The sequence below is a fragment of the Xenopus tropicalis genome, chromosome 9 (assembly GCF_000004195.4).
Source record: "Xenopus tropicalis strain Nigerian chromosome 9, UCB_Xtro_10.0, whole genome shotgun sequence".
NCBI classification, from domain to species: Eukaryota; Metazoa; Chordata; class Amphibia; order Anura; family Pipidae; genus Xenopus; species Xenopus tropicalis.
In genome coordinates, this window is record NC_030685.2 from 19,694,651 (window position 1) to 19,971,793 (window position 277,143).

Below are 277,143 nucleotides of genomic sequence, written 5' to 3' on the forward strand. Positions count from 1 at the left end.
GGAGAAATATGGGGAGACTTAAGGGCACTATTGAGAGAACTGAAGGTATGCCTGCAGCTTGAGATTAACTCTTTACTAGCCTTTCCTTCTCCTTTATGGCAGTGTTTTCCAAATTGTAGGTCTGTCTTCTCAGGAGGTGCTTGGAGCTGTACTGGAGGGCAGCTTGAAGGTTATTTAGGGTGACATTTGGGGATAATGCCCATTGGCTCTTCTAGATATCCCAGAAAGCCCAACTAGAAGGCCAGTCAAGATGAGATTGAAGTTGCTCCCTTGGGACTATGGCCAATTGGCTGCAATGTCTTTCTATATCTGTGTCTGGTTATATCTAAAGGGGGGCCCTAAACAAGATCCTTTGAAAGGGGATTGAACCAAACACGCAAGGAAGTTTATTAGGAAAAAAATCTCTAATAGAAAAATAACTCCCTCTCCGACTCCCACCCAAGTGCAGAATCCATGGCTCAGAGCTGGAGCGTTGAGTCCCCTCGCGGGAAAGCTTCTGTAAGGATATGGGATAAATGTAGAGGGGAGATCACATCTCCGCAGAGGCTCGCGCCATTCAGGTTTATCAGAGCAGCTAACGTGACTAAGGGGGTAATGAAACTTTTAAGAGGATTATGCTAAGAGCGAATTCTCAGCTCCGTGACCCACATTATTCGAAGGGATGCTACGTGGATATGGGCTTCTTCTTGGCAAGGGGAATACGGCGTGGGGGCATTTTAATTGAAAATCAGTAGGTGTAAAGGGGGTCAGGCTTATAATCTGGGAGTAACGCTTTATCAGAAGCCGAATGGGGGAGATTAGGGGGAGATGAACAAACTGGTGGGGGGATTATAAGAATAAAAAAGGATTCAGTGACATCACTTGAGCAATTGAAGTGAAAATGATTATATTTGTGGTAGGAATGTGCAGGAAATATGGGGTTTTATCATTGGAAATAAGTCTGATTGGGCCTCACAGAGAAGCTGGCCTCCAGGGCTCCCTCCTACAGGGATCGGCTGGGGATACAGAGTGTTACAGGTATTACAGAGAGCTGATAGGGTCCTTCCATGTGTGGGAGCCCCCAGGAACCCGCTGGAGCTCGGGCCAGTCCTACCCTGCATGATTGGATCTGGCTATACTTTGCCTGGGGTGTTTATATTAGAAATACATATGTAAGTGCGTTTACAGTCTCTAAAACAATACAGTGGTTTATATGGGTTGAGCCTCACTGCAAAAAATATTTTGGGGGGGCCCTGGCTCACACTCCAAGCATGCAGGTCCTCTTTATTCCTCTGCCCAACAGTTTGGTAGCTAAACCACTAACCTATAGCAACCAACCAGCAGATAACATTTATTAGTCCGATTGGTGCAGGGTTGGACTGGGTTGTCCAGGGGCCACTGTGGCTCTTTCCTCAGGGCTCTCCACCCCAGTCACGGACCTTCCTCCCCCAGTTGTGAACCTTCACGGATCAGTGGGTTTATTCCCAGTGTCCCGCCGGCCCTGTCTGACCCTGTTGCTATGGGTTTCGGGGCAATGGGCCAAACAAGATATCATTTGCCACATGTGATCACCTTAAATAATAGCGCTCAAATAGTGTGGCTGCCCCACTTTGGTGATTGTGGTTTTGGGAACTTTTTGGAAAGTGTGACATCATTAAACCGGCCCCTGACCAACATGTGCGCCCACCGGTCTGAGCTATGGCTCTCGAATCAGCAGGGAGATCAGAGTTACCTGTCCATAGAGCTATTCATTTTCCAGGCTACAGATTTCTAGGAATTGTGCCTCGTGCCGTAGTCCTAAGAGGTCCAACTACTTGTACTGTATGAAGCAAGAAGAAGCAGGAAGAGAATGGCTCTGTGGGGCTTGCTAAGAAAACCATGGGCTGGGGCAATTTTCTGCCAACAGAAGCACCAGCCGGGGGTATCAGGAAAGTAAATTCCATCACTGGGGTGTGCCTTTCTTTTGGTACCCCCATTTGTTTTAACCTTCTCTTCTCTTTTAAGGGCTAGCTGCATGTCCTGATGCTGTAGAGCGCATTGCTTAGGGGTATGTGCTCCGTAGATGAGCCCAAATGGGCGTAACCCTTGCACCTCTTAGTGCTCTTGCCCCTGCGCCCCCCAGGGTCATAAATGAACCGTTGTGTTTGCCATAACACCAAACAAATCCCCAGAAAAGCATTGGATTCACCGTCTCACTGCGGCCCTGCTGCTCGTCACTTTGGTTTCTACAGCACAGAAATTACCGTGTCTGGGAGGTGAGTTTGCACATTCCACACAAACCCTTTGGTGCCATGGAGCTGGCAATGTGTTTCCGGCTGACTGACTCCTTAATAGGACTTTGCATAAGACAGCAGTTGGCGGGGAGTCGATTCCCATTCGGGAAATGTGCAGAGAGCGGCCATTCTCTGTGATTGTTCTGAACCAGGATTTGAGGAAAGGCCCCAAAGGCTAGAACATAAGTCACAGGCTGACCCTACATTTGGTACAGGGTTGGACTTGGCCGGTGGGACACTGGGAGAATGCCTGGCCTTCATGTGCTCCACTGGCCCAGCCCTGATCCTTGTTGCCCTCAACCGTAGCTCCCCTGCTGCCCTCCCTTATCCAATTGCGTCAAAGTAAAGGTGCCCATACACCCTGGGGCCAAACGATCAAATTATATTGGCGGCACTTGGGCAGTTGGTTTGGGTACCGCATCAACGAGCCGATGCGGTCCCTGGTCCGACTAGATTTTGTAACCTGTCGGGCAGGCCTGTCGTTGGTGCCCCTACACGGGCCGATTAGCTGCCGAATCGGTCTAAGGGACCAATATCGGCAGCTAGAATCGGCCCGTGTATGGGGACCTTAAGTATTATGTGCGTGCAGAGTAGGATAAGGGGTTTGTGGGGGGTGCGTGGGCATGTGGGGGCCCAGAGGGGCTGTGGGGGTCCCTGGGGTAGTAGCCTCAGTAGGCCTTGTGCTCCCCAGTCCAACCCTGTTTCAATCAATAATATCATTTGTATATAGTAAATAAAATGCAGTTACAAGTTCAACCTTTAGTCTAAATAAGTCCAGGTGTATATTATATAATATATATATGTGAGTGTGTGTATAATAAAGAATGATTAGTTTAATACCATGGAGAGCGGCCCAATTATCCTGTGCGTACCATCCCTGGACACGGAGAACTGCCCTCCTGGCATTTAGCCTATTGAATATAAGTGCTAGTTACAGTCATGGGCACATATACTGGCCAAGGGGGGGCTAATAACAGACTGGCCTGGGGCAGCATAAAAGGTGAAAGCCACTAAAGCTTGGTCCATAAATAAAAGCTATGATTGTACAGGTAAGCGATCCATTATCCTGAAAGCTCCGATTTACGGGAATGCAATCTCCAATATTAAACCCTACTGGGTCTAATTAATGTTTAAATTATTTTTTAGTAGACTTGAGGTACAGAGATCCAAATTACGGAAAGGTCCCTTATCTGGAAAAGCCCAGTTCCCGAGGGTTTTGGATAACAGGTCCCACATCTGTACTAAGCACAATGGACGTCCAATGAAAAGATATACAGATCTGGAAGTAAACGTCTGTTGGACTAACAAACAAAGAACCATCGACCAATCACACGCAAGCCTGAAAATGATTTAAATCAAACGCTTAACCTGTGAACTGGGACATAAGATTGTAATGTATCATCTGTTGACTCTCTGGCAGCCGTAGCTATAAACAGGCGTTCCTAATTATTGCCATAAGCAGTAGTTACAGGGGTTGGGGGCAATGTTGGCCACTGGCCAATCAACAACAGAAGAAGCCAAGTCCAATGAATCCCCTGCTGTATGAGCAGCGACACGTTATTAGCAGATTAATAACATGATAATTAATACAGATACTGCCGTGACCTCTCCGGGTCCTTGGCGCACGATGGAAATAGCGCTCATTTATTGGGCCGGCACATAAATTTGTCTAAAAAAAAAAAGATAAGAGCAAAAAAAAATGTCTTCAGTCTATTTATCTGTAATTAAAAACTATCAATCAAAATCACTGCCGTTCCTTTCGTTGTTTCCCCGGTAAAATACAGGTTTGTGGCAATTAAACATCAGCCATGCACGGCGTGTAAATGAATGTCTGCGGGGGGCACAGGGTATGTGAATGTCAGGGTGTCTGTGCCGGGTTGGGCAGCTCAGCCGAATACACTAAGGCTTCACTACAGAGGCCAGAAACCCCTTGTACTTAGCCAGTGCTGCTCTAGGCCCCTTGAACCTTTAGCCTCCAGCAGTTACAGGGTCTGCCTTCTCTCTAGTTACCCTAGTGATAGTGAATATGAGCAAACTGATGGGGCTGTCGGTGCTAAGGAGTTTTTCTGCCCCTATCTGGCAGACCAAGCACCCACTGGCATCAGGTCTCTAGGCAAAGCCACCAGTTGGAGACAGTGTCGGACTGGCCCACCAGGATACCAGGAAAACTCCCGGTGGGCTCAGGTGTCAGTGGGCCTCCCTGCTCCTGACCATTTGGCCTGCTTCATGGTCATTCCCTATTTCTGAATGGGAACAAATAGGAGAAATAGATGGAAGAATAGATGCTAGCATGTAAATAAGACTTGGAGAATAAAGAGGTTGGGTGAGGAAAGATAGTTTGAAGAGTGTGCCCCTGATCTAAGGTTTTCTGGTGGGCCCCTGGGGTCCCAGTCCGACACTGGTTGGCGATGACACAGCAATGGGAGGGGATAAGGAAGGCTGTGGGCACCCAATCTGAGACAATGGCAAGAGTAACAGGGGTAACAGCACCTCCGCAATAAACTTTTAAAAGGGTATTACCCTTGTTTGTAGTCCTGAGTGCCATATGCTTTTTTCTTGCTATAGTGTTTTTGGAGGGTGCCGATCCCTCTAGCAGTGTGCACCGGACAAAATAACTTCTGGAGAGTGAGGGTGTGCAGATAAGGTCTCTGTGGTCTAGTAACAGGGGGCAAAATGCAAAGAACGGGCACAAACAGCCATGTTTCATGTACATAATTAGCACCCTAGTGGGATGTCTTTGCACCAGAATAGAGCACAAAGACCTGCGCTATTCTCAGGGGTACAGTCTGCCTGCATTCTATAGAGCTCAATGCAAGAAGGGCTGGCTGGGGGAGTACATGGGCATTTCCATGGGTGCCCCATAGCTTCCTTGTCATTCAGTTGTGCAACCTAGTGAGTGCCCAGTGGGACCCCAGTCGGCTGCACCGTGTCCATCTCTCTGTGCTTTGCAATTTGCTCTGGATTCAGGGTAACATTCAGACTGTACAAATCCTACGGGCACTAAGAGCTGCCATTTTGTGAACACTTGCCCCCATGGGATGAGTAAATAATGCCTACTCCCTCTGCCAATCAAACGGTGCCAGTGTACACAACAAAACCATGTATTAAATCAATAGAGAGGCCTCTCTTGCCATAAGGAATGTATTTTGCTGTGCAGAACAGAGCGTGTATCATATTTACCTGCAGCACGGAGCACATTTGCATTTCACAAAGAAGCAGATGATCACATATTAAAGGTGTTTTTGCACCTCTCCTTATCCCTCCTATCATGTGTAAAGAAGAAGATGGGTGGCGGCTGTTATGGGGCCGAATTATGATGCCTCAATAGAAGCAGAACAGCTTAAAATTGTCATTATTGCAGGGAGAGGTGGTGGCATTTACTGAAACACGTGTGGAATTGGGTAGGACCCATTGCTGGCATTTAAGAACTTAAATAAAAGTACAAGAGACGAACTGTGTGCCAGTTACTAGATATTGCCAGTATATACGCCCTCAACAACAGCAGGTGGGTTGCAGGTTGCACATCCCAAACTTAAACAATTTAATAACTGACCCTAGCCTTTTTTAATTCCTGGTTCTGGAATGGGTTAAGGCAGCGGCCCTCAAACTACGGCCCGCGGGCCAGATCCGGCCCACCGGGGGAATTTACCCGGCCCCCCGCTGCGTCCTTACCCCTGGCAGTGGAGAGAGAGGAAGGGGTTGGGGGGAAATGAGACAAGTTTGGGCCACATTTTGCCGCCGCCGCTGCTGGGGGGGGGCTGTTGATGGCGGTCCTGCCCTTGATACAGCCCCTTGGGTCAGAAGTTTGAGGAGGACCCCTGGGTTAAGGTCGTCTATGATGGTTGCAATGAGACTGCTTAAGCAGTGGGGCCCTTACTAAATGTAATATTAACTGACTCTTATTGGAGTTCTCTACAATGCCATAATGTAGATCATTATCCCAGACCTGGAGTTGGAGAAGATCTCTGAGGTGCTGCCCTACGGTTCAAAACATGTATTGAATATTTAAAACCAATGGGCAACCAGGGTACTATCACTCTTGCATAGCTACCTCTCCCAGAATCCATCTGCTGCCTTATGGGTAAAGCTGGGAGTTTTATCTCCACAAGAGTACAAGGGTGCCTCAGGATACCTAGTCATGGCAGAATGGATGCCACTCTGAGAGCTTATGCATCAGCAAATCATGGTGCCTGGTAGTGCAAACAGATAGGTATTTAGTACAAATGGAGCCTAATCTGATTGGTCTCACATAGTCCCACCATGGGGTCAAACCTTGGTCTATCTGTTTTGTAGTAGAGAACCTGGGAGAATGACATTGTAAGTCCATCCGTCAGGCTCATTTGAATTGAAATATTACATTCTTTTGAACTCTCTAAGATAGGACAAGCTGTCTCAGATAATGGGATTGGTTCTGCTAGATGGGAGCAATGAAATGCCTAAATAGGAGAAGAAACTCCAGGTTTGTACAATGACTGTTAATATGGAGGAGAATGAATGCCTGCTTGTGGCCATAGCATTAGTAGAAGCCATTTTGAGAGCTAATGCATTGAGGGTCAACAATGGCTCACATAGTCTACCTGGCCAATGTGTCTAACGATTAAGATATTCAAGCATTTTGGGGTCAGAACAAAACTTCCAACGTATCTAATACCATCATTGTGTCAAAAAATGAGTTTAAAACATAGATTAAAAGCAAACCATGTACAACCTTCCCACTAGCAGAAGAACCTGCTCGCCATGACTCTCCAGCAACACCAAAGCGATCCTTGGTAGCATCCGGCCTGTGAGTCCCACTCACGATCAAGGTTTTGTCCATGTGAAGACTAAGTCTTACCACTAGGTCCCAGGGAACGCGAGCTCATCCTACACGACGATCACAAACTCTGGGTTGACGTAGGAGAATCCGGCAAACTCATTTTGATCCAGGTTCATGATAAAGAGTTTGTCGGTGGGGGTGAGCTCGACGGGCTGGCGGGTGAACTCCTTGTCAAAATTAGAGGTGTCCTTCCTGTCCTTCTGTATAAGGGGAGAAGGGAACAAACTTTTCATTACAAAAACCCATGGCACGGAAGTAGGGATGAGCTGAATGGATGGCGCCATCGGCTTTGGAGTTGGCTCACTTGCTGTATGCTGATGGACATGGCAAAGTGGGGATTAGTTATATGGGCCCAACTTCACACAAACACGCCCGGCTCCATCCTGGAAGCACCACTGCAGTCACCCAGGTCTTTCTTAGCACTTACATTTTATTGTAATGACTATGGATTAGTTCCTTGACTTTGTCATGCCAGTTATTCCTATCAAGTACTTGAAAAAATGTTCCCTCAAGATGCTCAGCCACTCAGCACGAAACCCAATTTTAATTTTGAGCATAAGGTTTGGTATTACAAAGCTTGGCCCATACCAGAAGGCTTGTACCTAAGGACCAAGAGCAAAGTGGGCCCGGCCAGCTCTCTATTCCGACAGCTGAGAGTTGCCCTGCTAAAGGGAGCTTTCCCCTAGCCCTGGCCTCTGGGTTAGAAAGGGACACACAATGGCTGCTGGCATTGCTGGGGTTAACTTACTTACATACATACGTACTATAATACTCAACTAAATCCATGCTCTGCCCTCTGTATTAGGGCAAAATAGAAGTTAAAATAGAAGATATTCTCTGTTTCTCTTTCTTACAGACTAGGAGGATCTTATTAGACATAGATAAAGGGCACTGCTTATTAACAGGGTACAAATCTTGGCACCGGCTGAGGTGGGGGGGGGGGTATATATGCTCTCCAATGAAGCAGGGGTAAAGTGTAAGGTCCCACTGTGCATAAGCATACTTACTATTCCCCCCCCCCCCCGTTATAAGAAGTAGTTGCAACCAAACGGATGCTGATGGACATGGGAAAGTGGTGATTAGTTATATGGGCCCAACGTCACACAAACACGCCCGGCTCCATCCTGGAAGCACCACTGCAGTCACCCAGGTCTTTCTTAGCACTTACGGTGTTGCTTACATTTTATTGTAATGACTATGGATTAGTTCCTTGACACTATCATGCCAGTTATTCCTATCAAGTACTTGTAAAAATGTTCCCTCAAGATGCTCAGCCACTCAGCATGAAACCCAATCTTAATTTTGAGCAGAAGGTTTGGTATTACAAAGCAATGATCTAAGCTTGGCCAATCCAAAAGGCTTGTACCTAAGGACCAAGAGCCGGCTTACACTTTTGGCTCTACCAAACATATCATTGGGGAAAGAACAATTACACATCAAATTCTTCTATGTAGAGTTGACTACTTATAGACATACTCTGTAGCTGGCTATACGTGCAAGTATAGTCGTACTGGCCAGTGTAGAACTTTTAATTCCAACCATTGTTGCAAATATAGGCCTGCCCAGTTCTGACAGAACATACTGCCGCCCCATTGGATCACCGTTGGTCTGTATGAAGAGAATACCTAATCACTTTCATTTAAATCTGCTCATTTAGGCCAAAAAGAGAGGATTTTTGGTCAAACTGGTTAATATTTAAGCCAGGGATCCCCAAATTTTTAACCGTAAGCCATACTCAGAAAAGGACTGTGATTGGCTATTTGGTAGCCCCATGTGGACTGCTGGTCTGTAGGAGCCTCTGTTTGGAGTAAAACTGTTCCAAAACTTCCAGAGATGTAAAAATGGGCGCCTTCTTTTTGGCCACTGGGAGCAACACCAAAAGGGCAGGTAACATCTTGCTCACAAGCCACTGGTTGGGGATCACTGATCTAAGTATTTGGTGTGGAATGTCAGGACCCCGGTGTTGCATGGAGAGATCTTTTACATCAGTAACATTGGGAGGGTGGGAGTGGGTGGCTATTAGGTCCAAATATACTTATGCTCCATCAGTAACATTGGGAGAGTGGGAGTGGGTGGCTATTAGGTCCAAATATACTTATGCTCCATCAGTAACATTGGGAGAGTGGGAGTGGGTGGCTATTAGGTCCAAATATACTTATGCTCCATCAGTAACATTGGGAGAGTGGGAGTGGGTGGCTATTAGGTCCAAATATACTTATGCTCCATCAGTAACATTGGGAGGGTGGGAGTGGATGGCTATTAGGTCCAAATATACTTATGCTCCATCAGTAACATTGGGAGAGTGGGAGTGGGTGGCTATTAGGTCCAAATATACTTATGCTCCATCAGTAACATTGGGAGGGTGGGAGTGGATGGCTATTAGGTCCAAATATACTTATGCTCCATCAGTAACATTGGGAGAGTGGGAGTGGGTGGCTATTAGGTCCAAATATACTTATGCTCCATCAGTAACATTGGGAGAGTGGGAGTGGGTGGCTATTAGGTCCAAATATACTTATGCTCCATCAGTAACATTGGGAGAGTGGGAGTGGGTGGCTATTAGGTCCAAATATACTTATGCTCCATCAGTAACATTGGGAGGGTGGGAGTGGGTGGCTATTAGGTCCAAATATACTTATGCTCCATCAGTAACATTGGGAGGGTGGGAGTGGGTGGCTATTAGGTCCAAATATACTTATGCTCCATCAGTAACATTGGGAGGGTGGGAGTGGGTGGCTATTAGGTCCAAATATACTTATGCTCCATCACCAGGTCAGTGTTGAGACTAAAACTAGCTCTGTCCTCAGAGCCCCTGCAGATCCCTTCATAGCTGGTAGGAGTTCACAATCCTATGATCCCCAGGGGCAAGTTTCAGTCCTGCCAGAAGGACAAGTACTTACTATATATGTGGAGTCTCAGGTCTACGGAGCTCAAAGAGGGGTTCCACCGGGGTTTAAAGACAATTAAAGCCTGCTAGATACATTCTCAGTCACTTCCTATGGCCGGCAGCCCAGTGTCTCCTGGCTTTACCGTCATGGTGAGGCTCTCCTGTATGGTGCATCACTGTCGGGCAGTGGGGAATATTATGAACCCTGCAGACCCACAGTGCTCTACGTGTGGGCTTTATCCACTAAGTGGTGGAGAAGGGCCATGAAACTTGGGGATAAGGGTCCGATTATGGAGGGGGGCTCTACATTTTATTATAAGGATTTACTGGCTATGGAAAACCCAATGCCATAAAGCAATTTAACCCAACTTTTGAATGAGTTTTAGTTTCCCTACAGCATGGAGACATCACAAAAGGCAAATTGGTGCAGATTCAGAGAGTTTCCATATCAGTTTGCAGTTTTTAGTAAATGCATATTTTTATTTTTAATATTTTTTCTAATGAAAGAAATAGACCCACATATGTATATTAATATATATATATATATATACATTTGGAAAGCATGATTTTATGATCTCAGGAGAGGGCCATCCCCACCCCTGCACTATGTTGCTGGCACGCCTGGCAGCGCGGGGGTTAAGCCCCTGCAGGAACAGCACATCCTCACCCATCTCTCTGCAAGATGCCCAGAGCTCACATGTTCTGACAGTTACCAGGCAACCGCTCCACTACGCTACACAGAGCATGCTGCATGGGAAAGTGGGCCCGGCCAGCTCTCTATTCCGACAGCTGAGAGTTGCCCTGCTAAAGGGAGCTTTCCCCTAGCCCTGGCCTCGGGGTTAGAAAGGGACACACAATGGCTGCTGGCATTGCTGGGGTTAACTTACTTACTTACATACGATAAAACTCAACTAATTCCATGCTCTGCCCTCTGTATTAGGGCAAAATAGAACATAAAATAGACAATATTCTCTGTTTCTCTTTCTTACAGAGCAGGAGGATGTTATTAGACATAGCTAAAGGCATTGATAAAGGGCACTGCTTATTAACAGGGTACAAATCTTGGCACCGGCTGAGGTGGGGGGGGGGGTATATATGTTCTCCAATGAAGCAGGGGTAAAGTGCAGGGTCCCACTGTGCATTAGAATACTAACTCCCCCCCCCCCCCGTTACAAGAAGTAGCTGCAACCAAACTATAGTCTCTAGGTGCAAGCCCTTTTTGTATGGTTTTGCTCCTATTAACAGCAAATGGAAACCCAGTGTCTGTCCCTGTGTACTCAAGAGTGTTGTCTAGATTGCCCAACACCGGCCAATGATCTAGGCCTGGCACAGCTCTATGCTCTCACCCCCGCTCCAGCGTTCGTCATTTACAATAGAATTGCACGGAAGGAATCTCTGCCACTGCGCATCTCAGAGTCTCCCCGTACTGAGACTCATTCAGAGTGACAGCCTGTCCTGCAAGGAGCAAATATCTACAACTGTAAGGGAAACATACAAAGCCTTTAGCCGGAAATAACCAGCCCTTAAAAGGCCATTTTTTAGAATCTATCTTTTATTTAATTGCATTATATATATATATATATATATATAGAAGTCCAAAAATTGGGTGCACACCAGGGTATTTTTTAAAAATAAAACATTACTTTTATTTATTCATACTGATAAAACAGGCCAACGTTTCGGTCTCCACCTAAGGCCTTTATCAAGACATCTTGATCATTTTTGGACTTCTAGATAATTGGATACATGGAGGTAGCACCCAGTGTGTTTGGTGTGCTGAAAATCTGTGGATTGTATATATATATATATATATATAACACAGAACCACCCCTCTTTAGCCACCCAAAAGACCTTTTGTGGTTTTATAACCCCTTTTCCAAGAGAAACGCCAGTGGGTGTGGCCTAAAGACTAGGGGTGTGGTTGAATAGCATTGCCAAAAGCCACGTAGTAAATACATTATTCAGGTGGAGCGAGGATTGCTTGAACTGAGAGATACGAGGAGACACTGGGCTATTTGCAAAGGGAGGAAAGTGCAAAATAATCCACATTACCCACATTGCATCCTGCTTTTAGTTTCATTGGCCCAGCACTATGCTCTTCATACTGAAGGAAGAAAGGGTTGTACCTGCCACAGAAGGGCCACCTTGAAGGACAGGTCATCCACCAATGGGATCACTGTAGGAGTCGGGATCGCTGCTCAAGTGGGGAAAGGGAATCAATCACTGTTCCTTTACAGGCTCCCCTAGTCCGAATGGTTGTCTATTGCATAAACCAGACTAATGTTGGCCATAAATGGACAGATTAAAACTGCCGATTAATCTTCGTTGTTGCGGGCAACTAATCTCCCCGCAATGCCATCCCACTGGCTACAATGTAAATCACTGGTGGGGTGGCATACGCGTTGCTGCGATGTCCCAAAGTTGCCCGAAGTTGTCTTCATAGGAAACTTCGGGCGACTGCGGGACATCGCAGTGACGCAAATGTCATCCCACCGGCAACTTACATTCTAGCCAGTGGGATGACATTGCGCCCCCGACAACGGAGATTTGTCATGGCGTGACTAATGTCCCCGTGTACCCCTGCCCTTAGACTGATTTGGCAGCTTATCTGCCTGTATTTGGGGACCACCGACGGCCATACCTGACCCGACAGAAAATCAGCCAGGTGTTGATTGGCCTGGTTTGATTTCTTTTAGTTGGATCGGGGACTGCATCAGCTCATTGATGTGGTCCTTGCTCCGACTTTTCGTATCCCCTACATTGTAACTGTTTGACCCTAGAGCCAAATCACACTGGCACAGTATCGCCCTCCCAAGGTGGGCATCGGGGGAAGGATCCGCTTGCTTGGCGAACTTGCCAAAATAGCAAATCTTACCATGTATGGCCACTTTAAGCCACGGTTTCTCTTACCTGGCAAGAACAGACATTAGTAGATGGTCTACCAATATAGGCAACCCTGGCAAGCATACATGCCCAGGCAGTCGGGTTTGAAGCAGCCACACAACCTGCCTTTGGACATGTAGGCTCCTAAAATTGGTAGAACAATATAATACTGGGTGGGTAGGTTTGGCTAGTACCTTTATCCACCATTTGTATATGTGGCTAGATCTGCTTGTTGCCCAATGGTACCACTCTGGGGCCAACAACCAGATCATATCAATGCTGATCAGATTTTCCATTTGCCCAACTGGTATATTTAACCAATGGCCTATACACATTGCTATATGCTACCAACTCTCTTAATAATGAGGACTAAAAACAAAGAGCCACATAATAGAGCACATGTGCTGAACTAGGTAAATGTCCATGTGTATTGGCCCATGGGCCTTGAGTCCTGCAATTATGTATGGTCACTTTGCTTATTTTGGTTGCTTCTAAACATAGGGAAATGTAGGGGAATATTATGTTGGGTAAGGTAGCCAGATCTGGGTAGTCAAAATTGGTACATTTGGGCTCAAGTCATCAGGTGACCAGTACAAGTAAATGCTCATTCTGCCATAGATCTAAGGAGTTACCTAAAACACGAGTATAAGAACTGCGCCAAGTTGGCGGTTCTAGGTGACACAACTTCATGCTTGAAACCCAGGATCTAGATGTTGAAATCCATCTGTTCCATTTTATTGGTATGGAAAGTTTCATTGGCACATGACATTGATACAGAGGATCGATACAGATGACAAAACATGAGGAACGGAGGATGATGAGAACAAAAACAATATTATGGGGGGTAAAAAAGAGAAAAAGTGAGCAATTTTGAGACAAAATGGGGCGACCCCTGGATAAAAGTGACCTTCCTACATGATTTAACCATTAGATGTCCCTCTCTGCTGAGGGCCTACATGCCATTTGGGCTTTGGAGCAGACACAATGAGACAAGATAGATACAAAGTGTATGAACAGGAATGGGCAGCCTGAAGCTCTCCCGGCTGTCACTGGGCCGCAACATCTGCACTGCTGTCAGTTTCTTATCCCCCATACACAGAATGCACCAGATGTCTGCCTCCCCTGAGATGAGGAATTACATGTAGCCAAGATCTGATCTGATTGCCACAATTCTCTTGCTAAGTACCCCACAAGGGCATCCTTAATTGGGCACCACATGAATCACAGAGCTGTTAGTGGGCAATTTCTAGGGTCTTCTGGCCACCAAGGGAAGGTCTGATAGAAGGTGACTCTCATTTGGCGACCAATGAGCCAGAGACTTCATCAGTCTCACTTGAAGCCATGGACCTAATGGGGTCTCCCTCACACCCTAGATGGATCTGGAAACAATAGGATAGGCACTAGTTAGCCCGTGGTGGGATCAGGCCAAGTGACTGGATGTAGCCATGGGTATGTACAGATGTGGGATCTACTTTCCTCTCCTCTCCACACTGAGGCTGAAGAGCAACTTAGGAGGGAATAACCATAAAATTATCATTTTTTTAACATTTTTGTTTTTAATATAACAAAGACTAAAAACTAGGGATGCGCCGACCCAGTTTTGGATTTGGCCGAATACCGAACCGAATCCTATTTAGCATATGCCAATTAGGACCCAGAAGGGGAAAAAATAACCAATTGCGTGCCAATTCCCCCCCCCCCCTAACATTTAACCCTTCCGGATGCTAATTAGGATTCAATTTGGCCAGAACAAAACCAAAACCGAACCCTACTAAAAACCAAGGGAATATTTCTTATTAAAACAATACGTTGAACAATTACTGTAACTGCCCCTTTAAGATACTGCCATATACAGACAGGAAAGACTCAGGTGACCCCATAGAGCAGGCGTATCAGTTTGGTGTATGGGGGCCACTGTACTTTGTTTTCTCTGCCTTTTTAGGGTCCAGGGCCATTTTTTGGCTTTCAGTTCCTAGTCCAGAGCTTTTCAGTTAACAAATGAGTTAATAAGGCGAGGCAGTAACGAGGCTTGTTAACCCCTTACACATTGTAGCATTTCCTCCCCGTCCATCTGAGCTTTATCCACTTAATTCAGTCCTTGCTGTCAGTTTTGCTCGATACTCCTGCCTCCTAGGGTTTCATTCCTAGCCATCTGTCATATTCCCAATTAGCCCCCTATGAGATAATGTTAAGACCCCACACATTTGGGCAGTGCTCTATCTTGCCTCATTGTTTTATGGTGGTCAGAAGTTTGCAATTTGGCCTGTTTATCAGAATAAAAGTCTCTTGGCTTTTCTACCAGCCCAAAGTCACCACAGCAGAGCCTCGAAAAATGCCCCTGTAGCCCCCCATCTTCTTTTCTACTGCTTAACAGCACATATTCTGGGCTGCTGTCACTTACCTGAGCTTAGGGGCCATCTTACTATATATTGTTTATATACAACCCCTAAGCTTAGCTTCTCAACTGCAGCCCAGAGCCCACTGAGCATGTGCAGTGCCACTGACACTCAAAAGATGACCTAACAAAATCCAAGATGGGGAGCTCTTATGGACAAGTTTGATTATTACTGTTATAGGGCTACTGAACCTCTGGGCTGGATTTGGTTTTCCTTTAACATCTTATCAGCCTTCAAAGCTTTATCAGCCAGGGAAGTTATGTACAGGAAAACCTATTAAAATCTGGGATATCCCAAATGATAAACAACAGTGCACCTAAAAAAGACCAGCCTCAGCTTGTTATAGTTATTTTATGGCCAACGGAGATGACATGCATTACAATAGAAGGTCAGGGACCTCGGGACTTGAACATGGATGATGTAAACTGCTTATGATTGGCTTACTACTATGGGCCGACTATAGCACCACTGGTGACACAGTTTAGACTTAACCAAGTTGGCTTTGCGTCTTTTATAGGGACGTATCCTACAGCTGACTTGTAAAATGTATCAAATGTAACGGTATCTGACTGCAAGACCCGGGCAGCAGGCTATAGTTATAGAGACAAAGCAACTCTTAGCAACTGACCCATATTTTAGAACATTCTACAGAAATCCACTGAACTTTCCCTAGTGGTGGTCAAATAGCAATAACTTTTTTTCAGACGCCTCTACAAAGTATGGACTTGTCATAAGATAGATCACTATATTCACAATAGTTATATCAATCACTATATTTGTGATGGTCATGGGGGGTGTCCATGGGTATACCCTGAACTACCAACGGAAACTATTTGTGATGGCCATGGGAGGTGCCCATGTGTATACCCTGTACCACCAATAGAAGCTATTTGTGATGGCCATGGGAGGTGTCCATGTGTATACCCTGTACCACCAATAGAAGCTATTCATGATGGCCATGGGAGATGTCCATGTGTATACCCTGTACCACCAATAGAAGCTATTTGTGATGGCCATGGGAGGTGTCCATGTGTATACCCTGTACCACCAATAGAAGCTATTCATGATGGCCATGGGAGATGTCCATGTGTATACCCTGTACCACCAATAGAAGCTATTCATGATGGCAATTGGAGTTGCCCATATGTATACCCTGTACCACCAATAGAAGCTATTTGTGATGGCCATGGGAGATGCCCATGTGTATACCCTGTACCACCAATAGAAGCTATTTGTGATGGCCATGGGAGATGCCCATGTGTATACCCTGTACCACCAATAGAAGCTATTCATGATGGCCATGGGAGATGTCCATGTGTATACCCTGTACCACCAATAGAAGCTATTCATGATGGCAATTGGAGTTGCCCATATGTATACCCTGTACCACCAACGAAAGCTATCTGTAATGGCCATTGTAGATGCCCATGGGTATACCCTGTACCACCAATAGAAGCTATTCATGATGGCCATGGGAAGTGCCCATGTGTATACCCTGTACCACCAACATAAGCTCATTCTGAACACAATGGAGGTTATTTACAGCTGCAAGCCTCACAAATTCACTGATAAGGGGACAACATGGCTACTAGAAATAATGTCCTTTGTGGAGGGAGAGATTTGTACCACTAAAGCAAAGGAGCAGTGCTAGGGAGTCAGGCCTTGGGCTCTGGGTAGAAGGTGTGCATGAATGATATTTATAAGGCAGACATTATTTTAAAATATATAAATAAAAGATACTAAAAGACATGCCACAATGTCAGTGTAGAACCTTCATTTGACACAAAACATGAGACTATGACCTTTTTTTCAGATTTTTGCATAAACAAAGGTCAATAACCCATACCCGAAGGCTCCTACACAGACTCCTGCTGCGGAACAATATGCGGAAGGGAACTAGTTAATGCATGGGCAAAGCTGCATGCAGAAAGGACAATTTGTAGAGATGCCTCAGGCCCTTCCAGAGTTAGTGCATTATCTCCTTCGCTCATGCAGAAAGGATGGTGGTGTTGGGGGGGGGGTGCACAGTTATAGGAGAACATCTGCTGAAGTTTGCAGTCAATACTGTTTGGCCCATTTACAAATAAATATAAGGCCTGGTCTGTGTCCCCTCAACCACAGCAGAAGATATTAGGAAGGGGTGCTGTTCAATGGTTGGGCTAAAGAGGCAAAGCAGGATGGGAATTTTCCCTCCTAGGGGCGAGAAGCAGTCAAGCAATATGGTGCAAACTTGTGAGCATCCAACGAGGGCAATGGGTTACACTTACAGCATTTAGAGACCCAATGGATCAGCAATTGCTTACTGATCCACTGAATCATATACACAACACTTCATTAGTGGCATAAACCATTATTAGGGGGTTTATGGTGACGTAGATGATGATCAGAGCAGTGTACAAAAACTTAAAAAAAAAGATGTTGAAACCCTATATGAGGATATTGACTATTTCCAAACCTTTTTGCTTCAAAATAATAAAAACAAACAAAGAGGGTCAGAAAAGAGTCCCAATCGCTATATGGGGTTTGCAGTCTCAACAATCCATCAGAACCAGTTACAATCTCACAGTTATCGATATGTTCTCTTTAGGGGAGGAGGGTGGGCCGTGGATGGTCGATTGGATTTGGTCCCATCACCACAGCTGGAAGCAGTAAAGGTATCAGCGGGGGAAGGATACAGCAAGATAAACACTTGGTACGGTACATGGATGATATATGATAGGTTTGCCATACAAATATAATTGGTCTCGTTAAGGGTTGCCCAGCTTACACTGTTAGGCAAATATCCATGCTCTACCTAATGATTGGGTAAATTTGTTCTTTTTTTTAAAAACAATTGAATGCACTTTTTTCTTTGTTTGCTAATAGAGACAAGAGGGTTTGACTACAGGGCTCTCCATGCAGCGAGGCGATGGTCACACCCGCAGGGTGAGAGAGTTGTGCAGACACACTCAGCAGAATGGGGAGGGCCAGCTGGACAGGGGCACCCCCTGAGACGCACGAGCAGCCGGGTCGGGGGCTGCCTGGTCCTCGGACATGCCCATCCTTAGTCCTTCTCCTCCTCTTTTGCAAAATCAGAGTTAACATAGGAAAAGCCTTCAAATTCTGATTGGTCAATGTTCCGGATGACCTCATGGTCGGGTGGCGTGAGCACTGGTGGGTGGCGGGTAAAAAACTTGTCGAAGTTCTCAGCATTTCGGCCGCACTATGAGAGGAAAGGGGGGTGGGGGGAGAGAGAAAGCACGGGAAATGGGAATAAAAAGAAATGAATATAAAAGAAAAAAAGGATGTCAAAGCAAACAAAAGGGTTGGAAAATATTTTGATTGGAATAAGTGGAGATAGAAAAATTGATTAAAAAAAAGAAAGAAAAACAAACAAAAAACAAAGAAATTCAAAATAAAACTTCACATTAGAGGTGGCTCAGCATGTCTGGTTTGGGCCCTCACCCAGGCCATCTGTACATCTGGTTTAGACCCTCAAAGAAAAACCTCCTGGTCATTTTCACATCATCTGGCCAGGAAGAATTACTGAAGAATAAGCTTTTGGTTATAATAGAAACTAGCTGACCTGTGCATCTCCAAGTGATGATTCTTTGGGGAGCAGAGGGAGAACCAATGCACTGTTCTTTGTGCATAGAAATTGCACTTAAAGTACTTTGTAAAGCATCCATAATAGGCAACAATTCCCAGTATACTCCAATATTAAAAGAAAAAGCAGGAGAGCCATTAAAAAATATTTAATACAGGTCTGGGACCTATTATCCAGAATGCTCAGGACCTGGGGATTTCCAGATAAGGGATCTTTCTGTAATTAGAATCTCCATGATTAAGTCTGCTAACAATCATTTAAATATTGAATAAACCCAATAGGGCTGTTCTGCCCCCAATAAGGGGTAATTATATCTTAGTTGGGATCAAGTACAGGTACTGTTTTATTATTACAGAGAAAAGGGAATAATTTAACCATGAAATAAACCCAATAGGGCTGTTCTGCCCCCAATAAGGGGTAATTATATCTTAGTTGGGATCAAGTACAGGTACTGTTTTATTATTACAGAGAAAAGGGAATCATTTAACCATTAAATAAACCCAATAGGGCTGTTCTGCCCCAATAAGGGGTAATTATATCTTAGTTGGGATCAAGTACAGGTACTGTTTTATTATTACAGAGAAAAGGGAATCATTTAACCATTAAATAAACCCAATAGGGCTGTTCTGCCCCCAATAAGGGGTAATTATATCTTAGTTGGGATCAAGTACAGGTACTGTTTTATTATTACAGAGAAAAGGGAATCATTTAACCATTAAATAAACCCAATAGGGCTGTTCTGCCCCAATAAGGGGTAATTATATCTTAGTTGGGATCAAGTACAAGTTTTATTATTACAGGGAAAAAGGAAATAATTTTGAAAAATTAGAATTATTTGCTTATAATGGAGTCTATGGGGGATGGCCTTTTCGTAATTCAGAACTTTCTGGATAATGGGTTTCCAGGTAAGGGATCCCATACCTGTATTATAAAAAAAAAATATTGTTTTTTTTAAGCAATGATTGGACACACCTGTACCAGCGACAGGTAAAACTGTGGGTCCCATAAGTTTTAGGCCAATCTGCTTATTACTAGTAAGGGACACTTTAGAACAGGGAAAACTTGGCGGCACAATAGTATCTTAACTATGTATAAAAGACAATTGTTAAAGTTTAGCTTTGATTTAGCAATTGTGTTGGCACCGTGGGCCTGACCTTCTCCTGTTATACTAAAAGAACTTGCCTTGGAGGTCCCTCATTTAACCAGGATGGGTCCAGATGTACAGAGACCATTTTCTAATGTGAAGCCGGCAACATTGTCAGTATGTGGCACGCAGCATGGACAAAACAGGTGTTAAAACAATGGAACAACATAAAGCAACATAAACCATGGCAGCACTGCGAGTGATATACAGTCGGGAGCCAAGAAACGCTTGTCACAAGGAAGGTCTATGCATGGGAGGAATAACAGCTCATACTAAGTGCCTGCAGGCTGCAATCTGTGAAGCTTTCCTACTAGCAGAGGCAGCGCAGGAACATGGGGAGGGTGGCGCCTATTTTTGAGCAATGTCAAATTATTTCATAGCTTTGGCTTTTTTCTGCTGCACAACGGTGGCAAATGCAGGGAGATGTCCCCCGCTGTATAAACAAGCATGGAAGTGGGGGGCCTCGGCACGACTGAGCAACCAATACATCTGCTGCATCGGCTCTCCACCTGGCTGCTACAGTCTATCTGCCTAATTCTTCCAGTGGGGAGGTCATGTCTGGATATTGTGTCCTACACAAGCAGCCTACCCCCGTGTGTATAGCTACAAGGCTCTCCTCCAGCCACAGAGGAGTCACATGTTAATCCATGGTGTCCATTGTCACATCACTCGTCACTACTGGAGCGACTATCATTCCCACTTGACCCGCAATACCGACTCCTGGTGCTGTAATCTTGCCTCCCTGTGTACATGCCACTTCATTATTTCCCCTTGAAAAGGTTTTAAACAACAACTGGAACCAAAAGACTATTTTATTTACAGGAGTAGAAATGGGGGTGGGCACAGGCCTCTATGTGCTGCATCTGGTTTTGTGGCATTATTATCCACTGACCCATTTTTACGTTCCCAGTGCTCTCTTTCTATAGCTCCGGCTTTCTCACCCTTAATTCCTGCTCAGTTGACTGTAACAAACTGTCCTGGGCATTCGCTGCGCTGAAAGGTGTTAAATGGGATTGGCAGAAATATACCGCGAGTGCAGCGACGCTACTACGGAATGGGCGAGCAGGTTAAAGGACCAGTAATACAACCCCCCCCCAAAAAAAATGACTGTACTGTTGCTTCTATCCCACACCTTGTGTCTCAACCCTTTTTCCTTGTAGACTGTAAGCTCTTTTGGGCAGGGCTCTCTTCACCTCTTGTATCGGTTATTGATTGCTTTATATGTAACTCTGTATGTCCAATGTATGAAACCCACTTATTGTACAGCGCTGCGGAATATGTTGGCGCTTTATAAATAAATGTTAATAATAATAATATCCTACACGTGCAAAACATTGCCTGTGGAGCAGAAGTCCTGTTTTTTTACTACAGTGAGAGAACTAAATTCAGCCATCTTTAATCTGCTTCCTATTGTGTATGGGGTAATTTTATTTTCTGGTCTTACTAGTCCTTTAGCATACAGTACATCCGTCACAATGGGCTGGCTAACCTAGGACTGTGTCATTTAATAGGGGGCCCAAAAGCACCACAATCCAAAGGCTAATATTTTTCGGAAAGATGTGATTCCCTCAAACAAGCTGAGATGGAGCCGGCAATGAAGCGGCACAGTATGCAGGAGAGGCACACACGCGTACATTGTCTGCTCACCATCCATGCCCTGAAGCCTCCAATCCATGGCACGGCCATTAAGTGCATTGCATAACATGGACAGGCCATGCTGGGGGTTGTGACAGAACCTGGCGTCCATGGCATCTACTGCTTATTCTGGTTTTTCATCATAAGGTTAAAGCTCGCCTAGTGTTTAATTTCGGGTGAGCCTCGGCCATGTTCTCACAACACCCTTACACCCATGGCCGTACCCCTGATCTCACTCCCTACACTACTCAACGCTGTTTCCTGAGGTAATTTGTGTGCATTTTCAATGCTTTTTACAGAGGGGGGGGTTAATGTTAAACTCAGGTGCAAATTACAGGGAGTAGTAACTGGGCTGCGGGGGCAGGTGATTGGGCGAGGGGGAAAAACAGGGCGACTTTTGAAGAATCCATGAGAGTTGACATCCCTGCTCATTATAGAGCCTATTTGCAGCGAACACGGGGAACGCAGGATAAATGTCATCGGAATGTTCTAATTGAATCTCAGTCAGGGCAGCGAGTGCGGCAATGAACACCGGGCCATTATAAAACATATATATTTATATATATAGAGATGCTGCACTTCCTTATCCTTATGTACAGCCGAAAACGAGGCATGAAAACAGATGGTGCATTTTTAATAACTGTTACTGCAAACTGGAAAGATTAAATTATTCAGACTGCTGCTGTCTTGTAAACTGTCAGAATCCCTCAGCCTCTCCTGCTCACACTAAAATAGGTCACAGAAAGGCAAAGAGGAGCCAGGGGTGGGGTGTAGAGCGGCCACGTGACCTGGCCACGTTCCCCTGCTCCTCCCACACCTCCGCAGCTTTACTCCATTCTCAGGCCCAACTGGGGATCTGAGCACTTCCTGGACAGGCGGGTGCAAAGGATTGTGGGTCGGTTTCTGTCACAAACCGTCACAAACCAACAACTGGCAACCAGATTACAAATGGCTTCTTGAATACACACAGCTAGTCTCCCTTCCTTTCATATTTAGAGGGGTGTAGACCCTGAAACCTCCAAGAGCTTAGGGACAAAAAATACAATAAACATGTAGGTTCAGGAAGCAGAGAAATAACACCTTAAAGGGTAAATAAGCCCTTGCGATGTTTTTAGTGTTGTTTCTTTCATACATAAACCGCCACAGCAGAAAATGCCACCAATACCACACTAATGGGGTTATGTAATAAAAGACACCGAATTTGCCCAGGTGCTGTAACCCATAGCAACAAATTAGCAGGAAGCATTTACTGGTTTAAAAAAAAAAGGCAACATTTTATTGGTTGCTATGGGTTACTGCTCCTGGGCAAACTTAGTGCCTTTTATTACATATGGGGGTATGTCTCTTAGCAGTGATAGAAAAGGTATCTCCCTGTCACTGGGCACAAAGTGGCATTTCAGCTGGCATTAGCCATAGAGAGCTCACTCTGCTTCTTGATATTAGTGGCCACAGACTCTAGCTTGCCACGTTTGCAGTCATGGTGCTTGGCACCCAAAGGATCAGTGTCAAAACTTGGGGCCGGCCACCCATGGGGCTCACTGAAGCCCCCAGCAACACAAATCTGTATGCACGTAGGGGCCCGGGGCACCAGAACAAATAAGCCTATGCACTATTCTCCTGCAATGACCGACGGCACCACTAAAATGGACTCCTAGGCTCTTGCTGTGACATATAATATGGCTCCAGGGCTGCTCCACGGCCTGACACAACATAACTGCACACACATCACTGGGTACAAACACACAACATTCAGCAGCAACACAATAACAGAGCACACTCAGCAAGCACATTGCACAGTCGCACAACTACAGTGTTAACGTGAGACAGAGACACACGACTGCCTTGTGCACAGACACCGACGGTCAAGGAGGGAGCGTCAACGCACAAGAAACCCACAAGAGACAGACGCACAAGTGTGAGTACACGAGCGCACAAACACAGCACAGAGTGCACTCAGCTGGTGGCGGAGGGAAAGGTTGCCTCGTTGCTGCAACACTCACCGCCTTTGGCTTGTAGGGGGGTTGGATCTCGTTCCTTTCCAGCTTCTCCCAGTCTATGTATCGGAAAAAGGCATGGTCCTTAATGTCTCGCTCCCCCTCTGGGCCACAGCCCAGCCGCTTCCCAGGATGCTTTGTCATCAGCTGCAAAGGAAAACAAGTGCCATGAATAAAACAAGACCTCCCTTCTCTGTTATTCTGTGGAGCATAAGATGACAGGAGACACTTATGGCGCAGCTAAAGCCTAAAGGTGGCCATACATGGGCAGATTTTAGCTATTGATTCAGGTCCTTTAGACTGATTCGGCAGCTTATCTGCTCGTATATGGGCACCCCCAATGGGTCTACCTGATCGCGCCAAGCAAGTGGCTCTGATTGACTGAGCTGAGGTATGGAGCTGCTATACCAATACATGCAGATCCAGGGCACTGCCTTCTGCTTTGAGGCTGATGTGCCTGCTTACAAGTGACACATATATATATACAGTGGTGTGAAAAACTATTTGCCCCCTTCCTGATTTCTTATTCTTTTGCATGTTTTTCACACAAAATGTTTCTGATCATCAAACACATTTAACTATTAGTCAAAGATAACACAAGTAAACACAAAATGCAGTTTTTAAATGAGGGTTTTTATTATTTAGGGAGAAAAAAAATCCAAACCTACACGGCCCTGTGTGAAAAAGTAATTGCCCCCTGAACCTAATAACTGGTTGGGCCACCCTTAGCAGCAATAACTGCAATCAAGCGTTTGCGATAACTTGAAACGAGTCTTTTACAGCGCTCTGGAGGAATTTTTGCACACTCATCTTTGCAGAATTGTTGTAATTCAGCTTTATTTGAGGGTTTTCTAGCATGAACCGCCTTTTTAAGGTCATGCCACAACATCTCAATAGGATTCAGGTCAGGACTTTGACTAGGCCACTCCAAAGTCTTCATTTTGTTTTTCTTCAGCCATTCAGAGGTGGATTTGCTGGTGTGTTTTGGGTCATTGTCCTGCTGCAGCACCCAAGATCGCTTCAGCTTGAGTTGACGAACAGATGGCCGGACATTCTCCTTCAGGATTTTTTGGTAGACAGTAGAATTCATGGTTCCATCTATCACAGCAAGCCTTCCAGGTCCTGAAGCAGCAAAACAACCCCAGACCATCACACTACCACCACCATATTTTACTGTTGGTATGATGTTCTTTTTCTGAAATGCTGTGTTACTTTTACGCCAGATGTAACGGGACACGCACCTTCCAAAAAGTGCAACTTTTGTCTCGTCGGTCCACAAGGTATTTTCTCAAAAGTCTTGGCAATCATTGAGATGTTTTTAGCAAAATTGAGACGAGCCATAATGTTCTTTTTGCTTAAAAGTGGTTTGCGCCTTGGAAATCTGCCATGCAGGCCGTTTTTGCCCAGTCTCTTTCTTATGGTGGAGTCGTGAACACTGACCTTAATTGAGGCAAGTGAGGCCTGCAGTTCTTTAGATGTTGTCCTGGGGTCTTTTGTGGCCTCTCGGATGAGTTGTCTCTGCGCTCTTGGGGTAATTTTGGTCGGCCGGCCACTCCTGGGAAGGTTCACCACTGTTCCATGTTTTTGCCATTTGTGGATAATGGCTCTCACTGTGGTTCGCTGGAGTCCCAAAGCTTTAGAAATGGCTTTATAACCTTTACCAGACTGATAGATCTCAATTACTTTTGTTCTCATTTGTTCCTCAATTTCTTTGGCTCTTGGCATGATGTGTAGCTTTCGAGGTGCTTTTGGGCTACTTCTCTGTGTCAGGTAGCTCCTATTTAAGTGATTTCTTGATTGAAACAGGTGTGGCAGTAATCAGGCCTGGGGGTGACTACAGAAATTGATATTGAAATTGAAAATTGAAATTGATAAACCACAGTTAAGTTATTTTTTAACAAGGGGGGCAATCACTTTTTCACACAGGGCCATGTAGATTTGGAGTTTTTTTTCTCCCTTAATAACGTAAACCTTCATTTAAAAACTGCATTTTGTGTTCAATTATGTTATCTTTGACTAATAGTTAACGGTTTTTGATGAGCAGAAACATTTAAGTGTGACAAACATGCAAAAGAATAAGAAATCAGGAAGGGGGCAAATAGTTTTTCACACTACTGTATATAGTGAGTTTCCATATAGTTCACATACGAATCATACCAATTGTGCAGCCCATAGACAGGGAATAGTGATCAGTTGCTAACTATGATGAATTGAGGCAAGACACATGGCTGCTCCTACTCTCAGGCATCAGAACATACATGTCACAGGCACAGAATAAGCTTCATGCCCAAATGTCTATTAAAGATATAATACCTGAAAAAAGGAATCCTAAGAGGCACTATCTTTCGAGTGCCATTGCACTGGATATTGACCCTGAATGCATTAACCTTTATGGTGCCAAAGGCCCTCTGACACCTTGATGTGCTATAGGCAATGAAGGGTTTAAGGGCGCTAAATAGAAGCTGGAAGAAGGTGTTGTGAATGCAAGTGGTGCCATTAGGGAGAGCTAAAACATCCCTAGCAGTTATTACTGTGATCTAAAGGCTAAGTATATACCTGATGTACAGTGTCTGCATGCCAGCGGTTTACAACTGGTAAAAAAAACATTAACCTAGAGGTTATTCAAGAGCACGGAATGAGGGTTTTTATGTGTTTTTATTAAAAACTTCACAAAAAATAATTAACATTACTCAGACCGACATGCCGGCCAATAATTACTATAAAATTCACCCCCCCCAGTCCACTGGCCAAATGTCCCGATGAAGAAGATGAGTCTATAATTTTGCAAAGGATTTCCGGAAAGGATGATGGAAAATCAAAACTATTTACATCCTGTTGCTCCCGGTGGTCTGAAGGAGCAAAATCCAACATAGTGAGCTTGGCAGGTCCAGAAAGCTCAAAGTCCCATGTAAGAACACAGTCTAATAACAATGTTACAACTCCTAGAAAACCTGGGAGAAACATATTGTTACCTGAACTATGGCCATAGGGGATCCCAGTTGAAAGCACAAAAAACCAGTAAGCCAGGCAGCAGCTAACAGGGTAAGGGCGGCTAATGTGTGCCCTGGTATCATGGCACTGGGACACGCAGCTTGGCCAACTCACTAACCATTGGGCACTGGGACGCGCAGCTTGGCCAACTCACTAACCATTGGGCACTAGGACGCGCAGCTTGGCCAACTCACTAACCATTGCCCTTACCATGGTGTCTACAGAGGTGTTAGGGTGCCCAATGGTCTGCTTGCACCGGAACTGCTACAGGAAAAACTTAAAGGCCGACACAATGATGTACGTGTGGTCAGCACTGTAGGCGGCATTATCTAGCGTTCCATAGGCCAGGTGAGCGTATCCGGCCAGTTTCAGAGAAGGAAACTGTAACTCTGTTGCTAGGGAACACCTGACCGCTGTTGACACTGGGCAGTGAACTAAACAATGGCATTGAGTTTCCTCAACAGCACATCCCCAGGGGCAAACTCTGTCCTGCCGAGAGAGGTGCCGGTAATTACCCCGCATGGGTGGGGGGGGAGTGTGGCTAAAGAACTTTGCAGGGCCCCATTATTTATATGGAGAAGGACTATCCTACTATTGGCCTTCAGATGTCGTTCAAATAGAACTTCCACTGACGGGGAAAATGTTGGACAACACTAATATTAACTATGATGTTGCCCTCTTGTGATATAGAAGCCATTTCTGTGGTGCTGATATCCTGAAGCAGTGGTGCTGATATCCTGAAGCAGTGGCGCCGATATCCTGAAGCAGTGGCGCCGATATCCTGAAGCAGTGGCGCCGATATCCTGAAGCAGTGGTGCTGATATCCTGAAGCAGTGGTGCAGATATCCTGAAGCAGTGGTGCTGATATCCTGAAGCAGTGGTGCCGATACCCCAAAGCTATGGCACCGATATCCTGAAGCTATGGCACAAAAATCCTGAAGTGATGGCACCAATATGCTGAAGCTATGGCACTGATATACAGCCCAGTATTTCTGCATATTGCTTGCATCTCCCTTAAAAGTTGCTCTGTCTCTTTAAATATTCTTGACCAAATACCATTCGGCACCTCCAGTAGGAAATTAAGGATTGGTTATGATTGGACAAAGCGCAGGACATTGCCTCTTGGCACAAGCCGCGGATATAATTCTCATTCCCCCCGTATGGCCCCAGCCATTCCCTATTAGACATGAGGAGCAGATCAATTGTAATCAGCCTGTGCATTCGCCGCTGGGAGCACTTTCTGTCTATTGATCTGTGTGTCTAATCAGTCAGTGTGTGTGCCGCTCTCTCTGTGTGTTCCCAACATGTGTCTCTCACTCCCCACAACACGGCAGAGGTGTGTGGCCCCCGGGCAGCAGTCTCGCTGAAGTGCGCTCTGCATAATGGCACATATTTCACACTTACGGAGCAGGGCGTTGATTTCGAACGCGGGGCTTTGTGCAACGCCACCCAGGCGTGAAGAACCAGATTTACCTTTTGAGAAATATGAAAAGATTGGGGAAATATAAAGGGAGAATAAATGAAAGTGAACCCAAAACGGACATCTGTTATAATTCTGTGCCCACCTGTGTCATGTTGCAGAAAATGCCGCTATCTCAAGCTGGCAGGGAGAGCGCTGGCACCGCACGCCGAATTATACAGCCATGACGTTGGAATCTGCGCTTATGGCACTGTCTTGTTGCTTGTGCCAAATTGCCCATCTTCCCCTGCCAGGAGGGCAGAGATGCCCGAGCAGATGTTTGGCTCACCTGGCCCTTTGGATTTTTTCAGCATTTAACAGACTGTTCAAAAGTAAAAAGAGATCCAGAGCAGACGGGCCCTTCCCTGGCAGGGCAGGGGTCCCTCTGTAAAGCCATCCAAGTTGAATATTCAGGCATTCTCCCATTTATATGCACAGATGGGCCAGTTACAACACTTGCCTAGGGGCAAACACAGAGCTTGCACTCAGTTTAACATTTTGCACAAGGTGCAGAGCAAAGCATTGCTGGGTGCAAATGATCCCTGTTCTGCTGGCACTTCTGCCATGAATGTCCTGAATGACACCTAAGGTAGGATGTATGGGGGAGAATCATATGTTCCGCTCACACCCATCCATATATATATGCAGCCCAAGGGTCCGACAGGCATGCCAGGGTACCAGGTGACCTCTTGGCCCAGACTAATACAACTGCCATTAGTTCTTTTTTGCATCTGTTGTGAGGGTGGGCCCTGGTATCAGGTTCTCTAGTTGGTCGTAGGAGGCCCAGTCTGGCCCTGTGCAGCTCCAGCGAACACTGCCAATGATGTGTAGAGCATGAAGCACAACTCTTTGCAGGGTTGGGCTGCCCCACTGGGATACCGGGGAAAAATCCTAGTGGGCCCCAACTCTGTTGGGCCCTGTCACAAACCAGCCACCACAGCTACTTACTTTGCAGTTAAAAATTAAATATGATTGTGCATTTCACAATGGAACACATGGCCATCTTTCATGTTTAAAGATTGAACTGCTTTACAGTTAAGTTAATAGTTCAGTGGAGCGGGAATAGCGGTGGCTGGAGGTGGAACAGAAGCGAGGATCCGCCGTGGCCCTGTATCTGGTACCCCAGTCCCACTCTAACTCTCTGAACTCCATTTTGCGGGTGAAAAAATATCCTTGCATCCAGACGTGTTCTAAAACAAGGCACTGCTACTACTTTGCATTAATTAGACGCAACTGGTGAGCCCAGACACGCGCTGATGGGAATGGCCAAGGTGTGGCCACTGGAGGTCCAGTGAGTTTCCAGAGCATTTTAAAATGAAAAGGGCCTATGACAGTCTGTCCATAGTCTAGAACTGTGATCCCCAACCAGTGGCTCGTGAGCAACATGTTGCTCCCCAACCCATTGGATGTTGCTCCCCGTGGCCTCAAAGCAGGTGCTTATTTTTAAATTCCTGGCTTAAATCCAATCTATATTTGCATCAAAACCATAAGTAGTACCAAACAAAGCCTTCTGTATGGTATTAGTTCAGATAGGGGCTACCTATAGCCAATGACAGCCCATATTCTTCACCCCTGGAACCTTTTGCATGCTTGTGTTGCTCTCCAACTCTTTTTACATTTGAATGTGGCTCTTGAGTAAAAAAGGTTGGGGACCCCTGGTCTAGAACAATACTACAGAACAATCAAGATACAAGGCAGCATCACACTACAGGATATGTAGAAGACAGCATGGCTTTCTTGTTTTAGGGGGGTTAAGTGCGCTTCTTAGCACAGCCCCGGGCTGTAGCTTTCCGCACGCTCACCAGACCAATAGGTCACCAGCAGAATTCCGCCCCATGTAGCCAATTATCTGCAAAAAGCAGAGAAAATCCTTCCATCCTGGAATCAGTAGAGAACCGAGAGAATCAACAGCGACTTATCTGTTGTTTGTCTTTGTTTTGTGGGTTCACATTCGCCAATATGTGAAGAGCAGACGGCGGCGTGCTTGGTAAGCAAGCAAAGAAACTAGGTCATCGAGCAGAAACAAGTCTCCTGAGAAGTTCTGAGGAAGGAGGAGATGGGTACTTTTTCGGAAGAGACAGTTTCTTTAGAACCGGTGTGATTACAGCAGCAAACTTCCATTTGGCACACACACAAAATATATATATATTCATTCCAAGATATGATATTAATCAGTTCAACTGTTAATTGTGTATAAAAGTCAGCATATACATACATAAAGGTTATTCTAAAATGTCCTTTATTTTGGGGTGCATATGGCTTGAGTCAATAGCACAGCCTTAAAAACAAATTATTGAGGTTCCTTGTAGTTCTGGAGAGGCCCGAATGAAGTTTCCGGCACTCTACTGCATCAAATGAATAGTTCCTGATTGAATATTTTGGGGTTACAAAAAGGCTTGATTACAATGGTAATGCCCCTGTATCCCTAATTGTGCTTTCTGTAATGTTTTGCTAAGTAGGTGACATCTGGGTGATGATTATGACAAAAACATGTGAGGCCTTGGTAAAAAAACAAAAAAACAAACAAACATTGTTATTGAGCAGAGCTTTTTAGTCTCCCAGGGTTTAGACAAAGAACCTCATCATAACACTCGTGTACCCCACAACTGCCCTTCAATAGGACAAACCCACTCTCTTCCCACTCTTTTGAGTCCCCTACTGAGAGCAGCAGCTGCACAGTTCAAGAACCAGGGCTCTAGACCAGCTTTTCTTTTTCAAGTCCTACCTGGAGGTCCAACATTTGGTCACCACACCACCTCCTTGGCTCATAATAAGCGTAAACATATATGAAAACCTTGCTGGATCACCCACTCAACCATAGTCCCAAAATCTCACCAAGAATCTCAACCTAACCTTCAAGGACCTCTGAAGTGTGCAAAAAGTCCAACAGCCACTGCTGTAGACTGACTACATTAGTCAGAGGGAATAGCATAATACCTGCACACACTTATTAAACTGATAAAGGTACTTTTTGGCCAATTTATTAGGTATGGATATGACTCTGTGTTTTGTGGTTGAGTCCTCCCTTCTTCAGGATGCAGGCGTTACAAGTAATACAGTTCTGTGCCTGGCAAAGCCGAGTAGATTTCCTAGGCAACCGTATTGTCCAACCTACCTACCTACCCCAGAGGGAAATTGGTGACAACTAGCGAGGGGGTGATCAGCATGTAGAAGGGGACATTATGCTCAGAACTTGAGGGCCTAGCCTAGGGGTAGGCAGACAGAAGAGGTAAAAGCCTACAACCCCCTCCAACCGCTTCAAAAATATCTGAATGCTATGACTTACAGCATTGCTGCAAATCGGCATGCATATTAGTATTTCGCATACTGAGATCTTTCCCTTTAATTCATTTGACTAGTTATGGTCATAACCCTTACCCCTTTACAGATGGCCACAGCTTCCTTGGACATTGATTTGGGATATGCTACATTATGCTCCATGATGGACTGGAATAACTCATCCTCATCTTCCCCTTCGAACGGAGCCTGTGCAGGATAAGAAAGAAACAGGCGGTCAATGCAAGCACATAACAACTTGCCATAATTTAGCAACAGTATAAAAATGGGGGATCATTTACCTGCCCGGCTAACATCTCGTAAAGAAGGATCCCGAATGCCCACCAATCCACTGACTTGGCGTAAGGCTGGTAAGCTATAATCTGAATAGAACAGAAAATATAATTAGGAGTGCCAGTGACTTTTATACAGATAATATCATGTAAACACATGCGCGGCTGGATGCACCCCCGAGTGCTGTAGTGAGAACAGGCGGGGGGGGGGATCTTTGCGCTGGAAATTCTCATGGGCATTTTAATCCAAGATCCAGCCGGCTAATGAAAATACATGCAGCGTGAGATCATGTGTGACAGGCGAGGCAACTACACAGCCCCCCAGGGGATGGCATTCTAGAACAGCACAGCTTAAAGGGCCAGTACAACTGTCCCCAGACTTCCTTTTGTCACAATAGGAGTGTACCTTATATATAGTCAATAAACTTTATGTAACTTAAGGGTATAGCTTTTCTCTGGTTGTTAGTGGAGATGCTGTATTGCTTGCCTTGGAAGAAACCAGCTCCGTAGATCATGTTGCTATTGCTGTCTATGGGCCTGCCAGATTACCAGAGGGTCCCTGGGTAAGGTCTTTGGAGACTCACTGGGCGAGGACTAACAACGTGGTTCTTGCCCAATGGCATATTTAAACCTACCAGATGTATCTGCCACATATCAGTTGGACAGGCCCTACTGAGGGCCCCACTCATGGGTCAATATGGGTTGTGTCGGCAGCTATTATCAGCCCACCTTTGACCACCTTTATTTACATAATATTTACACCCCCATGATTTTAAGCCATATTGACAAGCAATGAGGAATGCAGAATCCTCCAGAAAGGACAAAAAGCGTGCAAATGTGTGTTACTGAAACGAAAACTGGGAAAAAAGGGGTGCAATTAAAAACATAAACAATTAAATTGCGACTTTATACAAAATGACCAAAAGGGACACAGCAGATTTGTCAGGGACTGTGATCAAATGGGCTTAGTCCTCATTATAAACAAATCCTGTTTGTTAGAGAAACCGCTCGTTAGCTCGCTGCCACTTTACACGTTCCCCTGCGTTTGAGCCCCTATATATATATACCCGGAGCGGTTACCTCGGGCGCTATGTAGTCTGGCGTGCCGCAGAAGGTCTTTGTCGTTACCCCGTCCCACATGTTCTCCTTACACATGCCGAAGTCTGCGATCTTTATGTGTCCCTCTGAATCCAGCATGACGTTATCCAGCTTGAGGTCCCTGTGAAGGTGCGAGATACATCCTTACAGTTCCTTACTGTTACTGCAGGGTAAGGGGGCAGCACCCTAATGGGACCTTCCTGCTGCAGCCTGAATTCTTAGGGAACTTTTTTTTATTGTTTTTACTTATTTATTACTTTTTTTTATTACTTATAGTAACATAGTAAGTTAGGTTGAAAAAAGACGTACGTCCATCATGTTCAACCATAATGCCTATATATAACCTGCCTAACTGCTAGTTGATCCAGAGGAAGGCAAAAAAACCCCATCTGAAGCCTCTCTAATTTAAACCGCTCTCTGGTTGCTAAGGTAATTTGTAGCCTAGCAACCAGATAGCTGCTGAAATTCCAAAACTGGCGAGCTGCTTAACAAGAAGTAAAATAATTAAAAAAACACAACTAATAAGAAATGAAGACCAATAGCAAATTGTGTTAGAATAGCCCTCGCTACATCATACTAAAAGTTAAGTCAAAGGTGAAAAACCCCTTTAAAGCTAAGGAACAAGCCATATTCTCCACCAGTATAGTACAGACGGTAAAGAAGTGCCAGAAAGCAACACCGCCATCTTCGATTCAATTGAATAGGAAGCAGGTGATAGCACTGGTACTTTCTACATGGAGCAGAATATGCACCCTGTGCCATAAGCCTTATACAGATGGAGGCACCTTTATGCCATATATATAATATATATATAAATATAGGACTTATAGTACTTATTTACCATTTATGCCATAAAGCATAACAGAACTGCTGCACTGTGAGAGACAGAAAGGTCCCTTAACAATATTACGAAACAGAAGGGGTTATACAACAAAGCAGAGCAAAGTAATTAACCAATCAGCAGACCTATACACGATGCCTTTGCTGTGCAGGAATAGCAGGCCGATGGCTATCTCTGCTGCGTAGAATCTGTATAGGAAGAGAAAAAAAACAAAGGTGTAAGTTAAAGGTGTTCGGCCAATGTACAAATTAAGAACGGAACAACTGAAACAATATTTATTCCTTGTACTGTATTTGTTAGCAATTAAAGGGCCAAGATCTGCCTGCGACATTGTGCAGTTCAATCCAAGCAGAATGGAAGCAGGGAAAACAATGCATTATGGGAAGGGAGCCAAGCCGGCACTGTCCTTGCATAACCGGAGCTGTGCAACCAACTGATTAAATAAGTCCTACACGGGATTAGAGGGAAGAAGCTGATTCAGGGGGAGATTGGGCACTGCGGGAGGCTACACTCTGGCTTTCTCTAAGGGCTGGAGATACAGACATAGAAACACTGGGAGCCCAGAGAGACCGGATCTTGCCTGTGTGAGGAGAAAAAATAAGACCCGGAATACTCAGAACACACCAGTACATCGAGCAGTCGCCTTCACAAGCCTCTGTATGCAGGAAGGAAGGAATGCTAGGAATATTAGTATGGATACATATTTCACCTAACGGAGAACTAACTAAGCCCACCTAGCCAACATACGGGCCCCTACACCCATTAGGTATACAGATGCCATTTTGGGGAGTGAGGTAGCCAAGTGAGACGGTTCAGGAGGGAGGAAGAGCAGTGGCATAACTAGATGTTATTGGGCCCCACAGCAAATTCAATTTAGGGCCCCAAAATATTGGTATGATTCTACAAAGATAAACTGAAATTGCTCATTAATCAGGGCCTTTCTGGGAAACAGCAGGGTCTGCCTCCTCTGTAGTTACACCCCTGAGGAAGAGAGCCTGTGCTCCTGGTGTTTCTAATATCCTTATAGCTTACAGTAGGGGGTACATTCATAGATATTTTACAGTAACCCCATGACAGTACTCCAAGGATATCACAATGGCAGTTCTCTCGGCTTACACTGCATGTGGTTCCTTGAATCGGCCGACCTGCTGGATCTGGTACATGAGGTCTCCACCATTGACGTACTCCATGACAAAGTAAAGGCGATCCTGCCAGAACACAGTTAAAGTCACAGTGAGATTTAGGGGGCTCTTCTTTCATTCTACCCCACTACTTTCCTATACGAAGCATTTTATCATCAAACTGCCTCAGGCACCACGGGGCAAATCTATCATTAGTGATGCACCAAATCCGTGGTTTCTGTATTTAGAGGTATTCTAAGTCCTCAGTAAAAGGTTTTGGCACCCAACCCTCCATTTGGATATTGTGTCTGAACTTTCTTACCATTGTCTGGAAACAGGAGTGCAGCTGAGTGAGGAATGGGGGCTTCCCAGACAGAGCCAAGACCCTCTTCTCTACCATTGTGCACTCAACATCATCATCCTGAATCACCACGTCCTTCTTCAGGATCTTTATTGCATAGAGCTCATCTGTTCCTTTCCTCTCTGCCAGGATCACCTGCGGGCGCAGAGAAAATCATTAGTAATCACAGATGGTCAAAAGATGGCATGAATGAAACTAGATGTGGGCAATGGGTGTTGGTTGTAGGTCAAGAAGAGCTGCAAAGACAATAAGTTGCCTAAAGGTTGCCATACACACGGGGATCCCTCGTTTGGCAAGGTCACCAAATAAGCGGATCTTTCACAGATATGCCCACCTCCATGTGGATGATATTGGATTGGACCAAGACCAAGACCATGGGATCTCATCGCAAGGAGGCCATGGGGATGAGGACTGCATTAACAGGCATGTGCTCCTGGCCCCATTGGGAATTTTAAACCTGCCCATTTAACATACTTTCGCCCATCTGAGGGCCCTGGACACTGGCCTTTAAGCTGCCAGCAGCTTTTTTTGGCTGTTTATGCCCAAGAGGTCAAGCCACTTCTAAATGACTACAAGAAAACGCTGAAGATGGTTAATCATCCTCTAGACTTGCCACTGTTCCACTGCCAACTTGGCCAGGAGTCAGGTTGCCTGCCCATATTTAAGTTCTCAAGACACCCATTCAAGTGAATATGCTTGTCCCCCCTGTACATAGTGCTTGAAGCTCTGGACAGCTGTAGTACCACCAGGGTTCCAGATCCTACAGGGACTATGCTCAGATAACTAGGGAACAGGGCTGCTGCAGCTAAGAGATAGTACTTAAAACGTTCTAGGTTCTTTAATAAAAATAAGAGGTATACAGAAATAAAAAGATGCTTGGCAGATGTTATAAAGAAGAGCGGTTGATGGGATGCGCTTATCATGGGGGCGAGCTGGTACAGACAGGCAGAGACAAGCGGCCCGTCTCCCATTCTGATGCAGGTGAGCGCTAATCACTCGCTCGTAGCCCCGAGTCTCTGGGAACGCTAATTAGCATATTTATAACATTCTGCCACTCGCGGCTTTTAATGGTGTTTGCCTTTATGTTTGCTCAATTACGGAGGAGAAGCTGGGAAGGGCCGGCTTTATTGTGCCAGCTGCCGCGTGCGTTCTGTAGGCAGGCAGGATTAGGCGCTTGTAGGCAGGAGGAACATGAATTCAGCTCTGTGTTTGTGACTTTAAAGGGACATGATTCTGCAGTCGAGGAAATGCTGCTCGCGAGGGCACTCGGCTTTGTTCCACAAGCAGGCAGAATACCCACGGAATACGGGCACTAGCACTTCATAAACCCACGGATGGGGTGGTGGTGCAGCCGGCACTTAACTGTTTCTGTACTGGTGTCTGGTTGAAAGAGGGCAGTATATACCTCTTCTCAACATGAGTGCAATGAATAGGGCTTGTGCTGAACATACATTCAACCTTCTGTTTTATAAATATGGGTTTTGTTTTTATTTTTTATTTCCTAAATAAAACTGAAACGAAAGTCCCATTTTACTTTCTAATCCCTGCAAGCACAATAGAAATAAGCAGTCTTCTGAGAAGTCCTTAGTATAAACAAACCCCTCCCTTCCCCCAAGCTGCAGCCTGTAGAGCCTGTTATCTGATAAAGAGCAGCTCATGGGCTGTAAAAATAGGTCTTAGGGGTCTTAAGCTGGCCATACACACACTGATATTATCGTACGATATTCGGTGCGTGTAAGCTCTTACGGCAGGTGGAAAGTTCCGGGCCCTGATGCGGGCTGCATGTCCTGCTGCTCCCTACCCTGTGAGTCTGAATAAAGCACAAGGTAGGGGGATGCCTATGTGCCTTCCCTGCCAGTCTCTCATGGATCCTGCACTGACAACACAGTCAGCACCGAATCCAAAGTCTCTGCACTACATTTAGAAACAGAGTGCGGAGGCACAAGGCAATTTGGCAGATCACATCTGCAAATGAGGCCCCTTATCTCGTAGTTTAGCACAATATAAAGCCTTGATTCCATGCCCAGGCTGCCAATGAGAATGAACGATACTTTAGAGGCCTACAGGAAAGGAAACAGATGCCAACCTGCTAAGTTTAACCTGATTTAATACATGCCCCTGCCCAGTCATAAAACCAGCACTCACCTTCCCAAAGCTGCCTTTCCCCAGAACCTTTAGGAAGTTAAAGTCTGACACTTTCATACGGTCCCTGGTTCCATTGTTGTCCACCTTGGGCATTGGGTTCACCACTTTCTCTTCAACGGCTTTGGTCCCGGGGCCAATTTTAGCTCTCTGGCAAGAAAGAAATACAAAGAAAATGAATGAGAATTTGGGTTAATATAAGGGAAAACACAAGAACCAGTAAAAAAATGAAAGGGAAAAGTATATTGCCTTTAGGTCCCCAGGTTTATGTGGACCACATTTCCCAGCATTCCTCAACTAACAGTCAAGGATATAAGCATGCTGGGAATTGTGGTCCTGCAACATCTGGGGACTCAAGGACATGGAAGACGGAACGATTATATGCACTGTGGGTTTTAAAATGTGGGCAGCCAACTGCCTGTCACTTCAATGCCGCTATAGATATAGCAATACCCAGTCTCCTTGATCAAAGACACTGTGAGTTCAACAAGATGGGTGCATGGGTGTCAGTGGCACCATATGGCGCGAGGAATATTCCAAAGGAATCTAAGAATATATTAGGCAGCTGTTCATTCTGTACACAGGGACATCCCCAGTCTCTCTTTGGGTCACAGTCGCATTAAACAGCTTTGGAGCCCCTGCTGTGCCTCTCTAATCACCCTCTCCGCCATATAATTGGAGGGCTCTGGAGTTTAAATATGGCGTGTTGCGGCTTACGCCCGTTCTTATTTATTTATATTTTATTCTCTGCCGTGCAGAGAAGGCAGCAGAGGGCTCAGTCTGCCATGAAATTCCATTAGCCCTGATTCCAGCAGTTCAATTTGTTGCCGTTGCCGGCCTCTGCAGATAACAGGCTCTCCAGCAATCTCCAAGCCACAGCCACAGCTAATTGGTTATTGCAGGGCTCTTTGGGCCCCTTTCTCAAGGTCACATGAAGCCTGGGTTAAACATCCCCGTGCCTTTCCAGTATACACTGACTGTAAGCTTTCCCCTGTAGCATTAAAGGGCCCAGGATTCAGTCTCCCATTATTATTACTATTCTGTATTTATACAGTGCAGACATATTACATCATTCACATCAGTTCCTGCCCCAGTGGAGATTACACTGCACTATAACATTGTTTTTTCTGGTTTACATCACCTCTAAAAGCCTATTATGTATTACTATTATATTATTATTTTCTGTGCCGTCATTAGGTGGCGCTCTTGCTCTCACATACTTACACTATATGGGCTACAATGCATCTCAATAATAAAAAAAAACAGTTCATCGCTGCCAGATCATTCTCCACTTAAAGGTGTGGAACAGCTGATCCCCAAGAACCACAAATAAGACAAGGGAACCCATCAACCCTCTACAGCATTGCGCACACACACGCAAGGGGGGGAAGGTGCAGGGGCGAGGAGGCCAACTGGGTTGCCTAGGGTGCCCGCCCCTGGCCACAGGGCTTAGTTACTAAGCAGGAGCAGTGTTGAGAGCCTGCTTGAAGTTCTGCATGTGTAAAGGTACCCAGGAGCCCCGGGCCCCAAGCCTACATATATACATTGTACATATACAGATATGGGACTTGTTATCCAGAATGCTTGAGACCTGGGGTCTGCCACATAAGAGATCTTTTTGGAATTTGGATCTCCATACTTTAAGTCTACTGAAAAAACATTTAAACCATTTAATCATTAAATAACCCCAATAGGATTGTTTTCCTGCAATAAGGATAATAATAAGGATTAACTATGTCTTATTGGGATCAAGAACAAGGTACTGTTTTTTTAATACAGAGAAAAAGGAAATTTATTTAAAAAATCAAATTATTTGATTAAAACTGAGTCTATGGGAGACGGGTTTCCGAATCCTTACTATATACACTGCACACATACTGTATTGTCTGATTCTCTTTCCTGCACTCACATTTTCTATTTCCATGTTGCTTCATGAATTCTACTCCTTGACCTTTGCTATTCTCTTGTGTCTTTTGCTTCTCTTTCCCACTTTTCTTCTGATTTTCTCCTTTCCCCTTACTTCACCTTTGACTTCTTCCACCTGTTAATTACCTTCTTTCCCATTTTCCTTTCCAATTCTGCTCACCCTTCACCTTTCTTTTATCCTCACTCCTTCCACTTTCTCTCACAGTCCCCCTGTGTCCAGCCCTTTCCTCCTCTTCTCATGTCCTCTGCTGCCTTTTCATTTCTTCACTGCAACCCTCTATTTAAACTTCATTTACAGCACCCTAATACTTGCTTACAAGATGTCAGGGTTGGACTGGGCTGACGGGACACCGGGAAAAAAATGGGATGGCCCTGCCAACCCAGACCTGCTCTTAGCAGGTAAAAGGTGCTGATATGAAGTTGCTGGGTTGATGGCATTCCTCATACTGTTTAGGTATATATAAAGCTGGGCGGTATGACCAAAAATGTATATCACGGTATTTTTCAAGATTATATCGGTGTCACAGTATTTGACAGTATTTTTTTTTTCCATGCATGATTAGGTGTTAACCCCATTTCCTAATAAATTAGAGAATAATTACTGCAGTATTGAAAATCAGAGTCAGGCAAGCGAAGGATCGGCAACAGAAAGTCGTAAGGTAAATCAGGCAGGCTTAGTTTCCCAGGCAAGGCCGCAGACAACATAGCACAGGAGGAGGCGTTTGATAGCTTTAAATACCCCCCACGCATGCGCAGAACCGTCGCCGTCAGCGCGTCACGGACATGCACGCTTTGACATGCACGTGCGCTTTGACGCGGACAACGGGACGTGCGCGCGCACGCAAGGAGGCGCGCGAGACCGGGCCACACGGGTGAGTACCCTGACACCCCGGTATTGCGGTATCTGAAAAATGAATATAGTTTTAAAAAAAAACACCGGTATTCGGTATTAAACGGTATATCGCTCAGCCCTAGGTATATATATATATATATGTGTGTGTGTGTGTGCGTATATGTGTATGGCGTGGGGTATATAATACTAGGAAGGCCAGCATCACACAGTAAAGGCAAGGTCCAACAGTCTGTTGCAAGAACATTATGTTGGTGGAGGCCTTCTTCAGTCTCTACTATGACCAGGGGCGCTCCTGCCATAAGGTGAGAACCTAGAATCACCCCTGTCTATGATGCCCTTCTGGCACGGTGTCCTTTGCTCTCCTTTTCTCTTGCCTAGCACCCTTTTCACTCTACTTATCCAATCTGCTCTCCCCAGAGGCACAGCTACATCTGGCCTTGGCCTTTTACCATTAGGTATAGACTCCCAGGGGTTGTAATTCACCAACACCTAAATGGGGTGCAGATTGGACATGGATGTGGTATTTGCTTTTATACAAAGGAATAGCAGAAGAAATAGAAGAGACAGTTGGCGTGTGTAGTGCTTCATGGAGTCAAATGGGTTTGGAAACCCAGAATATTCTAGGGAGCACTTCAGCACAGACACTCTCCAGAGTCACCCAAACTAGAGGTTTTTGTTCCCTCCGTTTTTCTTTTATGGTTCATTTAATGTATTCTCTTCAGCCGAGTGCTAGAACTTCAAACGGCATCCGATAAGCACAATGCAGCAGCAGATAAAGGAGTGATCCTGCAGCTACTAAAGCGCTACTCTTTGATTGGGCGGAGTAGTCCCCCGATCTGCCCTTTCCTTGCCATGAAATATTAATATCCCTCGGCAGAGCTTCTGAAATAAACCGAGCACTGTTGTGGGAAGCGCAGGTGTCATAAGACTGTTTATCGGCACCTGTGGAAAGTACAGCTTTTTGGTGGCTTCAGGCTTATTTCATGGATGATGGCATAAAAGGGAATTTTAGGAGACGGCCGACAACCCTACAGCTTGGCACCCACAGAGTGGGCACGTGTTTACAAGCTAATATGAACGTATATACATCCATTAGAATTGCTAATGCTCAGAATGTTTTACTGGGTAGGGGGGAACCGAAAATACCGGGTGGTTCTCCAATGAGAAGGTGTCCATCTGTGGGCCACAAGCAACTGGAGTCTTAAGTGGACTTTACTATGATTCACAGCTCATTATCTATTAAATTAACTTGGTTCAGATTACTAAGGTGAAGTTAAACCTGCCTGAGTGCTTTCGTGGAGTGTGGGAGCAAACCTGGAATACCCAGTGGAAACCTCACACAAACATGGGAACAACATACAAACCCCTTGTCGATAGCGCCCTGACAGGTATTGAACCTGAAGTCCCAGTGCTGCAAGGGAAACCAAATGCAAACCGATGTGCTGACTTTCTACTGCGGCAATTTCTGCATGAAATTCAGAATACACATGGGTTCTCTTGGTGAGCCACATGGACTACTCACACTACCATCTGAGCAGGAAGTAGGAAGCACGCAGGAAGTAAGAAGCACACCAGAAGTATGAAGCACACCGAAAGTAGGAAGCACGCAGGAAGTAAGAAGCACACCGAAAGTAGGAAGCACGCAGGAAGTAAGAAGCACACCGAAAGTAGGAAGCACGCAGGAAGTAAGAAGCACACCGAAAGTAGGAAGCACGCAGGAAGTAAGAAGCATGCAGGAAGTAAGAAGCACACCGAAAGTAGGAAGCACGCAGGAAGTAAGAAGCACACCGAAAGTAGGAAGCACGCAGGAAGTAAGAAGCATGCAGGAAGTAAGAAGCACACCGAAAGTAGGAAGCACACAGGAAGTAGGAAGCACGCCAGAAGTATGAAGCACACCGAAAGTAGGAAGCACGCAGGAAGTAAGAAGCACACCGAAAGTAGGAAGCACGCAGGAAGTAAGAAGCACACCGAAAGTAGGAAGCACGCAGGAAGTAGGAAGCACACTGAAAGTAGGAAGCACGCAGGAAGTAAGAAGCACACCGAAAGTAGGAAGCACGCAGGAAGTAGGAAGCACACTGAAAGTAGGAAGCATGCAGGAAGTAGGAAGCATGCAGGAAGTAGGAAGCACACTGAAAGTAGGAAGCATGCAGGAAGTAGGAAGCATGCAGGAAATAGGAAGCACGCAGAAAAAGGCTCCACTGACGCTATGCTCATTGAGAAACACCAATGCATATTTCTCCGCCACTTTCCAGAGGATGACCTGTTTTTTTTGCATTTAAAGGCCACAAAACCACAGAGAAGGGCAGAATAAAAACTACCTCAAACTTCTGGCGTAGCTCTTCGTTGCCTTCTTCTCCTTCAGGTGGCACAGGTACGTTAAAGTATTCTCCCTCCTCTTGGCTGAGCAACTTGAACCTGGGAACAGATAAGGAAAAACCTTGTAAGCACCATGATATGTCAGGCTGACCATAGGTCCGCACTTGTGGGGAGGCCTTTTCATAAAACCATTTTCATAAAAAATATATATATATAATAAGAACTATTTCACTGCCTATTTCAAGCTCTCTGAGTATAAATAAAACAGATATGGAGTAGATGCCTCTGACTCTGGGGGGGGGGGGTACATAGCTATGAATAATTCAGTAAGATTGCAGTAGTGCAGTAGTTCCATGGCCTGGGAAAGGGAAGGTTTGCTCATACACAACCCGCCATCAAATATTTACTTATACTCAACCTCATCTTAAAGCCACAAATTGACTCTGAATTTATATAAGCAGGGGTGGGGGTGGAGCGCTCCTTGGGGGGAATAGCAGATATTACATCATGTGGAAGCAGGGCAGATAGGTTCTAACAGTGACCCCTACACGGGCGGATTTCAGCTGCCGATTCGGGACCCCCGATGGGCAGATCTTTATCGGGCAGGTTTGATTTTCCATCGGATCAGTGACCGCGTCGGCTCGTGGATATGGTGCGACGGTGCCTATGTGTGCCATTGTAATTCAATCGTTTAACCCGATATCACCAAACGAGCGAATCCTACCGTGTCCAGTCACCTTTACTCTGTGATCCCCACACGGCTGTGGGGTCTGCAGCCCAATAGTTACACCATCACCAACACTGATAATTCCCCTAATATTCCCCTATGGTTTACCCTAGGGTACATGGAACCACAACATGATTGGCTCAGGCTGGAATTTCAGTTGAACTTCTTGTCCTGCCTGTCCAATCACAGTCTAATACCCATTATGCCTTTCTATGTAAATCAGGAGAACAGAAGGTAGGGTTTAGTTCACAGGCAGAAATATCTGGTGGGGGTTGATACATGAAGATGAAGATGTTAAGGAAGATGAAGATGTTCAAGATGAAGACCTGAAGATGTTCAGGTCCAACAAAGGTTTACCTCGATATAAGTCTCTCTTTAACTGCATGAAGCACTCTCCCCAGAGACTGCCCCCCATCCCACGTACCTGGTCAGACATGGGGTAGGTGGATGCCATGTCCGGCTGCCTCACATCTGGTGCCCAGGAGCATGTGTCAGTGGGGCCATCGGCTCACCCCAACCCCATGGCCTTGGCTACAAATCCTATGAACACTATTGGGCAAACTTATTATAGTGTGTAAGCCAACATCATTGGTGATGCTGCCCATAGCACCCAATCAGATCTTTGCATTTGAAGGCGACCATTCAGATTTAATTGTTGATAGGTTGCTATGGGCAACATCACTGGTGATGTTGGCTTTCACACTATAATGAATATTGCCCTATTGCCCTCTTCACCTCTTGTATCGGTTATTGATTGCTTTATATGTTACTCTGTATGTCCAATGTATGAAACCCACTTATTGTACAGCGCTGCGGAATATGTTGGCGCTTTATAAATAAATGATAATAATAATAATAATAATAATAACTGCCCCTTTAAAAGAATGATTATTATGGCACAATCCAGAATACAATGGCGGCTAGCAAGCCTGGCAGCGGAAGGGTTACGGTTCAACAGGAAAACTTCATATTGAAGAAGACAGGAGAACAATGGAGGTTGAAATGATTTCCTGCAGACGGCCATGATAACAGCCTTCATGCATCACGGGATCAAAAGAAAAGGAAATGAGAATGGGAGAGATAGGGGCGCCGGGAGATTAGGAGACAAATGTATTCAATGGAGTGTGCAGCTCCGAGGCAGCTCAGGCGTTCCGCCAGCCATGGAGGGAACTAAATGTCGGCTGAGCCTTATCCTGCACCATCAACATGGCCCCCACAGGCAGCACCGAGAAACGGACTGGTGTACTGGGCACTGGCCTGGGAGGGTAGCATCCGGTATGGTCCCTGCCCCCTGGGGTACCTACCCTACCTAATTACCCTGGAACTGAAGGCCAAAGCAATGTACAGACACATGTGCCTTATATTGCTCAGATTCCCGCCCAGGTATACTGTCTATAGCAGGAACATACAAACAGAGGTCTGTGTTCATTTGGTTCCTGGGGAATGCTGGGATTTGTAGTGCAACTGTGTCTGGAAGTCACTCTCTAGAGTGTTTGTAAAAAGAAGAGGCTTACTACAGCATTATCCGATTTCTGGGAGGAGCCAAATGCTTAGTAATCATATGCCCTGTAGCCACACCCACTGATTTACTGCTTGGTAATTATATGACTTGAATCCACACCCCACTGACCAACTGCTTAGTAATTGTATGACTTGTAGCCACACCCCACTGACCAACTGCTTAGTAATTGTATGGCTTGTAGCCACACCGACTGACCAACTGCTTAGTAATTATATGACTTGAATCCACACCCCACTGACCAACTGCTTAGTAATTGTATGACTTGTAGCCACACCCCACTGACCAACTGCTTAGTAATTGTATGGCTTGTAGCCACACCGACTGACCAACTGCTTAGTAATTATATGACTTGAATCCACACCCCACTGACCAACTGCTTAGTAATTGTATGACTTGTAGCCACACCGACTGACCAACTGCTTAGTAATTGTATGACTTGTAGCCACACCGACTGACCAACTGCTTAGTAATTGTATGACTTGTAGCCACACCCCACTGACCAACTGCTTAGTAATTGTATGACTTGTAGCCACACCCCACTGACCAACTGCTTAGTAATTGTATGGCTTGTAGCCACACCCACTGACCAATTGCTTAGTAATTGTATGACTTGTAGCCACACCCCACTGACCAACTGCTTAGTAATTGTATGACTTGTAGCCACACCCACTGACCAACTGCTTAGTAATTGTATGACTTGTAGCCACACCCCACTGACCAACTGCTTAGTAATTGTATGACTTGTAGCCACACCCCACTGACCAACTGCTTAGTAATTGTATGGCTTGTAGCCACACCCACTGACCAACTGCTTAGTAATTGTATGACTTGTAGCCACACCCCACTGACCAACTGCTTAGTAATTGTATGGCTTGTAGCCACACCCCACTGACCAACTGCTTAGTAATTGTATGGCTTGTAGCCACACCCACTGACCAACTGCTTAGTAATTTTATGGCTTGTAGCCACACCCCACTGACCAACTGCTTAGTAATTGTATGACTTGTAGCCACACCCCACTGACCAACTGCTTAGTAATTGTATGACTTGTAGCCACACCCACTGACCAACTGCTTAGTAATTGTATGACTTGTAGCCACACCCACTGACCAACTGCTTAGTAATTGTATGACTTGTAGCCACACCCCACTGACCAACTGCTTAGTAATTGTATGACTTGTAGCCACACCCACTGACCAACTGCTTAGTAATTGTATGGCTTGTAGCCACACCCCACTGACCAACTGCTTAGTAATTGTATGACTTGTAGCCACACCCACTGACCAACTGCTTAGTAATTGTATGACTTGTAGCCACACCCACTGACCAACTGCTTAGTAATTGTATGACTTGTAGCCACACCCCACTGACCAACTGCTTAGTAATTGTATGACTTGTAGCCACACCCACTGACCAACTGCTTAGAAATTGTATGACTTGTAGCCACACCCCACTGACCAACTGCTTAGTAATTGTATGACTTGTAGCCACACCCCACTGACCAACTGCTTAATAATTGTATGACTTGTAGCCACACCCCACTGACCAACTGCTTAATAATTGTATGACTTGTAGCCACACCCCACTGACTGAGTGCTTAGTAATTGTATGGCTTGTAGCCACACCCCACTGACCAACTGCTTAGTAATTGTATGACTTGTAGCCACACCCACTGACCAACTGCTTAGAAATTGTATGACTTGTAGCCACACCCCACTGACCAACTGCTTAGTAATTGTATGACTTGTAGCCACACCCCACTGACTGAGTGCTTAGTAATTATATGACTTGTAGCCACACTCCACTAGACCAACTACTTAGTATTAATATGACTTGTAGCCACACCCCACTGGACCAACTACTTAGTATTAATACGACTTGTAGCCACACCCCACTGGACCAACTACTTAGTATTAATACGACTTGTAGCCACACCCCACTAGGCCAACTACTTAGTATTAATACGACTTGTAGCCACACCCCACTGGACCAACTACTTAGTATTAAAACGACTTGTAGCCACACCCCACTGGACCAACTACTTAGTTAACACGACTTGTAGCCACACCCCACTAGGCCAACTACTTAGTATTAATACGACTTGTAGCCACACCCCACTGGACCAACTACTTAGTATTAATACAACTTGTAGCCACACCCCACTGGACCAACTACTTAGTATTAATACGACTTGTAGCCACACCCCACTAGGCCAACTACTTAGTATTAATACGACTTGTAGCCACACCCCACTGGGCCAACTACTTAGTATTAATATGACTTGTAGCCACACCCCACTGGACCAACTACTTAGTATTAATATGACTTGTAGCCACACCCCACTGGACCAACTACTTAGTATTAATATGACTTGTAGCCACACCCCACTGGACCAACTACTTAGTATTAATACGACTTGTAGCCACACCCCACTGGACCAACTACTTAGTATTAATATGACTTGTAGCCACACCCCACTGGACCAACTACTTAGTATTAATACGACTTGTAGCCACACCCCACTGGACCAACTACTTAGTATTAATATGACTTGTAGCCACACCCCACTGGACCAACTACTTAGTATTAATATGACTTGTAGCCACACCCCACTAGACCAACTACTTAGTATTAATATGACTTGCAGCCACACCCCACTAGACCAACTACTTAGTATTAATATGACTTGTAGCCACACCCCACTGGACCAACTACTTAGTATTAATATGACTTGTAGCCACACCCCACTAGACCAACTACTTAGTATTAATATGACTTGTAGCCACACCCCACTAGACCAACTACTTAATATTAATACGACTTGTAGCCACACCCCACTGGACCAACTACTTAGTATTAATACGACTTGTAGCCACACCCCACTAGGCCAACTACTTAGTATTAATACGACTTGTAGCTACACCCCACTAGACCAACTACTTAGTATTAATACGACTTGTAGCCATACCCCACTAGACCAACTACTTAGTATTAATATGACTTGTAGCCACACCCCACTAGACCAACTACTTAATATTAATACGACTTGTAGCCACACCCCACTGGACCAACTACTTAGTATTAATACGACTTGTAGCCACACCCCACTAGACCAACTACTTAGTATTAATATGACTTGTAGCCACACCCCACTAGACCAACTACTTAGTATTAATACGACTTGTAGCCACACCCCACTGGACCAACTACTTAGTATTAATACGACTTGTAGCCACACCCCACTGGACCAACTACTCAGTATTAATACGACTTGTAGCCACACCCCACTGGACCAACTACTTAGTATTAATACGACTTGTAGCCACACCCCACTAGACCAACTACACAAACAAACACATTCTTCTCTTCTTGATTTACAAAAAAAAACAAAAAAAGTTTCTCCTATAAAGAGGGAGGAGCCTAGTTCTGTAATGCAAAGTGTTGTGAACAACTTTCTTCAAATTAAAGGGAAAGTTCACCGTATTATGACTTTTAATACTGGTGTCAGCCCCATATTCCCAGCTCTGTACTCACCAACCGTCTACGCCGGCCTTCAGTAGCTCCGAGATACCAAACGACAGGGACCCCATGAAATCATTCCTACTGGTTAAGTCCCAGTCCCAGATTTCCACGGACAGCCTGCGATCTTTATCGGACTCCTTCAGCTGGCTGGGGGGGGGGAGAGAAGACGCCAGACATGTCACATGTCCCCGAGAGCGATGCCCCCCCAGGGATCAGTACTTACAGGGGGTAATTGCACTTACAATTTAAAGCTCTCATTCCAGGTTGGGTTCAGGGAACACTTGATAGTCTTGGTCTTTTGTTTGCTCTCGCTCTTTGGGTCTGGGATGAGCTTTAGCTTTACGTACGGGTCAGACAGTCCATTTGGGTCCATTGGAACTAGGTTTCTCGCATCCCCGACTGCAGACAGAAGCAAAGAAGTCAATGAGAAAAGACGGGAGTCATATAAAGGCGCAGGAAAGCCCCCATTACAAGCCCTATGCTGCTTAAGAAGGGTGTGGCCAATCAGCCAAGGGGTGTGGTGTGAGCGCATTAGGGCTGTAAATGGAGCTTTCCATAGCAGCAATAATTCCCTAGATCTTCTCACAGCCTAAACAGAGAGACACCTTAAATATACACCAGGACATTCATTCCTCGGAACTAAACACAATTCTGTTGAACAAAACGAGGGTATAGTGACCCTTTAAAAATCCCAAAATAGTGCAGTTGGCACATCCCTACTTGCAAACACCCTAAAATAAATGTTATGTTTTCTGCCATATCCCCAATCTGCCCCGCCTCCTTTTGTGTAAGCCCTGCCCCTTCCAGTATTCCCTCGCCAGGATATCCTGGCTAATTCAGCTCACTTGGTAACCATGCAATCTACTGCCACCAAAGCGCTCTCCACTTTTATCCAAGTAAAAGCACCACCTAGAGTTCAAACTAGTCTGCAGTGTTCAGCCTTTTACAAAGAATGTTTCCGCTACGGCAAGCAATAAGGCAGCTCCCACGTAGTGTCCATTTAAAGGGGAAGTTCACCAAAAATGTACTTAGTGAATCTTGTCAAGTGACTTTAGTCCTGGGCTTCTTATGGTCTTTATCTTTCTTTTTTTTGGTGATCTCTAACCTGTAAAAATGTTATCTGGTTATCTGGTTACCATGGTCAGCGATCTTAGCAACTGAAACCGCAACTAAATGTAAGGTGAGATTTTTTTTTCTGATTTTTTTAATTAGTGAATTTTATTTTGATTGGATTAATGTCTTTTGACATAGGCCGTCTCCTATCTACAAGCAAGGCAGTCATGAAAACCACTATATATAGGGTATGTTTCCCCTTTTATAATAATTTGCCAGATTTCCCTATGGCTGGATACTCAAACAATCTACAGCGGGCAACTTTAACCTGGGACCTTTCTATAACTGCAGCTGAGGGTGCAAGGAGCTGTGGGGTGCCTATAATATAGCGTTAAACATCCATGAATCAGTAGCGACACCTGGTGGTGAAGGAGAGAAACACCAGACGCAAAGGTCACATTGAAGCTTATTCTGGTCATTTATCAGCTTAGAGTCACTTGGAAGCTGCAATTATCCCCAGGCACTTAATTAATCTGCCATAATAACCAAAGCTATTTGCAGCAGGGGAGGCGGTGTTCCAATTATCAATGTAATGGGCCTTGTGATATGCAAGTCAACACTGTTGGGGTTAAGTAAGACCCAGACATCCCCGGTTGGTACCTGATGAAGCCCAGATCTAACATTACTATAAACATCCTGTTTGTATGGTGGGTTTATACCTTTAAGTATAACATACCTAATAGGTTGTGTTACCAATGCAGCCAATGGGGGCCCCCCAATGTAATTATATAGAGAACTGTGCATTTGGGGGGGGGGGGCTTGTAACTCACCAGTGACTGTCAGTACTTCCTCGCGGATCTCCGCCTTGATGTGTATCCTTCCTCTTCGCTCGGTGTGGTCGGTGCCACACAGACTTGGCACGTTCATTACGCAGCGCTTGTGGACATTCATCATGCAGGCTGTGGGGGGCAGAGAGGGGGGCACAGTTAGTGCAAATCTAATGCTCATCAGTCACCATCAGGGAGTTATTAAAAGACAAGGAAAGCTTAAAACACTCTGTGCACCTTAGGGCCCATGCATGGAGCACTTAAGCCTGTGGTGCTGAGGAGCCATATAACGTTGCTGAACTAAAGCGAGCTCGGTATGTAACGCCTGCCATAGGCAGTTGCTAAGTACAACGTTGCTTAACAACGTGTGCCCTCAGCTTGCATGCCTGACTCCAGTCACCACCTACCGTATAGGGCACCACTGAATGTAAGCAGCACTGCATATACAACTCCCCTGTGCTATGTTTGGGTTTAGCAGAACCCAGAATCCCCCCCATTTCTAAAACATATCTGCTGATATGGTGATGCTGCCATCTGTAGTACAAGCCTTCCAATGCCATCAACCTGCTTTTCTAATGCTGGCCACTAGAGGTCTCACCAGACCAAGAAAATAGGGAAAACTCCAATCTGTCAAGGTCACATCTATAAAAATCGATTGATACCCTGTGTTGGTATGCTGGGTACCAAGTATGGGTGATATTAAGCATGAGATGATACCGATGTGTACACCTTCCATATATTTATATGCCTGTTAGGTACCAAAATGCATTACCCATCATTCTGGCTACCATATAGTTTGATGCAGTTTCCTTGTCCACCACAAGGGGTGCTGCCAGTCCAGTTATACAAAGACTGTCTAGCATATACAGTAATATTAAAGTGCGTGGCCCCTCTGGTTATGCAATCTTCTGTAGAATGTAAGCTTCCTGGCCAAGGCGTGACTAGGCAGTGGCTGGGGGGGGGTCCTAGACACACTTACTTTCACATTTCATCCCCTGGTGAATGAGGCCGTACAGCAATGAGCCGCAGTGGTCACAGAACGTCGGGCTGGAGTACGTGTGAATTTTGAACTTGTGTTTGCTGCGGGGGTCCTGGGGGAGACAAAAGAGTAGAAATGCGCTCAGAACAGAGGCAGCGTGGGTAAAGGGCACCCAGCAAACATTGTATAACTAGCATGAATATACTGTCAAATATATCCTTATAAACAGTGCTTAGTGATGTCATCAGAACAGGCTCTTAGTGATGTCACTTGTGTCACATGACTTATACTACATGAATCACATGACCGCTACTATCCGTATATTATACAAGATTAGTGCCCAATACATTGCCTAACTAGCATCTTCCCACATGTTGAACTACAACTCCCACAATTCCTCAAACTGAGGCTTAGGGCTACAGAGTGTGGCTAGTCACAGAGCTGGGCACATTCAGGCAGAAATCTTAATTACACACAGGGAAGCGCCACAAAATGAGTTCCATCAGTAATTAATGAGCCCCGCGCACTCGGCAGGGCACCAACGCACTTCATTAGGCAGCTCTTTGATGGCTCTCGCTGCAGGAATCTTCACTCGCACTCTCATCTGTAGCGCCACAGCGGGAGGGGATCTTTTATTTACCTTGCCGGCCCTTTAAGGCAGGGCCTCATTATGCTCAATATGCCGACAATGGCTTGAATTAAAGGGGCCCAATCACCGTTACTATTATCACTGACAGAGGGGCAACAACACAGGAATAAAGAGAGGCCTTCATATCAGGGGGCACTGCATCCATTAGCCCCCGCTTACTTATAGCCATTCAGCTCTGAAGAAATCTTTTATGGTCCAGAAGCAGTTTCTGTACTGCCAGCAGCAGTGTGTCCCTACAGGGCCTTATGAGAAGAACTCATACACAGCAAGTCAAATGGCAGCTCCCACGTAGGCCAAAAAGAGGAATCAATATGGCAGCTCTCACTTAGACCTAATAAAGAGGAATCAATATGGCAGTTCTCACTTAGACCTAATAAAGAGGAATCAATATGGCAGCTCTCACTTAGACCTAATAAAGAGGAATCAATATGGCAGCTCTCACTTAGGCCTAATAAAAAGGAATCAATATGGCAGCTCTCACTTAGGTCTAATAAAGAGGAATCAATATGGCAGCTCTCACTTAGGCCTAATAAAGAGGAATCAATATGGCAACACTCACTTAGGCCTAATAAAGAGGAATCAATATGGCAACTCTCACTTAGGTCTAATAAACAGGAATCAATATGGCAACTCTCACTTAGGTCTAATAAACAGGAATCAATATGGCAACTCTCACTTAGGCCTTATAAACAGGAATCAATATGGCAACTCTCACTTAGGCCTAATAAACAGGAATCAATATGGCAACTCTCACTTAGGCCTTATAAACAGGAATCAATATGGCAACTCTCACTTAGGCCTAATAAAATGGAATCAATATGGCAGCTCCCCCTAAGCCCTGATGAAGAGGAATCAATATGGTAGCTTTCACTACCACGTAAACAACAAGCAACATGGCAGCTCTCGCTAATACATGCCTCCAGGGAATGCTCTTGGCATATTATAAGCAAAAGAAAGACCTATTACACTATATTAAAGGAACAGTACTAGGGCAATAAACATTCTTAGCAAAATAAACCCTACAGGGGCCACAACTAGAAATCAAAGACATTTTATTCACTGTTTCTGAGGAATAAAATCCCCTTTCCTGTCTGTGTTTTGGAAGCAGAAGGAATTTCATACAAGGTCTGTACTGTAGTACCCACTGCTGCCCCCCAGACGCTGCTGCCCCTGCTCCAGCAGACAAGGGGTTATTTCTCTTGCACATTTAGTGTATCTGACCAAATACAAACAGTACAATCAGCTCATGAGTCACATGTCCCGAGCTCCCCCTTTCCATACAATAAGCGCCTAACAGATCTAAAATACCATGCCAGCGCCGGCGCAGGCTGCAGCGGGACTCAGTACAGACAGTGGGGTGTGTCTGGGGCCGGGCAATAGGCCGGATATTAATGTGGGATTTACTCAGCGAGGGAGCCCTGTGACTATGCTGAATGGGGGGGACAGGTGCTTATAATAAGAAACAGGCGTGGGGCTGCCCTATTCATAGAGTTTTTTCCTCTCTAAAAGGAACAGTAACACCAAAAAAATTAAACTATACTGAAGTAATTAAAATATAATGTATGCTGCCCTGCACTGGTAAACTCTGTGTGTTTGCTTCCTATAGTTTCTATAAATAAGCCGCTGTGTAGCCACGGGGGCAGCCATTCAAAATGGAAAAAAAACAAAGAAAAGGCACAGGTTACATAGTGGATAACAGATAAACTCTGTAAAACAACATTGTATTCTATAGAGCTAATCTGTTATCTGCCATGTAACCCGTGCCATTGAACCCTATTTCAGCTTGAACAGCTGTCGCCATGCAACTATAGTACTATATACAACTTTTAAACAGTACATTATATTTTTATTCCATCAATACATTTTCATTTTTTGGTGTTACTGTTCCTTTAAGAGAGGGGGAAAACAATCTATGAATAAGTCATTATTTGGTGTTTGTGTTCCTTTAAAGCCACAAACACTACAGTGGTGTAAACAAGTGAAACCTGCATTTCATAGTAATGTGGCTCCATTATGAAATGATATACACGGAGCGAGAGGGCGGGGGGGGTGCTGTTTATTCTGAACATGAAGCTCCCCCCCCCAGCCCTTCTGTACTTAACACTAAGTGTCGCTTTCAGGCAGAATGAAACCTTTCCAAGAGATGACAAAGGCTGAAGATGCTGAGAGCGGCGGCCCTGCTGAGTGGAACTATACCCCAGCGGCCGGCTCTCCCGTTAGTTACAGATCTGGGACTGTGACTGCCAGTTTCCCTTTAATCCCTTTAAACACTTCCTTCCCAGAGATAAGTGGTGTCATGTCTTTGCTGGCGAGAGCGCTGGGTCAGTGTAATCTGCTGACTTCTGGAAGCGCTAATTAAACATTCCAGCAAAGCCCTTAATAGGCTGAAGATGAGCCAAAGATGGAGCGGAAGCGATCGACTCGGACTGGGATGGTGTGAAAGTCTAATAGACTGCACCCAGCAACTTAAAGGGGCAGTTTAACTTTGCCTTTATTTTTAGTATGACGTAGAGAGCCATATTCTGAGACAATCTGCCTTTGGGCTTCATTCTTTATTTGCTGTGGTTTTTGAATAGGGATGCACCGAATCTACTTTTTTGGATTCGGACGAACCCCGGAATCCTTCGTAATGGATTTGGCCAAATACCAAACCGAATCCGAATGAGCATACGCTAATTCGCTTTTGGAAGGGTTAAATGTCGACACTTCCGTGTTCACGTGACAAAAAGTCATGTGATTTTTATGGATTCAGATTCAGTTCGGCCAGGAGCGTGGATTTGGCCGAATCGTGCCGAAAAGGGCAGAATACCGAATCCTGAATTCGCTGCATCCATTTTTTTGAATGATTAAGCTTTTTGTTCAGCAGCTATCCAATTGCTAGGGTCCAATTTGCCCTAGCAACCAGGCAGTAGCTTGAATAACAGGCTAGAATATATATATATATATATTCAAGGGGGAGAGGATAGAAAGATAAGCAATAAACAGTAACAATAACAATGAAGCTGAAGCCTCACAGAGCAATAGTTTTTTGGCTGCCGGGGTCAGTGACCCCCCTTTTGAGCGCTAGAAAGAGGCAGAAGATGAAGGCAAATAATTCAGAAACTATAAAAAATGAAGACCAATTGAAAAGTTGCTAAAGGTGCCCATACACGTTAAGATCCTACAGGTGGGCGATATCGGGAAAATGTAGGCTAATTCCCAGGGCCAAACGATCGAATTCTAACTGCGGCAATGGCACAGTCGGTTTGGGGACCACATCAACTTGCCGATGTGGTCACCGATCCGACTGAATCTTTTAACCTGCCCGATCCATATCTGCCCAATACAAGGCCAGATATCGGTCGGGCAGGCCCCTCGTTTCTGCCCCTACACGGGCCGATTAGCTGCCGAAATAGTTTTTTGCTGAAGGAAAGAAAATGTAATTCTAAGCAACTTCCCAATAGACACTGATACAAACTTGTTTTATAGTTATGTGTAAATGTAATTGCCATTAAAAGCAGCATCTGTCCGGCCATTTCTGTTCTCAGAGTCTGACATGAAACCCTGTATCAGAAGTCAGTTCCCCCCGCGCCCCCCGATTGGTCAGTCAGCTGCTTTTTGTTACATTGTGCCATTGGTACAGCGTTTCCGGTCAGACCCAGAGGACAGAAATGGCTGAACAGACGCTGCTTTCAATAGCAATTACATTTACACGTAACTCTAACACCAACAAAATCACTGCCGCTTGGCGGATCCCCCCTTATTCAGACAGTGCCCCCGCCGCATTAACATTATCAACTTATAGGACGAAAAAAAAACATTTAAGGACTATTCAACGCATTTCGCCTCTGGGCATATTAATAAAGGTGTGCTACGCGGTGGCGTTAGAATACATGAAAGACTGGCACTTTAACGCCACTGTACATAATCACACGTAATTATAAAGCTGTGTAATGAATTTTAGTAAATGTGCAGCCAAGTGTAAGATTCCGGTGTAGAACGAGGTGTCACAGTCGCAACTTTCCAACAGACACGCAGTTTACACATTTTCAGTGGCTTTAAAGCAATATGTAAATATACTCGTCCTTCTGTTGTTTTTTTTTTCATTCACTGCACTGGCGGTTCTGACTTTTGATACAGTGTAGCAGAGGTCAAATGAGCAGGCCTGTGGCTACCTTGTTTCAAGAGTCAGAACCAATATTGGGGAGTTATTTAAACTTTCATTTTCATTTGTGTTCACTGAATCCTGTGCAGCCATGCAGAATGCATCTAACAGAGGGGCAATATATGCCTTGGTGGAAAGGGCACCCATGCAGGGTGCTGTGCCCGCTGTACCTCAGCCAGAGACTGAGAATCCCAGCGCCCCATTACTTACTGATACTGATCCCAATTCTATAAGCACAGCCATTGGTTACAGCTTTTCAGACTTTGTGTTGGTAATTAGAATTTTTAAGGAGCCGATCACATGTCTGGAATCAGTTCTGTATCAATAAGTCACTCCCTTCCCTCAGTGGCTCTATGTGTCTCATATTTACAGATGAGGAGGAGTTCCTTATACAGGGATGCAACTGGTAATCTGATCTTTAAAGGAGACATATCCTATAAAAATTAAGAATGTACCAGAGAATTATACTCCTCTAGATATAGAAGGATTGTGCTTAAAAAAAGTTGTGTGTTCGGACTAATTTATTGAGAAATTCCCCCACAAACCCCACTAGTCCCGCCCATCTGTTCCACTTCCTGCTGGCTGAATTCTCTGGATAGCCAGGGGGGCTCTCAGTACACAGCATTGTAGGAAAGGAACCAATCAGCAGCTAGGCTGACCTGATAGGGAACTGAAAACTGTCTTTGCTTGTGTGAGTGCAGGGCTGTGATTGGCTCTCCCCCTCCTACTGTGCTTCTGGCAGGGACCTTTGGGACACACCCACCCTTCATTTGAAACAGGGACAGAGAACTCTATAGTTATCTATAGGCTCTATAGGGAGCTCCAATAAAGGGGCCATTTTTACAGATAGGATTAATGTTTAGCACCGTATATTATTCATAACTGCCTAAAACATAAGGTTTTTTTCCATTTATCCAATATGTCTCATTTAATAACTCTGCCAGTCCAAGATTTCGATAGAAAATGAAAAGCAAATGACTGCTCACACAGTGAGGGTTTGGTGGGGGCAAGTAGGCCGGGCGCTATTTTGTGGCTCTACTTCAGCCTTCAGCTCAGCCAAATTCCTTGGACAATGCGCCGTCTCCGTGAGCTGAATGCACAAGATATAGAAATATGCTCGGAATGCAATAATGGATAGACATGTCAAGTGGAGGTGATTTATTTCCCCGCTGGGCAGTCGCCACTTGCCTCCCATCCATCCCGTACGATGGCACCTGGGTACCGACTGCCAGCTCAGAACATGTTGTAATAAGGGCAGAGGCTGGTAGGACACTGGGGTGGGCAGTCATATACTTTGCGTTACTATATAATCATTTATTTCAAGATAAAACATTGAAAGAAAAGATCATTTATGTTCGACAAAACTCTTGTATTGAAATGTTCTGGTTTAAAGGAGAACTAAACCCTACCTTCAGTTTTTAAAGCACAGCCCCCTCCCTAACCACATAACTAGCAGTATGTACCTGGCCAATCTGATCCTGTCTTCCATAGAGGAGGGGGGGATTATCATTAAAAACAGAGGCTAGCTTAGTTCAACCTAAAAGGTGGTTTAGTTCTCCTTTAAATTAAAGAAGGATTAAGCAACCCATATGGAAACTGCAAACAGATTGGCCTTTACTCCTTCCTCCTGGGCTCGGCAGACTCACTGTGTGGGCAGAAGGAAGGATTCTGTCCCCCTCCCAACTTAATTCTCCTGAATCGTGAACTTTATTTATTTATGAGAGCACAAGCAGTACAGTGTGAGAGGGAAGAGCCCCTTCCATTTCTTTATCCAACCCACAGAATTGGATATCAGGGGGTTTGAAATCCCAAGACTCTTCCTGTGCTCGGCACTGTGGGAACTGGAGTCTTGGACAGCTAGCCCACTGTTTGAATGGTACATGTAGTCAGGACCAGCAGTGCAGGGGACACCAAGGGGACAGAGAGGTATTATTTGAAGTTATTTTCTTATCCAAAATGTATATACATTGTGGCACCCTGGGCCCAACACATGTACAGTGTAATAAAGTTGGATAAATGACTATGCTGTGCTTTTGTTGCCATTTAATAATGATTTTTCTTGCACCTTCTCCTAAAACAGTAGGGGCTCAGCCGACTGGATAATTCCTCCCCTCTGCGCTGAAGATAAGGACGCCGGCTGATTATATTTATGAGCCCAGCGCCACAAATAGGTCACATTTATACAGCCCTGTGCCGGCAACACACTTTAAAGGGGGGACACGGAGCAGAGATCTGCTAAACCCCCCAAGGCAAAGATTCTTAGATCAGCGGCTAACAGCTGCAAATGGTAAATCCAGCTGCATGCCGAAAAAAAGAAATTTAACCATTTCTGCACTCTTTTCACTTAGATCAAGTTTTTTCCCTATTTAAAATATATATAAATTTAGAGGGGGAGTGGCTATATATATATATATATATATATATGGTTTGTCCCTGAGGAAGAGCACAGTTGGTGCTCAAAACGTTGGATCTTTTCCAATAAACACGTTTTTGTTTTTTCCTAAGTCCCCGTGTGTGCGGCACTGTTGCTTTACTGTTTTTTTTTTGGCCAGCACCCAGGGCGTTTGATTCCCTGAAGGGTGTTGGCCCCCTGGATTATGAACCACAACAAAATGGCTGCTGTCATGTACAAGTGCCAGCACCCAGGGCTTGATTCCCTGAAGTGTGCTCCTTCTGTTCTTGTGTGTGTATATATATATATATATATATATATATATTTATATATATCAGGGGCGGGCCAAGCCGACCGGGCGCCCTAGGCAACCCGGTCAGCCAGCTCGCCCCCCCGTACTTTCGTGCATGTGCAGTTGAGGGGGGCGGGGTTTGCGACGCGATAGATCATTGCCCCACCGCATGACAAGCGGCGGGGCAATGACTAAGAGAGCAGACATGGGGTAGGCAGGAGGGGTTCCTGCCTGGCGCCCCGCAATGGTTGCGCCCTAGGCAGCTGCCTCTTCTGCCTACCCCTAGTTCCGGCCCTGATATATATATAATAAGACAGTGTAAAATCAGGGGAAAATGAATGGTCTTGGCCCCCTGGATTATGAACTGCAACAAAATGGCTGCTGTCGTGCACAAGTGCAGAGAATAAGGGGCATATTTATTATAGTATGTAAGTCACCATCACCAGTGATGTTGCCCCTAGCAACCAATCAGATCTTTGCTTCTCTTTTCTAACCATTCAATTCTAATTGCAGAGCAGTGATGTTGGCTTACACACTATAATAAATATGCCCCTAAGTGTGGGCATTCGGAGGGGCAGGCACCCCTTTGGGTTACTCTCAGTACTAAGGGCTGAGACCCAGCTGCTCTTATTGTCTCTCACCCACCACGTTCCTCGTACATTGAATTATGCGTTTTGGTTTGGGGACAAATAAGAAGCAGACTGCGCAAAAGCCCGAAGCCCATAAATATCTGGATAAGAGCTGCTCCCTTTGTCCCAAACCTACCTCCCTGGAAATAAACAGACAAGCGGCACAGTTTATCTTCAATACACACATGGGAGCCCTGAGAGAAGGTGCCCAGTTAGAACTCAACTGAAAAACCCAGGGCTCCCAGCTGCCTTTCTGAATCTATGTTCCATTTAAAGGAAAACTAAACAATGTAGGTCTCTAGAAGAATATATTGCATAAAACAGATCATGTGTAAAACCCTGCTTCATCTAAATAAACCATATTCTGCAGAAACCATTATACCTGAGTAAACAACTTTAGAACCTTTCTCCGTTTGCTTAAGGTAGCAGCTGCCATTTTAAGTAGCTTCCTGCCTGCAGTCTTGCCGTTATAGCTTAGATCACAAATTCCTAAGGGAGGGGGGAGGGAGTTCTTAGCATTCTGGTGGGAGGGGGGAGCAGGAGAGAGGAGAGAACTGCGCAGACTCTGACCAGGGGAATTAAGTGTGTTTCTGAGAGAGGAAGTCAGACACTGGAACATCATGTTTACAAAAAAAGAGACAAGAAATCCTGTGTTTCTTTTGATAGAGGACTCAGTGCAGGGCTACTGTAAATGCTTATGGCTGTATTTACATAGACTGTTCTGATAAAGCTTACTTAGTTTTTACCTTTCCTTCTTCTTTAATATAATATAAACTATCTGTTTATTAAAGTATTTATTCTAAGGGTATAGTTTTCCTTTAAAGCAGCAGGGTTCCAAACTGTGGCAAAACCATAAATCCCACGAGCCAACATCCATCTGGCTTAAGGTGATGGGAGTTTAAGGCATAAGAACTACGGAGAGAAACAGCCTGGTTTTTGGGGGGTACACCATAATCATGCCCTGTAGGTTATGCTGAATAGGACAGGGAGGAATTACTAAATTCACAGAAGTGCAGCTGTATCCTTTCATACAAGTAGTGTGGGGGTTAACAATAATGGAAGACAGAGCAGGAATCTAGCGACTCCCAGGCAAGCCGCATCTATTTCCCTGTGTGCCGCAGCCTTCAAAGCTCCTTACAGCTTAACTCTTCTAAGAGGCTTGATGGCACAGAAGTGGAGAGAGCATTAAGCCTAAATGGCACGGGGTGTTATTCCTTCCCCTTTCACTAAGTGCAGCGTCTCTAAACCATGCGGTTCTGCTGATGCCTGGCTGGGGCAGGAATGTTCTGGAGAACTTGCAGATACACTCTGTGCATAGGGCAAATGCATACCTTCTGGGGTGGCAAAACGATTAGAAGTTGGTTTTTAACAGACAGTTAGCGCTGGTCTGTGTTCCATTTGCCTAGATCAGTGGCTGGGCTGCCCCCCTGGGAGGGCTTGGAGCAGTGGCAGGGGCTGCTTAGCTTGAAGGCCAGTTTTGATTATTTGGTCTTTTATCAAAGCCCATATAATAAGCCACTTAATGTGAGATAGTGGATGAAAACCTAAATATATTCATTATAGGAAAAGCAAGGGTTGAAGCTCCAAGGGGGTGTTGCAGGCAAGAAAGCCTGATGACCACTGGGCTAGATATTTATTGGAGCTAAATGCCCTTTTAAAAAAATTACTATGACAAACTGCCTGCATCTGTTGGAGCTAGCTGTCCTTCAAAAAATACAACCGACACAAAGCCTGCATGTAGAGAGACAGATTGCTGGGAAAGGAATAGGGACCATTAACTTATTTGGTGCAGAACCTCTAATGGATTATATAAAAGTTTCTTATTTCAAAGAGACGAAGCTTATATTGAATTTTTGTTTTCATGATAGTTCCCCTTTTATGTTTAGTCTAAATTTTGCCATTGGAGGGTGGGGGGCAGGGGCGTGCCAAGCCGACCGGGCGCCCTAGGCAACCCGGTCGGCCAACTCCGCCCACCTCCCCGCCCCCCCCCCCCCCCCCGAACGGCGCATGCGCGCCAAAGCACAGGAGGCGGTGCAGGGGGGGCAGGGCAATTAGATCGGTCATTGCCTCCGCCGCTAATGACAAGCGGCGGAGGCAATGACAAAGTAGCACTAGGGGGAGGCAAGAGAGGCTCCTGCCTGGCGCCCCTCAATCTTTGTGCCCTAGGCAGCTGCCTCTTCTGCCTACCCCTAGTTCCGGCCCTGGTGGGGGGGGGAAGTCGCACAATGCAGTCCAGTGCATAGAGCAAATACTGCGCTCCCAAACTGCATCACTTGTTATAGAATAAGCTCTGCAGCCTTCCACTCTGTGTGCTCTGCTTAATTAAAACCTCTTCTGTACATACTGGGATGCAGCCAATGCAGGAAGAACCCAATATTTACAAGTCAGGCAAATCTCAATGCCATATCCTTTTCTTTCATTAATCACCCAGACTTTGCTCCAGGAAGCCAATTAATAATAATAACTACTATTGTGTTCTGATGCTAAGCTGTACATTAGAGTAATGGGGCACAAGCGAGCGCAATACTAACGGGGCCAACATGGTTCCAACTCACACCCGGCTCTAGGTCTCAGGCCCCACCGCTGTTCTGTGTTCTATTCCTCGTTCTAGGTTCTTAGCCTCAAGCCCTACAGCCACTATGGCCTTCTTATTCCTAGCAGGGCCACTGTAACCTTAAAAGTAACTTTTAGTATCATGTAGAGATTGATTTTCGGAGACAATTCTACACTTTTTTGTGTTCTGTGGATTTTTAATTACTTAGCATTTTGTTCAGCAGCTCTCCAGTTTGGAATTTCACCAGCTATCAGGTTGCTAGGGTCCACTTTACCTTACCAACCAGGCAGTGATTTTAATTAGAGACTGGAATATGAATAACAGAGGGGCTGGATAGAAAGATAAGTAATAAAAAGTAACAATAACAATAAAATTGTAGCCTCACAGAGAAATAGTTGTTTGGCTGCCGGGGTCAGTGCCCCTATTTAAAAGATGGAAAGAGTCAGAAGAGAAAAGCAAATAATTCAAAAACTAAATGTAATAGCAAATGAAGGACGGTTAAAAAGGTTGATAAGAATTGGCCATTTGACAACATACTAAAAGTTAACTTAAAGGAACAGTAACACCAAAAAATGAAATAGCTTTAAAGTAATAAAAATATAATGCACTGTTGCCCTGCACTGGTAAAACTGGTGTGTTTGCTACAGTAACACTACTATAATTTATATAATAAGCTGCTGTGTAGCCATGGGGGCAGCCATTCAAGCTGGAAAAAAGGAGAAAAGGCACAGGTTACATAGCAGATAACAGATAAGCTCTGTAGAATACAATAGTGTTTTATCTGTTATCTGCTATGTGCCTGTGCCTTTTCTCCTTTGAATGGCTGCCTCCATGGCTACATAGCAGCTTATTTATATAAATTATAGTAGACTTTCTGAAGTAAACATACAACTTTTACCAGTGCAGGGCAGCAGCACATTATATTTTAGTTACTTTTATACACTTTCATTTTTTGGTGTTACTGTTCCTTTAAAGGTGAACTACCGTTTTAAGGTACAAAGGTCTGACCCCCGCAGCCACCCTAAGAATATCCGAGGCAGTTATTCCCATTAACTAGAAAACAATAAGGCAGGCCAGAAAGAAATGTTCTGTGCTATATGAGATACACAAAGCCATTACTATTATTATTATTATTATTATTATTATTATTAAAATGACACTTAGTGGGAAGGCAGAAAACAAAGGTAGGAGGGGCTAGTATTTTTCCCAAATAAAAACCCTGATGTCTAACACCCTTGCTTACAGACCCCCATAACCCTAATTGTAATTTCGGTTATTTGAAACTGGCAAGACCTGGTTGCTACGTTAAAGGGATTCTGACAAGTTACAGCTTTTTTACAGGAATGTGTTGCTATCACTTTAAAATCCTACCTAGCACTATTTATATACTATAAAACCCTTACCCCCCACCAGCTCACAGTCGCTTACCTGTGTGTGACTTAAGGTCCCCATACACGGGCCAATTGTAGCTGCCGATATCGGTCCCTTGGACTGATTCGGCAGCTTATCGGCCTGTGTAGGGGCAGAAACGACGGCCATACCCGACCGACATCTGGCCTGAAATTGGCCAGATATCGATCGGGCAGGTTAAAAGATTCAGTCGGATCGGGGGCCGCATCGGCTCGTTGATGCGGTCCCAGAACCGACTGCCCCATTGCCGCCATTATAATTGGCCCCAGGGCCAAACGATTGAATTAGCCTACATGTTTCCCAATATCGCCCACTCATAGGTGGGGATATCGGGAGAAGCTCCGCTCGCTTGGCGACCTCGCTAAGCGAGCGAATCTTCACGTGTATGGGCACCTTTAGACATGCCTTCGTCCATTGCTGCTGAAACTGTGAAGCTGGACATGGGGGAGGAGCAATGACCCGATAGGCTGGAACACCAAAGTAAGCAGTGCCTCCAACCTATCAGTAATTTTCCCTGCCCCCATGCCCCTGACATCACATCAATGATGGAAGAAGACTTAGTCCGACAAAGCTAAGTAAAAGGAGGCTGAACAGGGCAAAACTTTTGTTTCAGAGTGTATAGGCCCGAGTGAAACTTGTGGTACAGGAATTCCTTTTCCTTTGGAACCAAAATACTTGTTTCTGTAGGGCGCGGGCCTTTGAACTCATACAGAATAGAGACTCTTGCCTCCTTGCTTAGGCTTATACAGGTTTCCTCACTTGCTCCAGTGTCAGTAACTCAAGACGCCGGGTAACAGAGATCTAATATCTCATTACATCTTCAGCTGGGTAACCAAGGGTCATTGTATTTACCAGAGGTCTTGCTAAGATAAATGACCCGCAGCTTCATTTCTCTAAGTGATTACATCAAAGCAGGGAAGGGCAATGAGCACCCCCTAAACTTTGAGAGGTGCCTGGACGTTCCTAAGCTCCCCAAGGTGCACTTATCATGAGAAAGGAAAGCGACGATATCCCCTTTTGCTTCTGAACCAAATAAAATCTTCCGTGCAGCAGTTTTCATTGCAACCTGAAGAGGGAGCTCTCCATACAAATGAAACAGCTCGTTAAATAACTGGTAGCAAAGAAAAAAAAGCTAAACCTTAGATCAACAGAACTCAATCCTACCGAGATACTCAACGGAAAATTAGGAGCTGTTAAAAATTAATTATTTTTAAATGCAGACTAATAAGAGAGCTAAATATACCTCCGCTTTATAGGGTAATAATGGAAACTTAAAAATATCTCCCTGTGCTTCAGGCAGCCAAGTCCATTGGCCTTACAGGTGTTCTATATTGAGGCAGCCCTGAAAAGTACTGGGGTATTTGAAATACCATTAATATCTAATTATTTTTCAAGTTCACTTTCTTTTACAGTGTTGATTTCCCTGCCGCCCAGTACTCACTGAGCACGTGCAGTGCCACTGATACTCAAAAGATGGCCTGACAGGATAAAGATGGCGACCACCTGTGAACAACTTTGAAGGCCTGAATCATTACTGTTATTGGGCTGCTGAACCTCTGGGCTGGTACGGTAAGTTCATCAAAGGGAACTCCACCCAAAACACAACTTTTTGAAACGCAAACATAATTTCAAACAATTTTTCAATATACATTAATTAAAAATATGCAGCATTGTCATGATTTTTAATGTAATAATATGGTTTGGAACAGTAACCTAAGCCCCGCCCCCTGTTCTCCTGCTGATCCGGCTGACTACTTTGAGATTAAAAGAATGTAGTCAGCTGCCCTCAGCCTGCATCACTCCAAATCCCACAATTCCCTGCACACGTGATGTCAATAAAGGTGGCCATTCACGAGCAGATCTGCTCGCTTGGCGATGTCGCCAAGCGAGCGGATCTTCCCCCGATATCCCCACCTACGGGTGGGCGATATCGGGGAGCATTTAGGTAAAAAAAAAAATAATCCGATCGTTTGGCCCTGGGGCCAAACGATCGGATTATGTGGGCGGCAATGGGGCAGTCGGATCGGGGACCGCATCAACGAGCCGATGCGGTCCCCGATCCGACCGGATTTTCTAACCTGGCCGATCGAGATCTGGCCAATTTCAGGCCAGATATCGGTCGGCCAGGCCACTCTGCCCTGCACATACACGGGCCGATTAGCTGCCGAATCGGTCCAAGGGACCGATATCGGCAGCTATAGTCGGCCCGTGTATGGCCACCTTAAGGATAGGAACATCACAGTGCAGTCAGCGCCGGATTTCAAATCCGAGCGCCCGGAGGCCACCCCGCTCAGCCGCCCCCTGCGCATGCGTGTTTGCAACTCACCCAGCGCACTTTGCAACTTACCCCCCAACCCCCCCCCCAGCGCACGCATGCGCATTTATGCGGGCGCCGATATGAACACATACGGAGCAGCGGGGAGAGGTCCCCGCTGCTCTGTATGGGAGCAGAACTTCGGTGCGGCGGGGCCGCCCTAGGCCCGGGCCTTTGTGGCCTCGCCACAAATCCGGGCCTGAGTGCAGTGCATTGTGGGTTGTGTAGTTCCTGCATGCTGTCTGTAAGCTGTGGAGAAGTTGTTACAATTTTAGTCCCTCCTCCCCTGCCAGTATTTCAAATGATGCATAAAGAGAAGAGCTGTTTTGCAGCTGGATTTCAGCCTATAAAATGGTATTTATTCCTACTTTACGAAGGAACAGATAACAGTGATAGGTGTAAAAGGGGTTTTTGTGTTGTGTGGGGCTCTTTAAAAAAATTTTGGTCGGAAGCCAGAGCTCCCCTTTAAATAAAATACAGCATTTCTACCCAAAATCTCCTTAGGTATTTGGGTGCCGCCGGACATGACTGTATTTAAGTTCAGTGCTGCCCCCTCCTCCACTCAGTCACCAAATGTATAGGACTGCCTGTCATGGAATAGGGAGGTGCCCCCTCAGCAGCCTTGATGGAAATTTTATATAAGGGTATATATATATATATATATTTTTTTTTTTCTTTCTTTATATACAGGAACCTAAAAGCATTATTATTATTGGCCAAATCTGTATTTCCCGCATCCACTGCCACAGATAAGGATGCTGGGAATTCTCAGCAGGAGTTGAAGAACGTTTCAGCTTTAGGTTAAAAAAACACGCAAACCCTGAAAATCCCATCAAAAAGTGCAATCTTAGCCATCCTGGAGTGATGTAAACTATGGGATTCACACAGGATCCCTGACCACTGAGGTCTAAATGTTAATAGCTAGAATCCTAGCCATAAAGCATGACAGAACTGCTTGACCAGTTCACTATATTTCCCTATGCAAGCACGATTTTTAAAGGTTTAATTACAGATTGTCCCTTTACGAAAAGGAATCATTATTTATTTAGCCATTGTACTGGGGGGGACTGATACTCACATCAGATGCTGGCCCTTTATCTGCGCCCGGGCAGGAAAACGTGACAAACTCATGACACCGCTTGTGCACCACGAAACAGCAAACTGCAGAGAAAAGAAAAAAAATCAGTTTATAAAGGGGATCTGTCACCCACAAATAAAAGTCTCTTAAAAATTATACATGAAACCCAAATTACTTTTTTAATTAAATGATCCATACCTGTTATAAATGTATTTAAAAATCTGAGCTGTCAATCATATATTGCCTGCCCCGCCTCTATGCCTGCGGCATAGAGGCAGGGCAGGCATTATATGATTGACTGCTCAGATTTTTAATTACAACTACTTCAACTTTCCATTCAGCACTTCCTAGATATCAGCTAGATGGCAAATGCATAAGATTTTGAGGTGATACAAAGCTTGCAGTGTACACAAAATGGCGCCGGCCTGCTGGCTGTAATCATGAATTCCAAGACTAAAGCTGGCCATACACGCACCGATACTATCGTACGAAACCTCGTTTTTATACGATATTCGGTGCGTGTATGGCAAGTCGGCGAGTCGACCGATATCGCAGGAAGCTGCTGATATCGGACGACTCGCCGATCGGCCAGGTTAGAAAATTTTGATCGGGCGCCATAGAAGGCGACTGACCAAAATCTGCCGTCAGGGCTGAATCGGCAGAAGGAGGTAGAAATCCTATTGTTTCTACCTCCTTATCTGCTGTTTCAGCCCTGACGGTGTGTGGCGGATCTGACGATGTTTTTTGCTCAACTAACATGATAGAAAAGGATTTGGAATAATTTCTTAGGGTGACAGGTCCCCTTTAAATGTAAAAGCAAACAGGGGTGTCTGGTGTGGCCCTGGTCCTTTTCTGGGGGTCACTGAGGCTGCCACATTGGCTACAGCAGCATTTGTAAGTGTAACTGTTATTCAGATCACTATCTGCCCTGTTAGTTCCGTTAGTTGCCAGCTGATATGTGAAGAAGCCTTCAAGGCTGACTCCTGCTACACTGTTTCAAGAGGCAGAACCCACAGTGCAGAAACAGACTCCGTTAAGAACGACATTTTCTTTAATTATTAGTTATTTTGGCTTGACATTCCCTTTAATGTCAATGTTTTATCATCTTTGTCTAACCTATAGACTGAGCATGAATAGTTAGTAAGTAACGGCTCGCAGGCTCACTTGTCACCTCCGCAGCGGGACCCCCCCACCCTGTCCATAACTGTAGCTGCCCCTCTGTGCCATGAATTCATTACCATTTCCCTGAGTATTTGCATGATAAGTGGAGACGGCACATCTTAGAAGTCTGCACCCCCCCACCGTGTTGTGTTACACCTCTTCCCTACTAAACCTTTGAGGTTTAATTTCGCCTTTAATAATTAAAGAAGCCATTAAATATACATTCACTTGTCACCTCCTAGCCTCGCAGGGACAAACCGGCAAAGGCAGCTGCCAGACAGTGTTCACCCGTACCGCAGGAGTATTCAGGATTGAGTTCTTAGAAGGTCTGCAGTCCTGTTTTCTATAGGCCAGCAATGGCAGGGCTGTGGCCATGACTGCAAAATAGGGGCTTGGCTAAGTTAAGGAAAACCAAAAGACTGCAAAGGTAAGTGTCGGCAAGGAGAGGTTGTGAAAAGGAGACCCTTGTACCGCAGAGCTTACAGTCTACTCTGATCCTGTTTAATAAGCAGTTCATTGTATGTACAAGAGAAAGGGGGTGTAAAGTGGTGCAATGAAAATAAGGTGATTCTCGGGCACTGGGTGGGTATGTAGCAAGAGGTACAAAGTTTGCTCTGATTTCAATAACCCATAGCAAGCATCAGGGCCACCATTAGGTTTCATGGGATTCCCTACTATGTAGCCAGCAGAGCCCCTGCCCCACAGGTGCCCTAGGCCCTCAAAACGGCGTTACAAGGGGTTCCAATTTAAACAAACAAAAAAAATATCTACCCCCCCCCCCCACACAATCAACTTAGGCCAAGCCCCTTTACAACAAGACACCCTATATGTGTGTTTTCTGCCCCTTTTGTAAACTGGACTGCCAAGAACCACTCCTACCATGGGGCCCCTGGCAGGACTCCCACCTGCCACCCCCAACTTTAAAGGCCAGCAATGAGCTGCCTAGAGGAGTCACTGGCTGCCACTGGGGTGCAGCAACACCTGGACCGCAATAGGAAGAACCTTTTTTATCTGGGAGATGTAAGGACATGGGCCTGCAGCTGCTAGGGGTCCCTAAAAGGATAAGTAAGCCATTTATTTTAAAATCCCCAAAGATTACTCTGAACAGCCCCCAGAATAGCATACCTTTCTCCCTGCATGCAGATTCATTTTGTTACTCTATTACAAGCAGCTGAACTGCAGCTCTTTTACCGACTTCCTTGTCTAGCGTGAAGCTCCACCCCTTATTGCTTTCTGAGAACTACTCAAAGAGATGCCTACTAGGCATGCTCACTGTCTCTGCTCCAATTAAAATTAACCAGGCATGCTCAGTATGCAACTCTTTGAGGTTATCATAGTCAGAGAGAGAAAAATTGCTAAAAGAAAAACAAATGGGGCAGAGCTTCATGCTAGACAAGGAAGTCGGTAAAAGAGCTGCAGTTAAGATGCTTGTAATAGAGAAACAAAATAAATCTACATGCAGGAAGAAATGTATGTTATCCCTGGGGCAGAACAAATTCATTTTAGAGATTTAAAAATTAAAAAACAAAAAGGTTTCTTGAAGGCAAAGGGTGCTGACAATACACTCCTACTGGGTTCTTTAATAGGCTTAAGTCACACTTTTATAGTAACCTTAAATGGGAACTAAATCTACCAACCCCTTATTTGGACACCCCAAGTCCCATGAATTCCAGGTAATGGATCCCACACTTGTACAGCAGATGGACATCTGGCAGGTGTTTATAATGCACGGTAAGGCAAACAATAGCAATAAACTGAAATAGCTGCATTTTATGTCTGTAGTTGCTTTTTCCCTCCTCTCCCCCCCCCCCCCCCCCCCCCCCCCCCCCGAGTCCAGTATTTAAGTGGAAGCCACATTTAAATAAATAAACACGCAGAGAAGATAAACGGGTTTCTGCTGTTTCCTCAAGACCTAGAAGGACATTAGTGCCGGTGCTATACACTAAGGGATCTAGATTTCCACCATTATAAAAGCATTATGCAGGGTAATAAAGCCTTACAACTGGAAACATTGGCTTATAGGGAGAGAGGCTATTTCTGTGTATAAAGAAGCAGGACATATCATACATGGCTTAAAGGGGAGCTATGAATTGGGTTACTGGCAGTTACCTAGGCTTAGGGACTGACTTACAATATACAGAATACATACACACAATATAACATTTACAATATGAGACAAGTAAGTACTTCATTTACAATCACATGACAGGGTAGCCTGAATCTTAGTGATTTCTGCATCAGAATTGATTAATAACCAGACCTGTAGTATCAGCTTCTATGCCCAATATAATCTCACATTTTGCTAATGTACAGGTATAGGGGACCCGTTATCCAGAATGCTCGGGACCAAGGGTATTCCTGATAAGGGGTCTTTCTGTAATTTGGATCTCCATACCTTAAGTCTACTAAAAAAATCAATAAAACATTCATTAAACCCAATAGGTTTGTTTTGCATCCAATAAGGATTATTTATATCTTAGTTGGAATTAATTACAAGGTACTGTTTTATTATTACAGAGAAAAAGGAAATCAGTTTTAAAATTCTAAATTATATGATTAAAATGGAGTCTGTGGGAGACGGGCTTTCCGTAATTCGGAGCTTTCTGGATAATGGGTTTCTAAATAAGGGATCCCATACCTGTACTGATTTACTTACATCGGGTGTCAGGGGGAATAATGGAAATTGCAGCCCAACAACTGCCTGAGGGTTGCACACTGGACACCCCTTTGCTGTCGGTTAACCAGAGAAAATATTCTTTCTCCCTTATTCTTAAACTACTCCTCAGGGGTGTGGCTGTAAGAGGGTCAAAACAACAAATAATATTAATTTGTACTGGGTGTCATTGGGATAATGGAAATTGCAGCTCAGCAACAGCCAGAGTGTTGCAGACTGGGTACCCTGTTGCTGTCGGTTCACCATAGAAATATTCTTAAACTACTCCTCAGGGGTGTGGCTGTAAGAGGGTCAAAACAACAAATATTCATATGTACTGGGTGTCATTGGGATAATGGAAATTGCAGCCCAAAAACAGCCAGAGCATTGCAGATTGGGTACCCTGTTGCGGTTGGTTGACCATAGAAATATTCTTAAACTACTCCTCAGGGGTGTGGCTAGAAAAAGGTCAAAACAAAGAATATTTACTTGCACCAGGTGTTGGTGGAATAACGGAAATTGCAGCTCAACAAAAGCTGGAGGGTTGCAGGCTGAACACCCCCCCCCCCTGCCTGTTGGTGGACTAGAGGAAATGTCCTTTCTGATTTTTACTTAAACCACTCTTCAGGGGTGCGGCTAAAAATAAGGCTGAGTGAGGCTCAAAATAAAGAATATTCACTTGTATCAGGTTGTTAGTTGGATAATGGAAATTGTGGCTGAACAAATGCTGGAGGAGGGTTACACCCTGGACAAATGCCCTTTTAGCCCTATTCTTAAACCACTCTTTAAAGTGGCCCTAGGACCTACGTAGGGGCATCAGGAAAAAGTTTTGGATGGAAAGGCAAAATTCTGCATGCAAGCATGAACAGAACAGAAAAGGGTGAGTATAAGACCAGTGGGCACTATGGATATAGATATTTGGGTTCAACAGGGAAGGGGCTCTGGACCTCTGGCTGCCTGTCCCCCTTCCAAGGATAACCCTGCCTTGCTGATTACAAACACAATTAGGGATGCGGTTCTATTGCACATTGTGCCAGGGAAGTGAGGGGAGAGATGAAGTGAAAGCGCAGATGGGCTCCCTCTGAGCAATAAGATGAAGGTGAAATGGAAATAGCCCAAGCCCTTGGCATGTAATTGAAGTAATTGTTTGGTACCCAGCATATGGAAAGGAGATTTTTCCCTGCAAATAAACATTACAGCCTGGCTGGGATTGTGATTGTGATTCCGGAGGCTGCTCTGACTGTAGTAATGCGGATACGCCGGGGACGTGTAGACAGCATTGCTTCCAATTAGAGAGGCACAGCGCAGGGCAGCGGTGCAGCACATTCAAGTTCATTTGTAATTCCTATTATTATTTTTTGGATAACAAAGTTATCAGGAGCGAGTGCCAAGGGAGGCACAAAGGCAGAAATTTATACCAACATATATTATAACACAAGGGGCCCTGTGATTCCTGAAATGGAGATGGGAGCTTAATCATGGTTTGTTGGCTGGAATGAACTATCTGGCAATGGGGATGGCAAAGTAATCAAGGAGAGAGTGGCGATAATGGCACGTGCAGGGCTGGCCTTAGGCCGACTGAACCTACTGGGCCCTGCCTATCGGGGTCTGCGCAGTGACATACCTCTCAGTGCAGATTGCCCCCCTTTAGACTGCTGTCACTCCCACATTTTATAAATCGCACCTGGAGATGAAAGGTCTGTTTGGGGCTTTGGAAAAGGGGTGTCATGTGATGGAACACTAGGGGGCCATGGGGTGTTATAAAATGCTTGGAAGGTCCACATTGTTAAACAGGAGCAAGTTAAATCAATACACCTACAGTGCTCTGCAACTATGGAATGGTCTCCTGACACTGGTGAGGCCTCCTAGCACAGAATGGACATGGCCTAGAACACAAAGAGTCTTGCATATGTTCCAGAACTTGATTCCCTGCTCTAGACAGGTAGGTTTCATTGGTACTGTGTCCATACATTGCTGAGCATGTCAGATTTTACATTGAAATACAAGATCTCTGGCCTCCTAGCAATCCCACAAAAGTCCCATACAGTCCTTGGGTGTTGGGTACATCTCATTTGCTGGCCCGGAGGCTTAATGAGAACCCTGCAGATGACCAGGAGGGATATTCTCCACAGCTCATGATCATTTGGATTCATCTGGTAATGAACACGTTGCATAGGTTTCCGCAGGGCTTGATCCAACAGCTGTCAAGGGAAACTGCTCTCTCATTCCTCCAGTGCTGGGCTGCTAATCCACATCAGGATAATACAATGAATCTGTCAGCCTCATTACAGGCGGAGGATTTACCCAAATAATTCCACACAAACACAGCAAAGCCAACATGAAATGATTTCCTATGCACGATGCAGAGCTGCTGCCCCCCTAGACCTTCCATAAAGGAGGGGCAGTTTCATATCATTGTCCACACACACAGTAGCTGGGCTGGAATTGATTGAAGGGATGCAAAGAGCTATTGAAAAGCACAAAGACTGCTGTGCCACCCGTTTAAACCCACCAACCTTTAATTGAGGGCACACAGGTAGACAACTTGGAATCTGACCACTGCAGCAACTATCCAAAAAGAGGTCAGTGAATAACATAAATGAGGTTGCAGGAACCTTCTATGTCAGTGCACAATGTCATGGGGGAGTTAGGCAAAGAAATATATCTCTATGTCAAACCCTAATAACCAAGGATAAAGGAGGGCTGCAGAAATCCATTAATGGACAAGCTGGCACTTAATTTCAGAATCTAGGCTGACAGTAATCCAGTAGGCCTGCTTTAGGTGCAAATAATACAGTCTCCATATGGAAACTGTATGGCCTGCCCCCTATGGGAAACACCGGAGAGCCTTACATCCTCTAATCTTCTACAATGACATGATCTACAGATTTAAGGGCATAATCTCAGGCTTCCAGGAGCCTCTGGCTTTCTGTGTTTAGCCCTCTGTCCTTTGACTAAGTCAATGCCGTAAAGTGTTATTATAAGTTATTACAAGGTTTACAGGGTCATACAGAAGATCACACCAAAGCTGTTAATATCACAGTCAGCTTTGAGTCCATCGATACACAGGAGCTGGGCTGGAATTGATTTAAGGGGAGCAGAAAGAGCTATTAAAAAGCAAAAAGAATACAGTGCCACTACTTTAACCTCACCAATCTTTAATTCAAGGCACTCGGGTTGCCAACATGGCATAAGACCACTGCAGGAACCATCCAAGAAGATGTCAGTACACAAGGTAATGGGGGAGTAAGGCAAAGAAATATATCTCATTGTCAAGTCCTGACCCTTACTGGGAATTCCCTACTCCAACTGTACCACTACAAGGGCTTGACTTATGGCAGCCAACCTTTGTTCGGGTCCCCCTCATAGCTGATTACATGGTTACAGATACAGGAAAACATTGGTATCAGTCATTTAGCCATTAGTTCTGAGTATATCTAGGGCAGCCAGGCCCGGACTGGCAATCTGTGGGTTTTGGCAAATGCCAGAGGGGCTGCTGTAAGATGCCATAGACACTCACTATTTATTGGGCCTTTGGGGAGACTGTTTGGGCCTCTGTATACTTGAAATGTTCCTATTTTGAATCCTATTCCCGACCTGAAGGCAGCAGATGCATTTTCACCGCAAACATCACCCTAATTGATCTTTAAAAACTAATCATAAAGATATTTTTCCCAAGTCTCACCATAACCAGCTTTGCCACACTACTACAGACCTCCCAGACCCACAGGTTTGGAACCACATTCACACATATGTAAATAATGAATTTTTTTTTACACAATGAATCCCTTTATTTTAGCATTAGTCTCTATTATGGTTACAAAAAGGAAACACTGTAATCTCTACACCGGCTTGGTGTTTATTGTAATCATTCTCATTCCCTAAATTTCCTGTTCATCAAAGAACAGTGATGGTTCTGCTGGGACTTTGAACCTACCAGATTAAATGCAACTGAAATAAAGGTTTTTAGTGTCCCAGCAGGCCAGTATTCAGAAGCCACCTGAGAACAATAAGAAAAGGCTGGCTGAGATCTAATCAACATTAGAGACTACAAAGCGGCGCGAACCCCCAAAAGTAAGAAAAAAAACACTGTCTGATGTGTTTGCCCAGGGGTGGTCAACCATCCTTGTCAGTAGGATGCTCAAAGTTGTACAACATCTGTAGAGTTGCTGAAATGCCTAGGGCCACCACTAGAAATCACAAGACCACATTCTTAGTTGTTAGTGCCCCCACCAAAATGGCTTCTCAGCCAGCTAAATAGAATTAAGACCCATGTTTGGGGAAAAAAAAAATAAAAAAAAGCTCAACTACATAAGTCGCATTATGCCCAGGCCACACACCATTTTTACAAGTAGTCCCTGACCCACATATTATTGGCTAAGTTCTGCCCCTTTTCCAGTTCAGGACCATCATATTTTTATAACAACAGGACCCCTGACTCTACTCCCACCCGTCTCCCACTGGCGGCCCTGGGGCCCCACATTTTAAACTTCAGGCAGTCACAAGGTTTTATGCCTACTTTGTTCTCTTGTTCTTGCTCCAAGAGATACATGTAACTGCAACTGAAAGCAGTATTTGCTTATCCCTTTCCAGCCTCTGGTTCTGACACCTGAAACAATGTAGCAGAAGTCAGCTCTGTTCCAGGTCCATTAATCAGCTGCCTTTTGCTACAGAAGTCAGCAGCAAGAATGCAGGGGATATAAACAACCGGGCAGTATTGGATCTGGGATATTGTATATTGGAAAGTTGCTTAGAATTACATTATCTTTCATTAGGCAAAGAGAGTTTTTGGCTGAAGATCCCGTTTAACCAAGTAAGGGAGAGAAAGGCTAAAGGGGATGCTTGCTAATATTCTAGGTTCTAGTAGTCAGCAGATAATGGTGATTTGAATACATACAGCCGCTGACTGCAGTGCAGCTAGAGCTTGCCTTAAACTTGGAGAACTAGAAACTCCATAAATCCAGGATTTGAGCAAAATCCCGCAATTTTCTGCCATTCTTACAACAAAGCCAGACTAGTAGGGACTAGGGATGTAGCGAACCTCAAAAAAAAAAGTTCGCGAACTTACGCCAAAAAGTGCGAATATTTGCAAACTTTGCGAATCCCATAGACTTCAACGGGAAGGCGAACTTTAAAACCTAGAAAAGCCATTTTTGGCCAGAAAACTGATTTTAAAGTTGTTTAAAGGGTGCCACGACCTGGACAGTGGGATGCAGGAGGGGGATCAAGGGCAAAAATTTCTCTGAAAAATACTTTGTTGACACAGCGTTGCGTAAAACCGCAAAGGCAGCTGGCAGACCTAGCGGAAATACGCTGCGTTTTTTGCTATTTCGCACTATTAGCACCATGGAAACGGGATTTGCTGAAAAACGCCATGTGTGGCTTGTGCGGCGTTTCTAGGCCGAGAAAAAACGCAGCGGAAAAACGCCATGCGAACCCAAATTGCGAACATACACGAAAAATTCGCGAACTTGCGAACTCGCGAACACCCAATGTTCGCGCGATTTAGTTCGCTACATCTCTAGTAGGGACTTGCAATATTCCCTGTAATTACACTATTAAGGTTTCCTGTTGCTGTCCAATTAAAATATAGATCAGTGCAGCTATAAATTTGAACACAAGAGAATCCGTAATCAACCATTTTTTTGCACTTTGTCCACTGCTGATTTTTACTCATATCATTCATTAAAGGGGAAGTTTAACTTGATGTTTTGGTATGTTATAGATGGACCTCTTCTATGCGGCCTTGTAACCGGTTTTCTTTAGTTATTTGACCTTTTAAGAATTATTCAGACACGCAGCTCTACTCGCTTTGACCCACAACCCAACCCAACCTGCAACTGCCTTATCCAGGGTCGGACTGGGGGGTGCAGGGCCCACCGGGGTTCCCGCCCCAGGGGCCCTGCAGGTGCCCCAGCCAGCCGTGTCCCCTAACCTCCCCCCCTGCAGGGGCCCCCCTAACCCCCCCGCAGGGCCCCCACCTGACATCCTCTCCGAGCGCGTATAAATTGAACGCGTCAGGGGAGGAGCAGTCAGAAGGGGGAGCGCCGGCAAAGGTCGGACTGGGCCGCCAGGGCCCATTAAGCCGGGGCCCACCAGGATTTTTCCCCGTGTCCCGGCGGCCCAGTCCCCTGGCCTTATCTGCAACCTGATCCGTGACCTGCCAACATCATCAAAAGTGGGCAGGGGTAGGAAAAAAATGTTTAAAAAATGTTTAGAAGAGTAAAATATAGATAATTTTGGTAATATAAGATAAGAAATATGCATAAGAACCATAACCAAACCTGCTGACCCGCTTTTCTTGCAGGTCCCGACCTGTTTCATGACTCTAGTTGGTGCAACCACGAACAGATTGACTGTGAGGTTCCATTTTACTGATTATCTATATTATTTTAGACTTGCACACTGCTGCCTGGCTGCTGGGGAAACAAAGCCCTAGCAACCGTACAGTACTGGAAATTCCATACCTGAGAGCTGCAGAGAAATTAAAAATGTAAATATTTCAAAACCAAAATAAATAAATAAACAGCTATAAATACATTTCAGACACAACATCACCCAGCTGGGAGGAGGAGGGAGGGGACAAATAAGCTGCCATATGGGGTTTTAAGAGGGGAAATTCTGTTATTTTGCTTCATAAGCACAGAAGAAACCTCAGGCAGGTGGAATAGGGACAATCTGCCTGTTCCGTTTAAATAAACAACCCTTCCATGTCCTTAATTATTCCCCATACAGAGCCGCGCTGAAGGGAAGAACCTGTTCCAACACAAGAGGATTCTGCTGTGTATAATGCTACTTTATTCAACTACAGGTGTAGGATAAGTCATCCGGAAACCTGTTATCTTGAAAGCCATATCCCATGGATTCCATTATAATCAAATAATTCATTTTTTTTTAAAGATTAATAATAAAACAGTACCTTGACCTTGATCCCAACTAAGATATAATTATCCCTTATTGGGGGCAAAACAGCCCTATTGGGTTTATTTAATGGTTAAATGATTCCCTTTTCTCTGTAGTAATAAAACAGTACCTGTACTTGATCCCAACTAAGATATAATTACCCCTTATTGGGGGCAGAACAGCCCTATTGGGTTTATTTCATGGTTAAATGATTCCCTTTTCTCTGTAATAATAAAACAGTACCTGTACTTGATCCCAACTAAGATATAATTACCCCTTATTGGGGGCAGAACAGCCCTATTGGGTTTATTTCATGGTTAAATGATTCCCTTTTCTCTGTAATAATAAAACAGTACCTGTAATTGATCCCAACTAAGATATAATTACCCCTTATTGGGGGCAGAACAGCCCTATTGGGTTTATTTCATGGTTAAATGATTCCCTTTTCTCTGTAATAATAAAACAGTACCTGTACTTGATCCCAACTAAGATATAATTACCCCTTATTGGGGCAGAACAGCCCTATTGGGTTTATTTAATGGTTAAATGATTCCCTTTTCTCTGTAATAATAAAACAGTACCTGTACTTGATCCCAACTAAGATATAATTACCCCTTATTGGGGGCAGAACAGCCCTATTGGGTTTATTTAATGGTTAAATGATTCCCTTTTCTCTGTAATAATAAAACAGTACCTGTACTTGATCCCAACTAAGATATAATTACCCCTTATTGGGGGCAGAACAGCCCTATTGGGTTTATTTCATGGTTAAATGATTCCCTTTTCTCTGTAATAATAAAACAGTACCTGTACTTGATCCCAACTAAGATATAATTACCCCTTATTGGGGGCAGAACAGCCCTATTGGGTTTATTTAATGGTTAAATGATTCCCTTTTCTCTGTAATAATAAAACAGTACCTGTACTTGATCCCAACTAAGATATAATTACCACTTATTGGGGGCAAAACAATCCTATTGGGTTTATTTCATGTTTAAATTATTGTAGTAGATTTATAGAAAGTAGATTATAGATTCTACAGAAAGACCCCTTATCCAGAAAACCCCAGATCCCAAGCATTCTGGATTACAGGTCCCATACCTGTGCTAATAAAACTGACCTGGTCCCATACAACTACGAAGTATCAAAGCTGGAAATCTCTCTTTTATGGCTTTGCAGGTATGGGACCTGTTTTCCAGAATGCTCAGGACCTGAGGTTTTCCGGATAAGGGATCTTTCTGTAATTTGGATCTCATTAACTTAAGTCTGCTAAATATCATTCAAATATTGAATAAACCCAATAGACTTATTTTGCCTCCAATTAATTATATCTTAGTTGGGATCAAGTACAGGTACTGTTTTATTATTACAGAGAAAAGGGAATCATTTAACCATGAAATAAACCCAATAGGACTGTTCTGCCCCCAATAAGGGGTAATTATATCTTAGTTGGGATCAAGTACAGGTACTGTTTTATTATTACAGAGAAAAAGGAATCATTTAACCATTAAATAAACCCAATAGGGCTGTTCTGCCCCAATAAGGGGTAATTATATCTTAGTTGGGATCAAGTACAGGTACTGTTTTATTATTACAGAGAAAAAGGAATCATTTAACCATTAAATAAACCCAATAGGGCTGTTCTGCCCCAATAAGGGGTAATTATATCTTAGTTGGGATCAAGTACAGGTACTGTTTTATTATTACAGAGAAAAGGGAATCATTTAACCATTAAATAAACCCAATAGGGCTGTTCTGCCCCAATAAGGGGTAATTATATCTTAGTTGGGATCAAGTACAGGTACTGTTTTATTATTACAGAGAAAAGGGAATCATTTAACCATTAAATAAACCCAATAGGGCTGTTCTGCCCCCAATAAGGGGTAATTATATCTTAGTTGGGATCAAGTACAGGTACTGTTTTATTACAGAGAAAAAGGAAATCATTTTTAAAAATTAAAATTATTTGCTTATAATGGAGGCTATGGGAGATGGCCTTTTCTTAATTTTGAGCTTTTTGTATAACAGGTTTCTGGATAAGGGATCCCATACCTATATATCCTTAAGTTGTATCCTTTAAGTTGTATGTTTGATTTAACGGGGACTTTCGGGCAGTAACCTCAAAAAGAAAAGTGTGCATGGGTTTAGTTCTCCTTTAAAAATTCTACATGTATTGTTTATCACATCACATAAAATGCACCCTGACAGCAGGTAAGAGAATAAAATGTGATAAAGACTATAAACAGATCCTATTTGGGAGATATTCTCTCGCAGCCGCCCTGGGCCGTGTCTTCCCTAAATACATTTGGCAGGTAATAACCTTAGTTTTCAGCTTATTTTGGCAAAAAAATAATAATGATTATGAATCTCCGGCTTACACCTTTTACTGAAAATGATGGGAGCTCCTACATTTTCCGCCCCCACCCCCTCCCTGTGCAATCTCATTGGGAAGAATAAAGGGGGGGCAGAAATGGCCTGTCATTTTTTATTTTGTGAATAAATAAGCATTGGAAAATGTGTATGAAAGGGACTGTCCTCTCTGCAGATGCCTTAGATTAGGTGCCAGTCGCCGTGCCTTGGGATGGAGGGGGAGACAGAGCTGGCAGCAGAGGGGGGGCTGGATTAGTTGGAAAACATCTCTCTATGTGACAGTGGCTGCCTGTCTCTATCAGCGCTGCTCTCTAATGGAGCTGGCATGCTTTCTGGCAATGCTGCAGGAGTTACAGCAGAACAGTAAGGAGAGATGCCGGGTTACGGAAGATGAATCTGCCTTTCTTTTTTACACCTCTCTCCTTTTAGGGCTGTGACAGACGGGGAGATTAGTCGCCACGTGAAAAATCTCCCTTGTTGCGGGCGACTAATCTCCACGATATGCCATCCCACCGGCTAGAATGTAAATCGTCGGTGGGATGGCATACGCGGCGCGGTGATTTGCCAAAATCGCTTAAGTCGCCTTGAGAGGAAACTACGGCGAATTCGGCGCCACGTATTCCATCCCACCGGCGATTTACATTCTAGCCAGTGGGATGGCATATAGGAGAGATTAGCCACCCGCAACAAGGGAGATTTGATGTGCGGCGACTAATCTCCCCGTCTGTCACAGCCCTTACATACAATGATGTAATGAGCCAATAGCATTTCATTTTGCAACTGTTTTAAAGTCACGTTGTAGCCGAGTTTGAAAAAAGAGATGCAAAACCCATCAGGAATGACCATGTACTTGCCGGTAAATTTGTAATTCACAGGAGTTACTCACAGGCCCAATCTGCCCAATTCCCTGCCCATTTACTAATCACAATTCATCCTTTCCCTGCCCCCTACAGTATAGCTCCGCCCCCACATGACGGCCCACCCCTGAATAGAAGGCTGGTATTCTAGAAAGAGAAAAAAAATGGCAACCCTATTATGATGTGGGCTTGTTATGTTAAACTACAAATCCCAGCATGCCAATAACAGCCAAAGGCATTGGTGTAGCTCTGCAGCAATGGATTTCATGTTGCCTATTCCCCCATAACATAAGGTTTCTGTAGCTCTCCTGTAGGAAACTATTACCTGACTACTAGGGCTTATTAACCCTAGCAACCAGACAGGAGGCAGCAGGAATAAAAGAATGAAATAAAATACAATCTAGACTAGACTTCATGTTATTGGGTCCCCCTCTAAGTCATGTTACTGGTGCCTATGAGCACATGGGGACGGCAGAAGAAAGGGTGCGGGGGCAATACAGTTCCTTACTAGGCCTAATACCATTCCAAGTTCAGCCTTTAACCTGATTGGCTGAAAGGATCTCTAGCCAATAAAGATTGTTAGAAATCAAAGAACAACCTGGCAACATACATGCCACTGAGTTGACAGTCAGGATCCTGACTGCCAGCACCATACAAGCTTTGTTCAATGGCAGATTAAGCAATCACATTTTAATTACACTCTTAGGTTATTTTTGTATATTTTCTATTATTGACTAAATCCACTAAAATCTGTTCCCAGAATTCAGAGCTGGGCTCTGTATGAAATCTTGGCACAGTTCTCTACACATGGCACAACATTACTACCATCTGTATGGAGTCACACAGGGTAATGAGATATGATATATAAAATGAATGCTTGTTAAAAGTAAACTCCACCCAAACACAACTTGAGCTTTTTGAAAAGTAAACACAATTTCAATCAACTTATATAATACAGTATATGCAGCCTTTTTATGGTTTTTAATGTAATAATATGGTTTGGAATAGTTCCCTAAGCCCCGCCCCCTGTTCCCCTGCTGATCTGGCTGGCTACTTTGAGACTCAAATAAAATGTAACAGTAGTCGCCTGCACACCTGATGTCAATAAGAAAAGGAAAATCCCAGTGAAATGCATTGTGGGTTATGTAGTTCCTGCATGCTGTCTGTAATCTGCTACAATTTGTAACAACAATGTTTTAGTCCCTCCTCCCCTGCCAGGCTTTTAAATGTTACTGAAAAGGGACTATTTTGCAGATGAATTTCATCATATAAAAATGGTATTTATTTATTTATACTGTTGAAGGAACAGATTACAGAGATAGGTATATTAGGCATGGGCGTCCGCAGAAAATTTTCCAAGGGGGGGCAAGTAAGCTAGCATCATCCTGCAACAGATAAATATATATATATATTTTTTTTTTTTGCAGGATGATACTAGGGGAGGCTAAATATGGCCCATACACAGACTGACCTACAGCTAATGTGACACTTAGTGGATTCACTGCTGACGTAAAAAGTTAACCTCCCAACTACCTCTTGCCGTTCCCACTGACTCCCAGGGATACTGTACAAAAGTGCGGGTGGGGGTGCTTTTTTTTTTTACCCTAAAATGTTTAGTATTAGTAGTAAAAGTATTCATACGCGCACTTCTGTTAGGGGATCTGCAAACATTTGTGTTTGGGATCAGTTAGCTTAAAGGGGTAGTTCGCATTCGAATTCACTTTTATTTTTAATGGTTTTTCAGTTATTTAGCTTTTTGTTCAGCAGCTCTCCATTTGGTATTTCAGCAGCTATCTGGTTGCTAGGGTCTTATTTACCCTAGCAACCAGGTAGTGATTTAAACAAGAGATGGGAATATGAATAGTTAAGGGGCCTACTTGGAAAAATAAGTAATACAAAATTATAATAATAATAAAATTGTAGCCTCGCAGAGCAATATTTTTTGGCCCCCATTTGAAATCTGTATAGAGGCAGAAGAGAAAGGCAAATTATTCAAAAAAATTAATTAGGAAGACCAATTGCAAAGTTGCTAGGAATAGGCCATTTTATAACATACTAAAGGTTAACTTAAAAGTGAACCACCCCTTTAGATGTGTTTATGTTAGTTTTATAGCAAGAAAGGCAGTGGGTACTGACTCCCCATTATATACAGTGAGATGCAGTCTGTATTTACAAAACCAGCACATTATATGCCATGAGAAGCAGTGGGTACGGAGGGCAGATATTCAGGCCCTGGCACTATAACACTGGCACTGATACACAGCATTGGCCCCACTGTAACTTACTATAAATGAACAAAACAATGACAAAAAAAAAAAAAAAAAATAGTAAGTGCAAAAAACAACAACACATATATAAACTCACAATGAGCTTTTTCAGAGGGAAAGAGTTAACTTACCCTCCATGTGTTAGGGTAGGGGATAGATTATAAATTAAACAATTTAATGTCAGCTAGTGATTCTTTAGAACTGTATAGTACCTGTGGGATGAAAACTGCAGCAAAAGTTGAGAGTTGGTTCTCAGGTAAAGTTACAGCTGCAGATTCATCTTTTCAGTCTTTATTTCTGTTTCCAGTTTGCAAAATCTCCCGATCCCTGTGTGCATCTGTGCTCTGATTGGTCAATTTTACTGTCTGTCAAGGAAGCTGTGCTCTGATTGGTGAATCCACAAGAAGAAAGATCCAATCGGAGCACAGCAAAAACGGGCTTGAGGGGAAAGTGCAGAAATGGAGTAAGGTTTTTGTTTTTTTTGCTACTTTTCCAGGGGGGGGCAAGTGCCCCCTCTTGCCCCCTTCTGTGGACGCCCATGATATTAGGGGCTTTTCTGTATTCTGAAGCTGGAGTTCCCCTATAACATGTCTTGGGTTGTACTTGTAATTCCACAATGCCCCTGCCAGGATTTCAAATGATGCAGAAAGAGAAGAACTGTTTTGCAGCTGGATTTCAGCCTATAAAATGGTATTTATTCATACTTTTTAAAGGAACAAATTACAGTGATAGGTATATTAGGGGTTTCCATATAGTGTTGGGCTCTTTAACTAGGAAATGCAGAGACAAATTGCCCCCAATGTATCAATCTAAGAGCATGTTTAGTAGACTGAGCCCTGTCCTTTGGTTCTGCTCAGATTTGCAATGCAATTGGAGATGCAGCGAGGCTCGGGATAGAATCACAAGATAGAATCTCAATAAGTGTTTGTGCATGAAAGGAAAAGAACCCTATAATTGCCTGATTTCACAGCAAGGACCCTTCCGATGACTTCAGGGCACAATCCTTACATGAGAGAGGGGTCGAGTGACCTCAGTGCCCAGGGGGGTATAAAGATGGAGGGAGGCTGGCCTGCAAGCAAGGCGGCTGCTGCTCCACCGGTGCGGCAATAACAGCAGATAAACATCAACATTTCTGTAGCGGAATATATAGGGAAAGCACATGACTAGGCCCATTGTGCTCTAGTACATATCCCAGTGCTAAGAATGGACGGCAATACCAGCTGTTGACTAGCAAAGGAATCTGGGAGTTTTGCTTGGAAAAACAAGTGACATTGAAATATAAAGGCTCATTTAGGACCATAATGCAAGGTACAAAGTGCAAAATTCAGACACCCTCAATGTAGCATGTCCCAGAATTCCAGCATAATGGTGGCAGATGCTAATGGTTTTGTGGGTTAGGGCCGGGTGTGGGGTAATTTTTTCCCCCTAAGGCAGCCTAGACTGAATATAGATAAGTAAATAAGTATTTACTGCCCTAGATGTTCTTGTATGGCTGAAGGACAGGGCAGGCAGGTCTTATATCTGAAACCTTGCTGGCAGCTGTGGGGGCTATGACCGGATACTGGACCTCAAAAAGGGGCCGGGAACTGAAAAAGTGAGAAAACCACTGCCCTATGGTATTCAACACTGACACTCTTTTGACATTGATAATATAAAATGCACATAAAGTGTCAAACCAGGGTTTTTCTGCAGAAAGCAGAAACCACATGACCCATTCTTTTAAAAGGGACGTTTGCTTCACAAAAGCTTTTTGAAAAATTGAAGTCTGAACCTATAAACTCCCCTCAAGCGTCTATTCCATACATACAGCTCCTATGTTTGGATGGTGCCAAGGGCAAAAACTTGACGTAGAACCTTTAGCACCCACTGGCAGCCTTCATTCATCCTATGGTTGCACAGAGGGACGCACCAGTACCAACAGTCAGACTGTGAAATGTAAACTGAACGACTTATGTCCCATAGAACCACAGAGGTGAGCATTGCGCAGAACATACTTGGGTTCAACAAGATCTAGAATGTCCTCTTCATTAGAAGTACTTGGTCGTATCACACTTTCCACAGAATTCTATACTTTCCTATTTATCCTGTCCCCACCCATTTATTCCATATAAAGGAGCTCATTTAGCCATACTTAAATATTTTGGTGTCAATATGGAGACTGTGGAATTACGATAGTACAACCCAAGATAGATTAAAGGGGAACTCCAGCTTCAGAACCAAAACTTGTTAAACCACTACTATACTTTCACTGTAATCTGTTCCTTCAAAAAGTATCAATAAATACCATTTTTATATGCTGAAATCCAGTTTTCTTTCTGCAACATTTAAAATCCTGGCAGGGGAGGAGAGACTAAAACACTGATGTTACACATTGTAAAAACTTCTCCACAGCTTACAGACAGCAGGCAGGAACTACATAACCCACAATGCATTGCACTGGGATGTTCCTTTTTTTATGGCCATTGCGTGTGCTGGGGATTGTGGGATTGTGAGGATGCAGGCTGAAGGCAGGCTGAGAACAGTCGACTACTGTTAACTTTTTTTTTTTACTTTCTTTATTTTTCAGTCTCAAAGTAGTCAGCCATATCAGCAGGGAACAGGGGGCGGGGCTTAGGGAACTGTTCCAAACCATATTATTACATTAAAAATCATGAAAAGGCTGCATGTTTTTTAATTGATGTCTGTTGCAAAGTTGCTTGAAACTATGTTTACTTAAGTTGTGTTTGGGTGGAGTTCCCCTTTAACAAATGCAAAAAATACAAAACAGAACATGAGAGGCGTTTGCTGGTTCTGCACATCTTAATGGGCCACAGTCTATACTTTTGTCACATGTGAAAGAGAGGTTTGGAGTAAATAGGCAACTCTATGGAGTCCAACCATACACCTAGTTAATTGCTGATATGACACTAATTCCCTGCTATCTGGTTGTTTATCCTGATGGCCCAATCATTATAAGCCTATGGGAAAGTTGTCTTTACTTTCAATATTACACCCACACACTTTAGAAACTGAAAGTAAAAAAATAAAACAAAAAACACAGAAAACCCCATTTTTATATTACTGTTACCATTGACTTCAATAACAGCCAATCATGGGGCCCATTAATGTTTATGGTAGAACCACAGCTCTATATAAAGCACGAGACAGCTGATATCTGTTCAGCCCTTTGAGATAAAAGTTTCCAATAGTAACGTGTCGGGTTAATTGGTCAATTAACAATTTAAAGGGGAAACCCTTGCCTTGGGTGATAGTCCTTCACAACTATAATTGGGTTTCAAACACAGAAAGATGTAGACACAAAGACCTTTAGGTGTTTGAGTCTTTCCCTATGACCACTCCGCAACCCAATGAGTTAAATCAGAACATGATTAATGACCTAAATAGAGCTAATTTAGTTTACCTCCCCAACGTGTCGAAAAAAAAATAATAAAGTCGCATCTCTACGGCTCTCCTGGCAATCATATTCCTCGCACTTTATGTGGTGAACTATTTATTGGGATGGCTTGAGAATTAATTAGTTCTGGATTAAGTTGGCAGGCCATGCATGAAATGAGAAGGCGAAGAAGAGAGAGAGGGGGAGAAAAAAAAAAAAAAGAAAGAAAATGGCCAAGTCACCTGAGCTGCTGAGCTAATGAGGAGAGGGGGCTGGTGGTGTTCTGTAGCTAAAGAAAAACAGGCAGCTACCTGACCCTCCCAGAGCTGCAGGACAGGGTCTCCAAGTTACACTGTGTTCCATTACAGATGGGCTCGATTCAGGACAAACAGCTAAAAAAAGCACCTTAGTAAAGAGCAGAGATCTCACATAGACTAGAAGAGCACACAGTTAGGAAGAAAGAATGGAGAAGAGAAACAATTAGAGAGGAACAAACTCATTTGCACATACGTGTGTATAGAACACATCTCTTCATCCACTGGTATCTGGTTGGGTTCCAGTTTGGAAGGTCTGTGTGGAACCAATTGTTTTTTGCAGGCAGTAGTCTACCAACAGCAAGAGTGGGCAAGTAGGAAGAGATTGGTCTTCAAGGTTTCAGGACTTGTCTTGCAGCAATCTAGAGCAATTACTCTCAGGCTTCTAGGGTTTAAGCCCTTCTCTGTTAATTAATCCAGGGCCATACTCCATGCCCAAAGCTTATAATAAGGTTGTACATATTTTAAACCATTGTCACTAGTCACCAGCCTCTATGGCTTAAGGGGCTTCCAGGATAGCAAAGAAGCCACCATAGTTTGGGGGCACATGTTCTACAGTAGAGGGCTGGTCTACTAGATTAGCCAAAAGCTGTGCTTGGTGATGTCAGTTAGATTGAGACCAGGGGTAACTGTGCAATTGATGTTCTAGATCAGTGATCCCCAACCAGTGGCTCATGAGCAACCTCACCACACCCTTCGATGTTGCTCCCAGTGGTCTCAAAGTAGGTGCCAATTTAAAAATTCTGGCCTGGGGACAAGTTTTGGAAGCACAAAGACAAGCAGAGCCTCCTGCAGGCCAGCAGTCCACATGGGGCTACCAAATAGCCAATCACAGCCCTCATTCAGCACCCTGAATGAACATTTTCATGCCCCTGTGGTTCAGGTATGGGTGTTACTTTTACATGTGGGTGTGGCTCACAAGTAAAAAAGGTTGGCGATCCCTGTTCTAGATGTTCCTTAAAAGCGGCAGCTGAAGGCCAATAGGAGTGAAATTTTGGGTTAACCATTATTTGCTGTCCTGCAGAAGACCTGATACAGAAATGTTTTCATAGAACTTCAGACTTCTTATATAGTATGGTAGGCACTGGGCAAATGTTGGTTGGCATTACTGTCTGCCCATAATCTCCGACAGAATTAACTGTGCTTTCATCCATAGACTAATCATTACTCTCACTGGAAATCCCCGGCTGAGCTCTGTTTATATTGGGGTGACTGGCACCGGGGAAGGGAAATCCTAGTAAAAGTGAAATCACAAATCAAAAGTATTTTGTACAAAAAGAAGAATCACGTCTTCCTAAACAACATCTTCTGCTTTTATTTGAGCCACTTGTACCTACTGTATGTGTATAAACCACATGGTTCATGGGAAAATATTAAGAGAAGTCTGTTTGTGCCATATCCTTTTTCCCATAGTAGCTGCACAACTCAGCCCCTGATAAAAGAAAGGGCAGCACTCATGGGCTAAATAAAATGCTAGTTGACAACTCCCATGGGTGGAAAAGATCTACTTTGCAAAACATCACTAGATGGTTAAAGTGAATCACCAGGAAAAATAGGGAATGGGTAGGGATGGAATCCTAACTAGGGTTGCCACCAAGATCTGGCAAATCGCCAGCTAGAGCCAGTGTTGTTATTGCAAATTTACTGGCAATACAAGGCAGCAACGCTTCCTATAGACCCCTTCCCTGACCGTCTCCCCTTTTAAATAGATGTCCACCATCCCAAACACCGGTATTAACGCCAAAGAAATGGTGGTAACTTTAATCCTAACACACTGCTAAGTGGACACCATGCACCAGACAAAGATGTCCCCATCTGTCCATACACAATAAAGACAAAGTATACTTTTATTTATATAAGATATCAGCTGTTTTTGCTCAAACTGGCCCATTAAAGATACACAACACCCCATTTTTTGTTTCTTCCATTACTGTCTACGAAGATTCTCATTCATCCAGGTCATGACATACAGTATCTAGTAGAATTAAGTCTAAAACAACTGGACTTTTCTGAGTTTTTCTTGAAAACCTTTCACCACTCATCTGAGTGGCTTCTTCAGTTCAAATGACTGGTAGGGAATTCCCCGGTATTTAAACCCTTGATGGTAGTACAGTCACAGACATCCAATCACAATGGTCCCATTGAACTTATTCAGTTAGGTGTTAGCTGAAACTGACAGGTGTGATTGGATCATACCTTCTTACATCGGTCAGTTTCAGCTAACACCTAATTATACTACTATTATAGTATTATAATAAATAAAGCCCTGATCCCCTGTTGAAATATATGAGAATATCAGAAGTCACCTTGGAGTTCCATGACCTGTATAATAGCACTTGGCCTTTAGAGTTGTGCTTTTAGCACTTCTCTGTGTCTTCTAATATCCTTATATTTTACAATAGGGGGTACTTTACTTATATATATATAATTTATACACACTACACTCACATCCCTACAAGATTTAACAGGCCAGAACCAGCCGTGACTGACAGTGACCAGCATACATTTATTTAACCAGAAGCAGGGAAGGACAATTACTCCATAGCTTAAAACCACAGAGATCGACAGGCATTGGAAATACGGCACCAATCAATCACAATCCCCCAATACAAAGACAGCAGCTAATCATCCTGCCTACAGCTTGATTGCAGCCACTAATTTATGGCCACTGGGCTTGAGGCAGAGAGATGGTAACTGGCGTCAGAAGAAATGAGATCCGTAACCTTCATTCCGAGGTTGCCCTTTCTTTGTGCCATTAATGTGTGTACTTAATATAATTAGGGAAACCCAAGGAAGTGTGAAGAGCCCACACAGTATTAATGGTCTGTATTTAGATGCCACCTATCTATGAAGGTAACCCTGCTCATGGTGTGGCCAGTTGGCAATTAAATGTACCATGGCAATGGTAAAACACTTTGTCATCATCGCCCAACTAATGGCCCTTTAGATATGGCCGAAGTGCTAATCCTGGCACCCAATAATAACGGCCCACCCCCCTTTGCACTCCATTATCACTGTGCAAAATAAACATGCTGTCAGTACGGCTTAATATTAGGGCCATCAATAGCACCCAGGCTCTTCCCTAGGCCCTTAAGAACAAGCACTACCCCTATTTATTTATAGAATGATATTATTAAAGAAAATGTCATTCTAAGCAACCTTCCAATATACAATCACTACAATTTTCAATATATATATATATATATATATATATATATATATATATATATATATACAGGTATGGGATCCCTTATCCGGAAACCGGTATCCAAAAAGCTCCAAATTACGGAAAGCCCATCTCCCATAGGCTCCATTTTAATCAAAATAATTCAGAATTTAAAAACTGATTTGCTTTTTCTCTGTAGTAATAAAACAGTATCTTGGTATTGATCCCAACTAAGATATAAATAATCCTTATTGGATGCAAAACAGTCCTATTGGGTTTAATTAATGTTTTATAATTTTTTTAGACCTAAGGTATGGAGATCCAAATTACGGAAAGACCCCTTATCCAGAATACCCTTGGTCCCGAGCATTCTGAATAATGGGTCCTGCACCTGTATTAAATATATATATATATATATAAAAATATATATATATAATATATATATATCTGTGGGTTTTAGATGCTCATGTAGTACCCATGCACCATGCAGAGGAAGTGGTGGGCTTGCGGTGCGCACACTGAAGCTGTTGTACAATGCTGTATATTGGTATTTTTAGAAGGGAACAACAGCACTGCTCACAGCACTCTAGATCAACACACAGGCGACAGCCTCTGACAAGTGAAAGGTAGACATGATCAAGTGGAAAGGAAGGAGAAGCCTGGTATCTAGGGGCTATTTAACATGACCTCTGTTAGAAAGAATTAGCGCAAGCCATGGGGGGGGGGCTGCTGTATCCTCATACAAACAGACAGGAATAAAGTACTCCATGCCCATTCGTACAGACAAACAGGATGCTGTGGAAATGACAAACTACAAATAGCGGTTTATGAGAAGGTGTCAGTGCGGTCCCCATTGCCGTTCCCTGGTGCCGAACAGATATGGCAGTGAAGGTAAAAGTACAATTCAGAAACATAACCGGTTTCGTTATGAAACTCCTCGCTAAGCATGGTCACACTTCTGACTTTATCATGGGTTTTAAAAATGAAAATAATTCTGATGGCAAGTGGTTTCCCCCAGATTTGGGTCAAGCAAAAGAAGCAATTCTTGGCTTTTTTTTTTAGCTCACCATCAACATTTACTGGAAAAGGCTTTGGCCATAGCTGTTGGTCTCTATCCATGGCCTTCAGTAGTGATTCTTAAGGTGCCCATACACGTGAAGATTTGCTCGCTTGGCGAGGTCTCCAACAAGCGGATCTTTCCCCCGATATCCCTACCTACAGGTGGGCGATATCGGGGAACATGTAGGCTAATAATTTGGCCCCAGGGCCAAACGATCGAATTATAATGGCGGCAATGGGGCAATTGGTTCGGGGACCGCATCAACAAGCCGATGCAGTCTGCGACCCGGCTGAATCTTTTAACCTGCCCGATCGATATCTGGCCAATTTGAGGCCAGATATCGGTCGGGTATGGCTGTCGTTTCTGCCCCTACACACGCCAACGTATGGCCACCTTTAGTCTATAGGTCAGAACTCAAACCTGGGTCCCTTTGACCCCAGTGAATTTTCCTTGAATAAAATTCAATAACATTATAAGGCAATTCACTCTATCCCCAATCTTTAGTCCTCAGGAGAACATGCAATCTACTTGTAGACACAGGAAAGCTCATGTTTAAAGGGGACCTCTCAACCTATGAAATAATCCCAAATCATTTTCTTTCATGTTAGTTGAACAAAATAAACTTTACTTATGCTATATAAATTGTTTACATTTTTATCCCTTCGGTCTTGGAATTTACAGTCACAGCCAGCAGGTAGTAGCCATTTTGTGAACACTGTTATTAAGGCAAATAAATCCTAATCTTAAGGGCTGAATGGAAAGTTAAAGTAATTGTAATTAAAAATCTGAGCTGTCAATCATATATTGCATGCCCCGCCTCCACGCCGCAGGCAAAAAGAGGAAGAAAGACAGGTGCAACCAAACCTTTTTCCCAAGGGGCAGAGTAAAGAAAAGCTGCAGTTCAAGCCCCACCTCCCCATCTCATCTCAACTTACCTAATAGGTTTCCTTCACTTGCCCAAATCTTAAAATATACTTTTTAAAAAAAAATTGTACGTGGCTAAATGAGGAAAAAAAAACCCAAGTGGCTGTACGGGAGACAACGTATTTTTAGACTAACCTATATTTTGCATCCCCGCCTCAGAGTCCATTAACATCAATCTCCTAAGCATCGCTCTGGGAAGGGAAAGAATGTTAATGCGGGTTCCTACTCGCAGCGAGAGAAGAATACGAGCGCAATTATGATTTTAAGATGTGTACGTTGCCTATCACTTAACGCTGTGCCTGTTGGGAGGGTAATTAACTGCTCCGCTTGTCAGAGAAGAAGTGGAAACTGTCTGGCCACCTAGCGGGCTACGCCAAGGATGCAAGGCTTGTGTCGGAATTTTAGCGCTTGAAAGGCTGCGGGTTTTGAAATAAAAGAGACAACATTGCCGGAATCATTACAGGCATCACTCAAGGGAAATGAATGAGAGTCTTGGACATTGTCTCTCCCTTGACTTTTATTATAGGAAAATGCATGGGGGGGGCTCACGGTTACTTAACTAGAGAAGACATCTCTTCACAGAGTGCAATAATTACATTAGTGAGGTGCGGGCCAGAAACCTGCAGTTTTACCTGTGGTCAGACAGGGGCGCTGCTGCAGGGAGTTGACAAATGTGGTAGCACCCCTCAAGGCACTAGGGGCGCAAAAAGCTGAAATTCTTATTTTTCAATGCAATGCGACACCCCCTGCTCTCAAACCACTCCCAACATCCAAGCAGGCAAGGGATGGCATTGAAAACCCACCTCAGGGTGGCCAGAGGCGTGGGATCTGCCGAGTTTAGGCCAGCCAAATACAGGTTGCAAGATGGTGGCAGCCAGAACTCTGATTGGCTTATTTATATTCTTAGGTCTGCAAGCCCCGGCTTGAATGCTGACATCGCATGGGTGGGTCAGGTGCAGGTATATAAATAATGTCGGGTCACCAGGTCGGGTTGGGTTAAGGAGTGGGCAGGTTAGACCAGGAGCACACCAGTATTATTCTAGGCCTGTAGATAAACACAGGGCGAGAATCAGCCTACTTGGGCCACTGTGTTGGCCTGGGTGGAGGCACACAGAGCAGATTTCAGCACCAAAATCTATAGGGGACAATTCTCAGTCTGCACCTATCCACCAGCCGAGAATCAGCCTGGTGTGCCCATAGCATTAGGGTCAGGTATGGCCAGCTTTGTGCCAATCCAAACATCACTAACTCACAAGTAGATCGACAGGTTTTTGTTTTACCTAAATTGTACAGAATTCAGTTCTGTTTTAGAAAACAGTGGCCAAGTTACCAGGTCCAGAATTGTTGGAAGAGCACAGAAGCCCAGGCAGCATATTTAGAGACAGAATGTTGCCCTTTGGGAACATGGTGCATTGGGGACCTGGCTAAATGTCAACTCTTATATCTCCCAGAGTGCCAACACAAGTATTGTCCTTTACAGGATTGGCATCTGATTAACTAAGTGTAGGCCAATCGCAAGCAGCAGTTGTGCGCAGTTCATCAGTTGCAGCTGGTGCTCAGTACAAGTTGCACCTATGTTTGTGAATGGAATCAATGCAATGCTCAGTGTTGTGTCCATTTTAGTAAATGAGGCATTTGGTCAGGATAAAGGTAACGAGGGTTTAAGCCGGTGCATTTTTCGACTCATTCTGCTGCTAAAAATCCATTACTCCGCATACAAAGGTGGTTCGGCAACTGATTCTCTTACGCCTGATAAATTAAATGGGGGACGGCAGTGCAGAAAGGGAAATTACTAAGTGCACTTAGGCCGCTGCATTAAAGGGCTGTAGGGAATAATGGTTTGATTGCGCTGGGCCCCGCCATTACTGAATGCTGCCGTGGCAATGAGCTCTCACTAATATCTCACATATTTTAGTTCAAAATCTCACATTTTCTCTTCGTCTTGGGACCGGCTCACTAGCGAGCCCATTATACAACACCTTGGGCAGCCTATGCCAACACTAAAGGAGGTAATGTGGTAAAGTCGCTTACTAATTATGTACAAACCTGTAAAAGCTAAACCTAATGTATAATGATAGGAATTTCAATGGAATCCTTTCCTTAACCCTTCTAGTGACGTGGATTGTAGATTCAATCAAATTCTAAAGGTCCCATACACGGTAAGAGCGAGCGGATCTTCTCCCGATATCCCCACCTACGGGTGGGCAATATCGGGGAGCTTGAAGTTAAAAAAAAAAAAATAATCCGATCCCCAGGGCTAAACGATCGGATTATGTAGGCGGCAATGGGGCAGTCGGTTTGGGGACCGCATCAACGAGCCGATGCGGTCCCCGATCCGACTGGATTTTCTAACCTGGCCGACCGATATCTGGCCAATTTCAGACCAGATATCGGTCGGCCAGCCCGCTCGTTTCTGCCCCTACACAGGCAGATAAGCTGCCGAGTCGGTCCAAGGGACCAATATCGGCAGATTCTATCGGCCCGTGTATGGGGGCCTTAAGGATCTGGTTGACTCTTTGTATCTCGAACCTTACAACCTCACCACGATTTCTTCTGAACAAAGTGAGTGGGGAAGAGTAAATGTTAAATTGCTTCCTATTGACTTCAAAGGCAATTCTTGGTCCCATACAGGTGGGTGAAGTGATCGTTGGCCGGAAACACATCAGCAGTCAGAATTTTTCTTATTTATGATCAGTGTGATCAGATGGGTCTTGTTTTAATTTGGTGAAGTTTTTTAACTGAATGAGCAGGGGGGTATAGAGTGTCCTTATTTGCTTTTTGCCTGCTCATCTTTCTCCCTGCCCCATTCATCTGCACCACTGTTTACTTCTCTTATTTCACCCTCCTTCCCTTTCTTTCATTCTTAACTTTCTCAAAACACAGGCAAAGGAGCTCAAATGTTCCCAGGGCTGTGCTTTGGAAACAGCCAACCGTCCCAGTGGTAAGAAGTTCAGCTGTCACTTCGTTTGGTGACAGGCCCAACCTTGCTGAACTGAAAAAGAAACACCAAAAAAGCAAAATATTCAGCGCTAGTTATGTTCCATGGGTTGGAGCTAAATGTGTCATTGGTATCTTAACAAACACGATACCAAAAAGAATAGGCTTGGCCCTTTCTATGGAAACTGCCAGTAAAGTGATTTTCACATGATTCTTTTCTGGAAAAAAAAATTCTCATTTTCATGTCAAAGTTAGCCATAGCCTGATTCACGCAAACTCCATTGGCCACTGGGTGTTGGACTCTTTTAGTTGAAGTTTACCCCTTGAAGGCTAAACCTTTGGTCAGGGTCCCCTTAGCTCATAACAAGGTTATAGATTAAAAAAAAAAAAAACATTGGTGCATCAGGCTTTTGGTTATATAGCTCAGGGGTCCCAAACCACCGGTCCGGAGACCGGTACCGGGCCGTGGCTGGGCTGAACCGGGCCACCTCCGGTCCCAATTACCTGTGATCCCAACTCCCTGATGCGTTACACAGCCATGACAATAGCTATGCAAAGCCCAGGAAGATTTCTACTGATCACAACAAGGACCAAAGTACTTTATTAAGCTGTATGTAATAATAATACTAATAATAAAGTACATAATATAAAATTTTACTAGCACTAGTTGTGCCACACCCCCCCCCCATCCCCGGTCCTTGCAAAAATTGTCTTGCTTGAAACCGGTCATTGGTGCAAAAAAGGTTGGGGACCATTGATATAGCTGCAGGAATATCTAGAAAAACAGGTGAAGCTGGCCATACATGGGCCAATAAAAACTGCAGACTATTACTGGACGGAACAAGCAGCTTATTGGCCTGTGTATGGGGCTTTGGGAGGCCAGTTCAAACAAGTATGTAGGTCCATAGTTCATTCCAGGTTCTGTAAATCCCCCTTAGAAATATCCCCGTTCCCCCATTGTTTTCAAGGCCATTTGTAGATTGTAAGCTCTTTTGGGCAGGGCTCTCTTCACCTTTTGTATCGGTTATTGATTGCTTTATATGTTACTCTGTATGTCCACTGTATGAAACCCACTTATTGTACAGCGCTGCGGAATATGTTGGTGCTTTATAAATAAATGTTAATAATAATATTATTTTATAAATACCTTTCAATTGTGCTAGGACACCCCTGTCTCCATCGTACTAACAGCACATTGAAACTGGATATAACCACACATGATCTGTGTCATAATAATCAAATAGTTTGATCTCCGTGTCAGGTTGAATTAGTACATGGGTGAATGTTAGTAGGTGGATATTGGTGCTGGGTGGGGGGGGGTTGGGTTACCAACAGGGGTGCCCCTGACCTCAGCACACTTAAACTGCAACAAAGAATTGAATATCTGACAATCAGGTCCCATAGCTGTCAGATGATATTCATATCATAGAGGCGAGGTCAGTACTCAGTTACACATGTGCAGGGCTATATTTAGAGGCAGGGATAGATAAATTAGTAAAAACCAAATGCAGTATTTATTAAACTGAGTTCATCAAATAGCCACATTGCACAATATTAACATTGCTTTTTCTCTTCCTTCTCTCCTGAGAAGGAGAAATAATATAGAAAACTCATACTAAAAACAAATTCTCAGTAAAGGGTAAACCTATTTTTTTAGTCCCTTCCGAGAGGTTATTATCCCACTGCTACTATAGGCACCATCTCTCCCTACTATACCTGCTATCCCACAGCCACAGTCCCTTCCCAGAGGCTATTATCCCCCCACTGCTACTATAGGCACCATCTCTCCATACTATACCTGCTATCCCACAGCCACAGTCCCTTCCCAGGGGCTATTATCCCCCCACTGCTACTATAGGCACAATCTCTCCCTACTATACCTGCTATCCCACAGCCACAGTCCCTTCCCAGAGGCTATTATCCCCCCACTGCTACTATAGGCACCATCTCTCCCTACTATACCTGCTATCCCACAGCCACAGTCCCTTCCCAGGGGCTATTATCCCCCCACTGCTACTATAGGCACAATCTCTCCCTACTATACCTGCTATCCCACAGCCACAGTCCCTTCCCAGAGGCTATTATCCCCCCCACTGCTACTATAGGCACCATCTCTCCCTACTATACCTGCTATCCCACAGCCCCAGTCCCTTCCCAGAGGCTATTATCCCACTGCTACTATAGGCACCATCTCTCCCTACTATACCTGCTATCCCACAGCCACAGTCCCTTCCCAGAGGCTATTATCCCACTGCTACTATAGGCACAATCTCTCCCTACTATACCTGCTATCCCACAGCCCCAGTCCCTTCCCAGAGGCTATTATCCCCCCACTGCTACTATAGGCACAATCTCTCCCTACTATACCTGCTATCCCACAGCCACAGTCCCTTCCCAGAGGCTATTATCCCCCCACTGCTACTATAGGCACAATCTCTCCCTACTATACCTGCTATCCCACAGCCCCAGTCCCTTCCCAGAGGCTATTATCCCACTGCTACTATAGGCACCATCTCTCCCTACTATACCTGCTATCCCACAGCCCCAGTCCCTTCCCAGAGGCTATTATCCCACTGCTACTATAGGCACCATCTCTCCCTACTATACCTGCTATCCCACAGCCCCAGTCCCTTCCCAGAGGCTATTATCCCCCCACTGCTACTATAGGCACCATCTCTCCCTACGATACCTGCTATCCCACAGCCACAGTCCCTTCCCAGAGGCTATTATCCCCCCACTGCTACTATAGGCACCATCTCTCCCTATTATACCTGCTATCCCACAGCCACAGTCCCTTCCCAGAGGCTATTCCCCCACTGCTACTATAGGCACCATCTCTCCCTACTATACCTGCTATCCCACAGCCCCAGTCCCTTCCCAGAGGCTATTATCCCCCCACTGCTACTATAGGCACCATCTCTCCCTACTATACCTGCTATCCCACAGCCACAGTCCCTTCCCAGAGGCTATTATCCCCCCACTGCTACTATAGGCACCATCTCTCCCTACTATACCTGCTATCCCACAGCCCCAGTCCCTTCCCAGAGTCTATTATCCCCCCATTGCTACTATAGGCACCATCTCTCCCTACTATACCTGCTATCCCACAGCCCCAGTCCCTTCCCAGAGGCTATTATCCCACTGCTACTATAGGCACCATCTCTCCCTACTATACCTGCTATCCCACAGCCCCAGTCCCTTCCCAGAGGCTATTATCCCCCCACTGCTACTATAGGCACCATCTCTCCCTACTATACCTGCTATCCCACAGTCACAGTCCCTTCCCAGAGGCTATTATGCCCCCACTGCTACTATAGGCACCATCTCCCATACTTCCCATACTTTCTACCTCCAGTACATTATTTGCTGGGCCCAAGGTGACCTCTTGGATCATGCTAAGGACAGCACTGAGTGGGGATGAGGTTACATGCACAATCTCACTTTATTAGACTGTTATCAGACTGCAGCATTACAGAAAAGGACATACAGGCTTGTATAAAGTATAGCACATAATAATTAGATTTGCAGATACAAACATTCCCGTAGCACTGTTTATTTTAACAAGAGTAATCAGTTAAAACACAAAAAGACACAGCGGAAGCAAAGGACAGGCTATTAGAGCTATCTGCTCCATCAGAAGCAGCGTTACACCATGTAATGCAGTATATTCTGTCGGAGAGGATTCCCCAGGGCACGGAGCCAGTTTGATTCCTAGATATACACGGGGCTATTTTCTCTGTTCTGACTTTCACAAGTCAATCCTTTTACACTGTTCCAACAATTCACAACAATGTCAGCAGCCGCCGTGGCAGAGTGACCTCTTCCGAGAGGTATTGGGGAGAGTGCTGGGGAGAGTGCAGGGGAGAGTGCAGGGGAGAGTGCAGGGGAGAGTGCTGGGGAGAGTGCAGGGGAGAGTGCAGGGGAGAGTGCTGGGGAGAGTGCTGGGGAGAGTGCTGGGGAGAGTGCTGGGGAGAGTGCTGGGGAGAGTGCTGGGGAGAGTGCTGGGGAGAGTGCAGGGGAGAGTGCAGGGGAGAGAGCAGGGGAGGGCGGCGCACTCACTGAGCCATGAATTTCAGAAAGGACCTGCTGAGGGTTTGGCATGACAGACAGTACAAGGCTCGGCCTGTCACAAGGCATTAAGCTCAGCTCGGGGACTGGTGAATTAACAAATAAGAGAGGGGGATAAACAGGAGCCAGGGAGCTTGCAAAGAGAAGATTCTGTTAATGGGGGCAGAGGCACGTCTGGGACCCCTCTGGATAAAAGCAAATGGTTTGTCTCCACAAAGTATACTAAATGCATATCTGTAGGCCGTTCAATTGCTTTAATCCCCAAACCAAGCCTGGTGCCATGCAGGGACTCAATATTTATTTTATATTTCCAATAGGCTTGAATAAATTGAAATGTTGAAGGGTAAATACAACCACTATCTTCCATGTACCTTCCCTTAACCCAGTGATCCCCAACCAGTGGCTCAGGGGCAACATGTTGCTCCCCAACCCCTTGGATGTTGCTCTCAGTGCCCCCAAACCAGGGAGTTATTTTTGAATCCTGGTTGAATAAAAACAAGATTTCCTACCAAATAAAGCCCCCTGTAAGCTGATAGGGTGCATAGAGGCTGTCTAATAGCCAATCTTAGCCCTTATTTGGCTCCTCCATGAACTTTTATGGTGCTTGTGTTGCTCTCCTAGTCTTTGACATTTGACTGTGGCTCATGAGTAAGAAAGGTTGGGGACCCCTGCCTTAACCCATACCAGCCCAGCCAATACCATGGCTCACAAATGCTACTGGACTACAACTCCATATATCCTCCATCCATTTTTTTTTTCCAGCTGGGACCTCCATCCACAGCCCCACAGCCCCCTAGGATCTACAGATATATATGAAATATCACCATCCTAAATAGATGTATGGTCCTTTTGGATTCTATGGAATATGGCCATAGTAATATCGCAACAATAAAAGGTTTACACTGAAGCCAATGGCACAAAGGGTGGTACAGAAAATATATTTACACGCCCACAAACTATTAGGAAACCAAAGGTTTCAATTAAAACCTAAGTATCCGTTAACACTATCTCAGTGAGTTGGTACTATGCCAGTCTGGGTTTTATGTTCTCATGTATTATTCTCCGATTGGCTCTGGAAACAGCGACGCAAGTTCTGAAAGGACACACAGGTGAGATGATTATCAGCCGACTGCCTGGAGATACTGCGTGGGACTGGGCAGGACACTGATCTGTTCCACTATTCTTAAGGGAATTCTAAATGTAGGAAGACTCAGATTTTAGGCAGAAAGAGGGGGGGCGGTGGAACCAGTTAGTGGTGCCGTCAGTGTTGGTCAGGATCTACCATTAGATCTTAAGCTGGCTAGCTGCAGCCCACAGCAGCCCAACACTGCCCATAAAGAGATCTATAAGTCTAACCTTGTAGGTACCTTTTATTATTCAGATCTGTATAACAATGTTTAAAATAATAGCCACCAAAACATGGGTACGATCTGGGTGCCCAGGCATGACATGTTCTGAGACACCATGGACACTTGAGACCCCTACAGTAAAATATAGCTATCAGTACCCTCTTCCAAATAGAATGTATTTACCTAGAATCCTACAATTTGTAATATGAGTGCCTATAGGCAGCCTATAGTTGTCAACACTTAAAGGGGACCTGTCAGCCAGACATAAGCTGCATAATAAAAGTCCTTTTCAAATTAAACATGACATCCAAATTCCTTTTTTTAATAACACATCCATGCCCATTATAAAAGCATTTAAAAATCCCAGATTTCAATCATAAATCTCCTGCCCCACCTCAATGCTTTAGGCATAAAGGCGAGGCAGACAATTACTTTCACTTTCCATTTTGCACTTCCTGGATGTCACTGAACTCCTCTCATTTACCCTCCCTCCTAACCATCTAATTATGTAGCCAGTATTTAGGCATGGCCATCAGATCCCCCATTCTGGCACATAAACAAGATTTAAATAATTGATATAGTGCAAGTGAAGTTTACTTGCCAAACACAATAGAAAAGAATTTGGAATTTTGGAAACAGTGCCACTTGGTCAAAATGTTACTCCACAATGTTGTAGGATGCCATCCATTATTCTACACATTACATGGAAAATCTAGGGTTGCCACATTTTTTGAAGTAAAATACCAGCCATGCTGGGGTGATGATAGGACAGGGGCGGGCCAATGACATGAAGCCAATGAGGTAAAGGGGAATGTAAACAAGTAAAAGGTGTGGTATGTTATAGAAGCCAGTGTGGGCCTGCTATGGAGCCACAAATCCGATAATCACAATGACTGGTCATGGTCAAGGTGTAAAAAGGCGTGGCCACGCATAACAGGGTGTGGCTAGAACATGTCATGGCTGTGGCCAGTCCCCATTTGAGGTTTCCATGGGTATAAATGAAGGCATTCCTGGTCTGTGCAGTTCCTCCAGGTCCAATACGTGGATGGAGAGACAGATGGTATGGGTCACTGCTCTTACTGTTGCTGGATGTAAAACTGTTATTATATAGTAGTTGTGGTTTAAAACAAGACACAATCAAGGTCAACCCTTCAGTTCTCTACACACCAAGAACAGACTGAGACTTTTGATAAGAAAAACCTCTGTTTATCTCAATATAAATGTCTCTGTTTATTAAATACATATTTATATTTTACGATACATGATAGAGACAACGTTCCTTCGTTAACTTTGGGAAATGTTCCTTTAAGGCAGCATATTTGCGAAACAGTGTTGGTTGACTTGCTTCAGTTGACCCTTTTCGGTCAATACGTAGACTTGTTTTTCAGGTTAAGTGACTTCGGGGAGGAGGAGGGGAAAGAATCTAAGCCAGAAGAGGACAATAAAAAAAGCAGGACTGCACTTAGCACTGAAAGGAATATGCCAGGGAGAATCATTCTGCTTTGCGATGCAATGGCTGGGCACCAATCCAGGCCTCTCTGCCGAAGAGCTACAGGCCATGGGGCGGCAGGCAGGGGAGGGTGAATTTATTCTGATTGTCATCTCAGACAACGGGCATGTGACATAATCCCTGTGCGTTCACAGCTACTGGCATGAAAGGGATTAAGTACTGCGAGCCTTGTATATCAGGTACCTGGACACGTTCAGTGGGTAGAAACCTAAACCCGAGCTTCCGCCGAAAGAGAAGGAAATATAAGTTGTTTAGGTCCCTTCAACAGAGCTATAAACAAGCACTGCGTTGCAATGAGTGGAGATTTTATCCTTAATTATTCTTTATAAAGCGCCAATATATTCAACTGCCTTTACCAGAGCCTATAGAATGTATTATCCAGAATGCTTGCAACTAAAGGTGCCCATACACGTGAAGATCCGCTCGCTTGGCGAGGTCGCCAAGCGAGTGGATCTTCTCCCGATATCCCCACCTATGGGTGGGCGATATAGGGGAAAATGTAGGCTAATTCGGTCGTCTGGCCCTGGGGCCAAACGATCGAATTATAATGGCGATGGTGGGGCAATTGGTTCGGGGACCGCATCAACAAGCCGATGCGGTCCCCTATCCGACTTAATCTTTTAACCTGCCCAATCGATATCTGGCCAATTTCGGGCGGCCCGTGTATGGCCACCTTTAGGGTTTTAGGGATAAGGGATCTTTCTGTAATTTTAATCACCATACCTTAAGTCTGCTAAAAATCATTCAAACGTTAAATAAACCCAATAGGAATGTTCTGCGTCCAATAAGGATATTTTAGGATTAAGTACAAGGTGCTATTTTATTTTTATAAAGGAAATCAATTTAGAAATTTGAATTATTTTATTAAAATGGAGTGTATGGGAAATGGCTCCAAAATAATTCAGAGCCTTCTGCATAACGAATTTCCGGATAATGGATCCCATATCAGTATGTCATTCACATCAGCCCCTGGTCCAGTGGAGAAGACACACGGAGCTACTAGTAGCAGCTACTTGTCGTGGCTACTAAAATAGACAATGCTGATCATTTACTGATAATTGTCTCTACATGTGTCTTAGCAGAGGCAATTCTTAGTATTGTCTATGGCAGAGTATTTTCTGGAGTTTAGTAGCCGTGCCAAGTATATGCTACTAGTAGCTCAGTGTGTCTTCACCCTAAGGGCTCTGGTACACGGGGAGATTAGTCGCCCGCGGCAAAACTCCCTGCTCGCGGGCGACTAATCTCCCCGAGTTGCCTTCCCTCTGCCATCCCACCGGCGAACATGTAAGTCGCCGGCGGGATGGCAGACGCGGCGAGGCGATTTCGGGAAATCGCCGAAAAAGCCTCGCGAGTCTTTTTCGGCGATTTGCGCGAAATCGCGCCGCCGCGTCTGCCATCCCGCCGGCGACTTACATGTTCGCCGGTGGGATGGCAGAGGGAAGGCAACTCGGGGAGATTAGTCGCCCGCGAGCAGGGAGTTTTGCCGCGGGCGACTAATCTCCCCGTGTACCAGAGCCCTAAAATCTAAAGTCCCTGGCAGCTTTTAGGTATAAGTGCACTTCCTCAAGAAGGGGAGCGATATAGTCCATTTTAATTGCACAACTGGTTGAGCTAGCGGAAGGGTTTGTAATTGGTGGGAAAAGCTTAATTAATAGTTTTTATAGGCTGATATAAATATAATTCCATTGATTGGTTGGTGAATCGGGTAGGAATCGCTGGTTGCACTGGAATCTAAATGTTTACTACAGCTGAGCATTTCTCTCAAGAATGTGCATTTAGCCTGGAGAAAAGATGTAATTCTGGTGGTTCCGCGGAACTTCTAAGGCAGGAGAAATAGACAGCAAACACGTCACCGCGCGGTGGCCACGAGGCATGCCATGTACATGGCTGGACCAGTCCTTGCAATGCATACACATGAATAGACATGTTGACTGCGATAAGCGACGCTGTAGTTTGAAGAATGTGATATATGACAGGTTTTATGAGGTGTAACTTGTTCCTTCACGCTTTTATAAATAGCAAGGAGACAAATATGGCATAACCGAAGCAAATATATATCCATTGGCTGGCACTGGCATTGAGTTCCTAGAGGGATGAAAACCATTACAATAAGAATGATGCCAATAATACCCTAAATTACACAATGTCAGGGGAAGGGGCTATATATATATATATATATATATATATATATATATATATATATATATATAGGTGAGATAGTATGTATAATCTGACTCCCAACAGCAGCCCAGAGCACACTGAGCATGTGCAGTGCCACTGACTTTCAAAGCAGAGCTTAACAAGATCCAAAATGGTGAGCTCCTACTGGCAACTTGGAAGGCTGCAGAACCCACACAATTCTCTGGGAAATTGAACTCTTGAATGGGATAACGGATCCCATACCTGCACAAACAACAAACATGCTTTGTACAGTACACTCTGTGGCTCATTTATAAACACTGGGCACATTTGCCCCTGAGCAGTTACCCATGGCAAATAATCAAATGTGTTATTTTATTGTTCAACCTGCAACTGACTGAAAAAAGCCAATCACTAGTTGGTTGCTATAGGCTTTATTTGCCCAGTGTTGATATAGGACCCCCAATGTTGAAATGGGGTGTTTGGGGCCCACTAAGGACCACAACCTCATATCCCCACCAGCCCCAGTGGCCCTGCACCTACTTTGTGTATACCACTCCAACAGCAAACCAATATCCCCGCTCCAGTTCCAGGAATGCAGGGGGGCCTGGGGCAGAAGGGCCCACCAAGTTTTCTACTGGTGCCCACCAGGCCCCTCCCACTCTGAGTAACCTTTTAGAGCATTTATCCATTTTGTTTATAAAGAAAAAGGCATGTAAACCACCTCTCCTTTCTCTCCCAGCTAAAGGCTTCAAATTCCCCCCCACCCCAACGCAGCTGCAGCACAGAAGCCAATGCTGAAACTGGCAAGTTCCGTGTTCAATTATACTTCCCCTTTCAACTTTCCCATAATCCTGTTGACTATTAGAGAGATAGGATCTTTATTTCAAAATAAATTTGTACTGAAAACAATGCTGTTTAGCCTGCACCCACAATTCCATTGTTTCTTAAAGGGGAAATCCAGCCCAAAACTCTTCACTGTTCTCTTAAATCTATGCAGCAGAATTCAGTTCTCTTTAATCAGCTGCCTTCTGCTACATTGTTCCAAGAGCCAGAAATCCCTCACCAAAACCAAAATATGCCAAAGAAAAACAGACCTTGGGAGGTTCATTTTAATTAAAGAGGCGCCGGGTTTGTGACCAACTGAAGTCACGAGAAGATTTTCTGGCATTAAGACAATAAGCAGTTTGCTAAGCCTGCACAGATATGTAAAGCTTCTATTAGTTATAATGGAGCATATTCTTACAATGTGACGTAAAGCCAGCTGGGATGGTTCAAGGCTTAGTAAACTGATAGAACCAACAAAGAAGGTTTAATTTCAGTGTACACAAGGTCTATATAACCTCCCGTTATACTGCTGAATTGTACTAAGTACAGGGAATATCTTGGACGATGCTCCCCGCCCCACCAAGGGACCCTAAACTTAGCCCACTGGTCACCTTTATGGTCTCGGAGAAAATGGCAGCCAACCAATAGAGTGGAGCCCCACCCCTTTATGACCCCCAAATTGCACTCTTGTGATTTTTGGGAACCCTTTGCCCTACCACCTTGATTATAACATTGCCCGTACAGTAATGGTCTGGGTCCCATTACCCTAAATAGGGCCCCTAGGCCTTAAATTGGCTGGGCCCCCTACTAAAGTTTCATCAGTCCCCCCCAGATTGCAACCCTAGGAATAAAAGGGAGTGCCATTTAAGGAGAATTCCATTCACAGCTACCTTAAGCAAGTCACGTCTCTACTTATGTCCAATCAAATCCACTGTGTTGCTAGGCCACACCTCTTCTAACATTTTACTAACAGTCTATACACAACAGGAGAGCTGCGAAAGGTAATGAGCGAGCAAACAAGCTAAAGAAAGCACCAGCAACTTCTACAAAGTTGAATCTACAAAAACAATAGCAACTTCTGCAAAGCTGAAACTGCAAGCTAATTCAGTAACTAATAATGTCAATTCCCAATGGCCAAATAAACAAACTAAAGGTCATTTAGGTATAATATAAGCATGCTCCAAGATCATTTAATGGATGCTGGGAGTTGTAGTCCAATGGCCAGAGAGCAACAGGTTGAAAATTCTTGCTGGGCATTATGCCTTGGATTTATTTTATTGGAATATCTGACTATACTGTATATACTGTATATAGAGAGAGAGAGAGAGAGAGAGATAAAGATATATATATATATATATATATAGAGAGAGAGAGAGAGAGATAGCAGCATGTTATGATTTATAGCTCTGAAGTTCTAGAGGGATATCATACTGATATCTTAGAATAAAAAAGTGTGCCCCGGCATAAATAATCTGCTATCCATATATCAAGCTGAAGGGAATTTACGGCTGCTGGGGAGATGGCCGATCTATTAAAAGGGATGAGTTAAACACGCTTTATGATGAAGCCGTCCCAGTTTTGAATTCGCAGACAAAGCCTGAGACAGATTTAAGCCGAGCCATTACTTCTGACGGAAAATATAAATTCAGTGGGAGATTCGTTAAAGGGGAAATAAAAAAAACAACAAACATAACAAAATCAATTTTTAAGCGATTACGCTGTTTCGTTTCATGAGTTGGAAAAAAAACCAAAATGAAAAGAGCAAGGGATAGAGAGAAAGATGGCTTGGGCCTTGGGAGAATGAATTCATGGGGATCTCCACCCAAAAAACAGTTGAATAGTGCACAAAAATGTAATGCTAAGCAACTTTCCCATATACATTAATTTTTAAACGGTTGAAATTGCTAATGGAAAGTAGACAGTAACTGTCTGGCTATTCTCTGCACTACTGGCTCTGACTCCTGAATACTGCTACTGATAGTAGAGAGTGATTGTCTGGTGTTTCCCTGCACTACTGGTTCTGACTCCTGAATACTGCTACTGATAGTAGAGAGTGATTGTCTGGCTATTCTCTGCACTACTGGTTCTGACTCCTGAATACTGCTACTGATAGTAGAGAGTGATTGTCTGGCTATTCTCTGCACTACTGGCTGTGACTCCTGTTCCCTGCACTACTGGCTCTGACTCCTGAATACTGCTACTGAAAGTAGACAGTGATTGTCTGGCTATTCTCTGCACTACTGGCTCTGTACTACTGGGATGGCATTTCGGGGAGATTAGTCGCCCGCGAACAGGGAGATTTTTTGGGGGGCGACTAATCTCCCCGTATGCCAGAGCCCTAAAACCACTGAAAATGGTTGTGTTTATTAATATATGTAGGGGACACTATAGACAATAAAACAGTGCTTGCTCTAGCAGATGTTTCTCTTTCAAAATGTATTGCATCCCAAATCCCAACACGTTATCTGTGGCACAAATCAGACTTGGGAGCCTTTCTAGTGGAAAGAAAATGGCTTGGTTCCATTAAAGGAGAGCTAAAGCCAAACTGAAGAATAAGGGCAGAAATGTTGCACATTATGTTTTGGGGGTTCTGTACCAGCCCAGGGCAACCCCAAGCCTTTAACATAGAAGGGCCATGCCTCCAAAGATGCCTCCAGAAGCTCGCCATCATTTTTTCCCGCTTCCCAGAGCACACTGAGCATGTGCAGCGCCACTGACACACAAAAGATGGGCAAACAAAATCCAAGATGGGGAACTCCTGTGGGCAACTTTGAAGGCCTTGATCATGACTGTTACAGAGATGCTGAACCTTTACAATCTGGTACAGTGAGTTCAGTATATAAAACATTTCTAGACATATTTGTTTTTTTAGGGTTTAGTTCCCCCTTAAAGACATAGTCTGACAGGAGGTGATACAACCCATTTACGCTCCCTCCTTTCCTACCGGTGCCGCAGTCTCATGGGAACACTGGATAAAGAGCAGTTATTTTTATCAGGAGGGAGAATCTACATTGTTTCCTTTGCTCTAGAACACCTAGTAAAATAAAGTCATTCTCTGACAGAACAGATTCTGCTTTATTTAGCACACCGAAGCTATATCTATCTATATACATATTTATATCATCTATATATCTATATAGTATGAACATGTATCATATAAGCCCTATTTACTGGGCACATTTTACCTATAAGTCGTCTAGGATGTAGAAAGATCAAATGCAATACAGAATAAAATGAAGCTTGTCACTAAATCAGCAGATACATTACAGATAGGATTTGCATTGTATGCTGCCAGCCAATACCCACCTTTTGGTCGGGCACGCAGCCAGAGGCTCAGTGGACCTGACAGGGCACTGCAGTATATCTTTACCTGCAGGAGGGCCTAGCTAATTTTAGCTACCCTTTCCCTGTGCTTTTCCATACTGTGTGGATAAAGGCAGCTGCACCAAATCTTTCCACTTCTGCAACCCTCACCCTGGTTAAAGGGAATGTAAACCCAAACGTAAAACATTGCCATAAGACAAGGCCATTCTGAGTATCTTTCCAGAGCATAAATATTACACATTTGCAATGGTTTTCAAGTTATTTGTACAGATATGGGATCTGTTATCCAGAAACCTATCCAGAAAGCTCTACGCAAAGGCCATCTCCATAAACTATATTTTAATCAAATAATTCTAATTTTTAAGAATGATTTACTTTCTCTCTGTTATAATAAAACATTGCCTTGTTCTTAATCCCAGCTGAGATATAAATAATCTTTATTGGTGGTAAAAAACCACTAGGATTGATTTTATGTTTAAAGATTTTTTTTTTTAGCAGATTTAAAGTGATTCTGTCATCATTTTTATGGGGTACTTTTTATTTCTACATTACACTGTTTACATAGCGAATAATTCACTCTACAATTTAACATTTTATTCTTGAACCAACAAATGTATTTTTAGCTGTAATATTGGTGTGTAGGCGCCATCTCAGTGCATTGTGCCTGAGTCTGAGCTTTCAGCCAGCGCTACACATTAGAACTGCTTTCAGCTAACCTATTGTTTCTCCTACTCCCATGTAACTGGAGGAGTCCCAAGCCGGACTTGGATTTCTTACTATTTAGTGCTATTCTGATACCTACTGGGAGCTGCTATCTTGCTCCCTTCCCATTGTTCTGCTGATGGGCTGCTGGGGGGGGGGGGGGGGGATATCACTCCACTTTATCAGAGCACAGGTCACATGGCTGTGGCACCCTGGGAAATAAAGAAAATGGATCGCCCCATGTGAAATTTCCACATTAAATATAACAAAATCTGTTTGTGTTTTAGACACAGATTACAATGCAGGATTCTGCTGGAGAAGATCTATTAACTGATGGGTTTTGAAAAAAATGTTTTCCCATGGCAGTATTCCTTTAAGGTATGGAATCTGGAATAGCCCATGTCTCGAGCATTCTAAATAACAAGTCTCAAACCTATACATATATCTGGTATTGCAAGCAGTTTCTGCCTGTCTGACATTTTTGTTCTCTATCCTGGTGCTTCCGACTCGTGAAACAATGTAGCAGCTAATTAACACACAGACCTCTGTGACTTCTGCTACGTTGTTTCAAGCGACAGAAACAGGGAACAAAAAGGCACACTGCTTTCAACAGCAATTACGTTTACAAATGAAATAAAAACCATTGACCTTTTTGGAAAGTTTCTCAGCATTACACAAAAATTGTATTTTTGGCTTTACATCCCCTTTAAAGCTGCACAAGTTTTACAAATGCCTCTTGGAGTTCCAAAATGCAAACAGTTAAACGGAATAGCAGCTTGGCCCTTTGTACCTGCCCCTCCATTGATGCTGCTCCCTACCCATAATAACAGTGGCTGGGAGTACACAAAAGTAACGGCTAATTTGTCATGTATGAAATGAAGGGTGTGCGGTGGCAATGACTGCGACTGAAACGCCACTCTCTGCCGCCCACTCCTTCCCCAGCGCTCCCACCTCCCGCTCGCTCTAGCGCAGGAATTCTACACAAGTGCTTTAATTGTGCTATTAGTGTCAACGAGACAAAAAAGCCGCTCATTTGGTGACATCCTTATAAAAGGAAGATCCACTCACTAAACAGTAATTTATTGGCCTGCATAGCAGTGTGTGTGTGGTATAAAAGTTATTTGTGTCAGGGATGCACCCGCACTTGGGGCATGTTGTAACATTTGGTGCAACCCCTAAACATTTGTTTCTCCTATTAAGATGCAGCAGAGGGGTATCTGGACCCAAAGGCAGGGCCCCCCCAATTGAGAACCTGCCCCTGTGCAGCATACCCCTAGACACCACTACCTGAATGTGGTGCGGCCCACCATTATTTCTCCCATTGTTCCTTTGGGGCCACTGTTTAAAATCATTAGGTCCACATTGGGTCTTCAATATGTTACTCCTCAGATGATGTCAGACCCCAATTCTCAGAATGCTTTACAGCTAATGCTAGATGAGGCTTAATAATTGCCTCTGTCTACCCAAAAGGACTCTTACATAAAGGATATAAAAGCTATAAATAGTATTTTGTTATAATGTGGTGTGGCCAGGCTGAAACAGAGACATGGCCATCCATAGGACGGAGCATTTTTTTATTGGGGTTAGATTCTACTTATTGGAAGGCAACTAATTATGCTCTACTAAGTAGTCTGGGACCCCATAGCAGCCCTGACAGGGCCAGGAAAGGAAAGGAAAGGGGGAGGACTAGCTTCCTAGGGCCCACCAGAAAACCTTACATTCAAGGCCCACTCTCCCAGCCATTATGGCAGTGATCCCCAACCAGTGGCTCGTGAGTAACATGTTACTTACCAACCCCATGGATGTTGCTCCCCGTGGCACCAAAGCAGGTGCTTATTTTTACTTTCTGGCTTGGAGGCAAATTTTGGTTGTATAAAAACCAAGTATAATGCCAAACAGAGCCTTCTGTGGGCTGCCAGTCCACATAGGGTATATTAAGTAGCCAGTTATAACTCTTATTGCAACCCCCAACAACCTTTTACATGCTTGTGTTGCTCCCCATCACTTTTTCCATTTAAATGTGGCTCGAGGGTATAAAAGGTTGGGGATCCCTGAATTAGAGAGTGCCAAATATCATAGGTGTTATATAGGCTTATGGTGGAAATAAGAAGTGCTAATGCACATTGGTTATGGTTATGCCAGCCAGTCCCCTCTCCTGTTTTTAAAGCCGATCAATAAAGTTGTTTTGGAATCTTGACTACATGCTCTCATCATTGGCCGAGGGAGTCTCCAGTTGCCAATTTTGAAACCAGGCTATTGGGTATTTCTCAAACTGGAGCCTGAGCCCAACAGTAGAGTTGGGTACTCTGGAAGGCCAGTCCAAACCTGGGATGGAGCCTGCTTGAGCAATTGAGGCCTATAGGAGGACATAATACTATCAGTTAAAGTGGAATGGCATTGTCTGGGAGGCACAAACATTTGGTACCAGGGCCTCCTTTCCAGAGCCCCATTTGTAGGCAGAAAGAACAGGACACAGGACTTTATGAAGAGCAAGCTGGCAGCAGTAGGTAACTCTCAGTATTGCTCAAACAACTTCAGTTGTAATCAAAGAATAACTCCCAAATGTTCCCTTTATGTCTTCCGTACATGGCAAAAGTAAATGCCTGCAATATTATTACCTTGACACAAAAGCACTCAGGGAGGAAGACAGATCAGTAGTTCATCCGTTCTTGTATCACAGCGGCTGCTGAATGCCGAGTAACCATGAAATGTACCAGCTATTGAATGGGGACTGCTTATTTAACAAACACTTATTTCCCATGTGGGACTGCATTGATTAGCTGCCACGCGTATTAATCTGTGAATGGACGGTTATGACTTATGGGGGGAAATGGTCTATTTATTGGGCTTCAGGCTAAGTTAGCCAAAGCAACCAATCAGATATTTGCTGTCAATTAGCAGGCCAGAAAAGGCTACTGGCTAAAGGCTGGTAAGTGCTACTAAAACTGGAGAAAAGAAGAGACAGCACAGAGTTTGTATACATAATATGCCCACTTTTACCAATTTTGTTTTATTAAAAATATATTTTACATTTTACGTTGTTTCATAAAATTTGGCATGACCCGATTCGGATTTGGGCAACTCTGTCAGATTGAACAGAATCCAGCAATTGAGATTTTTTTTTACAAGGAAGAATTTTCCCTCCTTACCATAATTTGCATTTGGAGATCCGATTTACGGAAAGATCCCTTATCCGAAAAACCCAGGTCCCAAGCATTCTAGATAATGGGTCCCATACCTGTACAAACGAGCAGAAATAATCTATGCTAGCATAGGCACTGCCGTGGCTTAAAAACATTTCTGCTGGAAATGTTGAGCGGATACTGTCCCTTTCACCCCTCGCTTTGGTATAATGTAAATAATTATTAGTTGCATAAATAAACATTCCAATAATAAAGCATTCATGGATTTAAACTGCAAAAAAAAATGTTTTTTCAATGTACCATGTGAATTTTGGCCTATTTTATGCAACATATTGGCTAGCACCTACACGGTTCCATTGGTATGGTGAGTGCCAGCTGTGTATAAGAAAAATATGTATATTTTATATCTATATATTTTCATTTTTCAGCATCTGCTAATCAGTTCTAAATGAGGAAGGAAAGAAGAACAGTTAACAGCATTTTTATCTTGGTTAACTATCACAGGCCTGCAGAGTATGTTTGAAAGAAGAAAGTGAAATGATGCAATAATTGCTTTTGAGACTATGCATTTATCAGCTTCTTCTCCAGGAAAGAGAAAAAAAAGGGGGGGGGGGCGGTCTACAGTTTTTTGCATTGGCAGATGCAAGCCTTTCAAGAGCAGTCATGTAGAACAGGAAGTATTCCTTACTTCCTGTTCTACAGAACAGGAAGTAAGGAATACAATGAAATAAACGAAATTTAACTTTCTGTTGCACTGTTTAAAAAACATTCTAAAATCTACTGTTAGTCACACCACAAACACACACACTGCATTGTGTGATATAGAATTAAAGAATGTCCAGTAAGGTGGAGAAATACTGCTCCTCATTGGTGGCACCAGGAGGGAATTGGCTACATGGTGTGGGGCCCAGAATATAAGTTATGAGGGTGCACTGTGCACTTTCACTTTAACTGAGGTTATGTTGGGTTTTAGGCCAGCTGTGGCCACCATATAGAAAGTAATGCTGATGAAAGATTTGCACTGCTACCAGATTAAGGCCTAGGCGTGTGCTTACTGTGGCTAATGGGAAGACAGACAACCACTATTTGGAGGGGTTCGAAGCCAGGAATGACATAATTACTAGTTTCGGCAGAGGATGAATGCATGGCTCATATGGGACAAAAAACAGTTAATTGTATATCTGAGATCATGGAGATGTTATATCAGCCTCTGTAGAGAAATGGCTTTAAACGGTCCGTGAGTGGGAAGGAAATGAGTTGTAAGGCTCTGCTAATGGAACTTTGAGATTACCAACTGCTGTGTAAGAAGCTGCATCTTTTTTTTTTTTTACTCCCACCACTAACAAAACACATTGCTTTGGTATTTCCACTGAGCAAACAGCAAAGAAAGACAGACAGACCTCAGCAGGCAAATCTGTCAGGTGGCCCTACACTGGCAGATTTAAGCTGCCGATTCGCGTCATTCAGACCAATTCGGCAGCTTATCTGCCCATGCATGGGGACCCCCAACAGGCCTACATGACTGATAGCTGGCCAAAAATTGGTGTCAGTCGAGCAGATTTAATTTCCTGTTGGATCCCGGACTGCATCGGCTCACCGACGGCTCCCATACCTGGCTTTGCAATCCGATTGTTTAACCCAAGCCTTAGATGGGCCTATCGGTGGAGGGATCAGCTGGTTTGGCAACCTCGCCAAATCAGTGAATCTTAGCATAAGATCAGTAAGTAACGGTCAAGCAATGGAGCCTCAGTAGCTTCTAGCATGATAACGGAGTTAGCCATAAAAAGAATAAGTCATAAAAAGTACTCTCATATTTAATGACCAGAGCTAAGAGCTGCACAGTGGGGAGAATAAGATGGTTCCTGGTTCCTTATCCCTCAGACAACCTAAAAGTCTTTTAAGTAAAGACTGGACATGTAGGGTTGACTGACCTTTTTGATCAAAGAATGAGTATCCCCAAAAGCCTTAAAAGATGATCTCTTGTGCAAACGTATACTAAAAGTTTTTCTTAGTCCACTATGCCCTTAATTCTACTGGAACCATTGCTTGGATGCCTAAAGTTTCCCATGTAGGGGAGGCCCCAAAACCCTTGAAAAAAATGATCTTGGGTTTTTATTTTAAAAATGGATCACTGTGCTGCCCTTTAATACAATAAGTAATTGAATTTGTTTTTTTTTTTGGGGGGGGGGGGTTGTCAATTAAAAGGTTGAATATAATTAAAAAAAACAAACAAGTGTTGCCCTGTCTGAACTCTATTGAGCTCTGTTAGCTATAAGTTTCATAATCATAGCAATGACCACAATGCTTTCAGGCATTTGTGTCATTTCAAGATTATGCTTTGCTGTTATTAGAACAACGGCTTCAACATCTGGAGATTATCAAAGGTCAAAAGTGTGCAAGAGGAAAAGATTAGAAATGTAATAAGGGACGCGTTAGCTCTAAGGAGCTAAAAATGGAAAAGAGAACCAGAAGGAGAGAAGACAGAAGAAGCTTGTTGAAGGGGAAATGAAGAGGGAGAACCGGAAAGAGAGAAGATGCATTCACTGTTTAAATCTTATGTCCCCTTTGGGCAACAAAAATTAGGTACTAACACAGTGGTTGTCAGACTTTTTCAGTTCAAGCCCACTTTGGAAGTGCAACCCTTAATCACTGACCCTTTAGCTCATATAACACTGGTGTATCAGACATTCAGACACAGCTACAACAACATCTTGGTACATCAGATACATTTTCACTTCAAATCTCCCCCAAACTAACCTTCAAGCTGGACTTTCAGTTGTATATAGAAGAGTAACCAGACATCCTCCCACAATCTAACTCTCGCTAACTGGCCTTCATGTTGAGACCCTCTCCAACTGCCCCCAATCCCCCTATGGGGACGGTCCCACAGTTTGGGAACCAGGTGTAAGATGCTGCGTTTTGCAGCACTGATTTTCTGGCTACCATTTGTACAATTTAGTGAAATACATTTAGGACAGGAACCTTAGAAAAAAAAGGCAACATTATAATTTCCTTTCTTCAAGTCGAGTCCAGTACTTGACAACAGTTGCTGCAGACAGCCTGCTTACAACAAGTATTTCAAAAACCTTTCCAACCGAGAAGTCACGTCACGTTCCCATTAACAGGTAACCTTGCATTTATCTAGAATAAGTCTCATCTGTCACTTGGCCTCCCAAACTATCGATTTTTCCTTCCAAAGATGAGCGTCATGAGCTTTACGTCATGGGCAAATGGAGACACATTACTTCTCTTCTCTAATCGCTCTCCTCTAAGATATGAATGAATGGATTGGGTTTACCAAGTGCAAACATTTAACAAGAACATCTCCAGATAAGAGAGTATCCTTAACTAGCCCAGCAACTGCACCATACAAAGCAAAAGGTCTTACAAATCCATAAATGGGCAGTATAATGGATGACTCCCTTCCATAATGTTAAACAATATCATACAGCTTTAAATACAATCTCGAAACAGCTAATTCCGAAGAGCAAGCTTTCCATCTGGAGTGCATCAGCTGCTGAGTTTTGTTTTGTACAGGAACTTCTAGGCGATTATTTGTCCAATCTCCAACACAAAGTGCGAGGTAATTAATTTGAACGGATCCTTCAAAATCAGCAAACATCATTACCGCTGACAAGGGAAAAGCTGGCGATGGGTGATGGCAGAGAAGAATCATACATCTTCCAATTACAGTAGTGAGAAGAGATGAATCTATTGGCAGATGCTCTGTATGGTTATCACAAGTGAACCAATGGTATTCCAAACGAAGAAGCAACTCGTCATGAGTTAAAATAAGGCACAAAAGGGAAAATATATATACAAAAGGGAAAAAATAAACACATATATATCCCTCTGTTTGATTAAGCAGACTTACCTGATTCTGCAGAACAAAAGGAAACCATAATACTCCATAAGAACCATTTCCCAACATCCCATAGTCTCACAGTGTCCTGCAACCTCTCCCTCACTTTGTTGCATTGTGAAGAGATGGATTCTGAGACTTAAAGCCCCCTCATGAATACAGTGATGTTGAACATAGACAGTGCTGTATTCATGGGTGGGGAACACAGGCCTCTACACTTATATTACAGAAAGCTGCAGAATAAATGTGAATAAATGTGCAGGGCAGGCTGCAAACATGGAAGATTGTGCAATTAGTTGCATTTTGTTGACCAATTGTAAATGATCCCTATTGTCATGAAATATAGTATAATATAGTATAATAATAATAATAGTAAATATAATATAGAATAATAATTCTTTCAGTGCTCATCTTTGGCCACGGGGCTAAGCAAGCACTGGGTATGCTTTTTAACTAGCTCACTACTGTCTTAAATAGGAAACACTGTCACAGCGCCAGATTTTTCTCTTTTCAGCCCAAAAACACACACTAGAAAGCCAGTTGACACGTTATTTGACTATACAGGAAGCCACCAGTGAGGGAGCACATATAATGGGAAAGGGACTACAGTGCAAAATCAAAGGCATTCAATGGATTAGCATAGGAGGACATGCCCAGATGGGAATTTTTTGGTGTTACAAGACCATATGTAGTTCATTATGTGGCCCTTAATGATTGACGGCTGCCAGGACAGCCAATCAGAGCAGCAGAAGTCTATAGTGTGAAGTATGGCTAGAGTAAAATTAGAGAGACCTACAAATAAAATATACCCTTTTATTTGCACATCACGTATACTGAAGCCTGCCGGCACTCCGTTTTAGGCATAAAAGGATCACTTTAACATGCAGAAAACAAGACAGACAAGGCCAAACAGTAACTTAGTAACAAACTGCCTGTTTCTGCAGAAATCAACCTGTCTGCTCAGCACTGGGCTCCTACCAAGCTTTCCAAAGAAACAGGCACAAAACATTAATACAGTTCAAGCAGACCAGACACAACATTAACCCACAAGGTGCCAATATAAGCGAACAACACGGAATTCCATGGAAAAACAATGAGCTTGTCTGGAGCCTCGCTGGCACTGTACCAAATTGATTTCTCACACACCGAGTGAATATTCCGAGCATTACTGGCATATCTATATTTATTGATACCGGCATCCATTATGTCCTTTATACTTTGGATACTGCCCAGCGCTAACGATGAACAAATACCAGGGGCTTAAGTACTATAATCTGATCACAGAATATAAAGCGCCTCAACCACATCAAGGTGCCCCACATACAGGGGACTTAACCATCTATGATCATATTATCTGATTAGAAGCCAATGTTTGATTAATGTGCCATTAATCTTCATGCTAGGAAGTCTTTAATGGATGCTGATATTAGGGCTAGTAATGTAAAAGCAGCCTGGGGAATGCTAACTCAAACCCCCTCTGGGTTTCTACTAATGGAAAGGGCAACCAGCTTCCCTTTGGTTCAAGTCATTCATCTCCATACCAGATTTCATATATAACTGACGCTGCTATGAGACATTTATCTTGTTCCTGACACTATAAATCTAAAATCTCATAGAAAATCATAAAGCCAGATTGCACAGAGTTTTCCAAATGCTTTTGTGCCACCCCGGCTCCCATTGATGTTACTTGTTTCTGGCCAAGTGGAGGAAAGCGGATGTGTATAAAGCTGTAGTCAGGTAAAACCAATAGAAAGAATTTATATTTTTGGGTGAGTTCCTGAAAGTGAACCCCACTTTTTTTTTAATAAATGACTGGTATGAAGGAAGTTGGAACTGATTTGGACTAGGAATGAAATGGAGTAAACAGGGGGCATAACTGCATGGGCTGGGGGTCCTAAAATTTGTCTGAAGGTGAAAGCTCAGCATAGTTAGGTGTGAGCATAAAAAAGTTCAGCCCGTCGCACACTAAAGTTATGTGGGTGCTAGCCAAAAGGTGGCCAACCCGCTAGTCCCACAGGTTATGGGCCAGTCCACACATCACTAATGCAGATATGCCTTTCCAAATAACATTACTCCCCCCCCCCACAATTGTGCTCCCCGCTTCTCTGTGTCTGAGGATTTTGGGTGTCGATTCTATGGGTAAAGGGCTTGTTATGACTAGGTAACGGTGATTTATTTAGGGTAACTACTGAAAGATAGGTGGGTTGTCTTGTCTGTCCATGGGCTTTGGGGCATAATATGCTGGGCATGAATAGGCTCACCAGTATTATTTTCCAGACAGCAAATCGTATCCTGCTTCAATAACACATAAATTCTACTAAGACAAACTTAGCGCTTTGCAGGATAAAAGCCAGTAGAGAAGTAGTATATTATAAAAAGTAATCATTTAAATATAGATTCAACACCCCCCCCCCCCCCCCACTCCGTCTCCAAGTCGCTTGTACAAGAAAAGCTGATTTGACTGGAGAGCAGGTTGGCTGTCAGGGGAACGCAAATCCAATTTCTACACAAAAAAGCGAGAATCTGTCTCCTGGCTGACAATATCTTTTTTTTTTTTCCTATGGACGTCTGGAATGAAGGAACTGGATTTGCAATTAGTATCGGGGATGCTGGAGCTGCTCCTCGGTAAGACTTATTAACCCAATACAAAAGCACTTCTGTCGGCTGAGTTAATTGGAGCTATTAAAGAAAAATTGAATTTCATATTACTGTACTAACTCTGTTCCAGCTATTCAGTTCCAAATGGACTGAACATATTCTCTCACCTAAACTGAACTGACAATTTAGAATACTGTAAAATGTGGCCAAACCACTGCTGTATGGGGGTCCTTTATATCATGGGTTTCCCAGGACCTTCCCATTCTTCAAAACTCCATCCCATTGTCCTAAAAGTTTGCTCTCTAGAAAAGCTAAAATGTATTTTATTTTCAGTCCCAGAATTTATAATATACCCTGTAATATATCATATAACACAACCCACTGCTATTTAAAGGAACAGTAACATCAAAAAATTAAAGTGTTTTAAAGTAATTAAAATATAATGTGCTGTTGCTCTGCAAAAAACTAGTGTTTTTGCTACAGAAAAACTACTATATAAATAAGCTGCTGTGCAGTCATGGGGGCAGCCATTCAAGCTGGAAAAAAGGCACAGGTTATATAGCAGATAACTAGTAGATAAGCCCCATATAATGGAGGTTTATCTGTTATCTGCTAAGTAACCTGTGCCTTTTCTCCTTTGAATGGCTGCCCCCCTGGCTACACAGCAGCTAACTTATATAAACTATAGTAGTCTTTCTGAGGCAAACACACCAGTTGTAGCAATGCAGGGCAACCAGTACATTATATTGTTATTACTTTTATACACTTTCATTTTTTGGTGTTTCTGTTCCTTTAAAGTTCTAAGGGCCACCCCTTGGCTTGTAGGATTCACTGTGCTCACACACAAACCAAGGGCACACATACATACTAGGTTACATGAGCCAATGAATGGACTGAGCTCCGTCCTGCATTACATCCTGTTGCAGTTAGATCTGCACTATTTCCTGTCAGGTGATCTCTGAGGGAGCACAGAGCCCACCACAAAATGGCGGCTCAAGCAAAGATTCTTCAATAGGAGAAAGAGAAAGGCAACTTCCAGGGCCACTCTATAAGGGGCCTATTAGCCCACTAAAATCAATATCTCAGAACTTTGCAGTCATAAACTAAGAATTGGTTGTGGCCACCAACTACCACAAACCCTGTAATTTATAGGGATTCTGTCATGATTTTATGGTATAGTTTTTATTACTATATGTTCACATTGGAAATAACTGATTCTGCTATTAAAGGGGAAGGAAAGGCTAAGTCACTTGGGGGTGCTAAAATGTTAAGCACCCCCAAGTGACTTGAATCGCTTACCTCGTACCGCGGGCTGGTGCCCCTGTTAGGAGAAAAGCGCACCAACCCGGGGCACCTGGGGCGATGCGCTTCCTCCTTCCGCCTTCCATTCCCTGAGACTCCGAGTCCGGCGCATGCGCAGTAGAGTGAAAAAGCCGACTTCTCTGTTAAAGTTTGGCTTTTCACTCTACTGCGCATGCGCGCGCAGCGAGAGAGGAAGGAGGAAGCGATCGCTGCTACCCCGGGCTGGTGCTGTTTTCTCCATACAGGGGCTCCAGCCCGGGGTAGAAGGTAAGCGATCTAAGTCACTTGGGGGTGCCTAACATTTTGCCCCCCCCCCTCAAGTGACTTAGCCTTTCCTTTTTCTTTAAAACCTATAAATGTATATTGTTTTAACTGTAATACTGGTGTGTAGGCGCCATCTCAGTGCCTTGTGCCTGATTCTGAGCTTTCAGAAACAGTCAGCGCTACACATTAGAACTGCTTTCAGATAACTTATTGTTTCTCCTACTCCCATGTAACCGAAGGAGTCGTGACTTGGCTGAGCCGGACTTGGATTTTTACTATTGAGAGCTATTGTCATATCTACCACTAGGTGGTGTCATGGAGAAGTTATCTTGGTAACTTCCCATTGTTCTTGCGATTGGCTGCTGGGGAGAGGGGTGGTGATATCACTTCAACTTGCAGCGCAACAATAAAACTAATTGAAGTTGATCAGAGCACTAGTCACATGACTGAGGGCACCTCAGAAACTAAGAATATGTCAAAATTTAATATAAAATATATGTTTTTGTAAAAAAGCCCTATTAACTGATACGCTTTGTAAAAAACATGTTTTCCCGTGGCAGAATCCCTTTGCATACAATAAATGGAAGAGGAATCAAAATAGTTATTGATAATAAAGGGTCCATCTGTGAAGGATGAATGGAAAAAGAGATAATTCTCCACCAACATGCCTGTAATCATCAATTAATTGGTTTCTGTAATTATTTATTTTTTTTGTATTTGATTTTAAAAGGATTATTTATTATGAAGAAGGAGAAGGTCAGGATTTGTTTTTTTTTTCCTTATGCCTCTTACAGGGTATATTATCTTTTGACCATTACTAGTACCTTGCGTTTACAATTATGTGTTACAGATTAAGCTATGAGTTTATTGTAAGCAATAAAGAAATGTTCTGTGGCCATAATAACCCAAGCCGTCGTACAACAGTCCGTTCAGGGGGAAAATGTCAAATAAAAACAGCCTATAAAATTCTATATAATATCATTCCTTTCAAAAAAGGGAATCACTCAAGACATGATGTTTAAATGTAATGTAATAATTTTCATGCATGCAATGACCTTCTGATATCTTTGTCTTTTCAGTGGCTCCTGGGGGCTGTTTTTACAATAAACACTACTGACGTGGCAGGTGTCATCTCTTGTTTTAATCTACAGGATATCAGTCCTCAAGGAACCTCTAGCGCGCCACTCAACTAAATGGTGTCTGTCTATGATGGGGGCGAGTCCACCACCATGACGCAGACGTCTTCCGGAAATCAGAAAATAGTCTACCTTTAAAAAACCATATTAATAAGCAGGCTGAACGGTCTGGCCTGTTTTGTGTGTGCTGAGGAGGGGGGGATTTGTGGGATATGTTATTTACAATCCAAGCTATAGGGCTCATTATCATTTAGCTATTGAGGTTAAGATGGATGGAGTTAGAATAGGAAATGAGGCAGAGATACTGGGCAAAAAATATCATGATGGCATCATTTCCATTGATTCATGGAGATACTTTGTTGCCTAGGGCGACACAGGAAGTGCTAAATATTAAACTCTAAAAAAGAATATGGATAGAAGTGCAATATTGTATGTACTGAGCTAACTGTACCAGCCCAGAGATTCCCTGGCTGCCCTATAACAGTAATGATCCAGGGGTTTAAATCTGTCCACAAACAATTCCATCTTCTGTTCTTGTTCGGCAATTTTTAGAGTGTCAGCGACTCTGCACATGCTCAGTGTGCTTTGGGCAAAATATCAACAGATAGTAAAGTTACATTTGTTATAGAAACTGATGCTACAGTATTGACTATGAATCAATGTACTGGTTTCAATTCTGCCATGTAACGTGAATCTCAATTAATTAGTCATCAGCCATGATATGTATATTATATACATACTGTGCCCTGTGTCCCTAGACTGGAGTAATGAAGAAGTTCAGAGTATGTGCGGTCAAACAGCCAAAAAAGAAGATGGGGAGGTACAAGGGGCATCTTTGGAGGTACAGATTTTTCCTGTCAAGGGTTGTGGTGGCCTTGGGTTGGTGAAGAAGCCCAAAACATGGCCTAATTCTCTATTGAGGGTTAGTTCATGAAACATGAAATGGATTTGAGAACAAAAGGAAATTGCAGAGGGTGGGAAAAAGCCCTAACTGACAAAGATCAGTGATTCCCAACCAGTGGCTCGGGGCAACATGTTGCTCCCCAACCCCTTGGATGTAGCTCTCAGTGCCCCCAAACCAGGGAGTTATTTTTGAATTCCTGACTTGGGGGCAAGTTTTGGTTGAATAAAAACAAGATTTACTACCAAATAAGAGCATAACAGCATAGAGGCTGCCTAATAGCCAATCTTAGCCCTTATTTGGCACCTCCATGAACTTTGATGATGCCTCTGTGGCTCGCGAGTGAAAAAGGTAGGGGATCCCTGACATAGATAATGGATTCATTATAAGAGGGCAATATAGAATGATTTTTCGACAATCAGGGCAATGACGTTCATTAAAGCACGTGATGCATCACATTGTAAACACAGTTAATAATCATAACATCTGTAGGTTTGACTTGCAAAGCATTTCTGTGCTCCCATCCATCTACATGTGGATATTGCTGGCAACTTTGCCGCCTAAGGGTCCATCCATCAAAGTAGTAAAATAAGGAAAAAACCCATGTATCTTCCTCTACACCTTGAACGGTCAAACCTTAGGCACTAATGTGGTGGGTATTGATTAGACCAGATTTTGCACCATATTGATAAATCCAGGGCAAGCCTTGTCAATTTTTTGTGCTTTGATCCAAGGGGGAAAAAAACATACAGTAGTTAATTTTTTTCAGATGGTGATTTTACTATAAATGAGGCCTTTGATTTTCTGTCTCACAGATGTGAGGTTTGTTTTATCACAGTAAATACTGATTCATTTCTCAGTACTCGGTAAGGCGCAAGGTAGGTGGTGTAATACTTGGGCAAACAACAGAACCATGGAAGTAGCTAAATTACAGCATTATGTTGCAGTGGCACACTAGGAGAGAATATAATGGAATGGTAAGGGATTTATCCTGTAATACCTTCCCACTACCCTCAAACCTGTACACTTGCTGTGGTACCTTTCACAGCATAGAACAAGTATGAGTGTATCATTTGTTTTAGGACCTGAAATAAAAATGCTTCGTATAAGGTTAAAGCCAACTGCAATTCATTTTTAAAATTGACAATAATAGTTCATTAGCGTCAAATACTTCCCTTGTTTTCAGACACCCTACCAAGATACATGAGAATAGATTTGTAGATCTACTATTTGTGAAAGGCTGGTGGGTACTGATCCAGATGCTTCAGAGTTTAGGTCAACACCTGTTTCTGCCCCATATTGCCCTGCTCTTGCCAATTCCCTCTACTATATATCTGCTATCCCACAGCCACAGTGCCTTCCCAGAGGCTATTATCCCACTGCTACTATAGGCACCACCTCTCCCTACTATGCCTGCTATCCCACAGCCCCAGTCCCTTCCCAGAGGCTATTATCCCCCCACTGCTACTATAGGCACCATCTCTCCCTACTATACCTGCTATCCCTCAGCCCCAGTCCCTTCCCAGAGGCTATTATCCCACTGCTACTATAGGCACCATCTCTCCCTACTATACCTGCTATCCCACAGCCACAGTCCCTTCCCAGAGGCTATTATCCCCCCACTGCTACTATAGGCACCATCTCTCCCTACTATACCTGCTATCCCACAGCCCCAGTCCCTTCCCAGAGGCTATTATCCCCCCACTGCTGCTATAGGCACCATCTCTCCCTACTATACCTGCTATCCCACAGCCCCAGTCCCTTCCCAGAGGCTATTATCCCCCCACTGCTACTATAGGCACCATCTCTCTCTACTATACCTGCTATCCCACAGCCCCAGTCCCTTCCCAGAGGCTATTATCCCACTGCTACTATAGGCACCATATCTCCCTACTATACCTGCTATCCCACAGCCCCAGTCCCTTCCCAGAGGCTATTATTCTCTGTGTTAGCACCTTAGCAAGATATGGTGTTGCACCTAAATGAGCCTGCACCATTTCACTATATTTGTCCACAAAAATAGCTGTAGGGGTTTTCCAACGATAAGAGCACAACAATGCACGCATGACGCAGACATTCCTCACAAGAAGCAATTACAGACAGAAGCAGCAGGGGATTCAATCACGGGAAAGTAATGGCCACCCACACAGGGTTAACCGCTCAGCCGTGGCAGCAGCAGCCCAGTAGCAGGAGCCTTACATGTGCGCTTTACAATCAATATCTCTGCTGTTTGCACAAGGCTGGGGCTGAAAACCTGCAGTATTATTGACTTTGGTCCAGTGATAAATTGTTTAGATTGACTGCGCTTATAAACGTGCCCTCCATGCTACAGCGAACACTTAAACCCAGCGTAGGTGGGGTGGGTGCAGGAAAATCCAATTTCTACTTCATATCAAAACACTCTTCTTGGTATGGGGTTATTTGACTGCATTTGAATTCAGCCCCCATTGTCATTCCACATGACAGAGGGAATACCTGTGCAAGGAAGACTCCATTTTGCAGGGGAGGGGGGGGGATGCACTGCTCCCCTTTAGTTGTAGAATGATAAAATCCAATAAATCAGCCTCCAAGCTGCTTGTACAGAGAACAGTTCTTATGTTTGCTACAGGCAATAAATGACACTGAAAAAAAAAAGGTGTTTAGTCGCCTCAAAGCAAAGTGCTGCGCGGTAATAAATCATAAATATAGGCAGGTTATTCATCTGTCTCCGCCGTGCCATTTGCGTTCTCTCGAGATAATAATGGCTTTCTGGCAACATGAAATCTGGAGTGTTATTACCTAGTTAAGCAGCTTTTACGCCTGTGCTAGTTAACATGTATGCATACGGCCATTGGTCGTATAACAACGACACAGAACCTAGGGGGCACTTGATATATTTTAAATGAGGGACAAACAAACTAAATCCCTACAGATACAGATGAACTACAACTTCCAGCATTCCGCAGGTTGCCACTGTAGCTGAAGAACATCTGAAGGGCCAAGGCCATTGTCCAAATGTGTCCCTTGAGCTGAGCTGCAGCTTCAATCACCTTCATGTATCCCAGTTTATCTGGTTTCGACATGATACGGGAATCCTGATACCGATATAAAATGATTTATTTAGTGCATAATGGAGGGATGCTTAATCTCATTATCTTCGTTATCTCGTTATCAGTTATGAATTAATTAAATTCAAGCGTCTACATTATTTCTGGAAGCTTCAGGTCCTCAAAATCAACCTTCAGGAATGCTTGGCCAGCCAACAAGCAGCTATAAAAGTTGAGGGGGATCTAATACAATAGAGCTGCAGGTCCAATTTCCATAGTTTTAACCATTGGAACGGAACACAGTACCTTTACTTATGTGCATTCACCCTGGCCATACAAAGGCAGTGGGTGCACAATATCTGGTAACTTCTAGTCTTGAAATGAAACCTTCAAGAGTGCTTGGTGAGCCAACAAGCAGCTATAAAAGCTGGGGATCTAGAACACAAGAGCTGCAGGGTCTCATTTCACAAGTTTTAATAATTGTAATAGAACACAAAACCTTTACTTTTATGCATTTACCCTGACCATACAAAGGCATTAAGTGCAAAAGTCAAGGTCTGGAAACTTCCAGTCCTCAAATGGAACCCTCTAGAGTGCTTGGCTAGCCAACAACCAGCTATAAAAGCTGGGGATCTAGAACACAAGAACTGCAGGTCTCATTTCCCAAATTTTCAACCTTTTGAAACACAACACCATACCTTTAGTTATGTGCATTTAGCTTGGCTTGGTAGAGGAATTAGCTGTGGAAGCCAAGGTCTGCAAACTTCTAGCCATTAAACTGCTTTTGTACTAAACCTGAGAGTTCTTGGTCAGCCAACAGGTAGCTATAAAAGCCTAAAGTCAAGTACACAAGAGCTGCATAGCTCATTTTTCTTCATAACAGGCAGAATATATTTTCTGCTGTGCATCTAACTTGGCCATTCTGAAGAGTAGAGTAGGAATTTGATGCTTTATCTAGACCTCTCTCGTCTGCCCCACCCCTAGCCAACATCTCATTGTAGTACAATCACTTTTTATGGATAATCGTAGCATATAAAATTACTTTTCCTTGAAAATCATAGCTCCCTAATGTGCAGTTAGCAAGGAATATTGGATTCCGGAGAAATCCCCTCACAGCTAACAACAGCGCACGCCAAACAAGAAAGGCCCAACCAATCTAGCTGTGCAGTGGATCCTATACTAATCTGCCCTTAGGCAGGGTATCAATCAAGCAGCCTTCCTTTGAAATATTGATCACTTAAACCAGCAAGACATACCAAGTTGCCTTGAGCCTTAGGGAATCATTTATTCAATGGAACTGGATACCTGGTATATTTATTAGAGAATGGAATGTACTGATTGCTGTGGGTCAACGGAGAATCTGAGGTTTGATGAACGGTGATTGTTTTAGTCAGAAAATGGAAAGCTAGAATTCAGCCAGAGCTATACGAAAATCAATCACCTAGAAATGCATTGCTGTGTTTGAACCTTGCCGAACCAATTTACTGGAGACAGGGCACCGCTAGAGCAATCTTTTTTCTGTTATTAAGCATGACTGTTGTGAGGTCAGAGTGAGTCGCACTAAATTGATGAATGAGTCAAAAAATGTCCAACCCGCACGTGGCCCTAACCCACTGCTTGCCAACACCCGCCCAACCTGACCCTGAAGTTGTCCTCCATTTTTAACACACCTGACCTGCTCCAAAGATGTCACCAATATTTGAGGCACTGCGGCATTACCAGAAGAGAGGAGCTGAGCAAGTGCACAAGAATAGGGGTCCTGCTATAAATCCGCCAATATCCAAAAATTAATAATCCTGTGGCTTCTGCAGTCAGTACAAGTGTAACATCCCTCGGGCCAAGGTAGGGTTGCCACCTTTTATTTTAAGCCAATGATCTCCAACTAGTGGCTCTCAAGCAACATGTTGCTCACCAACCCCTTGGATGTTGCTCCCAGTGGCCTCAAAGCAGGGGCTTATTTATGAATTCCTGGCTGAATATAAACCATGAGTACTGCCAAACAGAGCCTTCTATAGGCTGCCAGTCCACATAGGGACTACCAAATAGCCAATCACAACCATTATTTAGTAGATACCTTGGGAACCTTTTTATCCTTGTGTTACTCCCCAAATCATTTTACATTTGAATGGTTGGGATCCTGTTCTAAGTTATACTTGTATGCAGGGCAGAATGGGAGTGGTGATGTCACAGGGGCAGGGCTAATGGGCAAATCATGGAGGTATAGGTGGTGAGAGCAGGAACTGAGGGCTTAAAAGAGTGGGTCAAGTTGTGGAGCAGTCAGGGAGGGAGAATGGAGAGGAAATTCTAAATTTACGTCTCCATGACCCCTGCCAAAATGATAATTTTACTATTTTATGGGGGGGTGGCAACATCTTAGGGAAAAAGGGAGATGGTGGTACATTGTCAAACACACAATAATATTTAAATAAAAGAGGGTTTAATGAGAAAAAGTTATCTCATGGTTTATCATGTGAAAACTTATGGATGAATTCAATTTGAGGAGGAAAATCTTTCAGTTTTCTTCCTATAGACTTCAATAGAGTTTTCAAATGATAAACTGCAAGATAAGTTTTTCTGAATTGAATCGCATCTCAAACTGAATCTGATCTATTCGTTTTTACGTGATGAACCTTTTTCTCACTGAACTGAATCTTGCCCATTATTTGTACATTATAACTATCTAATATTTAATAATTTTACATCATCCCGGAATTTTTTGGCATTTGCGAATCACCAGCTGATTGACTGCACTTTACCGAGCTGGTTGTAGTTGACTAGAGCCTTACTTCTTACTTATATAATGCATTAATTTATCTTTTTAGAGTCAAATGTAAGGGTACAAATAGATATTTTTGTGGATCTATAAAATATGGATTTAGTGCCTCTGTAACAAATGGATTTTAATGTTTACAAAGTAGAACATTATAGAAGAAAAACATGCTGTGTATCCATAATTTTGCAAATCTATAAAATAATGATGAATGCTTCTGTAATAAAATAAGCAGACATGAATTAATCTGATGCTTACAGAATGCATTTGCCTACCTATGATGATTAGTTATTGAATAGAGGTGAAACATTATTCGCAGGGACATCTTTACAGTGCTGGCCAACTGGCGGCCCGCGGGCCGCATGCAGCCCTCGACCCCCCTCAGTGTGGCCCCCCACCTGTCTGGCTGCTTTGATGGCTTAACTTGTGTAAGCTCTAAATGGTATCAGTACTGTGATTAACTGCCCCCCCTGCATGGTTCTCACCTCAGATTCAGGCTGTAATCCCTCTGTATTGTTTAAAAATGTAATCCCCTGTGTTGTTCACACCTTTTAATCTCTGCATTGTTCACCCCCTGCAGTGTTCACACCTCAGGCTCAGGCTGTAATCACCCCCATTGTTCACCAAACCCCTGCCAGGTTCACCTCCCACAGGCAGCATAGGGCAGGCAGAGTATAGCACATAGGCTGCATAGGGCAGGGAGGGCATAATAAAAATTAACTTATATACTATGCACTAGTTGTGCCCCCCCCCCCCCCCAACCTCGGTCTTTGGAAAAATTGTCTTGCTTAAAACCGGTCCGTGGTGCAAAAAAAGTTCAGATAATAACCAATAAACCTGAAACTCACATTGGTCCTGATTTCCACGGGACAATCCTGAATCATGGTGCCCAAGCAGATCTGGGATCCAAAATAGGCCTTGGCATTTCAAATACACCAACACCCACATAGCCCCCCACAGGCCCAATAAATAGTGACTGTCTATGGCACCTTCCTGCAGCACTCTTGCATTTAGCAAAAATCCACAAACTGTCGGTCCAGCCCTCGATGGACAGGACTCTCCAGAAAATAGACTGGACGGTATATTTGGACATGAGTGAGTGTAGCAGTGCACATTAAGGAGTGGTCAACATTTTAAACTCAAATAAAGGGACTATGTTACAGTGCAACTGAAAGCTCATGGGTAATAAGCCTTCTTCTTCTCCTTTATAAACAGAATGCCAATAGCAAAGCACCTTCTTCTCTGCTGAACCCATTGCTTGAGCTGAAATACTCAGTGAAAGCCAAGAACCACACAATAAAGGCTCGTTACACAGGGATATTAATCTCAAGGGCCCTTGACATTACTGACAGCTTTTTAGCAGATCTGCAAGGTGTATTTATAAAAGGCCATGTGGCAAGCAGATCACAAGTGAGCCAAAAGCTTCTTTGTATACAAAATGACAAATCAAAAAAAAGAACGAGATCCATCACTGGGGCTTACTAAATAAACTGTTCCATTCTTAGAGTATAATGAAAATGCAATTGAATGCAACAGGAGCTATTGATCCATTGCCTCTGGAAGACATTATTCTAAAGGGATATTTATACCAGGAACTGCTACCTTTTACCAGCACTCACACCAGGAACTGTGACCAATGACACAAAGCCGCCAGTTCATTGTGCTAATGCTTTCCTATAAGCAATATTGGATACATCCAGAGCATAGAGCTTTAGTAGTGACAGAAGCTCCATGGGAAATGGTACGACTTGTCATGGTAAGACTTCCCATGGTGCCATGCATATGTGATGTCATGCAGTAGGACCTGTGCAGGTCTAAGGCAAACAATTTTACATTAAGAAATGTAGATTTGAATTTATTATTCCCAAAATGGCCACCCCACTGGGTTATCCTCAGGGTGAGGACTTCAAGTAGATTCTATCCGAGTCCTGACCACTTTTGTGGGATAGCTTCAGTCTGCTTGTCTGGGCAGAGGTATTTTCAGTATTGGGGCAGTTCCTGGCACAGTGAATAACACTGCTTACCTGTGCTGGAGTCCTTGATTCATATAGGGGACCGGCACTTCAATATCTATGAACAATCAAATCTTTTATTTCACCATCACCACTGTGATTCTAATGTTTCGGTCCCACCTGAGGATCTTTATCAAGGACAAACACTTGGATATTGGATTTAAGTCTGAGTGCAGAGTTCACACTGATTTTTTACTTTTTTTCTATATATATATATATAGATGTGCCAGCAGGCCCATTGACACGCTCAAATAATCCTAGTATGTATGTGTGCTAGGCACTGCCCCGAAGGGATTAGGGACTGCGGATCTGCGGATATAATGCAGAAGAAACTAAAAATTCAGCGCGCTAGAAGACAGCGGGAGGGAAGGAGGGATAATAGGTGCTAAATTATTTTCATTGTTGTAGAATATTCATTGTGAAAAGGCTCTTTAATGCAGTCTGTTGCATTTATACCTCTGAATTAATAATGAATATTAAAAATCAAGGCCCATGGTACACTTAACAGGAGAATGTAACAGTTGAAGCAATGCAAGAGAATTAAGTCTGCTTAATTTGTTTGTTACTGAGGTGGTTTGTGATGGAGTCCTGGCTATGAGCCATTGCTGGTTAGATTCCAGGGCCAGAGCTTTTTCATCATCTTAAAGTAGAACTCCAGCTTCTGAACCGAAATGTTTTGTTTGTTTCACAGAAATCCCTAATATACCTATCAATCTCAGTATGAAGTATGGATAAATACCATTTTATTTGAGTCTCTAAGTAGTCAACCAGATCAGCAGGAGAACAGGGGGCAAGTCTTAGGGAACTGTTCCAAACCATATTATTACATTAAAAATCATGAAAAAATATTTTTCAATTGATGTATACTGCAAAGTTGCTTGAAATTATCTTTACTATTCATTAAATTGTGTTTGGGTGGAGTTCCCCTTTAAACGAAAGGGCAAGATAAAGGAATAAATACAGTATGGGTGAAGACACATGGAGCTACTAGTAGCAGCTACTTTTTCACGGCTACTAAACACCAGAAAATACTCTGCCATACACAATACTAAGAATTGCCTCTGCTAAAACACACATAGAGACAGTTATCAGTAAAAGATCAGCATTGTCTATTTTAGTAGCCACGATTTTCTGGGATTTAGTAGCTGTGACAAGTACTGCTACTAAGTAGCTCCATGTGTCTTCACCATAAGGGCTCTGGCACATGGGGAGATAAGTCTCCCTGTTCGCGGGCGACTAATCTCCCCGAGTTGCCATCAGTTGCCATCCCACCGGCGAAAATGTAAGTCGACGGTGGGATGGCACACGCGGCGGCGCGATTTCGGCAAATTGGCGAAAATGCCTTGGGATGGCAATTCGGGGAGATTTGTCGTGGGCGACTAATCTCCCTGTGTGCCAGAGCCCTAAAGGGTTTACAGTGGTCCTTTGAGGTACATTTCATGTAGGGTAGGTCGTAATGGATATTATTCTAGATGCAGGCCCAAAACAACCCACTTACTGACATGGTGGGATTTGAGATTCAAGTTGCTGGCTCAATCAAATATTTACAACGCAAAACTATGCTCTCTCCTGTAAATGCCTGGAGAAACCCCATGTCACTTCAGAAGTGGCACAGATTTCTTTATACAGAGCCATCCAGTTGCCTTTTGCACATGATCTACAGTGAGTTTCCTTAACTGACTTTCAGCAATAAACATTGGAAATGATGACGTTTTAGTTCCCTAATAAATTGTACCTTCCAGTTGATTGGCCAGGTTTACAGTAGGCAGCATAAACAGGCAATGGAAACGTTCCTAATTATATTACAGACGATAATTAAGAGGAACACGTCTGGACGAGCAAGTGACTGGAAAGGCACACAGCAAAAGAGCTTGGGGACAGGTATATGGCTGTACTTGGTGCCCTGGGAGTCAGAGTAGGGCAGAGCACAATTCCCATACACACCTTGGCATGCTTAAGCACCATTAATAAGCAAATATAACAGGTAGGAAAGACGGAGGTGGCTCAAATCATGGCAGACACCGGCAAGCTGCTACAGGCCCAGTAAATCTGAACTAAAAAGTGATGCAAATTCCGATAAGTCATTAAAAGACTAATAGTTAAGTAGCCAATAACCTCCTCACATCAGGTTTCAGAATTATTTGGTTTATGACACTGTTGTAAAACCCAACACTGAGCCGCCTACTACTCCATTTAAACAATGTTACAAATAACAGGTAGGGGATCTGTTATACAGAATGCTCTGGACCTGGGGTTTACAGGATAAGGGGTCTTTCCGTAATTTGAATCTCCATACTTTAAGCCTACTTAAATACCTCAAACATTTATTAAACCCAACAGGATTGTTTAACCGCCAAAAAGGATTAATTAGATCTTTGTTTTTTTTTTTGACAGTAAGGATTAATTAGATCTTTGGTTTTATTTTGACAGAAAAAAAGGAAATCAGTTTTTTTTAATTATTTGATTATAATGGAGCCTATGGGAGATGGCCTTCCAGTAATTCGGAACCTTTTGCATAACAAGTTTCAGGATAACGGATCCTATATCTGTATTGCTGACTGACTTCTAATGCTGCCCATACATGGAAAGAGCTGCTCATTCGGCAAGGTTACCAAGCAAGAGGATCTTTCAGTTCAATCTAATATCAGATCACATTGATGGGATGCAGGTTGTCACTGTGCCAACGCGCTCCTCACCACAATGGGATTTTTAAATTTGGCCTGGCAAATTTTGGTCAGGCAGGCCATTCTGAGGGCCCCATACACAGACTTTGCTGAGTACCTAGACAACATTCTATCTAGATATCCAGATATGTCTCTCCAGATATGTCCTTATCTAACCTTTATAACATTTTACAATGTCTTCCCCTTTTCGCCTCATCTTGCTCGTTTCTGTTTTGCATTGCATTGCTTTCTGTTCTGCTCTATAATTCCATGTTGCCCTTTTCCCTTCACCTATCACCTTGTGTTTTACGGTCTATCTGTGGTTTTAGCATGGGGATGAGAAGCACTGTGACACCATGTAAATGTAGATAAGGGTCTGTCTGCAAAGCAATCTCCAGGATCCAAACTTCCTTTTTGTCTGTCCACATAGTTTAGGTTCCCAGAAGTGTAAAGAGACATCAGTCAGCATCAGTGAAAACTTATCAGTCAACCAAGGTGTTGGATAATCATTTTCACACTCACAGATACTGCCTATGAATCAAGATCCCTTGCCCCCTTTTTATTCTTGACCACCCCAGCAGTAATGGTTCTGTTCATGATTTTGATAACGGCTACTATACAAGCTTTGTAACAATATAGATTTCTACCACAAAATGGATCTAATTCAACACAAATCAGATTCTCATATGGTGTAAAGGAGAGCTACTGCCTGGTAGAAAGTTAGAATAATGCAATTTTTTCCCCTGGTCTGTGCCAGCAGCGCCTGTGGCATTTCAGTTATTATAGATATATTATGTTACAATTTGCTCCTTGTTATGAAAGGAGGACATTGTGTTTTGCTAACAGGTATAAATAATGCAACTTGCTCATTCTGGGACACATGGGAAAGATTTCAATGTATTTTGAGCAACGAATGATTGGGAATTGTGACCTCCTTTGTAGTCTGTAAAATAGAATAAACGAGGCAGGCCCTTCTTTAGCTTCCTGTTCTTTCTCAGGGTGAAGACACACAGAGCAACTATTAGCAGCTACTTTTTAACAGCTACTAAATGCCAGAAAATACCCTGCCATAGACAATAACAAGAATTGCCTCTGCTTAAAACTTATGTAGAGACAATTATCAGTAAATGTTCAGCATTGTTTATTTAAGTAGCCGTGACAAGTAGCTCCGTGTGTCTTCCCTCCTAATGTAAACTGGCTGCAGAGCTTCAGTTCTCCATTAAATTCAATGATTGCCCAATCCCAGCACCAGCTGCATAGTACCTATGGACAGGGTCGGACTAGGACTAGGACCCAGCAGAAAACCTGATATCCAGGGCCCACTCTCACAATAATTAGATGGAGACAGTACCAAACTGTTGGTTATAAAGGCTTATGGTGAAAATGACATAGGGCTGATGGGATTGGGGGCAGTTAAACTCTGCCATTGGACCCAAAGGGTGCTGTTGACCACAATCTTAAAGATCCACTCTTGTGGCAAGTTCACCAAATAAGTGGATCTTTCCCCCATATGTCCACCTTGGGCAATACTGGACTGATCCAATTATTCAGCCCTAAGGTCGAACCATGTGATCACATTGACGGTATGCAGGCTGTCAGGGCGAGAAGCGCATCAAAATGATGTGCTTCTCGCCAGCTGGGATTTATAAACCTGCCCAATTGAAATCTGGACCATTTTCGGCCAAGTATCGGTAGGGCAGGCCTGTCTGAGGGCCCCATACATGAGCCAATAAGCTGCCGACTCAGACTGTCAGCATCATTTATCGGCCCATGTATAACCACCTTTATTGTGCAAAAGCCTGGCTGGATCACTATTATTGGTTGGCGGCAGAACTCCTTGCGTGTGAAGATGGTGGAATGCCATAAAATGCCATGTACATATCAAATCCAGTAAATCCTGGGTAAAAGGTCATTTTTATCTAAAATAAATCCATGAACCAATGATTTAAATAACAGTGAGTGTTCGAAGATGCCATTTGTTAAAACTTAAGAGATGTATGCAGAACCATGGTTGACCTTGGCCCCGTTACCCACGGCACCATGCCAGCCCTTAGCTTTAATTGGCTAAGTGCATTTACACTAATGGAACAAGCATGTGATTGGTTGATCTGTGTCACTGACCCATTTTAAACGTGGCCCATTGTCCTCTACGGCTCTGAAAATTCTTTGTTTGAGAGCAGGCCTTCTGCTGAAATGCCAATAACATAGAAGTACAAAAGCTGAGACAGCAGACCCTGAGGGAAGTGGGGGGGGGGCAGTGTTATTGAGTGGGGCCCTAACGTATGGCCATGTTTTAAAATAAGTGTGCAAAACAAATAATCCCTCACAAGTTTCAGGAAGGTAATGATTTAATGAAATGCCATTAGAGAGGAGACAAAGTTGTTCTCGGTGTCTATGGAGTGACCACCCTATTCAGGCCTGGAAAGAGATTATAAAAGACCCTGGCATTTCAAGTACACAGAGGCCCAAACAGCCCCCTGCCAGCCCACTTAAAGGGGTGGTTCACATTTAAAGGAACAGAAACACCAAAAAATGAAGATGGTTTAAATTAATTAAATTATAATGTACTGTTGCCCTGCACTGGTAAAAGCCGTGTGTTTGCTTCAGTAAAACTACTTAAATAAAAAAAAGCTGCTGTGTAGCCATGGGGGCAGCCATTCAAAGGAGAAAAGGCACAGGTTACTTAGCAGATAACAGAAGCACTCTGTAGAATACAATGGGAATCTATGCACTTATCTGCTATGTAACCTGTGCCTTTTCTCCTTTTTTCAGTTTAAATGGCTGCCCCCATGGCTTATTTATATAAACTACAGTACTGTCTATGAAGCAAACACACAAACCTTTATTTTTCTATTTGGGTCCTCTCCTATTCGTATACCAGTCTCTCATTCAAACCACTCTCTGGTTGCTAAGGTAATTTGGATCCTAGCAAACAGATAACCGTTGAAATTCAAAACTAGAGATCTGCTGAACAAAAAGTGAAATAACTAAAAAACTACAAATAAAAATAAGATCAACTGCAAATCGTCTCAATATTACTCTCTACATTATAGTAAACTTTAATTCAAAGGTGAAGATCCCCTTTAATAGTGACTGCCTATGGCCTCCTACAGAAGCCCCTCTGGCATTTGCCAGAACCCCCAGATTGCCAGTCCGGGCCTGGTGCTATTCAATAACCAGTGCAACATTCATGTATATACCTTTATACAAGTGTGGTTTCTATGTAATAGCATCCAGTAGAATTCCATGGCACTAAGTTCAGCGCACAAAACAAACATGGATCCAGGATGTTGCGTTCAAACACATTTTCCTTGAATTCCAATTCCATCGAGGCACCTTTCTAAAAGAAACGCCCAATGCCTTTGAGTTTTAACGAAATACCCCAGCAGGGTGCAAAGCTGAGGGGCAATTAGAGCAATGTGATCTCAGTTAAGCGATAAGCCACTTTCTTAGTTTGCTGATTTTCAATAATGTTGCGTCCCGCAATCAATTCAATTACCGCTTTATCTGCGGAGGAACAGGCAGCTCCCTATAATTGAACAAGTAATAGTCAACTATTTAATTTACTAGAGGGGAAATAGGATTACCGGCCCAACTCTACCTAAGGAAGTGTTACTAATGCAATTCAGAAGAGAGCGCGGCAATGTTTTAAAGGTCTGTCACAAAGGAGCGAGGGAGCCAGGCAAGAGAAATGGCAACGCGCAAGGCAGGCTAGATGTGGTCCGATTTCCTTAATAGAATTGAATGTACTTAGAATTGTACGTGCCGCCTTAGGCGAAAGCAGGGCGACACAGAATCGCTTTAATATTCATCGCATATTTCATGAAAAGACAAAATGCTGAACGCTGTCTCTTTTTTTTTTTACCCAGTTCGATTGAAAATGTCACACTGACTGGTTTGCTTTGATATTGTGCCGCCCTGAGCTGCTTTTACATTACCCCCCACCTGCCATCTACCCCTGCCACATATTTTCTTGTCAGATTTAAATCAGGGGTGTCCTGTACTGCCCCACCCCCAAAGAAGGCCCAGCTGTCTATACTGAACTGGAAAATGCAGAGATGCGCAGCGGGTTGCCAGCTGCCTTGGATGAAAACTATACCCCCCAGAATCCATGCCCAACAGATAGTTTATATCATATTAAGTGGCCTATTAAAGAATCTTCCCTAACTGGAACAAATAGATCAGTAAATATTGCCCTTATACATATGAGCCACCATTTTGCCGCCCTTGAGCCGCCATTTTGCAATGGGCTGTGTGCACCCTCAGAGATCAGCTGACAGGAAATAATGCAGCTCTAACTGTAACAAGAAGTAGTGTGGGAGTAAAAGACAGAACTCTGTCCATTAATTGGCTGATGTGGCCTAGCATGTATGTGTGCCTTGGTGTATTTGTGTGCACCGTCAATCATATGATGCCAGGGGGCGGTCCTCAGTACTTAAAATGACAATCTTCTATTTAGGATTACCCAATGGCACACACAGGTATAGGATCTGGTATCCGGAAACCCGTTATCCAGAAAGCTCCGAATTACGGAAAGCTTTTCTGCCATAGGCCTCATTTTGATTAAATAATTCGGATTTTTAAAATTGATTTCCTTTTTTCTCTGTAATAATAAAACAGTGCTTTGTACTTGATCCCAACTAAGATATAATTAATCCTTATTGGACGCAAAACAATGGTCCCAAGCATTCTGGATAATGGGTCCTATACCTGTACTACTAAAAAGAAAATAGTTTACAAGCAGCATTTACATGAGTTGTTTTATGTAATATATATTTATTTATCCTTCCCCAATCTCCTCCATAAACAACCCTGCTTCCATCTACACATCATTGCCCCCCCCCCCATTTTTACATCATTACTTAACCCAGGGATCCCCAACCTTTTTTACTCATGAGCAACATTCAAATGTAAAAAGAATTGGGGAGCAACACAAGCATGAAAAAGGTACCTGGAGGCAGGGCCGCCATCAGGGGGGCACAGGGGGGACTGTTGTCCCGGGCCCCGATGATCCTTCGCTTTAAAGGGGGCCCGGCCGTGAAACCGTTTTTAAGCTCGGGCCCCCTTTAAACAATTACGGGCCCTGTCATTGGTGGCCAGTGGGGATTTCAATTGGTGGCGCCCCGTGCGTACGTCAGTACGCACGGGGCGCAACTATATAAAGCAGTGGATGCGGCAGCAGGGCGAAGCAGGCGCTCAAGTGAGACGGGTGATGAGGGCAGCAGGATGATCCAGAGGAAGCAGGCGAACGCTGGCGGTGGGAGCTGGAAGATGTTAAGGGGTAGCTGCAGTACGCTGGGAGGGAGCTGAAGGATGCTAGGGGGGAGCTGAAGGATGCTGGCAGGGGGAGCTGGAGGACGCTGTGGGGGGGGGGAAGCTGGGGAAGATGCTAGGGTGGAGCTGGAGGATGCTGGGAGGGAGCTAAAGGATGCTAGGGGGGGAGTTGGAGGATGCTGGGGGGGAGCTGGAGGATGGTTGGGGAAACTGGAGGAAGTAGGGGGAGCAGGAATCACCGGGGGTGGGTCATAGTATGAGGACACTGGGGGGGGCAGCAAAGTTTTAGGGGGCCCTGGGCTGGCTACCAATGTTTTAGGGGGGCCCTGGCTACCAATGTATGTGTGTCCTTTGTACTGATGGGAGTGGTCACTGGCGGAGGGGCCATTGGGAGGAGGAGGGCCCAGAAAATTTTATTGTGAGGGGCCCCGTGATTTCTGATGGCGGCCCTGCCTGGAGGTGCCAAATAAAGACTATGATTGTCTATTTGGAAGCCCCTATGTGGAATGGCAGCCTAAAGAAGGCTCTGTTTGTCTTTACACTGGATTTTATGCCACCAAAACTTGCCTCCAAGCCAAGTTATCAAAAAATTAGCTTTGGGGCCACTGGGAGCAACAGCCAAGGGGTTGGGGAGCAACATGTTGCTCACGAGCTACTGGTTGGGGATCACTGACTTAACCCTATTACATCACAGCCCACCCCCGACCAGTAAGATTCTATAAGAAAGGTGGCAACCCCAAGCTCTGCATTATCAGTATGTACACCAGTGCCGGGGTGGGGGGGTTGTTTGCTGCAGTAGCTGAGAGGGGAGGCAGACAAGTTCAGTTTTTAATCCCTCATTTAATTTGCATTTAGTTCTCCTTTAATTGCAGGAGCAAGTTGCTACCATGGGTCATCCTTTACCAGGCACTCAGCCCTATCCTTTATATGGTCACGGAACTCCTCTGTAACTTACCCTTATATTTTACTATAGGGGGAACATTTTCACTATAAATTAAGTTTGTTTCCCTGTGTGCACTAATACTGATTGTAACAACGAAAAGTGTTAGGAAAAAACACTGCGGAAATATAGATATACATTCACACATGCTGATTATTTAGCATGGGGGGACTGCCATTTATATGAGCAGATTAGGCAGTTGCTATCAGCACACTGTGCAATGTTACAAAAAGAAAACCACAAAGGGCCTTTGATATCAGTTTCTCTTCCGCTTGTACAGTAGAGACAAGGAAAGCGTGGGCTTTTGGATTCATGGGTTTTCCATTTACAGACTCAAGAGTCGCCAACCTTTTAAGGTGGCCATACACGGGCCGATTCCAGCTGCCAATATCGGTCCTTACTCCGATGTATGGGCTCCAATGATGGGCCTCCCCTACAAAATTCTGGCCTAAAATTAGCCAGATCTCGATCGGGCAGGTTTGATTTTTCCATCTGATTGGGGACTGCATCGGCTCGTTGATGTGGTCTCCGAACCGATGACACCTATGTCCACCATTTAATTTGATTGTTTGGCCCTAGGGCCAAAAGATCTAATTAGCCTGATATCGCCCACCCGTAGGTTGGCGATATCCAAATTATTTTCTATTGTCTTTGTCAAGTAAAATAAAGTTTATGTATGCTATATAAAGTAAATCTTGTGTCCTTCAGTCTTGGAAGTCACAATCACAGCAAGCAGCTAGGTGCCATTTTGTGGGCACTGTAATTAAGAAAAGTTTTGTATTACCACAAAACTTGTTTATGTGCCAGAATGGGGGACCTGATGCACATGTCTATGCACTGGATACACAATTAGATGGTGAGGAAGAAGAGGGAAAGTGAGAAGGGCAGTGACATTTTGGAAAGTGCTGAATGGAAAGTAAAAGTAATAGTCTGCCCCACCTCTATGCCTGAGGGTAATGGTGCCCTTGTGTTCACATAACTGGTGTGAGTTTTATAAGAAATAATGTACCCATCCTGCACAAGGCTAAGTTATACAGGGAAGTATCACATATGTATTATAAGGGATAATGTACCCCCTACTGTTAATTATAAGGATATTAGACCTCACCAAGGTTGTGTGTGTCCATACAAAAGGCACAAGGCCCGGTATCGTTTAACCTTGTTATGAGCCCTAAACAAAAGATTATGCTTCAAGGGGTACCTGAAGCAAAAAAATCTGACAATGACTACTCTATTTATATAGTGCTGACATATTACATATCATTTCCTGCAAAATTATAAAACTTATTGATGGCTGTATGTTGGACAGTACCAAATGAACCAACCCACCTAGCCAGACAGATAAAAATAATTGTAAGTTATGGATGCAACTCTCCGGTAGCCTGGCCATATGGTACCTGGCAGCAGTACGGCGGATTTCCTGACACCTGCATGCAAATTACAATTTATCGGCTGCGCTCAAAGGAGGAACGGACTGCTCCAGGGAAACAGAGCTGGTATTAAAAAAGGCTACAACAATTTCCTCGTCTATAGTGTTCTCTGTTGGATCCAAACACAGGGGTTGATTTACTAAAGGCGACCATGCACAGGCCGAATTGAATACTTATCATATCCATGGCTAATAAAACAGCTATGGCCCCTACTGCAATATGTGGGCACATCTTCCTATCTTTTGGGCATTTGCATTGAAAATTAAATATTCACTAGTGAGGCTTTACTTCCCCTTTAAGACTTGGACTGTCTCCAAAGGCACAAAGACCTGTATTGCACAGTGTATAGACTATTGATTGTGTCACTAGCTAAAGCCAGTTTCCTTTTACAGGATCAATACAGCAGTCAACAATTTTACACTACTTACACAATTTATTCCTTTGTCTCACTCTGGAATATGGGTGCTATTTGCTCACACAGTAAAGTAATATTCGTTTAAACACATATCAAACATTATTTGCAAAATTAAAACTAAGGGCCTTTTTTCGGCCATATCCAGACAGACCCCAATCCAACTTTTTGGTGTTCACAAATGAGGATGGTCAGACAGGCCTGGAGTGGCAATCTGTGGGTTCTGGCAAATGCCAGAGGGGCTGCTGTAAGATGCCATAGACACTCACTATTTATTGGGCCGGTGGAGGGCTGTTTGGGCCCCTGTGTACTTGAAATACCAGGGACTATTTTGAATCCCAGTCCAGACTGTTGTCAGGATTGGTCACAGGCATAATAGGGCATAATGGAGCATGACTGGGCTAAGGTCTTTGTTTGATGGGTGTTTTCTATATAGGCTATGCCTAGGAGGTGGTCTTGGGAGCCTATACTGGAAAAAGTATTCTACACATTCTTTTCAACCCCCCAGCCCACTGCCAGACACTCAGGGTCAGACTGGGCTGGTGGGACACTAGTAATGAACATGGTGGATCCCACCAGCCCAGGTCAGCTCCCTGCCTGAATATTCAGGCAGTAAAATAAAGGCCGCAAAAAAAAGTAACGCACTTCACATGCATGCACAGGAGGGTGGCCAATAGTGTAAGTAAGGCAATTCGACGTGGTGTGCCCCACAAGTGTAAGGAACGGGGTGGGGCAGGTCAGCGGCAGAAGTAGAAACTCGAGCCTGTGGTCCCCAGACACCCCAGTCCGACACTGCAGACCTTGTGGCTAGTTTGACTGCAGAGCTCAGGGACATAACCATCTATTATGCAATTATTGCACAAGCACCAATCAGCTAGAAGAGATAACTAGGGGGAGTGTGTGGCTAGGGCTACTCTGCATATTAATTAGGTGCTGGCTACAGGGGAAGGGGGAGGGGGTCAGATGTAGTTTAGCAACATCCATGTCAGGCCTTAAAGTGGCCATAATCACTACAATTACGTTCTTTCCCACGACCACTGGTAACAGGAAAAAACGTTCGTACAACATACTAACACTAAGGGGCTGATTTACCAATCCACGAATTCGAACCCGAATGGGAAATTTGGATTGGAAACGAACTTTTTCGTATTTTTTGCGATTTTTTTCGTCGCCGTTACGACTTTATCGTAAATTGTCACGACATTTTCGTAGCCGCTACGACTTGCGCGAAAAGTCGCGACTTTTTCGTAGCCGTTACGATTTGCTTGTACATTGTCGCGACTTTTTCTTATTGAGCGCTCGTAGACAGCGGGCAAAACTTTCAGACTTTGCATGATTTTGGAAGCCTCCCATAGGCCTCAATGGCACTCTGCAGCTCCAACCCGGCCCAAGGAAAGTCTCTCATAGGGCTCAGTGGCACTCTGCAGCTCCAACCCGGCCCAAGGAAAGTCTCTCATAGGGCTCAGTGGCACTCTGCAGCTCCAACCTGGCCCAAGGAAAGCCTCCCATAGGGCTCAATGGCACTCTGCAGCTCCAACCCGGCCCAAGGAAAGTCTCCCATAGGGCTCAATGGCACTCTGCAGCTCCAACCCGGCCCAAGGAAAGTCTCCCATAGGGCTCAATGGCACTCTGCAGCTCCAACCCAGCCCAAGGAAAGTCTCCCATAGGGCTCAATGGCACTCTGCAGCTCCAACCTGGCCCAATGAAAGTCTCCCATAGGGCTCAATGGCACTCTGCAGCTCCAACCCGGCCCAAGGAAAGTCTCCCATAGGGCTCAATGGCACTCTGCAGCTCCAACCCGGCCCAAGGAAAGTTTCCCATAGGGCTCAATGGCACTCTGCAGCTCCAACCTGGCCCAAGGAAAGTCTCCCATAGGGCTCAGTGGCACTCTGCAGCTTCAACCCGGCCCAAGGAAAGTCTCCCATAGGGCTCAATGGCACTCTGCAGCTCCAACCTGGCCCAGGGAAAGTCTCCCATAGGGCTCAATGGCACTCTGCAGCTCCAACCCGGCCCAAGGAAAGTCTCCCATAGGGCTCAATGGCACTCTGCAGCTCCAACCCGGCCCAAGGAAAGTCTCCCATAGGGCTCAATGGCACTCTGCAGCTCCAACCCGGCCCAAGGAAAGTCTCCCATAGGGCTCAATGGCACTCTGCAGCTCCAACCCGGCCCAAGGAAAGTCTCCCATAGGGCTCAATGGCACTCTGCAGCTCCAACCCGGCCCAAGGAAAGTCTCCCATGGGGCTCAATGGCACTCTGCAGCTCCAACCCGGCCCAAGGAAAGTCTCCCATAGGGCTCAATGGCACTCTGCAGCTTCAACCCGGCCCAAGGAAAGTCTCCCATAGGGCTCAATGGCACTCTGCAGCTCCAACCTGGCCCAGGGAAAGTCTCCTATAGGGCTCAATGGCACTCTGCAGCTCCAACCTGGCCCAAGAAAAGTCACAATACTGAAGCTTGAATGAATCCGAAACTTTCATACTCGGCGTGAAGGCTACGAAAAAGTTGCGACAATTCGCGCAAGTCGTAACGCTACGAAAAAGTTGCGACAATTTACGAAAAAATCGCAAAATACCGATCATTACGAAAAAAACGCATTCGGACGCCTTCGGACCGGTCGTGGATTAGTAAATCAGCCCCTAAGAGCGACAGATATGCAGGTAAAAACAAAGGCATTCTTACCCCTTTGACGATTCAGCCTTAACGTTACGATGTTTGGGGGCTCATCCTGCCCAATAGTGGAGGCAACCAATATGCAAGGCTTTTGCTAATATAGGCCGCCTTGTCTCCCACAATACACACCGATTAACGTACAAAACTTTGTTTCTTATGATAATATCAGTGCATGTATAGCCACCTTAAGCTTATAACCCCAGGCTAAATCTCTAAAAGAGACTAACTGCCCAATCTTTACCATCAAAAGAACATGCCGGAGCGTGAAACCAGTCATTACAGCTGAGAAGCAAGGGATGCCACAACATGCAGGGCCCTGGGTTCCATCTTACGTTCCTTACAACAAAAAGCCATGATACTGTAAAAGGCGTGTTCTGAATTCTACAGATATCTACAGCTATGTCACAGCTTCCTGGAAAGAAAACAAAAAATAACAAAGCAGGAAGCCTATCTTAGTCACAGCGAAACATAAATAAAAAAAAAAAAAAGGATAAGCTGATGAGGCTATGAATAAAAAGTAGCGAGTGAAAGTTCTGATGAACTCTGCAGGGATACAGTATACACATACACATATACAGCAAATGTACTGTACTTACACAAACCCCCAGTATTTAGATGATTAATATCCCAGGAAGGGAAGGGAAGCATTTTCTGGTAGTACTTCCTGCACAAGGTGCTCCTATTGCTTCCTGTATTACATGATCAGGATGCTGTGCAAGAGGCCAGGGAAGTTTAATCCATAACAGGGGACAATTTGTGGTCAGAATGGGGATGGTAGAGGTTCCAGGGGACTGGCCCACCTGTAAGCATATCAATCAGTTTAAACAGGGCCACCCAATCCTATTTATTTGGCTGGGTCCCCTGGAAGGAGGGCAAACTATGAGGCCACAAATAACATGAGATTAAGCGACTGGCTAAACAGTAAGGATTTAAAGGAATTCAGACAAAATAAATAAAAAGATTTGACCTGAAATATCTTGCATACTACAAAAACATTTGATAAGGTTGTGCTGAAAAGCAGACAATTACTTTATGGCTACAACTGTGGTGGCAAAAAAACAAAGACTAAGATGTCAGGTTTGAATCTGGGTGATTTTTGACCACAACCTGTTCTGCCCAGACCACACCCATTCCACCCAGACTAAAGATGGCCATACATGGGCAGATTAAGGGTGAAGACACACTGAGCTACTAGTAACAGCTAATTTTTCACAGCTACTAATCTCCAGAAAATACCCTGCCATAGACAATACTGAGAATTGCCTCTGCTAAAACACACATAGAGACAGTTATCAGTAAATGATCAGCATTGTCTATTTTAGTAGCTGTGACAAGTAGCTGCTACTAGTAGCTCTGTGTGTCTTCACCCTTCAGATTCAGACCGATTTGGCAGTTTATCTGCCCGTGTATGGTGACCCCCAATGGGCCTACCCGACCAGAAATTGGCCAAGTTTCAATCGGACAGGTTTAATTTTCCTGCCATATGTCTCACTGATGCGGTCCTTGCTTTGACAGCTCCTATTACCATCATTGTAATCCAATCGCTTGGCACAAGGGCCAAACGATCGATTACTACTATATTGCCCACCTTAGAATGCCTATTTTGGTGGCAAGATCCACTCATTTGGCGATCCACTCATTTTGCGGATCTTATAGTGTATGGCCGCCTTATGAATATCCCCACCTGTTTACCCATGTCTGGGTTATAAATATGAGTGGATCCCAAAAAACTCCAGGAGGGCTGACAGGTCTGCAGAGAGGGGGCACAGCTGGAAAAGGTCTGAACAAGCAAATAAAGAAATAAAATGTACAAAGCTGGAAAGGTTTAGAGATAAAATATAACAAACCAGGGAACACTCAATATTGTATTACTCTAATATGCCTGCTCAGCACTTCTCTATAATATTGTAAAGTGTTCATTCACACAGAGCACAGTGCCATGTAACGTTACAGCTACCAAAAGCCACCTAGAAATTATTTCTCCTGTATGAAAGCACCCAGTCTGCAGCCTTGCACCTCTATATGGGGTCAGAGAACTCCTGGGTCTCTATAATACCCATCTAATAGACAAACGCCATAAATAAACTGTAAAACAAATCCTTATGCATAGAGCTAACTGATGTCATCAGTTAATAATAACATTAATTAATACAATAAGAACATAATAATGTCACGTATCATGACTTGCATGAAAAATGAATGTACCTGCTGAACTGTACAAAAGCACTCAGCCTGCAGCCTTGTGCCTTTATATGGTCTCAGGACCCCTCAGTGACTTCTAATATCCTTATCATTTACAGTAGGGGGTACATTATCCCTTATAATACATGAGTGATACTCAGAGTTCCCTGTATAACTCAGCCTGCAGCCTTGTGCCTTTATATGGTCACAGAACCCCTCAGTGACTTCTAATATCCTTATCATTTACAGTAGGGGGTACATTATCACGTATAATACATGAGTGATACACAGAGTTCCCTGTATAACTCAGCCTGCAGCCTTGTGCCTTTATATGGTCACAGAACCCCTCAGTGACTTCTAATATCCTTATCATTTACAGTAGGGGGTACATTATCCCGTATAATACATGAGTGATACTCAGAGTTCCCTGTATAACTCAGCCTGCAGCCTTGTGCCTGTATATGGTCACAGAACCCCTCAGTGACTGCTAATATCCTTATCATTTACAGTAGGGGGTACATTATTCCTTATAATACATGAGTGATACTCAGAGTTCCCTGTATAACTCAGCCTGCAGCCTTGTGCCTATATATGGTCTTAGGACCCCTCAGTGACTGCTAATATCCTTATCATTTACAATAGGGGGTACATTATCCCTTATAATACATGAGTGATACACAGAGTTCCCTGTATAACTCAGCCTGCAGCCTCATATTAATTTGGGGTACATTGTTGCATATCCCATATACTTTACAACAGGGGGCCCATTAGGGCCTGCACACACAGAGAGACATTCAGTTTTAGACCCAACTCAGCAGCTTTAACTTCCTCAAAAGACGAATGTTACGATATATATTTAAACTTGTCCGAAAGTACTTCTCCTTAACCCTTTCCTCGCAAATAAATGTTGCCATGAAGTTGACTAGAGAACCTATAGGAGAAGTGAAAATTAAGTCACCTGTGGCCTAAAATTGCACCGCTTACTATAAGTTCATGTTCTAAACAACATTCCAATACACATTCACTACCCATTTTCAATAGCGATTGCTATTTATTTATCTATCTCTTTTTGATCTCTGACAATGTAGCAGCAGCAGCCAGCTGTCCACTTCTGCTACATTGTTTCAGGAGTCAGAACCATCAGAGCGGAGAAGCAGTCAGACAATCACTGCTTTCAATGGCACTTCAGTTTTTCAACTGATTGAAAATGTGGAATGCAGACATGACACAGGCATCAGGTTATTGGTAGGGGGGGAAATGTTATTTATGTTACATGACGGGGAGACAATCCGTAAGAGACATTTTCAACAATGAGAGCGCAGGCGGCGTGCAACACATGACTCGGAGTATAAAAGGGTTACATGCAGCTGAGTGCACAGATGCAGCCACCACTGTGATGCAATGTGCCGCTCGCCGTGTAGATGGGTAAGGAGGCACGCCAGTTCCAAGTGCAATTCAGAGAGCTTCGTGTGTTACATAATTACCAGCAGCGGGAGATTCCCCTGCAATGAAACAGCCCTGATGCATGTCGGTAGAGCAAAGGCACTGGGCTGCGTCAATAAATCACAGGCTGGCGAGTGGGAACATGCCACTGCCCCCCTCTCTCCCTGTAATGCCCGCTTCCTTCTTGGTTTTGTATAAAATCACAGCAAACGGTAAATAGAGACACTGACCTTGACACTGGAATCCCTGTTTGCCAAAACCCCTGCAAGAGAAGATGGAAACACAGTCAGCAGAGGGAATTGTCATGGTGTTATTACCCTGCAAGGTGCATTTCTGCCATCACAGAGGCACAGGGGGCGGCAAGGAGCACCCAGTGACCTACGAATTTTTTAATTCATTAAAAAAATGAAATTAATTGATTAGAGTAGGAACCCCAAAGAGTCATGCAGAGACTCACACAATCACACACAGATACACAGGATAAAAGAACATCACACAAACACAGATGCCCGTAGATCTGCATTGCACATTACACCGAGTGCAGATGCACTTTATGATCCAAAGAGTCAAAATCTGCATGGCACCCAGACGCACAAGGTGACTGGGACATAATCTGCATCGGACACAGATGCACAGGGTGACTTAGTTCCAATATACATGGGGCACAGGGTTACCAAGACCCAATGGGCACAGCACACTGATGCACAGGCTGACCAGGACAAAATCTGCATAGTACACCAATGCACAGGGGTACAGTCACTGCATGATGCACAGGGTTACTGGCACACTATCTGCAGGGCCCCTGATGCACAAGGTTACTGGCACACTATCTGCAGGGCCCCCTGATGCACAGGGTTACTGGGAGACTATCTGCAGGGCCCCCTGATGCACAAGGTTACTGGCACACTATCTGCAGGGCCCCCTGATGCACAGGGTTACTGGCACACTATCTGCAGGGCCCCCTGATGCACAGGGTTACTGGCACACTATCTGCAGGGCCCCCTGATGCACAGGGTTACTGGGAGACTATCTGCAGGGCCCCCTGATGCACAGGGTTACTGGCACACTATCTGCAGGGCCCCCTGATGCACAGGGTTACTGGCACACTATCTGCAGGGCCCCCTGATGCACAGGGTTACTGGCACACTATCTGCAGGGCCCCCTGATGCACAGGGTTACTGGCCCCCTGATGCACAGGGTTACTGGCACACTATCTGCAGGGCCCCCTGATGCACAGGGTTACTGGCACACTATCTGCAAGACCCACTGATGCACAGGGTTACTGGCACACTATCTGCAGGGCCCCCTGATGCACAGGGTTACTTGCACACAATCTGCAGGGCCCGCTGATGCACAGGGTTACTTGCACACAATCTGCAGGGCCCCCTGATGCACAGGGTTACTGGGAGACTATCTGCGGGGGGCCCCCTGATGCACAGGGTTACTGGCACACTATCTGCAGGGCCCCCTGATGCACAGGGTTACTGGCACACTACCTGCAGGGCCCCCTGATGCACAGGGTTACTGGCACACTACCTGCAGGGCCCCCTGATGCACAGGGTTACTGGGAGACTATCTGCGGGGGGCCCCCAGGTGCACAGGGTTTCTGGGAGACTATCTGCAGGGGGCCCGTGATGCACAGGGTTACTGGGAGACTATCTGCGGGGGCCCCCTGATGCACAGGGTTACTGGGAGACTATCTGCGGGGGGGGCCCTGATGCACAGGGTTACTGGGAGACTATCTGCGGGGGGGCCCCCTTATGCACAGGGTTACTGGGAGACTATCTGTGGGGGGGCCCCTGATGCACAGGGTTACTGGGAGACTATCATGTCATGTTGATGAACAGATAAACTGCTTTCCTATAAAGCAGAAATTGAAAACCTGATGCCTTCTAGATCCTGCTGAACTACAACTCCCTCTACCCAATAACTGGTGCTGAAGCTAAGGAGCAGTCTAGGCTGCCAGCAGCTGATACAGAGAAAGTAAGAGAATGTTGCGTAGCAAATGAACACACTGCAGATAACAGCACACAGTCACACTCATCCCGGCGGCCTAGGAATACATGCAGAGACTCACAATGATACACTGTCCGACCAGGACGCCAGGACAAACATCCACACAATTCAAAAAGAGAGTGACAATTGCAGAAATGGCGCGTGCCAAGACACAGGGTGGCACACAAGGACACAAGCAGCTGGCACCAACATGCACACATCCACTAAAGCCCACCCACCGTTTAGAGCAGCACACAACACTGTCACAATCTGGCACACCAACCAACACAAAGACAATAACCCACAAATTACTGCACAGTAGATAAGCTTGATTAATCCCCTTCTCTCTCACTTCTGGTCACCAAGAGGTTAACACATTTCAGGGTATGTGTGTGTGTATGTGTGTTTTGCCACACAGTTGCCTACTCTGCTCTTCCGTTTCATCTCGCCCTGGCCAACCGCTTGCCATCAGAGGGCAGAGACGCAGTGATGGCTGCAGCTGCACGGGTGCAACAAGCAAGCAGAGCGATCCCTAACTGGCAACAGGAGGGTGCCACTCGCTACAGCAGCACAGCCACACAAGAGAGCAACAATTACACTCAGCTGTCAGGCTTAATTGCAATCGCATTCTTCCATACTACAAACAAGCAGTGACCTGATATTCACAAGAGAGTATTTTGCTCGCTGTGCACTGCTATACGAAACTTTTGAAGAAATTAGCCCTGGTCTATCTGCGGCTCATTTATTATAGTGCTTATCTATATATTATACAATGTAGCATGCCTGGAAAGAGACCCAGGCAGTCCCAAAAGCTTGCATTCTACTAAGCTAATAAAATGCATCGCTTACACTACATCTCCATCAGAGGCTAACATTGCACAACACTCAGTCGTTGATTGGAAGGGACGGTCACAATGCTACACAATCCCATGCTGTAGACACAATGCCTACGTTATTGATGGTGCCTAAACGGCATCCATTCATGTCCTCGGTGCTATCAATGACAGCCTCAATGACACTCTCTGCAAAGGCTGGTGGCAGCGCCTCCGTGGCGGCTAAAACTGGGGACGTGGGCACGTTGGGCAGCACCGCGGAACAGGCTGGAAGTAAAGAGAGAGATTTGCATGCTGTAGCAGCTTGAACAGCCGCTTTGTTGCACCAACCGAACAAACAGCCCCTTCAGCCCTCCCTTAACCAGCCAAGTGCTCTTCCTGTTTGTGACTGCACCACCACACTGGGCTCACTCTTGCAGCCAATACATGGGTGACATTACTATATATACACACTATATATATATATATATATATATATATATATTGCTCTACAGTAACCCAGCCTGAGCGCAGACTGCACCCAAGCAATTGCTGCAGCCCCTATCTCCCTGTGGCACCACTAACTGGCATGCATCAGAAGGGCATACGATATTCTAAGCATGGGGGGGGAGTGAAAGCGCGGGCACTATTAATGATAAATCTGCCCACTTGCTGCTTCAATGGGATTTCTTTTATCTCTCCCGTTTAATCAATGCTCGGCACAGGGCAAAGCAGCGCAACAGATAACTGCATGTTTGGGGGGGCAAACTGGGGAGCTGCAATTGTGTGTGTGGCCCTGCAGCTGGGAATCACTTGTATGGCACTGGGATATGAAGCAGCTCCTCTGTGTGAGCTACAAGGCACGGCGGGAGTCAGAAACTATGTACATCAGGGCTGTGCAACACTCCAGCTGTTAATAAAACGCCACTTTTTTGAAGGCATAAATGATTCTGGGAGTTGTAGTTCAACAGCAGCCTCAGGGTTGGAGCGAGTATTAGTTGCAAACTATCCACTGCCCCTCTCTCATCCCATCCCCAAACAGCACAGATCAGCGCAGTGCAAATTAAAGCGACAGCGACTGCATCGAGGATGCTGCACCGGGCAGGGACAGTAGGTCCCCGTATCAATCAATAAGGGGCTCTGTTAATTACAAACACTAGATCGAAAGATCCTGATTAAAAGGGGGTTGCTGTCACCCAGCTGCTGAACTACAAATCCCAGAATCCCCTACTGGTTTCTGTAGCCCATTATCAGCTCAGTGGGCATCTATCAGAAGGTGCCAGTGCCCAGCTGTGCCACTATTAAGTAGGCAGCAAATCCCCATCTGTACTCTTGTAACTGCTGAACTACAAATCCCAGCATCCCCTACTGGTTGCAGTAGCCCATTATCAGCTCAGTGGGCATCTATAGGACAGTGCCAGTGGCAAACTATGCCACTGTAAAGTAGGCAGCAAATCCCCATCTGTACTCTTGTAACTGCTGAACTACAAATCCCAGCATCCCCTACTGGTTGCAGTAGCCCATTATTAGCCCAGCTATGCCACTGTTAAGTAGGCAGCAAATCCCCATCTGTACTCTTGTAACTGCTGAACTACAAATCCCAACATCCCCTGCTGGTTGCAGTAGCCCATTATTATCCCAGCTATGCCACTGTTAAGTAGGCAGCAAATGCCCATCTGTACTCTTGTAACTGCTGAACTACAAATCCCAGCATCCCCTACTGGTTGCAGTAGCCCATTATTATCCCAGCTATGCCACTGTTAAGTAGGCAGCAAATGCCCATCTGTACTCTTGTAACTGCTGAACTACAAATCCCAGCATCCCCTGCTGGTTGCAGTAGCCCATTATCAGCCCAGGTGCCAGTGCCCAGCTATGCCACTGTTAAGTAGGCAGCAAATCCCCATCTGTACTCTTGTAACTGCTGAACTACAACTTTCAGCATCCCCTGGGAGCTGTCATTAGTGTCACACTCTCCTGGCATTTCTTATTTCACGTTGCCAGAAGTGGATCATTATGGTTCTTATGCCACAAGGTTAGTTGGCACCTCTGGCGCCCTGTTCCCACAGATGCCCAGACTCCTGTACACTAAAGTAGACTATTGCTGGGGGTTGGTACAGTCTAACTCCCCCCCTACACTGGGGTGCTAATGAGCCCGGCCAGGTAGATGCCCCTCTCTCACCAGATGAAGTCGGTGCAGTGGCTGCAGAAGGTGGGCTGCTTGAAGAAGCGGGCTGTGAACTTGTGCTCCTTCACCTCATGCACATTCTTCTGCCGCAGAGCCCCCTTCCTGGCAAAGCGGGTGGTGGTGTCCTCCCCAGGCTCGCAGGCTGCGGGGTCAGCCATACTCCGGCCGCAGTGTGTCCAATGGAATGAAATAACAGAGGTGCGGGCAGTCCGGCTTGTGTGGCCGCTCTCCCCTCTCTCGCAGCGCCTCTGCTGCACAACACAGCTGTGTTCTCCCTGCACCCAGCGTCACCTGGCCGCGCCCCCCTCATCCGCATAACCACGCCTCCCCGATCGGCCACGCCCACACGCTTAAAAGTACCACTGAGAGCATCAACTTGAGTATTTCCCGCTGTTTATTGATGGAAGCGGTTGCGCTATGTCTTCCGCTTTGCCAATGGGTTCTTCAAGATAAACATCTGTACGGGGGGGTTAGAATGCAGTCTGTGTCCCTCATTTTGGCTCTTGTGTCAGAGTAGGAAATAGAAGGCTATAAAGGCTTTTGTTGGACGGGAGGCTGTTTCAGTGTCCTGTTAACTTTCCTTTTACGACTAACTTTACGACTTATTGGATTTTATGGTAGTAACCCATAATATAAGACTGCTGCCATGGGAGTTAATTCCTTACCCCATCACCTTTGTCTTAGGGTGGCCACACACGTGGCGATCCAACGACCATCGGTCGCACGAAACATCGTCAGATCCGCCATACACAGATAAGGAGGTAGAAACCTCCTTCTACCTCCTTCTGCCGATTCAGCCCTGACTGCAGATTTTGGTCAGGCGCCTTCTATGGCGCCCGATCAAAATTTTCTAACCTGGCCGATCGGCGAGTCAACCAATTTCAGCAGCTTCCTGCGATATCGGTCGACTCGCCGACATGCCATACACGCACCAAATATCGTACAAAATGAGGTTTTGTACGATATTATCGGTGCGTGTAAGGTCAGCTGTACTATAGAAGGGGGCTGGATGTTTGGGAGTTCTGAGATCAACTCCTGACTAGTGATGAGTGAATCTGTCCCGTTTTGCTATGCCATAAAGTTTGCAAAACGACAAGAAAATTTGTGAAACGGCAAATTTCGCAAAATGCATTTGTCGCGCAGTTTTTTTTTTTTGTTGCCCGTATCTTTTTTGACGTGGAACACCCAATTTTGGCGTGACTTTTTTTGACCATGACTAATTTTTCCGCAGCAAATTTTCACGGAAGTTTGCGGATATTCGCTGCGAATCCATGCCTAGGGAAAAATTCGCTCATCACTACTCCTGACCTCCCCTAGGATGTCTGATAACGTTGAAAAAGTTTCTGGGGCCCACAGCAAAATAATTTTGGGTCTACCTGTAACCTTGGTGAACAACACAATTTGCATTAACAGAGATATACCATATATACTCGAGTATAAGCCGATCCCAATATAAGCCAAGGTACCTAATTTTACCTAAGAAAACTGGAAAAACTTATTGACTCGAGTATAAGCCTAGGGTGGGAAATGCAGCCGCTACTGCAAAGTTTCAATAATCAAATAAATAACAGATAAATAAATAATATATAACTGTCATTGCACTGAGGGTCAATGTCTGGGGTTACTGTGTCATATATTGCTGGGCTACTGGATCATATATTGCCATATACCATGTCATATGTCACTGAGGGCCACTGTATAAGTAAACTCTTCAGTATCTGTGTTATACATTGCATGGGGCACAGTTTGATACCAGGGCAGATTGTATCTTAATAGGAGAAGTAAAGTAAAGCCAGTTATAGACCACAGAACCCATGCACAGGCTCCAGGAAGGCTCATGGTCAAAACACCCATATCTGCTTCCCATGAGATTTAGTGCAACACTGATACCATATTGCAGAATTCTTAGAACCTATGGCATAGTCTGACTTACATTTGCCAGCTTCTTTGACAAGCTTCTGAAGCTCCTTCACTGTCCTTGTATGCTCTGTACTCTCAGCCACTCTGCACGCAAGTCCGTCCACGGAGGGGGGGTGCTGGCGCGCAAGGAATACAGTATATACTCGAGTATAAGCCGAGGGTTACTTTTTGAGCACATTTTTAGTGCTGAAAAACTCGACTTATACTCGAGTATATACGGTAGCTTATTTAATGGCTAGTGCCGAACTGGCCCACCATACAGTAGCTCCTGGCCCCCAGAATCTGTGTTCCTGCGATGCTTCACCTGCGTTCAATATGTATAGGCAGAATGCAACTACATGATCGAATGCGTGGCCCTTGTCTGGTGGATTTGCATGGTAGTTTATCCTAAAGACTAGAGACCAGAGATGCTATAATGCCCAAGAACATATGAATAACAGAGCACACAGTTATCCCTATTTTCTGAAGAACCTATTAGAGGTATAACGGTTATGAAAACGGTACAGTAGTTGTTTGGGTGCTGATATGACCACAGTCACTTTGTTGATCAATATCTGCTAAAGGCTTGTGAATATATCAACTGCACTGGGCAAAGTGGATGTATTTGACTGCTGGCAATCCCTCTGGATTCCCCCAGATTGATCTCTAAAGCCGACCATAAACGCACCAATATAATCGTACAAAACCTTGTTATGTAGACTATTTGGTGTCGGCTTGTCGATCACCCAGGTTAAAAGATTTTGATCCTTATTGCTGTGTGTATGGCTATCTGCCCCTCAGTCCCTGACCACAAATGATAGCTAATCATGATAAAAATAGGGCTATAGAGCACATGTTTGCTTAGCAGATAGCTCTGTAGAATACAATGGTTTCAATTCTTTTACAGGATGATAAACATAGGTTAAATACCATTCACAGCTCTCTACAGAGACATAGAATGATACCTTTCTCATATAAAATAGGAGATTTGTTGCTGAGAAATAGTTTGTAGGTTCTGGAGGAACAAATTTTTACAAAAGTAAAAAAGTTACTTTCACTTTAAGGCATTACTGGTCCTTTTATGACTTGGTGGAGGTCATGGAAAGCAAGGTAACGTTGCAGACAATACAAAACTGTGAAAAACAATGGATTTCATCCAGCATGTTTCATCCTTGTATTGGGATATTGACTAGCTGTCATTCTGGGTGGCTAAGTGGCAGATGAGATTCAGCCTTGATGTTGATGTTGAAAGATTATGTACATGGAATTCAAAAATATGCACTCTTCTTATACCCATAATGGGATGAATATGGGCAAATCAATGGAGGAGGACCTGGGGAGTCTTGTGGATAATGAAATTAGCTGTAGCAAGTAATTCCTATAGGCATTACTAGGAGGGCCAGCAATATATTGTCCTGTATTAAAAGAAATAAAGAGATATAGGGGGTCATTCTTTCCCTTTACCAAGTGCTGGTAAGGCCCCATCTAGAATATGCAGGGCAGTTTAACGTCCAGTGGTCAAAAGGGAAGTTACTAAGGAAGAAAAAGCACAGGGATGCTAATAAAGGGCATATGATATAGTAAGTTATAACAAAGTTGGCCAATATGGGATATTTGATTACAGAACTGTAGTCTCACTATATTGGATCACAGCAAGATGTCTGACGTAGCACTGGTATGTGATGGTTTGAGTAGACTTTTAGGTTTTCCACTAGGTCCTCCCTTTACACTGGCCCCCTCTGCACTACTTTCCACGCAAGGAGCGAAAGAGCTACATGGGGAGTAATACTGATACAAAGTCCTACAGTCACCATCTTGCCTTACTGTCACCATTTTGGCCTAGTGTCACTATCTTGTCCTACTTTCATCATTGCCCGACTGTCACTATCTAGTCCTTCTTTGCTGTGTTGCCCTACTCTTACAATCTTTCTCTACTGCCACCATTGTGTCCTACTGTCACATATCTGGTCTTACAGTTTGTACAATTTTGCCAAATGGTTGACATCTTGCCTACAGTCACTATCTCAACCCTTCTGTCACCATCTTGCCTTCTGTCACCATGTCACCTCACTGTTGATGTCTTCCCTACTGTTACCATCTTATCATACTGTCACCATCTTGTTCTACTGTTACCATCTTATCATACTGTCACTATCTTGTTCTACTGCTACCATCTTGTCCTACTGTCACTATTTTGCTGTTCTGTAACCAAAGTTGCTATATTGTTGCCACCTTGTCATAAGACACCTACAGTGACTATGGATCTTCTGAACTTCTACTGCTGCGCTGGATGGTCCCTCTATGTGTGCACACCTGGGATGTTGCCTCTATCTGGACCCCCTGAAGATAGCTCTGTATGCTATGGGTGATTTTGGACCAACCAAGCAACATTATTAACATGTAAAATATAATTCCATATCCTTTTTTTCCTTTTCCCACATCTTTTAGTTGAGGATTTGTTGTATAGCTGAGTTCCTGATTCATAAATTCTCTGCTCTCCAACCAAGCAAACAAATGACAGAGTGTGAAGAAATGAAATATGTTGCTCAGTGACAGTTGTAATATGATGTTCACAGAAGAAGAGACAGCAGCTTTTTAACCATAGAGCAGGAGTGGGCCTGCTGAAACCCCTGGAGGCGCATGTTGAGTAGGGATTATCTATGAGCTTTCCATGTACTGTAAGGTGACCTGAATCCCATGTTAATGCAAGACTACCATGACATAAAATATATAGTATAAAAATATATGTTGCGGATGAAATCTGGGTATTTAACTCCTGCTGCTCTCAAATGTCTTCAGCAGGAACAGTGAAGGTGAAGGGGTTTCAGCTGAACTATAATTCTCACACACAGTCAGAAGTCTTAGACAGGAATAATGAATTCACTGAAAAACTAAAATAAACAAAGAAAAGGACTTCACCTATTGCCTGCTGCTGTCCCTCTTTCATGGAGTCCCTTTTCGTGACTTCCACTAAGGTGTCCAGCATACTTTAGTGTCCTGTCTTCTTCTAGCTGAGGCCTCCTACCTCAGGTTCTCCAAGAGCAACCATACCTTCTTTTTGAAAGTCAACCTGCTGGAGTTTTTTGGCCACTCCAGTTCCTGTCCCAGTTATACTGGGCCATTTCCTCAGGTTCTCCAGCAGCATCCACAGAGGTCAAAAGATGAAGAACTCTTCTAAAGAACCTTCTCTTTATACGTTAACCTTCTGACAATGGTTTCCAAGAATTTGTTGACCACTTCAAGTCCCATCCTACTTATGCTGGGCCACTTTCTCAGGTACTCCAGCAGTATCCACAGAGTTCAAAGGAGGAAGAACTATGGGAGGATACATTCTCTTTAGAAGTCAACCTACTGGTGCTGGTTTCCAAGAGACTTTTACCCCTCCAGGTCTCCTCCCAGTTATGCCCCACCCACTGCCTGGCCATTCTCCCCATTCTGCCCGAAGTGACAAGTAAAACTAGAAGACTTGTGCAAAATGCAGGAATTTTTTTTTAAGATCACCTGATATAGGTGACTCAGGGACAAAAAAGTGGGGGAAACTTATAAGAATTCTGGGATAGCTGACATGTCAGAGACTTGTGAATATCCATAACATCCATGGGCCAATAGGAACACATCCTTCCCACCGTAAATTATTTACATTAGGCACAACTTACTTTCCACACAGTAGCATTGTCCCAAAGTAACTTTTATTAGTCGCTGTTTATTCTCACATGGGGTAGTGTATTACCTTTGACTCTTGTGACTATTTCTATTTCCTTTCTGACAAAATCAAACAGTATTGGGATTATACATGATGAATGGTATAATGTCTTGCTGAGAAGGAAATACAGGTAGTATTTCACACATCTTTCTATGCAAATACACACAATTCTGTTGTTGAAAAAACACAATTCCCATGGTGATACATGACAGAAGGTGAGTCAAACAGAGCAAGACATGTATGGTTCAATGAAGCAATGCATAATAATCCCAGTCAGTTGCCTATAAGTGGCCTTCCCAGCTGCCCTTATGAGTCTGAAGTCTTAGGCTAAAGGTGGCCATACACGGGCTGATTGTAGCTGCCGATATTGGTCCCTTGGACCATTTCGGCAGCTTATCGGCCCGTGTAGGGGCAGGAACGAGGGGCATGCCCGACATTTGGCCTCAAATTGCCCAGATATCGATCAGGCAGATTAAAAGATGTAGTCGGAATGGAGACTGCATTGGCTCGCTGATACAGTCCCAGAACCGACTGCCCCATTGCTGCCATTATAATACGATTGTTTGGCCCCAGGGCCAAACTATCAAATTAGCCTAAATGTTCCCCAATATCGCCCACCCATAGGTGGGTATATCGGGTGAAGATCTGCTCGCTTGGCGACCTCGCCAAACGAGTGGATCTTCATGTGTATGGGCACCTTAGCTCATTAGTAAAGACTGGGGGAAGAAGAAAAAGAGCACTAAGGGGCCGCAAGAGAATATTCAGGAAGCACCTTCTCCCTTGGTTGGCAGTTTGCACCTTGTGCTCGATAAAAAAAAAATCTGGTGCAAGGTCAAGACCACAGCTCAGTCAGATATCGGTCTGGAATGCTGGAAACTAACAACATGAATGTAGTGCTCATCCAACCAGTCTGCATGGAGATTAGGGCATGGCCTTTGAGCCCCTTTTAGACCCTTTAACTGTCTTCACAAATAAAGCTGTTTTATTGAAATGTTCATAATAGAATAAACACTTAGCTGGGACCCTAAACATGTGCCTTATTATATGTAAGTGAATAATGTGCCCCCTATTGTAAAATATTAGGAATTCCATGAACTCTGAGGTGACTTCTAATATCCTCATTGGCTCTTGGCTCTTGTGTATTATAGCCTTACAATATACAGTTTGTTAATTTCCCTATGGGACCAAATTGTAAATTATATCCTTATAAACAGTGCTTAGTGAAGTATATAAATAATATAATAAATAATTTACCTCCTGTTATAAAATATAAGGAGATTAAGAAGTCACCTTGGAGTTCCATGACCTGTATAAAAGCACTCGGCCTCGGTCACCAAGGAGTTCCACCACTTCTATAAAAGAACTCAGCCTTTGGCCTCATGCTTTTATATAGGTAGTAACTCCCTTGTGACTTATAATTTCCTAATATATTACAGTAGGGGGTACTTTGATCACTATACAAATGGTGCTAAGTTTTAATTGGTGCTTCTGTCACATGACTCACTGAAACTTATGTATTATAGTAAATAATGTGCACAACGGAGATCCATGACCTTTATTAGGGATGCACCAAATCCACTATTGTAGGATCCGGCCGAGCCCCGAATCCTTGGCGAAAGATTCGGCCTAATCTTTGCATATGAAAATTAGGATAAGTAAGGGTTACAGAGAAATTTTTTGTCTTCCGTGTTTATGTGGTCAGGTGATTTTAAGGATTCAGGTTTGGTTCAGCAAGAGCTATGGATTCAGCCGAATCCTTCTGAGAAAGGCCGAATCCGAATCCTGGATTCGGTGCATCCGTAGTGCCTTTTTGTGGCCATGGAACTCTTCTGACCTATAATATCCTTATATTTTACAACAGGGGGTACCTTATTCACTATTTATATGTTAAATGGTCAGTTACCCTCTAGGAGGGGTTCTGATCTGCACTGTGAAAACTCAACACTTATGGGCTCGCTGCAAAGTTATTGGAATGAGCTGAGATGTCACCATCGAAATGCTGAGATGAAGGAAGCTGGTTAATAAGAGGAGAGCTTATTTGAATGAAACATCATTGCCCAGTTGGTGCTATGTCTGCTAGTATATATAGAGAGACAGAGACAGGAAAAGAGGGAGAATCAGAGAGATGTAAGGCGCTTATTTGCTACATTTATTTTTGAGGAATATCAATAATAGATAAAGCCTGCTTATGCAGATTGCACATTTTCCTCTTTCTGTAAAAGCGCATTTGCTTTTCCTTCTAGAAAGTTCTGCAATGTACATTCATAATTTCCTGACATTTTCTGGTGCAGGATACTGTCCTGTGTCAGTTGCTTCTATCATATATAGTAGATATACATTTCCCTGTATATACATTTCTGTATTTAACTCTTTAATAGCCATAGCCCTTTGATCTTCCCACATGTTACCAGGAAACATATGGCTTGGCACAGTTCAAAGAGAAAACTGGAAACGTAAAATAGGTCACCAACCCACCCCCTGATGTCATTGCCCCGCAACCTGATGACACCTGCTCCACCCCCTGTCCAGACAGTCCACCGATTAAAGATGGCAATCCTAGTGCTGCCAGTCAGGTCATTATCAGATTTTATAATGCCCCAGGGGATCTTTATTGGGTGCTATATATCCCCAGTCTTGTGGAGGCACCATGATGGTCTGTCTCTTTGGACCCCACTTTCTAAAAGGTGTGGATGGTGCTGCAGGTTGCTATATAGGAGGCCTCAGTAGGAGCAGAGGTAGGAATAGTGGACTGGGGTGTCCAGAGCCCACCGGGTCTGCGGCGTGGGGGCCCCAGAGATGCTACACCCCCTCTTCCCCCTCACTGTGTACCACACCTTATGTCCTTGCAGTTGTGACTAGCAGTCATTGGCTGGTGGACCTGGGTTGTCGGGGGCCCATGAGTGCCGGGGCCCACCAGATTTTTTCTTGGTGCCCTGCTGGTCCAGTCCAACACTGCTGTAATAGCTCACTCTAGGATTGGTAGTCAGGCTGATAGTAATTAGCAGAACAGCCAGAGGCTCCACTGAGAAGAGCAGAAGGGCTTTCCCACCAGGTTGGACCCTCAAGCGGATAGGCTCAAGGAGAGATCCCAAGAGGAGCACCACTTTGATGGCCTTTACTTAGCATTGCCACCTTTTTTTGCCAAAACTTACCGCCTTGGAGGAAGGTTGTTGATGATGTTATGGGGTAGGGCATTTATATCAGTGGGGCATGGGGTGGGAAGGCAGGGTGGCAACAACTACTTGTACTTAGGCCTGGACTGGGATTCAAAATGGGTCCTGGCATTTCAACTGTACAGAGGTGCACACAGCCCCCACCAGCCCAATAAATAGTGACTAGTGGTTCTGTTTAGTTTAGTCAGAGTGACACAGGTATAAACCAAGGTGCCTGGAGATATTTCAATATATTGTATTATATAATACAGCATTGGCTTGGGATGTTGTCTAACCTGTCTTTAACATATAAAGTATTTTGAACAGAAATAGCTTGAGTTTGGAGTTATGTTTGGATATCAGCGCCAGAACTAGGGGTAAGCAGCACAGGCATGTACCCAAGGTGCACAGGGGGGGCAGTACACAATTTCAAAACAAATTATTTTTGAGCTACACTGAGCCCACCTTCACCCATTCTGAATGGTTGGTTTACTTAACATTGAAAGGGGGAGTGGGCAGATGGGTCAGGGGGGTCCTGTGACGTTCTTGACTTTAATGTCAGTACAATTTGGCCCAGTTCTAGTGTACATGAGAAGCAACGCTGCATGAATATTTAAGAGTACATTCATAAAACTTAAATGCATACGTTCTTATCATCCAATCAGAATGTTACTTTCAGAAGTTTTGCTACACTTGACTAATCAAAGCTAATTACTGACTGGATGCTATGGGTAATTATGACTTCAGATTAAAATAACAGTTGTGTGAATCCCCATTCCATTAAGTAATGTAATCAGTGACAGAAATAAGGATTATGGAACAAATAAATTTTGATGGCTGTGATGCTGCTGCTCTGTGCAGATTGACTCCAACACAAAAGGAGATGGAGCATCGCTGGTCGGCCAGCAACACCCATTAATGTTGAAGTATGTGTTTTTTGATCATGGCAACCCATATTAGGTGACCTTCATAGATATATATGTGTCTAAGGAAAGTGATTGACGGGAGTAATAAGTCACGTTACAAGTGGTGACAATCAATATCTAATGGTCGCCAGGTCCTCTTCAAGCCCTGATTTCTTTATTGGAGACGAGTATTGAAAGGACCAGGGAAATATCTGTATTTGCTGCTGTATGAGACACATTGGATGGATCAATAGGTAATAACACTTAGCTTCCCCCAATTAAAAAGAAGAGAATATTGATGGATTTAGTTAACAATGAATAATCTGAATGTCTTGTCATGTCAGGCTAAAAAAAGTACCCCCTCCCCCTCCATGTTGGAGAATTGTTCGGGGAAATGAAAGTGTGTAAATCTGACTTATATTCTACACCTGCCGCTCTGGTATTTACAGTGGGAGAAATCTACTGAAAGTTGTTTTGACAAACAGCCCTAAGGCTCAGCTGCTTATTCTTGCTCTGAGGTCAAGGCAGCCAAACCAGTTCTGGCTGATGGAACCATATTACTTTGTTAGGGCAAGCAAAATTAGGTGAAGGTACAATTACCCTGTAGGAGATTAGACACCCTTGTTCTGCTGTGTCACAAAAGGAGATATATAGGATATATTATAAAACCTACAATCTTGTTTGCCCCTTTTTGGAGCTCCCCATAGATCCTCTCCTTCTTTGTCCATGTTTTAAATGTGGGATAGGCATGTTCTTATGGTCCCTGCCTGAAGCACAGTAGGAAGGGTGTAGCCAATCACAGCAGTCCTGCAGTCACACAAGAAAAACAGGTTTCAGTTCCCTATCAGGTCAGCCTATCTGCTAATTGGTTCTTGTCCTACAGTGCAGTGAGGGGGAATTTCCCCCCACCCAGCTTGGGAAAGGAGGCAGCAGGAAGTGGAACAGGTGGGCGAGACTAGTAGGGTTTTTGCAATAAATCAACCCAAACATTACTTTTTAAATCACATTCCTTCTATATTTAGATGAGTAGAATTTATTGCCATAATATTGCTTTTCACACATAATATGTCCCCTTTAGGCAGAGCAGAGGGCAGTGCCGCAAACTCTTTATACCTTGAGTGAATGTATGAATTGTATGTAAACTGCCCCATTAAAGTGCATGCAGCTGTGACCAGGGGTACTCCTACCGCGAGGCAAGGAAAAAAGCAACAGTTCATGCTTTATGGCTGAGATTTTAGCTGTCTGTATAAAAGGGCAATCGGTCCAAAGTGGTCAGAGATTCCATCTGTTTCCATCACTGCAGAAATATGTGAATTAATTATGAGAGTGATTGAGATAAGAAATATTAGCAAGGACATGAAACTTAATTTATCTTCATTATAGCTAGATATTTAGAGTGGCGGGAAATTTGGGGATGATAGTATCCCTTATGGGGGTTGTTCACCTTTGAGTTAACTTTTGGTATAATGTAGAGAGTAATATTCTGACACACCTTTCAATTAGTCTTCATTTTTTTAAGTATTTTACTTTTTCTTCAGCAACTCTCCAGTTTGGAGTTTCTTGTTGCTAAGTCCAAATGACCTTAGTAGCCAGGGAGTGCTTTGAATGAGAGACTAGTATAAGTTAAGCATAAGTTATACAAGGTGCCAATAACAATAAAATTGTAGCCTCATAGAGAAATAGATTTTTGGCTGCTGGGGTAAGTGACCAATTGAAAATTTGCTTAGAATTGGCCATTTTATAACATGCTGAAAGTTAATTTAATGAGGGCCACAGCTTTAAAATAAAAAAAAAACCTGTGTTTCTATGTCCAGTGGGGCTATGAGAGGGACACTGTAGCAATAACAACAAGGGCCTATCTTGAGCCATCTTAATCTAATTACAACACATAATACTGTAGCTTAGCAAATGACTCCAGAGATAATTATCTGGTATAACCTGAGATATTACCTTGGTATAGCAATGGCTACAACATTATTGGGAGAGGCCCAGACTGACAATCTGTGGGTTCTGGCAAATGCCAGAGGGGCTGCTGTAAGATGCCATAGACAGTCACTATTTATTGGGCTGGGGGGGGCTGTTTGGGCCTCTGTGTACTTGAAATGCCAGGGCTTATCCTGAATCCAAGTCGAGACCTGTTGGGCAGAGGCCTGGTCATTACTTGAGTCAAGTCATACCGCAATGGCTTTATATTTGGCTTTCCCATAGCTTCTTTTTTAGGGGCCTTGTGCTGACCAACTCATTGGGCAGTCATTTAAAATATCACTATCTGTACAGTGTTTAATGCAGTTCTCATGGAAATCTATACCGGGAGGGACATGCACCAAAGACATTTTGCCCAGGGAGGGTAAGTAAAGGGCCACTGTCCAAACCAGTGACAGGAAGAAGGGACTAATTCAAGCCTCTCATACACTTAATGGAAATGTACTAGGCAAATCCATAATGGAGAAGGACCTTGGAGTCCTTGTAGATAATAAATTTGTCTGTAGCAAGCAATGCCGGGCAGCAGCCATAACAGCAAACAAGGTTTGAGCTGTATTAAGATGGACATAGATTCATGGGAGGAGGGGGTTATTCTTCCCCTTTACAGAGCGCTGGTAAGGCCCCATCTAGAATATGCTGTTCAGTTTTGGTCTCCTGTGTGGGATATTATTCAGTTATGAAGAAGGACTGGCCAAGTTGGGTCTTTTTACACCAGAGAACAGGCGCTCAAGGGGGGTATGATAACTACCGTATATACTCGAGTATAAGCCGATCCGAATATAAGAAAACTGGAAAAACTTATTGACTCGAGTTAAAGCCTAGGATGGGAAATGCAGCAGCTACTGCTAAGTTTCAATAATACAAAATAAATACCAATAAAATTACATTAATTGAGGCATCAGTGGGGTATGTGTTTTTAATATTTATTTAAAAGGAAAACAGTAAACTAGCTCTGTAAGCGGAGAAGAGGGTCAACAAAAACAATATGAGTACTACCCCACGCTCATTGCACATTGCCAAATTGGCAGCAGACCCGGTCCCGGAGGGATGTAAGGGTTAATAAGTATTGCTAGTGGGAGCCTAGGCCGGGGCACTGGAGGGTCTGGTTGCGGGGGGCCTAATTTGCACACAAAGGAGACAGGGTGCTAGTCTAGAGGGACCCATGGCACCCGACTCAAGTATATGCCGAGGGTGACTTTTTCAGCACATTTTGGGTGCTGAAAAACTAGGCTTATACTCGAGTATATACAGTATGTATATAAGAACTTTCTAATTTTTTATTTACCAGTAGGTCCTTCAGGCAGACACAGGGGCATCCAATCCGATTAGAAGAGAGGAAGTTCCATCTAAATATTTGAAAAGGGTTTGTTACAGTGAGAGCTGTGAAGTTGTGGAATCCTCCCCCTGAATCAGTCGTACTGGCTGATACATTAGATAGCTTCAAGCAGGGGTTGGATGGCTTTTTAGCAAGTGAACAAATACAGGGTTATTGCCTAACTATGCAACTATGTAATAAAGCTGAAATGATTTAATCTATTGTAAATAAGGTTTGTATGACTTACAGGGCCGCCATCAGGGGGGCACAGGGGGTACAGCCGTCCCGGGCCCGGACGATTTTAACTTTAAAAGGGGGCCCAGCGCTGCTACAGTTTTCTTAGCTCGGGCCCCCTTTAATCTGCTCCGGGCCCTGTCGTTGGTGGTCAGCGGGCGATCCTATTGGTCGCACCCCGTGCGTACATGCACATCAGTATGCACGGGGCGCAACCTTATAAAAGGGCCTGGCGTCGTTCGGCACTCAGAAGTGCAGTGCTGTTGGGAACGAAGGACCTCGCCGGAGGAGCCGTCACCGGAGGATTGTGCTGTGCTGGCTACCAATGTACTAGGGGGGTTTGCTGGCTACCAATGTACTAGGGGGGTTTGCTGGCTACCAATGTACTAGGGGGGTTTGCTGGCTACCAATGTACTAGGGGGGTTTGCTGGCTACCAATGTACTAGAGGGGTTTGCTGGCTACCAATGTATTAGGGGGGGCCCTGCTGGCTACCAATGTACTAGGGGGGCCCTGCTGGCTACCAATGTACTAGGGGGGCACTGCTGGCTACCAATGTACTAGGGGGGCACTGCTGGCTACCGATGTACGAGGGGGGCACTGCTGGCTACCAATGTACTAGGGGGGGCACTGCTGGCTACCAATGTACTGGGGGGGCCCTGCTGGCTACCAATGTACTGGGGGGGCCCTGCTGGCTACCAATGTACTAGGGGAGTTTGCTGGCTACCAATGTATTAGGGGGGGGCCTGCTGGCTACCAATGTACTAGGGAGGGTTTGCTGGCTACCAATGTACTGGGGGGGCACTGCTGGCTACCAATGTACTAGGGGGGCCCTGCTGGCTACCAATGTACTGGGGGGGCCCTGCTGGCTACCAATGTACTAGGGGGGCCCTGCTGGCTACCAATGTACTAGGGGGGGCCCTGCTGGCTACCAATGTCTCATATCTGTGAGTCCTTTGTATTTGTGGGAGGGGGGCCCAGAAATTTTTTTTTGTGAGGGGCCCGTGATTTCTGATGGCGGCCCTGATGACTTACACCTTCCTCTTCTCTGAAACCCAGTCCCCTCTGGTCGAGTACTGATGAAATGGCTGGTTTAGAATGCATGAACAGCAATGAGCAAGGCATATGATTCTGCTCAACTTATTCCATTTCCATGCACATTTGATCCCCACTGCATAATAATGTGGAATGTGTTGGCACTTTATAAATAAAAGATGATATTTGTCTGTGTTTCTCAAGCTTTTACCTGGTGGGTTTTTTTTTCTTTACATATAATTGGGAAAATTTATATTTCAGCTTTCCCTGTGTTTATTTATCTGGGCTGTATGGGGATATATTGATGATATATATATTTGTCATGATTGGATACACACACAAGAAGTCTGACACGCCATATAATGCATAAACATATATAATAAATTCAAATATTGTGGTTGTGCTGGTGGATAAATTGATGATATATATATATATACAAATTTTTTTTTTTAATGTTTTATATATGTATATGCATTATATGGCCTGTTGGACTTGTGATTGTATGTAACTATATAGGGGAACTAACCCTCAGATTTTAACTCTTACCTCCAGTGAACCATGTTCCCTTGCCATTCCCCATCATACTGATACTGATTAGTTCCCCTTAACTTATCTTGAAGATCAGAGCTGCACTCAGAGCTTCTGGGTCAGTGGCTGCCATGTTTGTCCATCTCTCCCATGGTCAACATTGGTGGACTGGACTGACGGTTTATGCTGAACTATCAGTGAAATGAATAGCAGTAAGGAGAAGGAGGTAATTGTCTTCTTTTGTTTTCTTCTAGTAGTTTCATGATAGAGCAAATGCTTTGGGAGTTATATTATAAGTATTGATTGCTCCCCAAGACGATATCTGCATCTGCAGGACACTGTGGATTAACTGTTTCTTATATCCATGTCAGAGATCATGATCCAGGAATATGCACACTGTTCCAGGAGCACAAGTCAGCATCACCTGCGCATGATCGGGGTCGGCAATCATCACAGTGGAGTCTGGGAACAGAAAAAGCATGGTGGCCACCAACCCCTATGCACAGCTTTGGTAGCAGGTACAGAGGAATGGATATATTGTTCAATTCTGGCTAGTAGGGGTGGTGCAGTTAGGAGGAGGGAAACTGTACTGGGGGTATATATTACAAAGCATTATTTTAGTCCAGTAGGGCCCAAGCATTACCTAGGGGAGGCTGACATTTTGGCCAATTAGTCAATACTCTGCTCTTGGGTGGGGCTCACTGATACAAATTGCCCTCAGCAGTTGACAATTATTTTCTTGTTAAACAAGGGGCTTTGAGCTGACAAAGACTGAATTGCTCTTGTTTTAGGGTTTGTTGCTGCAAATTGCATTGTACCATGTGTACAGCCAGCAGAGCATTCACAACACTGCTCTGGGTGTATGCGCCACAATATAGTTACATAGGGTTGAAAAAAAACAGAGTCCATCAAGTTCAACCCTTCCAATTAAACCCAGCACACACAACCTAACTTACCAATCTATACACTCACATACATAAACTATATATATACAAACATCAATACTAACTGTAGATATTAGTACCACAATAGCCTTGGATACTATGCTTGTTCAAGAACTCATCCAGGTCCCTCTTAAAGGCATTAACAGAATCTGCCATTACCACATCACTAGGAAGGGCATTCCCCAACCTCACTGCCCTCACCGTGAGGAACCCCCTACGCTGCTTCAAATGGAAGCTCCGCTCCTGTAATCTAAAGGGGGAATGATTTGCAAACTAAGGGGTGTCCAAGGCGATCATCTACATGCCGCTCCTAGCCAGCCCCTCCTGGATACAGCGCCGAAGCCATTTTACTAAATTGGCAAAAGGGGCATTTCGCCCAGGGCCCACCAGAACATGGGGCCCATTATCAGACCTTTCTCCTGCTAGATCTATTGACTGAAGCATCTTTCCCTGAAATGGCAGGCCCTTCATTTTAATCCACTGGGAGAGCACAACAGTTATACAGCCTCTATAAAGGTATTTTTCACTATTTTTTCCCCCATTTTGTAATAATGCATTACCCATTCCTATGGCTGTTAGTTCAGGAAGGTGCACCTGGACCGAAGTCCTGCTTTGTTAAACACAGACCGTCTTTTTATTACCTTATTATATCCTAGTTCACCTGCTTTGCTCTGCGCCCACTGGCACCTTAAATTGGCCCTGATTCCAATAGGGAAAAATGATAAAAACACAGTAAAGACAGTAATTCTTTCCAGAGAAGGTGCCAACTCTATTTATAAACCATATAAATATATGAAATCAGAACCAAGTTGTGTAGGAAACAAAATGGTTATATTATAAAAGGGGGGTAATTGATTCTTAATGATGTTATTATTACCATAGAATCCAATAGATGACAGTAAGATATTTGACGCTCATGTGCTCTTGTCATCAGCATATTAACAGATAAGAATAACCAGAACTGATGTCGGCCTCCTACGTACATTGATGTTATAACTGCCAGCTGCTATTATTACCAGTGTCACGTCCCCCGCACACGCATTCCTTTTGCACAAACCATAGCAACTTTCTTGCTGATCACAGCATATTTTATCTTATTTAAAAAGGTCATATTAGAGGGGACATTGCGTTAAGTATATTGATATAATCCAGAACTAGATATATACATTTTTCTTACCCTTTCTTTGTCTCTGGTAAATATTAAACTTCTTTGTTTTCTTGGGGCTGCAGCTCTCCCTGTTCTGCAGAAGGGGCCTAGTCTAAACAGGGGCTGGACTCCCATGAAAGGCGCTGAGTTTGTCTGATAATGGTGTGGAGTTTTGTAGGTCAGATCACTAGGTGAGTTGGGTGGAGCAGGGTTGTGGACAACTAAGTGGATAGGGCCCTAGGACTCCTAATGGCTACCCTAAGTGCTTTTATTGATTGGCATCAATGTACTGTTAAAGGAGAAGGAAAGGTAAAAACTAAAGGTGCCCATACACCTTCAGATCCGCTACGGGTGGGTGATATCGGGAGAATCCAGGCTATCCCCGGGGCCAAATGATCAAATTATAACGACGGGTATAGCCAAAGTCGGTCCGGGGACCGCATCAACGAGCCGATGCAGCCCCCGATCCGACAAGATTTTTTAACCTGCCCGATCAAGATCTGGCCAATTTCAGGCCAGATATCGGTCGGACAGGCCCGTCGGTAGTGCCCATACACGGGCCGATTAGCTGCCAAATCTGTCTAAGGGACCAATATCAGCAGCTAGAATCGGCCCGTGTATGGGGACCTTTAGTAAGCTTTATCAGAAAAGTCTATGTAAATACAGCCATAAGCACTTACAGTAATGCTGCACTGAGTCCTCTATCAAAAGAAACACAGGATTTCTTGTCTCTTTTTTTTTAAACATGATGTTCCAGTGTCTGACTTCCTCTCTCAGAAACACCCTTAATTCCTGTGGCCAGAGTCTGCACAGTTCTCTCCTCTCTCCCTTCTCCTGCCCCCCCCTCCCACTAGAATGCTAAGAACTTCCTCCCCCCCCTTAGGAATGTGTAATCTCAGCTATAACGGCTAGACTGACGGCAGGCAGCTACTTAAAATGGCAGTTGCTATCTTGAGCAAAGGGAGAAAGCTTCTAAAGCTGTTTACTCGGGTATGGTAATGGTTTCTGCAGAATAAATGTATTTTTCTAGGTGGCACTGATGTGGCAAATCTATTCTAGGTGGCAGTAAAATGCTAAAATGACTTTCCTTCTCCTTTAACTTAATCCAGGAACACACCTCTGTCACTGACTGGCTAATTCCATCCGTTTAATTTGACCAATAGAAAGAATCTATGTAAAGGGAAAGCAGAAGTAGCCAAGGTACAACATTACAACAGGCACAAAAATACCAGGGTTAATTTGATAAGAATGAATTTAACGTACCTGTATAGTTTCCCCATATAAGAGTCATATTTGGCTTTGGATGAAGTCCTGCGGTACTATGATACTGCCCGCTCTTGCTCTGTAAGTTTGGAAAGCCTCAGGTATTTTTGGAATTTAAATCATAAGAAATCATACAGATGGAAATTGTTTTCAACAAAATCTTAGCAAAAGTCAGCATGGTGACCCATGTCATTTGCTAGTACAGTGCATCATATAACACAGTAGAGGTTAGACAGTTGTTGTTTGTGGTTGAAGAATTTGCTGAAGGTCAAACCTTTAGAGAAGGTCCACTTTAGCTCACAACAAGGTGACATCTATTGTCCTATTACTGACCCCCCCCATGCACAGCGTACTTCCATAACTAAAGACACAGAAAGACCAACTGTGAAGCCCTCTTGGGCCTACAACCGTGTTGCTCAACTCTATCCACTAAGTTGTTCAATTAGTTAATCTTTGGGCCTCCAGTTGGAAAGCCCTAGTCTACAAGAAGGGCAACCTTAATGCAGGCAAGAGGTAGAGGCTGATCAATGTCTTGATATGGAGGTTGCGGAAGATTTCCTAACTCAGTTGGGAGGTTTATTGGTGTATGAACACAGTTTTAATTTGAATGAATTATTAATTTTTTCAATTATCATATCTGTCTGCTTTGGTTGTTATAGTGCCACCTCTCCTCCCTAATGTCATCCTCATCCCTAGCAGCAGTAATCTTACATTTAACCTGAGAGAGGGCTCAGCCTATCTAGAACCATCAAATATTTGAGGGTCAATATTTACCGTATTCTGCGTATACGGTAAATATTGTTTTTGTGGGTAGATATGACCATCACACACAGGCAGCATTGGCCTGATAAGAATAAAAATAGGATCTCTTAGAAATAGGACTTCTGTTGATACGTGAACCATGTAGGTGTGTTCCACTGATGGTTTCCGGTCCTGATGGTGGCATACAGGGGCGGGCCAAGCTGACCGGGCGCCCTAGGCACCCCGGTCGGCATACTCCGCCCACCTCCCCGCCCCCCCGAACGGCGAATGCGCGCCAAAGCACAGGAGGCGGTGCAGGGGGGGCGGGGCGATTAGATCGGTCATTGCCTCCACCCCTAATGACAAGCGGCGGAGGCAATGACAAAGTAGCACTAGGGGTAGGCAGGAGAGGCTCCTGCCTGGCGCCCCTCAATCGTTGCACCCTAGGCAGCTGCCTCTTCTGCCTACCCCTAGTTCCGGCCCTGGTGGCATATCACAAAGGAAAAGAGATACAGAACACAGTACTTGTTAGAGTTAGAATGAGCAGTGCAGAGACTTAGTGCCTAACTGGGATGCCAAGGCCCAACTCTCAAAACTCTTTTTCAACCTTCTTATTCTCCTACTCTCTTTCCTTTACCTTCTATAAATACCCATTTATTTTGCCTCTTTGTTCCAATACAGAAATAGGGAATGAAATAGGCCAAATGGTTACGTACGGGAGGGCCCACTGACACCTGGACCCAGCTGGGAGTTATCCTGGTATCCCGCTGGGCCAGTCTGACACTGCAATGATTAAAAAGGGCCGACAAATACTGGTTTCAATATCAGCTACATTTACAAATAACCATATAACCATCATTTTAATAAGTGTATATTGGAAAGTTGATTAGAATTGCATTCTCTTTAGAAATTGGAAAGAAGTTTCCCTTTAATGGAGCATAGACTTCTGCTTTATAACAAATGACAATGTAACATTACAGTAACAGTTTCTGTTGCCATAGAGACAGAACAGAAAGCGGCGGTGTAAAAGTGTTAAAGTTGTGCAGTTAACTTCTCCAGTTTTCGCTCTCAGTTTAGCGGCCAGTATGTCTGGTTTGCTAGCGGCATCACTGGCAGGAATGAGACATAGATGAGAGCACATTCTTTTGATCCAACAGACCCATTAATGAAGCAATAAATAATTCAGAATCTGTCTGTAATAACTAAAGTCGAAATTCAGAAAATGTCCATTTTGCTTTGAAATGTGTAGAGATTGAATACTTTACAAGAGCACAACGTCACTACGTTCTGCATCTGCATGTACCAGGGGCCACAGGTAGTGTGTATAGAAAGTACAGGGGGCATTGACAGGAATGGGCCAATCCTAAGACTGCTTTGGGTTCAGGAGAAGAATGTCCAATGGTGCCCCTGACTTCAACATCATTTCAGCATAATCTAAACTAAAAAGATTTTGTTTGGGGTCCAGTAAGTAAGCATAAACCAGTGCATTGAGCATCAAAATTGCTTAATAAACACTTCTGTATCAGCTTCTGGGACCAATATAACCTCACTTTCTGCTAATGTTGTCATGATTACCGATAACCCCTAAGCTTTGCCTTTCAACAGTAGCCCAGGGCACACTGAGCATGTGCAGAATCACTGACTCTAAACACATGGGCAAACAAGATCTAAGATGGCGAGTCCCTGCTGAAAACTTTAAAGGTCTAAATCAGTGGTTCTCAACCTTCCTAATGCCGCGACCCTTTAATACAGTTCCTCATGTTGTGGTGACCCCCAACCATAGAGGAGCGGAGTCTCGGTTCCTAAGACCATCGGAAATATGTGTTTTCCGATGGTCTTAGGCGACCCACAGGTTGAGAACCGCTGGTCTAAATCATTCTTCTAGGGCTGCTTAGCCTCTGGGCTGGTACAGTAAGTTAAGTAGATGAAAGCATTGGTAGCTTTTCTTTTTTAGGCTTTAGTTATCATTGAAGCAGAAGATACCTGTATCCTGTTTCGGGTTGAAAAGGGGAAAAATGCAATATATACAATATGATTACACTGAGGGAATTTTGGCGTTTGGATAAAGGAAGCGCTGCACGAGGTTTCTTGCCACAGACATTAGTTCAGAGCCCCAGACAAAAGCTTGAAGGCAAAATAATTCACTGCAGACGGCTTCTTTATCAAACAGTAAATATACATGGGGATAATCTGTTTCCTCAGTATTTTCCCGGCAGTCTTTGGGAGTCATATTGTTCAGAGCTCTGGGAACTGCCATCTGCAGCACTTCCATTATGAATCTGATGAGTAGGTTTATATTTGTTAGAATGATGGAATACAATTCTCTTTTGCTAGCACAGTGATGCTCTCTCATCACTATATATAACAAGATGCTGAACCAGAAGAGAAATAATAGCATCTAATCCATGGCAGAAGCAGGGTGCCCAATTTGCCTGATAAAAATGCCCCGTATATTCTACTCCTCACTTGTGTAGTGTAATTCTTCTTCTTGCTGCATTGCCGCAGTCAGGACTTGATACAGCAGATCTATTCTATAGGACAGTCACCTTCCATATTTGAATCTTTGGTTTAAAAAATATTGCTGGCTTAGTTCTGGCTGAGTTCAGGCAGGCCAAGACTGGCAATCTGTTGGTTCTGGCAAATGCCAGAGAGGCTGCTGTAAGATGCCATAGACACTATTTAGTGGGATTGTGGGGGCTGTTTGGGCCTCTGTGTTCTTGCTAGGGCCTATTTTGAATTCCAGTCTGGTCCTGATTTCAGTCAGAGCTTTGCAATAAGGAAGACCTGGACATCAACCTAAATTACCTCTCCATAACACAACACAACATCATGGCACCCCCAACCAAACTTGGTGCACCTTAACCATTCCCCTTGCTGTGATACTGCAGGGGGTATAAACAGGGATGACTATAAAAAAAAAATAGATAATAGATAATATCCCCAAACCACTGCCAGTTTCACAATCAGATACCCCAATCTGCCAGTATGCTCTGAATGTGGGACTGTATGTGAGACCCAAAACACTACAGATTTAGCATTTAGCTCCAAAGTCTAAGAAAACTTTTGTAGGGAGGCCCTAACAATTAACTTTGTACATTGTTCCTAAAGGCTGGTTTGTTTTATAGAGGAAAAGAGATCTCCAAGATCAACACCCCAATCCTCTGAACCTCCAGTAGAATTTGTTTGTGTGGCGGCCTCCAGGGTTTTTTCCCCTTTTGTTCATTTGCACCCCCCACAACCATGTGGTTTCCTTCCTTTACTGTTTCATAAAGGCACTGGATCATCATATAGTAACTACACTGGAGCTCTAGCAATGTCAAAAATGTCAGTGGTTATTCTAATTATGATATAAGGATAATAAATCCTTAGTGAATATATACCATCCCCCCCCCCCAAAAAAAAAAACATTTGTTGCTATAGAAATTTGGTAGATATTTAGCCTCGGAGTTAACGATCTCCTTTATCATTTTCATTGTGGATCCTCCCTCTTTCTTTGTGGGTTATTGTCCAAGTGAGTCATTGGTGAATAAACCAAAGTTCTTAACTAAAATGCCTAAAAGTAGATCTATATGAAGAGAAGCGTGGGAAGAATCACTGATATGGGGGCCCAACTACTCCTTATGGCAACTGCGGTTCTGACTCAGCAGAGTGTGCAGCTAAACCCCCAGACTATTGACCCTTAAATGCTGATGGCCTAGAGCTCCCAGGATGCCCCTACAGAGCTGGAGATTGAATTCCCTTTCTAGTCTAAAAGATATGGTTTTTTGGGTCAGAACAAGCAGCAGCAGCACCGGGTATCCAGGGATTCAGCGGGACACTAAGTGATGGATGTGCTTCTTTGCAGAGAGAGCAGGAAATTAGTGAGGCGTGTGATGGAATCAGAAGAGAAATAATACGTTTTTGGAAATTGGGATGAAGCCAGGGGAGTATTGAGATAAAATACCTTTATTACAGAGCCCTAATAATAATATAATGCATTGTACTCTTTCCATTATCCTCAATGATTTAGTTACAGTGACTGTTTGGTCAGGGGAGCTTGCAATCAGATTGGTATACCTGCTTCATTTCAGTAGAAGCTCACTAACACTAATAAAATGCAGTGTGCAGGATAGCAGGGAGTCCATTTGCACTGGGCCAGTGGGAAGATGGGGACTTGGTTCAAACTGTAAAGCAGGGCCCATACCCCTTTATAGCAGGATCCACTAATCCACTAGGAGCAGGAACCAATGTTAATGGTGTATATTTTCTATTATGCAGTATGTAGCATATTGGTGCCATATAAATAAAGGATGAGAGGGTGTATTAGGGACCGGAGGTTTTGGCTGTCAGCCAGCAGGGTAGAACCTTATATTGGGATATATTGGCACAAGCTCTCTGCTCACAATTCAAATACTTCCTCTGACTTACTTCTTCCCACTAACTGTTTATTGGCTGGTGAATCTATATTAGCATTTTCCTATCCACCCATAAAGCAAAATAGAATTAGGGCTGAGGTTAACTGATCTTTCTAATCTCCCTTCTTTACCTGTGTACCAATAGGCTAAATGAGACTTAAGGTCCCCATACACTATAAGATCCGCTCGCTTGGCAATGTCGCCAAGCGAGCGGATCTTCACCCGATATCCCCACCTACGGGTGGGCGATATCGGGTAGCAAGTGGCTTTAAAAAAAAAATAATTACATAATAATTACATTTGCGGCCATGGGGCAGTCAGTTCGGGGACCGCATCAACGAGCCGATGCGGTCCCTGATCCGACTGGATTTTCTTACCTGGCCGATCGATATCTGCCCAATTTCAGGCCAGATATCGGTCGGCCAGGCCGCTCGTTTCTGCCCATACACGGGCCGATTAGCTGCCAAATCGGTCAAGGGACTGATATCGGCAGCTTCTATCGGCCCGTGTATGGGGGCCTTTACAGTCCGTTCTGACTTCTATCTGTATTTCTGCCATTTTTGTAACATACGGCAGAAATGCTCCTACGCGTGATATAGAAATTATCTGGAAACTGGTCCATTTATCCAAGCATTCAAGTAAAATACATACCTATTTTGCTGTTACTTTAATGTGGTTTTGTACCTTGGCTATTCCCCTTCTATAGAGGACTCCCTGGCAGAACTTATAGGACTTTAATGAAATGTAATTATTATATTTTTACAGTCACTGAGTGTTGTTATACTTTAATAGGAACATTGTGTTCACATTCAGATTCATTCTCTTTGAATGCCCTTATTTGATGGAGCCATCCATATAAAGATGGAGAGAGGTTTATCATCACTAGAAGCAACCAAATATATTAGAGGAGTGTTGGCCATTGATCAGAATAAGAACATATTGGGTAAATGATACCTTTTATTGCAATGGGTGTCAAACTTTTTTGGTCTAGCATTAGGTCAGAATCCCAAGAATATCTAAGGCACCAAATATATATGCCCCCCCCCCCCCCCGAATCTCACCTGAACTGGCCTTCAAGCTGGGCTTTCAGGTGCATTTTGAAGACCAAATGGCCCTTCTCTCCAGTTCTCACCCAACTGGCCTTAAGTTGGGTAAGAACTTTTTCTATAAAGAAGAAGAATGCCCTTACATGATGACACCCATAGCAATAAAATCAATATACTGTAGATCCAAGTATAACTTTATAATGTTGCAAAGTGGAAAGGGTTTCAAATAGTTTTCTGGTGCTCCATCCAATCCACCTAAAGCCAACTCTAACCTGGGTCACTGGGTGGCTAGCTGTTTTGGTTTGGCTGATAAAGTTCAATCACATCACGTTCCTCTTAGCCTTTTCATGCACAATGTATTGGGGGTGGAAATGAAATATAGAGCATGAGTGTGGCCAAAAGAGCCAAAGAACATTAATAGACAGGACAAGAGAAACAAAGCAACCAAGTTTTATTGATGTATTTTGGGGGAAAGGAAACCAAACTAAGAAACAGTAAGTTTGGGCACTGAAGGGGCAGCTAGATTTAGAGATATGGGTACTACAAACTTCCTGAACTTGCCACAAGGTTCCCTATATTAGCCGTCCTAATGCTGTAGGCTAAAATACTTCAGAGGAATTGCCACTATAAGGGGAAGATCATTTAACAATTATCCTTCGGTATGTTGAGACTGGAGGTGATCTACAGTATGTGACTCTACCCTAATCACACCCTTACCCTGGCCAACTACACCCACTCCCACAAGCCTTGCCTAATTTAAAAGTAATACATAGAGCAGGGATCCCCAACCTTTTATACCCGTGAGCCATATTTAAATGGAAAAAGCCTTGGGGAGCAACACAAGCATGAAAAAGGTCACTGGGGGTGCCGATAAGAGCTATAATTGGCTATTTAATAGCCCCTATGTGGACTGGCAGCCTACAGAAGGCTCTGTTTGGCATTATACTTGGTTTTTATGCAACCAAAATAATTCAAAAATAAGCACTGGGAGTAACATTCAAGGGGTTGGGGAGCAACATGTTACTCACGAGCCACTGGTTGGGGATCACTGATATAGAGAGATAGAACAGGCTTCATTGGTGCACTCGTCTCAACATGGTGCAACTGGGCTGCACTGAAAGGTGTTCTTATTGTAACATTACACCATGCATTTCGCTCAGTTAATATTTGTACTGTACACAAATATTATTATGCTTTTATGGCCTATGGGGTGGTTCCAGCAAACAAAACAAAACATTATTATAAGTGCTTCTACTCCAGTGAAAAGCAAATAAAAAAGTTTCTCTACCCCAACAGGCTGTGTGGCCAGAAATAGTGTTTAACTATTTACCTGCTGTTGAGGTGTACTGTAAATGAGGCCACAACAGGGTGACAGGGGCCCCTGCTCTTAGTGTTTGGTGTAGGGACCAAGCAGGAGGCTGGCTGGGAAACAAGCAAGCAGGCAGGAAGGGATTCAAATCTAAAGTAGCAAAACAAACATGGCAGGAACAGGCACAGAAAGGGTTAACGGCACATCAAGGCAAAGTCCAAGACAAGAAACAGCAAGGGTCATTAAACCACAAGCCCAATGTGCTGAGTTAGGAAAGGGAGCACCTACCACAGGCTGAGTGACCAGCAGCATTCGGACCGGGCACTGGTGTCGCTGGGCTTTAAAGGTTTGCATTACATTAAAGCAGGATCTACCTGCTGCTCACTGTAAATCATACCATCTATGGCACTTCTGGTTTGGAAGTGGGTGGCCAGCTTTATCCGTATCCTATCTTGCCAGAGCCCATTGGCAACCAGCTCAAGAGGTCAGAATAATCAACCCTGGGACCTGCTCATCCCAGAAGCCAATGGGAACATGCTATGGTGACACAGGAGAGATGTTCCCACTGTCCCTGGCCACAGTACCCCCTTGTGCCCCCCTTAACTGCCTGCTGAGCACTCTGCAATGGAAAGCCCAGGATTGCACTGCCAACCCTATGATCTGTCTGCAACTGACATCCATATACCTGCTTTTTACACACTTTCTATATTTTATTATAGACATTATTTTCACTTTTGCTTGTCATTGCACACAGCTAACACTCTAATACACACGTACAAATACATATATCTTTGTTCCCTTACTTTTTTTTTTTTTTTGGATACGTTTTTTTGCCAAGGGAGGCTAGGGCTTTCACTGTCTGACCACCCCGTCTAATACTTTTTTTCAAATTATTTCTAAGCTTTTTATTGAATTGTAGTAGTTCTTTTATTGCATTATTTTTCCATTTTATTGCAGTTCTGTGTAGCTGTTAATTGCTTGTTTGTGCCCATAAAACATTCATAGCACAGCAAAACTACTGAAAATGCCATTTTGACACCTGATCTTACTGGGCCAAGAACAAAATGTATCGCTTTGATTGGTTTTTATTGGATTTGTAGTAATTTTATTGCATTCTACATTGTTCCTGATTTGCAGTACTTTCATTTGATTGGTAAGTCTATGCATATTTGGCATTACACTGTTCAGTAGACCCCTGGCGCTCATATTTAGGGGATTATGTGAGAGATGAGATGCTGCATAGTGCAGGATGGATAATGCTGATAAAAACAATAAGAATATATTCAGAATTTTAATAATAACCTTTAACGCTGAGCTTTGGAGTGTGGTAGTTTGGAGTAGAAAGACACATTAACCTCATTTTGGATTCGGCAGAATGTGTCATTCCCAAAATATATGGTTTTCAGGGCTCTTATGGCACATGGAATGAATGCAGGGTGCTTCTTTTGCAGCAGCTAAAGTGTTAACCATGAAAAATGATATGCACCACTTTCATTTTGGGACTCCTACATCCCATATACTGTACTTGAGTAAACAGTCTGCTCCATCATAAGTCTGGGGCTTCCGGTGCCCACCAGGTCTGCGGCCTCCAGGGCCCTCCTCCTGAGCTTTCCCCCCCCCCCCCCTCCTGCATATGCTTTACCTCCTCCTTAATTTTGTGGCTGGGTTGATGAAGCCCATGATGTCCCGCTGGTCCGGTCTGACACTGAACTGTTCAGCAGATGCCTGCCATTCATTTATGCAACTATCATTCTCAATAAAAAAGTTAAAAAATTAACAAAAAAAAGTATGTTCCTGGATAAAGGGAACCTATTCCTTAACAGTTAAGGTCCCCATACACGGGCCAATTCTAGCTGCCGATAGCGGTCCCTTAGAGCGATTCAGCAGCTAATCGGGCCGTGTATGGGCACTACCGACGGGCCTGCCCGACCGATATCTGGCCTGAAATCGGCCAGATCTCGATTGGGCAGGTTAAAAGATCTAGTCGGATCGGGGGCGGCATCGGTTTGTTGATGCGGTCCCCGGACCGACTTTGCCCATACCCATCGTTATAATTTGATCCTGGGGCCAAACGATCGAATTAGCCTGGATTCTCCTGATATCGTCCGCCCGTAGGTGGGGATATCGGGAGAAGATCCGTTCGCTTGCCAACATCGCCAAGCAAACGGTGTATGGGTGCCTTTACTCTCCTGACGTTATTAAACTGTGCTGGGAATGAACCATTAATAAACTACTTAAGCCCTTTGACCAAAGCTGTGTTGGAATTCTGAGCACAAAATAGGGCATTTCCAAAACAATAAAAATTGTATAACAATAAAAATATTTAAAAAAACTTATGGGCTGAATAACAATCAATGCAGTTTAATGATATCAGCAATCTGTGTGGCTCTACCAATCACTTCTATTTGTGTCCCGGACTGGCAATCTGTAGGTTCTGGCAAATGCCAGAGGGGCTGCTGTAAGATGCCATAGAGTCACTATTTATTGGGCTGGTGGGGGGCTGTTTGGGCCTCTGTGTACTTGAAATGCCAGGGCCTATTCTGAATCCCAGTCTGGACTGGCTGGCATGGCACAATGGTAGATGAAACCTTCCAGATCGATGAACCAACCTATAGCCACAGATATAGATCAGGATCGTGGGGCCACAATGCATGGGTATGGCAAGAATGCCAATAGGAGACAAGTGTTAATACATCAGACCCACTAATAGATAAATACATCAAACTAAATAATATTAAAAGGTCAAGTTATAAAAGAATCTTGTGTTATTTTTCTACCCTCCCCTAGTGGCAATTTTGCACATTTTCCAATAATCCCATAATAATATCATAATATATCAGTTTAAAAAGAAATATACACAGTGTATATGTGCATACATTATTTATTCATGGCGGTGAAAGCAAGAGGAATCGGAGATGATTTCATTATCTTACCTCAATGGTGCCTGAGGGAAATGGCAATAATTCGTTCTGACAGTGGAAACTTAGCTTTTCCTCGATTCCCTCGATAGAGTATAATTAGTATTTTAGCAGCATAATGTATCCCTTTTTGGGTGGACCCTAGATTTTGCGTGACAGTTGCTGCAGTCCTGCTCATTCTGCCCCTGGATGTCTCTGGAATGTTCCACGACTGGTCACGGCTTCACCTACAATATGCAATGGAAGTGACAGGATCAAGGCAAATGAATGCAAAGCTGCTGTTCTTGTGGCCCAATTATTTTTGATGGGATTTTGTTTTTATATCTTTCAAAAACAGGTTATTTTACTAAAAATAGATTTTGTTGGGGGGGCTAGAACCTTCCGGTTTTGCCACCTAGTACTAAAAAACCATATATGATGCACCTGACCCCTAAATAGCCATGGAGAATGCATCCATAACAGTTCCTAATCAGTCATGCAGCATGAATCCGTTCCTAATTATACCTGCAGCATGTACATGTAGCAATTCCCAATTAGCCATGCAGCTATGCAAGATGCACCTGAAATGGTTCCCTATTGGCCATGCAATCTACTATGAATCTGAAAGGGTTCCAACAGATGTCCAAGTAGCTTGCTGTTCAGCTGAAAGGGTTCCAAATCAGCTACACAACCCACTATGCAACTTAAAGGGTTCCCAATCGGCCGCACAACCTACTGTGCATCTGAAAGGGTTCCCAGTTGGCCATGCACCCTGTTGGGCATCTGAAAGGGTTCCCAGTAGGCCATGCACCCTGTTGGGCATCTGAAAGGGTTCCCAGTAGGCCATGCACCCTGTTGGGCATCTGAAAGGGTTCCCACTAGGCCATGCACCCTGTTGTGCATCTGAAAGGGTTCCCACTAGGCCATGCACCCTTTTGTGCATCTGAAAGGGTTCCTGGTAGGCCGTGCACCCTATTATGTATCTGAAAGGGTTCCCAGCAGGCCATGCACCCTGTTGGGCATCTGAAAGGGTTCCCAGCAGGCCATGCACCCTGTTGGGCATCTGAAAGGGTTTCCAGTAGGCCATGCACCCTGTTGGGCATCTGAAAGGGTTCCCAGTAGGCCATGCACCCTGTTGGGCACCTGAAAGGGTTCCCAGTAGGCCATGCACCCTGTTGGGCATCTGAAAGGGTACCCAGTAGGCCATGCACCCTGTTGTGCATCTGAAAGGGTTCCCAGTAGACCATGCTCCCTGCTGTGCATCAAAAAGGGTTCCTGGAAGTCCATGCACCCTATTATGTATATGAAAGGGTTCCCTGGAGGCCATGCACCCTGTTGTGCATCTGAAAGGGTTCCCAGTAGGCCATGCACCCTGTTGTGCATCTGAAAGGGTTCCCTGGAGGCCATGCACCCTGTTGTGCATCTGAAAGGGTTCCCAGGAGGCCATGCACCCTGTTGTGCATCTGAAAGGGTTCCCAGGAGGCCATGCACCCTGTTGTGCATCTGAAAGGGTTCCCAGTAGACCATGCTCCCTGCTGTGCATCAAAAAGGGTTCCTGGAAGTCCATGCACCCTATTATGTATATGAAAGGGTTCCCTGGAGGCCATGCACCCTGTTGTGCATCTGAAAGGGTTCCCAGTAGGCCATGCACCCTGTTGTGCATCTGAAAGGGTTCCCTGGAGGCCATGCACCCTGTTGTGCATCTGAAAGGGCTCCCAGGAGGCCATGCACCCTGTTGGGCATCTGAAAGGGTTCCCACTCGGAAATGCATGATTTGTATTTTACAATCATTTGTAAAATATAAATTCTTCTGTACGTTCGCTGACCCATATATATTGGCATTTGTATTGATTGATATTCCTCCCGTGTGAGCTTCACTGCCCCTGATTTACACTGCCAGAGCTCTGTGTGCAAATGGGCAGCATTACCTAATCACATGCATTAAATGTGCCCATGAAAATATATAGTCAAGAAGTGAAATGCATAGAAATTGTATATACAGTATGTTGTGAATGTATTGTATAAAGTGGCAGCACCATTTCCATAGGTGGTTGTACTTCCACCCCCCACTCCCCCCAAAAATGGAAAACTACTAATACAAAGGGAAATATAAATGCCTCTGATTATATATGCACTTTTAATAGGCATAACATAACTAATGCAGAAGGAAATGAATGCAATAAAACCTTTGTTGTACAAACTAAATAAATGAGCCTTAGGGTGAAGACACACAGAGCTACTTAGTAGCAGCTACTTGTCACGGCTGCTAAACACCAGAAAATCCCCTGCCATAGACAATACTGAGAATTGCCTCTGCTTAAACACATGTAGAGACAATTATCAGTAAATGATCAGCATTGTCTGTTTTAGTAGCCAAGACAAGTAGCTGCTACTAGTAGCTCCGTGTGTCTTCACCCTTAAAGAGGTGGTTCACCTTTAAGTTAACTAAGTATGTTATAGAATAGCCTTTTCTTAGCAACCTTTCAACTGGTTTTCATTTCATTTTTTATAGTTTTTTAATTATTTGCTTTCCTCTTCAGCCTCTTTCCATCTTTCAAATGGAAGTCACCGATCCCGGCAGCCAAACAACTATTGCTCTGTGAGGCTACAATTCTATTGTTATTTTTATTGCTTATCTCTCTATTCAGCCCCTCTCCTATTCATATTCCAGTCTATCTTTCAAACTACTACTGGTTGCTAGGATAAATTGGGCCATAGCAACCAGATAACTGCTGAAATTCCAAGTTGGAGAGCTGCTGACCAAAAACCTAATTAACTAAAAACCTGCAAATAATAAAAAATAAAGGCCAATTGTAAAATGTCTCAGAACAGCACTCTCTACATCATACTAAAAGTTAGGAAAGGCAAAGGCTGCACATTTCTCCTTCCCCGCAGCAAGAAAGGGGGTGTCCTGTCTGTAAGCGACGCAGCAATTGAGGCGCAGCAGTATCTGCAGACTCAGAGCAGGGATAATGAATAACTGGGTTTGGGAGAGCAGCCCTAAGCTTTACTGCAATATAAATAAAGTAGGAGACAATGTGCCAAGTGCATAGATTTAGCAGAGGAATCCTGCGCTATACGGTGCCAAATGATTATCTGGAGTAAACAGCGAAGCAGCCAGCCAAATCCACAAACCGACAGACAATGCGCTCTCATTACTAGGCTGCATGTTTGTACACACTTTAACCTCCTATGTGCCGTGAATGGTACCTCTTGGATCCGGCCTTGCCCACATAGCTTATTTGCACTTATGTTCCTACAGCGCCAATTTAAATACTTAGAGAAAGTTTACGTGGCTTCTTAATTCCAGCCTCCTGTTCATTATTGTGCTTTAAGATATTTTATAGTCATGCAGATTGGCATTAGTGGTTAGTATGTGATCGGCAACTTATATAAAGTAAAACACCTTAATCGTGTATTGTGCATATTCTGATCTTATGTAGCTACCTGCAGTCAAAAGCTAGGTGTTAGAGAACTACTCATTATAGTGTTTGCCTGCCCTCTTCATGTAGCGACTGTCATAGCAGGAAAGCTCACTGATATGCCATGCTTACCAGTATTAATTATGTTTAATTATAGTGCTGAACCCAGGCCAGTAAAGGACGTCATTACCTTCTGACTTCTGGCTGTGGGATAGCAGGTATAGTAGGGAGAGATGGTGCCTATAGTAGCAGTGGGGGGATAATAGCCTCTGGGAAGAGACTGGGGCTGTGGGATAGCAGGTATAGTAGGGAGAGATGGTGCCTATAGTAGCAGTGGGATAATAGCCTCTGGGAAGGGACTGGGGCTGTGGGATAGCAGGTATAGTAGGGAGAGATGGTGCCTATAGTAGCAGTGGGGGGATAATAGCCTCTGGGAAGAGACTGGGGCTGTGGGATAGCAGGTATAGTAGGGAGAGATGGTGCCTATAGTAGCAGTGGGATAATAGCCTCTGGGAAGGGACTGGGGCTGTGGGATAGCAGGTATAGTAGGGAGAGATGGTGCCTATAGTAGCAGTGGGGGGATAATAGCCTCTGGGAAGGGACTGTGGCTGTGGGATAGCAGGTATAGTAGGGAGAGATGGTGCCTATAGTAGCAGTGGGGGGATAATAGCCTCTGGGAAGGGACTGTGGCTGTGGGATAGCAGGTATAGTAGGGAGAGATGGTGCCTATAGTAGCAGTGGGGGGATAATAGCCTCTGGGAAGGGACTGGGGCTGTGGGATAGCAGGTATAGTAGGGAGAGATGGTGCCTATAGTAGCAGTGGGATAATAGCCTCTGGGAAGGGACTGTGGCTGTGGGATAGCAGGTATAGTAGGGAGAGATGGTGCCTATAGTAGCAGTGGGGATAATAGCCTCTGGGAAGGGACTGTGGCTGTGGGATAGCAGGTATAGTAGGGAGAGATGGTGCCTATAGTAGCAGTGGGATAATAGCCTCTGGGAAGGGACTGTGGCTGTGGGATAGCAGGTATAGTAGGGAGAGATGGTGCCTATAGTAGCAGTGGGATAATAGCCTCTGGGAAGGGACTGGGGCTGTGGGATAGCAGGTATAGTAGGGAGAGATGGTGCCTATAGTAGCAGTGGGAGGATAATAGCCTCTGGGAAGGGACTGTGGCTGTGGGATAGCAGGTATAGTAGGGAGAGATGGTGCCTATAGTAGCAGTGGGGGGATAATAGCCTCTGGGAAGGGACTGTGGCTGTGGGATAGCAGGTATAGTAGGGAGAGATGGTGCCTATAGTAGCAGTGGGGGGATAATAGCCTCTGGGAAGGGACTGGGGCTGTGGGATAGCAGGTATAGTAGGGAGAGATGGTGCCTATAGTAGCAGTGGGGGGATAATAGCCTCTGGGAAGGGACTGGGGCTGTGGGATAGCAGGTATAGTAGGGAGAGATGGTGCCTATAGTAGCAGTGGGGGGATAATAGCCTCTGGGAAGGGACTGGGGCTGTGGGATAGCAGGTATAGTAGGGAGAGATGGTGTCTATAGTAGCAGTGGGGGGATAATAGCCTCTGGGAAGGGACTGTGGCTGTGGGATAGCAGGTATAGTAGGGAGAGATGGTGCCTATAGTAGCAGTGGGGGGATTATAGCCTCTGGGAAGGGACTGGGGCTGTGGGATAGCAGGTATAGTAGGGAGAGATGGTGCCTATAGTAGCAGTGGGGGGATTATAGCCTCTGGGAAGGGACTGGGGCTGTGGGATAGCAGGTATAGTAGGGAGAGATGGTGCCTATAGTAGCAGTGGGGTGATAATAGCCTCTGGGAAGGGACTGTGGCTGTGGGATAGCAGGTATAGTAGGGAGAGATGGTGCCTATAGTAGCAGTGGGGGGATTATAGCCTCTGGGAAGGGACTGGGGCTGTGGGATAGCAGGTATAGTAGGGAGAGATGGTGCCTATAGTAGCAGTGGGGGGATTATAGCCTCTGGGAAGGGACTGGGGCTGTGGGATAGCAGGTATAGTAGGGAGAGATGGTGCCTATAGTAGCAGTGGGATAATAGCCTCTGGGAAGGGACTGTGGCTGTGGGATAGCAGGTATAGTAGGGAGAGATGGTGCCTATAGTAGCAGTGGGGATAATAGCCTCTGGGAAGGGACTGTGGCTGTGGGATAGCAGGTATAGTAGGGAGAGATGGTGCCTATAGTAGCAGTGGGATAATAGCCTCTGGGAAGGGACTGGGGCTGTGGGATAGCAGGTATAGTAGGGAGAGATGGTGCCTATAGTAGCAGTGGGGGGATAATAGCCTCTGGGAAGGGACTGGGGCTGTGGGATAGCAGGTATAGTAGGGAGAGATGGTGCCTATAGTAGCAGTGGGGGGATAATAGCCTCTGGGAAGGGACTGGGGCTGTGGGATAGCAGGTATAGTAGGGAGAGATGGTGCCTATAGTAGCAGTGGGGGGATAATAGCCTCTGGGAAGGGACTGGGGCTGTGGGATAGCAGGTATAGTAGGGAGAGATGGTGTCTATAGTAGCAGTGGGGGGATAATAGCCTCTGGGAAGGGACTGTGGCTGTGGGATAGCAGGTATAGTAGGGAGAGATGGTGCCTATAGTAGCAGTGGGGGGATTATAGCCTCTGGGAAGGGACTGGGGCTGTGGGATAGCAGGTATAGTAGGGAGAGATGGTGCCTATAGTAGCAGTGGGGGGATTATAGCCTCTGGGAAGGGACTGGGGCTGTGGGATAGCAGGTATAGTAGGGAGAGATGGTGCCTATAGTAGCAGTGGGGTGATAATAGCCTCTGGGAAGGGACTGTGGCTGTGGGATAGCAGGTATAGTAGGGAGAGATGGTGCCTATAGTAGCAGTGGGGGGATTATAGCCTCTGGGAAGGGACTGGGGCTGTGGGATAGCAGGTATAGTAGGGAGAGATGGTGCCTATAGTAGCAGTGGGGGGATTATAGCCTCTGGGAAGGGACTGGGGCTGTGGGATAGCAGGTATAGTAGGGAGAGATGGTGCCTATAGTAGCAGTGGGATAATAGCCTCTGGGAAGGGACTGTGGCTGTGGGATAGCAGGTATAGTAGGGAGAGATGGTGCCTATAGTAGCAGTGGGGATAATAGCCTCTGGGAAGGGACTGGGGCTGTGGGATAGCAGGTATAGTAGGGAGAGATGGTGCCTATAGTAGCAGTGGGATAATAGCCTCTGGGAAGGGACTGGGGCTGTGGGATAGCAGGTATAGTAGGGAGAGATGGTGCCTATAGTAGCAGTGGGGGGATAATAGCCTCTGGGAAGGGACTGTGGCTGTGGGATAGCAGGTATAGTAGGGAGAGATGGTGCCTATAGTAGCAGTGGGGGGATAATAGCCTCTGGGAAGGGACTGTGGCTGTGGGATAGCAGGTATAGTAGGGAGAGATGGTGCCTATAGTAGCAGTGGGGGGATAATAGCCTCTGGGAAGGGACTGTGGCTGTGGGATAGCAGGTATAGTAGGGAGAGATGGTGCCTATAGTAGCAGTGGGGGGATTATAGCCTCTGGGAAGGGACTGGGGCTGTGGGATAGCAGGTATAGTAGGGAGAGATGGTGCCTATAGTAGCAGTGGGGTGATAATAGCCTCTGGGAAGGGACTGTGGCTGTGGGATAGCAGGTATAGTAGGGAGAGATGGTGCCTATAGTAGCAGTGGGGGGATTATAGCCTCTGGGAAGGGACTGGGGCTGTGGGATAGCAGGTATAGTAGGGAGAGATGGTGCCTATAGTAGCAGTGGGGTGATAATAGCCTCTGGGAAGGGACTGTGGCTGTGGGATAGCAGGTATAGTAGGGAGAGATGGTGCCTATAGTAGCAGTGGGGGGATTATAGCCTCTGGGAAGGGACTGTGGCTGTGGGATAGCAGGTATAGTAGGGAGAGATGGTGCCTATAGTAGCAGTGGGGGGATTATAGCCTCTGGGAAGGGACTGGGGCTGTGGGATAGCAGGTATAGTAGGGAGAGATGGTGCCTATAGTAGCAGTGGGGGATAATAGCCTCTGGGAAGGGACTGGGGCTGTGGGATAGCAGGTATAGTAGGGAGAGATGGTGCCTATAGTAGCAGTGGGGTGATAATAGCCTCTGGGAAGGGACTGTGGCTGTGGGATAGCAGGTATAGTAGGGAGAGATGGTGCCTATAGTAGCAGTGGGGGGATTATAGCCTCTGGGAAGGGACTGGGGCTGTGGGATAGCAGGTATAGTAGGGAGAGATGGTGCCTATAGTAGCAGTGGGGTGATAATAGCCTCTGGGAAGGGACTGTGGCTGTGGGATAGCAGGTATAGTAGGGAGAGATGGTGCCTATAGTAGCAGTGGGGGGATTATAGCCTCTGGGAAGGGACTGGGGCTGTGGGATAGCAGGTATAGTAGGGAGAGATGGTGCCTATAGTAGCAGTGGGGGATAATAGCCTCTGGGAAGGGACTGGGGCTGTGGGATAGCAGGTATAGTAGGGAGAGATGGTGCCTATAGTAGCAGTGGGGGATAATAGCCTCTGGGAAGGGACTGGGGCTGTGGGATAGCAGGTATAGTAGGGAGAGATGGTGCCTATAGTAGCAGTGGGGGATAATAGCCTCTGGGAAGGGACTGTGGGATAGCAGGTATAGTAGGGAGAGATGGTGCCTATAGTAGCAGTGGGGGGATAATAGCCTCTGGGAAGGGACTGGGGCTGTGGGATAGCAAGTATAGTAGGGAGAGATGGTGCCTATAGTAGCAGTGGGGGGATAATAGCCTCTGGGAAGGGACTGGGGCTGTGGGATAGCAGGTATAGTAGGGAGAGATGGTGCATATAGTAGCAGTGGGGGGATAATAGCCTCTGGGAAGGGACTGGGGCTGTGGGATAGCAGGTATAGTAGGGAGAGATGGTGCCTATAGTAGCAGTGGGGGATAATAGCCTCTGGGAAGGGACTGTGGGATAGCAGGTATAGTAGGGAGAGATGGTGCCTATAGTAGCAGTGGGGGGATAATAGCCTCTGGGAAGGGACTGGGGCTGTGGGATAGCAGGTATAGTAGGGAGAGATGGTGCATATAGTAGCAGTGGGGGGATAATAGCCTCTGGGAAGGGACTGGGGCTGTGGGATAGCAGGTATAGTAGGGAGAGATGGTGCCTATAGTATCAGTGGGGGGATAATAGCCTCTGGGAAGGGACTGGGGCTGTGGGATAGCAGGTATAGTAGGGAGAGATGGTGCCTATAGTAGCAGTGGGGGGATAATAGCCTCTGGGAAGGGACTGGGGCTGTGGGATAGCAGGTATAGTAGGGAGAGATGGTGCCTATAGTAGCAGTGGGGGGATAATAGCCTCTGGGAAGGGACTGTGGCTGTGGGATAGCAGGTATAGTAGGGAGAGATGGTGCCTATAGTAGCAGTGGGATAATAGCCTCTGGGAAGGGACTGTGGCTGTGGGATAGCAGGTATAGTAGGGAGAGATGGTGCCTATAGTAACAGTGGGATAATAGCCTCTGGGAAGGGACTGTGGCTGTGGGATAGCAGGTATAGTAGGGAGAGATGGTGCCTATAGTAGCAGTGGGGGGATAATAGCCTCTGGGAAGGGACTGGGGCTGTGGGATAGCAGGTATAGTAGGGAGAGATGGTGCCTATAGTAACAGTGGGATAATAGCCTCTGGGAAGGGACTGTGGCTGTGGGATAGCAGGTATAGTAGGGAGAGATGGTGCCTATAGTAGCAGTGGGATAATAGCCTCTGGGAAGGGACTGTGGCTGTGGGATAGCAGGTATAGTAGGGAGAGATGGTGCCTATAGTAACAGTGGGATAATAGCCTCTGGGAAGGGACTGTGGCTGTGGGATAGCAGGTATAGTAGGGAGAGATGGTGCCTATAGTAGCAGTGGGGGGATAATAGCCTCTGGGAAGGGACTGTGGCTGTGGGATAGCAGGTATAGTAGGGAGAGATGGTGCCTATAGTAGCAGTGGGGGATAATAGCCTCTGGGAAGGGACTGTGGGATAGCAGGTATAGTAGGGAGAGATGGTGCCTATAGTAGCAGTGGGGGGATAATAGCCTCTGGGAAGGGACTGGGGCTGTGGGATAGCAGGTATAGTAGGGAGAGATGGTGCCTATAGTAGCAGTGGGGGGATAATAGCCTCTGGGAAGGGACTGGGGCTGTGGGATAGCAAGTATAGTAGGGAGAGATGGTGCCTATAGTAGCAGTGGGGGGATAATAGCCTCTGGGAAGGGACTGGGGCTGTGGGATAGCAGGTATAGTAGGGAGAGATGGTGCCTATAGTAGCAGTGGGATAATAGCCTCTGGGAAGGGACTGGGGCTGTGGGATAGCAGGTATAGTAGGGAGAGATGGTGCCTATAGTAGCAGTGGGGGGATAATAGCCTCTGGGAAGGGACTGGGGCTGTGGGATAGCAGGTATAGTAGGGAGAGATGGTGCCTATAGTAGCAGTGGGGGGATAATAGCCTCTGGGAAGGGACTGTGGCTGTGGGATAGCAGGTATAGTAGGGAGAGATGGTGCCTATAGTAGCAGTGGGATAATAGCCTCTGGGAAGGGACTGTGGCTGTGGATAGCAGGTATAGTAGGGAGAGATGGTGCCTATAGTAACAGTGGGATAATAGCCTCTGGGAAGGGACTGTGGCTGTGGGATAGCAGGTATAGTAGGGAGAGATGGTGCCTATAGTAGCAGTGAGATAATAGCCTCTGGGAAGGGACTGTGGCTGTGGGATAGCAGGTATAGTAGGGAGAGATGGTGCCTATAGTAACAGTGGGATAATAGCCTCTGGGAAGGGACTGTGGCTGTGGGATAGCAGGTATAGTAGGGAGAGATGGTGCCTATAGTAGCAGTGGGGGGATAATAGCCTCTGGGAAGGGACTGGGGCTGTGGGATAGCAGGTATAGTAGGGAGAGATGGTGCCTATAGTAGCAGTGGGGGGATAATAGCCTCTGGGAAGGGACTGTGGCTGTGGGATAGCAGGTATAGTAGGGAGAGATGGTGCCTATAGTAGCAGTGGGGGATAATAGCCTCTGGGAAGGGACTGTGGGATAGCAGGTATAGTAGGGAGAGATGGTGCCTATAGTAGCAGTGGGGGGATAATAGCCTCTGGGAAGGGACTGGGGCTGTGGGATAGCAGGTATAGTAGGGAGAGATGGTGCCTATAGTAGCAGTGGGGGGATAATAGCCTCTGGGAAGGGACTGGGGCTGTGGGATAGCAAGTATAGTAGGGAGAGATGGTGCATATAGTAGCAGTGGGGGGATAATAGCCTCTGGGAAGGGACTGGGGCTGTGGGATAGCAGGTATAGTAGGGAGAGATGGTGCCTATAGTAGCAGTGGGATAATAGCCTCTGGGAAGGGACTGGGGCTGTGGGATAGCAGGTATAGTAAGGAGAGATGGTGCCTATAGTAGCAGTGGGGGGATAATAGCCTCTGGGAAGGGACTGGGGCTGTGGGATAGCAGGTATAGTAGGGAGAGATGGTGCCTATAGTAGCAGTGGGGGGATAATAGCCTCTGGGAAGGGACTGGGGCTGTGGGATAGCAGGTATAGTAGGGAGAGATGGTGCCTATAGTAGCAGTGGGATAATAGCCTCTGGGAAGGGACTGTGGCTGTGGGATAGCAGGTATAGTAGGGAGAGATGGTGCCTATAGTAACAGTGGGATAATAGCCTCTGGGAAGGGACTGTGGCTGTGGGATAGCAGGTATAGTAGGGAGAGATGGTGCCTATAGTAGCAGTGAGATAATAGCCTCTGGGAAGGGACTGTGGCTGTGGGATAGCAGGTATAGTAGGGAGAGATGGTGCCTATAGTAGCAGTGGGATAATAGCCTCTGGGAAGGGACTGGGGCTGTGGGATAGCAGGTATAGTAGGGAGAGATGGTGCCTATAGTAACAGTGGGATAATAGCCTCTGGGAAGGGACTGTGGCTGTGGGATAGCAGGTATAGTAGGGAGAGATGGTGCCTATAGTAGCAGTGAGATAATAGCCTCTGGGAAGGGACTGTGGCTGTGGGATAGCAGGTATAGTAGGGAGAGATGGTGCCTATAGTAACAGTGGGATAATAGCCTCTGGGAAGGGACTGTGGCTGTGGGATAGCAGGTATAGTAGGGAGAGATGGTGCCTATAGTAGCAGTGGGGGGATAATAGCCTCTGGGAAGGGACTGGGGCTGTGGGATAGCAGGTATAGTAGGGAGAGATGGTGCCTATAGTAGCAGTGGGGGGATAATAGCCTCTGGGAAGGGACTGTGGCTGTGGGATAGCAGGTATAGTAGGGAGAGATGGTGCCTATAGTAGCAGTGGGGGATAATAGCCTCTGGGAATCGACTGTGGGATAGCAGGTATAGTAGGGAGAGATGGTGCCTATAGTAGCAGTGGGGGGATAATAGCCTCTGGGAAGGGACTGGGGCTGTGGGATAGCAAGTATAGTAGGGAGAGATGGTGCCTATAGTAGCAGTGGGGGGATAATAGCCTCTGGGAAGGGACTGGGGCTGTGGGATAGCAGGTATAGTAGGGAGAGATGGTGCCTATAGTAGCAGTGGGATAATAGCCTCTGGGAAGGGACTGGGGCTGTGGGATAGCAGGTATAGTAAGGAGAGATGGTGCCTATAGTATCAGTGGGGGGATAATAGCCTCTGGGAAGGGACTGGGGCTGTGGGATAGCAGGTATAGTAGGGAGAGATGGTGCCTATAGTAGCAGTGGGGGGATAATAGCCTCTGGGAAGGGACTGGGGCTGTGGGATAGCAGGTATAGTAGGGAGAGATGGTGCCTATAGTAGCAGTGGGGGGATAATAGCCTCTGGGAAGGGACTGTGGCTGTGGGATAGCAGGTATAGTAGGGAGAGATGGTGCCTATAGTAGCAGTGGGATAATAGCCTCTGGGAAGGGACTGTGGCTGTGGGATAGCAGGTATAGTAGAGAGAGATGGTGCCTATAGTAACAGTGGGATAATAGCCTCTGGGAAGGGACTGTGGCTGTGGGATAGCAGGTATAGTAGGGAGAGATGGTGCCTATAGTAGCAGTGAGATAATAGCCTCTGGGAAGGGACTGGGGCTGTGGGATAGCAGGTATAGTAGGGAAGATGGTGCCTATAGTAGCAGTGGGGGGATAATAGCCTCTGGGAAGGGACTGGGGCTGTGGGATAGCAGGTATAGTAGGGAGAGATGGTGCCTATAGTAACAGTGGGATAATAGCCTCTGGGAAGGGACTGTGGCTGTGGGATAGCAGGTATAGTAGGGAGAGATGGTGCCTATAGTAGCAGTGGGGGGATAATAGCCTCTGGGAAGGGACTGGGGCTGTGGGATAGCAGGTATAGTAGGGAGAGATGGTGCCTATAGTAGCAGTGGGGGGATAATAGCCTCTGGGAAGGGACTGTGGCTGTGGGATAGCAGTTATAATAGGGAGAGATGGTGCCTATAGTAGCAGTGGGATAATAGCCTCTGGGAAGGGACTGTGGCTGTGGGATAGCAGGTATAGTAGGGAGAGATGGTGCCTATAGTAGCAGTGGGGGGATAATAGCCTCTGGGAAGGGACTGGGGCTGTGGGATAGCAGGTATAGTAGGGAGAGATGGTGCCTATAGTAGCAGTGGGGGGATAATAGCCTCTGGGAAGGGACTGTGCATGTTGTTAAATGGATGTGTTACTATTAGATGCCATTGGTAAATGAATATTAAATATAATCCAATTTGATTAGTTTCCCAGGGCACAGCTAAGGCAGCTCAAGTTGGAAGATCAAAAAGATCAAAATCTCTGGTTTTCAAATCAAGCTTCGTTCTTTTCTTTGCCTTTTATTCTTACAGTTTTACCCCACTTTACCTTTGAAGCAAATACAAGGTGCCAGTTATATTGCCTGTATGTACATAAATCACCACCATTGCCTTACAATGAATTGGAAGTGGAGTGTTTCCTCATGCAGCAGCATCAAGTCGCGCTACGTGGGAACCTTAGTGAGAATCAATGAATGAACCCAGACTGTCCGACATGAGATTCTGACTCTTTAACATTCATAAAAGGGGCAACACACCCCATTGCTTACTGAATAAACATTCTGCCTATTGTTGTATTAAGCACATTTGTGGTTTTGGTTCCCTGCAATAACATTACAGAAAATGAAGTTGAAAGTGCTGTCATTTTGTACTTCTGGAACTTCCTTCCTTGCAATTGGTCTTAATTTTTTATTATCTGTGATTTTTTTAATGATTAAGCTTTTTGTTCAGCAGCTCGCCAGTTTGGAATTTTAACAGCTATCTGGTTGCTAGGGTCCAAATTACCCTGACAACCAAGCAGTAGTTTGAATGAGACTTTGGGAAATGAATAGGGGAGGCCTGAATAGAAAGATAAGCAAGGACAAATAAAAATAGCAATAAAATTGTAGCCTTACAGAGTAATAGTTTTGGGCTTCTGGGGTCAGTGACCCCCATTTAAAAGCTGGCAAGAGTTGGAAGAAGAAGGCAAATAATTCAACAACTATAAAAGACAAAAAAATAAGACCAATAAAAAAATTGCTCATAACTGCTCATTCTATAACATACATAGGGGCACATTTACTAATCCACGAATCCGAATCACGAATGGGAAAAAATCGTATTGGAAACAAAAATTTCGGAAGATCGCATATATCACGAAATTGCTTCCGAAAAAATCATATTAGTCACGATAATATCGTATTGGCGATCCGAAAGTCCCGAAATTGTCGTACCGAACAATTGTTAACAGCGGTAAAACCTTTCTGATTTTTTCGTGCAAACGTCCGAAAAAGTCGTGTGCTGTACGAAAAAGTCGTGCGCCATATGAAAAAGTCGTGCAGACGCCCGAAAAAATCGCGAAAATACGCTCGGAGCGTTCGTGCTTTTGTAAATGTGCCCCTAAGGGGCTGATTTACTAAGACACGAATTCCGACCGAATTGGAAGAATTCCGATTGGAAAACGAACATTTTGCGACTTTTTCGTATTTTTTGCGATTTTTTCGGCGCCTTTACGACTTTTCGGAAATTATCGCGACTTTTTCGTTACCAATACGATTTGCGCGAAAAAACGCGAGTTTTTCGTAGCCATTCCGAAAGTTGCGATTTTTTCGTAGTGTTAAAACTTGCGCGAAAAGTTGCGCTTTTTTCGTAGCGTTAAAACTTAAAAGGCGCGACGTTTCGCGCAAGTTTTAACACTACAAAAAAATCGCAACTTTTTGCGCAAGTTTTAACGCTACGAAAAAATCTAATCTTTCGGAATGGCTACGAAAAACTCAAGTTTTTTCGCAAAAATCGTATTGGTAACGAAAAAGTCGCGATAATTTTCCGAAAAAATCGCAAAATACCGATCATTACGAAAAAAACGCAATCGGACGCATTCGGCCCGTTCGTGGGTTAGTAAATGTGCCCCTAAGAGTTTTTTATAGAGGCGACCGACCCCTTTAAAGGCAAACTACTCCTTTTTTTCCATTTTCCTGTCTCAGGCAAGCTTCCTTTATAATGAACTCTTCCTTATCTGTTAGCCCGAGACACAGGCATCTGAAAGATCTTGTTTATACAGACACATTCTCCTGATTACTGGGGGGCGGAAGTGTAGCAAAGGTAAAAAACAAAACAATAATCCACGTGTGCTTTATAATAAAAATAAATACATGTTTTTAATGAATTGGATTGAAGATTTAATTTGGAACAGCCGCAGGGTCCAATGTATCTATATGGCTGAAGCCCTTGCCTTGTTTTACACATGAACCTCAGGGGTTAAAACAGGACCCATAAAACTCTGGCCCCCCAGCCATATTGAACAGAATGTTACAGAAAGTGCTAAATTTGGCTCCCGATGCGTCTCCGAGCGCCTTTGTCTCTGTTCCTCCCGCTGGTGCCGCCCAGATTTCTGAGCAATCAAATCCAGGGGCCTCCAACATGCTAATTATTCTTATAAATAGACCCTGCTCTTTCTTCACACTTTTACTAGAAAAAGCTAGAGATGAGCCACAATTTACTGACACAGCAGGAAGACAGAATTAACCCCTTGACTTCCTGGGGAAGCAAAAAAGCAGAAGAAAAAAAGAAAAAGAGACGTATATTTCTGGCTCCCCAAGCGGATAATGTTCTTTTAATCTGAAGTCAGCACACTTCCAACCCCTCAACGCAAATGATCAGGGTGGGTGAAGGTTTATAGCTGCCGAATGTGTTATAAAGAGTGGAATTTGCCTATAAAGCAGTTGTGGCTAGCAGACTTTCCAGGATCCGACTGTCCAAACAGCACCCTGAGATATTTATTGCAGTTGTGCATCACTGCAATGCATTGTATGAAGCTTATTATAGACTCATCACACCAAAGGATATATAGTCTATGACTTTCCCTTTACAATAATGCGAACAAAGGGTAATTATCAGCCCGCAAGCTCATTTACTAAATCAAATGCCTCTTCCTTATTGGGAAACCATTTATTTTGGTATTGAACGTGCGGCTATTGTGCTGTGCCGTGAAGGTTTTATTTTGCAAAAGAAAAAGTTTAACCATAAAGATGCACCTGCCCTTCTTGGATTGTCCAAGACAAAGTTCCTTATTAAAATATAACTTTTATTCAGTATAAATAAAATGCACACCATGAGTAGGTGTAATAACAGAAAATTTGAAACAATAAAATATATTAAAATGATCAAAAACAGCGCAGGGTTACCTGGTAAGGGGGAGCAAACCAAGGGAGAAAATAAGTCAATTAACGATTGCACTACTGGGTTATAACACACGTGGAATGCTGGATTCCTGATACCACTATAAAGGTGCCCATAGACATGAAGATCCGCTCGCATGGCGAGGTTGCCAAATGAGCGGATCTTCTCCCGATAACCTGCCCGATCGATATCTGGCCAATTTCCGCCCAGATATCGGTCGGCATGCCCTTCGTTCCTGCCCCTACACAGGCTGATAAGCTGCCGAATTGGTCCAAGGGACCACTATCTGCAGCTATAATCGGCCCGTGTATGGGGACCTTAACTCAGATATCACTATCTAAAAAAGTGGCTAAAAGATCCTGCCATCAATGTGTGAAATCACACCAAATCAAACCCACACACATTCCATGCAGTCATGGCCAGATTTCTCAATAGGGCACCCCGAGGCCGCCCCCTTTTGCCGCCCACCTCGGCACCCAAGCATCACGCATGTGCACCGCAATGGACCTTCTGTATTGCCAGGCCTCGGGTTCAACTGGATTTGTTAGGATATGAATCCCATTGAAGTAACTGGATACAGACTTTCTTATGAGCCGCTATCAAATGTAAAAATAGTTGTGGAGCAACAAAAGCATGAAAAAAGTTCCAAATAAGTTGCCAAATAAGGGCTGTGATTGACTATTTGGTAGCCCCTATGTTGACTGGCAGGCTACAGAAGGCTCTGTTTGGCAGTACACCTGGTTTTTATGCAACCAAAACTTGCCTCCAAGCCAGAAATTCAAAAATAAGCAGCTGCACTGAGACCAACTTCCAAGGGGTTGGAGAGCAACATGTTGCCCCCGAGGCACTGGTTGGGGATCACTGATTTAGACCCACAGCTGCCCCAAAGGAGGATAGGGAGTAGATATGGGTTAAGGGAACTCCATGAAAATGCCTGTCCCAAAAATTGTTGCAAGGTCAGGGATGCCATCTAGAAGGAGACATTATGTAATTTAGCCAGGGAGCTCCAGTGTTATGGGGGCCTGGAAAGACACAGCCGTACCAAATCATGAACCAAAAACAGGACAGGGCTTAGCCAAGAATTGCACATGAATGGGAGGATGGGGCAATGGCGATTGCCTTCTATATGGGATCTTTTTGTTTCATAAGCACAACCCCATTCTACTTAGTTGGAAGGGCCCAGCCATCAATGTTCCCTCCAAGGTGTGCACTCGTGTGAGCACACACACATTTTGAGGGCAGTGCACAAATCTATTCTGAACTGAGCACACCATTTTTAAAAATGCGCACACAGCTTTAAAGGACATGTCAACCCCAAAAAGAATTGTTTGTATAGGAAAAGAAAACATAATTCCAAGCAACTTTGAATTTATTGAAAAATGTTAGTGGGTATTGGAAGGGCAACATCAGGGGTGGCAGTGACTATTTGTACTTCTCCGATGGATGGGCACAGTATCTGCATGACCAGCAGTTCCCTGTGTTTCCCTGTGAGCACTTTCTCCACGCCAATTTCCGTTCTCCAGAGTCATTGGTTGGAGGTGTAACCACTGCCTAGATGATTGACAATTAACCCCTCTATCTCCCAACAGGACTGTAATACTCATTGGCTCCATGTACAAAAAGGGTTAATTTATTATATTAGTCTTAAAGAGGATGTCTGTGCCTTTCTGCACTGCTGGTTCTGCCTCCTGACAGAAGTAAGGCTTGTATGCTCCTTCACAGGTCTGGGAATCTGCTGCTTTTAGCTACATTTGTTCAAAAATCAGAGCCACCAGGGCAGGGAATAGAAGGGAAATCTTATTTTCTCCGTGCTTATGTTTGTGCATTCCAGGGTGCCCTAAACATTAATAAATGTTTCATATGAAAATCTTGTGCTTTTCCTGGAACACAGGGTGCTCAGACTTCCCTTTATAAACTGAATATAGTAAAGGCAAACTAATCCTCTACAACTGATTAAATGAAATATATACAATCATATTTAAAGGTCCAGAGAGGTAATAGAAACAATAACACATATCGCCCAAGGTTTTAAGCATGCAATGGACCGGTCCAGCTTAGCTTCCAATAGGTAATGACGGAACTGGGCAATTGGACCTGTTATTAGTGTGAATATCTGTAAGGCTATACGTCATACTGTAATAGTAGTGTAGTGTGCTGAGTTGCCAGAAGGTGGCAGTATATATTAGTTGATTGTGCATTTATATATTGCCCTCTGTATAGAGAAAGTGCAGGTAAAACCTGTGCCCTATTAGGGATCTGCCCCTTGCTTGGGCTGGTTTTAGAGAAGAGCAGTGGATTCTCGGGGAGAAGGGGGGGAATTGGGGTGCTTACATAATAACAAAGGACATATGTTGTGTCACACTCAGTCTGGTTGTTGTAGTTCAGCAATAGCTAGAGGGCTGCGGGATGATTTCTGTTATCTCTCCTGCGCCAAACAAGGGGGCCCCAAGGTCTCTGCATTGTCAGGGGCCCACTCTTCTCTAACATCTCTACTCTGTACGGTTTGACTTGGCAATTTGATCTTTGCTGAAGAAAGCAACATGGCATCTCCAGCAGGACATGGGATTCCCCACCACTGTGACATGCTGTGCTGGTGGATCACACTCAGCTTTTCTCTTTGGTGGAGTTTCAGCCTCCAATCCCTGGGCTCTTTTTATTATTTGATACATAGCTTTCTATTTTCTGCTCTTTTTTATTGCCCCTTCTAGCACTTTCTACTTCTCCAGGTGTATATATAATTTTAACAAACTGTGTTGAATTTATATGGATTTATATACTGACTATATTATAACTTTGGATGTGAAGCATTTGTCTTTACGCTAGTGACAATCGTGACTGCTATGGGCATCATTGTTTTGTGTGGTTATATATTTATATAGCACCACATGTATGAACAGTGCTTTACACACAAATGCAAAATGTACTATACCCTCATACTGTACTACTGTACTACGGAAAACAACATAGCAACTCCTACATATAAAATACAAATATAGAGAGAAGGCAGTCAGTAATAACTATGTACCAGTTTTGCCCCCCCATTCACAGTGCCCCCAATGGCCCAATAGACAGTACCCACCATACACAGTGCCCACCATACACAGTGCCCCCAATTGCCCCCCATAGACAGTACTCCCCATACACAGTGCCCCCATAGACAGTACCCCCCCATACCCCCTCTTTGGCTCCTTCTTCTTTTGCGGCTCCTTGTGCGGTGGTGGTGACAGGCCCTTTTATAAGGTTGCGCCCCGTGCGTATGTGAGACGTCAATACCCACGGGGCACAACCTTATAAAAGGGCCTGTCGCCGCCACTGCACAAGGAGCCACATAAGGAGCAGGAGCCGCACAAGGAGCAGGAGCGCCCGGCAACTAAACAGGACAGTGGGATGCGCTATTTAAACCAGGACAGTCCCGTGGAAAGCAGGACAGTTGGAGGGTATGAGTTACACCATTATATATTTTGTCAAAGTTTTGTTTTACATAATTCATTCTGTAAGTAACTGGTTTTGTTGTATAGATGTTATACATTTGTGAGATAGAATTTTGTTAAAATTTACAGAATATCGTTTGTAATATAATAATATCCTTTTGTGCACAAAACTGATTTTTGTTTTCATTCTTCACTTGAAATATATATTTTTCCACACATTAATTCTGTGTACTGGGGATTGTTTTTTGAATATAGAATGTATTTTTGTAGACAAAATGTGCATTTTACAAACGGCACCCCAAAGAATGGTGGTGGTGCTAAACACTAATGATTATCTTGACGAAGCAAAATTACAATTGATTGAGACTGATACATATCAGGTTTTGAAACACAATCCACTTAGGGGCACATTTACTAACCCACGAACGGGCCGAATGCGTCCGATTGCGTTTTTTTCGTAATGATCGGTATTTTGCGATTTTGTTCGGAAATTATCGCGACTTTTTCGTTACCAATACGATTTGCGCGAAAAAACGCGAGTTTTTCGTAGCCATTCCGAAAGTTGCGCAAAATCTGGCGATTTTTTCGTAGCGTTAAAACTTGCGCGAAACTTCGCCTTTTAAGTTTTAACGCTACGAAAAAGGCGCGACTTTTCGCGCAAGTTTTAACGCTACGAAAAAATTGTCAGATTATTCGCAACTTTCGGAATGGCTACGAAAAACTCAAGTTTTTTCGCGCAAGTTGTAATGGCTACGAAAAACTCGCGTTTTTTCGCGCAAATGGTAACGAAAAAGTCGCGATCATTTCCAAAAAGTCGTAAAGGCGCCAAAAAAAATCGCAAAAATATGAAAAAGTCGCAAAATGTTCGTTTTCCAATCGGAATTTTTCCAATTCGGATTCGAATTCGTGTCTTAGTAAATCAGCCCCTTAGTGTTAGGGTTGTTATGTGAAATGGTGGAAGAAGGGTGTCAAAATGGAGTTTTTAATAAAGGAGTAAAGGAATTTTTGATTACTGAAAGTCCTGTTGTTCGGGTGTTTTATCATCTACTAAAAGTACATAAACCACAGTGTCCTCCGGTGGGAAGGCCAATCGGTTCTGGTATTAATTCTTTGAATGAGAACTGAATTTTTGGATATATATTTCCAGCCGTTGGTTTGTAGATTGCCTTCTTATTTAAAAGATACAAAGCATGTGCTCCAGATATTTGTACATTGTCATTGGAAAGCTCCCTATAATTGGGTAATGACTGACGTAGTGAGTCTCGACTCAATATACCCCATACTGTAGAAATTCGGGAAACTGAACATCATTTCAATCGATATAGTAATTACAGTCATTTAACAACAGATTTTTTATTAAAGGTCCTGGTTTATCTATTAACCCACAATTTCTTCATGTTTGACTCCATTTTTTACCTCCAAAGATGGGGGATCTCATTGGGTGCAAAATTTGCACCCACTTACGCCAACCTATTAGTCTGGCAGGGGGATAAAGAATCATCTGAGAAATTTGTGGAAAACTTGAATAAAAATGAATAAAATATACGTTACTAGCGACTTTGGAGGAAACACAATTACATTCTTAGATCTCAAACTGAAGGGGGAGAATGGTCGAGTACTTACTACGGTGTATAAAAAAAAGATTGTGCAGGTAAGTGATTGTTGAGAGCAGACTCCTGCCATCTGAAGCATCTCTTATGGGTGAAGACACACAGAGCTACTTAGTAGCAGCTACTTGTCACGGCTACTAAACTTCAGAAAATCCCCTGCCATAGACAATACTGAGAATTGCCTCTGCTAAAACACATGTAGAGACAATTAAAGGATCAGCATTGTCTATTTTAGTAGCCACTACAAGTAGCTGCTACTAGAAGCTCTGTGTGTCTTCACCCTTCCAATAGGGCAGTTTTATCACTTGCAAAGAAATTGTGGAACAGGTAAAGAATATTTAAAACAGGCATGTCATCTATATGATCCATTTCTGAGTAGGGGTTATGATAGTGAAATATTGGAGCGTGCTTTTTTTAACAGCATTTAAAGGAACAGTAACACCAAAAAATGAAAGTGCATAAAAGTAACTAAAATATAATGTGCTGCTGCCCTGCACTGGTAAAAGTTGTGTGTTTACTTCAGAAAGACTACTATAATTTATATAAATAAGCTGCTGTGTAGCCATGGAGGCAGCCATTCAAAGGAGAAAAGGCACAGGCACATAGCAGATAACAGATAAAACACTATTGTATTCTACAGAGCTTATCCGTTATCTGCTATGTAACCTGTGCCTTTTCTCCTTTTTTCCAGCTTGAATGGCTGCCCCCGGGGCTACACAGCAGCTTATTATATAAATTATAGTAGTGTTACTGTAGCAAACACACCAGTTTTACCAGTGCAGGGCAACAGCGCATTATATTTTTATTACTTTAAAGCTCTTTTATTTTTTGGTGTTACTGTTCCTTTAAGAAAAAGAGACGTGATTTGCTTAAAAATAGAGAGGAAAAAGAAAAAGGCTTTTGAGATACCAACATTTGTAACTTCTTATAGCAACCAGTGATGAGCGAATCTGTCGCAAAACGGCAGAAAATTTTTGCCTTTTTGACGCGCGTCGTTTTTTTTTTTTTGACTCAGGCGACAATTTTTCAATGCGGGCGATGTGCGCTGAATTTTCATGAGGCAAATTTTTACTCCTGTTTCACAAAACAATCCACTAATGGTGAAACGCAGAAATTCGCTGAGAATCCATGCCTGCTAAATACGTTTTTTTTCTGGCCTTGAAAGCCGTATAAACTCGACATGGTATAAATTCAAATCAAACGCGATCATTGCTGTATTTCTAAAATGTCACGATAATGTTTGCATCGTTTGAACGAAAATTTCAAGTTTACATTGGAAAATCCTGCGTTTTTCGAGTTGAGAGCATTATTAGAACTCGAAAAATTTGAGTTTAAACGGATTTTCATTTCCATCAACCCTCTTTATTTTTCCCAAACAGGAGTTGCTCCAGCAGCCATTTTAGAAGCATTGGCGCTCTTGGAAAACAATAATGTGTTTATTAACGGATAATGGATATATATATATTCCTTGTATAGGAACAGTTTGGGGCTGATTTACTAAGACACGAATTCGAATCCGAATTGGAAAAATTCCAATTGGAAAACGAACATTTTGTGACTTTTTCGTATTTTTTTCGATTTTTTCGGCGACTTTTCGGAAATTATCACGACTTTTTCGTTACCAATACAATTTTGCGCGAAAAAACGCGAGCTTTTCGTAGCCATTCCGAAAGTTGCGCAAAATCTGGCGGTTTTTTCGTAGGTTTAAAACTTGCGCAAAAAGTCGCGCCTTTTTTCGCGATTTTGCGCAACTTTCGGAATGGCTACGAAAAACTCACGTTTTTTCCCGCAAATCGTATTGGTAACGAAAAAGTCGCGACAATTTTCCGAAAAAATCGCAAAATACCGATCATTACGAAAAAACCGCAATCGGACACATTCGGCCCGTTCGTGGGTTAGTAAATGTGCCCCTAAGAGTTAAGAGCCGTTTTCGGTTTATTGAAAGTTTGTGATATGATGTCATTTCCTTTGTGTGTTTTAACAAGAGGGTTGAAACCCTCACTATTAAAGGAACAGTAACACCAAAAAATGAAAGTGTATAAAAGTAACAGTAAAATGTGCTGCTGCCCTGCAAGTTGTGTGTTTACTTCAGAAACACTACTATAATTTATATAAATAAGCTGCTATGTAGCCATGGAGGCAGCCATTCAAAGGAGAAAAGGCACAGGCACATAGCAGATAACAGATAAAACACTATTGTATTCTACAGAACTTATCTGTTATCTGCTATGTAACCTGTGCCTTTTCTCCTTTTTTCCAGCTTGAATGGCTGCCCCCATGGCTACACAGCAGCTTATTATATAAATTATAGTAGTGTTACTGTAGCAAACACACCAGTTTTACCAGTGCAGGGCAACAGTGCATTATGTTTTTATTACTTTGAAGCTCTTGCATTTTTTGGTGTTACTGTTCCTTTAAAGCCTATGATTAAGTCCATTGTGGACGAAACGCATCAAGCTGTTTTTTTAACGTTCTAAATGGAATAAAGGTTTTGAATTTTTGTCCGGTGTGCGAGCCTTTCTGCAGAATTGCTGTAGGCAATAGACATTTGTCTAATTTCTTTTATAATTCACTTTATTTAGCCATATGCTGCAAAACATGCACAAAGACCCCCAGAACATTCCATCCTTTCCTTATTTCTAATACAAATTAAAATCAGCTCTACAAAATAATTACCAAATAAAGAAATACCAGCAGAAGTCAGGAACAATTAGGCCACTGCCTGGTCCTCCCTGGCACCCCCCAGTTGCACCCACCCCGATGGTGTATCCAGAGGCCCATTAGCAAAAACATTGTCCCCAGGCCTCATTCTCATAATGGGATCACTGCCAGCTTCTTCTCTTGCCTATATCCCTCCATGTAGGATGGTGTGGACTGCACTATTTCTTGTTTGGAAAGAGTTAATTCTTTGTACCTATGGGACCTCTCAAATATTAGGGGTTGTATTGACTTCTTTCAGATTTGTCAGATTACTATCAGGATCATTCAGCCAATCTAACATCTGTTGGAAGCAGAAATGTACAATGTGCAGAATTCCATGCCAGCCTATTATAATGGCTGAGGATGCTGGGAATTTGTGGCATGGCAGGAGTTACCCGCCTTTTGCTATACCTGTTGTTGTTGTATGAGTGAATCCGGCATCCCCACTGCTATTAAGGGCAGTTTTTCAGGGGCTTTTTCCCTGCTATAATTATTATGTATCTTAATTATAGTACCTTTCAATTATATAGGGAATAATGTACCCCCTTATGTATAATATAAGGCTATTATAAGTCCCAGATGACGTTTATGACCATATTAAAGCACAAGGACAAAGGCTTTGACATCATTAAGCACTTAATATAACTTATAACATCAATAAGCAAGTTATAAGGATATCATTTATAGGATATTAAAGGCTTTTCTTTCTTCTCCTTTGCAGGGACTGGAGGGGGGGGGAACGTAATTTCCTAAGAATATTTGACACATTTAAAGAATACATTTGCAAACAGACAGTTTTTAATGAATGCACATACAGCAAAGGCAACAAAATACACCTTAGTTAGAATTGGGTTTATATACCCTTTAGTATGCTGGCTCATACGGTCTCTATCTGTACTTTTACAATAATAGGCAGTGTTGGACTGGGCCCACCAGAGAACCTGACTATCAGGGGCCCTCTCTATGCACAGTTAGTACAAATGCACTAGCTGGTATCTGTAATACACCACTTTCTATGGTACAAACTGCACAGTGGGGCCCACTGGGAGATTCCTTAGTCCTTTAATCAACAGAACCTTGTAATTCCCTCATAGACTCACTTTAACCTATCTTTTCTTTATTATCCTTATGAATATCCTTTTGTATCTTATTCACCCCTTCCACCTACTCCATCTTGGCCCTTATGTTAAAAGATCCCAGTCTCTTTAATCTATTGCTTTCCACCCTTTCCTCTCCCATTCCCTGACTCTCAAATTTCCTCTCACCACCTTTCTCTCCCCAACTTCCTTCTCACTCCACATTCTCTTATTCCCGACCTCCTCTCTGCACATCTAAGAGTGATTCTTGGTGGTTGAGAGGCCAGGGGCAAGTTACCCATTTTGAGGCTTCCATATTGAAGAAAACCACTCCCTTCACTCTGAGTTGCTATTGGTGCAGGGAGGTGCTGAACTACAGCCAGCTGCCCCTATTGGCCGCCCCTTAGGACAGCTCTGCCTCACCCCACAATAAGTCAACATACTTTATTACCTACCCAGTTTCTGTAGAACACTTCTACACTTCATTTTACTTCTCCCTTTTCCTTACACACTTTCCTTTCCTCTATCTTTCCTCTCTCTTTTCAGCCTTATTAATGTACAACCCAATGTATTGGATCTACTTATTTAGACCTTTCTACAGGGGCACTTTCAAGAATCATGGGTCTCCTTATTACTTGGTTAGGTTACCAATTAGTCTACCACACTTGTGCCTCCTGGGCAGTGGGAACATAAATTCAATGCCAAGCTTATTTATCACACAACATTCATATGATTCAATAAAACCATCTCCATTCCCTCCCCCCCCCCCAAGCCAGGACCTGGACTTGTGTCTCTCTAGGCCTCCTCTGGCACAGGGACCCTGACTGGGCTGCCCCTAATGGTGGTTCTGCCTCTTTATATTCATGTAGTAAGTGCTCAAAAATACAGTTCCCTCTTGGCTATTGCAATATCTGTATCTGCATTGACACCACAATGGCAGATTTGGGGGCACTTAACATTTCGTTTCTTATACACCTATATCCCTACAGGAAAAAAATTGGTAAAAGGTAAAATGTAGTAAAAATTCAAATGTAACCACATCAAGATGAGCTCTGCATAATTCTGTAAACTGTGTAGGCAAGATTATTATTAACAAGGAGTAATAAAGTGCCATATTTTACTTGTCCTGTACAATAAATGACAACTCAATACTTCATCTTGTACAGAACAAACCCACACCAATCAGCATGTAGCTTTTACTTCTCTAGTCTACTGTTTAAGGAAAACAGTTGATTGGTTGTTGTAAATGATGGGATTGGGAGACAGGGTTGGACATGATAACCCTCAGAGACTTGACTCCTACTCAGGGTGGGACTGGAGCCTTAAGGGCCCATCAGAGAACCAGACACCCAGGGCCACTCTAACAACAGATAGCTGTAGACAGTTCTAAATGTAATAGATGCCATATAGACCTATGATGGAAATAAAAAAAGGGCTGAAGGAAACTGACCTACTGGGGGATACTTTGGTACTCTGGAAGGCCAGTTTGACCCTGTATGAGCTAAATATGAATATTTTCAAGAGCAAAAAGCTATAGATTAATAAGGGAGGCTTTATGTATGTGATTATACTGATTAGAGCAGTCAAGAGTCAAGCACATATAGACAGACTCTCCATATCACCATACCAGATAACCGTACCTATCTCTGATCTTAGCCAAAATGGATCAGGCATACAACATAGCCATATATAAGCAAGTATAGTTTGAGGATCATCCCTGGAGAATTGTGGGAAAATCGAAAGAAACATAATGAATATGTTGGCTAATATGTTACAAGCAAGCAGCAGTGATGGGCGCCATGTGCCAGTAAAGACACTGAACCACACAGTGGTTAAATCGATTCAAAATAATAATATATATTAAAAAAGGAATACTGCTTATGCCGCAATGAGAGCTTTAATGCAGCCGTTAGTGGTTTGGGCTGCATTGTCTGGGTGCTTTGAGATAAGATGCAACAGCAAGCGATGGGGATCATACGATGCTGTCCTGAGTCCAGTCATGGGTTCTGTATCTTCTCCCTGGGTTGTTGTGTAATGACAAGAGAGTCCCTATTTCTTCGACGTCACTCTCCAGCTCCCGGGCAGCATTGTGTGAGTTGTCGTTGGCAGAATTGTTGAGGGAGTAGAAAGGATTGGTGGGATCTCTGTGAGACTTTCTTTTAGGTTCTGGAGGAGCCACTGAGGCTGATCCATGATGTACTGTGTGGGACTGTAAAGGTGCCGCATGGACCAAGATGACACTGGGGACATTTTTGTTCTGGCGTCACTTAAGGAAGAGGCGGATTTTTTTATCTCCCAGGCACAACCTTAAGAAAACAAAGACAGGATAAATGTTAGAGATTGTTCTAGATACCAAACTGGAGCAATGTAGGAACCCCAGGCAAGTTAGTGAATTGGCCAATGTAGGAACCCCAGGCAAGTTAGTGAATTGGCCAATAAAATGACTCTCAGAGATGCCTATATCTTTGTCTCCAAAGATCCAAAGTCCTCCAGTACCCGATTTCTGCTGGTGCTGTCACTGCTTCAACTTGTATTGATGCTGCCTCTATAACTGCAATGTAAAGGGAATGCATACTCGCTCCTTTATGTATTGCTCACAGTCCTGTTAGATTCTCCTACTATAAAAAGTCAGGTGGCGCCACCCTCAGCTAGCCAGGGTTTTGTGATGGGTGTGTTGTACAGGTATGGAATCTCTAATCCGGAAACCCATTATCTAGAAAGCTCTGAATTACGGAAAGCCTGTCTCCCATAGACTCCATTTTAATCAAATAAATCAGAATTTTACAACTGATTTCCTTTTTCTCTGTATTAATAAAACAGTAACTTGATCCCAACTAAGATATAATTACCCCTTATTGGGGCAGAACAGCCCTATTGGGTTTATTTAATGGTTAAATGATTCCCTTTTCTCTGTAATAATAAAACAGTACCTGTACTTGATCCCAACTAAGATATAATTACCCCTTATTGGGGGCAGAACAGCCCTATTGGGTTTATTTAATGGTTAAATGATTCCCTTTTCTCTGTAATAATAAAACAGTACCTGTACTTGATCCCAACTAAGATATAATTACCCCTTATTGGGGGCAGAACAGCCCTATTGGGTTTATTTAATGGTTAAATGATTCCCTTTTCTCTGTAATAATAAAACAGTACCTGTACTTGATCCCAACTAAGATATAATTACCCCTTATTGGGGCAGAACAGCCCTATTGGGTTTATTTAATGGTTAAATGATTCCCTTTTCTCTGTAATAATAAAACAGTACCTGTACTTGATCCCAACTAAGATATAATTACCCCTTATTGGGGGCAGAACAGCCCTATTGGGTTTATTTAATGGTTAAATGATTCCCTTTTCTCTGTAATAATAAAACAGTACCTGTACTTGATCCCAACTAAGATATAATTACCCCTTATTGGGGGCAGAACAGCCCTATTGGGTTTATTTAATGGTTAAATGATTCCCTTTTCTCTGTAATAATAAAACAGTACCTGTACTTGATCCCAACTAAGGTATAAATAATCCTTATTGGAGGCAAAACAATCATATTGGGTTTAATTAATGTTTTATTGATTTTTTAGTAGACTTAAGGTATGGAGATCCAAATTACAGAAAGACCCCTTTTCCAGAATACCCTCGGTCCCGAGCATTCTGGATAACGGGTCCTATACCTGTACAATGCATTTGAAAAACAGGCATCGTCATGTTAACACACTGTCAAAACAAAAATGGTGTTTTTTGGTTCCCAAGTAGATCACAAGTAAGACCAGGAATATCCTATCTTTAAATCTGTATTAGTTACGGCTAAGATTTACATCATCCTATACATACAAAACATCCTTACATCATCTACTGAGGCCTTCTTTCTCCTATATATCCAGAGTACTCCATGTCCTGGATAGCCTAGGTCAGATTCATTCAGACTACCAGAACCTGAAAGTCCTCTTTGAGGTATGGCTACCCTCTCTCAGATTTACGTGAGGTCTTACCTTATTATTCCTCCAACCAAGAGGCCACCTGCCAAGGGTCCAACCCAGTATATCCAGTGAAAGGTCCAGTAGTCAGCCACCACAGCTGGGCCGAAGGCTCGTGCAGGATTCATGCAGGCTCCTGAGATGGCCCCACTGCAAAAACAGTACCAGTAATAAAGAATACAATCCTAGATCTCTGTCAATCTATAACAGACTCTGTGGAAAGTAATGTGTTGTAGAAACATAAATACCATGAGAAAATGTCCACAAAAGTCAATAAGAACTTTTTATGTTCTTATGTTTCAAAATGTTTTTGTTGCAATTAAACACTGTGGTGCATCTTTGTGTTGCAATACAATAGGTTTCCATGTCACACTGAGCTACTAGTAACCCACTAGAGGACATAACATTTAGTGCTCTCATACAAGTTAGCTCTAGATGAAGGGATAAAGTGCTTAATGTTTTAGGTGTTGTATTAGTGGAAATAAGAATTGCCCCAGGCTGGGGCCCACTGGGAGATCCTATGGTACTTTGGCATGGCAGTCAGATGGGATTATACCTTACCCAGCAAGAATATCTACAGTGACAGTAAACCCAATACAGAAGGGGGCCAGAGGGGTCCGTGACTTCTCGTTGATGGCTCCCATGCAAACTGCAAACACCAGGAAGAAGGTCATGATAATTTCTGCCCCGATGGCTCTGGCGACCGACTCATCATTTTTCACAGTCGTAAATGCAGCCCCAGTGGCGTTTTCAAAATTTGTATCCGCTGACACAGCCTGAAACACACAATACATCTCCTAAAAATCCGCTCTGTCAACTGTTTCCAGACAAGGCTGCGATCAGTTATGGGGGATGTATGGGTTATTGATAATGGTGGGAGGCATTCACTGTCTGTAGGGCTGCATTTGCCCATAACCAATCAGATCCGTGCTTTCATTTTTTTGTAGTAGACTGATCAAGAGGTATTGCTGACTGGGTGCTCTTGGTACCCGCACCGGGACAATTTTGCACCTTTGTTATTAAATTCTCCGCTTTAGCTTACCATGGCCAATGCTGCTCCAATCATTCCCCCACAGAGCTGGCAGACCCAGTATGGAACTAACAGAATAATATTCAGTCCTCCAATTAACCAGGCAGCCAGGGAAACAGCAGGATTGAAATGGCCACCACTGCAACAAAAAACAAACAAAAATATCCTTTATCAACTTTATTTCTACTCCATTGTTTATGCTTTAGTTTAGTCAATGCATCCATATATTTCACAGACACATGTTAAAACCATTTCATGTCACTGATAGTGTCAAATGAAGGATAAATAAAGGTTAATGTTAATTGATTATTGACTACTATGTTCCAACAGCAAAGAGAAGGCGAAAGCAATTGTCAGGTAGCAGGCATCGATGAACATAGGGAAGGAGGAAATCTGGGAAGAAGAATTTAGAACAATGAGTAGAAGAATGTAGAAGAATCTGAAGATGGATGAAATAAAGTCTTGGTAGAAAATGAAGAGGACCGGAAGACAAGAGAAGGGATGATGTGGTGGAAGCATTAAACAGTTCTAGATGTTAGTAATGACCTTGGAAATCACTGGTGTTTGAGACAAGAGAGAAAAGGGGCTTCCAACCTACACTGGGCTCCCAGTGGCTTCAATGAAGCTTATTTTTAAATTTCTTACTGCCAAGCAGAGCTTCATTTAGGCTCCCAATCCACATAGGGGCTACCAAATAGCCAATCATGGTCCTTATCTGGTACCCCAAGGTACATTTTAATGGTTGTGTTTCTCCCCAAATTTTACTTTTGAATGTGGCTCAAGGGTAAAAAAAGGTTTTTGGTAAGAAGAAAAAAACATGTGTCTTAACTGAACAGGGAACAGCCAGGTCGTAGGGGGAAGAAGGGCCTAGGGTCTTAGGAAGATAAAATAGAAAAACTAACCCTGCAAAAAACAGGCAGAAGCAATTTTGGGAAGGTAGATATAGAGGGGACACAGCAAAAAAGAAGATCTGAGAAGAAGAATTAGGGTGAGCAATGGGAGGAAATAGAGTGAGAAGATGGGTAAAATAAAGTCTTGGCACAAAGGGCGGGAACATGAGATCACAAGAGATCAGCAACAAAAAATAGGGAACATTTGGGTTTAGGTGGATAAAGGAGCACAAAGATCCTTCGATGAACAGTAAGAGAAGTGTCTGAGAGAAGATTGAAGTTTGGGAGCACAAGACAAGAAAAGGCTTCCAACCTACAATAGGCATGATGAAGTGTGTGTCTTGCACTGGAAGGGAACAACCAGGTCCTAAAGGAGGAGAAGGGTCTAAAAATATAAGGGGAATGAGGAACATTGGGGTCTGGCTTTATGTTGAAAGGTACCAATGGTAAAATGAGAATTTCAAGAAAATGCTAAAGCTGGCCATACATGATTTTTAAAAGATCTTTTCGTTATCATAGGACCAAGCTTATCCTGAAATGATTGTTTAAAAGTACAATTTGTCCATCACCAAAATGACCATCTCAAGCAATATCATCTAGTTGAAGCTAGGAAACCACCTGCTTGGCCCTGCAAACAGTTGGACAATGGACAAAAGTCATTGTTAATGACAAAAATGTTTCTGACCAATATAGAAAGATCGTTAGATGTACGATCATTCGGTGCCCACTAACCTTACAATAATCTGACAGTTTCAGTGGATCCCACTGAAATTAGTCGTTAAGTGGAGAAAAATCCTTACGTGTATAAGCTTAAGTGATTGGAGAGATTTAGGAAGGGAAAGTGAATAGTGGCATTACAGGCAGATTGCTAAAGGCACTGACAAATTTGAACAACCTGCCTAACACTCTATAAAACCCTGAGATAGAGGCTACCTCTCTCCTTCCCAGGCAGAAGATTATCAGTGCAGCCCGGGTTATCTGCGTGCAGGCATAGTAGGTACAAAAGAGCACAGTGTTTGCAAGACTTTCATATGATCACGGGAATATTGGCCTTTCTTATCTGAGAGGGGATAAGCCGCCATAACAATTTGCTTTTCTGCTATTACCTGCAAGTTAATGGTTACAGGACAGTGCAGAGATAACACAGACATATCATTTTAATCCTGCCAAAGAGCATAACTACTTTTGCCCAGTAAAGGAAAGGGCGTGCTTGCTGTGCTCAGGGTCCTCCATTTGGACTTCACTGAATTAAATAGGGTTGGTATGGGAAGGCGTTTCAGCTTATGTATTTAGCAGTTGCTAGTTATAAATCATCTGAGCAAACAATTAACTTAATAGGAATCTGAGAAGAAAATCATATAATAATTCATATAATAAGTGGCTAATAATTGCCAGCTTTGCCAACTGTCAGCTATGCAGGCACTTTGCACCTTGCCCCATTCTAATTTCCTAGTTGTGGCTGGAGGTGGAAGGCTTTACACCCCTTCAATGGAGCACTAGGAGTTATGCCTCTTTATACAGAACCCCCTGCCTTGGCCAGCTCTGTGTAAGTAAGAGACAGGAGGAGGGCAGCACTGCACCCAAACCCAGCACACAAAATCATTGAGAAGGTCCAAAAAGGATGAAAATAACTGGAGAAAAGTCGCTGGAGAGAGAAGAAATAAAAGATACGTAGGGCACCCTGTTGCAGAATTCCAGTAGAGAGGTCAGATACAATGAGTTAATCTGACTTGTGAAGGGGTTTGCAGGTACACTGACCCCCCAACCCCCTCAAATTCTAAATATAAAATATTATTTTATTTTTCAGTAATTTCCTGGGGAAAAGAGAGCAAAAAATATTCTGGCAATGTGATGCTCCAATGTCTTACCTTCTGAAATATAGATAATAGGGGTCATTTATTTATCCCTGGGGTGAAAAAGTGCACCCCTTAGTGCTCAGTTAACAAGCAGTTGAGCCCCGCGAGATCCAGCACAAGCATCAGGGGGCAAATTGGCCCCCATTGCATTAGATATGGTATTGATATTGATTTTAGTATTGATATTGATTATGGTATTGATATGGTATTGCCTCATTTTAATAGAAATAACAAATATGTTATATAGAGGGATATGGAAGAGACAGCTGAGATGACTTTACCTGATGACAATAGATATATATTTGTGTGTATATAGAGAATATTAGTAGATATATCTGTGTGTGTAGAGACTGTGTGTGTAGGATACAGTAGACTTGGATTTACCTGATTCCCCCTAGGACAGCAATGGTCAGTCCCAATGCCAGTCCGTGCGCCAATGCAGGCTGAAGGCTGCCCGTTGTACTTGCATTTTCAATGACAGAGAGGCATCCGGCGAAGATAAAGAGGGCGCTGCCCAGGAGTTCCGCCACACATGGTTGTACGTATGTTTCAAACCAATGAGGGGAGATGTCCACGGACTCCTCCTTTCCTCCTGCTTCGGGATCTTTTTTCTCCATTTCTGGTTCCTTTTTCTCCTCTACGTCAGCCATTTCTACAGTTGAAGAAAAAGAAGATCACAGGTTTCATTGTAGCAAAATGACATCTTGTTTTACAGGCTAAAATATGTATATTGTTATATGCAATAAAGGTTACAAAATTGGCACCGGGTCTAGTAACCCTTAGCAACCAATCAGCAACCAATCGGCATTTACAGGTCACCTTTTTGCAAACTTCTGGTTGGTTGGTTGCTTTGGGTTGCTAGACCAACTAGAGGTATGGAGATGTTACATTACACATAAGGGGACAGCTTGCTGATTGAACTGTATTACGGGCAGGCTCTAGACCAGCGGTTCTCAACCTGTGGGTCGGGACCCCTTTGGGGGTCGAACGACCCTTTCACAGGGGTCGCCTAAGACCATCGGAAGACATATATTTCCAATGGTCTTAGGAATAATTTTATGGTTGGGGGTCACCAAAACATGAGGAACTGTATTAAAGGGTCGCGGCATTAGGAAAGTTGAGAACCACTGCCCTAGTCCAATCAGCAGCTCCAAGCAGTGACGTTGAGTGTAGCAAGAAGTTCTTCTGCCATGAAAGGAGCTACTCTAATTGCACTTTCTACAGGTCATTTCTAAAAACTGGGAACTTTTTTACCATTGCAGTAACCCCTAGCAACCAATCAGCAGTGAGATTTCAACAGTCTACTGCAAATTAGAAATGAAAAGTAAATGTCTGATTGGTGGTTATGGGTTCCTACAATAGTGCCAATGGCCCAGTGTTAGTAACTGAGCTGCACTGCAAAATGCTGTTCATCCAAGAGCAAGACATGTATGAAGCAGCCTTTGCCTTGCTACAACAGCAATCTGTTGATAAAAACTGTAAATCTGACCTTTGTAATGATACAGCCCCATGTCTGTCTCTCTGAGCGCTCAGTCCTGTGCTACTAACTGAGAGATTTCCCTCTGAAGGGGTACAGGGGCCCTGGCAGCCCTACGGGCGCAGTCAGATGGTGCGTTTGAAAGAGATTGTGGGCTTCGCTGGGCATGTTACTATGGGAGGGAGGCCTCGGGAGAGACCATCTGGGTAAATGGGGGGGGCTTGCTTTAACTGAATTCTAGAGTTGGATGGTGCCACTACCCCAAGGCTATATGTAGCCATTCATTTCTGTAACTCTTGTTACACAATCTGTCAATATGTAGATAAAGAAAAGTATCTGTTTTTGCTTCCTCCTTTGTATTTGTGTGAAGAAATGATATAGCTACTTTCCTTTGGCTTCTTCCCCCCATACTTAGCTCCGGACAGGAATTCAGAATAAGCCCTGGAATTTCAAGTACACAGAGACCCAAACAGCCCCCCCCAGCCCAATAAATAGTGACTGTCTATGGCATCTTACAGCAGCCCCTCTGGAATTTGCCAGAACCCACAGTCTGGGCCTGGGTCCTGGCATTTCAAGTACACAGAGGCCCAAACAGCCCCCCCCAGCCCAATAAATAGTGAGTGTCTATGGCATCTTACAGCAGCCCCTCTGGCATTTGCCAGAACCCACAGTCTGGGCCTGGGTCCTGGCATTTCAAGTACACAGAGGCCCAAACAGCCCCCCACCGGCCCAATAAATAGTGACTGACTATGGCATCTTACAGCAGCCCCTCTGGCATTTGCCAGAACCCACAGATTGCCAGTCCGGGCCTGGTTTTTATGGAGGTGAAACTGGTTCATCTCACAGTTATAGTCTTTATAGACTGCCCCTGTTTCAGACTGGTTGGTCAGAACTTTCTCTATGACCTCCCCTGCCCCCTCACTGGGTTATAATCCCCCACAAGAAGGTTGTAGGAGGCACAACCTGCCGTCACTGGAGGCATGGGCAGCGATACATAGACCCTACCATAATATGCCGGAATGGGGCCCCACATACCAAGAACAGTTTTGCAGGAGATTTATTTAGCTTGTTATTTACACTTGTGACTCTATTCTTGCTCGGCTTTAATTATTATTCAGTATTACCCAGGTTGCCAGATATGATACTGAAAAACTTGCTCCTGGCTGCCTTAAGTGAGAGAAGACTAGGGTTGTCACCTGTCCGGTTTTGACCCGGACAGCCTGGTTTTCCTAAATTTGAAAACCGGGCAGGACTCGCTGAGATTGAAAAGGCGATCGGATGATCGTCACATCATAGCTCTGCCCCATGACATCATGACCTGCCCCTTCCCCACCATTGTGACATCACTGACCACCCACCCCGCCCACTGTGATATCACTGCCCACCCCCTGTCCGGAGAAAGAAGAGGGCAGAAGTGGCAACCTTACCCAGAAGCCTCCTAATTATCCAAGACAATTGTCCCAATGTGCAGGGCCGGACTGGGCCACAGGGGAAAAAAACTTGGTGGGCCCCGGTGGCCCAGACCCAATCCACGCAAGGGGCTCCCCGAGCCAGTAGTCTCCCTCCCCTCGGACAGGTGGTGGGGGCCCCTGTGAGGGGTGAAGGCAGCGGCAGGGGCCCCTGCGTGGGGGCTGGGAGCCTATGGGGAGTGCAGGGGCCCCTGAGTTCTTTAATGGGCCAAATCCAACACTGATTCAGTGGCACCCGATTGCTGTGGATTTTCCTTTGAGATGGAGTAACATTTTCCTTCGCTTGCAGATTACTACCAATCACTAAACAGATTATCTGATTATCTGTATTTGCTTATCTAACTGACTGCTAATGCTAAGGTCTGATAGAGCAAAGAGTGTTCCTTGTCTTTTGCACCCATGTTCTCCCTATTATCTGTATTTTTACATCTTTGTTATTTTCAGATTTAACTCTTTCATGTGTGTTTGTTGCCTTATTAATGCCAGATTCGTTTGCAAACATAGTGAGCGAGGTACAAAAGAGTTGCATAAATTAAAAAAGGGGGTTATGGCATTATATAATAGGTATACAGTCGGTGTATAGGGACAGACAGGTAAAGGAAAAGGGGGTATTGTAAAGGGGAGGTTATTATTATTATTATTAACATTTATTTATAAAGCACCAACATATCCCGCAGCGCTGTACAATAAGTGGGTTTCATACATTGGACATACAGAGTAACATATAAAGCAATCAATAACCAATACAAGAGGTGAAGAGAGCCCTGCCCAAAAGAGCTTACAATCTACAAGGAGAAAGGGTTGAGACACAAGGTTGAAAAAATAAATTGATAGGGGTAGGTGCACTTCAATAGAGATGGCACATCCTTTGGCTGTTTTGGTAATAATAGATGAGATATTCCTATTGCACATATAAAAATAAGGGCAAAACTAACACAATGCCCCCAGCATTCCATCTTCATATTTATACTTATGTGTATCAGTAAGAGCTTCCATGACACTTTCCTCTATTAAACATCCACAGACCGTATATATAAGCACCTACTAACTGTAAATTATCAATATCTCAAATAGCCAACAATACCTGTCACTGTGCACCCAACTCATAAGTATAAATGGAAACGTGAAGATAAAGTACATTCCGAGCCATAAATTATGCTCCAGTACTTTGAAGCAGATTGGGGATAAATTAGCCTGAATGGCACTCCTTTCAAAAATAGAAAGCTTATAGCCTCTGAGTAATGAGAAAAGCTTAATAAGTCACTTGTCTGGCATTGTTTCTTCCTCCGTAATGTAAGGATGGACGAGTCTATCCAATTGGCTGCCAATCATCTATATTACTTTAATAAATTTCCCCCGGACTCTTACGTACGAGATTTATTCATGTAATATAGAGATGTCCAGATTGCTTTGATTTTCCCTGAATGTAATCATTTTAATGCTATGTTATTAGCAATTAGGAGTTCAAAGGCACTGAGCTTCCCTTATATGCCTAACAAGAAGCAGAGATCCTAGGAGAGGGTCAGGGGTATTACATGGCTTTATATGTACCTCTATACTGTAAGTATGCAGGCTGCCCTGGAGCTAGAATATATCTGGGCATTTAGAATATAGCCCATACTTCCTATTAAAGACAGGGTGCTAGAAACACTATAATTATGGGGGCTATGTGTGGATTAAGGACCCATTAGTTTGGTGGTTCCCCCCGCTGACCCCCAAATCAGGGCCCTAAGCAGTGGCTGGTGGTTCAGACTCAAGTGGAACCAGGGTAAAATTGATCTAAAAAATGTCTATTTGTTCTACTCCTGAAAGCCCAGTGTGACAGTCATTTAGACTATGTGAATTATGCTTCAAAAACTCTAATGTCCAATGTTGAAGTATATCTTTTACTTGCCCTTTACTTAGAATGAAAGCAAATGACTGAAGCATTTTGGGATCCACAACCCAGTTAGTCTCCAATCATCATGGCGGTATAAGAGTTTTGGGTTTCACGTCTAGACATACATCTACAGGAAGGGTCTTCTCCTCTCCAACGATAGTGAAGACCAACCCACCATGAGAGGCCAATGTGTATAGTGTACAGATTGCTATAAGAGTATGAATAAGACATATACATGATAGTATGTGGCCAAAATGGGTTTTTGGAACCTGTGGGACTGTGGACTATAAATTCAACAGAATACACTTTGTATGTTGTCTTTTTATTTGTCATCTCCAAGTGTTTATTTTACCCAGTACACAACTATTGGCCCCTAAGTGGCGTAATGTTATTTGGCGGGGTCCCACAGGTGTTTAACTGAACCAGTGAATTCACCTATAGCAACCGACAAACAGTTCATTTTGACTATGGGGGACTACACTGGTGTAGATAAGCCTTACAACTCCTTTTGCCAAAAAGATCAAGCTGCATCTACACAGAAAGCAAGAAAAAAAATATTTTGACTAGGGGTGGGTCAGTGCAGACTGCACTAGTGCTGAAGACCCCATTGGTCAAGGAGAAATCACATGCCCTCCATCTGTTGTTAAATCACAAGAGCTGCAGTTCAACAACAGCAGGAGGACTGAAGAAGGGGCCCCTCTGATATTGAGAACCCCAAAATAATGTACCCCCTTTTGTAAAACATGAAAGATCACCTCCTTATATTTTACAATTAGGGTTACAATATTCCCTGTCTAAATTTTTTTTTGAGGAAGGGAGAAGGGAGAAAATGTTAAATATATTACAGGTATTGGACCCTTTATCTGGAAATCCATTATCCAGAAAGTTCCAAATTATGGAAAGGCCATCTCCCATAGAATCCATTTTAATCAAATAATTAAAATTTTAAAAAATGGTTTGTTTTTCTCTGTAATAATAAAACAGGTAGTAATTAATTGATCCCAACTAAGATATAATTACCCCTTATTGGGGGCAGAACAGCCCTATTGGGTTTATTTAATGGTTAAATGATTCCCTTTTCTCTGTAATAATAAAACAGTACCTGTACTTGCTCCCAACTAAGATATAATTACCCCTTATTGGGGGCAGAACAGCCCTATTGGGTTTATTTAATGGTTAAATGATTCCCTTTTCTCTGTAATAATAAAACAGTACCTGTACTTGATCCCAACTAAGATATAATTACCCCTTATTGGGGGCAGAACAATCCTATTGGGTTTAATTATTGTTGGAATAATTTTATTAGTAGACTTAAGGTAGGAGATTTGAATTATAAAAAGACCCCTTATCCAGAAAACCCCAGGTCCCAAGCATTCTGGATAACATGCCCCATACTTGTGCTTACTTTTCATTAGTAGAGTCCTGCTTTATGGTCAGTAAATCATCTATCAATCTGTCTATCTGTCTGTCTGTCTGTCTGTCTATTTGTTTATTGATCATCAATGTATCTATCTGTCATCTATCTCTCATTCTCTATCATCTATCTCTTATTTCTATCTACCTACACATTAATGTTCCTGTGTCTTTCTAGGTACATTGCCATATGTGTATTAGAAATACATTTTTAATAATAATAATAATGAGGGATAAAACTATGGAAACGAAGTTTACAATGAACAGAAGAAGCCAGTTTCCAGTGCAGGAATGTTGCTAGAGGAATGCGTCTATGGCTGAGAAGTGCCAGAAGCTCATTAGAAGCTGAAGTTTATTAGTTGTACTCACTGCGTTCCAACTGATGTCAAACTCCAATATGATAAAAAGTCTTTCACAACGTGCACTATAGAAGCTTTCCTCTATGTATGCCAGGAGCGGGCGGCTGGAAAGGGAGAGGTGGAGAGAGAGCTTGAGTGCAAGAGACGTCCTCTCAAGTACACCCTTACAAATAAAGCTCAGAAAAGTCACCTGTGGGTCTCAATTATCCAATCAAAGAGCTCTCAGCCTGTCCTTATCTCCATAATTCTGAAGTCAATAAGTTCCTTGCCAAGAAGGTAAATAAAGTGCCCTCCTCTCTGCTATTTGAACATACATTACCTGCGGTGGAATTTCCATATGGAATTTTAGTCAATGCGCTCAAGGCTACCGAGACTTTGCTTTTAGGAACAGCAGGGTTAAAAACAGTTATTTTAAAGACGGAACTCAGATACCATCAATAGCAGTCACTTGATGTCCTGTGAGAAAGGATATGTAATTACTACAATGCTTTATTATTCTTTATTTATATATATGATATCTAAAGCCATTATTCTTTATTTACATTAATATACAAAGAAGGCAGTTGCCACCAACCAGAACATAATGGAGCTCTCCCAACCTATTAAAGAAGTTCCTGCTTATCGTAAGGTTCTAGATCTCTCATATAAAATTATTTTGGTCAGGGTTGGACTGGCCAACCTGAGGACAGAAGATCTCCCTGTGGAACCAGGCCATAGTAAACCTAGGAGAATTCCCTTCGGCCTGTCCTTATTTCCACTGTGGGCCTATAAAAATATCTGTACCATTTGACTCTATCTAACGCTAACTGCTGTGAGAGTGGGCCCAGGGATTCAGGCACTAGAAGACCCAGTCAGACCAGACTGTTGTGGTGCAGCCCTTTACCAGAAGACTACCCATTAGATCTTACAAATGCAGAGACCTTTCATCTTTTGCATTTTCATCTTTTGCAGAGATCAACCATTTAGTGCAACTAAAAACCCCATGTAATTTGCTATCATAAGGGCTTGTTTATGAATGCAAGTGCAAAGGGCTAAGATGAGTGCAAACTTGAGTGATCATGGATTCTATGCACAAAGGTACAAACCTGCTTCCTTGTCACTTGCAGCAAACACCAGTGTGGCCTCCCAGCCTTCTCTAATGACACATGGTTAAGAAATGTGGCAAATATTGGTAAATCATTCAGCCAAAAGTGTTCAGCCCAAATCTCCCCTTAACTGACTCTCAAGCTGGTCTTGCACACAAATCTAGTAAGAAAAAACATGTTCCTCAACTTGTGCACAATTTGGCAAAGCAGACACCAAGTGGCCTCTACCACTACGCTGGAATTATGGTAGACAACAAAACTGAATTGTGGGTAAAAAACATGGCGAGAAGCCATCAAAAACAGAGTTCTCATCAATGTCACCAAGGCAAACAGAGAGCTCTGACTATCTTGAGAATCTTGAGAGCAGCAGAGAGATCTCACTTTGCCTTACTGACTATGGGGTTGCAAGCCAACCGAAGGAAAGATACACTAATATCCGATACAATACTAGGGATCACCTTCAACTTACTGTAGAGGGGAAAACATTCATCATTAATGACTCAGGCAATCAAGTCTTATGGAATATCAGAATATAGAAGCTGACTTGACATAAGCATGAAATTCAATAGAGTCAATAACCTCTCAGTTATCACTAATTAACTACAAGCAGGCAATTATCTACCTTTAACTTTCATAGAAGCACAGAGCTTTCACCCTTTTTATGCTCTCTGAACTGGGCAGAGCTCCGTCTCCCTTTAGCCATGCTCAATGGCCTCCAGGAGGTTTGTATAGCCCCCAGCATACCACTTTGCAGGACTTTATACTGTCCCCATACAAATAAATAGCTCTTATCATGGAAAATCTTTGACTCTCAGAAGATATTAGAGTGTTGTTTTGGCCCTACGGAGATGTATGGGGGTGTGGATTAAGCATTTTTTCTGGTCTTTGCACAATTTAATCATTGGTACAGTTGATGCAGACTGATGCCATAGATTTTGCCAGTGCAAGCATTAGTGTACCAATTGCACCCCAATCTTGTTCCATAGTCTCCTTGAATTGATGGAGGCTATTGAACACAATACCTTCTTTGTGGTTTCCCCTAAAGTTTAGGCAATATACTAGGGCTCTTTGATTCTCTGTTGGCTACATATGAAAGAAAGTGGGTGGGTAGGAATATTAGGAGAGAAAAACAACAGGCCAGGACAGTACCAGGGTTCCATGGTGTTGGCACCGTACTCTAGAGCAGAGTCTACTTGGCAGAGAGCAGTAAACAGAGAGACTAAAGGTCACCTGGGTATCTTTTCTGTGGAATTGGATACATGAGAGAGTTAACTGCTTTTTCACTGTCCCGTCTCCTAAACACAAAGGAACACCTCTGCGCACCCCAAGATAGTCACACAGTACCTGTGTGTTGTGTGTGTTTAACAGCGACGCTGACGCTGGGGCCTTGCCAGCTGGGGCTGAGGACTCATCTCCTGCTTCTCTGTTGGCACCGGCTGACTCTCAGATGATTTCAGAGTGTTTTATTTGCTCCTGGGGAGATGAACGGGGGGGGGGAAATTGAGCAGTTTTTGATATTCTGGACTTTGTACAGTTTAATCTTTGATACAAACTGATGCAGGTTAATGCCATAGGTGTAAATGCATTAGCGTACCGGTTGCCCCCCAATGTTGTTCCATAGTCTCCTTGAATTGATGGAGACCATTACCTCATTACCTTCCTTCTAGTTTCCATCTTTATTTGTCTAATACTGTGTTAAAAGATGAATATGTAAGTATTTCTTGCTTGCTAACATCTATGAAGATGTTACTGACTTAGCAGATTCAGCCTTTGACAAGACTCCATTGTTCACTGCTTCTCAGGCCACAACCTCCTTCCATAGCTCTTGTCTTTATCTTTTTCATTGTTGATGTTTGAATCATCCCCTGTGAGACCAACCCGAAGGCATGGGCTCTGATGCTCATGTGTCCAAGGCTTTCGCCAGTGAACAGCATATGCGGGCAGATCCACCTTTGCCAAAGTTAGGGTGAGAACCACCAAGTCTGGGCCTAGGGTCAAGCCCAGAGGACTATGACACCTATCCAGGGTGCACAAACTAAACACAAAAAGGGTGCTGAAGTGTGCGGGTGCAATGCCATTGGTTGCCTTGGTAAAGCTCCAGCTGGCAGCTGGAAAGTAAAAAAAGAAAAATGATGAGGATGTGGCAAGAAATCTGCTCTTTTTGTGCTTATTGATCAGTTTAACAACAGCCTGCGCTGCCCGACCACAGCACAGCAATAAAATGGCCAGAGCAGTTGTTGAGGTATAAAAAAGAGCATTCGGTGCCGCTGTTTGATTAATGTGCCGACAAGCAGAAAACCACCGGCTCTGCAGTTTTACACTTGAGCTTATTAACCACGCATGGAAAGCAGATATGCAAAAGCCTGGTGCCTGCAAAGTATATTTCTGGGAAGTACATCTGTCTCCGTCCTTGGCGCTTTAGGCCACATTCCAGGATTTGAGAGTTACGGCAAGTGAGCATTTGTCTTATGTTGCCCCTGCGTCTCTTATAGGCACTGTAGGGTTTATACACAGATATATTTTTATGTATTAATAATCGGTCGCCCTATAACATACATTGGAATCAATGTGACCTTAATGAACTTTATGAATGACCTGCCTTGTACGTAAGAGCTTGCCTAGTGCTGAAGGAGTTACTAGTAGGTCATCTCTGTCTCCGTATGACTTGAGCTAGAACTTCAGGCTGGCCATACAAAAGGGCATGCTAAGGCATCATGGTACTAAGTTAATATTGTAAAATCATGTTAGGACCCATTAAACTTCTGGAAGATGGACTTTTTTTGCAAGCATATATTAATAATGTCTTTCAGTCAAGGGCCCTTGGGTTCCTCTACACTGCTAGGCCTCCCAAGTGTTGCAGGATCTGCATCTCCTATTACCCCTGTATGGTCATCGTAACTTGTTGACCACCTATCCCCTGCAAAAGATTGCATTCATCAGATAATGTCCACCAGTCAAGAACCCTCAGGTTCCTATACATTCCTGGGCCTCCCAAGTGTTGCAGGGTCTGCATCCCCTATTGCCCCATATAGTCATCTTAACTTGTTGACCATCTATCCCCTGCAAGAGATTGTGTTCATCAGATAATGTCCACCAGTCAAGAACCCTCAGGTTCCTATACATTCCTGGGCCCCCCAAGTGTTGCAGGGCCTTCATCCCTTATTGCTTCTCTATGGTCATCTTAACTTGTTGACCATCTATCCCCTGCAATGATTCTAAGAGATTAAAAAGCCAAATCCAATCTCCCATAGCAGAAACTTTATTGTGCATACTGGAAGGCGTCTTAAGACCTTGATGTGCATTAAACTCACCTTTCATACCATTCTTTTATTTCTTCTAATGACAAAAGATGGTCCATCCTCATGTGGCCACTCCACACACAGAATTGCTCTTCACCTCAAGGGCCAAATTATTCTATTGTTTAGCTTTCAATGATGCCCAACAGGAATCATTCAGAAGCAGGTGATAGGCTGTTCTTATGACATACTTTATGCAGAATAGTAAGCGCATATAATTTTCCTTAGGAAACCACCTGGGAACAGGTGTCCACTGTCCAAGTGTATGCATGTCCTGAGGGTGGTTGGAGAACATGAGGTGGTGCTCCACCTGTGGCATAAATAGTAGGAGAGTAGGCAGTTTTGTCATCTTTGGACTCCACTCATAGAGAAGGCTGATAAAGCCATTAGCCTGAGGCAAGGGTAGCCTAGGGTAGCTAGAGGCAGAGGCTCCAGCAAGGACAGCAGAAAAATTAGAACCCCAGACATGATCCCCAAGTGCAGGGATTCAAAATATACATGGCCAAAAGTATGTGGACACCCCAAACCCTTCATATTAATATGAAGTTGGTCCTCTCTTTTGCTGCTAAAATATTATTTACCCTCTACTCTTCTGGGAAGTCTTTCCATTACAAGTGGGAAGACTGATGAAGGGATTTACTTTCATTCATAATTCAGGTAATAGGTTGTTCCATTTCATCCCACAGGTGTTCAGTTGGGCTGAGGCCAGTCAAGTTCTTCCTCCCCCATCTCTGCAAAGCCATTCTGCATGGACCTGACCTTGTGCATGGCGGCATTATTGTACTAAAATTGGAAAGGGCCTTTCCCAAACTGTTGCCACAAAATAGGAAGCATAGGATTGTCAATAAGGCATGTGTGTGGTTTAAATAACCCAATATACTTTTGGGCATAGTATCGATATGGAGACTCAGGGTGGGGACTTTGACTTGGAGAAACAAGTGCCAGTGCCAGCAATACATTCTTACTGTTTCTTTAAAGAACCACTGGTGCCCCAGAATCACTGTATGAATGGACATAGGGAGCTGAGAAATCCTTCCACCCTCCGGATAGTGAGGTTATTATTATTATTTATATAGCGCCATCAATTTACGCAGCGCTTTACAGACTAGAGGGGTACAAAAGACAGAACAGTTAACATGTACATATAAACAATTCACAAAAATGGTTTGCCGTTACATTGGATGAGGATCGGAGACACTAGGGGGAGGGCCCTGCTCGCAAGAGCTTACATTCTAAATGCTCAAGTGTTACATTGCTCTGCAAGCGGCACAGCCTCGTACTGAAGGGGTTTGTAGTCAACTTGCTTTGTTCCGACTTTCCTTTGTACCATAGCAGCCCGACATCCTTCATAAGCTTTATGGATATTTCACAAGAGGCACATAAAGCTTTCTATTCATCCCAATGGCCAGGGAAAGGCTAATGTGCAGAGGTAAGTAGTTTTACAGACAGTGATTAATGGAAATGGGCATGGTGTTTCTTAGAGAAATGACACAATGGTGGCAGGCACGGGAGAGCGTTACTGTAGGGTTTCTTGGAATGCACAGGCCTGTCCGGCATCCCCAAGCAAAGCCCTCTGAGTATTCCTATTAGAAGGCACTAGAATGCAGGTGTAATGGCTTTTACTTAAAGGAGGCTGGACCCAAAAATACAAAAAAAAGCAACTTTTCAAAAGCCTTTAATAGTCTCCCCTTCTGCACTGCTGATTCAGACTGTGTCCTGTTTGTAGGTGCATCATCAGTTTGTATCAATGTGAGGGCACTGTATCAATAAGGGATTGTAGTAACGGCACATCCAGTTTATAACACTGACCAAGGGGGTCCGTGACATTAATGTGACGATTGGTGACATTGGATGCCTCCAGCATTGCCAACTGAGTCTCCCATCAGCAGATACTTACATTCTGACCCATGTTTGACTGTAATGTTTTTACGTATTACATTTTATTATAAATATATAAAAATGGTTTTCATTCCAGAAAATGCAAGTGCAAGTGGGTGTATCATTGATAATATGCTAATAGAGCTTTCTGTTAATTGCAATAGGGTGGGAAAGACTCCCATGTGAGAGCACCCACCCCAATTATTCCCCTATGGCAACATCAGTGGCCGTCTGGCAGCAGATAACGGGGTGCCCAAATTCTAGGCTAGGGTTTTACCCATCTTGGAGTGTTCTGGTAAGTACAGGAATCGGACTAGCCCATATTCTTTCCACTATGATATGATTCTCCTAAAGCAGGGAGTTCTAACCCCTAAAACGGGTCCCCATGATGCTTAGGGTAGGACTCCATGACCCCCCCCCAATATGATGAAATCTCTTCCTACAATAGGAAAGCTGCTTCCCTGGGTCCCTAAGGTTAATAAACCAAGCAAATAAATGACCCAAGCAAAGAAAAGAGACCATTTCAGCCATTCCGCAATGTGAGAACTTTGCCAACGGTGGCATAAGGATGGCAGAGAGCCCACAGTGTGACCACTGGGGTTGCCATCTTTGGCAAATCAAAATCCAGGGGATAGGTCTGTGGCATTAGTGGGAAGGTTGGTGACGTTGGATACAGACTTGGGATGTTTGTGGGTGGGTTGTGAAGTTGGGGGAAAGGTTTTGACATCACACGTATCAGGGGATTTTGCATGGTTTTTCAACCTGGAGACACCAAGCAGGAGGTTAGCCCCCTCACAACAACCCACAACCCCTCACAACCCACGCTGTCTGGTTCCAAACTGGACCGGTGGCAACCCTCGTGCCCACTATAGTGCCCCAGTGCCAGTATTGTTGCTGCTCTCATTAAGCACCCAAAGCAGCGCCTGTTAGCACCCCTGCCTGTGTTTCTTGCTGTTAGCAACCATAGATATAACAATGTAAAGAAAGTTGTATTGTGACCCCACAACAGGCCGACTACCTTAGCTGTCACCCCAACACCGAGCACACTGTGTAGCATTCACTGTACGAGGATCCCTTGTCATCACTATTATCTAAATGCATTTACTTCTTACTGTTAAATGCTATTGATTTTCCGTCAGCCCCATATAACAATCAGATAATAGAAGCCATAATATTTTCTAACTCCTACCATAATTCTCTATAAGAGGAAAGAATAACACACATTTATCAGGATCTTGCTCCATCTGCAGAAAGAGAGAGAAGCCACGCTTGCCCTATGCCTGGGTTACGTAGAGTAGAACCTCAATAGCTTTATGCAATAGAATTACACAGCAGCTTATTTACTGTTATACATTAGCTGACATCAGTGTCTCTGCATTGCTGCTCTCCAGGGACAGAAGTGGGCACTTAAGCTGAAATATATATTATTCTACTGCTCTTTGGTTTCCATAGTGAGCGTGAACACACGGATTATTAGCGGTAAATATGTGTAAGCAGCCGCACCTATGTAAAGTCCTACAAACACAGGGCCTACAGCTTAAGCTGGCCATACACGCACCGATACTATCGTACGAAACCTCTTTTCATACGATATTCGGTGCGTGTATGGCATGCCAGCGAGTCGACCGATATCGCAGGAGGCTGCTGCTATCGGTCGACTCGCCGATCAGACCGGTTAAAAGATTTTGATCGGGCGCCATAGAAGGCGCCTGACCAAAATCTGCCGTCAGGGCTGAATCGGCAGAAGGAGGTAGAAATCCTATTGTTTCTTCTTCCTTATCTGCTGTTTCAGCCCTGAACGTAGTGTGGCGGATCTGACGATGTTTCGTGCGACCATCGTCAGATCGCCAAGTGTGTGGCCACCTTTAGTCTGCTTGGGGTCTGTCAATACAGAAGTCATACAAGGTATAGAGCTAGAGGGACCCAAAATATAAGCGCTAGACAGGTGCCTCCTCCTCTTCTGCTCCACCTCTCATAAAACATCTTAAGGTGGCCATACATGGACCGATTGTAGCTGCCAATATCTGTCCCTTAGACCGATTCGTCAGCTAATCGGCCCGTGTATGGGCAGCAACGAGGGGCATGCCCAACCAATATCTGGCCTGAAATTTGCCAGATATCTATCGGGCAGGTTAAAAGATTTAGTCAGATCGGGGATCGCATCGGCTCGTTGATGTAGCCCCCGAACCGACTGCGCAAATTGCCGCCATTATAATTCAATCATTTGGCCCCAGGCCCAAATGATCGAATTAGCCTACATTTGCTTGATATTGCCCACCCGTAGGTGAGGATATCGGGAGAAGATCTGCTTGCTTGGCGACCTCGCTAGGCGAGCGGATCTTAACGTGTATGGGCACCTTTAGTCTTATCATTGGCTACAATAACTGGGCCTCCAACCCAAGCTTGAGCTGGTCATACATGGGTCGATTATTTTATGTTTGAAAGATAACCCAGCAAGTTGATCTGTTACCCAACTGTCCCATCTGATTGTTCAGCCCCCTGGTTAATAATTGGCCCATGTGGGTGCAGTTCTTGATCAACAAGATTTCCCAATCTTTCTCAGGAATTGCTTGATGATGGCTTTTGGAGATAACAGAGATCTACATTATATGCTCTCACTGGGCCACCTAAGTCTGTTTATCATACAGTATATGATTATCCGAAGCCCTCTCCTACTGTATCAGAAGGCTAGGCAAAGGGCCCCTGAAACATAAAGGCTCTAATTTACCTGTATCAGAGTGCCACAATTTTTTCTTTTTCCAGTTATTTGGCCCCTGGCAGTTTGGGGTCTCTTTTTCTAGAGGCACCTGACACCAATGAGTAGAATTTTTATATTGGTGGAAACACTCCAGGATTCCATTATAGTATCAACATCAACATTGGGGCTACCAGAGGTTCTCCCACTTACCTTCAACCCAAGGATACACTCTCCTTGCAGGTAGGTTCCATCCTCCCCTCTCCCTCTAGGGGTGCTATACCACATAATACAGTTTATTGGAACGCCATATAACCATATCCATACAAATGCAAAAGAAAATTGTTTTCCCTTTAGCTAAAAACCACTTATTGACTCTAAATACTTCATGTCCTGCAACGGGGCACAAAGTTTTAATCAACCATTTAGCAATGTCACCGAATACTCTCATAGTTGAAGAAGAAGAAGAGCGCCTTTCTCTGCCTCTGTAATTAAGCTGAATCGGTTGTCTGTGTGCCGGATCGGAACAGGCAGCAGGTTAGTAGTTGTACAGAGCTCATTAACTTTGCATGGAGACCTATTGCACTTTATTTGTGTCCCTTGAATTTCAAGAAACAATGGTGTCAGTGTGCGGCCGGGCAATTGAGTGATGCACTTTCACCCTTGCCTGATATGACATGATTCCTATTACATACAATAACCAAGAAGGGCATAAGAAGAATTTAATCCTGGGCTCATTGGTTGCTCCCAGAAATTACACGCAGGAAAGTTCATCAGCCTGGCATGAAACTGGTATCCACCAATGTCAAGAAGCCTGACTACAAACTGACAATTTGTAATTAAGTAACAATTTGTAATTGTTCTACAGGCCAGGACTGCCAATCTGTGGGTTCTGGCAAATGTAAGGTGCCATAGACAGTCACTATTTAGTGGGCCTGCGGGGGGCTGTTTGGGGCTCTGTGTACTTGAAATACCAGGGCCTATTTTGAATCTCAGTGCGGACCTGACAGACACCAAGAAGGGAAAATAAAAAATACATGATAAAACCATAAAATAATAAAAAATAAACTCTGGTTAGAGAGCCAGGGGAGCCTTGCCAGTAGTTCAAAGGTTACTTACCGCAGTCAGGGGCAATTGATCCTTGTGATTGGCAGGCAAAGAAGGGCAAGTACCTCTGGGTCAATTAATTCCACGGGAGTCAGTGTCTGTGTAGCGGGGGGAGCAGGAGGGTGAAGGCAATGCAGGGGCTAGTTTAGTACTATCTGGATTCTACAATCATCCTGTGATTTCTCCATTCATTTGGCGCAATGATGATTCACTGCTTCTGCTAAATATAACCAAATGTTTTTTTTAACAATCATTTACTATGGCTTTAGCTTCATTACTACATAGTTTGTTCTTTTATTGACATTAGAAGACTTAAAAGCATTTAGGAGGGCATACTAGGCCTACCACTAAATGATCAGCTGTAGTCGCATTCCTTGTGTTTTCCATTGCACCTATGAGAATGATCCTTTTTAAATAACTGCAGCTCAGTCAGCGCCACCACCAGGCTTCAACAGGAAGACCATCAAACAAGGTGAGACCCATTCCCTGCCCAGTTTTTTAGCTATCTGAAGGATGGAACCATAGTCCAGATATTGTCCTACATATGATTGGTCCATATATTAATCAGCTCATTGAACAGAATCGAAATCAAAAGTTAGATCTTGAATTGCCTAAAGGCCACCTTAACTTGACCGTGGTCTGCATCCCCAAGAATAATTATCTGTGTTTGCAGGCCAGTAGATATAAGATAAGCTTGCGTGAAATGACCACCGTGACCACCATGAAGGGAGGACAAAATCAGCCACGCTGACCATATTCCTAATCTGAGAGAGGCATTTAGGTTATCGTTCATGAATATCACCAAGATCCCAGCATGTATATATATGCATTTTACTCATTAAGTTATCTACCAATAGATAAGTATCAGCTGCCGACATCTTTATGGTTCTAAAAAAACTGATAACCAACACCTCACTCCTATCTAGCGAAGATCTTGTTCAAACAGCAACTAGCATTATGTTCTCACTCAAAGGAAGACTCTTATTAAAAAAAAACAGTAAATTAGACTTAAGTGACATATATGACCTGATCCACCATTGCTGCAGAATATTGCACTGGATCAAGCTGAGAACCTGATCCCAAAGGTCCATTCTTCCAGCAACTAGATGTACACAGTGTAAAATGTAATAGGTGCAGGGCCAGCCTAATGGGACTCTGCACCCATGGGAGCCCCACACCAGTGGGAATAAGCACATAAAGCTGTCCAGCCCACCCCTATCAATGATTGCCTGATAATGCTGTTAAGTGTTCCTGGGACATTAAACACAAAGTGGCCATTGCATTCATATTGCTACCCCAGGGTACACACTGTCTTTCACCATGTATAGTGTGCTTGAGGGGCCAATAATCACACTGTATATATAGTATGTTTGGTGTGTCAGTGGGTGCCACATTGTGCCATGAAATGTTGGGGACCAATGAAACAAGAGAAAGAAAGATGAAAAGGCAAAGTTACATAATCAGTTGCATTGAGATAGTAAGAGGCAGGGACTATTTGTCCACCCAGCCCTCGAACCAGCGGCGGATTTAAAATCCGGGCGCCCTGAGGCCGCCCCCCCATTCACGCCCCCCCCGCGTGTGCATGTGCAAACAAACCTCTTTCTCCATACCCACCCCCACCCTCCCCACCGCCGATACAGAGCAGTAGGGAGAAGTCCCCATTGCTCCTTATGGGAGCAAAATTTCACAATTTCATTGCGGCGGGGCAGCATGCCGCCCCTAAATTTTTGCCGCCTAAGCCTCGCCACAAATCCGGGTCTGCCTGGAACCCTGTGCCAGTTGGCAATACCTTGTGTAGGGGGGCACCAAAATGGTCCCAATTGGGCCTGCAGTTTATATTACTGGCCCTGAATAGGTGTCACATCCAAGAAAGGGCGGATGAAAATTTTCCCTGGCTGGTTGATAGGATTAAGACAATAAACAGTTATACACCACTATTAACATCTTCTGTATCTGCTCCCCTACGTTATCCCAAAATGGCTGTGCTTGTGCAATGGGTGGGTTCTTTTTGCTGCCAACCATAGTTCCAGCCCTTTCAGAGGGATTTGTGCCATGGTCATTATTTTATTAAACTGTACGGAACTGGTTATTGAATGGTTCCCAACACCGAACCAGCTGAAGCTTCAAAGCTACAATATAACCTTGATTATTCAGCAATTTGAAAGCAATTATCCACTCATAATACTGTGTTATTTATTACAGAGGAGAGATAACATTCCTGTGATAATTGCTCCTGGTGGCATTGATGGAGGTGATAGAAATATAAATGCTTAAACACCCATCCAGTTGCGCAATGCTGCTATTCCAAACAACATTACTACGAGCGAATAGGACTGCACGCAACTACTGAGGAGGCCTACGCCTGCAGTCACTGGGGGGCACGGACTGTGGGGTCTGCTCCCTGTATAGCAGTGATCCCCAGCTATTGGATTGCCAGAACCATCCTGCTCACCAACCCCTTTCATTTTGCTCTCAGTGGCCTCAAAGCAGGTGCCCATTTTTAAATACTTGGAGGCAAGTTTTGGAGACTTCCTCTGGAAAAATCTACTGGTAAATTACCATCCAGAGAGTTCACTCTAAAGGTGGCCATACACGGGCCAATTGTAGCTGTCGATATCGGTCCCTTGGACTAATTCAGCAGCTTATTGGCCCGTGTAGGGGCAGGAACGAGGGGCCTGCCTGACCGATATCTGGCCTGAAATTGGCCAGATATCAATCGGGCAGGTTAAAATTCGGCTCATTGACGCGGCCCCTGAACTGACTGCGCCCATTGCTCCCGTTATAATTCAATTGTTTGGCCCCAGGGCCAAACAATCAAATTAGCCTACATTTTCCCAATATCGCCCACCTGTAGGTAGGGAAATCGGGAGAAGATCTGCTCGCTTGGCGACCTCGCCAAGCGAGTGGATCTTAACGTGTATGGCCACCTTAAGGCCCGTTTTTATACATAGGGATCATGTCACCCCTTTAGATCCTCTTCCCCAAGTTGACTTCTTTTTTTCATAGCAGCAGGTTCTTTTTTTATTTATTTCTAAGTTCTAAGTTATGATATTGAGGGAAATTCCAAGAAGGGATTCCAGGAATTGATATTCCTTGGATCCCTTCTTGGGTGGCGCTTAGAAAATTTGGAAGACTGGGCAGGACTCTATGAGATTGATGTCACGATCGGCCAATCACCAAATCATAGCCCCATCACTAACCCACCCCGTGACGCCACTGCCCCGCCCCATGATGTCACCAACCCACCCTGTGATGCCACTGCTCTGCCCCATGAGGTCACACACCCCCACCCTGCCCAGACATATAAAGGGTCCAAGGTGGCAACCCTTATTCTCCCCTAGCAGGGCACTGGAGCAGTGACTGGTGGTACCAGCCTAACGTTAGGGGAAGATTTGTGTAACCTTAATAGGGGGAACCTGGGCAACTGTTGGACCTAAAAAGGGAGCTTGAACTGAAGAAGCCTGAAAACCACTGCATTATTTGTCATTTAAAGATTAAATCGTCTCCTTGTTCTACCATCTCTGTCTTGGGTGAGACTAGATACAATGTAGATAAGCCCTATCTAATTCCACACCCTTGTTTATTATCTTAGTTATCTCAGTTATATACGTCAACGTGCACAAACAGATGTGACATCTCCAGGTCATTTGCTATAGTTTCATTGGAACTGAGGTTTTACTTTATTGTGATATTTTGAAAAAATAATCTGGTTACTAGGGTCATTTAACCTAACAACCAGTCTGAAGATAGCTGATACCAAACAGAACAGGTGCAAAAATAAAAGCCCTGCCCATGGCACTCCCAGCTCTCTTATGTGGGTTACTCAGACTTAATGATAGATCCAAAAGGAATCAACAGAGATAATCATCTTGCTCTTATCTAACATAGGGAGACTGATGTGATTTGGATTGCTGATATTACAGTGCAATCAAACATCAGTTTAGGAGTACATACTACTGTCTAGTTCAGTTTTCAGCAACCATCTCATAAATATAATAAGGATTTATGAACTAGAATCTCATTGCCTGGCAACATGCCTGACATACTATTTTGCATATACAAAGGGTTGGAGCTTTAGGCTTAGTTTTTGCTCTGCCCAAGTCGAATGTGCATAATTTCCTGTTTTTTTGGAAATGGAAGTATTGTTGAGGGTAATAAACATAATTATAGTCCTGAATAGATCTTTTTATCTCTTCTGATATTGCATAACAATGTAGTGCTAGTAAGAAAACAATAACAATTCTAATAGCTAGTAGGCATGATTCTCATTGGTGAATCCTCTTGCATTTGTAATTAAGTGTAGGACAGGTAAGTGTTGTAAGAAGGGGAGGGTTTAGATGTTTTATTTCATTTTACATATACAAAGGGTTGGGGCTCGGAGATTAGTTTTTGCTCTCCCCAAGTCTAATGCTCAGTGCATAAAGGTTTTATCTACAGCCAATGTTTCTGTTTGTTTTTGTTTTGTTTTAGAAATGGAACACCTGCTCGGGGTAATAAACAATATTTATAGATAAAACAGCACTTTATTCTCTTTTCTGGTATTGGATATCAATGTAGCAGAAATTGCTTGCTAATCTCTTTATGTTTGAAAACAACAAAAAGACTGATGAAAATAGGGATGGTTCTCATTGGTGAGTCTCCTTGCATACTGTATGTAATTAAGTGTAAGAAAGTTAAGTGGTGTAAGATGGAAAGGGTTTGGTGCTATACTTTCCCCTTATACATAAAACTACTATATACCCCAGTGTAATTCTTACTGTTTATGTCTTACAGTGATGTCATTTCTGTCACATGATTCACTGAAACGTGTGTATTATAATAAATAAAGTACCTTCTGTTAATAAAATATGAAGATATTAGAAGACTTATAATATCCTTATATTTTACAATAGGGGGTACTTTATTTACTATATATTTCTTTTTGGTTGTGTAACATATGTTTCTCTTATACTCTTAAAGGGGCAGTATACCCACTTTTCAACATGAGTAATATGAATTGGGCTTGTGCTGAACCTACTTACTATTCTATGCTGCTTCTTCCAACTCTTTTTTTTCCACTGAATAACCCTAGTAAGTCTCATGTGTCTGTATGTATTTCATAATTTATAAAGTGCTGCTAGGATGCCCAGAATTGTACAAATGTACAATATAGAAGTACACACAGGGAAGACGAGTATTATAATAAATAAGTTTAAATATACAGAGAGTAAGTGCCAAGTGGTAAAAGACATAGAAAAGAGGTCTCTGTTTCATAGAGCTTACACTATTAAGTCATAATCTATATACAGGATTCTAGATGATATAGACTACAGACGTATCAATCATATATGACATAGATAGATAGATAGATAGATAGATAGATAGATAGATGATAGATAGATAGATAGATAGATAGATAGATGATAGATAGATAGATAGATGTTGATAGATAGATAATAGATAGATGATAGATAGATAGATAGATAGATAGATAGATAGATAGTTAGATAGATAGATAGATAAATAGATAGATAGATGTTGATTGATAGATAGATAGATAGATAGATAGATGATAGATAGATATATAGATGTTGATTGATAGATAGATAGATAGATAGATAGATAGATAGATAGATGATAGATAGATAGATAGATAGATAGATAGATGTTGATTGATAGATAGATAGATAGATAGATAGATAGATAGATGATAGATAGATAGATAGATAGATGTTGATTGATAGACAGATAGATAGATAGATGATAGATAGATAGATAGATAGATAGATAGATAGATGATAGATAGATGATAGATAGATAGATGTTGATAGATAGATAGATAGATAGATAGATAGATGATAGATAGATAGATAGATAGTTAGATAGATAAATAGATAGATAGATGTTGATTGATAGATAGATAGATAGATAGATAGATGATAGATAGATATATAGATGTTGATTGATAGATAGATAGATAGATAGATAGATAGATGTTGATTGATAGATAGATAGATAGATAGATAGATAGATAGATGATAGATAGATAGATAGATAGATAGATGTTGATTGATAGATAGATAGATGATAGATAGATAGATAGATAGATAGATAGATAGTTAGATAGATAAATAGATAGATAGATGTTGATTGATAGATAGATAGATAGATAGATAGATAGATAGATGATAGATAGATATATAGATGTTGATTGATAGATAGATAGATAGATAGATGTTGATTGATAGATAGATAGATAGATAGATAGATAGATGATAGATAAATAGATAGATAGATAGATAGATGTTGATTGATAGATAGATAGATAGATAGATAGATGATAGATAGATAGATAGATAGATGATAGATAGATAGATAGATAGATAGATGTTGATTGATAGATAGATAGATAGATAGATAGATGATAGATAGATAGATAGATAGATGATAGATAGATAGATAGATGTTGATTGATAGACAGATAGATAGATAGATGATAGATAGATAGATAGATAGATAGATAGATGTTGATTGATAGATAGATAGATAGATAGATAGATAGATGTTGATTGATAGACAGATAGATAGATAGATAGATAGATAGATAGATAGATGTTGATTGATAGATAGATAGATAGATAGATAGATAGATAGATAGATAGATAGATAGATAGATAGATGATAGATAGATAGATGTTGATTGATAGATAGATAGATAGATAGATAGATAGATGATAGATAGATAGATAGATAGATAGATAGATAGATAGATAGATAGATAGATAGATGTTGATTGATAGATAGATAGATAGATAGATAGATAGATAGATAGATGATAGATAGATAGATAGATGTTGATTGATAGATAGATAGATAGATAGATAGATAGATAGATAGATAGATAATAGATAGATAGATAGATAGATAGATAGATAGATAGATAGATGATAGATAGATAGATAGATGTTGATTGATAGATAGATAGATAGATAGATAGATAGATAGATAGATAGATAGATAGATAGATGTTGATAGATAGATGATAGATAGACAGATAGATAGGTAGATAGACATGGCGGATCCATTGGCTTAATGTCCTGTATCATACAAAATCATTCTACTGCACAACCCTTTAATATTATTGTTACTCGGCAGATTATGAACTCAGTGCACTTGCTGCCACCCCAACGGCTTCTATATCCCCGGCTGTTGCTGGGTGCAGTTCCGGCAGAGAAAGAGAGAGATGATATCTATCCCATCAGATATGGAACATAACAGGCGCTTAGTTTGTACATTCCTGCGCTATCTGACAATCACTGCTTTACAGCCCTCTGCTACAGCCTTCCTAACATTTTATTTGCCTGCAGTAAAAAGAAACTTATAGTCGCTTGTTCATCTACAGACCCACAGCTTGGTCACTTCACTCCCAGCATGCATTTCTCTCATTATTCCCTGAAAACAATGCTTGACAGTTATTTGATAGTTAAGGTTCAACTCACCCCCCATATCTACTTTGTGGCAGATAGACCCATATGGCCGATATGTGACACATGAAATTGGCTTCATCCAATTTCCACAGTAGCAACCAATCACAATCTTTTCTCCAGATCCCCAAGTCTGAAATTATGTCAGAAGAACCGAGACAAGTGCAATGATTGGTCCCTTTCTGGAAGGTCTTCCCTTGGCTGTTACTGAAAGGACCATTAGGAACTATGGATTCTCATGAACTGGAACTTTTGGTGCATTGAAAAAGTACGTTGGTTCGAAGCATATAAACAATTCTTACTAAAAACTATAGGAACAATGTTCTACAGGAAGTAATAAGAGATCTGAGATTCGATGCATTTATGGTCAGTTAATGTATGAAAAAAATCTTCTTGCCCACAATCCATTTTCCACATGGGAAAGAACTGCAGTGTAACCTGATGGAGCCTCCCTTTGGGGCAGGTAGCACTGCAGCTCCACGCACTTCACACAGATTGGGGCTTATTTGGTTTGCCAGTCACATAACAAGATTTTATTATATGTGACTCACGGCTGCTCCAATCTGTATTCCATTCTGTATCTTATCTGTCTGCAATGACCTGTCTAAAGATTATAGCGAAGCCAGACTTTGGGCTTTCACCACTCTGTACTATAATTTAAGACAGAACTTCAATAAGGCATTAATGAGAAATAAAGGCTGAAGCAAAAAAGTACAATTTGGGTTTTCACTAAACAATGCCTGTGAGTTCCTTTCCAATGACTGCAATGGAAACACCTTGTCCCATGACTGGTGGCCAACATGCATGGTGACAATCATGGATCAGGGACTTCTTACAGAACTTTCCATTGATGTCAATGGCAAGTGATGCCCAGTTGCCTCTGGCATTTTGGTTCCTCCTACTCAGAAACCTGATATGCCACAGCTTAACTCTTTTTGGCCAGTTAAACTTAAAGGTTCTTATTCTGACCATGCAGATACAGCTGGCACCATCTGTTTTGGGAGTAGTTGTGGGTTTACATAAGGATAGCACCATCTCGGCAGTTGCCTGGGTCCTTAATTCCAAAGTGGTCCAGATCAAATTGTTCAGACAAATGGACTGAACACATGAAACAATATGGTCACAGCTATGTAATGCCACATCATAGAATATCTATCTGTTCCATCTTGAAGGTCTTCCAGTAATTGCAAAGCCAAGGACACCTACCCTGGCTTCCTGCTGCTCACTCACTTATGATATATGGGTCAGAAAAAAACTCAACTTGCCCCTGACCCTAACCCACAAAACCTCAACCCACATCTGACCCTAACCAGCAAACCGCTGTCATTGTAGGACCTGCACACATGCTCCTCTGTTTCCAGGAGCAGAGGGGGAGTGTATTTCCTCAATCTGGCTTGGACCCAACCCGAATCAGCAGTTCAACCTGAACTGCAGGTCAGACCTCAAGGTTTTGGGTCAACCCGCAAATCACTATGGTTCACCTAGGCCTCTGTTACCTACCTCTGGTTCCAGTCCTGCTGCCTGTTCTTGGTCATAGAGATCAAGAGTCAGACAGGGCCAGCAGAACACTGGGAAAAAAACCTGGTCGGGCCTTGCTGACCAAAACCTGATCCCCGCCAGCGCTCCCCCTACTGACCTCTCTCCACCGATCGCACCAAAGATAAGTATAATGTATAATGTACATGAGCTTGGGGGGGGGATGTTGGGCAGGTAGCAGGGGCCCCTGCACACCCCAGTCCGACACAGTAAAGATCCTGGGAATCATATCCCATTAGAGTCATTCAGTCCAAGAATTATGGAGGTCCATCCTGTGCCTCTAGCTGTCCTGAATCTGCAACTTCTCTAGAGTTGGCCATACATGTACAGATAAAATCGTACGAAACCTAGTTCCATATGATTTTCGGACCGTGTGGGCTCAGAATTATTCTCCCAATAATTTTCGTGCCATGGCGATCGGTCATTAGAAAATTATGGTCGGATAACAATAAAATCAAAGTATTGTGTATCGGACGATATCCTTGGGGGACCTACAAAGGAAGTCACTTTCATATGATTGGTGTCTGCCAACTATTTCATGTTCAGAAAATCCTTTGACTTTATCCTACAATTTTCCCGATGTTAGTTTCAGATTGTTGCATTTAAAAGTACGATATCCAAATGTTTGATGTAAGAGGACTAAAATCTGAACGTGTATGGCCGGCACAACTCTGCAGCAAGTAGCAGGAGTCATTCATGGTGTCACATTGTAGTGACCTCAGTTGATATCATTTCCACTTGAGCCCTAGTCCCTTATTGACTAACCACTAATAACTGTTATAAAGATTAATAATGTTTAAAATAACTACATGCAGTTTAGAAAAAACACATTTTATCCACAACAGTTGATAGTAAGAAACTGCTTGGCTCCGGCATTTTCTGAATTCCTTGATATGGAATTGCGCTGGCAGCCGAGAGGAAAAGTGGCACAGAGATGCCAATCACACTGCTGGCTCTGGGGTGTAAGGGGGTAACCCCCCTGCTGAGTCTGCTCATTGATAGCGGCAGATCAAGGAAGTTTGTGATTAGTTATATTAACGAGCATAATTAGCGATGTAAGCACTGTGACCAGAAGGAAAGCACTTGGGGATACAGGCAATATAACATTGGGCTTAGGTACTTGGTTAGTCATCCAATCACATTGTTGCTTCCATTATTCTGGGTTAAAGAATCATATTACTGACTGGTTGCTATGGGTTACTGCCCAGAAGCAAATTCGCCAACCATTTATAAATGAGCCCCTGTGTGTGCAGGATATGTCCTTTATCCCCATGTTGGACTCCAGGCTAAAATAATGACCTAATAATCTCTGTATATAAAGCAACAGTAGGTGCATGTCCTAGTGCTGGGGTCAGCATTCTCATTGGTGCATCTCTCATTAGGTTTCTGATTAACTTGCAGTGGCTTTTGAGGGGTTTAGATTCTTTCTTGCACACACACAAGGAAAGGAATAGGAAATAATGATACTTACTGCTATTTAATCAGGGCAAAAAACACTTTGTCTTCTGGCAACTACAGGGTGGCATTTAAACCCCACAACACCAAGCAGACTAGCAAAGTATAGTGATCCCTGTAAATGTGGAAAGGGAAGCGGGAGAGAAGGAGAAAGGGATGGAGGAGAAAAAGGAAGACGGAAAAGAGAAGGAAGAAATGTAAAGTAAAAGCGGTACTAAACCCTGCTGCGCTGCACGGCTCAACCAAACTTCACCCAGCTGTTGCTGGACTACAAACACCAGAATAATGTAAAATATAATGAAGGTTGAAGCATTCTGGGAGCTGTAGTGCAGCAACATCAGAGTTGTATTTTTAAAGAAATATTGCACAATAGAACTCTTCACCAAATCTCCAATGAGAATCCCAGCTGATCTGTGTAAATCTGGCTCCCTGTTCTCTGTTCCTGCAATTGGAGTTGGGAGCATTAAGCCCAGTTTCCCAGCACTGAACAAGTCTGTCCCTTTATCCCCATGTCTGATTCCTGTGCCATATAATGAAGGGAAAAAAATTACATAGTTATCTCTATATGTAAGGTACCAGCAAGATGCCTGACACAGTGCTGGGAATCAGTGTTCTCATTGGTCAGTTCTCTTTAATAATGAGGTTTTTGGTCAGTAGACTTCTCATTGGTAAATTTTCTTGCATCTATAATTATGTTTTTCAACAGTTTCAAAACTAGGGGGCGCAGTGGGACAGTTTGCAACCCCTTTGAGGGAAGGAGAGGAAGAATGAAAAGAAAAAGAGAAGGGAGAAAGAGAAAAAGAATTAAGAAAGGGATGGGAAAGAAAAGTAAGAAATGGAAGGTGAAGGGAAGGAGAGGGAGAAAGGGACGAGAAGGAAAGGAAAGGAGAAGGGAAGCAAGACAGGGAGAAGGTAGGAAGAAAGTGGGAAGAAAGAAAGTAAAGGAGAAAGAAATGAAAAGGAAAGAAAGACAGTAAAGGAGACAAGAAAAGAAGAAAGGAAAGGAAGGCTATGCTTATTGTGAAAGGCGAGAATACAAAGAGTGTGCATCTATTAGTATATACAGTAAAAAATAGTATGGGTATCGGACCTCTTATCCGGAAACCCATTATCCAGAAAGTTCCAAATTATGGAAAGGCCATCTCCCATAGACTCCATTATAAGCAAATAATTCTAATTTTTCAACATTATTTTTTTTTTCTTTGTAATAATAAAACAGTACCTGTACTTGATCCCAACTAAGATATAATTACCCCTTATTGGGGGCAGAACAGCCCTATTGGGTTTATTTCATGGTTAAATGATTCCCTTTTCTCTGTAATAATAAAACAGTACCTGTACTTGATCCCAACTAAGATATAATTACCCCTTATTGGGGGCAGAACAGCCCTATTGGGTTTATTTAATGGTTAAATGATTCCCTTTTCTCTGTAATAATAAAACAGTACCTGTACTTGATCCCAACTAAGATATAATTACCCCTTATTGGGGGCAGAACAGCCCTATTGGGTTTATTTAATGGTTAAATGATTCCCTTTTCTCTGTAATAATAAAACAGTACCTGTACTTGATCCCAACTAAGATATAATTACCCCTTATTGGGGGCAGAACAGCCCTATTGGGTTTATTTAATGGTTAAATGATTCCCTTTTCTCTGTAATAATAAAACAGTACCTGTACTTGATCCCAACTAAGATATAATTAATCCTTATTGGAGCCAAAACAATCCTATTGGGTTTAATTACTGTTTAAATCATTTTTTTAGTAGACTTAAGGTAGGAGACCCCTTAACCGGAAAACTCCAGGTCCCAAGCATTCTGGATAACGGGTCCCATACCTGTAATATTGTTTATGAACCTTTCATTAGTTGTTACCGGCCAATCGAGCGCCAGGTTTGAGCACATGTATCATTTCATACCATACATAAGTTCCAGACACAGCCCTGTCCCATCAGTAATGCATAGGGCAGAGCTGGGGGAAATGACTGCCATCTCTCACGCAGGGTAAGTGCCAGCCGGAGCAGAGGCCCCTATTTAGCAGTGCCATCACACAAGCATTATACACGCCGGCTGCTCTGCCCGGGTAAGTGCTGCCGCACAGAGAGGAGCAATTAGGTGCTACTGGCTGCTGTTTGTCTTTTCTCTATTTTCATACTTGAATTCCTTTGGAGAGAGGCACTTAAGCCGTTCAGTGGTTTGTTGGTGCCAGCTCTGTCCTTTCCAGGTCACCGTTGGAATGAAAGGGACCGGGCGTGAGCGTAATAGCAAACAGCTCAGGCATTAGTCCCACTATTCCCTCCAATAGCCCAGCCAGGACTTTAACCATAAATATTTACATTATTCTCTAAAATACTTGAGGTTTTGAATGGGGAGGCACGGCTCTTCCCAGTCTCCTAAACTGAAGTCACGCTGATATTTATATCCCCTTACTCCCCAGAGGCTCGCCAAGCTACTTCAGAGCAATAACCAAAAGCAGCCAATCAGCAGTTAGCATCGATCCGTCTAGTGCAGTTACACAATTGGTTGCCATCGGTTACTGCACTGTTGTTCTTTAGCACCTGTGTTCTTGCTTATGCTTTTAAAATTGACATTCTGTTACAGGTTGGGTGCAGGTTAAGATTCTTGTTACATGGCAGCATAGAAACTGTGTGTCCGCATCACAACTGATTAAAACTGAGCCCTGTAGCATGAGTATCTGTGCCCAATATAGCCTCACATTCTGCTAATGTTTTCATGATTTGCGACAGCCCTAATCTCAGCTTCTCAGTAGCAGCCCCAAAGCACACTGAGCATGTGCAGTGCCACTGACACACAAAAGATGGCCTGACAGGATCCAAGATTGGGAGCTGTCCTGTATAACAGGCCTTTTTTCCTTGTTCCTTTGTACAGCCCTGGAACTCCACTGCAACTTGTAATATTTACCATAGGGGGTGCACTACGTACTATATAAATGGTGAACTTTGACTTCGGAAAGCAAAACCCTTCCCCTGACCCCATTACTTACCTGGGTTTGGCTCTGAGAGTCCTTCCTCCATTGCTGCCCAAACTGTGACATTGTGGAGAGTAGTAATCAGCACCAAGCCTTGTGATTAATTAGAAGTAGTGCAGGTTCCCCAATGGCCACTTTCCATCGGCACATCCAGGTACAGAAGAACAGGAACAGCACCTCTTGTCTTTGTAGATTAAAATGCCTTTATTGCAAAGTTTTTTGGGGCAAACAACAACAGCAGCAACGTTTCAGGTCACATAAGACCTTTTATCAAGCTAAAAGGTGCTGTGTGTAATTGCCAATTAGCTTGATAAAAGGTCTTATGTGACCTGAAATGTTGCTGCTGTTTGCAATAAATTTTTATCTACAAAGACAAGAGGTACTGTTCCTGTTCTTCTGTACCAAACTGTGACATTGGCCTTGGGAGGAGGGCAATACCTATATAGGCTGGAGCACCATGTCTTTGCCTCAACCCCTAACCCGACATCGTATTCAGCAGCAATGAAGAAGGCATGTAGGAGCCCGACACAGGGCCATAGCAGAACACAAGCGCTATGTATGCATAGTGCTACATATATTTATATTTAAAGCGACAGTGACGCCTCTAGAAATGATTCTTATGGCAACTCCTATTTAGATATATTAATGCAAATATGCAGTCAAGAAATTTGGAGTTTGCACAATGAGCAGTGCATATGGTAAACGTATGTAGGGAAGGCCACACCATATGCATATATCTATACATGACTAATAGAAGACTTGGAGAGAGTAAAGATCATACCGAAGAAGCAATCTCCCCAAAGTTGCAAAGTAACTTTTTTTTATTTAAAATGCAACAGTCACCCAGTGTAACCATTGGCACCCATTTGATCTGTTCCGATATTGTACCTCCAGGTACAGGCAACTTTCTCTGTGGATTCTTCATGCTCCTCCTGGGCTGGACATTGTGTAGCTCCGCCTGCAGGGATGCGGCAGGCATTCAAAAAGTGATCCCAGCAAGACCTGTTGGGAAAATAAGGTGACAATTGTAGCACTATATTTCCTTTGTATTCCGGGGGAGGGGGTTGTTTTGCATTGTGCAGTACTGACGGCCAGGAGGCACTGCCACTGATTTTCTTCAGCACTGCCCCCTGCCTGCCAGAGGCACTGTTACAAGATCTATAGGGAGCATTTAACAAAGCAACATCTGAAACAAAGGTCTTACCCAGACCAAGAGAATCTTTTGTAGCCCAACTGATGCAGTAATGTAGCAGCAACTGTTCCAAGAGCTCCTTCTCATCTAAGAACTCCAGCTTCTCAATCCTGTGGGCAAAAGATACATCTTAAATGTGGGTTTCATGACCCAACTGTATCAGTGCTGGCTGGTATCATTAGGAAATGTAGGCACGCGTGTGAATGGGAAGAGGGGATTTCTACTATGTACAAATACTATAGTCACAGTCTGCTTTTCTTTTGCCTTTGCCTTAAAGGGGTTGTTCACCTTTGAATTCATTTTTTGTATAATGTAGAGAGTAATATTTTTTTATAGTATTTTTTAATTATTGGCCTGGTGGGGGGGCTGTTTGAGCCTTTGTGTATTTTATTTGCCAGGACCTAACCTCCTGTACCTCTGGATGGGGTCTATTTCTACCCAATCCATCCTGCCTCTCTATTGCACCCCCTATTTCCACTTATTATCCCAATCTCTTCAGAGCCCTGTTAACCAACTAGTAACAATAAACTATGGAGAGTTCAGGGTCTATTATCTGGGAGCACGGCCAAGTTTTTCTTTCTGAGGCACCATGTGACCTGCACCAAATCATGAGATTTCCATGTAAACGACACTGACAAATAAAATGTTGACTTGCTGTCTAGTTATACGGTGATATATATGTGTGTGTGTATTTACTCTGTAGGAATGCAATTACTTGCTGTATTTACCAGAGTCTTGTGGATTTCAAACAGCATCACTTGTGATTCATTTCCCAAAGTGGAAATCTCAGAACTGTCTCTTTAACATAAGGCAACAGGGAGCTTAATAATAGGATTCACCCCTGACAGAAGCACCAGAATACTAAAGGGTGCAATAAGGCCTTTGCTCTTAGGAGCAAACTGCCAGTGGGTGCAAGGTAGCCCTATCCTTACAGCTGCCATAGGGTAGGTACTAAGTACAGGTCCCCCTTGTTTCCCACCTGCCGGCCCTCCCTAAAGGTGGGCATACACTGGCAGATTTAAGCCACCGACTGAGGTCCTATAGACCAGATTCAGCATATCTGCCCATGTATGGGAACCCCCCTATAGACCTACACGACCAATATCTGGCTGAATATTAGGCAGGTTTAATCGACAGCTCCTATTCCCATCATTGTAAATTGATTGTTTGGCCCAAGGGCCAATAAGCGGATCTTATAGTGTATGGCCACCTTAACGTATGCAGCTAGTTCCTGCCCTCATATATACAACCCTCCTAGCACTGTATTTATCCGGGGACCTGTGGCAGTCCATCTACGAGTAGGACAGGGCCCAAATATGCCTTCCCATTAATGATATAACGACTGATAAGTTATTGGTTTAGTCTGCAGTGTGCCACTTGTACATTACCAGACACTGTTTGCTTATCCTTCCTTTAACGGCTACACTGAAAAAACAGACAAAGAGTGACCTTGCCGACATTTCCGCTTTCACTGTTTGGGCAAATAAACCCTTAGAGACAGCAGACGGGAATATGTAAAACTTCCCGTTCTGTACTAATATCTACAGTTAGTACTAGTGGTTGTATATATAGTGTATGTATGTGAGTGTATAGATTGGTAGGTGTGGGTTAAGTGTGCTGGGTTTACTTGGATGGGTTGAACTTGATGGACACTGGTCTTTTTTCAACCCTATGTAACTATGTAACTATGTAACTATGTAAACAGTTCCTCTGAAAACCACAGCAAGGTTAACAGACAAACCTCATAGTGTCATTCTGTATCAGCAAATGGGCATTGTGGCTCTGGGTCTATACATTGTACAGCAGGGATTCTACCAGATTCCTCTATGGCCCCTGGTTATTAGATTATGGCCAAGCAAAGGCTTGACGTCCACTGGTTGAAGGCCCATGCTCTACAGCAGTGCTTCCCAAACTGTGGGGCCCCCCAGGGAGATCTTGGAGGACAAGCAGGAATGGCGCCACCTGAAGGCCACTATGGGTAACAATTAGAGTGAATGGCTATTTGCTCTCTTAGATACAGCTGAAAGCCCATGAGGGATGCCAATTAAGGTGAGCTTTGGAGAGAATATGTTTTTGCGGAAACTGACTGGTGCACCAATATTTTACTATAGCTTACACACTGCATGACCTAAGAGCCACGTTGAACCTTTAAAGGGTGCCCTGGCCACAGGTTCAAGTGGGGCTTGCACAGATTAAAAACTTGAGGACCATTGCTGTAGGGGTATATTAATGGTCCAAGCTCCATATGGAGTGATTGTGTTTGGCACAAATGGAAAGCTCAGCACCTCATTACATCTTCTTGGGGTAAGTTGCTGTAGACTTTCATCATGTTCCAGGCATCTGCTGACTCCCAGCCAGTGGACAGCAATCGCTCGGTCTGCAAAGGAAAAGCCAATGAAGGATGAAGAAATAAAAAAAAAAAAAAAATGCCCAAACACAGCCTGAGCTAGTGTGGCTCTCAGCAAACAGTTTATATATTGCCCAACAAATCTCTCTGCACTGTCCAAGGGCAGCCCTTTGCATAGAGTTTATATACTGCGTATTGCCTTCTGCACACAATTTATCCACTGCCTGGGAGTCTCTCCTGGCACACAAGTTATGCACTCTCTCCGCACACACACTATATCCCATGCCAATAAATTCCTCTCTGCGCCCAACTGCCACAGTCCAAGAGTGGCTCTCTGCACACAATAAACAAGCTGCTAGAGAATGGCCAAGTGCCATTGGCACTGGATAACCAATCACAAGAAGGAGAAAGCCAAATAGCTTTTTTTATTCCTTTGTAATGCTGATGGCTTAAAGTGCTCCTGACTGTATAATTCTGTGCCCACCTATACACCTGCCAATGGCAGCCTTCACTGGATATGTTTAGGGAGAGAAGCTGCTGGCATGAAAGGGTTGGGCGATCTCTCCGACAAAGGCAACAGGTCTTTGCTCTATTCCATGTTACTGTGATTGCAGTAAATTACTCTGCAGCTCCACAGCAATCCCAGCATATATATATATTTATACACACGAGTGTAAACATTTTGTTAGAGCCGTTACAGGTTTACCTATTACATTTAATGACTGCCATAAACGCACAGCCTTTTTATTATGGCTTGTGCATTGCTATTTATACAAGGGGTGGTGGATTATGCAAGAGGTACGGGAGGGAGAGGAGAGTTTGCAGGAGAAGTGAAGTTGCTCTCTGCCTGCCCCTAATCATTTTTGGATTGGCTGGATACCAAATCTCAACAAACCAAACCCATATATGTGTAATGGATTGGGTTGGGTGAAGGGGAGCAGTAGGAAAGGTGCCTTCCCACATACCTGCTGGCTAGAGAAATAAGATTCCTCTGTGCCTTTTGCTTTAATATTTCAAACTATTACACTGGGTCTCTTTCAACTGGGCAGGTTAGAAATTTCCATTGGCCGAATACCAAAAGGGTCCACGGATGGCATCCTAATCCAAAGGCTCTGTGTCTGCTCCCTATGTGATCCTAGCGTTGGCCAAGATCTAAATAGCCGGGTAAGCCCCATTTGGTAAAATCAGGAAAATGGGCAGGCCTACATATTTACATATTCTTTATACATTATACAGAAGTGGTACAGTCCAAATCTGGTTATACACCTAAAGAACCACTTGTTTGGTGACGTCACCTTTCAGGTCTGGACTGAGATTCAAAACAGACCCTGGCATTTCAAGTACATGGTGGCCCAAATAGCCCCCCCACCAGCCCAATAAATAGTGACTGTCGATGGCATCTTACAGCAGCCCCTCTGGCATTTGCCAGAACCCACAGATTGCCAGTCCGGGCTTGATATCAACCAGAGGGTGCAATGCTGACATTTTTGGCATCTTCTGCTGCTGGGGAGCTGCAATGCCCTATGGGTGGCTGAGAAGAGTTCAATAGCAACCAGGCCTGGGATACAAAATAGGCATTCCAAGTACACAGAGGCCCAAACAGCCCCCCCCAGCCCAATAAATAGTGACTGTCGATGGCATCTTACAGCAGCCCCTCTGGCATTTGCCAGGATCCACAGATTGCCAGGCCGGCCTGACAACCACAAGGTGGGCCAAATCAAGCTGATTCAAACCCCCAGGCCAACTATCTGATCATAACAGGGGTGCATGCAGGCCTGTTGGGAGACAGCATAACAGCCTAATGTGTTTTTCATTTTCATGCTAGATATATGGCCAATTCCCAGCCAAACAGACGGCCTTATTAGCCCTATAGTCATTGGCCAAGAAACTGAACACAATGTGGGCCTCACAACTCAAATGCCATGAATGTTTTTGTTCCTTATGGCAGCTGCGAATGCAGATAGAAATATCAGAGCAGTAAAGTTTCTATTGTATTGTATCCAGTAACTTATTACAATAAAAGACTAGCTGCCCCATGGGAATGAACCTAAACAATAAAGGTAAAGTTAACATATTGATCCAGCCCTGGAGAAAAAAAAGAACTAAAGCTGAAAAGAAATCTTAGGAAACCATGTCGATGAAGACCTTAACCTTTATTTTTTAAACCACACAATAAAGATAAAAGATTATTTTGTTTCAGTTAATATATAAAAACTCTGTTCTGAGGTCAGGGTAACAGTGCCAAACATTTAAAGGGCCTCTGTACTTCCTTTAGTTATTTCCCACTGGCAAAACTAAGGTGTCACTGTATAATTATTTCATTCTTGCTTCTACTGCTGACCCACAGGTTTATTACCCGCCATAGATGCCACAGGGGGCAAGGGCTAAAAAGCAACCGGTAACAGAGTATGTCTGGCAGTGGCACAAGTTCCTCCTACAAAAAAAAACCTCTTTAACAGTCTGGGCATCTGAAGGGCAATTCTAAGATGTATTTATATGAAATTATTTTAGGACGAGGTCGACAGGGGTATAGCACTGCACCCTGGAACCACCCCAAGTGTGGCCCATGATCCAGGGACTATGGATGCAGTCTGTCTGGGAGGTGGAGCTTACTCTCTGCACAGCTGCCGTTTCTGCTAACGCTATTGTAACCTCATTGGAAATTGGAATTAGAAGGGTACTTCCATTATAAAATATTGCTTTTTCATAAAAATAATTTGTAACACAAGGCAACCAGAGTTTATATATATATATATATATATATATATATATATTCATTTTTGAAGTGCTTGTTTCTATCAGCTTCACTTTAAGTAGCTTTCCTTATATCTCCCACTCTAATTAATACTATTTAAGCCTCTCTGTGCTACAGTACTGTATATATAAACAAAACCCAGAGCATCACTGTGGTTGCTATGTATTTCTCCTTTACTATTTATTCATTTTTAAAATATATACAGGGTTGTGTACAATCAAGAACATGTGAAGTGCAATCTGGCATTTGTTTTTTGCAATTTGCACACTGCGTTCTGCACTGTGTAAATGGCCACAGGTCTCTGCTCATTCCAAGAGTCAGCAGTGGCAGGCAGGGGAAGGCACCTAAAAATCCCCCTACAAGCTCCTAACTTGTGCTTTTGAATTCAGAATTGCAAGTTAGGGAGCATCAGCAGGCTCACCCCACATTAGGGTCCTGTACAGGCAGAAATTTAAGGGCAGCCGGTCCAGACTGGCAATCTGTGAGTTCTGGCAAATACCAGAGGGGCTGCTGTAAGATGCCATAGACAGTCACTATTTATTGGGCTGGTGGGGGGGCTGTTTGGGCCTCTGTGTACTTGAAATGCCAGGGCCTATTTTGTATCAGCTCTAACAGTTAATAGGGTGGTCCCCCAAATACTCAGCGCTTCTTGGTGGAGTTCTTTGAAACCAAATCTTCAGTATAGTAGAAACTGTGTGATCGTGTGCTGCCTCCTCATAAGAACAACCCTCCCTTTTTAGATGGGTCTCAGATGTATGTAATCGTGTTGATGGAAGCGCATGGAATTAGAGAAAAACAAAAGCAAAACTAGTGCAATACGTACAAAACTTTCTTTGTGACTAAAACGCTAAAAGATTTTTAGCGTTCTAATTTGGTGCAAAATGTGCAAATATATTAAGTGAATCGGACAATCAAAAGTGCTTATATATCAGCCCAATGCAGTGTATCACACCCACACGATGTGTCCAAAGTAAATGCTCACCAGATTTAATTAAAATAAGAGCATGTAGAGAAGTCAATTCGGCTATTGATTGCAGTGCATCCTTAGTCCTCAGAGTATATGGAATGAAGAGGAATCGAAAATAGTATAAAATCGTTTAATATGTAAAATAAAGCCCCTGCACAATGCAGGCTACTTACAGTGTGAAGCAGTATATCAGACACAACAACAGGGCTCTGCTGTGCCCCCTGACACTACTCTCTGAGTGTGGTTGCAGAGAGCAGCATTCCCAGGAGTACCAACACTCTTGCACTTACATGTATGGGATGAATACATGACCCCTACACTATCATGTGAGCAGAGATCATCAAAAACACCGCAGAGCTTTGTAAGTTTACTGCAAATGACAGAATTAGGGACATCGCTGCTTAATGTGATGACACTGACCTGTGACTCTAATGACTGGCAAGCGTCTACCCCGGCGAGATTACACTGCCTCCGCTGAAGGTTCTCCACCATTATTTGGCCGAAGCGATCCATCATGTTTACCTGCAAAGTGTTCAATTAGAACAATAAGGGCCTGGGCCTTGTTTCTGCCATAAACGTACCAACAAGTTAACAGCGTCACACACAAACATCCACTGACTAATAACAAAAAATTAAAATTCAACAAAAATGCATACTATACCAATTGTAAAATCCCAGTGCTACATGGTCTCCATGTTCTGCCCTTCCTACAGATTTCATGCCATTGGGCAGTTCACCAGAGAAGGTGTGAAGTTCAGGAGTCATTTCCCTTATTTATCCTCAATTATAATCTATACATAATTCAGGGCCACACAGTAGCCTTGCATCAGGTACATACCAGTTACCTAAACTGTGTTGTTAAAGAGGTGTATAATAGGTCAAGAAGCAAATGTTGCAATAAAGTAAACACTTTTAACCTTGCACAAACCTATTAGGTTACCCATAACGCCATGCGTGACTTAACCTAATGGAACCTACATAATAGTTAACATACCCCACTCAAAACCACTGCTTCTCTTAATTGGATACACAAGCAGCTTATAATAATTCATATTACCTTTAAAGTGCATATAAGTGTAGGTCAAAGGTGTGTAGTAGTGCAAATAGTAAAAAGGTGCCAAATAACACTAAAAAAATGTATCATACTTCTTCTAAAAATCACTAACCCTGACAAGGAAATTTTATTTTCCCTTTAAAACTCTATTTCCAAATGGATGTAAGGAATGGCTTCAATTCAAACCTAATATTCATACCTATTGGAACCACAGTATTTAATACTAACATCGACTTAGACTCCAGTCTTAACAATATTGTTGGTAATTTGTTATGGTATGCATTTTTGTAGCAATTGTATTTTGTAGAAGTTTTTTGTAACCAATAAATGTTTGTGTGTGACAGTTAAATTGTTAGTTAGTGTAATATTGCATATTCAGGACCTAAGCAGTGAAGCACGCACAATAGATGGCTTTTTATCTTTGAATTAATTAATCGTTTCGTACGATATTCGGTGCGTGTATGGCAAGTCGCCCGATATCGCAGGAGGCTGCTAATATCAGTCGACTCGCCAATCGGGCGGGTTAGAAGATTTTGATCGGGCGCCATTGAAGGCTATGAATCTATGTTCAGGGCTGAATCGGCAGAAGGAGATAGAAATCCTACTGTTTCTACCTTCATATCTGACGATTCAGCCCTGAACGTCAGTGGAGGGTTGGAACGATCAGTCACATGAAAGATCAAAAATCGGCTGCCTTTAGCCTACAATGAAAGACTTAGCCTACAGACTTAGCCTACAGACTTAGCCTACAGACTTAGCCTACAGACTTAGCCTACAGACTTAGCCTACAGACTTAGCCTACAGACTTAGCCTACAGACTTAGCCTACAGACTTAGCCTACAGACTTAGCCTACAGACTTAGCCTACAGACTTAGCCTACAGACTTAGCCTACAGACTTAGCCTACAGACTTAGCCTACAGACCTTAGCCTACAGACTTAGCCTACAGACTTAGCCTACAGACTTAGCCTACAGACTTAGCCTACAGACTTAGCCTACAGACTTAGCCTACAGACTTAGCCTACAGACTTAGCCTACAGACTTAGCCTACAGACTTAGCCTACAGACTTAGCCTACAGACTTAGCCTACAGACTTAGCCTACAGACTTAGCCTACAGACTTAGCCTACAGACTTAGCCTACAGACTTAGCCTACAGACTTAGCCTACAGACTTAGCCTACAGACTTAGCCTACAGACTTAGCCTACAGACTTAGCCTACAGACTTAGCCTACAGACTTAGCCTACAGACTTAGCCTACAGACTTAGCCTACAGACTTAGCCTACAGACTTAGCCTACAGACTTAGCCTACAGTAAATATGGTTCTTAAAGCCGCCCTCTCATGCGTTCGACTATGTTTATATCCAATGAAATGTACTTAAGTAAGTAGAAAATTCTCAGTTAAGCATCTAGCTGCATTCTTTTAAGCATACTAGATATACAAAGTATATATCCCAAAGTTACCTGTTCATAGTTAATAAACATGGCTGTGGTAAACGTGTTTGTTGCCCACTGTAAGAGACTTGCTGACTGCTCGGGAGTCATATACACCAGTACACACTCTGTGACAAGAAGCGTTGGCAGCCTGGAAAACAAGGAGAATAATATTTAGGTCTTGCCAGGGACTAAAAAATATGCTCATTAGCTGGTCTCTGGCTGGGAACAAGGCACTGTAGATGCAGGTCCAGACTGGGATTCAAAATAGGCCCTGGCAGAAGCTCAAATAGTGCCCACCAGCCCAATAAATAGTCTATGGCATCTTACAGCAGCATCTCTGGCATTTGCTAGAAAGCTTACTCTGTCCAGGCCCTTTCCCCCTGGTGGCATTACTCCCCCAGCCCAGCTTCTCTGAGGTTTCAAAAATCAAGAGTACATAGAGCTCCGGTGATTGAGGTAGAATTCTTACCCGTAGTAGTAAAGGGTCCGGGTGCCGATGCCACAGACCTTCAGCTTCAGGGAGCCAATAATGGGAAATCAAGAAAAACAGGCAGGCACTCCGGATAAATAAAGCGTTATTGGTAGCTCAACAAGTTATGGTAAAATCATTATACAGTTATATAGTTTATTTAAACTTACACATAATGCTATAAAGCCTTACGCATTTCGTACCTAGATGGGTACTTAGTCATAAGCTAATGACTTAGTCATTAGGTACATAAGGCATTATAGCATTATGTGTAAGTGTAAATACACTATAATGATTTTACCATAACTTGTTGAGCTACCAAAAACGCTTTATTTATCCGGAGTGCCTGCCTATTTTTCTCTGAGGTTTCTCAACCACTGGCCTAACCGCATCTGATGCTGGTATGCAGCTTTCTTTTATAAACTACCTCCTGCCCCATTTCCCTCTGGTCATGTCAGAGATGGGCAGGTCAGAAGTGGGTTTATAAGTCATGTAAGCATGGCGGGTCAGGCTGGGTCGGTTTAGGATCAGGTGGGGGTCGACAATATGTCGACCCACACATTAAGGCACGGTAGATACAGGTCCAGATGCAGGTCTAGCAGCTGACTGTTGACTGTGATATCACCACCGGCCCACTCCCCAACATCCTAGGTCCCTCTCAAGCACCGAAGGATTGGGGATCCCAGGCCACCTCCTCCTAGCGCACACACTGGTACGTACCACTACCTACAAGAACACGGTAGGAAAACAATGTTTATCATAAGCAGACACCTTACTGTGGGTCCAGGCTCATCTTCTTCAGCTTCTCTTCCATATCTTTCGGGTTTCTAAGATCCGCCCCTATTATGGAGTATCTGGCCGAATCCAAACTGTGGGCATCTGAGAGGGAAATCAAACAGGGGTCTTATAATAATTTAACAAACAAGGGTGATGGAATACAAATAGGACTGGAGGGCCCTGCTCACAAGAGCTTACAAGCTGGATACTAACCATATCCATTTAAAGCAGAAGGAAAGGTCAAATCATTAAAGGTTTCAAGCTGTTTCAATCCCCAATGATTCCAGTGGCATATTTTCTGCCCCAGGCCCGGTGCTCTGGCCCAGGGTTAGTGCCACGTCACCATGTTGTTCCGGTGTCTCAGGCAAACCCTGTGCCGCCCTAGGTAGTACAGAAATTCATCTGTGATAAAGGATAAATGGAACAAAATGGCCGTGTGGTGCTCACAGCAAATGTAGAAGTAGAAAAAGAAGAGGAGTGCCAGCCCAGGGTAAGAATTAAGCAACTGGAATCACTGGGGAGTGGAGGGGTGCCTAACACCTTGGTTCCCCCCATCATTCTGCCTTTTCTTCTTCTTTAAGTCTACCCAGTAATTCCCAATTGACCATTGTTCATAATTCAACATTTGATAAATCCACCCCTTTAGGGTTTCTAGCCAAAAAAAAATGGAAGATCAAAAAAGCATGGGGGGGGGGGCGCATTATTAATATAACACAATACTGAAGGTTTAAAACGAAGCAATACATTTTGGGCAAAGTGCATGACAAAGTACAGTGTAAGAATTTGCTTCATTCACTGCTATCACATTGCTTTACCATACGTCCATTTAAGAGAAAGGGCAAATCCTGTGGTTTATGAGATGCAATAATGATCAGGGCTCAAAGCCAAAGGGAAGTGAATCATATACATATATCCAGCTACGCTATGCTGTATAGTAGCATCAACTCCATTACAAAGGGGATAATACCATCCCATAATATCCTCTTTTCTATACTCTCACATTTTTCTGCAGCATGGTGCATAGTACAGGGAATGCCTATGCTGCAAAATGAAAGCCTGAGGAAATAATAGGAAACTAAATATATACATTTACTTATTAATATAAATAATGATATCCATGTACATTGTCTCCATTCTTTGCAGTTTTATTTTTTTTTTCAGTTGTTGAGAGATTTTTTTAAATTTTGCTCAGCTTTCTTGTATCAACAACTCAGCTATGCAGGCTCCAGAGGGCCAAAATAGGCCCTTGCATTATCAAGTACACACAGCCCCCCACCAGCCCAATAGTAACTGTCTATGGCATCTTACCAGGGGTGGGCCAAGCCAACTGGGTACCCTAGGTAACCTGGTCGGCCACCTTGCCCCTGCCGTCAAGGGGGGGGGCACGAAATGACAAGCAGTGGGGACAATAATAAGGGAGTGTCGACTAGGGGTAGGCAGGAGAGGTACCTGCCTGGCGTCCCCCCAACGTTGTGCCCTAGGCAGGTGCTTCTTCTGCCTACCCCTAGGTCCAGCCCTGCAACTTACAGCAGCCCCTCTGGCATTTGCGAGAACCCACAGATTGCATCAGTTTTTAGTGGGGTCTGTCTCAATGACATTTATAGGAAACAAACTCTTAGGAACGCGACTGCAGGGCAAAGGCTGACAATCCTGCATCCTTTACAACCTTGTAATAAATAAAGAAGTGCATAACAAGTTCATTTTTTATATTTGCCATTCAAGTACAGTGATAATTAAGGGAATATGAGCACCCTTATAGAAACTACACAGGTTGTAAGATACTAGTGAGGATAAAGCTCAAGGTAATGTGCACAAAGTGCTCCCCGAGCAATCATACACAGATTCCGGTGTAGTCCTAATAGATTACAGTGTTTATTGTCCCCATTTCAGGACCTTGGTCCCTGGAGAAAGCCACACCCCACACTGACTACAACTTAGAGTCCCCATAATGTGTGTCTTGCACAAAGTAGGTGTTGAGATACCGTTTCCAAAGTTGATTTCTCAATGGTTTTTCACCCCTGTACAATACAGGTATAGGACCCATTATCCAGAATGCTCGGGACCAAGGGTATTCCGGATAAGGGGTCTTTCCGTAATTTGGAGAGAGAAAGAGGATATGTCATCACCCTAGAACTCTTGGCGAGTTGCTAAATTTCACATAGAAATTCTGTTAGTTTTACTCTCTTTCATTCCAGTTTATGTCCTGCTCTATGCACAGCAGAGATTAAGGTTCACATCCCCTTTATGGGTAGAATTCAGTTGAACTTGCTTTAAAAACAGAATTATATGAACAGTGATGTTCACGATTCCCCCGCCAACCACTATGTGACTATTCATGCAAATAAACCACAAACGAAGAGGATTGAGACAGATGGGAAAACTTCTGTTTTCATGTGTGAAACAGAGAACAGGATCTGAGAGACAGCTACACTAGTCAGTAACGGTGCATTGCCCTCTGGAACCCACAGTAATGATAAAATAACCTCCTAAAGCAGTACTGTAATGACTGTAAGCAGACTTTAGCTCCCATTTGTTGTATTGGTTGCTGGTTAGCCCAGCTTGTAGGTCAGTAGGCACAAGATTTATGAAGGATGTCTATTTGGAAAGCCCTGGAAGTCCAGTTCTGATGTCTGTCTGTTCTCCTAGAAACTCTTGGAAGCCCAACTTAAAGTTCAGTTGGTGTGATGTTTAGGGAGAATGTCTATTTGTTCTCCTAGATACTTCTAGTAAAGCGCTCCAGGTGTCCGGCGTCCCTCTGTTGGTCCGCAGAAGAAAGTTCTGGGGCCCCAAACCAAAGGGAGTTCCCTCGCTCACTGAAGAGTGCGTTCACACCAGCAGTCCCCAGGGCTCCTTTCTCACAGACGGTGATACTCCTGGAATACCAGCTTAGAGTTCAGCTTATGTGAGATTGATGGCGGATGTCTATTTGTTCTCCTTCAAACTCCTGGAAGCCCAGCTTGAAGTTTAGTTGGTGAAAGGTTTAGGACGGATGACTATTTGTACTTCTAGATACTCCTGGCAGCCCAGCTTGAAGTTTAGTTGGTAAGAGGTTTAGGAAGGATGACTATTTGTTCTTCTAGATACTTCTGGAACCCCAGCTTGAAGTTTAGTTGGTGAGAGGTTTAGGAAGGATGACTTTTTGTACTTCTAGATACTCCTGGAAGCCCAGCTTGAAGTTTAGTTGGTAAGAGGTTTAGGAAGGATGTCTATTTGTTCTTCTAGATACTCCTGGAAGCCCAGCTTGAAGTTTAGTTGGTAAGAGGTTTAGGAAGGATGACTATTTGTTCTTCTAGATACTTTTGGAACCCCAGCTTGAAGTTAAGTTGGTGAGTGGTTTAGGAAGGATGACTATTTGTACTTCTAGATACTCCTGGAAGCCCAGCTTGAAGTTTAGTTGGTAAGAGGTTTAGGAAGGATGTCTATTTGTTCTTCTAGATACTCCTGGAAGCCCAGCTTGAAGTTTAGTTGGTAAGAGGTTTAGGAAGCATTTCTATTTGTTCTTCTAGATACTTCTGGAACCCCAGCTTGAAGTTTAGTTGGTAAGAGGTTTAGGAAGGATGTCTATTTGTTCTTCTAAATACTTCTGGAACCCCAGCTTGAAGTTAAGTTGGTGAGCGGTTTAGGAAGGATGACTTTTTGTTCTTCTAGATACTCCTGGAAGCCCAGCTTGAAGTTCATTTTGTGTGAGATTTAGGGGCGAACACATATTTTCTGCTCTTGAAACTATTGCTAAAAGAATAATTCAGTATTGCTTTTGTATACAGTATATGTAACCTTACCATGAGCTACAGGGGGCACTGAACCCCAATAGTCAAAAAATAGTGCAGTACAGGAGCATATCTCCCCATCAAATCGATTTTATATAAAGTGAGTATAATCGCTCATTCCTTCAAACAAACCATTGTATTTAATGGACCAGCCTGGGGTTTTTGCTTGAGAACTGAAGTAAAATCCCCCCCTGATTTTTCCGAGAATGTGCCAGCTTCAAAGAATATTATCTCAAATATAATCCTAATAAAAGATTTTAGGGGAAAGAGTCTTCTCGAGAAAGAGGAAGATGAGAAAAAGTTTACAAATGGGAAATAAATGGAACCACGTGTTCTTTTAGTTCTACTAAAAAAGAAATTATTTTCAGTCATTCCAAGCACCTTAAATGTTTCTCTATATATGATGGGGGGAAAAGAAAGGACTAAACTGTCCAAACAGAGACCAACTTATACCCATTAGAGGCGGAGCAATTACATACTCTCCTTTTGGACTGTTTGGGATCAAATTGTCCTTTATTTTTGTATTAGTTAAAGGAGAAGAAAAGGCTAGTAAAGAGTTAATCTCAAGCTGCAGGCATACCTTCAGTTGTCTCAATAGTGCCCTTAAGTCTCCCCATATTTCTCAGAATATTGATCAGAAGCCGCATAGGAAAAAAACCACTGAGCTGTGTAAAGAAAGTTCCCATAATGCCTCACTGCACAGACACCCAGATCAAGTGAACATGCTCAGTTAGTAAGACTATGAGTCAGCTTCCTGCTGATTGGCTCAGATCCACATTCCTAAGGGGGGGAGTGAGTTCTTAGCATTCTTGAGGGAGGGGGAGCAGGAAAGAGCAGAGAACAGAAAGCTGCGTGTCTCTGGCACAGGAATTACAGACACAAGAAATCTTTTTACAAAGAACTCAGTGCTTATGGCTGTAGTTACATAGACCTTTCTGATAAAGCTTACTTAGTTTTTACCTTTCCTTCTCCTTTAAAGATCTATCAGAGGTGAGCTCAAAAGCATCTACCAGTTCTTATCACTTAGAAAAATTGTCTCTAAACCTGGGGAATGTGTCAATGCAATTAAACCCTCCTTGAATAATGGACTCTTATCTGTAACCCAAAAAAAAACTTACAACAAAAGGGGTAAAAAGAGGGGGTTGTTTATACAGAGCTCTAGTTAAACTAAATCATTACAGGAGTGAAAGCAAAACAATGCTCTGTTAATTCTTTACATACTTCTTTAATTCTTTAAGTATGTAGGGGTGGAGCCAGAGCATAACTGGGTGTGGTCAAAAGATCAGGGTGTAAATAAAAGACTCCTAGAAATTGCCTTCAGGTAGCTGACATCTCAGGGGTGCTTGGTGTCACCTACCTAAATGATATAACCCGGGCCAGTTCCAAAAGACTTACTTTGCCCATTTATGTCACCTCTATGTTTTTTGTTATTTTATTTAGCAAAATAACAAAAATTATCAAATATTTATAATTTCCTGGTTCCTGTGAGGCAGATAATCAAAATACCAGTGCACAGATAACCCCTCCCTGCATAATGGACTTCTGTAAGCCAAAAAAGTTGTAACCAATGGGTAAAAAGGGGGGGGGGGGTTGTTTATACAGAGCACAAGTTAAAGCAAAACAATGCTCTGTTACTGCTTTATCACTGTCACAGTGCCCAATCTTTAAAAGCAACAGAGATACCTTTATTAGCACAGGAGGTTTTTTAAGATGTTTTTTTAACTCCCTCTCTGCAGTGTGTGTTATCTGTTTAACGCATTACAACATACAGTATGATGAAAGTTGGGAGCAAGATCCAGATAAGGGGCAGCTCCGAAGGTCCCGCAACCACGCAGTCAATGAAATTTACTTTGTTGGGAGGTGCAGATAACGAAAATATTTTCATTCACATTGACATTTGGATAATAAGGACTCTATGGAAAATAGCAAGTAATCTTTCTGGCACAGTACCGGTGACCCTCACCAATATGGTGTAGCACAAAGTCAGAACAACACTGATCCTTTAGGGCAGTCATTCTTTGTGTGCCAAAAGATGGATTTGCTTTATTCCATTTGTGCAGCCGCCTATCCCAGAGCGATGGTATTGTTCATTGCACCAATGCAGGTTACTGACTCATTTTTGCCCACTTATATAATATCAATGCTGCACTATTGCCAAGAACTGCAGCCTTGCTCTGCCTTTAGCAGAGATGGAGAATTCAGACTGCTGGCTAAGTTCTAGCCATAATAAGTTAACAGAAGGTGAACTATGCCTTTAATGTTATTGCCTTTTAGGCAATGCCAGATGGGGCTGATTTTCTCTTCAGGTCGAGAATCCCCTTGTATGGGGCCCCCCAAAGGACCTTCTCAATTGGTCAGGTGTCGATTGGACAGGTTTGATTTACCTGTTGGATCAGGGACCGCATTGGCTCATTGATGCAGTCCTTGCTCTGATGGCTCCTATACCGATATAGTCTGATATCGGCCACTTTAGATCCGCTGATCTGGCGACCTGCCAAACAAGCGGATCTTAAAGGAACAGTAACACCAAAAAATGAAAGAGCTTTAAAGTAATAAAAATATAATGCACTGTTGCCCTGCACTGGTAAAACTGGTGTGTTTGCTACAGTAACACTACTATTATTTATATAATAAGCTGCTGTGTAGCCATGGGGGCAGCCATTCAAGCTGGAAAAAAGGAGAAAAGGCACAGGTTACATAGCAGATAACAGATAAGCTCTGTAGAATACAATAGTGTTTTATCTGTTATCTGCTATGTGCCTGTGCCTTTTCTCCTTTGAATGGCTGCCCCCATGGCTACACAGCAGCTTATTTATATAAATTAAAGTAGTCTTTCTGAAGTAAACACACAACTTTTACCAGTGCAGGGCAGCAGCACATTATATTTTAGTTACTTTTATACACTTTCATTTTTTGGTGTTACTGTTCCTTTAATGTGTATGGAGACCTTAAGCCTAAAGGTGGCCGTACACGGGCCGATTGTAGCTGCCGATATCGGTCCCTTGGACCAATTCGGCAGCTTATTGGCCCGCGTAGGGGTAGGAACGAGGGGCAGGAACAAGGGGCATGCCCGATCGATATCTGGCCTGAAATTGGGCAGATATCGATCGGGGAGGTTAAAAGATTAAGTCGGATCGGGGACCGCATCGGCTCGTTGATTCGGTCCCCGAACCAACTGCGCCCATTGCTCCCGCTATAATTCAATTATTTGGCCCCAGGGCCAAACAATCAAATTAGCCTACATTTTACCGATATCACCCTCCCGTAGGTGGGGATGTCGGGAGAAGATCCGCTCGCTTGGCACCTTTAGAGTCGGAAGGGTAATGAAACTGCCCAAACACAAGCATATCTCTGTAAGTTGTCCCAGAAACCAATAATCAGATCATAGATTGGGGTCTATTTGAAATGAATGGCCATCAATGTCCCAATGCAGTCCTCACCCAGCAAGATCTTCAAACCAGCATGATAGATATCTGGCCAATTTTTAGGCAGATCTTTATTGATGATGTGTGGCCATCTTAACCAAGAAAAGTTAGTCAGTCACCAATAATACACAGCACTGCTGCTTCCAGTTAATAAAAAGTGTACCCTAAACACCTATATTATTATGGTAGGTGATAAAGGCACAGCCAAAACCAATATAACTTCCATGTAAGGATAAACTGTGTTCCAAAAGATATAATTTACAATATTTGGGGGAAAAGTTAACAATATGGGTGGTAGACTGGTGTAGCCTGCAGCAGCCGCCATGGAGGAGATGCAATCAAAGTGTCAATGTTGACAATAGATAATAAGCTTCCTGTATGTATTCCAGAAGCCACAGCTCGGCTGCAATAGATTGGTATGTAAATCTGAAAGTAACCTCCAAGAAAATGTGAATGGCAAAGCACTGGGAAACGCGGTGGGTGCAAATTGTAATTGTAAATTAAATAACGTCATGAATTTGGCATGGTTGTGAAATAATAACAAAATTGTTGAATAGTTTAAATGTATTTCTAATCAGAAATTCTTAGGTATGTGCCCACTTGGTGCAGCTTGAGCTTATTGGTTACAGAGCTAAATGGGGGCATTTCACATGTACTTTTACTCTTAGGTAGCAATGGCTCATAAACTGTGGGGCTGAACCCCCCAACCATGGGTGAAATGGAGCAGGGGCAGGAAAGGCTTAACCTGAATGTCAGTTAGGTAAGATTTGGGGCAAATGCCCGTTTGTTCTAGATGATATACCTGAAACCCAATTAGAAAGGCCAGTTAGGGGGGATTTGGGGTGAGTGGTTATTTGTGCCCTGGGTACCCCTGGAACTATAGCAGGATGACTGTTACCCCAATGTTTCTATATATCTGTAACCTTGTTATGGGCTAAGGGGGCCCAGCCTGAAGGCCAGTTAGGGGGGAATTTGGGGTGAGTGCTTATTTGTACCCTGGGTACCCCTGGAACTATAGCAGGGTGACTGTTACCCCAATGTTTCTATATATCTGTAACCTTGTTATGGGCTAAGGGGGCCCAGCCTGAAGGCCAGTTAGGGGGGAATTTGGGGTGAGTGCTTATTTGTGCCCTGGGTACCCCTGGAACTATAGCAGGGTGACTGTTACCCCAATGTTTCTATATATCTGTAACCTTGTTATGGGCTAAGGGGGCCCAGCCTGAAGGCCAGTTAGGGGGGGATTTGGGGTGAGTGCTTATTTGTGCCCTGGGTACCCCTGGAACTATAGCAGGGTGACTGTTACCCCAATGTTTCTATATATCTGTAACCTTGTTATGGGCTAAGGGGGCCCAGCCTGAAGGCCAGTTAGGGGGAGATTTGGGGTAAGTGCTTATTTGTACCCTGGGTACCCCTGGAACTATAGCAGGGTGACTGTTACCCCAATGTTTCTATATATCTGTAACCTTGTTATGGGCTAAGGGGGCCCAGCCTGAAGGCCAGTTAGGGGGGGATTTGGGGTGAGTGCTTATTTGTGCCCTGGGTACCCCTGGAACTATAGCAGGGTGACTGTTACCCCAATGTTTCTATATATCTGTAACCTTGTTATGGGCTAAGGGGGCCCAGCCTGAAGGCCAGTTAGGGGGGGATTTGGGGTGAGTGCTTATTTGTACCCTGGGTACCCCTGGAACTATAGCAGGGTGACTGTTACCCCAATGTTTCTATATATCTGTAACCTTGTTATGGGCTAAGGGGGCCCAGCCTGAAGGCCAGTTAGGGGGGGATTTGGGGTGAGTGCTTATTTGTGCCCTGTGAGGCTGTTTGGCCTCTAAATATTTGGAATGCTAGGGCTTCTTTTGACTCTAAGTCCAAACTTGATGGCCACTGCATGGAAATACTGTACATGATTTAAGATAAGTAACAGAAATAATAAGCAGAGAGGGTTGTGAGATGTTACAGCTGATGGAACTCTTCTGAAAAGAAGTCACCTCTTATCCCCTAACCCCTTTTTACAAGGGCACTTAAAATGTATTATTCCCAGAACTTAAGGGGGGGGGGGCCCTAAATATATTTTGCTGGGGGGGGGCAGTAACTCCTAGCTACGCCAATGCAGTTAAAGCAATACACTATGCGCATGAGTGTTGTCACTTCCCCCCTTTTATGCTGCATATAAATTCCGCAGGAGAGAAACATACGTCAGAAATATCACATGGTGAACTCACCCAGCAATAAAGACTCCCCAGAATGGGTTTCCATTATCGGCTTGGATAGTGGAGGTTTAGACCTGTAGAACATAAAGGGTTAAGGGTCAATATTTTTACAGCCTTGGCTATATACATGGTGAACAAGCAAGTGCTCATAAAGGGGCAGATTTATCAAAATGTGAGTTTAGAGGTTAATATATAAAATCTCACCCCAGTTTTATTCATTCCTATAGGATTTTTAGAAGTGCATGGCGAACTCTAACTTTCACCCACTAATAAATATGCTTCCAAAAATCTCATAGGAATGACTAGAACATGGGTGAGTTTTTATGTACTAAAGGGGACCTGTCACCCCCACATAAAAAAAATCCTTGCATATTGCACCACTCTATGCCTTAGATGCCAACTACGGTGGGCGACATCGAGTAAATTCGATAGTTTGGCCCGTCGGGGGTGCCCATACACGGGCAGATAAACTGTGGAATCAGTCTGAAGGACCCAAATCGGGCCACCAAATATGGTCACTGTTAGTTTTCTTATGTTTCACATCAGGAAGACGGTTGCTTTTACTTTTTCCTTCTAAAATGACAAGCCCTGATTTATACCCAGCCTCTTCTTGAGATGCCATTGTACCTATCATATTGTGCCAAGGCAAGCAATAACACAGCAGGGCAGTATTTTCTTTATAGGCACCTAAGGGCCTGGGCACTGGCAGCTAGATCCAGCAGTGGGGCAGGAGGGAGGGGGCACCCCACCCTTCTAATAGGAACACATGCATATGTCCTGATTGGAGAGGAAAGGGGGTGAGGGGGCAGTAGGCTGGAGCCAAGTGCTTGGCTGTTAATGGAACCCAATGAGGCTAATGAAAAAGCTAAAGAACTTACTTTATATTGTACAGCTTTCTGGCCACTATGGCAGGAAAGTCCACTTCAAAATATTTTTTCGGAAGGAGATTTTCATCCTGGGAAGAGAACCAAACAATCAAATTATTACGGCGGGTATAGGCAATGTCGGTCTGGGACCACATAAACGAGCCGATGCTGTCCCCGACCCGACTAGATTTTTTAACCTGCCCGATCGAATATCTGGCCGATTTCAGGCCAGATATCGGTCGGGCAGGCCCGTCGGTAGTGCCCATACACAGGCCGATCAGCTGCCGAATCGGTCTAAGGGACCAATATCTGCAGCTAGAATCAGCCCGTGTATGGGGACCTTAAGGGCTATTCATAGAGCAGTGACGTAAACATAATAGGGGTCATTTACTGGGGGAACAAGTGCGCTCCCCTTAGTCCTTATGTAACAAGTGCTTGTGCCCAGCGGATGCAAAAAAAAAATTCACCCAGAATTATACTGATCAAAAACTTCATTATAAATGCAAAATAATTGATCAATGAGAATGCTGATTCCCAGCACTGTGTCAGCCATCTTGCTGGTACCTTACATATAGAGATAGTTATGTCATTTTTTCCATGCATTATATGGCACAGGAATCAGACATGGGGATAAAGGGACAGACTTGTTCAGTGCTGGGAAACTTGGCTTAATGCTCCCAACTCCAATTGCAGGAACAGAGAACAGGGAGCCGGATTTACACAGATCAGCTGGGATTCTCATTGGAGGATTTCTTGGAAAGTTTTAGAAACATTTAATTTGCAATATTGCTTTAAAAATACAACTCTGATGTTGCTGGACTACAGCTCCCAGCATGCCTGTACCTTCATTATATGTTACATTATTCTGGGATTTGTAGTCCAGCAACAGCTGAGTAAGGTTTGGTTGAGCCGTGCAGTACAGCAGGGTTTACATTCCCTTTAAAGGGGACAGAAACCCCAAGATATACTTTCTTCCAACTGTAATTTTCTGAAACTTTCCAATATACATTAATGACACATTTTCCTAGTATTTGTAAATATAACTGCTACCTAAATCAGGATCTGAAAATTGACTGCAAGTGTGGGAAACCCCTCTAATTGTGAGCCTATAACTACCGCACAGTCTTATTCCCCTGAGACAAGGGTCAGCTTTCCTTTCCTCCATATCAATACGGAAATTCTTATCTCAAGGAAAATATGTGAGTGTTTGGGCAGCCCTTTATCTCAGCTGGTTTATACAGGCAACTCGGCCCAGTTTTATGGGAATGGAAAAAATATCTGTCATTCTCGATAGTCTGACGAGGAGCCCAGCGTCTCATTAAAGATGGAGTGGAAATACTCACACTTTGAGAGGATGACCTATGTATGGCTTATCTCCCATGCAGCCCTGCAGATAACCCTTTACTTGCTCGTTTACTAACGTAGGTGAATATTTGCTCCAGTGTTGCGACCTGTAGCGACCAATCAGATGCCATCAATGGGCTGGCTGCCTTGTTACTCTGAGATACTACAATACAACGGATCCATTTGTGCCTGGTTTCATTTTTTCCAGTAAACATTAGGATTTCCATGCCAGCCCACATTGTTGGGTAACTGGGTAATTGCCATCTTTTACCACATTCATTTTTATATATTTTTAATGCAAAAAGTATCAGTATATATTTATTATATATTTATATAGCCTGTGTATTATATAAATTGGTCAGCTTGCCACTTTAATACCGGCCTTATATTGAATCCAAAACCTGTATGGCTAATTAGCAACTAATTTAGATGCATGCTGCAGACTGAACTGATTTATGTGCAGCTATGAGTCTTAATTAATTGCTAACAAGACGTGCAGAATCTGGATTCAATATGTGGCTAGTATTATAGGGGTGAGGTGGCAACCCATCTAGTCAGAACCGACTCCTACAGCCTGCATGACCATTGGAACTGTATAGTTTACATAATGCTGGGCACCCCTGTGCAGAAAAAGCACACCCTCAACTGGCAAAATACCCATCATAGAGGCAATATATAATAACAAATAGATTTGCCTCTGGCTGACTGAAGCGGAACAACTGAATTACCCTTGAGAGACTCAGTAAGCCTTTAGTGGTGACAGAGCTACTAGTAGCAGTTACTTTTTTATGGCTACTAAACACCAGAAAATCCCCTTCCATAGACAATACTGAGAATTGCTTCTGCTAAAACACACGTAGAGACAGTTATCAGTAAATGATCAGCATTGCCTATTTTAGTAGCCGTGACAAGTAGCTGCTACTAGTAGCTCCGTGTGTCTTCACCCTTAGTGGTGATTGAGAAGTAGATTACCGTTACCCCCTCACACACATACAGGGTAAAACCAGTTGCTTTATTATAGGGAGGCTGCCACCAGTAAGAGCTACCTCACAGAGACTGCCTTGGTTTAGAATTGCAAGCTTAGGCATTGCTGCCATCTACTGGCCCAAAGATATATTACACCTTTTGTATGGCTTGAAGCATCCTGTACTGAATACCAAGATTCAATGAACAATGCTCTCCATGCATGAGCATATTTACCTTATAGGCACTCAGGGGCCTGTGCCTAGGGCAGCAGATTTAGGGGAAGGCCCGTGGGTGCCTATACGTTAAAAAAGAAAAAACAAATCTTCCCTGGCACTGTGCTGGATACTTGCCTACTAAATCCAGCAGTGGAGGTGAAAGGGTGGAGGATAGAGGGTACTTCACAGGCCAAGGAGTGACATCATGCACTACGGTCCTGGGGTAGCCCTGGACCAAAATGCAGCCCTGTGCCGATGAACCAGCTCCATAGCAAGAACCGATCAAGAGAAGTTGGAACAGCAAATACAATAAAGAGCCACAATGCAAACAACTACACTATAGTGAGGCTCCTAAGGATCCCTCAGCAGCCAAATCAGTTTAAATGTGGACCTCTGGTGAACAGCACAACAAAGATTTAATATGGATATGGAAAAAAATTTAATTCTAAGCAACTTTCCAATATCACCATATCCACTATTTTCGGATTTGGCCAAACCCTGAATCCTCTGTAAAAGATTCAGCCGAATACTGAACTGAATCTGGATTCGGTGTATCCCCAATATATTCATTCCACCTTTTCCCTTTTTTATTCCAAGTTATTGGTAAATATAATTGCTATTGCAATAAGCAGCCTCTCCCTGGCTGTTTATATACTTTGCATTGCTGGTTTTGACTCTTGAAACAATTTCAGAAGTGATACACTGTCAGAAAGAGTCAGACCCAGAGAGTAGTAAGGGATTAACAAATACTACCTTCAACAGCAATTATGCTTATAGATTTAAAAAAATCACTGAAATTGTTTTTTCATTAGGCACAAAAAAATGTTGTCCTATAAATGCTGCACTAATTGGTCACATTGTTTGGGTGTGCTCCCCACAGCATAATGTATGCAGGGGGTTAATAAAGTTAGCAGCTTAATTCTGCAGTGAAGTTGCTCCTTGGACCTTGTACATGAGGATAACCGTTACATAAAGTCTTGTTAATGACAACACAACTCTATAGAGTTTTTTTTCTGTGCAGCAAAAAATAGACAAAGGACAATACCTTTAATCTCCAGAAGGTTGTGTCTAGTCCAGCACCCAGATTAATGATCTGACAGTTACACTCGGTCTTCCTCAGGAATGCCTTCAGCAACAAATGAACCCCTTGCACCCGCGCATAGTACCCTAATTAACAAAAGAATGCATAATTTATATCCTGCAGGCTAAAATCAGAAAATCAGGGTTCCTTACTTTCCTATAACACATGAGAAACGTTATCTGAGGGTTCTTATGTTTTTTTCTAACCAGAACATCAGATCGCCCTCTTTTCTTTCTCCTGACAATTTCCTTGACTACATCACTGTATGAAATTGACCAGCAGGTGGTGCTGTTGTAACAAAATTCATTCAAATTAACAGCACACCCTTAATATCCTCAATACTTGGGAAAAAAATAACAAATGTAAATTGCAAAAGTGCTTAGATAGTACTCTTATCAATTTTACATTCACTTATTTTAAAGGTTTACTTATCATTTAATAGCTTTGAAGCAGAATAAAAAAAAATGTGAATTGCAAAAGTACTTAGAAGAGTGCTCTGAGCAATTTAACATTCATTTGTTTACATTTCTTTTAAGAGAATTAACTGAATTACTCACCTGGAGACTATCGCAGTGTAAAAGTATATGCAATACTAAAAGTAACTGTATAGTTACTAGCTAGTCTAGTCTGGTTTATTCTGTATTTTAGACTAGAGAAACAGTTCGTAAATGTAGCAGTATGACCGATAAAAGCTGCCAACTCTTACCCAGGTTTAAAAATCTCGACCTTGCCCAAAGGACATTCATAAGCCCTTGTGTATAATTCATTGGCCTACTTTCCAAGCAGTTGGCCAATATGGCAAACTCTCCTAACAAGGGTATCTAGCAATGTTTGGCCAATTTACACTGCTGTCCCATCTACTGATCAGTAGGTGGAGTCTGTGCTTTCCTATAATAGTGTTAAAACCACCACTTGGCGTCATTTCCGGCTTTGGTGTGCCAGTGCCATTTGCTCCATATTGTTATGGCGCAACTGCCCTGAGGTAACTGACACAGACCGCAGTGGGAACCCTGAAGCTACTGCCTGGTTTAGAGGTGTCGGTAGCAACAGAGTATCCCCTGTACCGATAGGTGCAACTACATTCAATTCCGAAGAACCTAGCGATGCCAAGTGCAACTATACGGAAGAGCAAGGAGTGCCTTTGAAATGCCATTAATTAATAGGATGAAGAAATTTGCACAATTGTGTCTTTACCTTCCATGTCAGGAAGAAGAAATGGATGAAAAAAAGAAGAAAAGAAAATAAGAAAGAGGAGAGAAGAAGTTAAAAAAAAACTAGTAGGAAAAAAAGAAGAAAGGAGGAGAAGATGAGGGTAAAATTAAGTACAGGTATAAGATTTGTTATCCAGAAAGCTCGGGACCTGGGGTTTTCTGGATAAGGATCTGTCTGTAATTTGGATCTCCATACCTTAAGCCTTCTAAATACCGTATATACTCGAGTATAAGCCGATCCGAATATAAGCCGAGGTACCTAATTTTACCTAAGAAAACTGGAAAAACTTATTGACTCGAGTATAAGCCTAGGGTGGGAAATGCAGCAGCTACTGCTAAGTTTTAATAATCAAAATAAATACCAATAAAATTACATAAATTGAGGCATCAGTGGGGTATATGTTTTTCAATATTTATTTCAAAGAAAAACAGTAAACTAGCTCTGTAAGGGGAGAAGAGGGTCAACAAAAACAATATGAGTACTACCCCACGCTCATTGCACATTGGCAAACTGGCAGCAGACCCGGTCCCGGAGGGATGTAAGGGCAAATAAGTATTGCTAATGGGAGCCTAGGCCAGGGCACTGGAGGGTCTGGTTGCAGGTGGCCTCATTTGCACACAAAGGAGAGAGGGTGCTAGTCTAGAGGGACCCATGGCACCCGACTCAAGTATAAGCCGAGGGTGAATTTTTCAGCACATTTTGGGTGCTGAAAAACTAGGCTTATACTCGAGTATATACAGTAATCATTGAAGCATTAAATAATCCCAATAAGGTTGTTTTACCTCCAGTAAGGATCAATTATATCTTAGTTGGGATCAAGTATAATGAACTGTTTTATTATTACAGAGAAAAAGGAAATCTGTTAAAACGTTGAACTATTTGATGAAAATGCAGTCTATGGAAGATGGCCTTCCCATAATTTGGAGATTTCTGAATAGAGGATTCATGGATAACATATCCCATACTTGTATAAGAATATGAAAAATAAATAGAGAAGAAAGGAGAAAAAAAAGAAAAAGCTGAACGAAAAATATATCATCATTTCTTTGTGGCCCCAATATCATATTGGGATGCACTCGCCTCTGTTGATCTCTGGTGCTTTGCGTTCTTTCGCCTGTCGGACAAAGTACTGAATGTATGGGTCCTTCCAGTAGCCGGCACTGACTGCAAACCTGCCAGTAACAATGAGAGAGGTAAGTCAAGATGGAGAAACACATTGCAGCAATTTACAAAGAAAGGGTCTGACGTACCAGAGCGCCAAGGGTGAGAGAAACCACAGTGTGAGAAGTCTAATTGCTCTGATATACCCTTAGTGAGTATGCATGGTACAGGGCAGTGCTCCCCACACTGTTGGGCTGCCAGTGGGAGGGGGAGGCTCTCATCAGATGGCTGCTAACACTTCTAGATCCTCTGGGAATCCCAACCTGAAGGCCAAATAGAGTGAAGAATTTCCAGCGATTTTCCCATATTGTGTGTTCCTCTAACTCAAAACAACAGTAAGGGGGGCAATGGAAATGGTGGCACGGTGCTAATGGGGGGGGGGGGTGGATAGATATACCCCAGGCCCAGCCTGCCCCCTCTCCACTGCCGATCCCCCATTTATAACTATGGGCCCACCTTTGCTCTACCTAAAGTCCCACCCAGTCTGCCCATCTCCCCAATCATTTATCGGCCCCATCCACTCCCCTAGTCCTCCAACTGAGTAATGTGCCCCAGATCTGGGTTGCCACCTTTTTCTGTAACTAACAATGGCCTTCGGGTTATGGGGCAGGTCATTTAGGGGTGGGGCTATGATGTTAGGGGGAGGGAAGGGCTTCCCCAGGCTTGCATTTTGCAGCTTTAGCCATTCCTGAGCAGCTGTATAGTCACTGGCAGCTTCTTTTTACTTCCCATAGCCTTCATATTGTGTTGCAACGCTCGGAGGGGCATCTAGCAGAAGGGGGGCGTGCCCTGGTGAGATGTGGGTGTGGCATGGCCGACAAAAGGCGCTGTAATGGCACGCTCCATACAAGGCCTAACATAATAGGATTTCTCATTGAAATACCATAAATCTGTGCCAGCATAGGCATTCCCTGTACTATGCACCATGCTGCAGAAAAATGTGAGAGTATAGAAAAGAGCATATTATGGGATGGTACTATCCCTCCAAATACATTACCGGCTTTGTAAAGTGATTTATAGGCCATTACAAATTTACTAGCAAGTATGCTGCCTGTACAGTTGTAATACTGGTGCCAGTCCTAACCGGTGAGTTACCGGCTAAGCCAGTCAAATACCAGCCCTAACCAGATGCACCAATAATCCTGCCCCACCTGTAGCTCAGGGACAAGCCACACTTGCAGTCGTGCAGGAGTAGTTGCACAATCCAAGGGAGCCATAGTTGGACAGGGCTGGCTAGCTCATTGTTATACTCTATTCCTGGCACCGCCTTGCCTTACTATACACACTCACATTCTGCCTCTGTACTTACACTCAGTGCCTCCTCCCTCACACCATCTTGCCTTACTATACACACTCACATTCTGCCTCTGTACATACACCCATAGCCTACTCCCTCACACCATCTTGCCTTACTATACACACTCACATTCTGCCTCTGTACTTACACTCATAGCCTACTCCCTCACACCGCCTTGCCTTACTATACACACTCACATTCTGCCTCTGTACATACACCCATAGCCTACTCCCTCACACCATCTTGCCTTACTATACACACTCACATTCTGCCTCTGTACATACACTCATAGCCTACTCCCTCACACCATCTTGCCTTACTATACACACTCACATGCTGCCTCTGTACTTACACTCAGTGCCTACTCCCTCACACCATCTTGCTGTTGCCATACACACCATGCCACAGTTACAGTCAATTCTCCAGAAGGGAAACCCCTAGGGCCCATCACAGACAAAGACACAGTAATTCAGTAACACTACATGGGTACAAGGGAGCTACCACACTGCTGCCGGGTCCCACCTCTTACATATGGAGGCATCGTCACAGGTCCCTCTTACTGCCTCGTCCGCAGTGTCAGAGTCTGGCCCGGGCCCGGCAGGTTTAGACATCGCTCTCTATATCCCAGATTTCTCCTAAGAAATGTCACAGTAGCTTCCCCCGCATGTTGACGCTCCGGAGCCAATAACAATTGCCTGTCACGCCTCCCCGGCCTCTCATTGGTTACAGGGTGACAAGTTCTCGCAGCTCGACTTTCGTACAAGGTACTATTGGCTAAGGCGAAAGCGAGGCGTGGAACCAAAAAAAAGGACTGGTTAGAAACTTCCGGACTTCGAAGTGCGCTGCACATGCGCAGTTTGTTACTAGTTAATAAAGTAGGTTTTTGCGCCTGGCGCAGGTAGCTAAATAAACACGATTAACTTGTAATTTACAGGCAATGGGGCCAGAGCTGGTATGTGGCTAACAGGGCAGAATCAGTGCATAATAAGATTTAGCCAAAATGCTCATGAAACATATTTCCACAAGTTGATGGATTAAGCTGTTCTGTTACAGCATTTCAGTGTGTTAGGAAATGGTGGGATCTCTGCCATGCAATGCTGGAATTACTGCATCCTGTACCAGGCCTGGACTGGCAATCTGTGGGTTCTGGCAAATGCCAGAGGGGCTGCTGTAAGATGCCATAGACAGTCACTATTGGGCTGGTGGGGGGCTGTTTGGGCCTCTGTGTACTTGGAATGCCAGGAACCAGGCCCAGTCTGGCAATCTGTGGGTTCTGGCAAATGCCAGAGGGGCTGCTGTAAGATGCCATAGAAAGTCACTATTGGGCTGGTGGGGGGCTGTTTGGGCCTCTGTGTACTTGGAATGCCAGGACCCAGGCCCAGACTGGCAATCTGTGGGTTCTGGCAAATGCCAGAGGGGCTGCTGTAAGATGCCATAGACAGTCACTATTTATTGGGCTGGTGGGGGCTTGTTGGGGTTTCTGTGTACTTGAAATGCCAGGGCCTATTTTGAATCCCAGTCTGGACCTGTTCTGTATTCAGTTCCAAAATTTCCCCCCCAATACCCTTTAGTGACGTTGTGCATATGCACCAAATTGCTGCCGAAGCCGAATAATTCTATCTGCGCATGCTCAAATGCATTAAACAACATCACCGCAGGACTTCGTTTGACTTTTGGAAAAATTGGGAGATTGCTAGTGGGGAGAATGGGGGAGAGCCTTAAAAACAGTTAACTCCTGAAGAAATGGGGGGGGGGGGGGGTTGACAGATCTGGTCTATTGCTGAGCCCACTGTGTTGTGAAATGGTGTGAGCACTATTTCATAACATACTGGGACTACAGTATTACAAATTGCTGGGGTTATGGAATACTGGGGCTACTGTCGTCCAATGCAGGAACCACTGGGAGGCTGGGGCCACTGTGTCATATAATGGAGTCACTGCACACCATGGTGAACCCTGCCTACTATCCTACCTCCATGATGCCACCACCCACCCCCAGAAGCATTGCTAGGGTTGCGGTATTTTACTGGCCTGGTCAGTAAAAATTATGGTTCATACCAATGTTAATAATAGAAAAATTAGATTAATATATAGGAGAGACTGGCCATCCAACAGGATGCCTGCCTCCACGGGTCTACCTGCTTCTGGCTGAAAAAATTTAATCACTATGGGATACTGCCCAGGTGAAAATTCGCCCAGTCTTTATATATAAGTTCCACAGAGTGGTACAAAGCAAGGGGGGAGGTTGCTGTTGTCACTGAGGTTGACTATTTCTTGACCTGCACATTAGTGATGTGTGGGTCGAGAAAACCTCAACCCGCACCCGCTCCCAACCCCAACTCTACCCGACCTGGCTTCTATTTATAGATGTTTTTTTTTTATGGTTTTATACATTACCATTTTCTCTCTCTTTGTATTCTTATCCTTCATTCTCTTTCCCATTTTTTTTGTGCAATCACATTTTGTCCATTTTTGGTGTGCTCCATCAAAATTGCCTATTTTCTCATATCTGGACTTTTTTCTAATTCCATTCTGCTCTTCCTTGTGTCTGCCTTTTTTTTCTTGAAGGCAATAATGTATTATTTGGTTTCACTCTGGGATAAAAATTATCATCAACTTTAAAAATTGCCCCTTTATCGGTCCCTGTCTGTGTTTCAAATGAGGGGTGGGTTTGTTCTAATGGTCCCTGCCAGAAGCACAGTAGAAGGATGGCCAATAACAGCCCTGCTGTCACACAAGCAAAAAGCAAAAACAGGCTTCAGTTCCCAATCAGGTCAGCCTTGCTGCTGATTGGTTCCTATCTTACAGTGCAGTGTGCTGAGTGGTGCCAGCTCCCCTGCACAGCCCGAAACACTACTATCTTAAGCACATTCCTTTAATACTTTGTTGTCCCTTTTATATCTTCATTTTTAGTTCAGATTCTTTATTTACAACTGGTAGTTATACCTGCAGTACGCACTCCCCCCAAAAATCTACCAATGAGCAGACCATGCATCTTTCATCTTCTCCAGTCTGCTATTTGTAACATTGTCCTAAAGCTCTACTCAACTGGGAAATAACTTATTTAAAATGATATTCCCTGAAGCCACTAGATGGCGATTGTCCCACATTCATTTTTCCTCCCACTGCACAGTACTAATCCTAAATTCTAAATAAGTTGTGCACACCGAGAAGAAGTTGGGCTCAGTATGAGCCTCTGTGTACTTGAAATTCCAAGGCCTATTTTGAATCCCAGCCTAGATCTGGTTTGTAAAGGTTCTGTGCAAATCTGCTGACCTGGACTCCTTGGTCCATCACATGTAGGGTTGCCACCTGTCCAGTTTTTCAATCTCAAATTGGCCCTAATGTCATCACATGGGCAGAAACGTCATCACGCGGGCAGAAATGTCATCATGTGATATGTGATGACATCAGTGGCTTGTGTGATGACATGGATGAGGAATGGTGCTGACATCATCACATATGCCCCATTGTCCAGGTTTATAACCTGGCAAAGGCGGCATCCCTTGTCACATTACTATAGTACACAGTGGGGCTTGTGGGCAAATCTGCTTATGCCTCAGTACAATTATCCAGAGCACCCAGAGATAATAAGATCAGAGATTTGCTTTCAGTATTCTATTTTATCCATATCTATCTATCATCTATCTATCATAATACCCGAGTTTGCTAACAGACTTTAGTCCATGAGTTTTAACCCTTTGCTCAGATATACCCTTTAGCTGATATTGACTGGCGTGCCATTGCCTTTGTTACCAGCTCCAGTTATTCGCACTCTGTGGCTGCCAGAGGGTGCCAGGAGCTTGTACTTGAGCAGCTGTTTATCTGCTGATTCATTTCTGTTTTCCTCTTTCAAAATGATTTAAAGTTGACATAATCTGTTTTAATATGTCAGCAATGAGACTGACTGTGTATCACGGGTACCTGCCCATAACAGAGTGAATAAAAGAGAGCTTCTACAGTATACTAATGGATCACGTTGCAGCACCTCTGTGACGATGCAGCAATGATGTGGCACTGGCGGCTGTGTGTTTGTGTGTGTGTGTGGTTCCGCACATGTAGATGATTAATCACACACACACACAAGTAGATTGCATTACACACACACCACCATGTGCTCATTCCCTAAGTTCTGCATGCAAGTCAGCACTCTGAGTCACCATGTGCTTGGGCTTAGTAACCTGCCGCTGTCACAGCCCAGGTCGCTCCACCCCCTCTGTCACCCAGTCCTATGCCATTGGGTGCTCCAGGTACTTCCTGAATGGGCAGGGATACAGTAGGTGTCCACAGGCTGAACAAATGGGCCCAGGTAGCTGTTAGAATTCGTAATTCAACATTTATTGGGTTCTTACACCAAAGGGTCCCTGATGGGGTGGGTCACCCTGCATTCTCCATAGGAATGGTATGGCTCACATTTTTATATTAATTTTAGCAATAAGGTCTTAGAATTTGTTGCCAAGGCTGCAACTATAGACAATGGACCTTGGACCTAACAGCAACAATTATTTTAGGGCCCCCCAAAAAAGGTTTACTTATAAACATATACAGGTATCGGACCCCTTATCCGGAAACCCATTATCCAGAAAGCTCTGAATTACAGAAAGTCTGTCTCCCATAGACTCCATTATAATCAAATAATTAGGATTTTTAAAATTGATTTCCTTTTTCTCTGTAATAATAAAACAGTACCTTGTATTTGATCCTAACTAAGATATAATTAATCCTTATTGGATGTAAAACAAACCTATTGGATTTAATTAATGTTTTATTGGCTTTTTAGTAGACTTAAGGTATGAAGATCCAAATTACGGAAAGACCCCTTATCCAGAATACCCTTGGTCCCGAGCATTCTGGATAACAGGTCATATACCTGTACTGTGGGCCCTCATTGGAGTCTGTACACTCCTTGGCCCAATAGCCAAAAGGTCTGCTTGCCTCCAGAGTTGTCTCACTCATTAAAGGGGTTGTTCACCTTTGAGTTAACTTTTAGTATGGTGTATTGTAGAGTAGTATTCTGAGACAATTTGCAACTGGTCTTTTTTATTATTTGTGGTTTTTAAGTTATTTTCCTTTTTATTCAGCAACTCTCCAGCTTGGAATTTCAGCAGCCATCTGGTTGCTAGGGTCCAAATCACCTTAGCAACCAGGGAGTCGTTTGAATGAGACATTGGAATTTGAATAGGGGTGGGTCTGAATAGAAAGATAAGTAAAAAAAAAGTAACAATAACAATAAAACTGTAGCCTCACAGAGCAATAGTTTTTTTTTCGTTGCTGGGGTAATTGACTCCCATTTGACAGCTGGAAAGAGGCAGAAAAAGAAGGCAAATAATTGAAAAACTATACAACAAAAAAATAAAGACCAACTGAAAAGTTGCTTAGAACTGACCATTCTATAACATACTAAATGTTAAATTAAAGGTGAACCACCCCTTTAATGTACTAATCAGAACATAAATTCGACTTAATTTGTTCTTTAAGCAAAAGTTAAAAAAAACAACTTCTGGCCCTTCATTCTGTTAGTGAAACCTTTGAGTCTCACGTTATTGGTTTAATCCAATAGGACATTCAATATAAAGAATCAATATTGTGATTGCGGCCCCATGTTGTATGAATGGGTCAGTGGGTGCAGGAATAATAAGAAAAAGCAAAGGGTGAAGCCTTATATAAGTCTTGTAAACTGGGCACTTATTTAATCCATATTATGAGCGGCAAATAAGCATTCTGCATGGCTGCACAGAATCCAATGCAGGTGGCAGCACACACTTTACTTAACTGATAAAAAATAATCTTCAAAGGGGCCAGGGGCAGAGTAGCAAACTTACCAGGCCCCATGCTTTAATGTGTCCTCCCTCCGCACTGGCGCGTAACCCCTGCCCATGTATAAATCCCCACTCTCCTACTAAGGAGCCGGTGTAGAGCGGGGGATTTATATGTAAAATAGAGGATGCAAACCTCTGCGGTCCGAGCCCCCCTGCAACCAGTGTCGGACTGGCCCACCAGGATACCAGGAAACCTCCCGGCGGGCCCAGGTGTCAGTGGGCCCTCCTGCTCCTGATCATTTGGCCTTCTTCATGGTCATTCCCTATTCCTGAATGGGAACAAAGAGGAGAAATAGATGGAAAAATGGATGCCAGCATGTAAAT

The 277,143-nt window shown here is 43.8% G+C and overlaps 3 protein-coding genes across 5 annotated transcripts; all 3 read right to left on the minus strand.

The window, feature by feature from the left end:
• Nucleotides 1–4,953: 4,953 nt before the first annotated feature.
• On the minus strand, nucleotides 4,954–151,553 carry prkcb (protein kinase C beta). Of its 2 annotated transcripts, none has more exons than XM_012969929.3 (17): nucleotides 151,279–151,553; nucleotides 146,523–146,554; nucleotides 66,363–66,445; nucleotides 50,901–51,012; nucleotides 49,925–50,053; nucleotides 48,284–48,440; nucleotides 48,054–48,188; nucleotides 42,273–42,369; nucleotides 37,179–37,325; nucleotides 34,995–35,168; nucleotides 34,668–34,759; nucleotides 33,677–33,739; nucleotides 32,693–32,831; nucleotides 31,622–31,702; nucleotides 31,422–31,529; nucleotides 23,600–23,740; nucleotides 4,954–7,268 (listed from the first exon to the last, which is right to left on the minus strand). In XM_012969929.3, exons 1-17 carry the CDS (start codon nucleotides 151,440–151,442, stop codon nucleotides 7,116–7,118), a joined length of 2,007 nt encoding a protein of 668 aa, XP_012825383.1. In that variant the 5' UTR covers nucleotides 151,443–151,553; the 3' UTR covers nucleotides 4,954–7,115.
• Nucleotides 151,554–204,310: 52,757 nt separating this feature from the next.
• aqp8 (aquaporin 8) lies at nucleotides 204,311–219,119 on the minus strand. 2 transcript variants are annotated; one of them, XM_012970027.3, is made up of 6 exons: nucleotides 218,971–219,119; nucleotides 212,748–213,015; nucleotides 209,630–209,756; nucleotides 209,149–209,363; nucleotides 208,603–208,737; nucleotides 204,311–206,916 (listed from the first exon to the last, which is right to left on the minus strand). In XM_012970027.3, exons 2-6 carry the CDS (start codon nucleotides 213,011–213,013, stop codon nucleotides 206,874–206,876), a joined length of 786 nt encoding a protein of 261 aa, XP_012825481.2. In that variant the 5' UTR covers nucleotides 213,014–213,015; nucleotides 218,971–219,119; the 3' UTR covers nucleotides 204,311–206,873.
• Nucleotides 219,120–243,278: 24,159 nt separating this feature from the next.
• On the minus strand, nucleotides 243,279–271,646 carry lcmt1 (leucine carboxyl methyltransferase 1). The gene is given in 11 exon segments (NM_001016033.2): nucleotides 243,279–243,465; nucleotides 243,668–243,765; nucleotides 245,941–246,032; nucleotides 250,145–250,246; nucleotides 252,241–252,361; nucleotides 253,459–253,561; nucleotides 262,871–262,932; nucleotides 263,737–263,813; nucleotides 267,295–267,416; nucleotides 269,623–269,714; nucleotides 271,523–271,646. Coding segments are annotated over 11 exon segments (981 nt in total). The 5' UTR covers nucleotides 271,612–271,646; the 3' UTR covers nucleotides 243,279–243,442.
• Nucleotides 271,647–277,143: the final 5,497 nt, after the last annotated feature.

Excerpts from the sequence above, each read along its gene's own strand:
- prkcb (XM_012969929.3), bottom strand. The coding sequence starts at position 151,442 with ATGGCTGACCCCGCAGCCTGCGAGCCTGGGGAGGACACCACCACCCGC. Across the intron at positions 48,441-49,924 it reads GGAAGTACTGACAGTCACTG|TCGGGGATGCGAGAAACCTA; the intron begins GTGAGTTACAAG and ends TTCTGTCTGCAG. Across the intron at positions 7,269-23,599 it reads CCCCCTACAAGCCAAAGGCG|AAGGACAGGAAGGACACCTC; the intron begins GTGAGTGTTGCA and ends CCCCTTATACAG.
- aqp8 (XM_012970027.3), bottom strand. The coding sequence starts at position 213,013 with ATGGCTGACGTAGAGGAGAAAAAGGAACCAGAAATGGAGAAAAAAGAT. Across the intron at positions 208,738-209,148 it reads ACTGTAGATATTCTTGCTGG|TGGGGCCATCTCAGGAGCCT; the intron begins GTAAGGTATAAT and ends CTGTTTTTGCAG. Across the intron at positions 206,917-208,602 it reads TTGGTTGGAGGAATAATAAG|GTTGTGCCTGGGAGATAAAA; the intron begins GTAAGACCTCAC and ends TGTTTTCTTAAG.